At 37.1% G+C, this 288,358-nt stretch overlaps 3 protein-coding genes across 8 annotated transcripts; 1 reads left to right on the forward strand and 2 right to left on the reverse strand.

The window, feature by feature from the left end:
- The first annotated feature begins 70,065 nt into the window (after positions 1 to 70,065).
- GLS (glutaminase) lies at positions 70,066 to 145,661 on the forward strand. 2 transcript variants are annotated; one of them, XM_036927889.2, is made up of 18 exons: positions 70,066 to 70,657; positions 83,799 to 83,895; positions 84,230 to 84,351; positions 90,868 to 90,997; positions 91,714 to 91,793; positions 94,408 to 94,571; positions 99,803 to 99,861; positions 107,463 to 107,495; positions 107,584 to 107,642; positions 110,417 to 110,483; positions 111,043 to 111,093; positions 113,519 to 113,695; positions 115,359 to 115,490; positions 116,524 to 116,616; positions 138,921 to 138,982; positions 140,080 to 140,156; positions 140,247 to 140,310; positions 142,984 to 145,661. In XM_036927889.2, the coding sequence occupies exons 1-18, from the start codon at positions 70,266 to 70,268 to the stop codon at positions 143,138 to 143,140; spliced, it is 2,016 nt and encodes a 671-aa protein (XP_036783784.1). In that variant the 5' UTR covers positions 70,066 to 70,265; the 3' UTR covers positions 143,141 to 145,661. The 2 variants fall into 2 exon arrangements, with proteins under 2 accessions (XP_036783784.1, XP_036783785.1); XM_036927890.2 differs by lacking the exons at positions 138,921 to 138,982; positions 140,080 to 140,156; positions 140,247 to 140,310; positions 142,984 to 145,661 and adding an exon at positions 117,629 to 120,260 and having other exon boundaries at positions 70,068 to 70,657.
- A 3,549-nt stretch (positions 145,662 to 149,210) lies between these two features.
- STAT1 (signal transducer and activator of transcription 1) lies at positions 149,211 to 186,178 on the reverse strand. 5 transcript variants are annotated; one of them, XM_057503721.1, is made up of 26 exons: positions 186,009 to 186,178; positions 185,559 to 185,742; positions 183,452 to 183,512; positions 182,884 to 183,012; positions 182,001 to 182,145; positions 180,616 to 180,714; positions 175,541 to 175,630; positions 174,466 to 174,544; positions 173,286 to 173,377; positions 172,921 to 173,072; positions 171,066 to 171,224; positions 169,348 to 169,440; positions 167,792 to 167,851; positions 165,775 to 165,804; positions 165,589 to 165,682; positions 164,464 to 164,505; positions 163,179 to 163,262; positions 162,642 to 162,740; positions 161,382 to 161,517; positions 159,961 to 160,010; positions 159,167 to 159,261; positions 158,252 to 158,397; positions 156,496 to 156,681; positions 155,428 to 155,503; positions 154,445 to 154,547; positions 149,211 to 150,657 (listed from the first exon to the last, which is right to left on the reverse strand). In XM_057503721.1, the coding sequence occupies exons 3-26, from the start codon at positions 183,475 to 183,477 to the stop codon at positions 150,643 to 150,645; spliced, it is 2,280 nt and encodes a 759-aa protein (XP_057359704.1). In that variant the 5' UTR covers positions 183,478 to 183,512; positions 185,559 to 185,742; positions 186,009 to 186,178; the 3' UTR covers positions 149,211 to 150,642. The 5 variants fall into 5 exon arrangements, with proteins under 5 accessions (XP_057359704.1, XP_036783782.2, XP_057359705.1 ...); XM_036927887.2 differs by having other exon boundaries at positions 183,452 to 183,517; XM_057503722.1 differs by having other exon boundaries at positions 183,452 to 183,517; positions 186,005 to 186,178.
- Positions 186,179 to 196,886: 10,708 nt separating this feature from the next.
- STAT4 (signal transducer and activator of transcription 4) lies at positions 196,887 to 279,125 on the reverse strand. The gene is made up of 24 exons (XM_036928060.2): positions 278,999 to 279,125; positions 276,060 to 276,188; positions 274,599 to 274,743; positions 233,316 to 233,414; positions 230,535 to 230,627; positions 229,540 to 229,618; positions 226,800 to 226,885; positions 225,454 to 225,605; positions 223,652 to 223,810; positions 222,878 to 222,970; positions 219,955 to 220,014; positions 219,645 to 219,662; positions 219,464 to 219,557; positions 217,515 to 217,559; positions 207,890 to 207,973; positions 206,115 to 206,213; positions 203,662 to 203,797; positions 202,040 to 202,089; positions 201,699 to 201,793; positions 201,275 to 201,411; positions 200,738 to 200,929; positions 199,459 to 199,525; positions 198,977 to 199,085; positions 196,887 to 197,468 (listed from the first exon to the last, which is right to left on the reverse strand). The coding sequence occupies exons 2-24, from the start codon at positions 276,185 to 276,187 to the stop codon at positions 197,442 to 197,444; spliced, it is 2,247 nt and encodes a 748-aa protein (XP_036783955.2). The 5' UTR covers position 276,188; positions 278,999 to 279,125; the 3' UTR covers positions 196,887 to 197,441.
- Positions 279,126 to 288,358: the final 9,233 nt, after the last annotated feature.

Consider the following 288,358-nt stretch of genomic DNA (forward strand, 5'->3'; position numbering starts at 1 on the left):
GTGAGAAACAAACATGGGTAGGAGAATGTAAATATCATAGGACAGAGTGGATGAACCAGAATTTGGGATTATATATATCAGTGCCATTTGTGACACCCTGATTAGAAAGTGATGCTTAAAAGATCCTGGAAGTTCTCAATTTGTGGTCAAGAATAGAGCACAAAAGGACAGCACTGCTGCTGGGACGGTTTTATGAAGATAAGGCAAATGAAGATGAGCCTAGATATGTGTGCTAAAGAAGGATGCTCAAATTCCTAGTGAGAGGTTTCTAACCCCTCTGCCATAAGCAGAATGCCTTCATCCTTGTACCAAGGAAGGCAATTTTGGCTCTCTTGGCAAGAACCTGACTGAGGAAAATTTGAGAAGTAGACTAAATGTAACACTTATCCATTTCTTTTTACAGCACCTGACATTATCTCCAGTTTTCTCTCATCTTCCCACTGCCTCTTAATTTCACTTGCTGACCCAGCCTTCTCTCTAATGTATGACATCCATTCACTCATAACCCTCCTTAGAGACCAAGGCACCATATCCACTCACACTGGCAAAAGTGAATGGCAGACAGACTCTTGGCCAGTCTGATCTAAATTGTTAATGAGTGGCAGTGACTTTGATTCCCAAGTGTTATTCTTCCCACACATGCATTCTGCTAAAGACTTTAAGTGGCTTAATCAAAAGGTGAAGTATTAAATAATAAATAAAGGAAACCATTTGGAAAGTTAACCCACCCTAATCCTTCCATTTAAAATTGAGAACCCACTCTTAAGTAGCTAGAGATCCTTGAGAAACAAATTTTCATAGTTTATTAAAATAAATAGAACATACAGTATTTCAGGTTTTCATTTCACTCTAATAATTTTGATAGCAGCTATTGTTAATAAAGAGTGGATATATTTGTCAAAGTGGCTAAAAATCTTGAATTTAAATAAAAACAGAATGTAACAGGAATTTGGAAATCTCTCTACCTTTTGAGAAATATATGTCAATGGGTGACATCTCTTTTTTTGTGCCTCTTCCTGACACTCTCTCACAGGGGCACACCTTGCTCATTCCCAAGGTGAATCTAAAGACAGATTGTTGTCAAATACATTAATGACACAGAAATATGTTGTCTCCAAACTACACTGAAGGAGAATTAAATGAGCAACTTTAAATTATTAATAGTTGTTCTTATGAACCTGCTCTTCAAGAATGTAATATAGTTACTTTTAATTGTGCCTAAAAATTCTTTCCTCTGTGCTGTGTTAAGAGGAAAAGAAGAAAAAAGAGAGAGGAAAAAGAATGAAGGAATTTTCTTAGTGATAAATAGTTCTGTACCTTTGAGATATCACCAATTTGAAATGAAAGCTTCTTGGAATATTTTTTTCCCAAGATTTAGCCAACAAGGGCTTTGATTGGCAGTACTTGATCACTTTATTTTCCATAAATTTTTTAATAATTATGTATATATTTCCATGTTTCATTTTATCCATCTGGGTGTCTGTTGGGACACCTGAAACACTACTTCAGGCATTTATTTTTCCTCTTTCTAATGAAGGATATCTTTAATTTTCTATTTGCCTTTGCCTATAGTCTTTTGACATAAAAAAAAAAGCACCTGATAATGAGCTTGATGCATAAGAACCCAAGAAATGGCTTAGAATTCAGCGATCAGCATACTATAGCCCACAAACCAGATCTAGCCTGCTGCCATTTTTAAATAGTTTTACTGGAATATAGCCACACCCATCATTTACATATTGCCTATGGCTGCTTTCTTGTTATTATGACAAAGGTGATAGAAACTGACCCTAAAGTTTTTACTATCTGGCCCTTTACAGAAAAATAAAAAAATTTTTGTTGACCTCTAAGCCTTAAGTCATTGCTATCAGAAGTATGGTTTACAGATTACTACCAGTGGTCTATGCACTATTTATTACCAATTTGTAGTTATATAATAAGTTTGCAGCAGATTAGATGTCACTATGCACACTATTGAATTCAGCTGATGTCATTTTTGCAGCAAGATTTTCTTAATGGAGGAAGCAGTGTATAGATTTATATTCTGGTGCAAGCTCTTTCTCTGTGGATCAGCATTTTTAGTAGCACTGGCTTAAGTGACTGTAAAACTAACTTACTTTGAGGAAGTATTTACTTTGTAATATTTCTGAGCTGTGTGACTTGGAGATATGCAGAATTATCAGTTAGCATTTGCTATTCAACAAACTACCCCAAAACTTTGTGACTTAAGGCACATTGTGGTTTGGCAGTTTGGCAGGGCCCAGCTTAGTGGTTCTGGCCTTGACCAGACTTAGCTGATAGATCAGCTGGGCTTCCTCATGTGTCTGTGGTCAGTTGGCAGGTGAGCTGGGGATGGCTGGTCTAAGGTAGTTCAACTAGAACAGCCTTCTGCTCCATGTGCTCTCTCGGGATGCTCAGGAAATCCTGGGTAGGAGTTTCAAGAGCAGAAAAGAAGAAGCTGAGAGGCCTCTTAAGGCCTAGGTTCAAAACTCAAAATATCACTTCTATCACATTCTTAGTCAAAGCAAATTATAAGAGCTATGCATCTGATACCAGGGTAATGAAATAGACTTCACCTCTTGATGTAGAAACTGCACAGTATTGTAGCCATTTTGTAATCAACCACAAGGAGGGAGGGAGAAAGAATACTGCAGCTGACCCTTGAAGAACATCAAAAATCAATAAATAACTTATGACTCTCCAAAATCTTAACTACTAATAGGCTACTGTTGACCAGAAGCCTTACTGATAACATAAAGTCGATTAATACGTATTTCTTGTTATATGTTTTACATACTATATTCTTACAATAAAGTAAGTTAGAGAAAAGCAAATGTCTTTTCAAATCATTCTGAATCTCAAAGAAAGTTTCCAATATCTTTATTGAAAAAAACCGATGTTTCAGTGGCCCCACACAATTCAAGCCCATGTTGTCCAAATGCCAATAGTACTGCTCCTTTTCACTCCCTTCTTCCATCTTCAAATTATGGTCTAATTTCACTATTCTGATGACCATTACAATACTGCTGAGTTGACTTAATCCAACTTTAGAGGTATATGTACCTTTTTTAAAATAATTTTTCATTAAGGTATGATTGATATACACTCTTATGAAGGTTTCACATGAAAAAACAATGTGGTTACTACATTTACCCATATTTATTATCAAGTCCCCACCCCAATGCAGTCACTGTCCATCAGTGCAGCAAGTTGCCAGACATCCACTATGTCCCTTCTCTGTGATACACTGTTCTCCCCGTGATCCCCCACACCATGTGTACTAAACTTAATACCTCTCAGTCCCCTTCTCCCTCCCTCCCCACCCACCCTCCCACATCCCTCCCCTTTGGTAACCACTAGTTCCTTCTTGGAGTCTCTGAGTCTGCTGCCATTTTGTTCCTTCAGTTTTGCCTCATTGTTATACTCCACAAATGAGGGAAATCATTTGGCATTTGTCTTTCTCCACCTGGCTTATTTCACTGAGCATAATGTGCTCCAGCTCCATCCATGTTGTTGCAAATGGTAGGATTTGTTTCTTTCTTATGGCTGAATAGTATTCCATTGTATATATGTACCACATTTTCTTTATCCATTCATCTACAGGTGGACACTTAGGTTGCTTCCATATCTTGGCTATTGTAAAAAGTGCTGCGATGAACATAGGGGTGCATATGTCTTTCTGAATCTGAGAAGTTGTATTCTTTGGGTGTATTTCAAGGAGTGGGATTCTGGGGTCAAATGGTATTTCTATTTTTAGTGTTTTGAGGAACCTCCATATTGCTTTCCACAATGGTTGAACTAGCTTACATTCCCACCAGCAGTGTAGGAGGGTTCCCCTTTCTCCACATCCTCGCCAACATTTGTTGTTCTTAGTCTTTTCGATGCTGGCCATCCTTACTGCTGTGAGGTGATATCTCATTGTGGTTTTAATTTGCATTTCCCTGATGATTAGTGATGTGGAGCATCTTTTCATGTGTCTGTTGGCCATCCAAATTTCCTCTTTGGAGAACCATCTCTTCATATCCTCTGCCCATTTGTTAATCGGGTTATTTGCTCTTTGGGTGTCGAGGTGTGTAAGTTCTTTATATATTTTGGATGTCAACCCCTTGTCGGATATGTCATTTACAAACATATTCTCCCATACTGTAGGATGCCTTTTTGCTTTTTCAATGATGTCTTTTGACATACAAAAATTTTTTAGTTTGATGTAGTCCCATGAGTTCATTTTTGCTTTTGTTTCCCTTGCTTGAGGAGATGGGTTCAGGAAGAAGTTGCTCATGCTTATATTCAGGAGATGTTTGCCTATGTTGTCTTCTAAGAGTTTTATGGTTTCATGACTTACATTCAAGTCTTTAATCAATTTTGAGTTTACTTTTGTGTATGGGTTTAAACAATAATCCAGTTTCATTCTCTTGCATGTACCTGTCCAGTTTTGCCAACACCAGCTATTGAAGAGGCTGTTATTTCCCCACTGTATGTCCATGGCTCCTTTATCATATATTAATTGACCATATATGGTTGGGTTTATATCAGGGCTCTCTAGTCTATTTCATTGGTCTATGAGTCTGTTCTTGTGCCAGTACCAAATTGTCTTGATTACTGTGGCTTTGTAGTAGAACTTGAAGTTGGGGAGCGTAATTCCCCCTGCTTTATTCTTCCTTTTCAGGATTGCTTTGGCTATATGAGGTCTTTTGTGTTTCCATATGAATTTTAGGACAATTTTCTCTAGTTTGTTGAAGAATGCTGTTGGTATTTTGATAGGAATTGCATTGAATCTATAGATTGCTTTAGGCAGGATGGCCATTTTGACAATATTAATTCTTCCTATCCATGAGCACGGGATGTGTTTCCATTTATTGGTATCTTCTTTAATTTCACTCATGAGTGTCTTGTAGTTTTCAGAGTATAGGCCTTTCACTTCCTTGGTTAGGTTTATTCCTAGGTATTTTATTCTTTTTGATGCAATTGTGAATGGAATTGTTTTCCTGATTTCTCTCTCTGCTAGTCCATTGTTAGTGTATAGGAATGCCACAGATTTCTGTGTATTAATTTTGTATCCTGCAACTTTGCTGAATTCAGATATTAGATCTAGTAGTTCTGGAGTGGATTCTTTAGGGTTTTTTATGTACAATATCATGTCATCTGCAAACAGGGATAGTTTAACTTCCTCTTTGCCAATCTGGATGCCTTTTATTTCTTCATGTTATCTGATTGCCATGGCTAGGACCTCCAGTACTATGTTGAATGGAAGTGGGGAGAGTGGGCATCCTTGTCTTGTTCCCGATCTTAAAGGAAAAGCTTTCAGCTTCTCATTGTTAAGTATAACATTGGCTGTGGGTTTGTCATAAATGGCCTTTATTATGTTGAGGGAGGTATATGTATCTTTATGAAAGATTATTATATCCAAAACAAACATCTGAATTCCAATTTGAGTAATTAGAACAGAGCTGTGGTCAAGGGTCAAGGCCCCTCTTCTGCAGAATTCAGGCTTTATAGTGTATGAGATAACAGCATTATAAACTTCATATGATATAGTTTTATACTTTAATACTTTTATCACTTTTAGGAGATTGGCAATGCTTATTGATCTATACAGTCCCCAGTGTAGTACCCTACATTCTATACTGTGGAAACACCAAACTTTAATGATGTGAACAGAAAATGCTAAATAATTAATTTAGGTAGTTCTGTGAGTTTCCCACTTCTATCAACTGGGTGATAGACTTTGCATAGTATATCTATAAGTATTTGGTATGTCTATAAGTGTGTGACTATAAGTGTTTGGTGTATTTTTTCTATGGTAATATGTATATGGATGTGTCATTTTCACAAATATCTGAGAGGGAGGAAAGAACAAATGAGTGTTGCACACTGTATAACATAGAATTTCTCTTTTTTTCACACTGATAAATCTCTTTTAAGGTAAGGTCAGTGCATTTCTTCAGTAATTAGTTACATAGACTATTTCTAGAAGATGTATTCTACCCCATATAGCTTTAGAGATTATCTAAAATGTTGGGTGCTTTTACCACAGTTTCATAAGACAGACAGTTAATAGAAATGCTGGGTAACATATATATTACTTATTAATTAACATATATAACTACATTTAGACACAGAATTCTTAAGTGGCCTTAATATAAAACCCTATTCCCCTTACAATAGCCAAGATATGCAAACAACCAAAGTGTCCATCAGTAGATGAATGGATAAAGAAGATGTGGTACATATACACAATGGAATATTTATTAGTCAGCCATAAGAAAAAACAAATCCTATCATTTGCAACAACATGGATGGAGCTAGAGGGTGTTATGCTCAGTGAAATAAGCCAGGTGGGGAAAGTCAGTATCAAATGATTTCACTCATTTCTGGAGTATAGCAACAAAGCAAAACTGAAGGAACAAAAGAGCAGTAGACTCACAGACTCTAAGAAGGGACTAGCAGTTACCAAAGAGAAGGGATTGGGGAGGGTAGGTGGGGAGGGAGGGGAAAGAGGATTAAGGGGCATTAAGATTAGCATACATAATGTAGGTGGGTCATAGGGAAGACAGTGTAGCACAGAGAAGACAAGTAGTGGCTCTATAGCATCTTACTATGCTGATCGACAGTGACTGCACTGGGGTATAGGGGGGACTTGATAATATGAGTGAATATTATAAAAACCTTCATAAGATTGTATATCAATGACACCTTAATTTTAAAAAACCCTATTCACCATGTTCATGTTAAAAACTGACAAACATGGTGATTTTAAAAAAAGATGGCAGTGTGGGAAGTGAGGCAGAAATCTCCTCCCAAAACCACATATAATATGAAAATAACACAAATAAAACTAATCCTAAGAGTTTTAGGAAAGAATATTTCAACAGCTGGCCTACATCTGGGGAAAAGAGATCTCACGGAAAACAGTAAAGAAGCAAAGCCATGATCCAGAAGGACCCAAGCCCTCCTCCCACCACAGCTCAACAGCAAGAGGAAGAGAAAGGGATCAGGGAGGGAGCAGAAGCCCAGGACTGCTAAATACCCAGCTCTGGAGATCTACTTCAGGAGCATGAACCCACATTGTATGGTGCTCTGGAGATCAGAGAGGTTGGAAAGCAAAGACAGGAAGAATACTCAGAGGGACTGAGATTCTGGCCACTTATAGAGAACAGGTTCCCACAACCAGCTGCTCCGGGACAAAAGAAAGATGGGGAATTTGAAAGACTTCCCAACAGTGAGAGGGCTGCTAAAGCGGCAAGGATTACACAGAGCTTCCTGCTCAGGAGAAGGGACAGGTGGACAAAATCATCCTGGCACACTCAGCCCAGCAAGTTGGGATCTTTTGGGAGCTTCAGGCACCCCATCCCCCTGGCTAGCAATACAGTCCCAAGGTCTCCTCACTGCAATCCACAGACTGTTGCTCATTCCTCCTGGCTGAAACTTGTTCACAAACCTGCTGCCCCCGTCATCCACCAGGCCAGCCTAAGGGCAGCCCTGCCTATGGCAGCTACAAGGATATACAGCAGAGGCTGCTCCCTGTGCACTCGGCTCACTGGCCCTGACAGTGGAGGCAGGTGCTGTGGCCAAGAGCAAGAAAGAGCTCTGTTCTCTCTGCAAGCACCAGCACCACTCACCTGTGACACACACCATTGCTCCTGGTGCTGGGCAGCTCCAGAGAGTAGAGCTTCTGGGCACGAGAGGGTACTGCCTACATAAAACTGTTATTCTATATTATTCAGTAGGATTATTAAAAGGCAGAACTTTTTCAATCCAGAATCCCTCAAACACCAGAAAGAGGGCTCAGTGGAACTGAAATCACTAATCTTTGTGATAAATTTTTCAAAATAAAAATCAAAAGGATGCAAATGGAGCTACAGAAAAATATTCAAGATCTAAGGGATGAATTCAAGAGAGAGATACACACTTTGAAAAATACAGTATCTGAAATGAAACATATAATGGAGGGATTTAAAAGCAGACCAGAAGAGGTAGAGGAGACAGTAAATGGAATAGAAATTAGAGAAGAGGAATACAAAGAAGCTGAGGTACAGAGAGAAAAAAGGATCACTAGGAATGAAAGAATTATAAGACATCTTTCTGACAAATCCAAATGGAACAATATTTGCATTATAAGGGTACCAGAGAAGAGAGAGAAAAAGGGATAGAAACTGTCTTTAAAGAAATAATTGCTGAAAACTTCCCCAATTGGGGGAAAGAAATAATCTCTCAGGCCATGGAAGTCCACAGATCTCACAACACAAGGAACCCAAGGGAGACAACACCAAGACATATAATGATTAAAATGGCGAAGATCAAGAATAAGGACAGAGTATTAAAAGCAGCCAGAGAGAGAAAAAGATCACCTACAAAGAAAAACCCATCAGGCTTCATCAGACTTCTCAGAAGAAATCTTACAGGCCAGAAGAGAGTAGCATGATATATTTAATGTAAAGAAACAGAAGGGCCTTGAAACAAGAATACTCTAAGAAATTTAGATTGTTTTTATAGTACCATAATAAGCAAGATTATCATTCACATTTGAAGCAGAGGTTAAACAATTTCCAGATAAGCAAAAGTTGAGGGAATTTACTTCCCACAAACTATCTCTATAGTGTATTTTTAAATAGACTGCTATAGATGGAAGTGCTCCTAAGGCTAAATAGCTGTCACCAGAGAAAATAAAACCACAGTAAAGGAAGTAAACCAATTAATTACTAAACAAATGCAAAATTAAATTAGCTACCCACAAAGTCAGTCAAGGGATACACAAAGAGAACAAAATATTACACCTAACATATAAAGAGTGGAGGATGAAGAAAAAGAAGGGAGGAATAAAAACCAATCTTTAGATTGTGTTTATAATACCATAATAAGCAAGTTAAGTTAGACTGTTAGATATTAAAGAAGCTGCCCTTGAAGCTCTGGTAACCATGAATCCAAAGCCTGTAATAGCAAAAAGTACATATCTATTGATAATCACCCTAAATGTAAGTGGAATGAATGCACCAATCAAAAGACACAGAGTTACAGAATGGATAAAAAAGCAAGACCCATCTATATGCTGCCTACAAGAGACTTACTTCAAACAGAAAGACACAGAGAGACTAAAAGTGAAGGGATGGAAAAAGATATTTCATGCAAACAACAGGGAGAATAAAAGCAGGAGTTGCAGTACTTTTATCAGACAAAACAGACTTCAAAACAAAGAAAATAACAAGAGACAAAGGACATTATATAATGATAAAGAGGTTAGTGCAACAAGAGACTATAACCATTATAAACATCTATGCACCCATATAGGAGCACTGAAATATGTGAAAAAAATACTAATAGAATTAAAGGAGTAAATAGGAAGTAATGCATTCATTTTAGGAGACTTCAACACACCACTCACTCCAAAAGACAGATCAACTGGACAGAAAATAAGTAAGGACACAGAGGCACTGAACAACACACTAGAACAGATGGACCTAACAGACATCTACAGAACACTCCACCCAAAATCAACAGGATATATATTCTTCTCAAGTGCACATGGAACATTTTCCAGAATAGATTATGTACTAGGCCACAAAAAGAGCATTAGTAAATTTAAAAAGACCGAAATTGTACCAACCAACTTCTCAAATCACAAAGGTATGAAAGTAGAAATAAACTGTACAAAGAAAACAAAAGGCCCACAAACACATGGAGGCTTAACAACATGCTCCTAAATAATCAATGGATCAATGAACAAATTAAAACAGAGATCAAGCAATATATATATGGAGACAAATGACAACAACAGCTCAACACCGCAAAATCTGTGGGATGCTGTGAAGGCAGTTCTAACAGGAAAGTATATAGCAATACAGGTCTATCTCAAGAAAGAAGAATAATCCCAAGTGAATAGTCTAAACTCAAAATTAATGAAACTATAAAAGAAGAACAAATGAGGTCCAAAGTCAGAAGAAGGAGAGACATAATAAAGATCAGAGGAAAAATAAGTAAAATGTAGAAAATTGAAACAATAGAAAGAATTAATGAAACTGAGAGCTCGTTCTTTGACAAAAAAAAAAAAAAGATAAACCCCTAGCCAGACTTACCAAAAAGAAAAAAAAGAGTCAACACATAAGCAAAATCAGAAATGAGAAAGAAAAAATCACTACAGACACCACAGAAATACAAAGAATTATGAGAGAATACTATGAAAAATTATATGCTAACAAACTGGATTACCTAGAAGAAATGGACAACTTTCTAGAAAAATACAACCTTCCAAGGCTGACCCAGGAAGAAACAGAAAATCTGAATAGAGCAATTACCAGCAATGAAATTTAACTGGTAGTCAAAAAACTACCTAAGAACAAAACTACCTAAGAACAAAACCTCCATACCAGATGGCATCACTGCTGAATTTATCAGACAGTTAGAGAAGATCTAATACCCATTCTCCTTAAAGTTTTCCAATAAGGAGAAGAGGTGGGAATACTTCTAAACTCATTCTATGAGGCCAGCATCACTCTAACACCAAAACCAGGCAAAGATACCACAAAAAAAGAAAATTACAGACCAATAACCCTGAAGAACATAGATGCAAAAATACCCAACAAAATATTAGCAAACTGAATTCAAAAATTCATCAAAAGATCATATATCATGATCAAGTGGAGTTTATACCAGGGATGCAAAGATGGTACAATATTCAAATCCACCAACATCATCCACTACCTCAAGAAAAAGAAGGACAAAAATCACATGATCATCTCCATAGATGCTGGAAAACCATTTGACAAAATTCAACATCCATTCATGATAAAAACTCTCAACAAAAGGGGTATAGAGGGCAAGTACCTCAATGTAATAAAGGCCATGTATGACAAACCCACAGCCAACATCATACTTAACAGTGAAAAGCTGACAGCTTTTCCTCTAAGATTGGGAACAAGACAAGGATGCCCACTCTCCCCACTTTTATTCAACATAGTTCTGGAGGTCCTAGCCATGGCAATCAGACAACATGAAGAAATAAAAGGCACCCAGATTGGTAAGGAAGAAGTTAAACTGTCACTATTTGCAGACATGATATTGTACATAGAAAACCCTAAAGAATCCACCCCAAAACTACTAGAACTAATAGCTGAATTTAGCAAAGTTGCAGAATACAAAATTAATACATTTCTGTTGCATTCCTATACATTAATGATTGAAAAAAGAGACATCAGTAAAACAAATCCATTCACAATTGCATCAAAAAGAATAAAATACTAGGAATAAACCTAACCAAGAAGGTGAAAGACCTATACCCTGAAAACTACAAGACACTCATGAGAGATTAAAGAGGCCACTAATAAATGGAAATACATCCTGTGCTCATGGATAGGAAGAATTAATATTGTCAAAATGGACATCCTGCCTAAAGCTATCTACAGATTCAATGCAATCCCTATCAAAACACCAACAGCATTCTTCAATGAACTACAACACACAGCTCTAAAATTCATATGGAACCACAAAAGACCCCGAATAGCCAAAGGAATCCTTAGAAGGAAGAATGAAGCTGGGGGGATTATGCTCCTTGACTTCAAGCTCTACTATAAAGCCACAGTAATCAAGACAATTTGGTACTGAAACAAGAATAGACCCATAGATCAATGAAGCAGAACAGAGAGCCCAGGTATAAACCAACACATATATGACCAATTAATACACAATAAGGAGGTAATACACAAGAAGGGAAATGACAGCTCCTCAACAACTGATGTTGGCAAAACTGGACAGCTACGTGTAAGAAAATGAAACTGAATTATTGTCTAACTCCATACACAAAAGTAAACTCAAAATGGATCAAAGACCTGAATGTAAGTCATAAAACCATAAAACTCTTAGAAGAAAACATAGGCAAAACTCTCTTGAATATAAACATGAGCAACTTTTTCCTGAACGTATCTCCTTGGGCAAGGGAAACAAAAGCAAAAATGAACAAATGAGACCACATCATTCTAAAAAGCTTCTGTACAGCAAAGGACATCATCATCAGAACAAAAAGGCATCCTAAAGTATGGGAGAATATATTCATAAGTGACTTATCCAATAAAGGGTTAAAATCTAAAATATATAAATAACTCACATGCTTCAACACTCAAAAAGCAAATAACCCAATTAAAAAATGCACAGAGGATCAAAACAGACACTTCTTCAAAGACAAAATTCAAATGACCAACAGGCACATGAAAGGATGCTCCACATCGCTAACCATCAGGAAAATGCAAATTAAAACTACAATGAAGTATCACTTCACACTAGTTAGGATGTCCAACATCCAAAAGACAAGGAATAATAAATGCTGGCAAGGATATGGAGAAAGGGGGACCCTCCAACACTGTTGGTGGGAATATAAATTGGTTTAACCATTGTGGAAAGCAATATGGAGGTTCCTCAAAAAACTAAAAATAGAAATACAATTTGACCCAGGAATTCCACTCCTAGGAATTTACCTGTTGAAAACAAGATCACAGATTCAAAAAGACATATGTACCCTATTTTTATCTCAGCACTATTTACAATAGCAAGACATGGAAGCAACCTAAGTGTCCATCAATAGATGATTGGATAAAGAAGGTGTGGTACATATACACAATGGAATATTATTCAGCCATAAAAAGAAAATGAATCCCACCTTTTGCAACACCATGGATGGAGCTGGAGGCTATTATGCTCAGTGAAATAAAGCCAGGCGGAGAAAGACAAGTACCACATGATTTCCCTCATTTGTGGAGTATAACAACAAAGCAAAACTGAAGGAACAAAACAGCAGCTATGCCTTTCACCTGAGCATTTAAGAGGTCATTGTCGAGTTATTAATTGACCTAATGTCAATATTTTGTTTTCAAGAAATAGCAGAGAGACTGGGAAATGGCCAGTTGTTGGAGCAGTCAGTACACAGACATTCATTGATTACATTCCACTGTCTTATATGGGCATGCTTCAGGTGCCCAAAAACAATTATAATTAATTACAAATACAATTATAATAATCAAATATTATTGATCACAGATCACCATGAGAAAAATGAGAGACTTTGCAATATTGTGAAAGTTATCAAAATGAGACACAGAGAGAGGAAGTGAACAAATGTTTGAAAAATGGCATCAAGAAACTTAGTTTGTATATTCCTATTATGTTAATGTGAGTGCACAATTTAATTAGTAGTTTAAAACCTATCCATGCTGAAGTTACTCTACAAGAAGATATGTCAAAGAAATAATCAATCTTCCCAGGTTTTCTTCTGCCTGCTACTTCTATAGCTTTTCTTCTTCCTACCTAATCACAACCTTTAAATAGAACTCGTGCCACATGTCGAATTTACCGAGTATCATAATTCTTCCAAGTGGTAAAGACACCTCAAGACAAATGCTGGGCATAGAAGCTACAGGGCATAAATATGCAAAGAAGTAAAAAGCTAACCTTTTCAAACAATAAGGCTCCTCTCTCACTTACCAACTTAACATTTCCCTGTATGGCCCCGGAAGATGACTGGTTAGCCAGAGACGGGTAAGATTCCTCAAGGGAGGAACAACCTAAGACAGGCACAGTCGCAGGGGGCCATCAGGTGAGAAAATGGGGAGCAGCAGAGGTGAGGCTTAGAACCTCCCCCCTCATGTTCTGAGAGAAATCTTCTGCATACATGGATGTTTATTGCCCTTGTCTAGCTCGGATTAACACATAGTCTACAGGCACACACCTGATCATCTACATTTGCTCTCTTACAACACTAAACTCTGTTTTCTACCTTTATCTCGTATCTACCTACCACTTCAGCATTTTATTAAAAATAATAATAATAGAGAAATGTGGTATCCACATATAAATCAAGTTTAAAAATCAAATGAATAGTCATATTTGAACTGACTGTGTATAGTTCATAATGCATGAACAAAACCGAAAGCTTCTGTGATGACTGCCCTTGCACTGTTCACCATGTAACTTATTCACTATGTAAGAATTTGTTCTCCATGTAAGAATTTGTTCGTTATGCATCAGAAGATTGGAGACTGATGAAAATTAGGCTTGGGGTGGATTAATGATTGTGCATTGAGTATTGACCCCCCTATACAGAAATTTATTGTGGTTAACAACTATTTGATCAATAAATATGAGAGATGCCCTGACAAAAAATATATATTTAAACACACTTCCAATTGTGAAATAAATAAGTAACCGGGAAAAAAAAAAAAAAGAAACTTAGTTTGACACAGAGTTGCTGCAAAACTTCAATTCGTAAAAAATGCAATATCTACAAAGCACAATAAAGCAAAATGCAATAAAATGAGGTATGCCTGTATATGCCTGTTCAGCCTTCTCCCTGTGTATCTGATCTCACCACTCCATTCATTAGGAAGATCCTGAATTTACCTCCTTTCATGGGCATATTGAGTCTACAACTACATACGCAATAATTTCCTCTGAAAAAAACCTAAAGCCTAGCTGAGCAGCAACTACACAAAAGGCAAACAAGGGAAAAACAAAAGCATATCAAAGTGGGTAGGAAAAGCCAGGAGACAATGTTGCCATAAACCCTACCCCATTGTAGCAACCCATAATCAAGAGGGAACTGAATGCCTGAAGCTTCTCTGAGAGGAGTGAATGCCCCAAGCCACAGCCCAGAGACAGACAATTGTGCTTAGACTTTAAGTGAAAGAGTCTTATTTGCATATATTACATCACTAGCCTGAGGGGCAGGCATCTAATTGAACACACACATCTAAGAGCCTGCTGGCACACTTTCTGGGGATAGAGACCAGTAGGTACCATCTTTGTGTTTTCCCTCTGCTTTGCTCTAGTCAGTTTTTCCCAGTGACTGCCACCTTTATGCTTCTCCTCTGCCTGGTTACACCTGTCTTTGAGCTCCACAATGCCAGTATCTCCCAGAGGGGTGTTCTTACAAATGTCTGGTGCTCCAGGTTTGCAGCTGCTGCCCAGCGGATGCCCCATCCCCACCCAGCATTCATGGCCAGTGGGCCTTTTGTTCCTGGGTCCATGGGACTGTAACAATTGGTGAGACGATTCCTCACAGGCTACCATCGCCAGGGCACTAAGCAGACTGAAAACACTTCCTGAGAAAGAGACCTATTTGCCTGTCTAGGAGGTTGGCTTTATGTTTAACTTATACCTGGGACTGCGGAGTTGCTCTCAAGGGAAGTGGGCTGATGGATGCCATCTTTGTGCTCTGTCTTGCTACAACTCACCAGTATCTCCCGGGGAAGAGCTTATATACTCTGGAGCCCCCATTTTTGTGACTGCCACCAAAGGGACAACTCCAGATCACCTGGCTCTGGTAGCTTAGGCTTGTGGTCCCTAGGGCTGTTTATATTTGCATACTTTAAAAGCTGTTTCCTGAAGATCTGGCTTCTAGTCAGCCTGAATCTGGATACTGACTGAGATCTTTCTCTTTGAGACACTGACATATCTTGGCAGATCCTCATCTACTGGCAGCTATTAAGAATAGTATAGGCTGCTTGGACAAGCACAAAGGTTTGGAGACAACCAAGAGCTACTGGCAGGATTGAATGATAAGGTTCATCTTCTACACAAGGCCAGCTCTTTAAGACTGCAAGAGGTGGCTATTTCATCTTACGCATGGAAACCAACAAAGAGAGTCAAGGAAGATGAAGAAAACAGTAGAACAAAATAAAACTCAGAATAAATCTTAATGAAATGGAGCTAAGTAATTTATCAGATAAAGAGTTCAAAGTAATGGGCATAAAGATGCTCACCAAACTCAGGAAAAGAATGGATGAACAAAGTGAGAGAAAAAAATAAGAAGGTACCACTCCTTTCAAAGACATTCCACAAAGTCACTGCTGATTCCCTAAATCACCATAATTTCTGTTTTTATCCTTGATGTCTCTGCATCATTTAACTCTAATGACCTTCTTTTTTAAACTTTGTCCTCTGCTGGCTTCTCAGAGACTACCACCTCTCTGACTTCTCTTTCTTAGCTTATTTTCTGTTTTTTTATTGTTTTTAAAAAGATGAGGGGAGCAGCACAGTCTTACCTTCATCTAAGCTTTAATGATGGAATTTACCATGGAGTTTGAGATCACTGAAAACTTGCAAAAATCTGACATATTGATAGAAGATATCTTATTTCATTAAGGGGAAGTCATATCCAAATAATGTGTTAGACTTCTTTGAACGCAAAATTAAATATCTTAACGAGAGCACAGTAATGAATGTATTGTTTTTATAACTCTTTGTTAAGATTCTATACTAAAAACACTAAAAAGAAATCATCATAGAAAATAGTTTTTCAATAAAGAACTGCTCTAAATTCCCAAACAGAGGATAAGGATAAATGGCACTTGAATGTATAATCAGTGCATTGAACAAGCACTAATCTGTGGGATGTACTCAGAGAAACCATTTTATCTTTTCTCTTTCATTGCCCACTTATATTTATTCAGTAGGTTTGGTCCTCCTGCTTTTCTGTAAAAACTTGATTTTTTTCTTACCCTTACATAAGAAGTGTTCACTTTGCTGGTTCCCTTTAAGACTCACTTGTGACTTGAGATAAAGGGGGAATTGATATTTTACAGTGCTCTCTCTTTAAAAAACAAAATCCCTTTTACAAATACCTACTAAAACTTCCCTTTTATATCCTTGATGTAGGGGCTCTAAAGAGTGTTCTAACTAGAATTAATACATTCACCATTACCTTAGGTACCTGATACCTTAGGATCATATCTGAAACTTCAACTTTAACATTCCATTCTACCTGGATGAAGAGATTTAAATAGTGGGGTATGTCAGGATTTGGCTCTAAGGCATTCTTATGAAACAGTTTGGTAAATGATTCAGAGGTGAGCATCTGTGTGAAATCTCCAAAGTGGCATATGACACAAAACTTACAGTTAGTAAAATGTTAAATGCAGAATAAACTGCAGGAAGATGAACTGCACACCGGGCAGAGAAGTGGCAGATGAATGCTTAAGAATAAGATGCTTTCAAGACAAATAATACAAACATCATTCTCAGGATAATGGTCCTCAGAGTATCAGCCATGACCCTCTCTCTAGAAGGATGGGCTTCAGAAAGGTATAAACCTACAAACAAAATAAGGTTGCTACTCATAGTTCTTAAGCTATTGGAATCTTTTGAATGTTTGAATTGTTATCTTCATCAAAGTCATTCTTCTTTTCAGTGAAGGACAAGGTTGCTTGCATTTTAAACCAAATTTCAGACTGTATTTTATAGCAGAAATTTACCTTCAATCAATATTTCCATATATATATCTGCAATTGAGATTAAGGTTTTGAAACCTAAATTTATGACTCTTCATATATAACCACTTAGAAGTTCTTCATTATGAATGTGCTAATAAATTTTCCTTTTTGCTTCTATAAAGATATATTTGTATAGCTTTACGTATTTCCTGTCTATTTTGCATGTGTGTCTGTACATGTGGTAATATAAGTATGTAATTACTTTGAGGTATAATTAAAAGTCTTCAAGAAAGATCTTTCTTTTCCCCATTGAGAAAGCAAGGCATTGGATAGTTGGCACAATTTCCACTAATAAAAATAAATGCCCTTCAGACAGGAATTAGGTAAATAGCTTGCTTCTGCAAAAGTTGAATAGCAGCCAGTTTCAGACAAACTCATTTTATAAATATTTCTCTCTTCAAAAAAAAAAATTAAAAGATGGAAGTATTCAAAAATTTCCAGGAAGTTATTGAGGATTCTGCTCAGGATCATCTCAGGGGGAAACTTTCATCTGTTCTAATAGCTCAACTTGTTCTGCTCTACTCCATATTTCTTAATCAGAATTTTGGAGTTTCTGCATAAGATCATGTATTTTTCTCATTTCTCCCTTTTATTAAAATGCCACATTTATCTGAAAAATTATTACCCTGCTCTATTGTTTACAGTATTATTTCAGAGTAAACACAATGTTTTGTCACAAAGATTTCATGACATCTCAATAGCTATATAAATACTTATATATCATTTAAAACACTTTGATTGATTTTAGGTTGTCTCAGAAATCCATCTGATTTCCATTTCCCTGAAAAACCTTCTTCAATCCTGTTTAACTTCCTATGTAATCCTGCTGCATGGTCCATGAAGGTCACCATCAATATATTATCGACTTTCTTAATGATCAAACACAAAGCGTAACCATCACCTAAATGATTTCAATATGAAGCATGACTGTAAATCAATGAATTTTCAAAGTAAACGGGATTTGAAGATAGCTCAATAGCAGGAACTTCACAAATGTTAGCATTGGAACAAGCACATAACATTTTTTTTGCTGAATCCTTTGACTTTGTAAGTGCTATAGTATTTATTAACAAAATCATTCACACTGTTTATACTTTCACTTCATATTTGGTATTAATATGCTATACTGTGTTTTCTCTTTGGAATAAAATACTTTCTCACTTTATATTTATGTTAATAGCTCTCATAATAGAAGTAGGTAGATCTTTATTTTATTAAGGTATTATTGATATACACTCTTATGAAGGTTTCACATGAAAAACAATGTGGTTACTATATTCACCCATATTATTGAGTCCCTCCCATACCCCACTGCAGTCACTGTCCATCAGTGTAGTAAGATGCCACAGAGTCACCATTTGCCTTCTCTGTGCTACACTGTCTTCCCCATGATCCCCCCACACCATGTGTGCCAATCATAATACCCCTCTATCCCCTTCTCCCTCCCTCCCCACCTGCCCTCCCCAACCCCTCCCCTTTGGTAACCACTAGTCCCTTCTTAGAGTCTGAGAGTCTGCTGCTGTTTTGTTTCTTCAGTTTTGCTTTGTTGTTATACTCCACAAATGAGGGAAATCATTTGGTTCTTGTCTTTCTCTGCCTGGCTTATTTCACTGAGCATAATACCCTCTAGCTCCATCCATGCTGCTGCAAATAGTAGGGTTTGTTTCTTTCTTATGGCTGAATAGTATTCCATTGTGTATACATACCACACGTTCTTTATCCATTCATCTACTGATGGACACTTAGGTTGTAGAAGTAGGTGGATCTTAATTTTCAGAAGTACCTTGTTTTTCTTAACTCCATTCTCACATTTAAATATGAAAGACATGAATGTGTCTATAAAAAAATTTTAAATTAGAAACATTTCTTGTATCATATTTGTTTTCTTTTTTAAAAGAACTCCTGGACCAGGAATTTCATGACTTTAAACTGTTTGTTTGGAACTTTAGAGATTTTTCTGCTGCTTCAATCTCTCAATTTAAAAAAAAGTAAGCAAAGTCCAAATGAAGGCATTATCAACTCCCCAATGAAAGGTGGTATTGTTTAATATTTCTTTTCTGATGGGCTCCTGTAATTTTCCATCACAAATTAGTATTTTGGTTTCTTTCAAGAACACACAGCTTTCTTGTGCACTAACCATATGGTTGACTTTGGGGTGGGAGAGGAAACCAATCCAAATCACATTGTGCTCTCCCATGTACTGCTCCAAACATTTTAATATGGGACCATCTTATTTAAGGAAATCAAATTTAAGGGAGAGAATTAGGAGGCCCCAGAAGAGCTACACTCACTGTGGGAAGAGGGTGTGAATAGAAGATAAGCCAGTCCTACTGCCTTGCTGACCAAAGGTATGGCAGTGGGTTGGGCTCATTGCATTCAAATATTTGAAATTTACATCCTAAAGTGTATTGAGGACATTGAGTTTTTATAGCCCTGTTAAGCAGGTAGTATTATTATCTCCATATTTCACAGATGAGAAAACTGTATTTCAAGTGATTTTTAGCATCAGTTGGGGAACTGGCCAACTGCCTAAGTGACTCATGGCCCAGATGCTCAATTACACAGCCACAAGGACCCAAGAAAATTACCCACTGTTTTTGGGGCTTCTTGCTTGTAGTTGTGCCCAGCTCATACCCCAAATGTTTGATAATACATGCTTAAAAAATAATTCCATATTGTACTAATTATCATATGAATATCTGTTCATTAACAATACTTATTTTCAGTATTTGAATCACCAAATATCATTTCAGTGCTGGTTATCACTTTGGCCATTTGTGCCAATATAATATAAGGAAGCATTGGTATGGATTATTGGAAGTGGTCAATTTCCCACCCAGCAGGACCATGTTTTTCACACAATTGAACCAAAAACTGAAATTTGCTGTCACCCCATCCTTTAAACTTAAAGCTAGAATTGAGGAAAACCACCACCAGGGGGCAAAAATATGGCATGGTCAGAATATCACAGACATATTTTCTTGGTTCAAATGGTTTGTCAGCCTGTTCATTTCAAATTTAAGTCAACATTTAATTATCAGGAATGTAGACATAAAAATATACATTTTTGGTTTAACTTGAAAAACCAGAAGATCTAGCAATTACTGTCCATGTGTTTCCTAAAGATAACAATGGGCTATAGCTAAATCCAGCAGCTCTATTAGGAAAGCCAGGCTGTGTCCAGTGGTCCATCATTCATATAATATATACACATGTGCTTCATGGGTATATATTATATGAGTATACCCAGCCTGTTTCAAGTTACCTGCCTGGCCTCTATGACATCTGAGTATGTGAATTTATCATCCAAATAATCAGGCTAAGACATGAATTATGGTTATAAGAAAGATTACGTACATTAACCTCCCAAAAACCTTAAGTAAAAATTTTAACTTTGTGATTAAAAATAACATTGAACTAGCCATGGCATGTTCCCACATAATACCACACCTTCAAGGCTGGGAAAAGTAGCCCTTTCCTCTAACCCAGAGAAACAAATAGAGAAAGTAAAATAAAAGGAGACACAGGAATATGCTTGAAATAAAAGAACATGACAAAACTATAGAAAAAGAAATAAATGAAACAGAGTTAAACAATCTATCCAATAAAGTTTAAAGTAATAGTAATAAATATGTCACCAGACTTGAGAAAAGAATGAATGATTCAGCCAGAACCTCAAGAGATATAAAATATAAAAAAAGAATCAATAAGATATAAAGAATACAAAAAATGAAATAATAAACAAACTAGAGGGAATCAACAGCAGACTAGAGGATGCAGAAGAATGGATCAGTGATTTGGAAGACAGACTAATGGAAAGCACTCAGGCTGAACAGTAGAAATAAAAAGAATAAAAAGAAGTGAGACTAGAAGATGGCAGCATGAGTAGGGCAGCAGAAATCTCCTCCCAAAACCATATATATTTTTGAAAATACAACAAATACAACTATTCCTAAAAGAGAGAGCAGAAGATACAGTACAACAGCCAGGCTACATCTACATCTGCAAGAATTCAGCATCTCATGAAGGGCGTAAGATACACGCTGTGACCCAGCGGGATCCGAGCACTCACCCCACCCCAGCTCACTGGTGAGAGGAAAGGAGTCAGAGCGGGGAGGGAGTGGGAGTGCAGGACTGCTAAATAACCAGCGCTAGTAATCTGCACTGGGAGCGCAGACACACATTGCATGGTGTGCTGGATCTTAGGGAAATTGAAAAGTAAAATCTGTGAGTGGTTCCCTGCAGCAGGCTCCCCTGGGACAAAAAAAAAAAGTGAGTGCTTTTTGAAAGTCTTAAAGGGACAGGGTCTTCACACAGCTGGACGGAATCGTCCTGGCACACTCAGCCCAGCAGGTGGGGAATCCTGAAGAACTTCAGGTGCCCCAACCCCCTGGGTGGCAATGCAGCTCTGAAGCCCCTCACGGCAATAAGCAGCCTGCCATTCATCCCCCCAGGAGCAGCCATGCCACAGTGGTCAAGCAGCCAGAGAGTGGCTGCACCCACAGCAGCTGCCCAGAGTCTCCTCCCAGCACGCAGCTGCCTGGGCCAGACCCAAAGGCCGCCGTCGGTGCACAGCTGCCCGGTGCAGGGAGAGGAAGCCAGGGAAAGGTGGGAAGGGGTGCTGTTCTCACAGGGGAGCACACCCGGCATGCCTGCCACTCCCTGCAGGGCTCCGGGCTACACTGATGGCTGCCCCACATACAGAGGCTCAGGGGATTAAACCAGATGCTGCTCCTGGTGTGCAGGTAACCAACACAGGCAGTGGACAAGGGCAAGGTGACCAGCAAGCAGGAAGGGACTTTGTTTTCCCAGCTGACACACATGCCACCTGCCTATGAGTACCTCTATCACCATGAAAAGGCAGAAGTATTTCATTCAGTCCAGAATTACCCAGACAACCCCCGAGAGAGGGTCTAGGGAGATAGATATAACCAATCTTCCTGAAAAAGAATTCAAAATAAAGGTCAAAACCATGCTGATGGACTTGCAGAGAAATATGCAAGAGATAAGTGATCGAGTCAGGAGGGAGAATACAAAACTAAAAAAATCTCTGGAAGGACTTAAGAGCAGACTGGATGAGATGTAAGAGGCCATTAATGGAATAGAAATCAGAGAACAGGAATACAGAGAAGCTGATGCAGAGAGAGATAAAAGGATCTCCATGAATGAAAGAATATTAAGAGAAATGTGTGACCAATCCAAACAGAACAATATTCACTTTATAGGGGTACCAAAAGAAGAAGAGAGAGAGAAAAGGATAGAAACAGTCTTTGAAGAAATAATTGCTGAAAACTTCCCCAAACTGGGGGAGGAAATAGTCTCACAGACCATGGAAGCACACAGAACTCCCAACACAAGGGACCCAAGGAAGACAACAAGGCACAAAATAATTAAAACAGCAAAGATCAAGGACAAGGACAGAGTATTAAAGGCAGCCAGAGAGAGAAAATAGTCACCTATAAAGGAAAACCCATCAGGCTATCATCAGACTTCTCAACAGAAACCTTACAGACCAGAAGAGAATGGCATGATATATTTAATGCACTGAAACAGAAGGTCCTTGAACCAAGAATACTGTATCCAGCATGATTACCATTTAAATATGAAGGAGGGATTAAACAATCCCCAGACAAGCAACAGTTGAGGGAATTTGCCTCCCACAAAACACCTCTACAGGATATTTTAAAGGGAATACTCTAGATGGAAGCACTCCTAAGGCTAAACCAATGTCACCAGAGAAAATAAAATCACAGCAAAGAAAGCAGACCAATCAAACACCAACTAAAGGCAAAAAATAAAATCAACTAGTCACAAAAGCAGTCAAAGGAAACACAAAAGAGGACAGAATAAAACACCTAACATATAAAGAATGGAGGAGGAAGAATAAGAAGGGAGAGAAATAATGAATCATCAGATTGTGTTTATAATAGGTTAATAAGTGAGTTAAGTTAGATGGTTAGATAGTAAAGAAGCTACCCTTAAACCTTTGGTAACCATGAATCTAAAGCCTGCAATAGCAATAAGTACATATCTTTCAATAATTACCCTAAATGTAGATGGACTGAATGCACCAATCAAAGTCACAGAGTAATAGAATGGATAAAAAAGCAGGACCCATGTATATGCTGTTTACAAGATACTCACCTCAAACCAAAAGACATATACAGACTAAAAGTCAAGGGTTGGAAAAAGATATTTCATGCAAACAATAGGGAGAAAAAAGCAGGTGTTGCAGTACTTGTATCAGAGAAAATAGACATTAAAACAAAGAAAGTAATAAGAGATAAACAAGGACACTACAAAATGATAAAGGGTTCAGTCCAAAAAGAGGGTATAACCATTATAAATATATATGCACCCAATATAGGAGCACCAACATATGTGAAATAAATACCAACAGAATTAAAGGAGTAAATAGAATGCAATGCATTCATTCTAGGAGACTTCAACACACCACTCACTCCAAAGCATAGATCCACCAGACAGAATAAGTAAGGACACAGAGGCACTGAACAACACACTAGAACAGACATACCTAGCAGACATCTACAGAACTCTACACCCAAAAGTAGCAGTATACACATTCTTCTCAAGTACACATGGAACATTTTCCAGAATAGACCATATACTAGGCCACAAAAAGAGCCTCAGTAAATTAAAAATGATTGAAATTCTACCAAACAACTTCTCAGACCACAAAGGTATAAAACTAGAAATAAATTGCACAAAGAAAACAAAAAGGCCCACAAACACATGGAGGCTTAACAACATGCTCCTAAATAATCAATGGATCAATGACCAAATTGAAATAGAGATCAAGCAATATATGGAGACAAATGAAAACAACAGCACAAAGCCCCAACTTCTGTGGGACACAGTGAAGGCAGTTCTCAGAGGAAAATATATAGCAATCCAGGCCTATTTAAATTCCAAATGAATAGTCTAAAGTAACAATTATCAAAATTGGAAAAAGAAGAACAAATGAGGCCCAAAGTCAGCAGAAGGAGGGACATAATAAAGATCAGAGAAAAAATAAATAAAATTGAGAAGAATAAAACAACAGAAAAAAAATCAATGAAACCAAGAGCTGGTTCTTTGAGAAAATAAACAATATAGATAAGCCCCTAGCCAGACTTATTAAGAGAAAAAGATAATCAACACACATCAACAGAATCAGAAACAAGAATGGAAAAATCATGATGGACCCCATAGAAATAAAAAAAATTATTAGAGAATACTATGAGAATCTATATGCTAACAAGCTGGAAAACCTAGAAGAAATGGACAACTTCCTAGAAAAATACAACCTTCCAAGACTGATCAAGGAAGAAACAGAAAATATAAACAAATCAATTACCAGCAATGAAATTGAATCAGTAATCAAAAAACTACCCAAGAGCAAAAAAGCCCTGGGCCAGATGGATTCACTGTTGAATTTTATCAGACATATAGAGAAGACATAATATCGATTCTCCTTAAAGTTTTCCAAAAAATAGAAGCAGAGGAAATACTTCTAAACTCATTCTATGAAGCCAGAATCACTCTAATACCAAAACCAGGCAAAGACCTCACCAAAAAAGAAAATTACAACCCAATAACCCTGATGAACATAGATGCAAAAATACTCAACAAAATATTAGCAAACCGAATTCAAAAATACATCAAGAGGATCATACACCATGATCAACTGGGATTCATCTCAGGGATGCAAGGACGGTACAACATTCGAAAATCCATCAACATCATCCACCACATGAACAAACGAGCTAGCAGAAAGAGAAATCAGGAAAACAATTTCATTCACAATTGCATCAAAAAGAATAAAATACCTAGGAATAAACATAACCAAGGAATTGAAAGACCTATACCCTGAAAACTATAAGACACGTCTAAGAGAAATTAAAGAGGATACTAACAAATGGAAACTCATCCCATGCTCTAGGCTAGGAAGGAATTAATATTGTCAAAATGGCCATCTTGCCTAAAGCAACCTAAAGACTCAATGCAATCCCTATCAAAATACCAACAGAATTCTTCAATGAACTGGAACAAATAGTTTTAAAATTCATATGGAACCAAAAAGACCCTGAATAGCAAAAGCAATCCTGACAAGGAAGAATAAAGCAGGGAGGATCTTGCTTCTCAACTTCAAGATCTACTACAAAGCCACAGTAATTAAGACAATTTGGTACTTGCACAAGAACAGAGCCACAGACTAGTGGAACAGAAGAGAGAGTCCAGATATTCAACCAAACATACATGGTAAATTAATATATGATAAAGGAGCCATGACATACAATGGGGAAATGACAGCCTCTTCAACAGCTGGTGTTGGCAAAACTGGACTACATGTAAGAGAATGGAACTGGATCATTGTCTAACCCCATAAACAAAAGTAAATTCAAAATGGATCAAAGAACTGAATGTAAGTCATGAAACCATAAAACTCTTAGAAAAAAACATAGGCAAAAATCTCTTGGACATAAACATGAGCAAGTTCTTCATTAACATATCTCCCTGGGCAAGGGAAACAAAAGCAAAAATGACCAAGTGGGACTATATCAAGCTGAGAAGCTTCTGTGCAGCTAAAGACACTACCAATAGAACAAAAGGGCACCCTACATTATGGGAGAATATATTTATAAATGACAGATCTGATAAAGGGTTGACATCCAAAATATATAAAGAGCTCACACACTTCAACAAACAAAGAGCAAATAATCCAATTAAAAAATGGTCAGAGGAACTGAACAGACAGTTCTCCAAAGAAGAAATTCAGATGGCCAACTCCACATCACTAGTCATCAGAGAAAAAAAATGCAAATTAAAACCACAACAAGATATCACCTCACACCAGTAAGGATGGCCACTATCCAAAAGACAAACTACAACAAATGTTGGTGAGCTTGTGGAGAAAGGGGAACCCTCCTACACTGCTGGTGGGAATGTAAATTAGTTCAACCATTGTGGAAAGCAGTATGGAGGTTCCTTAAAAAACTCAAAATAGAAATACCATTTGACCCAGGAATTCCACTCCTAGGAATTTACCCTAAGAATGCAGGAGCCCACTTGGAAAAAGACATTTGCACCCATATGTTTATCACAGCACTGTTTTACCATAGCCAAGAAATAGAAGCAACCTAAGTGTCCATCATAGATGAATGGATAAAGAAGATACGGTACATATACACAATGGAATATTATTCAGCCATAAGAAGAAAACAAATCCTACCATTTGCAACAACATGGATGGAGCTAGAGGGTATTATGCTCAGTGAAATAAGCCAGGCAGAGGAAGACAAGTACCAAATGATTTCACTCATCTGTGGAGTATAAGAACAAAGAAAAAACTGAAGGAACAAAAGAGCAGCACAATCACAGAACCCAAGAATGGACTAACAGTTACCAAAGGGAAAGGGACTGGGGAGGATGGGTGAGAAGGTAGGGATAATGGGGGTGAGGAAAGGGGGCATTATGATTAACATGTATAATGTGGGTGGGTGCATGGGGATGGCTGTACAACACAGAGAAGGCAAGCAGTGATTCTACAGCATCTTACTACACTGATGGCCAGTGACTGTTTGACTGTAACTGGGTACATGTGGGGGACTTGGTGATGGGGGGAGTCTAGTATACATAATGTTCCTCATGTAATTGTAGATTAATGATACAAAAATAAAAATAAAAATGAAAAAGAAGTGAGACTAGGTTAAGGGAGCTCTGGGACAACATCAAAAGTCCTAATAATTAACATTATATGAGTACCAGAAGGAAAAGAAATAAAGGGGTGGAAAACTTATTTGAAACAATAATAGCAGAAAACATCCCTAACTTGGGGAAGGAAAGAGACATCCAGATCCAGGAAGCAAAGAGAAGATGTTACCAAACAAAATGAACCCAAATAAAGCCATATCAAGACACATAATATTAAAATTTCAGAGATCAAAGACAAAGAAAGAACCTTAAAAGCAGTGAGAGAAAAGAAATGAGTTACCTGCAAGGGAAAACCCATAAAGTTATCAGCTGATTTTCCACCAGAAACTCTACAGGCCAGAAGGGAGTGTCATGATACATTCAAAGTGCTGAAAGAGAAAGAACTATGACCAAGAATACTCTACTCAGCAAGGTTATCATTCAGAATTGAAAGAGAGATAAATAGTTTACCAGATAAATACAGATTAAAGGAATTCATCACCACTAAATCAACCTTACAAGAAATATCAAAGGGACTTCTTTAAGAAAAAAAAAAAAGACCATAAGTAGAGGCTAGAATATTACTAAAAGAAAAAATTTCACTGGTAAAAGTAAAAAGATAGCAAAGATAGTAGACCAAGCACTTAAATGCTAGTATGAAGGTTAAAAGATAAAAGTAGTAAAATCAGCTACTTGTAAAAATTAGTTCAGGGAATCACTAAATAAAAGATTTTAAAGAAGACATCTACAGAAAACATGTAGTACATTGAAAATGTAGTGCTGTTACATGGTGTGGGGGAGGTCATGGGGAAGACAGTGTAGCATAGAGAAGACAAGTAGTGACTCTGTGGCATCTTACAACATTGATGGACTGTGACTTCAGTGGGGTATGGGGAGGACTTGATAATATGGGTGAATGTAGTAACCACATTGTTTTTCATGTGAAACCTTCATAAGAGTGTATATCAATGATACCTTAGTAAACACATACACCCACACACACAAACACAAAAGAGAAAATGTAGTGCTGTTAGAATGTGATCCAACTTAAGCAACTGTGAACTTAACATAGATTGCTACATATGTAAGATGTCATATATAAACCACATGGTAACCTCAAACCATAAACCTATAATAGACACACAAATAATAAAGAGAAAGGAATCCAACCATACCAGTAAAGAAAGTCATCATGTACAAGGAGAGAGAGCAAGAGAAGAAAAAAATGACATTCAGGGAAGAATTCTCATTCAGAAAAGAGTGACAAAAACCACAGAAGACATTTAACAAAATGGCAATGAGTACATACCTATCAATAATTACTTTAGATGAAAATAGACTAAATACTCCAATCAAAAGAGAGAAGGTTACTGAATGGATGAAAAAACAAGACTGATCTATATGATGTATACAAGACACTCACTTTGGACCTAAAGATACACATGAACACATGGACTGAAACTGATGGGATGGAAAAGGATATTCCATGCAAATAGAAATGAAAAAAAAAAGTTGGAGTAGTAATACCTCTAACAAGCAAAACTATCTATTTTAAAAAAACTATAAAAGGAGACAAAGAAGGACATTATATAATAATAAAAAGCTCGATCCAGCAAGAGGATACAACAATTATAAATATTTACACATCTAACAGAAGAGCACCTAAATACATAGAACAAAGATTAACAGACATAAAGGGAGAAACTGATAGTAATACAGTAATGGTAGGGGGCTGTAACATTACACCTATGTCAATGGATAGATCATCCAGACAGAAAACCAATAAGGAAATAGTAGCTTTGAATGACACATAAGACCAAATGCATGTAACCAATATATACAGAACATTACATTCAAAAACAGCAGAATACTCATTGTTTTCAAGTGCACATGGAATTCTCCAGGATAGATCTGTTAGGCCACAAAACATATCTCAATAAATTTACAAAGATTGAAATTGTATTGAGCCGTCTTTTCCAAACACAACAGCATGAAACCAGAAATCAATTACAATAAAAAAACTGGGAAAAAACAAAAACAGCAGAGACTAAGCAACATGCTACTACACAATCAATGGGTCAATGAAGAAATTTAAGAGGAAATAAAAAAAAGTTGGAAAATAATGAAAATTGAAACACAACAATACAAAATATTTAGGATGCAACAAAAGCAGTTCAAAGGGGGGAAGTTTATAGCATTACAGGCCTACCTCATTAACAAGATAAATCTCAAGTAAACAGTCTAACCCTATACATAAAGGAACTAGAAACAAAGCCCAAATTTAGTAGATGGTAGGAAATAATAAAGATCACAGCATAAATAAATGAAATAGAGAGTAAAAAAAAGTAATGAAACTAAGACCTGGTTCTTTGAAAAGATAAACAAAATTGATAAACCTTTAGCTAATTTTATCAAGAAAAAAAGTGAGGAATCAAATAAAGTAGAAATAAGAGAGGAGTTAAAACTGACACTCCAGTAATACAAACAATTATAAGAGATGACTGTGAAAAACTATATGACAACATATTGAACGACCCAGAAAAAATTGATATATTCCTAGAAACATGCAATCTGTCAGGACTGAACCAGGAAGAAATTGCGAATCTGAACAGACCAATTAGTAGTAACAAAATTGAAGCAGTAATGAAAAAACTCCCAACAAACAAAAATCCAGGATCAGATGGCTTCACATGAGAATTCTACCAAATATTTAAAGAAGAGCTAATACCAATCCTTCTAAAACTATTCCCAAAAAATGAAGAGGAAGGAAAGCTTCCAAATTCATTCTATGAAGCCAGTATCACCTTGATACCAGAACCAGAAAAACACACTGTAAAAAAAAAGAAAATTATAGACCAATATCCTTAATGAACTTAGATGCAAAAATCCTCAACAAAATATTAGCAAACTGAACTCTAAAATATATTAAAAGGATCATTCCCCATAACCAAATGGTATTTATTCCAGGCATGCAAGGATGGTTCAATATCTGCAAGTCAGTAAATGTGATATACCACATTAACAAAATGAAAGATAAAAACCATATTTGAAAATGCATTTGATAATATTCAGCATGGATTCATAAAAACTTTCAACAAAGTGGGTATAAAGGGAATGTATCTCAACATAAAGGCCATATATGACAATACCACAGCTAACATCACATTCAATGGTGAAAAGCTGAAAGCTTTTTGTCTAAGATCAGGAACAAGGATGTCCATTCTCACAACTTTTATTCAACACTGTACTAGAAGTCCCAGCCATAGTAATCAGGCAAGGAAAAGAAGTAAGAGGCATTCAAGTTTGTAAATAAGTATAACTATCACTATTTCAGATGACATGATACTACAGAAAACCATAAAGACTCCTCCAAAAATTTAAATTAATGAACTTATTATATACAAAATCAATATACATAAACCTGTTGCATTTCTATACACTAAAAACAAACTAGCAGAAAGAAATTGAGAAAACAATCCCATTTACAATTGTATCAGAAAGAATAAAATACCTAGAAATAGATCTAATCAAGGAGGTGAAGGACCTGTACTCTGAAAACAATAAGACACTGATGAAATAAATTGAAGAAGACACAAATAAGTGGAAATCTAGCCCTTGCTCATGGATACAGGAATATTGTCAAAATAGCCATCTACATATACAATCTAAAGATTTAATGCAATCCCTATCAAAATGGCATTTTTCAAAGAACTAGGCAAATAATCTTAATGTTTGTATGGAATCACAAAAGACCCAGAATAGCCAGAGCAATTTTGAGAAAGAACAGAGCTGGGGGTGTCACCTTCCTTGATTTCAAGATATACAACAAAGCTACAATGATCAAAACAGTATGCTACTGCCACAAGAACAGATACAGAGATCAATGGAACAGAATAGAAAACCCAGAAATAAACCCATGCCTATATGTTCAATTAATATATGACAAATGAGTTAAGAATATACAATGAAGAAAGGACATCTTTTCAATAAACAGTTTTGGGAAAACTGGACAGATACATGCTATAGAATAAAACCAATCACTTTCTTATACTATACACAAAAATAAACCCAAAATGTTTTAAAGACTTACATATAAGACCTGAAACCATAAAACTTCTAGAAAAAAATAGGTAGAAAATTCTTAAACATCCGCATTAGTAATATTTTTCTGGATATGTCTCCCCAGGCAAGAGGAAAAAAACAAAAATAAACAATGGGACTACATCATACTAAAAAGCTTCTGCATAGCAAAGGAAACCCTCAACAAAATAAAAAAGCAACCTACCATATGGGAGAACATATTTGCAAATGATATATCTGATAAGGGGCTAATATCCAAAATATATAATGAAACCGCACAACTACACACACACACACACACACACACACACACACACACAAAAGAGCCAAAACTCTGTTTAGAAAATAGGCAGAGGACCTACATAGACGTTTTTCCAAAGAAGAAATACAGATGGCCAACAGGCACATGAAAAGATGCTTCATATCACTAATCATTAGGGAAGTGCAAATCCAAACCACAATGACATATCACCTCACACTAGTCAGAATGGTTAATATCAAGAAGACAAGAAATAAAAAGTGTGGGCAAGGATGTGGAGAAAAGGAAACACTTGTACACTGCTGGTGGGATTGCAAATTGGGGCAGCCACTATGGAAAGCAGCATGAGGTTTCTCAAAAAACTAAAAATAGAAGTATCATATGACCCATCAATCTCCACTTCTGGGAATCAACTGAAGAAAACCACTATTCTATATTCCATATATATATACACTCCTGTGTTTATCACAACCTTATTTATAATAGCCAAGATAGGAAAACAACCAAATGTCCACCACTAGATGAATGGATAAAGAAAATGTGGTCGATATATACAACGGAATATTACTCATCCATAAACAAGAATGAAATCTTGCCATTTGCAACAACTTGGATGGACCTAGAGGGTAGTATGTGAACTGACATAAACCAAACAGAGAAAGACAAATACCATATGACTTCATTTATATATGGAATTTAAACAAACAAAAAAGACTCACAGAAACAGAGAAAAGACTGGTGGTTGAAACAGGAATGGGGTGGATGTGGGGGTGAAACAGGTAAAAGGGGGAAAAATTATTGAGAGTGTTTGGTATCTTGATCTGAGTAATGGCTACATGAGTGTATACAATGTCAAAATTCATCAAGCTGTACACTAAGATTTTGTATTTTATTTTATGTATCTCATTATAAAAATTGTTTAATGTAACCAAAAAAATAATTTTAAAAAATGACATTGCACCATCAAAGAATAGAATAATTGAACATTGATACAGAGATCAACATATTGTTAAATCATGAAATTTTAAGTATAATTTGACATATTTTTCACTAATGCTACTACTTAAAATTAGCTTACTCTAACTCTGTTCATATCCTCTGACTGAAACAGAATTTTGGATAGTCACCCTAAATCCACATCCTGAAGGAATCGTAGCCTTCCTAGAGAGGTTATATATTTTGTTAGCTCAAATTACTTAGCTATGGTTTCCCAACTTCCTACCTATCTCATTTTCTAGCAGGTGGAAGAAACTGCTGGAGAGGATAAGAAAGATATTATTCTCTTTCTTTTATCGTTCTCCTCATTCTTTTGTGAGTTTACTCACAATGAAATCAGGCAGAGAGAGGAAATGACATTCCCCAAGGTCAAGGATGGCTTTGGCAGAGAGAATATTTCTCTTTCCAGACTCCTAAACTGTCCTCACTGTTGAGTGCAACACTTCCTGTTTTCAGAGAGAAGTTACTTTGCTCTATATAGGTAGTTTGAGGTGGCAGACAGAGCTCTGGCTTTGAGTGAGAAAAACTTGGTTTGAGTAATTATACTATCACTCACTGAGTATCTATTACTATTTACTTGCATTCTGAGGCTCAGTTTTCTTGACTATAAGATGGGAATAATACAATATAGCCTTACTGTTTCCCCCATATTATTGTAAATAATCAAAATAAAACATATGATGGAAACAAAGTATAGAACACTGCATAATAAGAGGTATTACAGATTGGAAAATGCCTCAGAGGTAAACAGACCAAACATGGCTATTTTTCTGATTCTGAGTGTTTAATAATTAGTATGCAGATGAATAAGATCTTTACAGTGAAAAAACTTTTAGGTGAGAGGGGAAGATGACAAAATAAGAAAACACCTCTCATCTGTCTCCCTAGCTAGACAGCAATTGCACTTGCAGAATCTTTCTGATATAACTGCTTGGGGATTGCAGAGTATTTTGAAGCCTTGAAACTTCCAGAGAAAGGCTTGGATGGTAATGGTAAATTGTAGTTACTTTTGGATAATTTTAGCCCTTAGCACAGAAGCAGCTACCCTTGGACCACCTCTCAGATCTGTGGCAGGCAGCTGTGCACATGTTCCTGGAACAGCTCTCATGCTTGCCAGAGCCAGAGTGCGGGGAATAAAAGAATCTCATCCTCCAAATATCCAATATCTGTTCTCTGATTGATGTTCCTGACCACAGAGGTACAAAGAGGTGTAGTCATTGTTGTTGCACCACCCTCATTTTTTCAAGGCCCTCCCCCCCTTTGATTGGAGGGACTTCCATGGATTTAAAGGGCTGACCCTTTTCTCTTCCTTTATTTATTTTCTCTTTGAGAGCCATACATTAAAGACTAAGACAGTCAAAAGTAACCACACATACAGATTAGAAACCAGATACCCAGGCAAAGGCACAGGCTCAGAAAAGGCCTGAGAAGATCTTAAAGTATTTCTTTACACATTGGGCTATCAGAATAGAGAGAGCAAAGCAAACATACAAACAACAAAAAGAACCCCAGCAAACCATGGGGTTGGGGGAGAATCTTATGTCCAGAGTTACCAAATTATTAGATCCAAATATCCAGTTTTCAACAAAAAAATATCATGAGGCATACAAATAAACAGGAAAATATGGCCCATTTCAAGGAAAATATAAACCAATAGAAACTGTCCCTGAAGAAGACCCAATGGTGAATCTACTAGACAAAGACTTTAAAACAATTGTCTTAAAGATGCTCAAAGAGCTAAAGGAAGTCATGGAGGAAATCAAGAAAATTATGTGTGAAAAAATGGAAATATCAATAAAGAGATGATAGGGATTCCAAGGAAGATTTGAGCTGGCAGAAGAAAGAATCAGCAAACTTGAAGACAGCAATGGAGATTATCAAGCCTGAGGAACATAAAGAAAAAGATCGAAAAAAAGTAAAATGATATAGAATATACACAAAAGGAAATGACTAAGGAATTTAAACATTTCACTACAAAACAATCAACTAAACACAAAAGACAGACAAGCAGGAAATGAGGGACAAAAAACCAATAAAACACATAGGAAACAAATAGCAAAACCATGCGAGTAAGTCTCTTGTCAGTCTTAAAAAGGAAGGAAATTCCAACATATTCTCAGATATGTGTAAAACTTGAGGACATTATGCTAAATGAAATCAGTCAGTCCAATAAGGACAAACGTATGATTATTTTGTTCATTTCTTTATGTGTTTGTTGATGTTTCTATCTCCATATAGTGTGAGTTCTTTAAGAGTGGGATTTTCCTGTGTTGTTGACAGCTGTTTCTGCAGCACAAAAAACATGCTGGCATATGATAGGGATTCAAAAAATCAATTGCTGAATATATTGTAAATGAAGACCAAATGTGATTCTATTGCAAGATTTAATATCTCTCAATTTCGTACATACTTAAAGGCCCAATGACTCTGACTTGTCACCTTGTTTTATTATCCTTGGCTTAGGAGGAAAAAAGTGTTTTATAGATCAAATCCTGCATTTTGGGTCTTAATTCACAGGGCCAGATTCCATATAAAATTTCTAATCAACTACCTTTCTCTTCCAATATTATTATCAAACCTATGAAATACTTGAAAGAAAAATACAAAAAGCACCTATACACTCTACACCTAGATTCAATTTTTGACATTTTGCCACATTTTCAATCTTTCTCCTTCTCTCTTTCTACACACACACATGCACATACACAAATCTAAGTAAATTATTATAGTGATAATTGTAAAATGGTAATTTTCTATCATTCCCTCACTGCTTATTATCAAACATTACTCATAACCAACAACTTCTTGACACTGGAGCATATAGAGGCAGGTTGTTATTAACAGTGAAGTAGATTCGGAAAATAATCTATTGAAGTACTTTTGAACCAACCCTTTTAGTACAGTCCCCAAACAGAAAGTGCATGGAGCTCAAAGCCCTGAATACTAAAACTTACCCATGTCAGAAAAAATGAAATTTCAAAATACTCATTATTTTCCTTTCAGTGTAACAAATATAAAAGTGTCCCCATGTTATTCCATTTTTTGTTATCCCCATCTGGTCCACAGACATTTTAAGCATTCTGTTATTAAAATTAAGCAAAAAAGGAAAGAAATTGATAATGTGTTTGATATATGAGAAATATTTTGAAATTGAAAGAAAGTTTATTTTAAATGTGTAGAACATTTTCAAATGGCCCCAGAGAATTGCAGAGGAAAATTCAGAATCAGCATTTCATTACTGTCACAAATGCAGTGAGGCACAATACATGATTGCTTCAATGCATTTATATTTTTGCACAGGTTAATATTAGAACTGATTGACTGGGAAGGTTGTCTGGAACAGGAGTCAGGAGGAATCAGTCTGGAATTTGAAATCCTATATAGGTAATCTATAAGAAAACTACAGAAATTACTTCTTTTCAGGGTTTTAATATTGGATTTGACACTAATCAAATGATGTGAACTTGGATTCCTTAACTAGTGAGATAATTTCAATTAGTTCTAAAATTCATTCATTCATTCATCAAACATGAGTAGAGTTCCTCAACATGCCAGCTACATGCTAAGTACTGGGAATCCCTGTGTGAAATAACAATAGTTTCTGCCATCAAGAATCATCAGACTCCTCTGGCTCTCAGGAAGTCTCTAAGAAAGCAGGATGGGTGGGAATGAATGCAGGAACAGATGAAAAGGGGTCAGAATAAAAGAATGCTGAGGGATCAACAAAGAGTCTAGGCAATATAAAAATTAATAGAAAATGCAGATGGACTTTATTGGTGAGAAGTCTTGGACTACAAGACATAAGCAGGACCGCCACAGACCAACAGCTTTTTAGTCTGACCATTATATAGAAACTTGATGGAGAAGCCAGGAGAACTGAAATCCAGACCCAATTTCACTCATCAAAACTTTCCCTGGAGGAAGATGGGGAAGGACTTTAACTGCCCTTATAAACTAAGCACCTTTTTCTAATTCACAAAAATACATTGCATAGGCTATCTGTGTCCCTGAATCCAAAGGCACACCTTAAAACTAAAAATATTAAGGTGAGTGACAGTTGGTAGTGCTGATACTCTGCACAATCAAAGGTCTTCTTAAAATTTTTTCACATGTACAGAATTCAAGAGTATAGTTTCAAGACTTCCAGGTGTGCATCTCAGGCTTATAAGCTATAGCAATAGATTTTTTAACATGAAGCTTAATTTCTTCAAATACTTTAAGATTGTACATTAGGAATATGTGAGATATAATATATTAAATAAAACAAAATATGCATGTCTTGTTTACCTTTGTATTATAACATTTTAAGAATCATCTTATTATTATTAATGTCATATTACTTGAGAAAACCACCAAGGTCTAATATAAACTATGGTCATTTATTATCTGAACAAGATTATTTTCATTTACATTGCTTTAAATCTTAAAATTTGTGGTTCTACATAAGACAAGAAAGTGGTCTAATCTTTTTTAATATAGAGTGCTAATGTGAAGTTTAAAGTTCACTTCATCTTTATCCAGTTTTTGATTTCCTCCGAAACATCAGGAAGCATTCCTCATGCTTAAAGAAAGCAGTTTGTGTGCTAATGTTCATAAAAACTGTACTGTGAACTTATAACACAAGAAGAAAACATTGTGTGGGTGTGTATTTTATTGAGCCTACAATTTGATGGCTTTTTGTCAAGCTGATCTAAGGTAAAGTATTTTTGATCTTTAAGTGTCAAATTTTACTCTGTGTTCATTATGCAGAGCACTGTGGAATTAAACAGGTAAGAGAAAAGATATTATTTCTGCCTTCAGAGGTATAAGGTTATTTTGGCCTTGAAATATTTCCTTTCAGAAAGCTTACAGCAATAGCAGTATGGGTAGAATATGGGCAAAATTGTGTAGTTGCTGTCTCCTGTTTTGATCTGTTTTTAAGGAACCCAGTAGCTCTGGTCTCCCAGAGTCCCTCATGGTTCACTTCTGGAAATTCTCCCCATTCCAATTCATTCTTTTATTATACCACTATCACAATTACTTGCTTATAATGTATTTTCTTAAAGACAAGTTGCCAAAGTGACACTAGCTAATCTGGTAAACTAATCTATGCTAAGGTACATTCTAGTTTTATCCCTTCAAGTAACATATTTAAATTTTACCCTCTTTTTGCAGACAATATCTTAATGCATAGGAGTGACTCTAATGATGGGGGTTTCCATATGCAAGATGGGTCTTTCAGTGTCCCTCAAATAAATCATTTGAGAGACTGACAACACAGTCTCTGTCCTGATGGGCTGTCTTTATGTTGTAAGAGTTCCTAATAGCATGCTTACCAAAACCCATGGAAGGCAGATGGTTTCTTCCCCCACCTTTATAGAACCTTCTGTCTCAACAAGCCCAGCCCAGTTTTCCACAATTCCTATTGGAAGAAGGTATATTTCTCAAAGAATGGGGTGCAAGTGGCATTTTGAAAAGGAAAATTCTTTGTATAGAATAGTATTAAACATGACAGGAAATTTTAGCATCCCTAGTTTCAAGCTGCTAAATTCCAATGGCATCTCCTCTGCCACCTCATCTGCCTAGGTACTGTGACAACTAATATGCCTCCTATACAGTTCCAAATGTGTGGAGCGCACTTGGTGATGACAATTAGCTAACCCTTTTAGAGCCAGTTAGAACCTTCTCCATGGGAAGTACAACATGTGCCATCAGCAGCATCCTCAAAGGGGTTGAATGGCCTTAGACCTCTGGTTGACCACATCTCTGTTCAGGAATACATGTGAGTGGGAAAATGCAGACATGAACTTTCCTTTCAAGATCCTCAAATTAATTCCAGTTGGCTGTCTTACCATGAGTCAGACATTCAGATTAGAAGGATGGGAAATTTCTCTGAAAGTTAAAGCTTTCTTTTCAATGGCAGCTTAGTGAGGAATCATTTGGCAGTTTGACATTGATCTGTCTAATATTTTGACAGCATCTCTTAAAGAAAATATTCACTTTAGGGGTAACATAATTTCAGAATTTCATCTAACTACAGTTGAAATCACATTTGGTCTCATTCAAAAGACCATTTTTAAAGAATCAGTATATAAGGAAAAATGAGAATGAAAGTTCCCTTTCAAATGTCATGGTAACACACTAAAATAATGAGTTTAAAAAAAACTTATTTACTTAATACAATTTTAGTAAGTCAATTTTTATTAATTTCACTAATTTTTCACAATTTTAGGATTACATGACTTAAAGAATAAGAATGACATAACATCATAGCAAAATGCATTTCTAGTTTACTGTGAGTAAATCAAAGTTTCAGGAATCATAAAGGGTTTCGTTGGGGTAGTAAAGTCCTTTTGTTTTCCTACAGACACATGTGTAAAAGTCTTGTGAATGGCAATAGTGTTGTTTTACTTAAGTGATTGACAAGAAAATTACATGGAAAATATATTTTTAAATTATTTGAAAGTAAAATATATATAATCTGTGGTAGCTTTGAAAGGATGGAAGGTAAGGACATGGCTTTTGAAAATATGAACGTGTTCTTGTAGTATTAATGATTACTCCCAAAGTAAAGTTTAAGATTGGCTTCCATTTTAAGTAATGAACATTTCATACAAAGTGATGCTGATTTAGTGTGATATAGGTGGTTAAATTGTTGGGTATGTTGATAAGAAAGTTAATTATAGTTCTTCCTTATGGTCTACATTTCTCCCCTGTGGTCCATGTGCTGGTCAGATGCCAGCTTAGGAAAATAAAGTCATTCAACTGCAAGTTCCAAGAATGCAGGGATCATATTGGTACTGCAATATTTGCAGTGCGTGGGTATGCATCTAGCACACAGAAGGCCATATAAGCACACAGAAGTGAATGAATTGAAAAGCATTTACTCCTTTTTCCTAGTGTTAACAGGCATAAGCCCTCTGTGATTCTATCCTTAAACCATTCTCAATACGACCACCTCTGACTGCCAATAACCCTCATCATTTTGCATTTATTATGTGCCAGGCACATGATGGCCAATAGTTTATTTAATTATTAAATCAACCTCATGGCATAGGCATTATTATTAGCATTTTCACATAAAGAAGCTAGATGTTAAGAGAGGTCAGTAATTTGCACAGAATAAGATGGCACTGAAATGGAAACTGAAGTCTCTAAGATGTGGGTCTGTTTGTTGAGTGCCTTTTATGACTGAGGTTGTACTAGGAGATAAGGTTAGAGATACCCGAAAGCTGAGCCTCTGCCCTCTAGTGAGGAAAAGAGCCATGTGAACAAGTCATTCCATTCACTATTAAATGGGCTTTAATAGAAGTAACAGGCAGCTACTAGTAGAATTTAAGGAGGGTGGAGTAACCAACTGGGTTTAAAGATATTGCTAATCCTATGACGATAGGAGAATGACAGGATTTATATTTTGGCTCTCTAGATTCCCAGAGGCAAATAAATTATGGAAGGCAAGCAAAACTAGCACATCTAGATGTCAAACAATCCTGTTTCCAGGTCCTCCTTCTCTTCAGGCAGCTCTGCACAGTGGGCCAGCCACTGTACGTTATATTGAACAGTGCTGCTGAGACTGTACAGTGCTTACCTCAAATGGACCCCAATGTAATTTTTGTGTAATAGCTGTACAAGCCACTCCCACTAACTTGAAAAACTTCTCCCTGATATATTTTTAAATTTTTTATTAAGGTATTATTGATTTACACTCTTATGAAGGTTTCACATGAAAAAACAACGTGGTTACTACATTTACCCATAATATCAAGTCCCCACCCATGCCCCAATGCAGGCACTGTCCATCAGTGTAGTAAGATGCCACAGATTCACTATTTGCCTTCTCTGTGCTACACTGTTTTCCCTATGATGCCCCATACCATGTGTACTAAACACAATACCCCTCTCCCCCCTTCTCCCTGCCTCCCCACCCACCCTCCAACACCCCTCCCCTTAGGTAACCACTAGTTCCTTCTTGGAGTCTCTGAGTCTGCTGCTATTTTATTCCTTCAGTTTTGCTTCATTCTTTTACTCCACAAATGAGGGAAATCATTTGGCACCTGTCTTTCTCTGCCTGGCTTATTTCAAAGAGCATAAGGTCCTCCAGCTCCATCCATGTTGTTGCAAATGGTAGGATTTGTTTCTTTCTTATGGCTGAATAGTATTCCATTGTGTATATGTACCACATCTTCTTTATCCATTTATCTACTGATGGACACTTAGGCTGCTTCCATATCTTGGCTATTGTAAAAAGTGCTGGGATAAACACAGAGGTGCATATGTCTTTTTGAATCTGATAAGTTGTATTCTTTGGGTAAATTCCAAGGAGTGGGATTCCCGGGTCAAATGGTATTTCTAATTTTAGTTTTCTGAGGAACCTCCATATTGTTTTCCACAATGGTTGAACTAGCTAACATTCCCATCAGCAGTGTAGGAGGGTTCCCCTTTCTCTGCATCCTCGCCAGCATTTGTTGTTCTTAGTCTTTTCGATGCTGGCCATCCTTACTGGTGTGAGGTGATATCTCACTGTGGTTTTAATTTGCATTTCCATGATGACTAGTGATGTGGAGCATCTTTTCATGTGTCTGTTGGCCATCTGAATATCTTCTTTGGAGAACTGTCTCTTCATATCCTCTGCCCATTTGTTAATCAGGTTATTTGTTTTTTGGGTGTTGAGGCATGTAAGTTTTTATATATTTTGGATGTTAACCCCTTGTTGGATATGTCATTTACAAATATATTCTCCCTACTATAGGATGCCTTTTTGTTCTGTGGATGGTGTCCTTTGCTGTACAGAAACTTTTTAGTTTGATGTAGTCCCATGAGTTCATTTTTGCTTTTGTTTCCCTTGCTCAAGGAGATGCACTCAGGAAAAAGTTGCTCATGCTTATATTCAGGAGATTTTTGCTTATGTTCTTTTCTAAGAGTTTAATGGTTTAATGATTTACATTCAGGTCTTTGATCCATTTCAAGTTTACTTTTCTGTATGGGGTAAAACAATAATCCAGTTTCATTCTCTTGTATGTAGCTGTCCAGTTTTGCCAACACCAGGTGTTGAAGAGGCTGTAATTTCCCCATTGTATATCCATGGCTCCTTTATCATATATTAATTTACCATATATGGTTGGGTTTATATCAGGGCTCTCTAGTCTGTTCCATTGGTCTATGGGTCTATTCTTGTGCCAGTACCAATTTGTCTTGATTACTGTGGCTTTGTAGTAGAGTTTGAAGTTGGGGAGCATAATCCCCCCAGCTTTATTCTTCCTTCTCATGATTGGTTGGCTATTTGGCATCTTTTGTGGTTCCATATTAATTTTAGAACGATTTGCTCTAGTTCATTGAAGAATGCTGTTGTTATTTTGATAGGAATTGCATTGAATCTGTAGATTGCATTAGGCGGGATGGCCATTTTGACAATATTAATTCTTCCTATCCATTAGCACAGGATTTGTTTCTATTTATTGGTATCTTCTTAAATTTCTCTCAAGAGTGTCTTGTAGTTCTCAGAGTATAGGTCTTTCACTTCCTTGGTTACGTTTATTCCTAGGTATTTTATTCTTCTTGATGCAACTGTGAATGGAATTGTTTTACTGATTTCTCTTTCTGATAGTTCATTGTTAGTGTAAAGGAATGCCACAGATTTCTGTGTATTAATTTTGCATCCTGCAACTTTGCTGAATTCAGATATTAGATCTAGTAGTTTTGGAGTGGATTCTTTAGGGTTTTTTACGTACAATATCATGTCATCTGCAAACAGGGACAGTTTGACTTCTTCCTTGCCAATCTGGATGCCTTTTATTTCTTTCTGTTATCTGATTGCCATGGCCAAGGCCTCCAGTACTATGTTGAATAGAAGTGGGGAGAGTGGGCATCTTTGTCTTGTTCCTGATCTTAAAGGAAAAGCTTTCAGCTTCTTGCTGTTAAGTATGATGTTGGCTGTGGGTTTGTCATATATGGCCTTTATTATGTTGAGGTATTTTCCCTCTATACCCATTTTGTTGAGAGTTTTTATCATGAATGGATATTGAATTTTGCTGAATGCTTTTTCAGCATCTATGGAGATGACCATATAGTTTTTGTACTTCTTTTTGTTCATGTGCTGGATGGTGTTGATGGATTTTCAAATGTTGTACCATCCTTGCATCCCTGAGATGAATCCCAGTTGATCATGGTGTATGATCCTCTTGATGCATTTTTGAATTTGGTTTGCTGATATTTTGTTGAGTATTTTTGCATCTATCTTGTTCATCAGGGATATTGGTCTGTAATTTTCTTTTTTGGTGGGGGTCTTTGCCTGGTTTTGGTATTAGAGTGATTCTGGCTTCATAGAATGAGTTCAGAAGTATTCCCTCCACTCTATTTTTTTGGAAAACTTTAAGGACAATGGATATTATGTCTTCTCTATATGTCTGATGAAATTCAGCGGTGAATCCATCTTGTCCAGGGATTTTGCTCTTGGGTAGTTTTTTTTTTTTTTTTTTTTTTATTAAGGCTAATTCTCTATTTATTTTCAAAATGTTCACTTCCATTTTTTTTTTTAAATAATTATTTTTTATTGAAGGGTAGTTGACACACAGTATTACATTACATTAGTTTCAAGTGTACAACACAGTGGTAGAACATTTATATACATAATTCTAGGTTCCAGCTATCACCCTACCAAGCTGCTACAATATCTTGACTATATTCCTTATGCTATACATTACATCCCGGTTACTTATTTATTTTACCATTGGAAGTCTGTCCTTTTTTTTTTTTTTTTTTTTTTTGTGAGGGCATCTCTCATATTTATTGATCAAATGGTTGTTAACGACAATAAAATTCTGTATAGGGGAGTCAATGCTCAATGCACAATCATTAACCCACCCCAAGCCTAATTTTCGTCAGTCTCCAATCTTCTGAGGCATAACAAACAAGTTCTTACATGGAGAACAAATTCTTACATAATGAATAAGTTACATAGTGAACAGTACAAGGGCAGTCATCACAGAAACTTTTGGTTTTGCTCATGCATTATGAACTATAAACAGTCAGTTCAAATATGAATACTCATTTGGTTTTCATACTTGATTTATATGTGGATACCACATTTCTCTCTTTATTATTATTATTTTTAATAAAATGCTGAAGTGGTAGGTAGATACAAGATAAAGGTAGAAAACATAGTTTAGTGTTGTAAGAGAGCACATGTAGATGATCAGGTGTGTGCCTGTAGACTATGTGTTAATCCAAGCTAGACAAGGGCAATAAAACATCCACGTATGCAGAAGATTTCTCTCAGAACGGGGGGGGGGGGTGAGGTTCTAAGCCTCACCTCTGTTGATCCCCAATTTCTCACCTGATGGCCCCCCTGCGACTGTGCCTGTCTTAGGTTGTTCCTCCCTTGAGGAATCTTACCCGTCTCTGGCTAACCAGTCATCTTCCGGGGCCATACAGGGAAATGTGAAGTTGGTAAGTGAGAGGGAAGCCTTATTGTTTGAAAAGGTTAGCTTTTTACTTCTTTGCATATTTATGCCCTGTGGCTTCTATGCCCAGCATTTGTCTTGAGGTATCTTTACCACTTGGAAGAATTATGATACTCGGTAAATTTGATATGAGGCACGAATTCTATTTAAGGGTTGTAATTAGGAAGGAAGAAGAAAAGCTATAGAAGTAGCAGGCGAAGAAAACATGGGAAGATTGATTATTTCTTTGACATATCTTCTTGTGGAGTAACTTCAGCATATATAGGTTTTAAGCTACTACTTAAATTGCGCACACACATTAACATAATAGGAGTATAGTTACATAACCAAAGCATATCTGTAATTACCAGCCATCTCCAGTGAAACCAAGAAAACCAGTTAGGCACCTTAGGCTTGGGTAGTTTTTTGATTATTGGTTCAATTTCGTTGCTGGTAATTTGTCTGTTTAGATTTCTGTTTCTGCTTTGATCAGTCTTGGAAGGTTGTATTTTTCTAGGAAGTTGCCCATTTCTTCTAGGATTTCCAGCTAGTTAGCATATAATTTTTCATACTATTCTCTAATAATTCTTCATATATCTGTGATGTCCATAATGATTTTTCCTTTCTCATTTCTGATTCTGATTATGTGAGCAGACTCTTTTTCTTAATAAGTCTGGCTAGAGTTTATCTATTTTGTTTATTTTCACAAAGAACCAGCTTTTGCTTTCATTGTTTCTTTCTATTGTTTTGTTCTTCTCGATTTTATTTATTTATGCTGTAATCTTCATTTTGTCCCCCTTCTACTGACTTTGGGCCTCATTTCTTCTTCTTTTCCTAGTCTCATTAATTGTGAGTTTAGACTGCTCATATGGGATTGTTCTTCTTTTCTGAGGCAGGCCTGTATTGTAATATACTTTCCTCTTAGCACAGCCTTCGCAGCATCCCACAGATTTTGTGTGGTGTTGAATTATTGTCGTCATTTGTCTCCATATATTGCTTGATCTCTGCTTTTACTTGGTCACTGATCCATTGGTTTAGTAGCATGCTGTGAAGCTTCCATGTGTTTGTGGGTTTTTCATTTTCTTTGCATAATTTATTTCTAATTTCATACCTTCGTGGTCTGAGAAACTGGTTGGCACAATTTCAATCTTTTTGAATTTACTGAGGCTCTTTTTGTGGCCTAGTATATGAACTATTCTTGAAAATGTTCTATGTGTACTTGAGAGGAATGTGTATTCTGCTGCTTTTGGGTGGAGTGTCTGTTAGGTCCATCTGTTCTAATGTGTTGTTCAGTGCCTCTGTCTCCTTACTTATTTCTGACTGGTTGATCTGTCCTTCACAGTGAGTGGAGTGTTGAAGTTTCCTAGAATGAATGCATTACATTCTATTTTCCCTTTTAATTCTGTTAGTATTTGTTTCATATATGTCAGTGCTCCTGTGTTGGATGCAGAGATATTTATAATGGTTATATCTTCTTGTTCAATTGACCCTTTTATCATTATGTAATGTCCCTCTTTGTCTCTTGTGACTTTCTTTGTTTTGAAGTCTATTTTATCTGATACAAGTACTGCAACTCCTGCTTTTTTCTTCCTATTAGTTGCGTGAAATATCTTTTTCCATCCCTTCACTTTTAGTCTGTGTGTGCCTTTGGGTTTAAAGTGAGTCTCTTGTAGGCAGCATATAGAAGGGTCTTGCTTTTTAATCCATTCAGTGACTCTATGTCTTTTGATTGGTGCATTCAGTCCATCTACATTTAGGGTGATTATCGATAGGTATGTATTTATTGCCATTGCAGGCTTTAGATTTATGGTTACCAAAGGTTCAAGGTTAACTTCCTTACTATCTAAGAGTCTAACTTAACTCGCTTAATATGCTATTACAAACACAATCTAAAGTTTCTTTTTTTCTTTCTCTTCCTTTTTCTTCCTCCTCCATTCTTTATATATTAGGTATCATACTCTGTACTCTTTGTCTATTCCTTGATTGACTTTTGGGATAGTTAATTTTGCATTTGCTTAGTAATTAGCTGTTCTACTTTCTTTACTGTGGTTTTATTACCTCTGGTGACAGCTATTAAACCTTAGGAACACTTCCATCTATAGTGGTCCCTCCAAAATACACTGTAGAGATAGTTTGTGGGAGGTAAATTCTCTCAGCTTTTGCTTATCTGGAAATTGTTTAATCCCTCCTTCAAATTTAAATGATAATTTTGCTGGATAAAGTAATCTTGGTTTGAGGCCCTTTTGCTTCATTGCATTAAATACATCATGCCACTCCCTTCTGGCCTGTAAGGTTTCTGCTGAGAAGTCTGATGATAGCCTGATGGACTTTTCCTTTGTATGTTATCTTATTTCTCTCTCTGGCTGCTTTTAATAGTCTCTCCTAATCCTTGATCTTTGCCTTTTTAATTATTATATGTCTTGGTGTTGTCTTCCTTGGATCCCTTGTGTTGGGAGACTTGTGCATCTCCATGGCCTGAGAGACTATCTCCTTCCCCAGATTGGGGAAGATTTCAGCAATTACCTCCTCAAAGACACTTTCTGTCCCTTTTTCTCTCTTTTCTTCTTCTGGTACCCCTATAATGCATATGTTGTTCTGTTTGGATTGGTCACACAGTTTTCTCAATATTCTTTCATTCTTAGAGATCCTTTTTTCTCTCTGTACCTCAGCTTCTTTGTATTCCTCTTCTCTACTTTCTCTTTCATTTATCATCTCCTCCACCATATCTAAACTGCTTTTAATACCCTCCATTGTGCTCTTCAACAATTGGATCTCTGACCGGAATTAATTTCTGAGTTCCTGAATATCTTTCCATACCTCCATGAGCATATTAATGATTTTTATTTTGAACTCCCTTTCAGGAAGATTCATGAGGTCGATATCATTTAAATCTTTCTCAGGAGTTGTATTAATAATTTTACTTTGAACCAGGTTCCTTCGGCATTTCTTATTTGTGTATGGTGCCCTCTAGTGTCCAGAAGCTCTACTCTATGGAGCTGCTCAGCCCCTGAAGCAATTTCGGGGGTCACAGGGGAGTGGTATTTGTGCCTGGGGGAGGAAAGAGCTGTTTCCTGCTTCCCAGGTGCTATGCCTGTCTCCACTGCCTGAACCAGTGGGTCAAGCACACAGGTATAAGCCTCTATACTTTGCATTTGTAGTTGCTGTAGACACATCTTCCCTCTGGCTGGCCTAACGCCAGGGTAGGGTTGGCTGGTTTGCGAGCCAGTTGGGGCTGGCTGGGAGGAAGGTGCAGTAGGCTCCCTATCATGGAGGGGGTCCTTGGAGCTGTGTAGCCAGCCAGGGAGCTGGAGCACCTGAAGATTGTGAAAGCTCCCAATCTTTTGGGCAGAGTGCACCCAGACAATTTTGTCTATCTGTTCTTTCTCTTGAGCAGTAAGCTCTGTGCCATCCTTGCCCCTTTAGCAGCCCCCTTGCTAAGGGCATCCTTGTTAGGAAGTGTCTCAGACTGCACCATTTTCTTTTGTCCCAGAGCAGGTGGATATGGATCCCTGCTTTCCACAAGTGGCTGGAATCTCAGTCTCTCCAGGAATTCTGCCTGCCTTAGTTTTCCAACCCCCTAATCACAAGAATACCATGCAAGCACCATGAAAAGTAGGTTTGTGCTCCCAGACAGATCTCTGGAGTTAGGTATTCAGCATTCCCAGGCCTCCACTCCCTGTCTGCTCTGTTTCTCTTACTCCCGCCAGTGAGCTGGTGTGGGGGAAGGGCTTGGGTACCACCAGGCCACAGCTTTGGTACATTATCCTGTTCCATGAGGTCTGCTCTTGTCTACAGGTGTTTACAGTCTGGTACAGTCCTCTTTCCTGTTGCTCTTTCAGGATATATTTTCATATTATATACAGATTTAGGAGGAAGCCTGTGTCTCACCTCTCATGCCGCCATGTTTTCCCTGAAATTTCTGAGAGTCATTGAAGCGGTACCTCCCATATAGAGGCAAACCAAGTCCTTCCCTCTTGGGTGCCCTCTTGCCAATGTCTATTTCAACTGAAGCTTCCTTAGGAACCTGCTGCCACCATGACTGTTAAGCAGTTTGTGATGCATGTTAAGGATGTCCACTCCTAATTCTGCCTTTACCCAGCAGAGCCACAGGAGATGGGAGGAAGCTCCCCTCTGCAGTCAACTGGACTCCAAGACCCTCTGCTGGCACCCAGTGTCTCTCATATTAGAATGTCTTCTGTTTACCATCTTTTAGCAAAAATTTGTCTTCACAGGAATAAGCAGCAATAGCTCTTGTGTGTTCCCTATTCCATTTGTATACTTCTAAGAAAAATGCTTTCTTCCCCTACTACTGAAATACAAGTAAACATATATACACATACACTCACACAGAGCACCTGAAGATAGAAATCTAGCCCAAAGGTACACAATCAACCATTTCCCTTGCCAAACCAGAATGCTTAATACACCATTCAGGTTAATGGTACTTAACATTTGTGTAACTAACTTTTAGTTATCTATCACTGTAGGGTGTTTTTTTCCCCCTAAAACAAAGAAACAGTTTACATTAAAGATGAATGGATATATACTTGTAGAGAACAAAAAACACAAAGCAAAGTTCATAAATTTTAAAGTTCAGTCTCAGCCATCTTATTATATGTAGGTGAAGAAATCTGGAGTAGAGAATATTAAGTTTGGTGATTAAAACCATACAGGTAGAGGCAGAGCCACGGTTAGAATCTTGGTTTTCTGACTCCCTGTCAAATGCTCTTTCTTGTGGAAGGGAGGGAGAAATGAGGTTAAGAGAGGTGTAGTTTAACACTTTTTTCCCTCTAGGAGAAAGAATGGACTTCTCTGTTCTCCCTAAGTTAGTTTTTGGTTCATTTTTGGTCATCTGCTAGGTATGTGTCATTTTTGGCTTTTGCATTTTCAACACAGTCAACTCTTCTGTACTGAGTTCAGAGGCCCGAGGTTTTCGGGAATGCTCAACATGAGGCACCCGCCAAAGGGAGAGCTGGATAGAACTCCTCATTTAAAAAATGTACCGTCTTGTTTTGGTTGAAATGGTTAAATCATTATTAAGACTTGTTTTAGTATAGGTTGAATTGTGTCTAAACTCCTTTCACTGTTTTCCTTTCAACTTTCTGTGTTCTAGTCTACTTTTCCACGTTTATGTTTTTATCTTTTGAACAAACTAACCATGATATGCTCCATGTAGCCTAGAATCACTTACTTACGCTTTGTAGTAAACAATTTTCTCCAGATTGACATTAATGTTCCATCTTTTTCCTTAGTGTGGTTGCTTACATATAATGCCAGAGGGCCTGGGACATAATTTCACCAGCACCAAGTGCGATATTATTATTCTGCTCAGTCTCTCTCTTTCTGGTTCAGGGCATGGATCCATTTCCTCATCTTCATCAGGAAGTAGAGACCTAAGCATCTGCCAGCTTTATAACACTCTTGGCTGCTCTAAGTGTGATGTGGGAAAAAATGTTGGGGGTAGGTTTGTGGCAGCTGTTTTACCACATTCCTGTGAAAATGCCTGCAGGCACAGACTGCTCCACTCAAGACACAAAAAGGCCTTCTCCAGCCCTAAAAAAACCTGCCTTCACAGATCCCTGTTAGAATGCAGGGTCCCAGACTTTAGTATGCATAAGAAACAGATTCCTGGGATGCACCCCCAGGCTCTAGGATTCTGTCTGTCTAGGGTAGAGCTTAAAGAAACTTCAGCAGCATTCAGGGAATTCAGATGCAGGCTGTCTGCAGAGCATTTTTTTTTTTTTAGAAATACTAGGGTTTTAGAATTAGGCTCACTATTTCTTTTAAAAATCTTTTCCTTAATACTATGGCTGGATGGCCAGTTTTGAAGAATGCTATAGAGGGGATTACAAACAGATGGGGGACTGAGCCAGATTTCTAAAGTCCCTTCCTTCCAAGCTCTTTGATCTGTGATTTTGCACTTTTTTGGATTATATAATACATTTAATTAATGGAATATAGGCTCAGTATGGAGAGATTTCTTGGCATTTTTTTCTCCCTCCTGAGCACTCTGCAACGGAATGGTTATGCTACAATGTAGAAAATGTATGTTGAGAAGTTTTGGTGACTTTTTGGAATTATTCTTTGCTAACTAAGTAAAACCACAGCCTATAGTCTATGGTCTCTCCACATTCTCACCTTCTGGACACAGTGCTTGGTTTTACAAGATTGGGAACTGAAGTAGATATTTTCTGTAAATAGGAACAGAGGAGGAATGTGCCCTAAGAATTGAGATAAGCCTTAGAATCTGAAGGGAAAGGTTTTGAATGCTGGTAGATAGCAGGGCTCTCTTACGGGTAGAGCAAAGATCTTCTGTTGCGTGACTTTAGAGGAGACAAGGGCACTTCAGTATAAAATTTCTTTACAGGGGTTAAGGTGCTAGGGTGGAATGCTGGAGCCTCACAGTCTGTAATGATAAAACTTAAAGATACATGCCTGGAAAATTATTTCTTAAACTCACACTATTATATATAAAGGATTTCCATTAAAGTTTCCAGAGAGCTGTTTTTAATGTGGAGGGGGAAAATTGCCATAGAAAGTTGGAATGATTGGGGAAAGAATGCAAATGAAGTAGACTGTATAAAAAGATTGTTTGTACCATGGCCAATCTTATTCTGTTTATCTTATTCAGTAGAAATGGCATACAATACAATTCTGGAGAAAAATACTTGACTACGTGGCAATCTCAACTAATGGAAGGACAGAAATTCTGAGTAAACCTAAAGCACAAAGGGCCCTGACAAAAGCAGATGCCACTGTCTTCTCATACTTCAGAGGGAGAGCCTCAGGTCCTCACTCAGAGGCAGGCAGCCTCAAGTCTGGCTGTTAAAAGTTAAAAAGACATTTATAAACACAGACATGGAAATCTCTCCAAGAACTTTCCTATAAACTGTCTTTCACCTTTGGGGTTTCCTAACAGGGATCATCAAAGGGAAGATGGGAGACTGGGCTGGGGAAAGGAACTTTAAAGAAAATCAAAACAAAATAGGAAGACTCAAAGTGGACAAGAAAATTCAGGAGAGACTATCAATCTAGACAGACTACAAAGGCCAGAGAATGCCAACGGGATGGTACCTAGCACAGTGCTTGGTACTTAGACCCATTCCATAAATAGTTATGGAAGGAAGGGAGAAGACACGTTCCTAGTAAAAGCTTCCTAAGTTATTGGAAGAGGTGGTGGGCTACAAAGTATGTTGTGCCAACTCAAAAGACAAATGGGACTAAACCTAGAATCCAAACAGAAAAGGGCATTAGTACTTTCTTTCAGAGACCAATGCAGAAGCACAACTGAGGAAACTAAACCAAGTGGCTTAGCCCAATGGTAAATGATCCAAAGCACATGTGACACAGACTAGAAGTGATGTGCAAAAATTTGCCTGGCTGGGACATTTCTGCTGAGAGCTCAGGCGAGAGAGTGCCTTGAGGCGGTACTTGCGATTTATCTCCTTTCATAATTAGTCCCCTGCACTTCCTCCTTCTCAAATCCTTCTTTTTACATAAAGTTTAGTTCTGCTCCAGACTCTTTTGTGTATGTTGAAATGCAGTGGACAGGTTGTAAGAAAGGAAGTGAGTTAAAGAGGAAGTAGGAAGAGGCCAGGATACAAAGGTCTTTGATGGAGGCATTTTCTTTCTCATTTGCTCCTGGATGTTGGCTCAAGGACCCCCAAAACTTGACATCAGGTTTGCTGGTGTAATATTCTCCAGTTTTTCATGTGTGTTTGGGGAAGAGGTCTCTCACTATATCTTCAGGTGGACTTTATTGGTTAGTAAATCTTGAGCTCCAGCAACAGGCTTTTTCCTGCATGCCTTCTCTATGCCGGACTATGGCCATGAGAGAGGCTGCCATGCTATCTTGGCTGTTATGAACCTTATAATCCAGTAAAGAAATAGTCACACAGGATTATTCACTTGGTTGAAAGAAAAGAACAGGATTTATGAGAGTTCTTAACAAGGAAACTTATTAGAGAAGGTGACATTTAAACTGAGACCTGAGAGTAAGATTTAGCCAAAAACAAAGATGAAAGATGAGGGAACACCATGTGCAGAAGCACTGACAGTTCCCTAATCACAAATTGGGAGGACCTTAGAGGTAGTAATTTGACTCTGAGTGGTGGGCTAGAAGTTGTTCTTACATAAGATTCATAAAATATCAATTGTGCATATCAAAGAAAAGATGGGCTTGATGCATATTATAAGAGATAAAGCACCCCAAAGCTCCCCTATGCTACTACCATGCAGGAGCCATAAGTCTGGCCTATTTGAAGACCTGAAAGAAGGCAACTATGGCCAGAGCATAAACCTCAGTGGGAGATTAGCTAAAGATACAACGACAATGTAGGCAGAACCAAGGAGGCCTTGTAGGAACATTACACATTTTTAATTTTACCTTGAGTCATGAGAATACATCAAAGGTTTTAAGCTGGAGATAACATGATCTGATTTATAGTTTAAGAAGATCACTCTGGCTTCTTGATAGAAATGGATTGCAAGGGCCAAGGAGCTAACTGTCTGTTGAGTTCCTGTGGGGGCTTTTCTCTAAACAGTACACACCTATTACTCATTTAATCTTCACAAAAGCCCCCAAAAGTGGGTGTTATTATGTTGACTTTGCAAGTGAGGAAACGGGCCCTTTGAGGTTTTAAAAATTGCCTAGTGTGGAGAGGAAAAGATGGTGGCATGAGTAGGGTGGCAGAAATCTCCTCCAAAACCATACATATTTTGAAAATACAGCAAATACAACTATTCCTAAAAGAGTGACCAGAAGTTACAGTACACCAGCCAGTCTACATCCTAGAGAACCCAACATCTTATGGAAAAGGGTAAGGTACAAAGCCACGACCCAGTGGGACCCAAGCACTCCAGCACCCCAGCTCACCAGTGGGAGGAAAAGAATCAAGAGTGTAGAGGAAGTGGAAGCACAGGGATTGCTACATAACCAGTCCTAATAATCTTCCCCAGAATCACAGACACATATTGCATGGGGCTCTGGATATTACAGGAGTGGAAAGCAAAATCTGAGCCCAGGACTGTGAACAGGTTCCCACAGCCGGCTGTCCTGGGACAAGAGAAAAGTAGGTGCTTTAAAAGTCTTAAAGGGACAAGGGATTAACAGGTGGATGAAACTGTCCTGGCACACTCATCCCAGCAGACTGGGAACTTTAAGGAGCTTCAGGTGCCCTATCCCCCTGGTTGTTAATGCAGCTCCAAGGCCCATCACTGCAATAGGCAGCCTTCCGTTCCTTCCTCCCTGCTAGCACCTGCGAGCAAACCAGCTGTCCCCACCATTGCTGTAAACCAGCCAGAGAGCAGCCCCACCTACAGAAACCACACAGTTTAACAGAGAGGATTCTCCATGCGTGGGGCTAACAGGCCCAGACCCAGAGGCTGCTCCATGTGCACAGTTGACAGGCACAGACAAAGGAGTTGGGCGTGGAGACCAGGAGGCATGAAGGGGCCTTGTTCTCACAACAGAACATGCGCAGCTCACCTGCAACCCCTGCCAGTGCACTAGGCCAACTCAAGGGCCACCCCGCCAATGGCAGCTTAGGGGACTGACCCAGAGGCTGCTCCCAGTGCATGCTTGACCAGCACAGACATAGGAGACAGGTGCGGAGACCAGGAGGGCACAGACACCAGGAGGCATGAAGGGGCCTTGTCCTTGCAGCAGACACATGCACTGCTGGCCTGTGACCCCCACTAGTGCCCTAGGCCATCCCGAGGGCTGCCACACCCACAGCATTCTAGAGGCTGCCATGTGTGCAGTTAACCAGCACAGACAGCACAGACAGGCAAGGTGGCCGGTTAGTAGGAAGGAACATTGTTCTTTCAGCTGACACAAGTGCCACTTGCCAGCAACCACTCCCATCACCATGAAAAAGCAGAAGAACCTTGTTCAATTCAAAATTCCTCAAACACCAGAAAGAGGGCTTGGTGAGACTGAAATCACCAATCCTCCTGAAAAAGAATTCTAAATAAAAGTCATAAGCATGCTGATGGAGCTACAGAAAAATACTCAAGAGCTAAGGGATGGATTCAGGAGGGAGATAACAAAAATGAAACAAACAATGGAATGATTTAAGAGCAGACTAGATGAGGTAGAGGAGACTGTTAATGTAATAGAAACCAGAGAATAGGAATACAGAGAGGCTGAGGCACAGAGAGAAAAAAGGTTCTCTAGGAGTGAAAGAATATTAAGAGAACTGTGTGGCCAAACGAAATGGAACAATATTTGCATTATAGGGGTACCAGAAAAAGAAGAAAGAGGAAAAGGCATAGAAAATGTCTTTGAAGAAATAATTGCTGAAAACTTCCCCAATCTGGGGAAGGAAATAGTCTATCAGGCCATGGAAGTCCACAGATCTCCCAACACAAAGGACCCAAGGGAGACAACACCAAGACATATAACAATTAAAATGGCAAATATCAATGACAAGGACAGAGTATTAAAAGGAGCCAGAGAATGAAAAAAGATCACCTACAAAGGAAAACCCATCAGGTTATCATCAGACTTCTCTGAAGAAACCATAAAGGCCAGAAGGGAATGGCATGTTATAATCAATGCAATGAAACTGAAGGGCCTCAAACCAAGAATACTGTATCTAGCAAGATTATCATTTAAATTTGAAGGAGGGATTAAACAATTCCCAGATAAGCAAAAGTGGAGGGAATTTACCACCCTCAAACCATCTCTATAGTGTATTTTAAAGGTACTGCTCTAGATGGATGTACTCCTAAGGCTAAATAGATTATCACCAGAGAAAATAAAACCACAGCAAAGAAAGTGGACAAACCAAATACTAACTGAAGGCAAAATAAAATAAGCTATCCACAAAGTAGATCAGAGGAAACACAAAGAGTACAGAATAAAACCCCTAACATATTAAGTGTGGAGGAGGAAGAATAAGAAGGGAGATAAAGAAAGAATCATCAGACTGTGTTTATAATAGCATAATAAGTGAGTTAAGTTAGACAGAAAGTAAAGAAGCTGCCCTTGAACCTTTGGTAACCACGAATCCAAAGCCTGCAATGGCAATAAGTACATATCTATAGATAATCACCCTAAATGAAACTGGTCTGAATGCATCAATCAAAAGACACAGAGTTACAGAATGAATAAAAAAGACCCATCTATATGCTGCCTAAAGGAGGCTCACTTCAAACTCAAAGACATACACAGACTAAAAGTGAAGGGATGGAAAAAGATATTTCATGCAACTAATAGGGAGGAAAAAGCAGGAGTTTCAATACTTGTATCAGACAAAATAGACTTCAAAACAAAGAAAGTCACAAGAGACAAAGAAGGACATACATAATGATAAAGGGGTCAGTCCAACAAGTGGATATAACCATTATAAATATCTATGCAACTGACACAGGAGAACTGACATATGTGAACCAAATACTAACAGAATTAAAAGAGGAAATAGAAGGCAATGCATTCACTTTAAGGGACTTCAACACATCACTCACTCCAAAGACAGATCAACCAGACAGAAAATAGGTTAAGGACACAGAGGCACTGAACAACACATTAGAACAGATGGACCTAACAGACATCTATAGAACTCTACACCCAAAAGCAGCAGGATACGCATTCTTCTCAAGTGCACGTGGAACACTTTCCAGAATAGACCACATACTGGGCCACAAAAAGAGCCTCAGCAAATTCAAAAAGATTGAAATTGTACTAACCAACTTCTCAGATCACAAAGGTATAAAACTAGAAATAAATTTCACCAAGAAAACAAAAAGGCTCACAAACACATGGAGACTTAACAACATGCTAATTAATCAATGGAGCAATGACCAAATTAAAACAGAGATCAAGCAATATGTGGAGACAAATGAAAACAACAGCACAATGCCCCAAATTCTGTGGGATGCAGAAAAGGAAGTTCTAAGAATAAAGTATATAGCAATCCAGGCCTATTTAAAGAAGGAAGAACAGTCCCAAATGAATAGTTTAAATTCACAATTATTGAAACTGGGAAAAGAAGAACAAATGAGGCCCAAAGTCAGTAGAAGGAGGGATATAATAAAGATCAGAGAAGAAATAAATAAAATTGAGAATAAAACAACAGAAAAAATTAATGAAACCTAGAGCTGGTTCTTTGAGAAAATAAACAAAATAGGTAAACCCGTAGCCAGACTCATCAAGAAAAAAAGAGAATCTACACACATAAACAGAATCAGAAATGAGAAAGGAAAAATCACTATGGACACTACTGAAATTCAAAGACTTATTAGAGAATACTATGAAAAATGATATGCTAACAAACTGGATAACCTAGAAGAAATAGACAACTTTCTATAAAAATACAACTTTGCAAGACTGACCCAGGAAGAAACAGAAAATCTAAACAGAACGATTATCAGCAATGAAATTGTATCAGTAATCAAAAGAACAAAACTTCTGGACCAGATGGATTCACTGCTGAATTTTATCAGACATTTAGAGAAGACATAATACCCATTCTCCTTAAAGTTTTCCACAAAGTAGAAGAGGAAGGAATACTTCCAAACTCATTCTATGAGCCCAGCATCACCCTAATACCAAAAGCAGGAAAAGACACCACAAGAAAAGAAAACTACAGACCAATATCCCTGATGAACATAGATGCAAAAATACTCAACAAAATATTAGCAAACCAAATTCAAAAATACATCAAGAGGATCTTACACCATGATCAAGTGGGATTCATTCCTGGAATGCAAGGATGGTACAACATTTGAAAATCCATCAACATCATCCATTATATCAATAAAAAGGACAAAAATCACATGATCATCTCCATAGATGCTGAAAAAGCATTTGAGAAAATTCAACATCGATTCATGATAAAAACTCTCAACAAAATGGATATAGAGGGCAAGTGCCTCAACATAGTAAAGGCCATATATGATAAACCCACAGCCGACATCATACTTAACAGTGATAAGCTGAAAGCTTTTTCTCTAAAATAGGGAACAAGACAAGGATGCCCACTCTCCCCACTTTTATTCAACATGGTTCTGGAGGTCAGAGCCACAGCAATCAGACAACCAACACAAATAAATAAAAGGCATCCAGATTGGTAAGGAAGAAGTCAAACTGTCACTGTTTGCAGATGATATGATGTACATAAAAATCCCTAGAGAATCCACTCCAAAAATACTAGAACTAACATCTGAATTCAGCAAAATTACAGGATACAAAATCAATACACAGAAATCTGATGCATTCCTATACATTAAAGATGAACTAGCAGAAAGAGAAATCAGGAAAACAATTCTGTTCACAATTGCATAAAAAATAATAAAATACCTAGGAAAAAACCTAACCAAGGAAGTGAAAGACCTACACCCTGAAAACTACAAGACACTCTTAAGAGAAGTTAAAGAGGACACTAATAAATGGAAATTCATCCCATGCTCTTGGGTAGGAAGAATTAATTAAATGGCCATCCTGCCTAAAGCTATCTACAGATTCAATGCAATCTTTATCAAAATACAAACAGCATTCTTCAACAAACTGTAACAAATAGTTCTAAAATTCATATGGAACCACAAAAAGCCCCAAATAGCCAAAGCAATCCTGAGAAGGAAGAATAAAGCAGGGGGATCTCACCTCCCAACTTCAAGTTCTATTACAAAGCCACAGTAATCAAGACAATTTGGTACTGGCACAAGAACACACCCATAGACCAGTGGAACAGAATAGAGAGTCCAGATATAAACCTAAGCATATATGGTCAATTAATATACAATTAAGGACCTCGGGATATACAACATGGAAATGACAGCCTCTTCAACAGCTGGTGTTGGCAAACCTGGACAGCTACATATAAGAGAATGAAACTGGATTACTGTCTAACTCCATACACAAAAGTAAACTAAAAATGGATCAAAGACCTGAATGTAAGTCATGAAACCATAAAACTCTTAGAAGAAAACATAGGCAAAACTCTCTTGAATATAAAAATGGCAATGACCTGAATGTAAGTCATGAAACCATAAAACTCTTAGAAGAAAACATAGGCAAAACTCTCTTGAATATAAATATGGGCAACTTTTTCATGAACATATCTCTTCAGACAAGGGAAACAAAAGCAAAAATCAACAAGTGGGGCTATACCAAACTAAGAAGCTTCTGTACAGCAAAGGACACCATCAGTAGAACAAAAAGGCATCCTACAGTATGGGAGAATATATTCATAAATGGCATATCCAATTAAGGGGTTCATATCCAAAATATATAAAGAACTCACACACCTCAACAAATAAAAAGCAAATAATCCAATTAAAAAATGGGCAAAGAATCTGAACAGACACTACTCCAAAGTAGAAATTCAGATGGCCAACAGGCACATGAAAAGATGCTCCATATCGCTAATCATTAGAGAAATGCAAATTAGAACCACATGAGATGTCACTTCACACCAGTTAGGATGGCCAATATCCAAAAGACAAACAATAACAAATGCTGGTGAGGATGTGGAGAAAGAGGAACCCTCCTACACTGCTGGTGGGAATGTAAACTAGTTCAACCATTGTGGAAAGCAGTATGGAGGTTCCTCAAAAAACTCAAAATAGAAATACATTTGACCCAGGAATTCCACTGCTAGGTATTAACCCTACGAATGCAGCAGCCTAGTTTGAAAAAGACATATGCACCCCTATGTTTATCACAGCACTGTTTACAATAGCCAAGAAATGAAAGCAGCCTAAGTGTCCATCAGTAGATGAATGGTTAAAGAAGATGTGGTACATATACACAACAGACTATTAATCAACCACAAGAAGAAAACAAATCCTACCATTTGCAACAATATGGATGGAGCTAGACGGTATTATGCTCAGTGAAATAAGTCCAGTGGAGAAAGACAAGTACCAAATAATTTCACTCATCTGTGGAGTATAAGAACAAAGCAAAAACTGAAGGACTAAAAACAGCAGCAGACTCACAGAACCCAAGAATGGACTAACAGTTACCAAAGGGAAAGGGAGAGGGTGGGTGGGAAGGGAGGGATAAGGGGAATAAGGTGCATTATGATTAACACACATAACATGGGGGGAGGAATGGGGAAGGCAGTATAGCACAGAGTAGACAAGTAGTGACTCTATAGCATCTTACTATGCTGATCAACAGTGACTAATGGGGTATGTGGTGGGGTCTTGATAATGGGGGAATCTAGTAACCACAGTGTTGCTCATGTGATTGTATATTAATGATACCAAACTAAAATTTTTTTTTAATTGCCTAGGGTGACACCTGGGGAAGAAAGGAAATGAGTACAATTCATTTTGTTATTGCACAATTAATGCATGGGACATACTATACACCCAGTAAAATCTCAATGATTTTCTTTGTTATAAAATTCTGTAGGTAGGTGATGGTCATATCCAAAGCAGTGACCATAGAAGGGTTAATAACTGTTTTGGCAGCAAGGAAGATTCTGACCTTGGCTGCTCATCTGAGACATACTGGTACAGCCCTGTATGATTGAAGCTATTATAAGATTTTGCTCTTAAAACTTCTCTTATCATTGTTAAATGTGCAGAAGACCTCTTTTCACTGTTTTGATCTTTTTGTCAGGTTGTTTTCCAGGAAGTGGTTGCTAGGAGTGAAAGAGTTTTATTATTTAGAGATAAGTGTAGCCTAGCTATCCCATCCCCTTAAAAAGTGCAAAAACAAAAAAAACAAACCCTACAGTAATTGCCTTGAAAATGATTTTTGCAAAACCATTTGTACCAGTCCACCTGCTTTCTATTTACTTGCGGTTATCTCCTTTCGCTAATGATTCTCTGAAAGCACACACTAAGGTTTGCATCAAAATACTGTCCTGGAGACTACTGGAGAAGTCTGACTGTTAGGACTCTTCAGAGCCAACAGCTGCCCCTAATGACAGTGAGCACGTGCACACTGAGTGACTACAGAGTCCTCTGCCATGAATATGAGTGCCATCCAGCTGCACAGTGCATGAATTGCCCTCTAATATAGTTGCCTTAATATTCTGATAATGTTTACCACTGTAGGAAAACCCCACTGACATTAAAGTTGTACCAACCAGTTACAGAGACACTTGGAGAAGTTCTCCCCCAGGGCCTGAGGTTCTTGGCTGTGAATCCCTTTGGCCCTTCTCATACCATCCCTTAAAAGTACCTTTGATTATTAATCTAAAGGTGTGTGTACCTTTCTGCTCTTGCAAAGCTGCCATATGCTAGGCTATTTATAGCTTTTGTCTAGTCACTGTACTTAAAATGTTCTTTAACCTTGTTTGATATTTACAATGCATTACCTGCAGATCCCATAGTAACTGTTAGAAAAAATTAACACAAGATGTCCTCAGTACTAATAGCTAAAACTGCATGTAACCAGTACTCAGAATCAAGGTTCAGACTCAAACAGCACGTTTAATGTCACTTAGGCCAAGCTTCCATTTAATAAACAAGGGAACTGAGACATTGACAGGCCAAGGGACCTGCCCAGGTCAGCCAGCTAGGTAATGGTCACACTGGAACTAGAACTCCCAGTTCAGAAAGTCTTTAGAGATCTATATACATTACTAAACTTTTAAATAAACAAACATAAATTTAGTATGCAGAATTCGATGTAAAATTTATCTATTGGATATTTCATTCTATAAGGACTTGATTTTTCCTCTCCACATTTGAGCAGATACTAGCAAGTGTACACACTTAAGGCACTTTCCTTGGCTGGTTTCACAAATCATTTGAAATACAACTACAGTTATGAAGGAGACTAAGTCTATCTCCAGAATCTCCATCTCTTTGTTCCCATCCTTTCTTCTTCCTTTGGTATTCCTCTCAGTGTTCCTGGTATCTTAAGATATGTATCACAACCTGTTCATGGGCCCTTGGCTTTACATGCTTATTATAATTTAGGACAACCCTTCGTGTCTAGACCTTTCCTTATTTCACTTCCTCCTCTGCCTACATAAATTTACCTATGTAGTATATAGTATCCTCTTAGCTCCTCCTCTCAGGTAGGATGTTAGCAAAGCTTTTGTGCTAATCAAAACAAATGTTCTCCTGTTTTTGCCTATCACAAGATGTCAAGTTCTCACTGTTTCAGTCACTCTCTTATATTAAGACATTATTTCTAGAAACCACCATTAAACTGCAATGAATGTCAGCTGCAAAGGTAAAATCCATGAAGACAGTACACCCTGCTGGAATTAAAATCTAAGCCTATCCCTCTCCAAATTGTAAGCATTTTCCTTTGTATCATGCCTCTTTCAGTAGAAATATAGTGGCATTTGGTGCTCAATACCAAGTATAGCTAATATATACCAAGGCTGAAGATGCCTCTGGATACTTTTTCTTCATCTGGAACATATGGTCAGTGACTATGTAATTGTAAGACTGAATAAAGGATGGAGTATGAAGACATCTTTTTCTTGACTCAAATTACATTTATCAGCTTTGCAGTTAAGTGTGGAAATAAGAACAGCTAGTCAGAAATGGCATTCAATTGAAAAAGCATAAAATATGTTTAATTGAATTCACTGATTTAAATATTTTAGACACACATTTTTAGGTAAATAGTCATTTTATAAGCTGACTTTTAGCTCTGAAATCACAGAAGCTTAAAATAATAGTTTCTTTCTATGAACTTGGAGACCCAGGTAGACAGAGCAGACACCAGTTTTAAGCATTAACAGCTATAATAGCATACAGAAAGAGAGAGTAAAGTATAACTATATTTCCCCAACCAAAGCAAGTTGTATGGATACATCGAAGAGCTGGGACAGGCAGGAAGAGACTGGTAATATTTAGTGGAGTGTGCTCACAGTAACACACCGGATTACTTGTGATTCCCTGAATCTACCATTTAACTTCACTTTTTTTTTCTTGAAAGAATGCCCTTGTCTATCTTATACACCTGGATTTCTACCTAGCAACTGTCACCTCCTTTCTAGAATATTCCATAATCTCCGTGATAGAATTTAGTTCTCTATCATCTTTATTCACTGAATACACACATATATGTAATGTTTATAGCATCAGAATATTGTATTTCAATGTATCTGTGTTTCATCTACTTCTTCAAACCAAAAGAACTGTCTTATTGTCTAATTATGACTTAACTCCCACCACGGTAGTTGGCACAGGCAGACTGTCACCAAAAACAAGGTTACAGAAAGTCCTTTTGCAGCTTAAATATCTAATAAATTTCCTCCTTTCTGTGAAATATAATAGAGAAGACATTTACTCAAGATTAAAATAAATTGATAAAAGTTCATTTGTTCTACTATATTTATTTAATTTTCCAGTTAATAAACTTCTATGTTACATTACATCAATTATATTATTGAAAATAGTTCAAATAGTTCATATCTATCACCATTCAAAATGGTGGTAGATATGTTGAAAACTAAAAAATCTAAATCTTCCTGTCTAGTTGGAATAAAGACACATACAAATAATTAAAGTAATACAATAAATGAAGATAACACCAAATAAGCCCTGATACAGAGAGGAAGAACCCTTTACCTCTGCCTGGAGAGGTCAGAGAAGGCTTACCAGAGGAGATGACATTTAAACTGAGTTCTTAGGGAAGAGTAAGTATATATCCAGATGGGACTGGTAAGGGCAACGGGAGGGGTAAAAGCCATACAGTCAAGAAATATGTATTACTTTTAAGGCAAGTCACTGAAATGTCAAACAGATTGTTTAAAGTTTCTGTGTCAATTTTATCATCTGCAAAATGAGGTTGTACCTATCTGCCTATCTCAAATGGCTGTTATGAGGGTAAAAGTGCTGTTATATAAGAGATTGGAGAACACCAATGATGATGCAAGATAGGGACCCTGAAGGGTCAGTAGAATTTTGGTGAGTAGAGAAAGGGCCTTAGGACATAGAAGGTGGTAAGAATGGTAGAAGCAAAGACTCTAAGGAGGTTGGTTAGGTGAAGGAAAATTGATCATTTTGGCAAGAATGGAGGACAAGTTAAAGTCCAAACACTGATTAATCAGACACAAGTTCAGAAGTCTAATTTAGTAGAAGGGCAAAGCTGATTGTCTTAATACAGCTCAATATCTTTTGTTGGGAGTGAAGGGAAGCAAACCTAGAGTTACAGTAATATTTCAGCTTCCAAACTGAAGGTTGAGGCAGGCTTCTTAACACTTACTACATCTCCAATATTATCCCTTTATTTTTAATCATGCTAGGCTATCTTATTTGGCTCCCAAACAACTGGGGAAGTCATACAATATGAATATAGGTTAAAACATAGATATATGTATAACTTAATGGGATTACAAATGAGAGGAAAAGAATGTAATAAATTGTATTCAGGGCAAAGAGGAAGATAGACAAAAAGAATATTCTATAGCATGATTTTGAATCAGTCAGGATGTCTTAATGGAAACCCAAATCAAAATTATTTAAATAATAAGGAAATGTATTGAGTGTAACCAAGGAAAGAAGATGCCAGAATTGGTTGAGTCAATAGCTCATGAATGTCATGGAGATTCCAGATTCTGTGTCTCCCACTCTGTAGTCCTTAGTGTGTTGAGTTTGCCTTAAGGCTGGCTCCTTCCTGGTAGCCAGATAGCTGCAGCAATTTCAAGGGGAATGGGATTTCTATATCTCGCTAGGACTAATGATCTGGAGAAGAATCTGTGCCTGAGAATACACCTCAGAAAATGTTATATTGCGATCATCATGTGACTGTTCAGGGTACATTTGCAAAAACATGGTGGTCCATGGGCCAAATTATTCTTGCAGATATTTTGCTTGACTAGTATAGTGTTTAAAAATGTTGAATGAGCTGCTTATATTTAAATGCCAGAGAATTTTATTTATTTTTAAAAATCATATTTCTGTATTATCTTAAAGAATCTACAGGTCTAGCTAACTGCCTGCATTCTGCTTAGGTAAAATTTGGCTGTAGTGTATTAACTACTTCCCCTTTAGACAGAGCTAATTCCAATTTCTGGAGTCTTATCATTTCCTAACACATCATAACCTGGTCTGCTTTGTCAAGTTACCTACTGAGCCTCTCAATGAGGAAATTACTCCCAAAGATTTTTAAGAGCCTTGTGGTGTTTTTACACCCATAAACATGTCTCTTGTAGGCATATGATCCATGGTTCCAAAGAAGAGAGGGGAAGGGCTACATTTAGCTGGAGATGTGTCTTTGCTAACTCTATTATTAATTAGCTATGTGACCTTTAAATTAGAAGTTCTACAGCAATAAAAATTTAGCAATTAACACTTGTCCCCAATAGGAATGCTACAAAGATAAATAGCCTCTTTAACTTCAAAGGAAGGGAGGATATATATTTTATCCATAGTTTATTATATTTATATTTATATTTATATTTATGTTTAAGATAACCAAGAACCAAATAATTCTTTCTATATGCTTATCATTTAAATATTAGGCTTTTGCAAAGGATATTTTCTGTTGGTTGCACTCTTGAAATATGTTTAGAGGGTAGCTATATTGCTTGAGTTGTATTACTTAGCATTGGTTAGGCAAAATTAAAGCTTAAAAGGATCTATTAAAAATTGAATATTGGATGATTAGAGAAAAGTAATGGTTTTAAACATCATAATAAAGCTTCTTTTCATTAATTATGAAATATTTCAAACAGAGAAAAAGAAAAATATAATAAACACCTATGATCAACTATCCAGGTGCCAGATTTTTAATTTACTTCATATTTTTAAAATTATTTTTTTTAAAAACAATCATTACAGATACCATTGAAGCTCTCTGTGTACATCTCTCCAATTCCATTCCACATTATATATACCCAAAGATAATAACCACTACACTGAATTTGATGTTTATCATTCCTATGCACATTTGAAACTTTTAAACCACATATATATAAATCTGTAGGTGATATATTGTTTTGAAGATTTTACAATTACAAGAATCATGGCATCATAATATATATATCCATCTGTAACTTGTTTTTTTCCCTCAACATTGTTTTTAAGACATCTATTTTACTTTAGTACATACTTGGGATCATTAATTTAAAATAATGTATGTTACCCAGTATATGGAAATATCACATTATTTTCATTTATTCTTCTACTGATAAACATATAGGCTGTTTTTACAGAGTTTTTTTATATATCAGTTTGTTGTACTATCTGGAGTACATATTAATAAAGTTCTGCCTCAGAACACACCCAATGGCACTGTCATTATGAGAAGCAGGTCAATCACAGATCAACCTTATTTGTAGACTTGCTTCTTGTGAGTTATAATTGGATAAAGGAATCACATGCTAACTGCAAATGTCAGATGCTTGGAAAGTAAAGATAAAATTTGAAGGAAACTGTGCTACCCAGAGGATGAATACTTAACTCCTATTTGCCCTGGAATATCAAAATACATTACTGTTGACTGATCCTTTTTTTTCAAATGTCTGAATTTTGGATTTAGCTCCATGATTTCAGTGGAGTTCAGTAATTGGTTTCCAAATTGGTAATATGATCTTACCATTGGATGAACATAAGTAGATAAAAGTCCAGGCTCATTTTTCTTTCTCAGGGCTTAGAAAATGTAACAAATTTCAGATGTTTAATCAATATTAGATTTCATAGCACAAAAACAACATAGCATTATTGATACGGAGCTCATACTTCAAACCATTGCTAATTTTCCCCAAGTGTCCAAATATGTATGGCATATTGAAATATTAATCAAACATTTCCTACCTGAACTTTGGTTTTAATCATCCCTGAAAGAGAATGCCTATTATGACTGTCCTCTCAGTGATACTCAGCTTCAAGTACTCTGGAAGCTGACTGCCTATCTGGTAGAGTTCTCAAACACTCTTTGTAATCAATATTAGTGTCATGGCTACCAAGTCTCCTTCTGTCAAGTTATATGATATATCGGTCAACCCAAGTTAAGTCATTCCATAATAATAACCCCCAACTTGAAATTACTTACAGTAAGTTTTATTTCTGTTCATGTTAATTGTCAATCACTGTCATCTCAGCTTTGTTGCATTATTCTGGAACCAGGTGAAAGCATTCCCTCTTTGGGCCATGCTGTTCTTTGTTGCAGAAGAAGAGAGAGATGACAGAACCAAGCAATGACTCAAAGTTTCTGCTCAGCAGTGGCATACATCACTTCCTTTAGCATTTTAATGAATAAATCAAGGAATAAGGTCAACACTACCATTCAAGGAAGTAGAGATAAAGTCCTCCTATTGAGAGGGACAAAAATATTTGGTAACAGTAATACAATCTATCACAGATGTTTCCTTCTCAAGCAGGTATCCCTTTTGACTGACTTCTGGACTATTTGTAAGATCAAAAAATTTTTAAGTTTTGCTAATATACAAGAAAGACTTTCTTATCTCTGAGATAGGATTTAGTCCAATTTTATATTTTCTATGAATCTTAAAAAAAAAAAGAATTAAAATCACTTAGAAAAATCAATAAATATCTGGAGGCTCCATACATAAAATTGTGATCTAAGTATAAACAATATTAACTTATAAACTGAACTAACCAGTATCTTTACCACATCACTCTGAATAAAAGAAAATAACTGATTACCACTCCATTCCCGTTCTAGACATCAGAGGACCCTTGAAAAGAATTCCATGTAGTTAGTATTTTTAATGAAACCATTCAAATAATCTCTTTAAATGTGATGAAAATCTCATTCACCTTTTTCATGTGATGTCACAAGGAACAGAGGCTTGCTTTAATTCACATAGATGGCAAATTATAAGATTTTTAGATTTAATTGTATATTATATTTACATTCAGGCCAGCTTTTTGTTTGTTTATCAATTCTTTCTTTAGTACTTTTTAAGTTATTTGTAAATAGCTGGTAACTTCAGCACTGAGCCCATCTTTGTTTAATCTGTTTTTGCAGCAGTCTGTTTCTATTTCAAGGTACTTTGGAAATTACCGGTGTGCTTTCTAAATATGAAGAAAGTAAATGGTCTCGTTTTGGCGAGTTAGTTTCTTCTTAAATGATACTTTATGATTACATGGCTTAAAACAATTCCCAGTTTGGTTTATCAATAATAGATGTGACAACTAATCACATTGTACAACAAAGTTTATTCACTCATGGAATAATAATTATTATTATAGCTAACAAAGAGGGCTATTGGCATTGTTCAAAGTGTTTTACATGTATTCATTCATTTAATCCTCCCAACAACCTGTGGGATAAGATCTGACATCCTCATTTGATAAATGAGGGTTTTATAATACTTTCAATATAGATCTAAATTCAGCTTTGAAAAAATAAGTCCTGTTTGGCAGGGTTTATCAGCAAGGCTGGGAAGTTGCCCAGTTTAAAGCAGGAAACCAACAGAAGAAAGGGAAGTAGGAGAAGATTGCTTAGAGGTTTCCTGAAACTTACTCTTCTCTAAATAGGAGAATTTCAAACAAACAAAAAAACTTAGGCAATTCTTTTAAACTGTTAGTCAAAGGAGAATTATTTTCTACTTAGATATAGGTCAACAAATAATCTGTAGTTATTGTGAAAGGAAAGATCTGGAACTTATATACAGGTGACATTAAAATCTTGAAACATTAGCCTTTCCAATCTTCAAAAGAACACAGCTCAGGAACTGTTCTTCCAGTAAGAATAGAAACAAAGCGAGTAAATTCCAATTTTTCCTTTCAATGGTTGATTACCTTCCCAATGGCTATTGGGCCACAGACTGTGGTAGGATAGATAGCTGCACTTATCTGGTAGCAAAGAGGAAGTCTAAGAGCAGCTCAGACAACCCAGTCACATTTTTATCTGGAGAGCCATTTCTATTTGTTAATATTTTGGTGCGCTATTATATGTGTCTACAATGTTTTTATAGGGATAGATTTTCTCTGTGATATAATTTAAAGGTGAATAACCTAATGCAAATGGTCTAACTATTTAAACCTGATAGAAACCCATGGAAATAGATTAATTCCAGTTCATGACTCCAAAGTTGTATTTGATTTAAAACATCACTAGAGATTAAGCAAATTATGTAAAATGAAGAATCAAATAAAAGTATTAACGAGTCACATTTTTATTCTGTTTATAGTAGCTTTAATTTGTCTATAACTTTTTCATTGGTCTTCTCAAAGAAGGTGTTAAATTTCAGTAGACTCAGAAGTTCTTTAAAATGTTAGGAATAATACCTGTCCATTCTCAACAGTTCATCCCAGAAAGTAGAAACTCTAGAAAATAATATATTACTAGCATTGCTTTCTCTATTTGTTAAGTATACTATAAAGTATTTAAACCTTTAAGTATTGAGAAGAATTTTTATAGGAAAATTAGAGAAACTAAGAGAAAAAGCAGGAGGAAAACAACAACTGTATTTGTCAATAGCTTGGATGATGTGGTTGAGAAAAAGGAGGTAGTTAAAACTGATAACTAGTTGAATCTAAGAGATCCAACAAAACTAAAATATGTCATTTATAATACACACTGGAAAGGCCAGGCAGACATAGTATTTGTTCCTTTACCTTCCAAACTGGATGTTCCTTTTCCTCAATATAACATTATTTTGACTCTTACCAAATTTTAGTGACAGGTAACATTAAGTAATAATAAATTCCCTCTAAATAATTTTCAATTGCCTTAACTTTATTTTTATTTATTTATTTTTTTGAGAGGGCATCTCTCATATTTATTGATCAAATGGTTGTTAACAACAATAAAATTCTGTATAAGGGACTCAATGCACAATCATTAATCAACCCCAAGCCTAGTTCTCAACAGTCTCCAATCTTCTGAAGCATAACGAACAAGTTCTTACATGGTGAACAAATTCTTACATAGTGAATAAGTTCTTACATGGTGAACAGTGCAAGGGCAGTCACCACAGAAACTTTCGGTTTTGATCACGCATCATGAACTATAAACAATCAGGTCAAATATGAATATTCGTTTGATTTTTATACTTGATTTATATGTGAATCCCACATTTCTCCCTTATTATTATTATTATTTTTAATAAAATGCTGAAGTGGTAGGTAGATGCAAGATAAAGTTAGAAAACATAGTTTAGTGCTGTTGCCTTAACTTTATTTTTAAAAGGTGATTAAATGCTTTCTTTACACATGACAGCTTCTTCCATGTTCTTCCGGTTAAAGAGCTGATAGGAAAAAATTTAAACATGGCAAGACTGTGACATGTCAAAGGTCACATAACCTGTAGGTACAGCCAGATCTCCTAATTATTAATTTAATGCAATATTTTGAGATTAATTACTAAATCTGGTGATCAGTTAAAGACTCACCCAACATGCACCACTCCCATTTCATAAAAATCAACCCATTAACCTTTGTAGATCTATGTAGTTAAACCTAACTGTTTCAAGAAATAGTTTAAAAACATTTTTGTTGTGGAGTGGAATGTGTATGCTGGCTCGGAGAAAAACTCAGTTTATCAGATCCTTGGCTCTTTTTCTACGGGTCCAAAAGGATAAATGGATCAAGTGATACTGGCTGAAATGATTTAGGGAATCAGCATTTGGATTCTCCTATTTTATGACGAGGCAGCCTTTAAAATAGAAAAGTACAATTTTGCTTTCAAGCAAACTACTGTTAAGGGAAACACTTGTTCAGAAATATTTTTGAGGTATCGTGTACATTAAAAAAAAATTTTTTAAGGAAAGCTGTCGAATTCTGGAATTTCCCCTTCTTTTCGCCCTCCCCCGAACTCCAACCCTCCAAATGGCTTAAGTTGCAGAGCTAAGAGGATTTTCCTCATTTTTTCCAAAACACTTCACATCTGGGTAGTCGCCAACCATGGAAAGTTTCAAACAAATGTAACATTTGGGAGAAGGACGAAGCTCGTCCGGGGCTGCCTTCTCGGTACTGCGGCCTCCAGAGGCGTCACCACACGCCCTTACCCGACAGCCGGCGTCGGGGGGCGGGGGGCCAGTTGCAAGCATGGACCAGCTGAGCTCCCACCGCCGGCCACACACCAACTCCGGTCCACCCCGCTGACTGCCGGCCCCTCAGCCGCAGGGACTCTTGCCCATCAGTCTCTTCAACAGTTTGAGACTCCAGAGTCCAGGAGTCAATGCACTTCGTGAATGTCGAGAGCCCAGCGTCTTCAGTTTCCAACTAGGGCGGTTGGCGAGTCGAGAGAGAAGGGGCTACTCCGCAGCCCAGCCCGACTCCCACGCCTCACACGTCAGTTTGACTCTTCTCCCCGCCCTCCTCGAGTACCCCGCCCGTCGCTCCGCGTACTCGGCGCCGAGAGAAATTTGACTGCTCCAGCCACCAATCAGGAGAAAGGTCGAGAATCTGAGTCAATTGCAGCAAGTGAAGGGGGCAGGCCGAAGGCGTCGTCCCGCCTCCGGGAAAGTGAGCGCACAAAATCTCCAGCCCTACCCTGCGTTTCAGCCTCAGTGCGGAGCCCTCGGCGGCGAGAGGAGGATCGGCCCCTGGCGGGCTTCGGGAACAGCGACCGCGGCTGAGGAAGCCGGAGCCTGAACCACACCCAAGCCGCTGCCCTTGGCCTCTTTTACCCTCTTGCCGTCTTGCCAGATACCGTGTTCCCGGTGGAAAGCAGCCGCCCACGCCCCGAGCATCCTCCCTTGTTGAGTGGGCGCGGACGGACCCGGCGGCATGATGCGTCTGCGAGGCTCGACGACGCTGCGGGACCTGCTCTTGCGGCCGCCTGCCGCCATCTGTGCGGTTCTGAGGAGAACGCAGCCCCTCGCCACCCAGTGCCAGCGCCCCCAGAGCGGCGGGCAGGCGGCCGCGGGCTCAGCGGCCGCCGTGCGGCTCTACCCCTGGTGGGGTGGGGGCGGCCGGCCAGCGGGGCCCTTCGCGCGGGGACTGTCCAGCTCCCCCTCGGAGATCCTGCAGGAGCTGGGCAAGGAGGGCACGCAGCGACAGCAGCAAACGGGCGCGGCGACGCCTGCGGCCCCGCCAGCGCCCAGCCCCAAGGACAGCCCCGGGGAGACAGGCGCATTCGGCAACAGCGAGGGCAAGGAGCTGGTGGCCTCGGGCGAAAAGTGAGTGTCTCCGCTAGGCGGAGGAGGCCTCGCCCCGCGTGGGGGCCGGGGCTCGGGAGGGGCCTGCAGTGGGGCGGAATGGGAGCGGAGGTTCGAGAAAGAGAAAGAAAAGGAGATGCCGAGCGGCCTGCGCAGTCTGCGCCATGTGATTAGACCCGGCCCCGCCCGCGCATTCCCCGTCCGCGCCCCTGGCCTCGGCGTCCTCTTCCCTTTCCCGCCCCCGGCACAGGCTGCCCGGGAGGAGCCGGAGGGGCGGGTCTGGTCCCCCACCCAGCGCTGGAGCTGCGGCTTCCTGGCGTGTTCCGCGAGCTCCGTGCCCCGGCCCCCCGCTGCAGCGCCTGGCCGCCCGCCCAATCCTTCGTGGTTGATGCACACGAACATCTCCGCCGAGTGACATTGAGGAGTCGGGCGATGAGCATTCCCAGTGCCTCCCTGACTCGTCGCTTTCCCTGGCTCAGGTTTCCTCGCAGCCTGCCCTCTTCAATCTCTGCCACCGTCTCTGGAAGCCTGATGAGGCCGAGTGTTCTTAATGTTTCTGTAGTGGCTCCTCCTCACCCATGTAGAGCCATCTAGGGTACCGGAAGTAATACTTTCGAAATTAGGAAGAAAACAGTCATGTGGCCGAGAAGATGGGGTCAGACCACCTGTTTGCCTTGGGGACCAGCGTTGGCTTATCTAATGTCTAACATGAGATGGGCGAATTTTTGAAAATAAAAGTCAAAGTAGACGGGAAATGTGACGGGTAAAACACTAACTCTGAAAAATCCAAATTCAGTAGCTTTTGTGTTTAAATTGTGATAGGTTGTTAAGTCATCTATACCGCACAGTAGTTTAGTCTTAAAAGAAAATTGATTTTTTTTACACAAGATATGAAGCAGTTTCCTGTATATTAAATTAGGTCTTGTGTAATAAAATGGACACAAAACTTTGATTTCCCAATGTGGGTAAAATTCTACCTGTCTGCTTCCTTCATGCCCTACTTTTACCTGATAATTGTACTGATGTTATGTGACCTGTTTTGCCTCCCTTTCTCTTAATGTTACTGTCTCCAACCCTAAAGCACCTTAAATGAAACTGGAAGTTTGATTCTTAAACATTCAATCTTAGGCCTGCTTAGTATTTCCCGTAATTGAAGTTGACACTAACCTAAAACATTTCAAGCTGAACTTGTTTTCCCAGACTGAGAAGTATATACATTTTTTTAAATCACTTGCCGATGGGCAAAATTTATTGTATTCTGTGATAATGGTTTTGTGCCCCAAAGTAGTTTTATGACCACGTGCAGGTCATTTAACATCTTTGGTTAGATGATAAACCCTTTCAAAGTCTTAAAAAGCTAGACTTACTAAATTTCTACTTTTTCTGATGTTTTTAAGGGACTGGAATATGTATGCTTAATCTCACCTGGTATCTACCCACTTTTCTCTTAATATCATCTGGTTTTACCAGACAAGTAACTAGTTTAAATACCTGTGCCTAGAGTTCAGAATGGCAAAATGCAATTACTAACACTTAAAAGTTCTTCTTTAAAGGCTGTATCATTGGAAACTACTTCCTATTGAAATTGTCTTTCAGCCTGTGTCTCTTCATTGGCTTCTTGTGTCCTCTTTTTTTTCCATTTTGTCAGATTGGAAATCGAGCTCCTTTGGTGATTTACATATTTTCCAGAAGCTTCTAGCTTCATTGCCTTCTAAATAAGAAATCATCTCTTAGACACTGTTTGACTAATACTTATTGAGAACCCTACATAAAAATATGTCCCGTCCTGTCCCACTAACCAAAGAATACCAGTCTAGGGAGGGAATCCTTCAAGAATAGTTGCTTAGATGCCCTGGGAGTTTGGCCAGTAAGATAACTATTTTTACTTTGGTTCAAAAGAGTTTGCTTTTTTTGCCACCAAAGTTTGGAGTAAAAGCTAGACTGGTTTAGGAGCCATCCAGGTTTATATGTTAATCCTGAGACTTTTGGTCAAGGAGTTCAAGAGTGAACCCCGGCTGTTTCCAATTTACATATAAGGTGAAGAGCACTGACTTCAAAATGGTGAAAAAAAATTTTAAATTTGGTTGAAGAGTCTATTTCCTGATTGATCTCGTTTCCAATGTAGCTTTTCTCCTTTGACTTCTCTCATTTTGCCTTTATGTAATAAACATTTATTATTCTGGGAGGTAAGCTTCCAGTTGATCCTATTATCTTTCTTGGTTTCCAAAGCATTGATCATTCCTCAGTGAGCAAGCCACTTGGAATGCCAGCACTCACTCAGGACTCTGCCAGGTTTTATAGAGGATTAAAGGAAATAGCCACATGAAAATTAAATGAGTTAACATTTTGTAAAAGACTTAGAACAAAATTTGGCATGTGTTATATACTATATAACTTTATTAAATAAGGATAAAATTGCATCATTTATTGTAAAACCCGACAAGGTCCTTGAACTTTAGTCTCGCACATGAGATACTTCTTTTTGTTTTTATAGTTACCAGAAAAATTTGCTCTTGACAAATCATACTTCTTATTGGAACTGTGTGATATGCACTGTTCACCTTTTTCTCTGCTTACCAGTAAACTCAGAGATTGAATTAATTTTATTAATTAGTAAATTTGCTTTTATTTGGGGATATTTGCTTGAACTTGATCTGACATTATATTTTATTAGCCTCTACCATGTTACATTCTGGAAGAAGGTAGAATATAAGCAATTTTACCAACTTAGCTTTTCTCCATAGTCAAATTCTTTGAACCATACTTATCCTAGACTGTGCCATCTCCAACCAATTTCAGTTCTGGTGAGGTTCCTGGTTTAGGTTAAGGATTTCACTTTTATCTTAAATATCTTATGGAAAAATGTAATGAATTTTCGCTGTTTTCCCTGTAGTGCCCTTATTTAATTTTGTTACTGTGTCATTCTGTCATTTTGAAAGCTACTTTCAATGGCTCTCTTCATTACTAAAATTGTTCTCTCTGCTTTCCTGGCTTTTCTTTTTTGGTTTGCTCTCTGGGTAAATCTTGAAGCTGAGGCCTCTTCTTCTTTCCCACTTGCCTGCCTTCTCAACAGCATATCCCTTCTCCCAGCTTTGACTCTCATCTTTGTGTAGGTAGTATTTCAGTTCTAATCCAGACTCTTGTCTCACATCTCCACAAGACGACTTCAAATTTAAAATCTATACCCCCATATCCATTGTTTTGTCTCATTTCAATCTATTTTGCATATTATTTCCAGATTGATTAGTTAATTTCAAAATATCATTCCCCTTCTAGGATACCAATATGGACTAGAATGAGCCTTATGCCAAAGTCATAAACCATGCTGTAGCAATTAACATTCTATATTAACTTTTATGCCAACACTTATCCAACATGGACATTTTTATCACTGTTTATTCTGTGTTGAGCATGCCATGCTGCATTTCTGTAAAGCTGGGAAGTCGTATATCCTATCTTAGTGAAGGATCCCTGGGAAGGGTTGGCAGGTGGGGATGGAAGGGCATTTTTAAGTTACTTTCTGTTTGAGCATTTTAGTGCTTAATTAGAAAGGAAAACAGAGAACAGAGAAGGACTTGGCTGGGAAAGTATCAGCACATGTAGAGAATAGGTGGTTCATCCAGGATACCATATTAAAAGTATTCTATTAAAACAACATTTTTCCCCCATCAGAGTGGCAGGTGTTACGTTAAATCAACTGATGCAAAGGATGTGGGAAATAGGGACCTCCTGCATTGCTAGTGGGAATATAAATTAGTTAAGCTATTTTGAATGATAGTTTAGTAGTATCTGTTAAAAACTGCATGCCCGAGGATGCAATTATTGTACGTTTCCTCACCAAAAAGTTTTGGCATTTAAAAAATTCATTTTTAATTAAGTACAGTTTAAAAAAGCAAAAATTATTTCAACTAGCTTCAGATAGTATGACTGTTTTGGTAACTCATATTTATCTTTACAAAATGGAAAGTGATCAAAGAATCATTAAATCATATGCTGTGAGAATTGGATTTCAAACATTAAATATTGCATTTCAGCAAACATTGAATTAGGTCTATAGAACAGTATTGATAATGATTTTGAGACAGTATTTGTCAGATAAAGATAATATATTTTGGAATTGAACAACAGAATCTCCTGAAATAGGTGACAAGTTCTGTTATCCTTGAAAGTATATTTAATTTTTGCTTGAGCTTCTAAATGAAATTCTGTCACTATTTGTGATTTCTTCAATATTAACTTTTTTTTCTAGGTTACAGTTATCAGTAAGTTTTAGTTTTGTACTAATGGCAAGTCATAGATCAACAAGTTTTGCTGCTTAATGTTTATATTAAATGGTATGCATCTATTTAGCCATAAACATAATCTGCATATGGTCTGTAATTAACAAACTGCTTGCTACTTAGGAATATTTGAATGAAGTTCATTGAAAGAGCATGAATTAGATCCTGAAGTTTAGTCTTCTTGGGTTTTAGCTTCCTGTTTCCAGGCTTTACTGTTTTACAAAGAGGTCTGCCTACCTCAACTAACTCAGGAAATGACTACTAACTAGAATTTAGTCTTTTTTATGAGACTCTATGTTGGGAAATGAATGCAGGAGGGCTGCATTTTAGTTTGAAAAAGATAAATGTCACCTTGAAGAGAAATTTTTTGAAGGTATTTGTGGGTTTCTTTGAGTTTTAAAATTGATTTAAAGTCAGTAAAGAAAGTTACACTACCCCCTTGTGCTACTGAGATGAAGGAAATTTTCTGTAGAAACTGAAAATCTAACTGTAGGTTTGCATTTTTTAAGAAGCTCAAACTTTAAATCCTTTCTAACCAAGGAGTAACCTGTCGTGCTTCTTCCTTTTAAGTCATTTGTTAGTAAGAGGAATGCTTAAGAAAGCTGAGCGAACAGATATATTTATAAAAAGTTACTAAATATTAATATCTAAGTGAGCTATATAGCTTTCAGGTAGAGACACTGTTACCTATGATTTTACCCTGGAATTTGCTTGGGTATAAAATTGCTTTGGTTATGGAACACAGTGCTTATGACTGATTACTGCTCTTGGTGATTTTTTGGGCCCTTTGCAGTGTAGTAGAAGCAAAATGTTAAATGTTTCTTGGCTTTCTTTGGGAAGTATTCTCTGGTTAGTATGTAACAGTATTGTTTACTGATTTTTAAAGAAATATTTATAGTGAATACTAATTTTAAAACATAGAACTATTGATATTACATAATGAACAAAGAGTTGAAAGCTTTCAGGATTTAGAAATGTATTTTTACTTACTAGTTTTTGGTACAGGCCTCTAGAGAAGATTTTACAATTGTCATCTTGAGGATATTTTGAGTGACAGGTACTTCCTTACATTCTTGGTGGGAGTTACTAAAAGAGTACAGACTGCCTGAAGAACATTTTTTATACTGTATGCAGAACTTAAAATGTATTCATACCTTTTTAGGAATGTTGGCTAACAAGATAAACTGAGGCGTAGAGAGATTTATTCAGTTTTTTTGGCATATTAATTGCATATTAGAGAAAAGTGGGGAGAAATTTGTTTCAGCACTTGTGGAATGGTTAAGTAAATTAGGGTACATCCATATGAGTTTTATTCACTTATTTAAAATGTATACAGATACTTTTTGGGGATATAAGAAGAAAAAATTTTAAGCTAAAAGTCAGAATACAAAATTAATAAAATTTTCTGTACAGTCTGATGTCAAGTGATCTTAAGCTTTTCGGTTGGAAAAAGTAATGGAAATAAGCTGAAATGGTAATAGCAGCCGTGGTTTGTGAGAGTGAACATTATTTTTCCTGTCTCCTTACAGTTACTTTTAAAATTTCCTTTATGAGTATATATATATATATCACTTATACAATCAGAGGAACCACATCTGTTTAATTTTGAACTTGTAAATTACTCTGTTGTCCCATTCACTATCCTAATATCCTGTGTCTGGTATGTATAACATTGAAAAAAGTTATGAAGAAAGATTTTGAGTGAATTAATACAGCTCCTATTTATCAACATTCTCCAGTATATATCCAAAGTATTCACTATTATCTAAACATCAAGTTTTTTTATTTCTAAACTATTCTTGGTTTAAATCTGCTTTGAAAATGTATATTTTTTGCTGCATTAAAACATTATAATGAGAGCTTAACATTTCTTGTTCAGCTTACGGTTACTATGGAGGAACATTACTGTGCTAAAATGCAGTGATGCTCTAAGTCAAGTGTTAGCAAACTTTTTCTTGAAGGACCAGGCAGTACATATTTTTGGCTTCACAGGCTAACTTGTCTCTGTTAAAACTATTCAAATTAGCTATTGTAGCAAAGGAGCCATCAACAATTGGTAAATGAATAAGACTAACTGTCTTGCAATAAAACATTATTTACAAAAACAGGTATCCCCTGCTACAGTTTGCTGTTAGTGGCCCTTGCACTAAACTGTGTTTTGTTGTGAAGGTGTTCTTTCATACTGATTGGTTCGGCTTTGAATGAGTTTGTTCTTTTGTGGATTTCTATATCTTGTATCCCTTACTGCATTTTGCTCCCACCCTTCATATCTTCACGTTAGCTTTTTTTTCCTCACTCCCACCTTTTATACCCAGTTCCCCTTAGCTTTTTAAAACAAAATTTTGGTAAAATACACAGACCATAGAATTTCTGCTTTAACCATTTTTAAGTGTACAGTTGAGTGGCATTAAGTACTTCCCTTACCTTTTTAAAGAATCCAGATAATTAAGCTTTATGTGTAAAACCTATGTACATAGGTCCTTTATGTGTATATGGGTCCTGAGTAAGTAAATTTTATGATCTTTCCTATAGGAATTTAGGAGGACATCTATTTTTAGCAACTCAGAAACTGACAAATATAGTTGGAAGTGACTTTAAAGACATTTACTTCCACCTTACTTTACATATTTTGCAAACTGGCCACATTCTAAATGACCTAACCAAGTTCATATAATATTAGGGACTTACTTTGTTTTTTTCATCCAATATTAGTAGATTAATAAAATACTTATTGAATTGATTACTTTTTTTAGGTTCAGGATGGAAAGAGGCTTTAAAAACCCATCTCACCAGCTGATGTTTTTTTTCTCTTATATTTCCTACAGGTTGTTATTCATCTCTATTTGAATCTTCACAAGAGTTCCCTCCCTTAGAAGGCAGTCCATTCCATTTTCAGAGCTGTTTTGTTTTTCCTTACATATAGCTAAAGTCTGCTTCTCATTAACTTCTACTTATATATTTTAGTTATTTGGAAGCTGTCATCTCCAGTGTGGTATAAGGTATAAGAGTGATTGAGGTGACAGAATTCATGTAATACCTGTATTTTTACAACTAGAATGACGTATTAGAGGATACTTAATTGAAGGAATACGTGGTTGGAAGGACTATAACAGACTGGACATTAGGGAGTTAATCTGCCTAAGTCCTCTCCTCCCATCAGAGAAGCGTGGATTGTCCCCGACCACACCCCCCAGTTATACCTTCAAAGCTGTACATATGGACAACTTGCTATCAACTGATAGGTACAGCCTGGCCACTTCCTCATGTAAAGCTGGCTTTTGTGCTTAGTTTGACTTGCTCTTGTATAAATTTCAGTAACATCCAATCAGAACAGCAGTCCTAATTCACTATAATCTCATCCTTGTGTTGTACAGGATACAGTTTTAACAAGGCAGAATAACAATTTAGTCATCTAATATAAGTAATACCCCTGTTAGCACTTCGGTTAAAAATTCTTCATGTAGTGTGTCTCATAATTCATTCTTAACGAACTATAGGTATTCCTCCTAAAATGGAGTGCTAACAGCTCTGCACAGGTGGTTTGGCATAGCAGGAAGAATCCAGGACTAGGAGCCAAGGACCAGCTTTCTAGGACTAATTCTGGTCTAGCCACGTAAGAGTTGTGTAACATTGGACATGTTGCTTGCCTTTGAGTCTGTCCTCATATGTAAATGGGGGACAGTTTACTCACATTGTTTTACCCCTCAAGGTTTTAATATAATAGAAATTCCTTTTTTAACAGCAAAGCCATTTAAAAATGTAAGATTTTTTTTTTAATTCCACCAATAATTAGCCTTGGGACAAATGACTTGGAGGATAAGCAGAATTTGTCACTTTGTCAGACTTATAATGGTGTATGATCAGCCACTGTCCAATCCGCTTTCAATCCTACAGGTTTATTTTTATTTATTTACTCATTTATTTTTATTTAAGTATAATGGACAAACCATATTTTATTAGTTTCATGTGTACAGTATAGGGATTTGACATTTGTATACATTGAGAACTGATCACTACAGTAAGTTTAGTTGCTATTTGTCACCATACAAGGTTACGATACAGTGCATGCTGTACATTGCATCCACATGACTTATTTTTTTTATAAGTGGAAGTTTGTACCTCTTGATCCTCTTTATCCATTCTGTCTCCGCTCCCACCCTCCTTCCATCTGGCAACCACCACTCTGTTCTCTGTACCTGTAAGTCTCCACCCACTACAGGTAATACGCTAATTTGCTGGTGTTGATGGACACTATCAATTACATCATTCTTACATTCAAAATGATAGAATGATTTTTAAAATAATGTCAGATATTCTCATAAAGATCATTGTCATAAAATGACGTAAGTAAAAACACCAAAACATTCTTCTGCATTCCCTTAGTAGGGTTCTTTTGTCACTTAACCTAGTTAGGAAAAAAGCTCATTTGATAGGTGTACTGTACTCTACTCTGAGTTACATGGGGTTGAAACCATGCCCCCCACCCCACCCCTGCCAAAAAACAGAAGCTATTATTCCACCTTTGAAGGTTATAGTTCAGAGAAGTCAGGTAAGATGAAATGTTAGTTAGCTAATAAGGCTGTATAGTTGGTTTCAATTTTTGTTTTCCTCTTCTCATTATGCAGTTTTTAGTAAAGACTTGCTCTTCATTTTTCTTTCATTTGATAATAGAGTTTCTTTTATTTAAAATTTTGAACTTATGAGGGTGCATTTAGTGTTTCTCCTAATTACAAATTATAAACTTAAATTTTCCCTGCCCATCAAGGCAAAATTGAATGCTTCCTTTGTGCTTCATTGTAGTACTTCTGTCTTAGTACTTGCCACATTCCTATAGTCTTGGTTCCCCTAGGCAGCAACCTTACTTTATTCCTTATATCCCCAATACTTGCATGTAATAGGCAGTATTTTTAGAAGTACAAAATTTAGTGATGCAGCCAGTGTATGCTAAAAAGAGTATAATGCATCTGGTTGGGGAAAGCCCTCTGAGACAATGGGAATAATCATTGGTAAAGTTTTGGGAAGAGGAAGGTTATAAACAGAAAACATAGGTAAAAAGGTGAGATAGCAGGACTTATTTACAGGTCAGGGAGTCTAGTCAGTTACATTGGTGAATTGTAAGTGATGAGTTGTGAATAGATAGTACCAAGCTGTATAGAGAACTGAATACCAGACTGAGGAGGTTTAATTGTTCGTTGATACTGGGAAACTGGTAGATCAGTAAACACAGTGCCTCTTTTCATGTTACAGAAATTGGCCCTGAATTTAAACTCAGTAATAAGTTTTTAGGATGTAGTCTTCTCATTTATTGACTGATTTATAGAAATCTCTTTAAACTCTGAAAATCAGGTATTTTAACAGCTCATAGGTAGAAATGGGCACAGGCACTTGAATTCATTTCCTGTGCTTAGCTGTTTGCTGTTCTTTGTAAACACCCAGTGAATGCTCATCTTCATTGCTTTGGTCCTTACAGTTCCTTTGCTGGAAATCCACTGCTGCTGCCATGTTTCCAGCTGCTACCCATCTATCAAGTCTAGCTCAAATTCCACCTCTTCTAAAAAAGCCTTACCTTACTAGTCCACAGTGAAGTAATTTTTCAGTGATTGGATCCCATAGTTCCTTTCTTATAATTCCTTGTTATTGTATGTTTTCCATTTCCTACTTAAACAGCAAATAATGACTAATATGCTGTACATGTCGTAGATGCCAGTTAAATAAATGGGATTTTTTTTCATTTTTTGAAAGAAATCACTTCTATTTTAGGTATTTTGTGAGGATGAAGTAGGGGAAGGAATGAGTAAATGAAGGAATAAAATGATGGTGAAAGGATCTTAAAAGCAGAAATTAGAAAGGGACTGAGGGAGAATGACAGTGAAGGAATAAAAAGGTATGAAACAGGATTTTTCTTTAAATTTACTAATCTGTATATATCCTATTTTAGTTGCTGAGTATCATAACCATTGTTTTCCCTAGGGAACCTGGAGTTTTATCAGTACTTGTTGATGTTACTATTTGAAAGCCTGCTATAATATATCTTTCTGTCATTAAAACTTAAATACTTCTCAAAGATTTCCTAGTTACCATTTAGTTACTGAAAACTAACTATTGTTTTTAAATTTTGAATTTTAATAGCAAAATGCATTATTGTGAATTGTTGCCACAAAGCCATATTAAATCTGGGAAAGGAAAAAGGGGTAAATGTCAGGGAAAATCTTTGGAGTAATTTCTACCTATTTTAAAGTTTAGGGAAAATCTTTGCATTTATTTGTTCACCAGACTGTTGAAGCTATATGCAGATCAAAGTCTGACCTTTTAAATGCTGAGATATGTAATTTTTAAGTCAATTTTACCCATTTATTTTATGAGCACATTTCTTAGAGATAACTTAAATCTCTCTCCTATGGGTAAGAATTAGTCTCTTGTCCAAAAGCAAGTAAATATTTTATCTTTTTTTTGCTAGCTGTGGCAATAATAGATTCATTTTAATATTTTTGCACTATGTACCATAAGCTAAAGAAGTGTATCTTTTGTGTTATTTACATAGCTTTTAGGCAAAGCAAATACCATTTACTGGTGTGTTAAATACATAGAAAGCTTATTCTGCAGTTTTTAAAAATGATAAACTACCACTATCTAAAGTTTATTTGACAGACCATTTTCTGTAAATAATTGGCATATTATTTTCAATGGATTTTTTGACAGCTGGCTCAATTTTTCTTTAAATATTAAATCATCAGTATTGTTGAATGCTGTTTTTAATGGTTTTAGATCAGGGTAAGACCTAGAAAAATTGTACCTTATAAAAGTAATAATTAGCTAGTAAGTTTGAAAGCCAGTATACTATAGTGATAAATAGTTTAGATTCTGGATTTAGAGAAACAGGGACTCTAAATCCATCTCTACCCTGTGCAGTCTTAGGAAGTTTCTTGATTCATTTGAGCTTTTGTTTCCTTATCTGTGAAATGGGGATAAATTCATTAATTTTTTTAAACAAATAATAAATATATTGAGCTCCTACTGTGTACCAGGAGCCATACTATATTTTGGATAATAATAGTACCTTCTGTCAGAAGATCATTGGAGGGATTAAATTAAAATGGATGTAAAACACTTGGAGTATCTAGAACATAAGTAATCAGTAAATTTTAGCTCTTACTATTAAAATATCTCAAATATTTTTCATAATTTCTCTAGAAGCCAAAATGTTGTAGTGAATAATTACATATCCAGGATATGCCAATATAATCCTATGTGTTGGTGTTTTTAGAACATTGCCATGAAATTCACATATTTTAGGTTGACTTTAAAAATTAAAAGTTGGTTTAACAACTTTGAAAATAGGTAAAAGTGATATTAATACCAACATTAATGCCTAATATGTGATGTGTAAATATACACATTTTGTGAACCAAGTCTATATTCTGTTATCTTTAAGATAGAAACACATGGATCACTAAAATAGGGAAGTAATTGTATTAGGAAATAACTAAGTACATGTGGTCTTATTAAAATATAGACATTTTGTATGATCTTTGGGTAATTGAGGAAGTATGTGGACCCCTAAATAAGCTCTTTTTAACAATACAAAAACAAAATTGTAGAAAGACTTAACGCTTTGTGACAATTTATGTTACAAAAGTAATGTATACAGTTTTTCTATGGAAGTTGTCATTATACCTAGTCTAGAACTGACTATAGTAAGTTTTGAATTTCACTTAAGAAAATGAGTGTTCTCTCTTCTTTCTAATTTCTCTCATTTTCTTGAAATACAAGCAAATTCCTTTACCGAATATTATACACATCTTTATGTATATACATACGTACATACATATATAGTTCTTCCTCCCATTTTAATAAGTAGTGATGTATAGGGAGAGAATTGGCCTGCTTTATATCTGTAATCCTTATCACTGTTACACTTAACGACAGTCTTGCTGTTCACAATAATGAGACGTTAATTTCAGTTTCAGAGCCAAAAAAAGAAGACACTGAATTAGGTTTATTATAGTTTATTTACTTGAAAGCTTTTCAGTGGATAAGAAAAAGTTTCTTTCTTGTTTAAAAGTTTGATTAGCTATAGCATCTTATTAAACTAGTTATTAATTTTTAATGTATTTTTATGGTAAAAGCTTTATTCTAACAGTCTTTGTGATTTGTGGCATTTGATCTGTATATGTAAGCCTAGATCACTTTAGAAATAATAACTATAACCACCATCAGAGTATTTATTCTTCCAGGCAGTGTTCTGAGGGTATTGATTAGTCAACGGATCCTCAGAACAACCTGCGAGGTAGGCAGCATTATCTCCCATTCTCAGATGAGGAAACTATAACTGAATCACAGAAAGGTTAATTAATTTACCCAGGTGACTGAGCTAGTATGTATTACAGCCATGATTCAAGAACTTGTGCACTATTCTTTACTGTCCAATACTTAATTGCTATTTCCTCCAGATTATAATCGGATTAAGTATTTGAATAATACATAGATACAGTCATTATTTAAAAAAAAAGAACAAGGTGTTGACTTTTACCTGAACTTTTGTGAGCTCTGTAATTAGTATTGGGTGTTGTATTAGGCTGTAACAGGAAGGTAATGCTATAACATATGGCTAGGTATGGCATTACAAGAAATGGTAGTCAAGATTTCAAAACTGGGATTTAAACATACCTGGATTCATTAATTAATCATCTTTACTTGTTTTTCAGTGTGATTTCAGTAATACTGGTTTGATTTTGATAGATCACCATTCATTATGACAATTGTATTGAGTAAGTAGATCAGCTCAGCTATAGTCTGGTTCAATGGTTATTTAATGATGGATGTAACAAAAATCCTTAAAATGTTCACGCAGGATTAATTTTGTCTTCTTTTTCCCCCTTTAGTAAAATAAAACAGGGTCTGTTACCTAGCTTGGAGGATTTGCTGTTCTATACAATTGCAGAAGGACAAGAGAAAATACCTGTTCATAAATTTATCACAGTAAGTTTGTATACTTTTCTATCATAAACTGTATGATAATACAGTAATATTGACATGTAGTCTTAAAGGTCATCTGGCATGTAGACTGACTGACACTGTTTCTCTATTATGTTTTCAAGTTTTCATCATGTTCATTTCAAGGTAATCAGTAAAAGAAAATGAAAGAAACAATGAGAAACTTGTCCAGAAAAGTGTTCAGTAGTAACACAAATACCATATACATATTCAGGTCCTGGGTAGAAGTTTTTATGTACAGGAATAAAACTTGTAATTGGAATAAGCATATACATGACTTGCTCTGTATATTTACAAACTCTTATTTTTTTAAAAACAGGCACTCAAATCTACAGGATTACGAACGTCTGATCCCAGGTTGAAAGAGTGTATGGATATGTTAAGATTAACTCTTCAAACAACATCAGATGGTGTCATGCTAGACAAAGATCTTTTTAAAAAGTAAACATTTCTGCCAAACCTTTAATGGTGATTTGCTATGCTCTGTGGTGATTTTTCTTTTAAAACAAATTGCATCTTTGAAGGCCAGTGCCTCCTGTGTTACTGAAAACAAGAAAGGGATTTGTAAATATCAATTGTTTGAAGAACTTAGGGCACATTAAGACTCTGTACTACACTGAGGTTAAGAGTATACTTTCTTTGAAACTGCTCTAAGAAATTGTAATTACAGATGTTTCCAATTTACAGTACCTGGAGATGTTGGGTTTGAGTAGAACACACTCTTTATCCTATCATGGCTTAAATTGATCTCCAATTCATCTGCATGTCTCACAGGCTTTCTCAGAATGGTCTCTTTTTCTTTCTTACAAGGTGATTTAGGTGACATCATAAAATGAGAAGGCTTCTGACAGTCTGTATTCTTAAATTTACGTATTTCCATTGTCCGCTTCTCTCTTCAGACATACTAATACATAGGCTTTTAATACATAGGCTTTTGACTATTTTTATTTCCCTTAAAATATTTGGAAGCTAAAGACAACTTTGGAGATTAATACCTTGATTTAGTTGAATGAGATACTTACTTTTATTTTTCTATATTTGCCTGTTTATTATTCATCTTCACTAATGTATTCCTCCTAATTTGATTACTTAATGATATAATGGACAGCATTTTTGTAGTAGATCCCAGAAAGGTAGATGATATTTTATTAATTGCAATTGAAGACTATTATAAAACTGTAAACTGCTGTATGACAATGGCTTCTTGCAGACTGTAGACTTAGGTTGAGATAAATCCAAAGAATTCCTGCATCTACCTTGAAAGTTCATTTGTATGTATTTTTGTGTTTTTTATTTTCTTCTGGGGGTGAGTGATTTGTTCTAGATACCTCCTAGGAATATCCTGGAGTATTAAGTCATCTGAAGGTATAAGTATTTAACTGAGGTCCTCTTAAGTTTCCTGGCATGCTCTGAAGCACTGCTGACAGTTTAGGATTCTTAACCTTTTCACCACAAGGTTCTTGATTTTATTAACTTAGCTAACCTTACTAAGTAGGTTTTAGGTCTATGTTGGAACTAGTGTTAGGAATTTTGAGTCTTTGGAACCTGTTTTTTTGTGGAGAAAAAGAAATCATTTTTAGTTAGCTGTGCCTTTGCAGTAAGGATTATTTAATTTTTAGTGTTCATGAACTATCTATGCAAAGTACTCTTAATTGTGGATCTTTCTGGAGAGTTGTTTTGGCTGATCTGAGAATGAAGTTGTCAAAGCGATGATAGGTAGATCAGTTGATGAAATTCCAAATTCATATCTATTAAGTGAAAGCAGTATTTTATGTTTTTTAGTACTGCTTAAATTTTTTTGTGTGTTTTATAAAATGCTTCTATGTTTAAACATGAAATTAAAAGTAGTTTAAATATATTGATTATAAAGCCAGGAAACAAAATTTTCTTCCCATTATTATAAAGAAAAATAACAAATACTGTTATTTTAAACACTAATCCAATTTTTAAAAATAATTGATTGTTGTACTATAGGCAGTTCCCAACTTAACAAATGCCTAGTGTTATATGAGCAGGCAGGAGAAAAGAATGTCTGTAGGCATAATTTCTCTTTCATCCACAGAATGAGGTGATTTAAAATCTCTTTTCATGTCACCTGGAAGGGTGATTACTCCCAAGAAAATACCTCTGTTTTCAAAGTAAGTTTTTTGGTTAGTGTTGCCAGAAATAAACCATCTCACCTCCAAGCAGGGGATAAGACTTTAGAGTGGAATTCATTTTCCCAGAGAAGTAATTTATAAAGGTATGATTGAAGTCAGTGTGTTAATATTTAAACTACAATACCTTGTTGGTTAACATATATAGCCTTTGAGAGTAATCTGAGAAACAACTATCATATATGACATTTTATAATGAGTTCTAAACATACTTTGTTGAACATAATCTGTTTGAAAGTTGGAGACTGCCTATACTCACCTGGTCACTGTTTTTAATACTAATAACCCTTAAAACTAACAAAAGTAGAAAATTTGGTTGAAAACCAGTGCATTATTTATACATGCATTTTTAACCATATAAGTATTAGAAATATTTTTATATGTGATCATAATCTTTTGGTCTTTTCTGTTGGGGGATAAATGAATGGCAGTCTTCATATTTGTATATTGTTTGAGTTTATTAAAATTCATTTCCATATATGTTATTTTACTAATGAAAAATGTGAGATATTGTGTAAAACACTGATATGCATTATGTTATTTATTTATTTATCTATTATTAAGGTATGATTGATATACACTCTTATGAAGGTTTCACATGAAAAACAATGTGGTTACTACATTTACCCATATTATCAAGTCCCCACCCATACCACAATGCAGTCACTGTCCATCAGTGCAGCAAGTTGCCAGAGATCCACTATGTCCCTTCTCTGTGATACACTGTTCTCCCCGTGATCCCCCACACCATCTGTACTAAACATAATACCCCTCAGTCCCCTTCTCCCTCCCTCCCCACTCGCCCTCCCACATCCCTCCCCTTTGGTAACCACTAGTTCATTCTTGGAGTCTCTGAGTCGCTGCCATTTTGTTCCTTCAGTTTTGCCTCATTGTTATACTCCACAAATGAGGGAAATCATTTAGCATTTGTCTTTCTCTGCCTGGCTTATTTCACTGAGCATAATGTCCTCCAGCTCCATCCATGTTGTTGCAAATGGTAAGATTTGTTTCTTTCTTATGGCTGAATAGTATTCCATTGTATATATGTACCACATTTTCTTTATCCATTCATCTACAGGTGGACACTTAGGTTGCTTCCATATCTTGGCTATTGTAAAAAGTGCTGCGATAAACATAGGGGTGCATATGTCTTTTTGAATCTGAGAAGTTGTATTCTTTGGGTGTATTCCAAGGAGTGGGATTCCGGGGTCAAATGGTATTTCCATTTTTAGTGTTTTGAGGAACCTCCATATTGCTTTCCACAGTCGTTGAACTAGCTTACATTCCCACCAGCAATTGTAGGAGGGTTCCCCTTTCTCCCCATCCTCACCAACATTTGTTGTTCTTAGTCTTTTCGATGCTGGCCATCCTTACTGGTGTGAGGTGATATCTCATTGTGGTTTTAATTTGCATTTCTCTGATGATTAGTGATGTGGAGCATCTTTTCATGTGTCTGTTGGCCATCCGAATTTCCTCTTTGGAGAACCGTCTCTTCATATCCTCTGCCCATTTGTTAATCGGGTTATTTGCTCTTTGGGTGCTGAGGTGTGTAAGTTCTTTATATATTTTGGATGTCAACCCCTTGTCGGATATGTCATTTACAAACATGTTTTCCCATATTCTGCCTTTTTGTTTTGTCGATGATGTCCTTTGACATACAAAAATTTTTTAGTTTGATGTAGTCCCATGAGTTCATTTTTGCTTATGTTTCCCTTGCTTGAGGAGATGGGTTCAGGAAGAAGTTGCTCATGCTTATATTCAGGAGATGTTTGCCTATATTGTCTTCTAAGAGTTTTATGGTTTCATGACTTACATTCAAGTCTAATCCATTTTGAGTTTACTTTTGTGTATGGGATTAAACAATAATCCAGTTTCATTCTCTTGCATGTACCTGTCCAGTTTTGCCAACACCAGCTGTGAAGAGGCTGTCATTTCCCCATTGTATGTCCATGGCTCCTTTATCATATATTAATTGATCATATATGGTTTGGTTTATATCAGGGCTCTCTAGTCTGTTCCATTGGTCAATGGGTCTGTTCTTGTGCCAGTACCAAATTGTCTTGATTACTGTGGCTTTGTAGTAGAGTTTGAAGTTGGGGAGTGTAATTCCCCCTGCTTTATTCTTCCTTCTCAGGATTGCTTTGGCTATTTGGGGTCTTTTGTGGTTCCATATGAATTTTAGGATGATTTTCTCTAGTTCATTGAAGAATGCTGTTGGTATTTTGATAGGAATTGCATTGAATCTATAGATTGCTTTAGGCAGGATGGCCATTTTGACAATATTAATTCTTCCTATCCATGAGCGCGGGATGTGTTTCCATTTATTGGTGTCTTCTTTAATTTCTCTCATGAGTGTCTTGTAGTTTTCAGAGTATAGGCCTTTCACTTCCTTGGTTAGGTTTATTCCTAGGTATTTTATTCTTTTTGATGCAATTGTGAATGGACTTGTTTTCCTGATTTCTCTCTCTGCTAGTTCATTGTTAGTGTATAGAAATGCCACAGATTATGTTTGTTAATCATAAATACTTAAGCAGGAAAGAAAAATTACTATTATTTCCAGTTTATAGATTAAACAAAGCATAAGAAAGATGTGGCTTGCTGAAGTAAGCACTTCCTCCTCAGGGTTCATTTTATATGACTAAATATTTCTAGTTAGATTCATGACATCTATATTAAAATAACTCCAAATAGAAACATTTATTATTTGGAATGCTTGTCATTGTGCGGTTAGACACTTCTGTGCGGTTAGACATTTCTGAGTGGTGAGATTGCTTTTTTGGCCACAGTAATTCACTAGTGAAGGCTGTTGTTACCACAGCTTTACCAGTACCTTCTGATAGAGCCAAAAAAAAAGTTTCACTGACTGCACAATTTTTTTATTTCTAAAGCCTCCTTTACAAAGTGCTGATTAATTTAAAATAGTTAAATATTAGTGGTGGGTTAATAATTTAAATTTGTTCAACAGTCCTCATAGTTTCTCATGTATAACTTATTAAAAAATAAGGATGCGGATTTGACTTGATACAGATAAAGTGATTTAAGATCAGGAATTATCAAACTTTTTCTGCTGAAAAATGTGTTCTTTTATATATATATATATATACATATATATATATATATCGCAACTCTCATGTATCCAAGTTGAATTACTGTTTGAAACATTAAATATTAAATGGCAAAAGTTAATATTTTTAGATTAACAGAACTCTGAGAAAACAGTTTACTGGAATTTATTGAAGTAAATATTTGTTATCTCTGGGATATCAGTTAACATCTTTAGGACCATGATTTTTTTTCCTGTGGTTTGGGCATATCTTTGTCACTGAAAATAACCTATTTTATTTTAGATCTGTGTTATAATTTTATGTTGACCAAGTGATATATTCTGAATCTTTATTAATAGTTTAAATGTGAAATCTGGCTTTTAATTTTTATTTGTTTAATTTAGTACAACTTGAATAAAAACTTTGAGCTATAAAAATTTCGCATTTACCATGGACTAAAAAAGAAATACTGAGTATCTACTTTATTACTCTAATTTATAGCTAATGCAAATTACTTAATTGCAAGTTATTCATAGTTTTCTTATCTGTGAATTGAGGAAATCATCCTTTTCAAAGTGTTGATGTTTTGAGGATTAAACAGGCTTAATCGTATTTGAAACTTACTACTTTTTAAAACAATGCCAATTTGGATTTTTTTCTCTTCCCCAAAGAAACTGCTAATATATAATATCACATCACTTTGCTTTGAGGAATCCAATTATATAAATAACTTCATATAGTTAATGGTTTGCCTTTAATACTTCAGCTATATACGTTCCAATTTTTTTTGTGTTAAGGAGTTAGTCTTAAAGTTGGTCATAGGCTTGATGCTCATGTCTAGTAGTCTTCCTTTAACAATTAAGTATTCTGTTACCGAGTCTCAAGGTGAGCTTAGTTAGAGTAAACCTATTTACAAAATTCTTCCTTAAGGTTATATTCATATATTGATTTTATGGCTTAATTCCTTTTTAGAACAAAGCAGAATGCTGGTTCTAATTATTAGATTTCATGCTCTCCAAACCCATTGGGGTTTACTATATCTTTTAAATTGTTTTTAACAATGAAACATTTTTATATTACAATGTATCACATAACTTACAGTGAATAGAATAATGTAATTTAACATTTTTGGTGATTCAAATAATATAAAATTGGTTATTTTGCTACTTTATAACTTATTTAAAATTATGCATTAGTTTTACAAGCATTTGAATGAGTATTTCATTTAAGAGACATTAACTGAATAAAATTGATTATATCTTCACTTTTTTAGCTTAGACACAAATTTTTCATAGTGTAATTAGGGAAAAGTATGTTAAAATACAAAATATTTAGTGTCTGTGAAATACTAGTAGTAGCTTTATAGAAACTAATGGATAGATGTATGATGTTACTTAGTGGAGAAATAAAACTGATACATTAGTCTGATTTTTGTTAACCAAATGTCATTCTGAATTTTTTTCAGTTATGTTAGGCTAAGAAACTTGATTTTAGATGGTCTTGATACTTAGTGGAATGCTCAGCTATTTTAATCTTTGATATATTTTTTAGGTAATCTAATTTATTTAACTTGTTCAACAGTTTGCAAGCAACTGCATGCAAGGCTGCATTAGAAGGAAAAAAATATTGTAGAAAGAATGTAACATAATTTTGTCGCATAAAGTATTTCTGTTGTTTAAATGTTCTAATTAATATTGTTATCAAGTACTAGTATTTGAAAGACACCCAGTCTATTAACTTTTTCTCGCATTCCACAGATGTGTTCAAAGCAACATTGTTTTGTTGACACAAGCCTTTAGAAGAAAGTTTGTCATTCCTGACTTTATGTCTTTTACCTCTCACATTGATGAGTTATATGAAAGTGCTAAAAAGCAATCTGGAGGAAAGGTAATGGTTTTTGATGTGAATATTTTCCTAAAACAATCACTAAATAAATCCAGCTCAACCTGAAGTATAGAGAATAAAACTGTACAGTTTTGTGGTGTTTTGCTAATGAAATTTTAAGTGAAGCCACTAGATTAAGTACTTCTAAAATACTTTAAATATTTAACTTGAATTGTTATTTTAGCTAAAAAGAAACCTAAATTTAAGAATTCTTTTTGGTTTTCAAATGATTGTTACTGCTTTTAAATCTTTAATAAAAAAGTAACTTTACGGGGAATTTCTGCAGATAACAATACCCTTGAACATTAAATAAAATGTTTCCCATTTTAAAAACCTAAGTGATGCCAAGGGCTATTTTATTTCTTTTCCATATTGAATACTTTAGGAAATCCTACCGTTATTAAATCAGTTCTTTAGTTGTTTCCCTTAAAAAAAGTATCAAGTCCTAGTTCCTGTTTCAGACTGCTTTTCTAGGAAGAGAGAATGCATTGGAAAACAGAGGATGATGGAGACTGAGAGAAGTCATTCTCACTTGTAATCCTCAAGTTTGTTGTGCTCCTAGTTTTTATGAATATTGTTAGAAGATATAGAATACAAAGCCAATGAGTACTATGAAATAACTTCATTGGTGGAAGCTAAAGTGAGATTAATTTTTTGGTTGAAGAAAGTATTATTTGCCTATATTATATCTGTTAATTTCTTTCCAATATTTTGGATAGGTTGCAGATTATATTCCTCAACTAGCCAAGTTCAGTCCTGATTTGTGGGGTGTGTCTGTTTGTACAGTAGATGGACAGAGGTAAGTTTATTTCAAATTCATGAAAACCAATGCTAAGCCTTAAATTTTGCATAACAATGAGCATGAGGTAGAGAGGAGCATCTTCTATAATGGAAATTAGCCCTAAGGTGACTTGAATTAACAATGCAATTAAGTTTAGATTTTAATTTAATTTTAAAAACTTAATTGAAACAATAACCTTACACTAAAATTTATGAGGCATTTCATCTGTCTTATTTACAGTTCTAGTCTTATTTGAGTATTTATTGTTCCAGTAGCTGAATTACAAATTTGCTTAAAAAAAGACTTGCCAAAACATGAAGTTACTCAGCAATGAACTGACTACAAGAAAATAAGTCCCCATTTCTCATCTTAACATTGGTTCATTGGTTACATATTATGTTATTATCTTTGTTCCTCATGCTCCTGATATGATTAACATCATTGTTAAGACAATACATCATAACATAGACTGTTATCTATCAGGCATTTGCAGAGTGAAAAGTCACTTCAAAACATGAAGAACTTCATGAAGTTCATGAAAGCTGTCTTTGGGAAGTGTACACACTGTAGGTCTAGCTCCTGACAAATAGGGATCTGGCAGAATTATAAAAAGGATAATGATGTGAGGGTACTTAAAAGAGGAGGATTTGATTTAAAAAATCAGTAAATTCAGAGAAGCCTTTGGAAAAATGGATCAAGTTCTAGAATAGTTTTTAAGAATGACTCTCTTTATTATGCTGTGAGTCAGACATAAAGATTTATTATGTTGCAACTTGATTTTGTCAGTTAAAAAAATTAAGCCAAAAAAGAAAAATCAATTATTTTTTAATTCATTTAGATTTAGCTCAGAGGTATAATCTTTCTTCTTTTTCTTTTTTTTACTGAGGCAATTATTTCTTTTTTTAATTAAAATATCACATATATAAAATCAGTTTTACAACCCGTGAGTGGATACAGCTTTGATGAATTTATATCAGAGATGTAATTTTATCCTAAATTTTGTTAAAAATATAAATCATTTAGCCTTACAATTTTAGGTTTTATTTTTCACAATGTGCCCATTAAAACTTTTTCCCCCATTTGTTAAATTTTGATCTCTTAAGTGCCTTCATCCTACATGATCTTTTTATTTTTTACTAATTATCCTCAAGTATTTACAGGAAAAAAAACATGGTTTAGTCCATTAATTCTTAAGATAAGGAATCTGAGGCCCAGAGTTCTGTATAATCCTGACAGGTGAAACCAGGATTTGGGGCTCTTAATTCCTAGTCTGTTGTTCTGTATTATGACCATCTTTTATCCTCATTTGGGCCTGTAAAATGTAGTAAACACTTAACTGTGTTGAATCAGATGTTAGGTGCTATGAACAGATACAAATATAGAAGACACGGCTTTATCCTTAGGGAGCAAATTGTAGTAGTGGATGATATTCCTATTTTTGTATTTGGAAGAATCATCATGTAATGGAAATGTTTTTATTTGGAGGAAATTATTATGTAATGCTGGCACATGGTTTTTCTCTTAAACATTTTCTGTGTGTAGAGGTGATTCTTGTAGTTTAGTTTTCATATCTAAAAAATTTTAAAGTTGACTTTGGACTAGAACCATATGTATTTTTAAATCTAAAATAGTAAGACAGGCTTTTGTCAGGTTTTAGAATGATTGTCAAGTTGAAGTTATAGTAGTCTGAATAAGAAATTTTAAACAAATGTGATAGGAAAAATACTATATGCTTTTGCTACGTATATGTACATATGTATATTCTGTGATACACTTAGAAGTAAGGTGGCCCTCTGCTGTGTCTTTGCCCCCCTACATCTCTGTTAACCTGTTTGCCCCAGAGGTAATTAATAGTGCCCAGTTTTACTATGAATGAATTTCACTCTGAATGAATGAGTGTGTGTACTGTGTTGGAACTTCAGGGCAACTGGAATACTGCCGTGAGTGAAAGATCTCTACCCTTGTGTGAAGCTTACATTATAAAGGAGTCAGTATTTTTGCATATTCAAACCTGTTTACTGCACGTGCATCTCAGTTTGGTAACATATAAAGTGTTCTTTTTGTTCTTTTGCTTATCCATATGGTGGTAATGGATGCTATTAGTGCCACCTCTTGTCAGGTTTATAAAATTGGGTGCTATTTCCTTTAATGGGGCTGGAATTGTGAGTAGATATGGTTCACAAGATGAGTCATTTATCGTCAATCTCAGAATGGTATTGAATCTAAAGTGAGCTTCTATAAAGACTACAATTTAGCCGTGATTAAAGTTATGTGCTTTAAAAATGATAATTAAATTCTAAAAGGGCTAGTTCATCTTCTATAATTGAATCAGGATAGGAGTAAGGAGGACCATACCCTCTTGCCCTAAAAGGAAAGCTTTCACATTACTTAATTATTTATTGCTTAATTTTGAACCATTCTGTTACTTAACTTTTAAGCTCTCTTGCCCTTTTTTGCAGTATCCCTATTAAAATAAACATTCAATCTTTAATATCCAGGTAAAACTTGTGGTTGAATTTTGGGAAAACTGTTATAAATTATAATTGATTAATGTGAAAATAACAACACCAGTTATTCAGTCAGATTTTTTTCCAGTTGATCTTAATTTTATTTTAAATCTTCTTTTAAACAGGCATTCTACTGGAGATACCAAAGTTCCATTTTGTCTTCAGTCCTGTGTAAAACCTTTGAAATATGCCATTGCTGTTAATGATCTTGGAACAGAATACGTGCATCGATATGTTGGGAAAGAGCCAAGTGGATTAAGATTCAACAAACTGTTTCTAAATGAAGATGGTAAGAATTACATAAAAGTTGGTTGGAAAAAGAAATGCTTCATTTTCCTATGTATATACAAGTATTTTTTAAAAACTTTTTTGAAGAAAATTAAAAACATTCATACTTATTTGCATTTTTTCATGGGATTTCTGTGAAACGACATATAGTTTAATCACCAACTTTTAAAAATGATTATTTTAGGCATTGCATACCACTGAAAAGTGGACTATGAAGAAGATGGGGACAGGGAGTAAGATTTTTTTTATAACCACTATACGTCAATATTTTGCAGTACAATTTCACAATATTTGGGATTTGCTTTAAAATAGTTCAGTGGAGTACAGCTGGGAATGCTGGATGTGATAATTACGTATTGGTAACTTGAAGCTAAATAATGACACATGGGTATTTATATTCTACTTTTGTATATTGTATGTACTTGAAAACTTCCGTAATAGTAAGCATTTATGGGTGGCCCTGGCTAAGATAGTGGTTTTGCTTTTTCTCATCTTAACATTAAATAGTGGGATAATTACAGGAATCTAAAAGAAAAGAGGACAGAGGTAGTTAGCACTTTTGATCTTACAGAGGTTTTAAATCTAAACACAAACCATATGAATTGGTTTCTGTTCTTTACTCTTTCTGGCATAAGCTAGGTTCTCCTCATTGTATAGTGAATTAAGATAGAATCGAAGAAAGCAAGAGTGAATGAATCCAGTGATTGAAATAATGGTTGTGAGAAATGTACTTTTGTATTTTTTCTTTCTGCTGGATAAAAAATAAAATGTGCCTTATACTCATTATTGTTTCATTAGTCTTTTAAATGAGTTATAAGTCTGGTTATTTTCTTATATTTCCCTTCCTGTTTGTTGTGAGAGCAATTACATTTTCTTACCCTATTTTACCATAACCTTTCTGTCCTGAAGCTACATTTGATTCTATGGAGATTACCACAATCTAGCAACTTCAGTAAGGACATCATATGCAAAAGTACCTTATTAGTTAAACTCACTGACATCTAAATATAATGTGGGAAGAATTAATATTTTTGTTTTAACAAGATTAAACTTTTTATAAGACAATCTATGTAGATTAATCTGGTGAATTGATTGATTTTGAGAGTTAAAGAACAGAAATTGACAAATATAGGAATTGGAATGTGAAGTATTTGAGAAACAAAAATAAAATGGACTTGAGGTAAAATGAACTTAACATTATAAGTAATATAATTTTTTGCCATGTATATTTTAGAAATTATAACTTATTAACATGGTAGTCTATAAGAAAAAAATCATAAGAGCTCAGGAATTTAGCATTGGTTTATAAAAGCTGAAATATAAAGTTTAACAGGAGGCTTTGATACTCTTGTACTTTTTCCAAACCAATACTAGGAATCTTGGAATAAATGGAAAAATGAAGGCCTCCCTTTGCCATTCCTTCTTGAGTTCTGTATGGATTCTGTGCTGTAGGGTCTTGGTTATAAACTCGCTCGAGCAAAAAACAACTTAAGGGGATTTTTCATATTTAAAATTTGAAGGGTGGATTTATGGTGGAACTAATCTGGTGTGTGTGCATGTGTCTATGTATCTAACTTTACAAAATTAAAGTATTAACATTGTTCTAGATTTATAAAGTTGTGATGATACAATAATGAATAGATAAAGAATTTATAGGAGTTACTCTTTTAATATCAGTTTTTTTATTAAGGTATTATTGATATACACTCTTATGAAGATTTCACATGAAAAAACAATGTGGTTAGTACATTCACCCCCTATTATTGTGTTCCCCCCCATACTCCATTGTAGTCACTGCCCATCAGTGTAGTAAGATGCCAGAGACTCACTATTTGCCTTCTCTGTTCTACACTGTCTTCCCCTTGATCCCCACCACTAATATCAGTTTTAAAATGCTTTATACCATAAAAAGTTTTAGTCCTGTGTAGGGAGATGGCTGATATTTTCTATCATTATAAATGAGGAAATTAGTTACTTGTCAAAAATGTCAGTTCTGGAAACTGCCATCTCCTAATCTTCCTCTGCCTTTTAGTAGAAATTGGGCTTATCAACAAATATTTATATGTATATAGCATTTTTCCCATTTATTGTTAACAAGCTATGGGTGGTACATGTGCCTTGATTCTTGAGTAACTTACCTAGCTAAATAAAGGATATTAAAGGACAAAAAACAATTACATATATCCAAGACATGGAAAAAGAAGACAAACTAAAGCATTGCATACTGCTAATTATATTGAAAGTGTATAATTGACAAAAGCCATAATGTATATGTTGGTTTATATGTATAGAGGATTTGAGAAAAAAGAGGGCTTGAATTAGCTTATATGTGGAAGGTAAGACTGAGTTATATAGAAAGAACAAAGTTTGGGTGGTTGGGGAAGTGGGTACTGCAGGATTAAACCATATAGAAAATATTTTAATTTTTGTATGGCTCCATAGTATTCCATTATGATACTTAAAAAACATGTCCACATTAAAGGGAACGTTAATACTTTGTAGTTCTTTTTATGCACTAACAAACTTTGTCTAGATTTATTGATTTATGAACCACATCTTTGTAATGTTCATGTGCTTAGTAGTTTGAAAAGCTTTTCCCTAGTATAATATGAAAGAACTTTCTGCATGTTTTATTTTTCTGGAGAGAATAAATACTTGCTAAAATTTATCAGTTTTGTGCATTGTAAGTGAAAACATGCCCATAGATTTCATATGTCGCCCATGTCCTTTTTGTCATTATGCCAAGCTAATATATTTTACTACTTCAGAAAGTAATTTTTCTAAATTAAGTTTGTTATTTCTGCTGTCATAAATATTCTTTAATGAAAAATTCTAGACTGAACCTTTCAACTCTTTCCTCCTACCTACAGCAGAGTGGGAAACAAGTAGATTTCACAGCACAGGTTTTAGCTGAGATTTTATACTGTAGTAATGCTCGTCTTATGTTTCAGTATCTCCGATGTATTTCCAAACATTCAGATATCTGGCTTTTGAGCCAAAGGCAGAGTGAGCAGTTGCTTACACTGGAAATTGCTCTGTCATGCCATGAAATGCTTTAGTGTTCTTTGAAAGATCTTGCATGTAGCTGATTTAGTATTTACAGAATATTTATGATTTAGAAAATATTAAATGCCTACATTTATTTGGTACTGTTTGGTATGTACACATTAGCTTCCTCCTCCAGTCCTTGAATCAAACCTGCTCATGTCAAAAAGATATGAAAGGATAAATACATAATTATCTATACACATGTAAGTCAGCTTGATTTCAATATTTTGTTCTCTGTCTTTGTGTGGTTTTCTTTCAGGTGGATAATACTGTAAAATTTTTGTTCCTTGGCTCCCTCTTGCAGGGTAGTATTTTTCTGTGACAGTAATTGCTTTCATTTTGTGTGATCTCAGAGAAAGCAAACTTCTCTTAGCATAATTTGGAATGGGCGAAATCTTGATTGCAACAACTCAAATATACTTTTAACGTTTGAAATTAGTCATAATCATGGATAACCCCAAGTTTACAGTGTTTAAAAGCATAGCTACTAAATCACATTGTTGATCCTATATTGAGGGAAACTGCTGGACTGTAAGGCAAATATTTGTACTTACTGATTTTTAAGTTTATTTTTTATTAAAAAAATTATTAAGAGCTTTCTTAGGTATAATTCACATACTGTGTAATTTATCCATTTAAAGTGTACTGTTTAATTATTTTTAATATATTCATAGAGTTGTGCATCTATCACCACACTGAATTTGGGGACATTTTTATCACCTCACAAAGATATCCCATACCCATTAGCAGTCAGTACCCATTTCTCTTCTATACCTGGCAACTAGTATTCTACTTCCTGTCTGTAGATTTGCCCATTCTGGACATTTCATATTAATGGAATCATGTAGTAGTTGATCTTTTATGACTGGCCTATTTTATGTGGCATAATGTTTTAAAGGTGTTTTCATGTTGTAGCATTTATCAGTACTTCATTTTTAAGTTTTTCCTGAATAATATTCCATCGTATGGATAATAGTACCACATTTTCCATTTGTCAGTTGATAGGACATTTCAGTTTTCACCTTTTGACTATTACCATAATGCTGCTGTGAACATTTGTGTGCAAGTCACTGTGTGCATGTATGTTTTTATTTCTCTTGGTTATATATCTGAGAGTGGAATTGCTGGGTCATATGGTGACTCTTTTATGAAGAACTGCCAGGCTGTTTTCCAGAGCTCAGAGTTGTTTAGCTATAGGCTCATCTCACAGAAGGTAACTTGCTTAAAGTTCGAGGAGACTGTTAATGTAGTAATAACTTAATGAATTCTGCTAGATTTGTCAAATTAGATAAGAATTTGTTCCCAAGGAAATAAATCACTGCCACAAACAGATAAATTAGGAATTATACTTTCAAATAAATTTTTCTGTGCACTCACAGTTTTGTGTTTGGCATTGTGCCGTGCTGTGAATGAGAATATAGTCAGTTCAGATTTGAAATTCTATTTATTTTAAGAATTAGGAGATGAGGGGGATTTTGGATGAACTTAAATTTTACTAATTTTTTAAAATTATGTAATAAATAACTTATGTGTTGTCAGGAAATGTAAAAAGCATAAAGAATGCAATTTAAATTCCCTATAATTTTTTTATCTTATGTGTATTACTTTTTAGTGTTTGTAGTTTCTTTTTCTTTTTTTTGCATATGTGTATGTACATAAACACAAAAATAAAACACTTTAAAAAATAAAAGTGGGTTCACCTAAAAGGTTATTTTTAATATAAATATTATTTAAGGGCTTAAGAATGTGCAACATATTTTCTAAGCATTTCATGTGTTTTATTTCATTCAAGCATTTCAGCTCACAGGTGTGGGTACTGTTACTACTCCCAATTTACATTTGGGAAAGTTGAGGCACAGTAAAGTTCAGTTTGTTACCCAGGGTCAGAGAGCTAGTTAACAGGAGAGTTAGGAAATTTGGATGTGCTCTTTACTATTCACTATCTTTCTGTACTTGAATATTTGACTGTAATTATTATAGCAGCTTCTAGAAGTGTATTACTGGTGTGAAATGTGACTTAAATGTTCTTTCACCCCTTAAAGTCGCCCTCAAAAAAAAAAGTGTAATAATAGCTTACATATAGAAAATAAATCTAAATAGATGTATGTTCATGGGAAGTACCTATGCATCACAGAAAATCATATCAAGTATTTGAAATAATGCTGTTACTTTTATATTTTACAGATAAGCCACACAATCCTATGGTAAATGCTGGAGCAATTGTTGTGACTTCATTAATAAAGGTAAAATGTTGACATTTCCTTTTAACCTAGTAAATTTTTTAAATTACTAAGGCATAAAGATGAATCTTGGATTTTTATGTAGAACTTTGAAAAGTTTTCTTTCAGTGTTAAAAAGACATTAATACTATGGCATAAGGTTAGGATTTTTATTTATTTCAGAATAAATAATGTGTTTCAAGGGCAAAATTAAAAACAGATGACTCATTGTAAATTCCAAGTTATTCTTGACCCAAAGATCTGGCAAAAATTCAAAAAGAATACTCTGCTGAATAGGCATAGAAGTTTTTCTTCTTAAAGTTTGATATTTTTTTCTTTCTCTTCTGGCTCTTCTAGAATGAACAGATGTAAACTGAATTAAAAGCATTTTACTGTTTAATGTTTGTCATCAGCATATATATATATATATATATATATGAACAAATGTTCTAGTACTTTGTGTTAAGGCAAAGTACTTTTACTCTTGATATTCTCAAGTCTTTTATACTCTCATGAGCCACAGTCATGATTTTCATTTGAACTTGTTTTGTTTTATGTAAATCGTATCATAACTATAATAAATAAAACTTATTCCAATTATTAAGTTATATTATTTTTCTTATGCTTTGGTTTGCATTGTATGTTTTTATTCTTTTTAAGTGTCTGGTTTGCCTTAATAATTGGAACTGCTGATGTTTAAAATAAGTATCTGAAAATGGTTCTATTGTGTGGTACTGTTCAGATTTTTAATTTCTAGTTATAAATTTCATTTATATCCAAATAAATTTCTTTTGTGTTTGAATCATTTATATACTTTCTTCATTAAGTATGTCTATCTAAGCTTTGAAAGAAACATAACTACATGGCTTTGTAGATATATTAGTGAGGATGGGATACCCTGGTTATACAAAGAATGTTTGAATATAAATTATGCCCTTGGCCCAGTTAATAAAAATTCATCCAATTTGTGTACTAGAAATCCTGTCTTTCATGAATTGTTTATGTTCATGAGAAAAAGACTTTAAAATAGAAGACTACTATCTTAATATATATGTTTATTTATTTTAGGGCAAATACTTCATAAGCAGTAGCCCACTTAATCCTTATAACTCTAGTGAGGTAGATATTACAGCTAAGTATTTTTAATGTAACTAATAGGCTATGGAAATTTTCATTTTGCCCATGATAACATCTAGTTATTCATGACTGTTTTACATAAAAGAAAAATTACCAGTTTGAGATGAAAGAAACCTTATTGTGGAAAATTATAATACAAATATGCTCTAGGCACAAGTCTTGCCTTCAGATACCTTACATTATAGTTTGGGGTTTACACAAATAAATGGACCCTTACAATGCAATTCAAATACTGCAATGAGAGAAAAGTCTCATTAATAATTGTTCAGATTTGAACAAGTAAATTCGAGGTAAGGAAAGTTATAATTTAGTGTATGTGTGCAGTGCTTGATGAGAAAACCACTAGAATGGTTCTGAATCTTTCAGAATATTCACATTGCGTGATTTTATATAAACTTCAGGAAGTTCACAGACCCTTTGAAGCTGATCCATGGATCCCTGTTTAAGAACTCTTGTATTGGGGAAAGATTAACACAGCACACCAGTATTTCCAAGAAAGGGCATATGTAAATGATTAAAAGAAACCTTCCTTAACTTCATGCAGTTAAACATCTTTTGTTTAATGATTCATGGGTTTAATATACTAAACTGAAATGCTGCATGTGGGAAATGCATGTCTGGTCATATCACAACATAATTTCATTAGTTTTACTTTCCATGTTCAGTCACAAACCATAAACTATACATTGAGCCACATGAATATTGGCACTTAGAAACAGAGTTTAAAAAAGCACATATACACAAGTGTTGTTCAATGTCCAGTAGTGCAAAAATTTAACTGAGTCATCTTTTATTTACAAATTTGATCAGTGATTTTAAGTGTATAAAAATGTAAAATTTACGGCAAAGTTAGAAGTGAGGCTTTGGGGGTATGGATCATATTTAATTTAAGATCACTTCTTTTGAATTTTGTTTTGTTTTTAGAAGGTGTTTCAACAATTTTTTTTTGTTTTTTTAAATGAAGTTCATCTAAATCTTGTAGGGGTAAGCCTCATGTACCTCTGTGTAAAACTGCCCTAGAATGTAATACTTTTCTTAGGCTCATTTTAAAAGAGAATTCAAAGCTCTTGCAAATAATCTGCATGTGATCTCTGCAGGTTGTATGATCACATAATATTTATGAGTTGGATATTAAAATTGAAGTAATAAAACCATAGCCAGATGGGTCTTCAAGTCCTGCCCTCTTTATGTAGGTGCTGTGAGGAAATTGGGACTAACAGCGGAATCAGGCTTGAGCTAAATTTCCTGAATTCTCCATTTGCTGTTCATTAAAATTCAGTCTGCCATAGTTTTAATATAGGTGTTTGCTGTTTCTCTTGGTGGTATGTTTCTCTTTACCTAGAATAGTTATATTATCCAAAAAGGAGATATTTTATTTTCTTAATTTTAACTTGTATGAAAGATACGAATCTTTGGGTTTAAAAGTCACATCTAATTTTCAGTGGTTGTATATAGCCGTTCTTTGGACATTAGACAGTACCTGTTATTTGTAAGAAACTAGGCCTCTTTTCTAAGAGCTTAAATTTGAGTACCCAAAGAGTGGATATTTTACCATGGCTACTAGATGCAAATTTTGTGTTTGAGCTCTTTCAGTTGATGACCTTAAGGCTATATTTCTTTTCTTTCAAATATCAAGACTTTATTATGATGTTACTGAAACATTCTCCTCATGTTACTCCCCCTCCCATACATACACACAAAAATAAGTAGAGTCTTTAGTAAGACTCTTTTTAAATTCATAATGTTGTAGTATTGATATTTTTTCCTTGTAGGATTGGTGGTGATCCTCAGGAAATGGGGGAAGAGGCAGAGCAAATGTTCAAAAGGATTAGCAGATTGTGGAAAAAAAGGAGGATTTGGACAGAAGGAACCTGTTGCATAAATTCTTAACTACTAAACTTATAGGAACACTCCAATATTTAAAATTTTAAACAAAGCTATATAGGTAAATACCTTCATAAAAACAAATGTCATTTTGTACTTAAAATGCACATAATAAAGAAGCCATGAAAGTACTATCCTTCCTCTCGTTTTCTCTATGGTAGCTACCAAATTTTTAAAGGAATACTTTTTGATGCAGTTTGTTTTATTTGATGATGATAATGTGGTTGCTTAATTTAAAGGAAAGAGTGAAAGTAAACTGAAAAGAACACAGTTATTTTGAATAAAATATAAGTATCATTGTGTAATTTTTTTCTTTGCAGTGGTAAATATTTCACCCTGTTTCAGTTTAAAAGTTAAGGTCTGGTGACAGCTTTAGGGTTAGGGTGGGAAAATGAGGACAGCATATATTACAGGATAATTACCACACTTCTGCTTTTATACTTTAAAGGCAAAGAATAACTTACCTTGTCTTTTATGTTTATGTCTCTCTTTGTTCTACTGGTAGTTCCCAGTTTTTTTCATTTGAAGAAGCTTGTTTTTTTTAAATCAGAACTATTTTGGTATTTAAATGATCAGTTATTTTTTCTTAAAAAAACATTTAATCATGCTTCATGAAAAACAAAAAAACAAGACAAATTAATGTTAATATGTAAACATCTATATAATGCTCAGTTTGATCATGTGAGCATTAATAACCTGTTACACTTGCAAATAAGCCACATTTTTTAAGGCTTTTGGCTCTGGGGAATTAAATGCCTTGGATTTCACAACATTCTTAACATTCGTAAAACAGGATTATATTGGTTTATTCATGTTTATATCAGTTGTATTTGAGGGTTATTTTAAGTGAAAAGCAAATAATTTATTGCTATCAGAATTTCACTTTTCTGTTACTTTATTTTTAGGGTTAATCTATGAAAATACTAGATTTAGAGCATTGTTTTTTACCTGTAATACTTATTTTAATCCTGCAAGTATTATTTAGCTTAATCGCATTTTCAATGGCAAAATTAAACTAGGAGTATTTTATAAACATATTTTCAGTTACCTCTTTTTGCCTCTTTCTCTATTCTTTCCTTTGTGATCTCTAATTTTCAGTTGGCTTTTACACCTCTGTACTTTATGAATGAAGTCAAGGGATTTACTTGCAAAATAACTCTGATTAATACATTGATTTTAAATAGTCATTTTTATACTAAATTTATTGGCAGATGTTGCTCTGAACAGTGATACTTTGACCTACATTTTAATGTATAATACAATTCAATTCACAAGTGTGTTTTTAAAAACAGTCTACAAAAATACTTCATATAGTTATACTAGTTCTTTTAATGGCTAGTGTTAAAACTCAGTGCCCCTTAATCAAATTTTCATAAAGTTTTCTTCAAAAGAATAGACATTCTTTAATTTGGTTAAGTATATTTATAGAAAAGTAAATCTGTATAATTTTCTAGTCTTAAGGTCTGATTACTACCCTTTTCAAACAAACCACATGGTTTGCCTTTTAATGGTCATTTGGTGAAAGGATTAGAAATTGGTAAATATATTTAATAAATTTTTAAAGTTTTCCTACTGTACTTACTACAAATAATAACTTTTTCAGGATTAAAATAGCACAATATCTAATATTTGTGCAGTGATTTAAAACTGGGATAAAAAAATCCCTGAGTATGGAATTTTTTTTCTAAGAGATAAAGGAGCAGTGATAGTTTTAAGCCTATCAGTTTCCAAATCTCAATTTTCATATGTGCCTTTCTTAAAATTAATCTGCCTTTGATCCAGGTTTCCTCCCATTTTTCAAAACAAAGAATACTTCTCATGTGTTTCAAATTTTACACTGGTGCACTGCTTCAGGTTATAAAAACCTCTTGGGCACCAGCAAAAGAGAACATTTTGAAACAGTAGAGTCCATGGTATTAAAGGATGTGAATCACTTAAGTGACTGGGAACAAGTCATCTTGAATACACCAAGTTGTTTGTAGGTTTTGGTTCAATAAGATGGAAAGAGGATCTAATTAACTCATTAATTAATAAGAGCATTCAGTGTAAATTTTGAGGATATGTGACTTCTGTATGTAATGAGGCAGATGTGTAAAAGTGACATTGCTATAATAAAACTTTATTTCCGTCTACTCATCTGTTGTCAACAAGATTTCTCAGCTGTACATCTGTAAAAATTTAGAATAGGAAGAGAATTAAACTCATTCTAGCAATAGAACATGTCCACAGATACATGAGCTAATTAAAAATCAAGTACTATTTCAAAGGGTAAAGACAATATTCTGAAAGAACAATTTTGCAAATTAGTGTGGAAAATTATTAGCACATAAACATTTTTCCTTTTTTCAGACGTATACAAAATGAGCAATAGTATAGCCATCCCTGTGTATCCATCCCTGGCTTCTATTTTCATAACTTCATCTCCTCCACCCATCCTCACCCCACTGCTGGATGATGATGGATCTTTTTTATATTTGTGTTTTTGCTTTCTTTGTGGGCAAAGGGGCAGGAAATTTACTCTTATTTTATATGTGTATGTATTTTTTTTCTAACATCTTTGTCAATAAACTTTATACTGTAATTTATAAAAAATTGACATAGCATCTTATAATGGATTACTAAACCCCATAAATCCCTGGGGTACATGAGAGCTTTCCAAGAGTTACAGGGGTAAATATATTTTGTTGACTTAAGTTAAATGCTATTTCCAGGGAAGATAATAAAAACAAACATAAATCCATGGCTTTTATATTTAAAAAAGGAAGTTTTGGGGAGAGCCTTTGAGTCAGTGTAATCAAATATTTTATTTTTCCTGTTTACATAGTGTGTCTAGGCTTTTTCAAGAAGCTTACCCAAAATGTAATATATGATAGACATTGGGAAATATCAGTTGTTTCTTAGAAACAATATAGAAGCAAAACTTAATTGTGCTTTAATTTAGTCATCTGCAAAGTATGTGATCACAGTCTAGAGTTAAAACAGGTTTGTTTTTTTTTAACTAAACATGACAAAGAAAATTTGTATTCATTTTGTAGGGCACAGTTTAGGTCAGAAAATAACAGTTCAGTGTAACCTGTTTATTTTACATTGATAAATTGTATAACCAGTAATTATCCATGTGACATCCCAATGCAAATGCTGACGTACTTTTCCAAGAGTTGGTTTTTTTGTGCTTTTTCAAAGGTTAAAAAGGTTTTTGTGGTTTAAATGTTGTTACATATTTTACAGATTTAGGATCTATGGAATATTTTAACAACTGCAACAGTTCAATGAAGTTGGTAATTTCTTCTTTTAATTATTTTTCATTGAACAGCTTTGGAGTTACGTTTCTACATTTTGATTTCTGGTGTATTATGAGGAAAAAAACCTTAAAATATGTCAAAGGACACTTTAGAGAAAATACGTAGTGATTACAATATGGCGGTAAATTATCATTATCTTGCTTAAGATTTGTTAACGCCTAATTTTGATGAACTAGTGTGATGTTCTTTCCAGCTACTGCCTGTATAGATGATTGCACATCCTTTCTCAGTAAGTTGATTTGTTAAGGTCTCGCAGATTATTAGTCACACCTATCCACTTGTATAGTGGAGAATGAACCTTGCTTTATTTAATTAAATCATACTCTGGTACAGGTTTTCCCCCACCATAATAAAATTTCAAAGTGATGTTTTGGATTTCTTGAGGGTAAAGTTCAAAATTTTTATTTTTACAACTTTAGTTCTCAAACTATTTTAAACCTGTTTTAAAAATTAGAGATGTAAAAAAAATTAGAGATGTATTGTTTCTCTTGGGTACATATCACCAATTAATACGTTTGATTTCAGATCTACAACTTACTGCTTTGTAAACTTCTCTGAGGTAAAATGAAACCATTTGGCTACTTGAACTGATCTACATTATGTAGGCTTTTCCTATTGACATTTGTGGTAGCTAATATGTCAGAAATAGAAGTGATGAAACAATACATCTTTCATACTCTGAATTGGCATAATCTAAATACAAATGTAGCTAATTTTTTAGGGACTATGAAATAATTTTTTTAGTTTATGTGTTGTTATAACAAGTGAGATTAAAGGTAGAGCTTTCTCTACATGTTAATACAACATAATCCAGAATGTTTGCATATACTAAAATTATAAAGGGTTAGTCTTACAACATAACTCATTTTTCTAACTCTAATATTGTTTTTAAAATATAATTAGATTGTTAATTGATATATACTTAATTATTTTCTAAGGGTGAAACTTCACATTAAAAAAAATATGTTAAATAGCATATGTTCTAGCAGATTATTTGTTGTCATGAAAGATAAGGGGACTCGGAGTAACTTGCATTTAATATTCTGTAACTTTGGGTTGGGTAATATATTTAAAGCATTCCCTTTGTAATTCAAATCCATTCTCAACATACTGGTGTTAATGAAAGAACGTGTAAAAAATTTTATGTAAATATTAAATTACTATAGAAGTATTTCCTAGATCTAAAAGTGTTAATGTGCAGTATATGAATTATAATGATAGCAGTTTGAAATTTTGATATTCACTTAAAATGTAACTGTGGTGGTGCCTGTATTAACATACTTATGTCTCATTTCTTTGCAGCAAGGAGTGAATAATGCTGAAAAATTTGACTATGTAAGTGCAATGTGGAATTCAGTTTTCATGCTACATTCTGTATATATTTGTTTTTTGATTACTAATGCATTGTAACTTTGGTTTATAGGTGATGCAGTTTTTGAATAAGATGGCTGGTAATGAATATGTTGGATTCAGTAATGCAACGTGAGTCTGATTTATGCCTTAGATTTTTATAATGGGTCAGGCCTCTTTAATAAAAAAATCCAGGTTATAGAACTTCATCTGAAACACTATTTTGTGACTCTCTTTCTCCTTCCTCCCTTTACCCCCAACCCTGTGTGTGTGTGTGTAGAATAGACTTCAGTGACTAATTATTTATAATTTTTAGAAGGAAATCAATGTAATCTGAATTACCTGAGGGGGGGGACACTTAAAATGCTTTAAGTAGTTTTAATAAACTTCTTGTGGGCAATCACAGAATTAGAAGGGGCGCCAGGTTTACCTCAAATTACTAACATTTTTTCAATTTTTTGCCTATAATACCTGTCTTACCTCTCTTATTCTCTCTGTGCATGGCTAACTTGATTTCTACCCCAGTTTTTTATTTTGAAATTGCAAGTCTACAGAGAAGTTTAAAGAATAAACAATGGGTATCTATATATCTTTCACTTATATTTTCAGATTAATATTTTGTCTCGTTTGCTTTTTCCTCAATCTCCTTCTTTAGTTTGAAAAGCATGTGTCTTTACATACACATATAAATATCTATATGCAAATATACATGTATGTGGGTGGGTTTTTTTTTCCCTTAACTATGTGAAATTAAATTGTAGACATCATGTCACTTCACCCTTAAATAACTTAGCATGTATATATTCATATCCTAAAAATGAGGACATTCTTCTAGGTAACCACAATACAATCAACATTAAGAACATTAACATTTATTTTTAAATTATTATATATAATAATAATAATCAATTAATATGTAAATGTCCCCAACTATCCCCTAAATGCATTTTATGCCTTTTTCTCTAGCAGCTAATCAAGGTTCATGCATTACATTTGTGATGTCTCGTCTTTTTAAAATAGAATAGTCCCCCTCCCCCCCACCCTTGCTTTTTAAGATTTTATTAAATGGATTTTTTTTTTAAGTGTGCCAACCTACTTGTTTCATAGAGCAATAATTAACTGACTTTTTCTGTGAAGGATCAGATAATAAATATTTTAGATTCGTGAATCATATGGTTTCTGTTGCAACTAGGGTTCTGCTGTTTTAGTAGGAAAGCAACCACAGGCAATATGAGGTTGTGTTCCAAAAAACTTGGTAAAAACAGGCTGCAGGCTGCATCTGGCCCATGGGCAGTAGTGGATAATCTCCATTTTTAATAGGTTTTGTTTGTTTCCTTGTGATTAAAGCTTAAACAGTTTGGGCATGAATAATAACTAGGTAATGTTTTGTACTTGATGGTTCAGGAGGCAAACTTAGGTTGGCTGCCTTACCAACGTTTATTCATCAGCTTAAGCATCTCTTCCAGAAGGTTTTCATGAATCGCATCTCACCTCTCTTCTTTGTATTCTTTGTTTCTCTCTGCCCCATCATCACCGTTAGACTCTGACCCCCTTAAGACCTGTATAGTGTTTTGCAGTTCATTTCTGCATGCCTCTTATCTGGCACATGATAGACAGTTGATAGAGTGTTTAGTTAACAGAACTATGTGCCAGGCACTGTGATAATTGCTAAGTAGTTCTTTATCTGCACTATGTTGACTTTTTTTAATATGGTAAGTTGACAGGTTTATTTCCAAGAGTCTGCCTTCCTATATCCAACACTGTTTTCTGACTACCAAAATACTAAAACATACAGCTAAAAGGGGCTGTCCACCCATGATTGATAATACAAAAGAGTGTCAGCCACAGTTTCTCTTTTATCAGCAGCCTTCTGGACACTTATAGGTCAGTCTCTCAAATCTACTGCAGATTAAATCTGTCTAAATCAAAATTCATTCTCTTCTCAAACTGTTCTTTACTCTAGGATCACCAGTTTGTATCTCCCTCCTTTCAGTAGGTTATGTTAGAAATCCAGGCTTTTGTATCACACTTCATTTACTCTGTTTCTCCTCTTCCCCATCAGGTTGTAAGACTTGCCTAACTGCCCTCATGATTGATTATACTTCTCCTTCCACTCCTATCACTGCTACTGAAGTTCAGGCTTTCTGTAGTGTCCTAAAAATATCACTCATCGTTTCTTTTTCCCCTCTCCCAAACTGGTGTTAGAGTTATCCTTCTAAAATGTAGATCTGACAGGGTAACTTGTTTGAAAGCCTTCAAATTGCATTTTTAGTGTTTATCAGTCATGATAATTTGTCCAGTCTCTTTTATTGGTTTGATGTTTCTCCATTCTTCTCCATGAACCCAGTCTCCCAGAGGCATCAGAATATTTGCCATTCTTCAATGAAGTCCTGTCTTTTATACCTTTATAACTTTGTTCATGTTACATGGAATTTGCCAGTACCTGGGCTTACCCCCTGAAATCTGTTACCAGTGAACGCTGTAAAGGCCATTTCATGTATCTCTCTCTCTGAAATTTTCATGGATTCCCTCAGTTGGAATTGACTGTACTTTTGGGGTACCCAGAAGATTCTGCAGTTTTTTGTATATTTTAATGGTGGCATATTTGATAATGTTAAAATTAGTTCTATTCACAAAATAAGAAGACTAGAAAAGCCTTAGTTCGTTTCAGCCCTTTTGTAGCTAAGAAAATTGAAACTGAAAGAATTGTCATTTAAATGACATAGCCTGTTGTCAGATGTGGAACTGGAACCCAGCAGTCAGGACTTTTAGGTCAGTGTTCTTTCTACTTTATATTGCACTGTGCTTTACAAATTAAACTATAGAACAATCATACTTCTACAGAAAGTAAATAGAGCAAAAAAAAAAAATATCTTCCATATGTTAAAAAAAACTTTTTTTTTTAGGTTTCAGTCTGAAAGAGAAAGTGGAGATCGAAATTTTGCAATAGGATATTACCTTAAAGAAAAAAAGGTTCTTAAATTTTTGTTTCTATTTCATGTTATTCTTTTGTTTAATAAATTACGTGAAAAAATGTGCTAAGAACTCAACATTTGCTTTTAAGCAACTGCCTATTACTGTGTAATGTGCAGAAGTTTTTGCAAAATAGTCTGAAGTTAATGCTATCAGTGTTAAAATTAAATCAGTTGTATCTAGCCCTTTTCAAATATTTGACTGATTACATTAATGCAAAATATGCTGAAGGATTAGTCTTCTTTTTCAAAAGTATAATGCCTGACTATTGTTGATAACACTTGTTTTTTTTTATTTTAAGTGGCTGGTCCATTTACATAGTTTATGAATTATGACTCAGTATCAGTTAAACTAGTATCTAGAAATCTTTATGTAATGTAACTTTGCTTTACTGTCCTTCATTTCATGTTTACAACCTTGTATAGGTTATGTGCTATTCTGTTCTTAATTAAAATGAAACATTTATGTACATTTTAAAGTTAATCTTCATATGTCTTTTACTTATGTGCATTTTTTTTCCTATGTGCTTATGTGTTTAATTACCTGTCTATTTTTTCAGTGTTTTCCAGAAGGCACAGACATGGTTGGTATATTAGACTTCTATTTCCAGGTAATTTACTTAGACTGCCTGAATTGTGTATATAAATGGCATGTCACATTTTATAGCATATAAATGTCTGAAATCTTGGCTATAAACCAAGAGGAAATACATTTCCCAATTACTTTCAAAAAAATGTCATGAAAGACTATCTTGTGTCTGTATCTCCTAAAAGGTCATGCTCCTCAGAATGTGGAAAATTTTTTTCTATAAAAACACTGTATTCAAGAAGTGTCAAAAATAATGTATGGTTCCAGAAAGTGGCTTCTCCTTTGTTAAATTGAGTTCTGTTTCCTTAGCTCTTGAATTTTATTTAGAGGATTGATTTGTCTCTTTATCAGAGTGTTCATATTAAGCATTTTAAAGTAGTTGTTTCTCAGCTGGTTTAGTTCATTTCTGCAGTGTCACATAGTGGGTTTTTTCTGAGTTAGAGTAGCTCTCCATGTTCATGGGGAGGAAGACCACTCACATACTCTGCTGTGGTGTAGTACTCAATTTAAACTAGCGACATATCCCTCTCCTCCCCCTATATTTTCAACTCAACTCATTTTTGCAAAATTAATACCATTGGTGCCTCTGATGGTTCTGTAATGTGAAGCTACCTAGTAAGAAGGTAGTTATTGTTGATTTCTAGTTTACCTTACATTTGCCTGTGTTTATTTTTGCAGATGCTTTAATTTTAACCTTTCAGTAATCTTAAAGAATATATAAGGGAAGCTGATAATGAAGTAGATTTTGATGGCAGTTTAGGTCACAGTTTGTAACCCGCCCAGTATGAACGACCATGAAGTGGGAATCTGGACTATCAATGTAAAATCAAGGTCTAACCTGGCCACCCTTTAGTCATGAGACCTAGTTTCAGTTACTGAGCCCTAGTTTCATTATCTGTAGCATATGCTTAACCTAACTTTTTACATTACATTGAAGATAACATGAGCTGATACGTGTGAAATTCCTTTGAAACTATAAAATGCTGTGTAAAAGACAGTGTCATATTTACTTTTTTTGGTAGCCCTTATTTTTCCGCTAGCCCATATGAATTTCTATCATATGTTAATGTTTTTTTCCTTGGTTAAACGTATGTAACTTAGGCTATTATAGCTTAGGTGCTACTGATCTATGAAATTTCTACACTTCAAGGCAAAAATCAAGAGACATTCATATAAGCTTTGCTTACTTTCTTGGAAGGGCTACATCTAATTGAACATCCATAAAGTTATCAGGGAAGTACTCTTAAATTGGGATTTGTCAAATTAGGAGCATATCACCTTATGCACAAACAAAATTCCAATTAATACTAAGTATAAATCAGGAAATGATCATTAAAATTTATTAATTTTAGGAAGTCTTTTATGAATTAAGTTTAAGTCTTGCTTATAGTCAGTATGAACTGGACTAGTCAATCCATATAGTAAGCAGACTCTTTAATTCTGGAGAAATAGGGAAGAGGTTTTAATATAAGTAGGCAAAAGTTAGTCAAAAAGTGGCTCCCAGTTTTCTAATTTACTAAAGTTAATCAGTTTTCCTTCTTGCTATTTCCAAACCCCTTTATACCTCTTGTAGATCTTGAAGTATGAGTAAGGAAAGTTTGTAAGTTGAAAACTCAATATTTTCTTTCTCATCCCCCTTCTTACCTTCTCTTTGTCCTCTATTTTACCCCAGTTTTCATTGCTGTTGAGGAAAAATAACATAGAATATATTACTGTTTTAGTTTTATGGGTAAATTTGGGTTTGATGTAACTTTTTCTGTTATTTTGATTGTATTTAAATGAAAATTTTCATCCTGCAGTGTATCTGGACTTAATTTTCTTTCCATTCATCATAGTATATCCACCATCCATAGTCAATATCAAATAAATATTCAAATGTTAATAAATGGCTTAAAAGATAATAGACACACAGAATATCCTGTCTGAGAACTCTTAGATTTTTCTTCCCTTAGTCCTTTGCCTATTGCCAGATGGAGATGCTGAGTTTTGATAAAAGTGAAATGTCAGGCAATTTAGCATTACTTTTTAAAAGTGTCAATTTCTCATGTAGATATGTATCATAGTGATGTATATTGTCTTGTCTTGACATTAACCATGGCTTCTTTTTTCCCTATTGATCTTTGTATATCCTACAGAAAGCTTTAATATTTATACAACTTTTCCTGTCACATGGGCAATTACAAATCTTAGTTCTTAGGGGCTGGTTCTTCCTTTCCTACTTCTGCCATTTAAAAACTAAATAACTGGGCAAATCAGGATAAACCTTAAAGGGCTAGAACTTTGTTCAAATTAAAAAATTTGGTATGTTGTAAGTTACTGTTAAAATAATCCCTTTGGAAGAAAGATTTCAGATCTGTATGAAATAGGTAAAATAGATAAAGAAGTCAACTGTAATACAAAAATAATGTGAGCCTAAGTTTCAGAATTTAATATTTTCTTCCTTTTAGTTGTGCTCCATTGAAGTAACTTGTGAGTCAGCCAGTGTGATGGCTGCGACACTGGCTAATGGTGGGTTCTGCCCAATTACTGGTGAAAGAGTTCTGAGCCCTGAAGCAGTTCGAAATACACTGAGTTTGATGCATTCCTGTGGCATGTATGATTTCTCAGGGCAGTTTGCTTTCCATGTAAGTAATTTTCTCTGGCAAGACACTAGTCTGGACTAGTTCTTTTAAAACACAGTTTGAACTTTGCTTCTAAGCAGTACGTTAATTTTTGAGAGGCTTGCTTTGAAAGTTAATGTGTTACAGAATTGATAAAGAATAGAGTTAAGCGAGTCTACCTAATGTTCTTGAGAAATTGAGGTTTAACTTACAGAGCCTCATCACATCTGCTTTTAAGATATTCCAATATATAAGGTTAGTACAGACTTTCTTTTAATTGTTAATGTTTAGGATTACATACCTTAAGGAGTCCTTACGTTCAGAAAGAGTGCATAATTGTGATGTTTAACATCTTTGGTTACAGTCATAGGTGTTTTAAAAGATTTAAAATATATTAAAGCTAAAACTTAACAAAATGTAGTGCTTTAAGCTCTGTAGTGCATTTGCCACTTGTGAAATGTATAGTTTTTTTCTAACCTCATTCTGCTTATGTCAAATCACAGTATCCTAAAAAGTGTGTTTTGAATATTTTAAAGCATAAAAAAAGATGCATTTAATGTTACCCACCCCTGAACTTCAATAATTATCAGTACTTGACCAGTGTTGTTTCATCTGTATGTACAACCTCTTCCCCCATCCTTGAGCATGTAATTGTAAATGATAAGAATTCTTAAGAAAAAAAAAACAGCACTATTATTACATATAAAAAAAACTAAAAAAATTTTTACCTTTAATATCACAATATTCAGATTATTTGAATTGTTTTATAAATTATTATTTTACAGTTCATCTGACTAGGGATGCAAATAGGGGCCGTATGTTGTGATTGTTTTTAATAATTATTATTATTGCATAATAATTATTATTTTTTTAAATTTATACTCTCCCCCTCCCTGTTTTCTCTTGTTATTTTTGGTTGAAAAACAAGGGTCATTTATCCTGTACAGTTTCACAGCCAAGTTTTGCTTATTACACTTGTTCCATTCTCCCTTGTATTTCTGGTAAATTGGTAGATCCCATTTAAGTGGTTTTTCTGTTTTGCTTAGTTTTGTACAAGACTACTTAGAGCAAGAGGTACTCAGTATCAAATGTTAGTAAGCCATGAACACTGCCCTGATGATATTAATTTTATCTTTTATCATAATTGTTGTCAAGTTTTGCATAGTGTGACCTTAAATGTTCTGAAGAGGATTAATTTTAATTACCATCTTACTTCTTTTCCTGAGACATTTCTCTGACAGTATACCACAGAAAATATTTAAGAAGATACAATTCCTCTTTATTTTCTAGTCATAAAATACTTTTTTGAAGACAACTTTTTATGCTTAAAAGCAATACATATTTACTATAGAACAATTAGGAGATATACTCAAAAAGAATAAAATAAAAATGTGCATAACCCTACAATTTAGATATAATCTACTTTAAAATTCCTTACAGTATATTTTTCAAATTTTTTTCTATGTTTAAATATATCCCAACTGTTTTATAATTGTGTGTGTGTGTATGTGTGTGTATAGTATACATTTACTATACTTATAAACATTGATAATTATCTACATTTTTAATTTTGGAATTCTACTGTATAGATATACCATAATTTTTTATGCAGTTCCTTTATTGTTGGATATAACTTCTCTTATTTTAAAACGTTAACATGAATGTCCCTTTTTAAAATTATTTTCAGGTTGGTCTTCCTGCAAAATCTGGAGTTGCTGGTGGCATTCTTTTGGTTGTCCCCAATGTCATGGGCATGATGTGCTGGTCTCCTCCTCTGGACAAAATGGGCAACAGTGTTAAGGGAATTCATTTCTGTCATGTAAGCATATTTTAATTAATGCAAAATAGTGATCATGTTAAGTTGAGCCATCTAATGATTCTGTTTTTTTTACTCATTTCCATAGTTTACTGATTGTTGGCACTCTGCCTACCTGTCTGCTAGTTGCTGGGTAGCAATAAAAGTATTCATAGAGGAGCTTCAAATTGCCTTTACTAGATAGACAGCTCCCATATAACATTCTCATAGAAAATTACATTTGTTTGATGCTTATATTTTAATTTTCTTGGTTGTAATTAGTTTTCAGTTTCCAAAAGCTCAGCAGAAAATACTAAACTTGGACAAGTAATTAAAAACTCAACATGAATTAAGATTATTATAGTTTATTATATCATCTTTAATCTGCATGGTTGAATATTTTTATCCATAAACTATGTTTAAAGTTATTTATTTGTTTGTTTGTTTGTTTGTTTGTTTGTTTTAGGAAATAAGCACTGAGTTTAAAATTGCTACCACTCCTGACTAATTCAGTATTTCATATTGCAACCCAAGGCTTGCTAATATTTCAGCTTCTGGTTTTAGTTACATTTACAACTTCCTAGAGTCTACACTGAGTACCATAATTTTTTCTGCAAACTATCTCAATTAAAATGATTTATTTTTCAATTTTCTATATTTAATAAATAGTAGAGAATGACATTAGTTTGCATGTAGATTATAATAGATTGTAACCAGAATACATATTTATATTTTTGTGGTACTTTATGGTTATTTGACAGAATTCTTTCATGTGGCATGTTTTTATAATTCCCATTTTATAGGAAATGAAAGTTAAACAATTTGAGTAGCTGAGTCTTAGGGTCATGCTGGTAATCAGTATTCTCAAAATTTGTATCCATATCTTCTCATTTTGAAGTCGGTCCTCTTTTTGATGCATCATGCTGCTTTATTAACAGGCAGTGGTGCTTTCCATGAGGTAGTTGAGTTAGACAGTATTAGTATAGTTTGTTAAAATAAGAAAAAAACAATAGCCAGCTAATAGCCAATTACTTAAACCTGTCCTGTTTGTTTATAGGATCTAGTTTCTCTGTGTAATTTCCATAACTATGATAATTTGAGGCACTTTGCAAAAAAACTTGATCCTCGAAGAGAAGGTGGTGATCAAAGGGTAAGCAAAATTCTTATTTAAATTATTATGTAGTATTTTTTAAAGAGAGAATATGAAATGCACCTGTTTGAATAAAACTTAGTTAATTGTTAGCCATACATCTTTGCTAATCACAAATGAGTGTAAGCAAATTGTTGACATTTTCATCCTGGACCAATAGTATATAGATATTAAATATTGCTGTTTTATTTAAATTGAAACTGAGTAGTCTAGCAGCAGGATCCTCCCTTCCCATTTTCCTGCTATTCTAAACAATAATTTTTCATATTGATTTAGTCAAATGAAGGTACATTGGAAAAAGTGCTACATTTTATAAAAAGAAAAACCTTGTTTTTATTCTTAATGTCTCCTTCATTGTCTTGAAGTTTATTTTAACATGGATGGGTATGTAATTGGGAAAAGGATTATAGTATTAATTAGAGACTTTCTAAAAAAGCCTCATAAATTTAATAGACCACTGTAGATGAAATATTTTTCTTTAAAAAGTGTTTAATGCAATATTCCTGATACTCTTATTTTAATGTTGTGTATTTGGCTTCATATTATTGCACATATATACTCCTTTTTTTTAGAATTAGTATACAAGTTGCGACTTAAACTTCAGGATTTTCTTGTCTTCATAGTTGTTCACTGGACCAAGGGATTTACTTTGAGTTTTAACTAAATTCCTTTGCATCCTGTATGGAAAATGTTTATAGTAAAATTATCTAATCAGACTTGAAGCTAATATGAAGCACTTAAAGGTAGAAAATATTTTCCATACATTCTGAGTATCCTATTGTTAGGTCCAGTCAAAGTAACTTATAATAACATGTAAGAATTATGCACAACCAACACAATAGAAACTTCCATGGGAGTCACCATAAGTAACATGGAGCAAAAAACATCATACGGTGGTGGGTGAAAATTTTAACAGGTTTTAATAACATTCATTGAAAAATACCGTTTTATAACTTGGACTTTTCTTCACTTAAGTGCACTAATAAATTATGTATGTTGCTTGAACAACTAGCATTCCTTTGGACCTTTGGACTATGAAAGTCTCCAACAAGAACTTGCTTTAAAAGAGACAGTATGGAAAAAAGTGTCACCTGAGTCAAATGAGGACATCTCTACAACTGTAGTATATAGAATGGAAAGTCTGGGAGAGAAAAGCTAAAGAAATGGGTTCTAGATACAGATTGTTCTTCCTTTAACCTTCCAAACATCTTTAGCTTTTTTTGCATACTCTAAATATTTATTTGAGTGTTTTTTGTGTGCTCAAACTTGGTTGCTGGGGCCGTAAAGCATTTTTTTTCCTTTTAATCTTTGTGTAAAGATAATAGATTAAAAACAGATTTGTTAGTCTTTTAAAAAGTATTTGCAAGGAAATAAAACAAACTATTTTTTTTAATTCCAAAAGGAAATATTTCTTTAAAATTTTAATTGGTGTAATTAAAATTTTAACTTTACAGTCAGATAATCCCATTTAAAGTAATAGTAGAAATTTGCAATATCTTGGTTCTAAAATCCATACATTAACTCGTAAGTTTCATTGCATTTTGTTTTTCCACTTTTAAAACTGACATGAGACTGTAGGGGCAATAGAAAGTATTTCTATGCTAAGTACAAAACTAAAAAGGCAAAATAATGAATCCCAAATTACTTAGTATAGCAGTAGATTATAAAATTAGCTTACATTTACATTGTATGCCATTTTTAGTGATAGATTGGCTTTAAACTTTGTAAGACTTCATTTTAAATTTCATCAAACACTTCAAAATCTAATCATATCTTTGCTATTTTTACTTTGCAACTCCTGTGTTCTTTCAAAATTTTCATGTACAGGAATTGTCTTATGTTGTTTAAACATTCCAGCCAAAGACTTTCAGATGTAAAGTAATGACGTTTCATTTTTAAAAAGCTATAATGGTTACTCAGAAGAAGCCACAGTGAGTGTCTTCAAGTGAAATGTTTACCTGAACAATTTTATTTTCGTTATTATCCACATAACCTTTTCAATTTATATTTAAGTATGAATGGTGAATCTTGGGTTTTAGCTTTTAATTTTATTATCCTAATAATTTCACAAATGCTGATGAATCTCTTATAGTAACATGCCATAAAGCTTGTTCTGTTTGAACTCTTTTAGAATTCTTAGGAAATGAATCTGAAGGTAGTAGTATGCCACTAAAATATCTATTAGATCTGAATACTTACATTTGGTTTTAAAAATGCAGTATTGAGAATCAAAACTTGTTTTTAAGAGGACTAATAGGTTCTACACAACCTGATTTCAAATAATTCACAGTGTTTAAAGTCTGTCTTGGCAAAGCAATTGTAAAATTCTGTAGGACCTATTCACATTCTTCCTTCCTCCATTTGGCTTTCTGGTTTTCCCCACAGTTCCCCACAGCTTCAAGGTGTTTCTGTTGGTGTGTTGATTCATTTTTAAACTTGTAGATTTTGGAGTGGCAAGGTAGGGTGTAGAAGGAGAACTTGATAGTTTCTCAGTATCAAGGTACATATATGGTGTAGGGTATAATCTGTAAAAGTAAATACAGTATAGCAAAAGAAATCTCACTGGGTTATTTATATACTAAACATAGGTATAGAAAATCCTGATCATATGATGTCTTGAGTTTGGAAACTATGATACTAGGAAAAGAAGTTCCCTCCCAGTGGGGTATTCAAAAGCCTTTTGGGCTAACTTAAGTATTAAACTTATATCTAAATAATTACATGTAAGTTTTAGAGAATTTTACCAAGGATTTTATGGTTACATGAATGAACCTCTAATGTGCAGATGCATATCTAATTGGATGCTTCTGGTTTGACCATTTACAGGGAAGTGGTGTGTCTGAAGGCCTTGCCTCTTCTGAACTTTTGGAGAGTGCCATTTGTAATAGTTACCAAGAGCCATTAGTGGTTTGGGGAACTTACTGCTTAATTGATAGATTGCAAAAAAGGTTTTATTTTTTCCCCTATGCCCTAAATTGCTACATTTTACTATTTAATTTGGAGGTTGGTTTTATTTTATAAAATGAAATTTTAATGTTCCATATTGTGTCTACATTTGTATAGATTTCAAAATTATATTGTTAATTTGTGGCACTTTAATGTTGGTAAGGCTTAACTTAACTGCACACTTACCAATTAAGCAGGGTTATCTAATCTCCTGTGTTTGTAGAATCTTGGTAGACATCCAGATATTTTTCTAGGAAAGGTATATATGTAATAAGAAGGAAGACATTGTGAATAGGCCCTCTCCAAACTTTATTTTTTTAAAAAAAGAAAAATCTTTCTTTGCCTGATTTAAGGATATTTCAGTATTTTTAATACTTTTTCAAATGAAGTTATTGAAAAGTACCTAGTATTGTTGGATTTAATGTTTAATGCCTTTATTGATTCTTGATATTCAAGCATTTAGAAGTTAGCATACTTGTTTTTCTTTTTTTTCATCATTAACATTTCATTTGAAATGCATATCCTTCCTGAATTACTTTATTTTTAGCATAAATGTTGTGCATTTTATCTTAGTGTTTGGATTAAAACATTTGTGTTATTTAGCTTTCCTTTGTTTGCTTTGTATATTTAATATATGTGCCTTTTATTTTCCAGTATGCCTACTTTTTGTATTGTACAATAAATTTATTTTAAGCTGGTTTTATTGTTTTTTTTTTTTTTTTTGGTGAAAGTAACTCCAGCATTATAAGTACAACAGGTAGATGGAATTTTAACTCAAAGAAAGAAAGTTATCACTTATGAGGATGATACTATTAAAATGCTTTGTATTTTTAATGAAGTCTGGCTGCTGTGAAGAGAAACTAGAAATACTCAAAAGAGCCTCATTTTTTTTTTTTAATGCAGTATTGTGTTGTGGGGTCTTGGGGGCAAGGATGTTTTCCTATTGGTTGTACCGGAAGTATTTGAATACAAACTTTCCTCCCAGTTTTTCTTTTTTTTTCCGTTTGACAACTTAGAAAAAAATGCACTACCCTATATGCAGATTATTTCTGCTTTCTGAGGAAGAATATAACTGATGTTACTCACTATGTAACTTTTATCATTGTCTAGAGTAGGAGAAACGTATTGCTAAATTAGATGAAGAGTATCACTATTGCTTTAGAAGACAGCTGCCAATCTCAGTAGAATTTATATTGAGTGGAATAACTATCATATGAAATTCCCCTTAACTGCTTTTTAAGGAATTTAATGTTCAGAAGAAATTTAGCATATTTCCACAGCATGGTATATAATGAGGCTCCATGCATTGTATGTCAAATACAGTACCTAAAATTTTTCTGTTTAAGTAAACCTACCCTCATACCAGAGAAGACACCCCAAATACACTGCTGAGTTGTAAAACTATTTGAGGAGGAAATACCATTGCTTACAGGAATTTGTATTACCTGTGGGATTTTTCATGAAGTTTTTTTGGGACTAATAAATAAGTAATTCCAGTGTCATGGTATATTCAGTATGTAACAGTTTTTGATCACTTGCTTTTAATGATGCACTTGGGGTTGTTTCTGTTATTTTTAACCCATTTGAAATAAAGGGAGTACCAAAGAGCTTGGTATTCCTGTCTAACAGTATAGAGTTTCATAGGTATGTAGGTATATGGAAAGAATCACTGATGTATACTGAAATGTCAGTCTGTATCCTAATATTTGATATATAGTGTACATGTGTGTGTTGTATATGTATGTGTTTGTGTGTATCTATATATGTCCATCCATCCATATTATTAAAATCAGCAGTTCTTTCTACATGTTATGTAAAAATGGTTCATTGATCTATTCCTATTCCAAGTTGTGTCATAACTAAAGTTTTGTTGCACCAGAATTTATCAACTATAACATATTTTACTTGTTCAGTTTAACTCTAAAGATTTGTGGTTTCTGTTGCTCCCATTCACTTCCAGCACTGCAGGGTAAGAGAGTAACAATACTGGGGAACTCCACAAAAGGGAAAGTAAGAACATCAGATTTCATGTGAAAGTTGACCTCAAAGCAGTTTCCAAAATTTACTATATAGGAGGATGATAGTCAACTTAAAATAATGTACTTCTCAATTCTAACAGTTTACTTTATAGAATAATTTCATTCCAAAAATTGTACACAATTTTCAGTTTTAAGAATCTGCTTTGCTCTTCATTTGTAAAAATTTTGTTTTTTCTCCTAAATGATCTTGAAAATGCTAGAATGCATTTTTTTAATGTGATTTCTGTTCATTTTGTTGTTTGCCATCTTGTATTAAATGTGATACTTATATTGCATAGTAAAACCAAAACCAGATGTTTTAGATGTAGCTTGTTAAGATGCATCATAGCCCATGCTTCACATTTCCCTTAGATTTATCAGGGTAGACTTTACCTTAGTCCATTCTCTGTCATGGAGTTCAAGGGCAAAATTATTCATGAACATACATTCAAGTCTATCAAGTTCAACTATTTTTATTTCAGTTATAACAGTTAAAATATTTGTTTCTTGGACTGCTTAGAAATGGAAGGAATTTAATTTTGGACTGAGGTCCTTTTATCCTTCTCTCTTACCATGCCCCACGGGTACTTTATTGATCTGCATCCTGTACAGTGATGAAATGAAGAAATTTAGAAATTAAATTACACTTAGTCTGGACTTCTGTTTTTAAAACTATAGAAGAGCAACTAGGGCAAAATCTATCCTACATAAAACCGCTGGCAAAACCTGATGTTTCTCAGAGTTGTTAACTTCTTAAAAAGTTATAGAAAAGGTACTTCTTTTTTAAACAGAAGGTGTTAAGTAGACGGATGGATCATAAATCTTTATATTTATTTGAGTGATTCTACTACTGAGGTCTTAAAATGTTTTCTGTTATATTTTGAAATACAAAAAAGGAAATTTATTTTAAGGTTGATATAGTTTGCCTTATCTGTTTGGTACATTGTAGATTTAGGTTGTAGCTATAGAGATTTTTAAGGTACACAAAATGTGTATAGCCTGTGATGAATAAAACTTTTATAATAGCTAATCATAATGCCCCTTTTTCCCCTTATCCCTCCCTTCCCACCCATCCTCCCCAGTCCCTTTCCCTTTGGTAACTGTTAGTCCATTCTTGGGTTCTGTGAGTCTGCTGCTGTTTTGTTCCTTCAGTTTTTTCTTTGTTATCATTTGACCCTTAATAGCTTCCTAATCCCTTTAACTAAAATGAACTTGGGTGCATTGCTTTTTTGGTGTTGTTTGTGGTATTTTTTTGTATAAATTGCAAAATGCTTCTTATTGAGAACTATTATGTATTGGTTATATAAAAAAATAAACAAGTTATGATCCTTAATGCCAAGTGCTGTGATGAATATAAGCAGTCCAGTGTGGACGTTCATAGGAATGAGTAATGAAATGACAAATCCTAGAATTGATCCCTTAACAATGTTACTGGACTTTTTAAACTAAATCTAATTCCAAATAAGTAAATTATTTGGGAGTTTTTAGTTGAAATCTCAGTGATAAAGAACAATTTGATAAACTTATTTTTCAGCCAAATTTTAACATTTGAGGACATGATTTTTCTGGACAAAGTATTACTAAAAATAATAATTACATTTTCATTAAGTACTTGCTGAAATACTTGAATCCTAATACCTCGATTGAAATTATCTATCTGAAAGGCTTCATTTTTGAAAGGAAGAATTCTTACCTGAAAGAGTTTTAAATTTCTGCTTCCACAGTACATTTCTGGTGATTTTTGTTTCTTATAATGAAAATACCATGTGCCTTGCAATTCTGCTAGGAATCTTGAGTTATAATTTTAATCACAGTCTGTAAACAATAATTTATTTTTAAAACACAGTTCATCCCTTTATTTCTAGATCTTTGATGTTCTTTCATTTATAATAATTTTTTTATTTATTAGAATCTCATAACTGAGCTTGAAAGTAATCTTAAAAGCTATCTAGTGCAAACTCCCACCCCCATTCCACCCAGCCTCCCTTTTCAAGGTTTCTTAGCACCTTGCTTTCTCAGTTAACATATTCACAACGTTTTTCTTTTTTGATGGAGTTGGTCTGTTTGTGATCTGTTGGGAAAGTCTTCATTTGTAGGTTGTTTTATTTTTAACAAGTATAAATGTCAGTAGTTCATACGATTATAAGCTGTTTTGGAATACTGATTGTCCCATCAGCATTTATTAAAATTACATAATTATATTTTCCTACAAAACAGTCATATGTCACAGTTTATGTAGACTAGTAAAGCTAGAAGTGAATGGTACAATTATACAGTTGTTCTAAAAATAAAGCATTACCCTGAAATCTTGAAAGAAAGTAATTGTAGCAAAAATGTGACTCAAAAGTAAATGTTACACCATTGGCTTTTTAAAATAAATTTCTTTGGGGCTAGGTTAAATATATAAGTAAAAAGATACTAAGTAAGGAAAAGGTTATTGGAGTTCAAATGTTCCCTAAGAAAATTTTTTTTCTTTGCAAGATAGCTTTTTCCAGCACATACCATGCAAAATATATAGCTACTTTCCTTATTTTTATTTTAGATTTTTGGATCTCTGAGTGGCCTCAGAACAAGTCTCATTTGTTGGTTTATTACTCTGTGCATATTGTCCTCAGTACCAATATCTTTCTTAGTTCTGAGGTTTTTTTTCTTTATCAAGGAATAAATTGCTATTCTTGAAAGGCATGAATCTTTTAAAGCCTTTGTCAACTTATAAATGTTGAAAATTTAAATATTGTTACTCTTTAAAGAAGTGCTGGTTTCCTAATTCTCAAAATTTAAACTTGCCTAGGTAGCTCCTCTCTCCACAAATTTATATAGGTCAGAACATGACCTTTTAAGAGACTGTTTGTTGGTATAAACTCTGCTTGCTTTCACATTATACCTATTAAAATTAGAATGCTGCTAAAATACAAGCATCAGTTATAAAAGTACAACCATTCACATTTGGACCATTCCATTGTAGAATCTAAATTAAGATCATGATATTTAGCCTTTTCTTTAGAATTACTGGTTTTCATTCTTTTGTATGTGCCTTGCACAAATCATCACTAAGGAGCAAGTCCTTTGAGGAGATAACAAAATTTATCTTGACTTTCTTCCATTAACTAGAGTAGTGATATATAAAACCATGGTATAAATCTTAATTGAACCCCACCTAACATCTATTATTTTGTTCTTTCTCACAGTCACTCAAAATATATTAATTCCCAATATTCTTTCTTTTTCATCCTTTCCTATCATAATTCATTTTGGACTGAAAATAAGGTAACTTAAAAATTGAAGTTGCTCATAAATGGGTCTTCATTTTCAAATTTTCATATTGCTAATATGTTCATTTCCAAATCTCATATTACTGACATTTGTCATTCAGTTTTATTTTCTTTAAAAATTAAAAAAGTGTTAACAAGTCCAAACTTCTTTTTTTCAATGTAGTATAGCTTGTTGATAACTCAGATTGTATTAAACTTTGAGGGCCCAGGTCTGTACATAAGATTTAAAATTTAAATAAGTAAATGAATTAAAATTGTTTCACTTTGAATTGAGATGAATAAATGCTCCATTTTCTAAATAAGCTTCATTGACATCTCTTCATGAAATTACAGGACAAATGATTTGTTAAAATTCTGTGGTTACTAATGCTATTAACTCTCTTAATCATACCAATAAAATATTCCTGCCTTAGTCTCTTCTTTTACATGAAAGAGAAACTTTTAAAAATGGTTTTAAGAAGTATAGCTTAACTAATTTACCTGTTTGTGAAATGTTTCAACTAAAACATGCCTTTACAATAGAACTTGAGTATGTGTGATTTTTTTTTCTTTTCTGCCTGAAGGAGAAACAAAACTAATTTGCTGTGTTTTTAGCCAAAAAAAATAAAAACTCGATAAGCTTTAATTTTTATTTTGTCTCTGTTGTGCAATTTTATTTTACATCCACCATATGTGTCTGCCACAGAATCTGCACCATTGTTTATTTGATATCCCTTACATGTTGGGTTTTGTCATGTAACAGTCTGCTTACTTGTGTCTTAGGGTACTTACACTTAGGGGCCCCAGGTAGAGAGCTATTTTTTTGCTGTTTGCGTATTGTATTTTGTAGTTTTTGTTTTGCAAAAGTCCTTATTCACTGCCCTTGTGAGGCTTAGAATTTTTTATTAGTTAAAAATTTGGGATCTTCTGCAAAAATTAACAAATTGAAACTTTGGGTTTACCAAATCTTTTTGGACTGAAACAGCATAGTCAATTCTGAGCAGCTGGGCATAGGATCTGGGTAGGTAGCTCAATGTGATATACCAGAGGCATGATCTTCTGAGTCTTGTTTTCTACCTTAAAATTTCATGTAAATTTTGTTCTATTTTGTAATTGTCTTGATATTTTTAAAACACGGTATTTACTAGTTCTATGATTAAACTTTTCCTCCAGTGTCTTAAGTAAAATTGACCTCAGGGAAATGTACTATTCTCATTCATTCTGACAGGACAGTGAACTATAACAGTTAATTCGTAAACAATCACAGATTTGAAATTACCATACACAGCTAAAATTGGCAGTGATTAAAAATGGAAAAGAAGGTGTCATCTCTGCCTATTGTCTGTGCCCAAAAACCTTGGAAATCTAGAGTTCCTTTGTTAAGGCCCTTACCACAGGCAGCTTAGCAGTGTGCAGACTGGAACTGAGCCTACAGTGCATCAGTCCTCAAAGGTGTGGGCCTAAATTGAGGTAATCTCCGTTTGCTCAGGCAGTCCAGTTTGCTAACAAGATTCTGTGGTTTTCTGTAGATTCCCTTTTTGCTTCCAATGTCAACAGTTTCAGTCAGCTCTAGCAACAAAGCGTGTACAAAACATTATCAGCAGAAACCTAGTAATATCACCATTTAAATAACCTGGCTTTCAGGATCATTGGTAATACCATTTGTGTGTCTTATTATGGGTCAGCGTCAGTGCAAAGAATGTTTTGAGAATGTTTTAATTCTCATAAAGTCCACAAAGTAGGTATTATTATTATTTGTGTAGATTTATATAGATCTTGTAAATTCCCTAAGATCACACGTGTATAGAATCAGGACCTGCACCCAAGAAGTTTTGGAGAGCCCAACTATACTATTTCCTATTGCAAAATGTAACTGGAGCAACTTATGTCTGCTCGTTAATGAAATTAGGATATTTCTGTGAAAATTTAAGGATAGTAACAATTTCAGAGTGCTTCGATAGACGAATAGTTCAGGAAAGTTTCATATTAAGGTTATCTTGTGATAATCTCCTTTTTCACTATAACATATAATACAGGCAAGTGTCTATCCCATGTCACCAAAGTTGTGTGATTTTCATGTATGTATATATGTATTTCACTCATAGAACAGAAATTACTATCTCCGAAGATCCTTTTACTGAAAATTAGGTGTGATGCAAAACAACTGGGTGGCTTTAAGCAGACGTGATCTGACGTGATCACATTTATGTTCTAAAGTGTTGATCTAAGTGGGAAAATTAACTCCAATATTATTTGACTATAGAAGGTAAAACGTCAGCCCTAAATCTTACCATTAAAATCATTCCTTAGCTCTTTGGTAAATATGTGTCTTTCATTACTGTTCCGTATTCCTACAGCATTACATATACATTAGTATGTTAACACTAAAAGCTGATGTTTATTATTACTACTTACTTTGGAAGATGCATTTTTAAATCCTTTTGTTTGCCTTCTCTAAATTCCCATCAGCTAAGCTCAATTTATTAAAACCATTATAAGCTCTGATCTCCTTGGAGCTTTCCATAGAGCTCAAAGTAGGAGTTTTCATTAATCCTATTTATAGCTAATGGTTCTGTGATGTACAACGAATTCATGTGTTTACATCTGTACTTGTTTTTAGGATATAACTTTTTGGAAACCAACAAATCTAGAATGATTAATGAAAAAGATGAAGTTTTCTGTCCTCTAGAGCCACTTAAGAATTGTATGTTTGCTTTTGAGCTTAATGACAATGTTAAATATAAGCAAAATCACAAAAATTACATAGACTGGACTATGAAGAAACACATTTCTATTAAAGTACATCTGAAAAATAACTTCTACCTATCCCAATGCCCTTACTCTGGGAAGTTGATAGTAAATATACCCATTTTCCAATTAAGTTGTTCTCATAAAGTGTTCCAGTATTGCTTTTATAATAATGTAGCATGGTAACGAGTGGTCAAGTAGTTCATTCTTTTTAATGAAGTAGCCTTCCCACTTAGGTGGCTATAAGAAAATGGCCAGGACTCTATTGGTTTCTCGGTTTCCATTTTAATATTACTGGTCCCTATTTTACTAACCAGTTTTTCATTTCTTCTGTGTAGTGGGAATTTTGTTCTCTTGTGTGCTTTCTCCTTAGTTCTGGTACTACTTGTAGATCCCCCACCATTGCCCAAGATTAGATCTCTATATATATAAGTGAAAATGTATCACCTTTCAAATTATTTTTTCCTTTCTACTAAGAACCAAATCTCCCTCAGAATTTCATTAGTTTTAGTTTAAACAGCGTTCAGAAATTAGTTCAGGATGTTTAGCCAATTTAATTTGAAGGACTGGTTCTGATTTTATGTAAATTAACCTTAGTATTATCCTGTTGATTATTCATTCACTAATTCTCCATTCAATGAATGTAATAGACTATCATGTACCAGAAACTGCAAAGTGCTTGGAATAGGCAGTGGTAAAGGAGACAAGTATGGTCCAGCTCTTGGTTTTTATAATCTTGAAGGGAATGCAGATACTGAATAAATAATTGGTAAATTTATTAAAATGGTGATGAGTGATTTGTTCATACTGATAGATCTAATTCATTTTAACTTTTAAAGTTGGTAAAATGGTTTATACCATATGACAATATAGTTAACATGAACACCAGTCTGCATAAAGCTTGCCTCTTGAGGGAGGGAAATAGTTTGCTGTATCTTTAACATTTTGTTTCTTTAAAAAGTACTTAAGGAAATGTGATGATGATAAATTATAGCAAGTACAGAATGCTAGGAGAGACAGTTTGGTTAGTGGTTTGCATGGAGAGAGTAGATCCAGAGCCATGGAGGCGTTTTAAGATTGCATAAGGAGATAGTGTAGAATGAGAAGGAGCCCTAAGGAATTCCCATTTTTAAAGTAGAATTGAGTAGTGTTCCCACCAGGGAAAGGAGGCCCGAGAGGGAAAATTGAGCATAGTGTTGTATGGAGTCAAGGGTGTTTCAAGAAGTTTGGAGCAGTCATCTGTAACAAAATAGATGTGTGTTAAGTAAGAAAGGTGTTCTTCCTAATTTTATTTTGGTGTTAGAATGTCCTTTTATTTAGTAAACAACAGTAGTAGATGGTAGGCTTGTTTTTATTATTTGCACTTAGAAACTAAAAAATTGGTATCTCATATTGGTAACCTTCCCCCTTTTAAGAAAATATTACTGGCTTTGAGATTTAAAGGTCTGAGAACTGTTAGAGTAGAGCAGGCCCGGTAAAGAAGGAGAACGTGAAATAGGTAAAAGAGAAGAATTAGCTGGCAAAGTGAGGTCTCTGAAAAGAGAAGTGGAGGATTAGGTGTAGTGGGAAGAAGAGCATCCCCCACAAATAGGACATTGAAAGGCGGGCGGGTAGGTTTACAGACTTGGCAGGCGGAGGTTGAGGGAGTTTCTGTCCACTGGCTTCCATCTTCCTGAAGAGTATGAAAGGAGGCTTTCTCTGAGAAGTTGTGGGATTGGGAAGCTGTGAGGTTAAAGGGCATAGGGGAGAGAGGAAATGTTTGTTCTTGAAGAGTGGGAGAGAGCTGAGGAAAACATGGTAGCATTGTCAAAATACAGAGTTTAGTAACCAGGGGTTCGTAGTAATGGCAGTCTGCTTGTCCTGCTTCTGCCCCATAGCTTATGACTGTATTTCAAATTGGGATTTAGAAGCTGTAGAATATCAGGCAAGGGATTTTGGAGCATTTACCAGAAAGTGATTTTAATAGGTTTTAGAGTCTAGATCCTCTCAGTGTAGAAGACATGCTTTTAGGGTTTTTTCCTTGTAGGATTTGGCTCTACTTAAAAGAATTTTCAGTGACATAGATTACACTAACAAGTGAGTTCTTTGTATATTTTTCCTATGTCCATCTTCCTTCGCATAAAATATTTCTGATAAGAATTAATAAAAATGTTAAATAAGGATAGGGACTAAGCAGTCTCATAAAAAGGCCCTGAGAATGGTACTGGAGTGATTTGATTGTTGGCTTATCTACATCTTTTTTTTTTCCGTCAAATGTTAATTTTTTGAGAGTCTTAAAAATATCCTACTCTCTAGCAGCTTCTTGCATTTTTTGCTAGAGAATGTTAGCATAGCCTGAATAGTAATGACATTACAATATCTATGAAAGTGCTTTGAAAAGTGTAGAGCACCAGAGAAACAGATCATTGTCATTGGGCCTCTTCTGTGCGTGTTGTCCATAAAGCACACATGGTATACTTTTCACAGTAGAACTAGAAATAAACATTCAAGAAGTATGGCTCTCTAGATGCCAGTGAAAATGAGGTAGGTCTACGAGCAGTAAGGATGTGTTGTGGCTGGGATAAATTGAGTATTTTGTGCCCCATGTGCCTTACTTCACTGTAGTAGCAATATTTAGTGGGGAGTGTAAAGGAGAGAGAGAGGTCCTTTCATTTTGAGTTGACATCATTCTGCCTCTCACTGCAAAGCTTTTGGTTTTGTTTCTTAGCAGAAAGAGAACCCCTGTCTCTTCTCAGGGCCCCCATTTGCATTTATTCCTAATTTATAACAGACAGTGTAGTAATCTTTTGATTCCTTTGGCCCTGACCCTGAATTTTTTTTTTTTTTGTATGTATGTTTCAGGATTTGGTGACCAGTTTCTTCTTTTCTTTGCTTTTAGTTTCTTTGATCTTTGGGATTTTATGTACTTGTTTTTTCAGTTGATAGTAATTGTAAGTAAACATGACATTCATGATGTTTTATCATGCTAGCAGTGTGGCACCTTGTTCTTTATCTGAACACACTAATGTTAACACCTTCATGGAATTCTACAAATATTTGGGAATGAGAACCAGGAAGACATAAATATAAAAGTTTGATAGTTGTTGGCACAGTATGAATATACTTAGGTCTGCGTATGGGAGATGCACTTTTATTCAGAGGACTGGGGCCACCTTTGCTCCTGTTCATTTCTTCTCCTATTTGGTGCATCTTAATTAGGAGTGCTGTTTGTCACACCACACAAAGATACATTGTTAGGTGCTTTTATATTCAGATTTAAAAGGAGGGTCCTGTGAGCCCATGGGTATCCTTTTTAGGCCATTCATTGGGATTTACCAGAGTAGCATGAGTCCCCAAGATGAGCTGATGTACTACCAATGCTGTTACAGTAACATTTGCTTTATTCACATTAGCCCAAAATTCACATTTCATTTTTAAAGACTAATGCAAAGAATAGATATCTTTAACATTTTTCTGTTTGTGTCATTAATTTGCCACACTGATTTGTTCCCATAGTTTCTCCTCAATTAAAAAAAGAATACACCTTTGGTTAGCACCTCAATAGAGAATTACCTCTGATATCCCTATAAATTGTTTCTTAGTTGCTACTTTCTGATTTTAGTCTTGCAACTGTATTGGTGAGGATATCATCTCTGGTTTTGTTAGGATATCTCCTGGCCCAATAGAAACTAAGTAGTGGTTGAGAACATTGACCCTGGCGTTGGGCAGACTGGGCTTGAGCGCTCGCTCGCTCTGCCACTGGTAAGCATTATTTTGCTCAAGCTAATTTAAATGCACTAGTCTTCAGTTTCCTATCCTTTGAATAATAAGAGCAGAGATAATAATACTTAAAGCACTTAGCTCAATCCAGGGAGTGTAGGTATTCATGTTAGCTATTTTGTTGTAAATAATATCCTAATTTTTTATTCTCATGGATTGTCAAATTATATATTTGGTGTAATTGTGACTTCTTAGCTTAAAAATAAGTAAAATTGTTTCAGATTAATCTACTCATTGAGCAATTTTGAAAATGGTATGCTTAAGGGAGTTTATTAGGTACTAGTAATCGAGCAGAATGCAGTATTTGGAGCTGCCACTCTGAAACTCTTCTTTTGGAAGTGAAATTTCCATATTCTTTAGAGTAAAATTTACTGCTCTATTTATTCCTCTCTAGTAAGTTACTGTATGAGAAGGAAACGTGGCCATGAAATTGCTGAACTGTTAGTCCCATAAGGGGTTTTCTCTAATCCTCTGATCATGTCAGTTTGGATTAGATTTTTCTATATATGGTGTATTAATAATTGTGCTTGAATAAGTCACTGGAAAGCTGAGGATCATGTGGCCTCTTACTCATATTTTCTAATGATAAAAGTACTATAATTTTGTTATTCATATGAATATTAAGCTCAGTAGTAAGTGGTCACATTCACACTGTACAGGTTTATATTTCTTTGTCAGCAAGCGATTAATTTACATTTGCTGGCAACTTAATTTTTTTCTTTTTATTATAATAGTTTCTATTTTTCAACCTGACCTTAAGAAAAAAATCTATGAAAGAAGGTTGAAAACTTATGTTCACTTAAAAGCTATAAAAGGCTAGGTTGGAGTGAAGCTTTTTAAACAAAACTGGGTCTGGAGTGATGATGGTTTATTTAACAGATGAAGAAGAGTATCCGTTCCAGGGCAACAGATACTGTAGTGAGCTGGAAATAAGAGAGCAGCTTACGTCAAACTGGAAGTGGTAGGAACAGAAGGATGGTTTTTCGGTTACCTGCCTTTTTTTTTTTTTCATTAAAACTTTTCCAAAAGGTCTGAATTAGTCTTTGTATGAAGGCAGGAACTAATGATGAAAAACAAGGGAAGCCACAGTTCTGCAGTTGGTAATAGAGTTGGAAATAAAATACTTGGAGTAAAGTGTAAAGCCAATGAATCAATCTCTCTCTGCCCCCTCTTCTGCCTTCTCCACTTCCTCCCTCCTGTCCTACTTTCCCACCTGCCAGTATTTAGCAAAGGACTTTGACGGATTAGAGCTAAATTACCATTTAATCCTTTGGTTTCCTTCTGTCCTTTGGATAACACTGAGATCTGTTAAGGCCTCAAATCAGCATGGTCTACTTGTACAGAATGGGAGTGTATCCCAGCTACATCACTAATTCATATGCTATATGACCTTGAGCCAAGGCCCTTCACCTCAATGGTAGTAATAAATAAAATATGTCTATCATTGTTTTACAACCAGCCTGTCAGAGATGTTTAAAAGAGGAGCATAGACACAACTTTAAAAATGCTGAGTTTTTCCATGTAGTTTGCTGTATAAATACAAAGTAATATGATTATGTAATTCTAGTAATTGCTGCTTGCAAAAAGGTAAGGCATTTGGAGGAGGAGACAAAAGTCACAATTCAACTTCTGAAGAGGCTCAAAATGAATAGAATGATAGGACTGTAGAGTTAGGAAGGAATGTCATGTTTTAGATTTGTAAAATTGATAAAACCTCCAATTATGTCTTGCTGTTTTGGAAAAAAGTTCATTTTGACAGGCCAAGCATGCCAGTGTTAAATGAACTCATGTGAACTGCAGCATTCTTGTCCTACTTTGTCATTACTTTGTACACATAATATAAGGTTGGTTCTGGCAGGTTCTGAAAAAGATTTAATGAGAAAAATGTAGTAGGACTGGAAAATCTGAAAGTATGATTTCAGAAAAAATATAAAAAGAAAACATTTAATTCATGCATTTTTAGTGGCTACCTGCGAAGTGAAGTTTGTTTACTGCTGGGAGGCATACATTAAACAACACAGCCCTTACTGTGTGTGCTCTGTTTCTCAGCACTGAGGAATGACTCATCAAAACACAGGTTCCATGCCCCTGGCAGTTACTGTTAACTCTTTGTTCTCTGGACCCTGGCCTTTACAGTTATTTTTAAATTAACCTTACTCAGGTAACATTGGGGGAGTAGGAGATTGAGTCAATCAATGGTTGGCTTGTAGTTGTAATATGAGTCGTAGGGTATCCTCCTCCTCCAGTTTGCTCTGCCATGGTAGCCACTCCAGAGGGTGTGTCAGTTTAGCTGGGAATATTTTTGGAACTCCTTTAACAGACCAGGAAGTGGACTGTCCCTAAATGAAATGCACTCCATCTGCTGTATCAGAACTGTTAAGCCATTCAGTCTTGGCTTTCTACTTCTAGCTCTTTTCCTGATTTATGCAAACCTTAAAAATACAGGTGGCTGTTTGCTGGAGTAAAGAGGCATTTGTCATTTTAATTTTGAATGGTGCCCATGCGTATGCTGCCACCTAGGGTCTGTCTTGGAGTGAATGATACTCATTTGGTGATCAACCTCCTGTCCTGATTTAGACTAAATTCAGCCCTGCAGCTGAATTCCATGTTAACCTTTAATCATATTTTTAAGGCAAGCTAGTGTTTTTCCCCCCGATTCGTCATGAAGACTTTGTACATTAAAGTTGTCTGATCTGTTCTCGTTGTATCTCTCTGAGCTGAAATATGCTTGTGAATAAATGCTCTCAATAGACTGATTACATTCCAAAATAAGCCTTTTGTGAGCCCTGGTAATAAGGAACTTCTACTTTTAGAACTTTGGTAATACTGAATGGTTAAGTGGCTAAGCAATGTGCATGTATTATATATAATAAAATCTCTTCAAACTAGATTGGTCTAAATTCAGAGTTTTTAAAAGGGATGTAGTTCACGCATACAGTCAATGAACTAGGTCAAGAATTTATTGCATAGAAGGACTAATACACTTCAAAGAATAAGAACTATGGATAGTTAATAATGTTATGCACATCAGAGTTCTGGATTTCTCTTGTGTAGTGGGGGAGATAAGATACAAAAATAAATATATCATGTGTGATGGTGCCATAGGGAGGCAAAGGTAGAAGAGATGACTTCTGATTTAAGAGATTGATATAGAGCTCACAGAGGAGGGGTTAAGGGTAACACTGCAATGAAAAAATGGGTGGAGAAAAGATGCTTTTAGGGAATAAAAAGTATGTACTGTGGCTTAGCAGGGGCAGCTGGTATAGTCACGGTGTAGTGGGAGAGAAGGTATCTAATTTATGACTCCTTGGCACATGCTGTCACAAAGTACATGTGGGTAACTAGCAACAAGCTTCATGGATAATGAATGCTGGATGGGATGTCTGTGGAAGGGATGACTGTATGCAGTAGCGAAGGAGCCTTCAAAGGCTTTCAAGCTAGCCCTTGAAGGAAAGGAAGGATTTGATTAGGAATCTAGATGTTCTCAAAGAGGGAGGGAGAGAGGAGCATAGACATAAAGATAAAAACAAGCACAGTAAGACCAATTTTGCTTTGTTAGAGGTTAAGAGAAATTAGCCAGACTGAAGAATCTTGGATGCAACTTCTAAAGAACTTAAATATCAGAAGTGAATTTGGGACGCTCCCTTGCTGAGAAGCATTTAATAATCAGAGCAATGTTTTGAGAAGATGAGTAGAAATAAGTGGAAAAGGATTTGGGAGATGAAAAAAGGACTGGAAGTAGAGTCACTGGTTATGAGGATTGAATAAATTTGCTAACAGTCTCTGAAGAAGTAAAAGTTAAAGGAGGTAGAAGATATAATTACATTTTAATCCCCAAGTGGTGATAACAGTTTGAATATTTGTTGCTTTGAGGGAGAATATTCATTTAATCAATACATTTTTAAAATTGTAATATAATTGACATACATTGTATAAGTTTCAGGTGTATTATGTGTTGATTTGAGTCAACACATAGGTAATGAGCACATAATGTGTGGTAGGCACTGTGGTTATAGTGAGGAAGAAAGACAAGGTCTTCACCCACTTAAAGCTTATATTTAATGGAGGAAAAAGACATGAAACGTGTGTGTGTTTATGTATGTGATAGGGCTCTGAAGAGAAAAAGCAAGGTAAGGGGTAAGGGTGATGAAAAGAGGGCAGTGTTTTTGGAGTCTGTGAGCTGATGTTTGGGTACCTGAGTGAAGGCTGCCTCACTGCCTGGGAAGAGCATCTCAGCAGCAACACAGCGAATGTAGCTCTGAGTGCCCAAAGACCAGGAGGACAACCACCTGGCTGAAGTAGACCTGCAGGGTGGGAGGGAGTCAGACACACAGTATAATGAGGGAGGAGTGCATTTAGTGTTCTGAAAGCCACGGTAAAGAGTTTGAATTTTATTTTAGATATGATGGAAGTCGTGGGAGTGCCACAATCAGTTTTCAAAAGATCCTTGTAGCAGTGGAGTGGAGCAAGAGGAATAGTTTGGAGGCTTTTGCAGTCCTCCAGGTGAGATAAGGTGGGGCTCAGAGCCTTGGTGATAGTAATGAAGGTGGTGAGAAATAGTAGGATTCCAAATGTATTTTGGAAGTAGAGCAAATTTGTTGATGAGCTAGACGTAAGATGTGAGAAGTAGAATCAAGGAATACCCCCAGGGTCTATATGGTAGGTTTTTTATGAATTAGAAAAAGCTAGTTTTGCCTGTCAACATAAGCAGACCCTCTCAGCACATTTGTATGAAGAAGGCTCCTTTCCTCCCATCAGATGTACCTGGGTACCAGACGCCACAGCTGGGTGAGAGGAGCACAGGCTGGGTCTGCTTGCTTGGCTGGGCATCCTTGGAGGCTCAACCTGTGCAATCAAATGCAGCAGCCCTGGGTGATGACTCAGCAACAGGATGAACTGTAGTGTCATCCCAAAATAAGGGAGACCCGGAAGAGGAGCTAAGGGTCATGGTGGGCGGAGGTTGTGGAAATAAAGTTCTATTCTGGGTGTAAGTCTGAGAGGCCTATGAGTCATTCTAGAGGTAATGTCAAGTAGGCAGATGACATGGACTTCCAGAGCCCAGGTGAGGAGACAAGGCTGCAGAGAAGTTTGCTATTTTTGAGTTTGAAATGACAGCATGATAAGTAGAAGGAGCGGTGGAGTTAAGGTTTAGGAACAAAGATTTAAAAGATACAGATCAGGAAGTCATTCTCCCCAAAGGAATGCATGAAACTTTTGAGGGAAATTCTGTTGAAAAACGAGAAGGCTGGAGACTGCCTTCAGAGTATTATTAGGCAGTGGAAAGTGGGGAAAGACTGCAAACCAATGAACAGGAGGATGATCAGTAACCAGCATCATGGAAGACAAGGAGTGAGAGGGCGGGAATTGATACAATCAGAGGTCAGAAAAATCAGGGCTTAGGAAGGCTGCTGGAGCTTTGAAGGGTTATTTAGAGGTAAGAGTGGGTGTAAAAGTAATTTCAAGGAAATTGAACATACAAACTTTCAGAAAATATGCACTGAAAGAGGGTAACAATAGTGTTACGTGTGTTTCAAGTAAGTTGAAGTTGTGTCTGTATTAAGGCAGAGAAGGAAACCAATGAAAGAGGAAAAGTTGAAGTTGCTAGAAACAGGATAAATATGGGAGCAGGGTTAGGGGATCTGGAGGATATATGTTTGAAGCAAGGTGAAGAAGATCATCTCAGACCTTACTTAAAGGTTTGGAGGGATGGAAGAGAGAATAAGGTATTAGAAGCGGGTATTTTACATAAAAGGTAAGAACAGTTTATCTTACTAAAGCTGTGGCCAGGGTCATCTGTTTTAGGTTGCCATTGGTATTAACAGCCTGAAAAAATGTGAATGGAAACCAGTAAGAAAAAAAAAATTGTCAAGCAGCCACAGGAGACCAGTTGGAAATAATAATTTGTAATAGCCAATCAGTATTTTTCCTGTGGGCCCAGGAGCATAAGGGGAATTGAGGATTCCAAATTAGTCCGATTATAAAAGAAGGAAATTAAGGTTACATGAAACAATGGTTCATAACCCAGAAGAGTACGTATTAAAGTCACCTGGAGAGTTTTTTTCAAAAGGCTGTTTTCCCTAAAAATGTATACACTTGAGGTGTGGGAACAGGATGACTAGAATTGGGAAAAGACATGCTTGTATATACTTCTAAAACATTCTAGGTGATTCCATTAAGTCCCTTCCCCCACCCCCATTGAGGAAACTGTTCTGGACTTATGGTTAGCAGGGTATTGACTACAGAGTAAGGCTGGGAAGGAGAACTGAAGTGTAGCCAGAAGGGAAGCTAATGGACTGAAGGAATAAAAGTTTTAAGACTTTTGGAAGTGATATCAACACTAATGGTAAGTAGTACATTTGGGGGGTGTGCTCAGCTGGTTAGATTCCCATACTGAAGAACTTGATAGGATCTTTCATATGCTCATGAATCTCCAAGAAGAGGATTTGCTTTAAGAAAATGTCTGACCACAGGACCCTTTTTTCAAAATAGAGCACTTGTGGACTAGTTTTTTGCAGAACACATTTTGAAAATGCTGGATTAGAAGAGTCTGGCAGTGGTTAGTTCCAGTTCGATTTAAAAGTTCACAGGTTGTCAGAAAGGGAAGTCATGGTGGAAAGGGAGAATGTTCAGGTAAGACCCTGAAAACGAAGCTTCCAGGGCTGTGGCTTTCCATCCCTCCAATTTCTGTTTCCTACCACTGAATCCAATATCAGTTGGATCATCAGTATGAATGTTTAAGTTGCAAAGTCTAAGACACAGGTGGAAATTTATGAAGTATGTACCACCAGCAAATGTTCCATAGTTTAGTTCCTCAAAAACAGGGTTGGATAGTCTTTATGAAAGCAGGTCAGAATCCAATGGCTTTTAGGATAACTATCTATTCCTGAATTATAAGGACAAGAAAGTAGATAATTGATAAAAGAAGATATACTTGGAAGTGGAGCACTCAATAGCAGTGACTTCATATTTTGGGAGTTTTACCCACCTTTTGAGAAGAGGCAGCATCACAGGCTCTGAGAATGCCCCAGTTTGTATTGCCTGGATATTCAACTGAAGACTCTCTTTCCAATGTAGTACAGTCCTTAAGTTTAAGGTGATCACTGAATGTTGTCTTGTAATATGATTCCTAAAGAAGCCAGTCATTGGTGATTGCTCAGGGATTAGGCATTTATATAGCATGGCTTAGTTTTTAATAATGATGTGTGTGAATATTATGAGTATACAAGTCAGGTCACAGTTCTGAGACATTAAACTGAATGAGAAAGGTTCTAAACAATTTTCAGTTGCACCAACTATGTATATTTTCACAGGTCACAAGTTTCCATTCTTTTGTGCCAGTTGATACCATCATTGCATTCCTTCACTCATGTATCTTTATTGCATTTTCCCTCATAATCCTCTGTTTAAAAAAGTAAAATACCACATGTGTGTCCTTTTTGGCTGCAGAAGTGTGCTTGTCATAACTTTTTGTGTATGACCCAGCTGAAGTGTTCAAAGCACATGGAAATCACATACCAGTGACAATTGTACATCCATGTATTTATTTTCCCCTGTAGATGTCTGAACATTTCTTCCTTTGCAGGTAAAGTCAGTGATAAACCTTTTGTTTGCTGCATATACCGGAGATGTGTCTGCACTTCGGAGGTATGTTAACAGGGTGGATCAGCATATGGTTTACAGATGTTTGTGTAATTAGTGCTGGGCAAGCAGCCATTTTAAGGCTAAAGTCTTACTTCCATTTCCCTCTAATAAAAATGACCCAAACTAATTTATATGAAATCCTCACTCCCAGTGCCTTAGGCTTGCTGTGCAGTCTTATTCTTTTCTACCTCCTATAAAAGCCAGAACCTGTTTTCCAAAGTGGTAAGTGTTCACCTAATCTGGTAAATGACTATTACTGTTTTAGTGGAATTAGACAATGCCTTCTCAGTCTCCATCAACCACTCACTCCCCATCTGTGGAGGTGAGGGCGATGGGCAAGTAGAGGCATTTGGTGTTCTGCAGATCACCAGGGTTAGGTCACAGAGCCCTGTACACTTAATGTAAGGTCTGCTGTATAGAGTTGCAACTGAACTTTAAGGTGGAAAAATGTGTATGCTTAATTTCTACCTTTGTTTTAAAGACTGATTAATACTTGTATCAACACTACTGTACTATAAACTTCAAGGTGGCTGAGAAACTAGGTCTTCATTGTTCCCACCACAAAGAAGAAGAACTGATGTGCTGGAGGTGTTAGCTAATGCGATGGATGATCATACTCTAATATATAAATGTATCATGTCAAGCCGTACACCTGAAACTTACATGTCAATTACATCACAAAAAATGTGCACTTTAAAAACTTTAAAAAATGTCTGATTAGTACTTGTAGACTATAAAATATTAAAGAATGGGAGCCTTATTGAAAACATTTAACTTTAGTATAGGTATTAGTTCCTTGCCCTTCTGAAGCACACACTTTGGTTTAGTTGTGCTATTCTTGAGCTATGAAGAATAATGTAATGAAACCTAATTCTGTGAGAAATGGTGAATGTTTCCTCTTACCCAAAGAGACCAAAGCTAAGAGAGGTAGTGACATTTACCTGAGACACCTGTGTACTCAACAGGGTCTCAAGTTCCCATTAATGAACCTGAAGGATGGCACCTGCCTCACAGGACCTTCAACTGAACTGATGGACTAAATGTTAGAAGTGTGAATTAAATTTTATATACAATAAGTAGCTATGCTTACAAATTTTCAGATTTGCTTTGTCAGCCATGGATATGGAACAGCGAGACTACGATTCTAGAACAGCACTCCATGTAGCTGCTGCAGAGGGTGAGATATGAGCTGCTCATCAATAATTTTTTTTCTTCAGATTTCATTTCTACTGAATACTAAAATTTGCTGCTTTTGTTCTGGATATAGGTCATGTTGAAGTTGTTAAATTTTTGCTGGAAGCCTGCAAAGTAAATCCTTTCCCCAAGGACAGGTGAGCACTTCTGTTACCTTCTAACATGGAACTGGCAAGTTAGTGTTTTACTATTCAGAGCTATAATGTATATATTGGAGACATTCTTGAACTTGCTCTGGTGCTTTATAAAGGTAACAAACAAAACCTTGTTTCTGTTAGGTAGATGATTCTCTCTTCCATATTGTATTTCTAATCTAAGGATGGTCTTCTAGAATTTTTCAGGTTAGTCTGTCAGTCAACAGACTATATGGAGAAAATCATTCTGTTTTTGGAAAGAGAAAATAGGAATTTCATCCTCATGGCCTTTTAACAACACAGGGTACACAAAAAATTTATAGGAGCATATTAAAATGTATAAGAAAATTAGTTAGGAAGCTCTAAATTGAATATATTGGAGTTTGATGAAATTCCTGAGTTTGGTTAAGTCAGTCCTAGGAGGATTCGTGAAAGATCAATTTTAATCAGTACTTTGGGGGAGATGAGATTTGACAGCATTACAGGAAGGAAAGGGTACTCTATCCATAGCACAGAAAATCTGCTTAGAATGTATTCTGCTCCTCTCCTCTCCTCTCCCTCGTCCACATGGCAAACTGCCATACATCCTGCAGTGAACACACTTCACAAAGTGGATAGTCAAGGGAGGACAAAGAGCACAGCTTAGGTATACACATATACATAAACTCTGTAGTTGTGTAATTTGCACATTATGTAACTGGATGAGTAATGAAAACCAAGTTTTAGAAGAATGGAAGGAAAAAATACTTGCTGGGAGAGGTTTGAAATGTTCAATTATAGTTTGGGTTGAATATTTGAGGATTGTAAAGTTTGGGACGGGCAAGTTGATTATTCTCTAGCTTATTAGATCTTTCTATGTGGTAAGGTTTTACTGTTTTAATTTTAAATTAGAGGTTTGGGTTTTATTCAGTTTGCAAGAAATGCAGAAAAGTTATGTCAGTGCCTGGAAATTATTAGCATTTTTTATGTATGGTAACACTTCTGTTATACAATCATGACCTTTATAGGTCGTATTCTAAAACCATGTTAGGGAGACAATCTTCCCTTTTATCCCCAAAAGTGATGCCTATACCACTTCTTTCTAGAGCAAGAAACTGAAGAGAGCTCTACCCACACCACTCCATGTTTATAATTCCAACTATCTAATACATGCTGGAAATATTTATTGTGACTTGCATATTTAAGGATTGAAATGTTTTGGGTTTTTGCCCTAAGTTGGCCTCTAGGAATGTGGAAGTATAGAAGTACTCATCTGATAGGCAAAAGTTAGATAAGTAACAAACTTAGTAACTGGGTATTCAGCTGTTCTAGAATGTAAGCTAGACCACGAAAACTCTTTTCACTATTTTATAGAATCAGTTATTACCTCAAATTATAAAATAGGATTGAGTGAATTTAGTGTATTCTTTAAAGTTGATATTTTGTATTATTTCATGGAAGGATTGTCAAAAAGGTAACTTGCAGTTAACATTCCATTTTTCCAGAAAGACAGAAAATTATATGTTGTAGATGATTGAAAAGTTCCCCCACCCCCAATTTAAGGCCACTAATTCCCTAAATGAATGATGGTCAATAGAAGTAAAAAGCAATATAGCTCAGCTATTTTTTTGAGAAGCACAAAGATACACATAAAATGTGACTTACCTGGTTTTAAAAATTAAGAGGTTACCATATTTTACCCAAAACTATTTTTTAAATGAGACTATTTTAAAAACATTTTGGTTCTGTATTGTGACCCCATTAAGTAGGTAAAAGAATAAGGACAGATGGAAAGGAAAGCAGGAAAAGCCGAAGGTGGTGAGAGTAGCATGAGACATGAAGTCAGAGAGCCTGGTAGCCATGGAGAAGTTAAGTGACATGAGAGAGAGAGGATGGGAAGAGACGCTTAATAGTCTGGGAAGTATTAGGGAATAATTCTCACTCTGTCATTTACTTGTTGTGAATTTCATAGTGTTGTCTCCTCCTACTTAGCTGATTAACCACACTGGCAGCTCTTCATATCTTCTCATCTTCAGACTTGGTCTGTATCACTCTGAAGAGCTCAGCCCCAGAAACACATTTACCATGGAAAGGGTAGTTATTCTTCTGGGTGTGTACTGGTCCGTTGAATCTCTGGATTCCCATCCTTACCACAGATGATGAAAATGTCAGTTCCTCTGGGGGCCCTCCTGCTCTCCCAGTGTGTCTGAGCCCTAATGAGGTCATGGTTATTTCCAGGCTTCGGAGATTTATTGTGATTTTGAAATTGACAGAACACAAATTTTCTGTCAAAGACTAGGGTGATGGATGTTATATACCTGAATTTTCTTTGAACGTTTTACTTAAAGAGAAATCCTTTGGGCTTTTAATGAAGTTAAAACTCAGGAATACTAGGAATCTGTTTTATCTGTCAATACTAGAACTTCCCCTCCATAAGCACTTAGATATGTAAACAAGCTCCTTTTGTAGAAGATAATCTTTTCTTCCTCCCCATTTCCGAAGTTGTTAGTGACACCATGTTTTAAATAAATGACAAATCCCTTTCTGCATTTCTTCCATTGATTTTTACTTGAATATTGCTAAAATGGCTAAATTTCAAGGGCTAGTTAACCTGCATTTAAAATCAAAGAATGCTGGGTTATCGTTTTTGCACAGAAATTACCTACTGACCCAGTCCATGCTGTGCTACTCATTTAGGTGGAATAACACCCCCATGGATGAAGCGCTGCACTTTGGACACCACGATGTATTTAAAATCCTCCAGGAATACCAAGTCCAGTACACGCCTCAAGGAGATTCCGACGATGGAAAGGAAAACCAAACAGTCCATAAGAATCTTGATGGATTGTTATAATGGTCTTAAGCCCAAGATTTCATCACTTACCTATTTAATTGTGGAAAATGAGTATGAAGAACGTGTGTATTTATCTGGTAGTGATGTATATTTTACATTTGTCATTTCAGTGTTACTGGAGCTTCATTGTATGCACAGGACAAATCTGATTTCTTTAGGAAAAAATAGAAATAATGCAATCTTCCTCCATAATGTGAGCAATATTTACCTCGTGCATTGTATAATTTGATGTAAAAGACATAGTTTCCAACGCTAGCTTAAGTGTGTGGTCTTCATGATTTACTTTTGTGTGTTTTGTGAATTTTCAGTCTGTGATGATGATCTGCTGATCTGCATTTATAAATTAAGCTCTGTTGTACAGTCTGTCCAGATGGATCAAGGCTGCCTTTAGAAGCAAAGTAATGTGATTTTCAAGACTTCAAATATAGACTGAGTGTTTGAACAACTATATGCACCTAGGGTGTGTGATTAAAATGCCTCCTATCACCCTAGCTTCAAGATGTGACTCTTTGAGAATTACAATAGTTAACAGCTGTTAGTAGCACAGACCAATTTTTTATCAGGGACTCTGTTTAAGATACGTTTGGTGACCAAAATATTTGTGTGAATGTAGTTACAATGCTTTTGAAAAAATTTCCTTTTTCTGTATCCCCTTAGTCCAGCCTCTCTTCCCAGACATTTATTTACTTGCCTCTTCCCTTTAGCTGCGAAAGTGGGTGCTGGCATACTATGCAGTTTTCATGATTTCCACAGTAAGTCAGAAAATGCCTCCTGTATCTGGCATCGGAGCTACGTAACTATGTCATTGGTCTATAGGAGATGAACCAGAGACAAATTAGAAAGCTAAATACAAATTAGTCAAATTCATCAGCCTAAAAAGGAAGGGACATGCTATTGCAGCTCTTTAACTAAGAAGATATTTTTCAGCTTCCAGGATAAAGATAAAGACAAATCCAGAAGTGCTCTAAGCTACCAAAGTTTTTCTGATGGTATGGGAACTGCTACAAATAACATGTGCTTTTTAACCTATCATTAAAAGTCTGCGTCAACACATTTGTTCTATTTGAGAGACCACTAAATAACTCGTTTCCTCCTGATTCTCAGTATGTAAATTTTAGTGGACTCTATAGTTTAATAAGAAGAGGCAGTTTCATCTTAAAGCGAGACCCACTGTTTGTCTTGGGGAAGAACTGCACATAAAACACTGTCCCATACCTGAGAGGTAAAGGGGTATGTTGAGGATTTCTCATTAAGCACATACACAGGCACACACACACACAAATGGACTTCTTTGAAGCTGTGTTTAGTGAAATGAGCAGAATCGTCAACAACGTGAATGTTAGCTGTCACATTAATACAGTAAATTGCCTTTTATTTTCCTATCAGCACCACTGCTGCTTCCAAGCTTTATCATGCCTAACGACCCCCTTTCCACTCCAGCAGCCTCCAAGGGTTTTGATGTTGCTTCCAGCCTACATCAGTGGCTTCAGCCCTTGCCCTCCTCGTTACCTAGACAGCGCCTCCTTTCATGGAACCACAGCCACTGTTCTTGAACTGTGCTGCATCAGGCACAAAGTCATTCCCATGTGTGTGCTGTGGGGAATATGGTGGGTGGGCATCTATCTAGCCTGCTGCTGTGTTCTTGCCCCATGGATCTACCAAGCCACATAAACAAGTAGCATTTGCAGAATGCTGCAAAGGAACAGCATTAACTCCAAAGATATTATGGGATACACTCTTTAACTGAAATCAATTGAAATAACTGCTCAAACTTGCTTTGTGTGATTAAAATGACATGTGAAGACACTTAAATTTTTTGGCTTGAAGATTACTAATGACTTTGAGGCTTTTCTCTAATAGATTCTAACTATTATTTGAGAACAAAGAAAGTTTTCATATTTTCTCAGATCAAAACTATTCCGTGGAACCTTTGTGGTTTAGTTAAATGAGCCCTTTTTTACCTATGAGGTTATTTATGACTCTGCCAGTTTCTGCTCTGTTTGCTGTCGACTGGTATGGCAAGTACATTTGGTTTAAATGCTTTTGATTATGCTGTTGAATGCTGCCATCAGTAATCCTCCAAAGATCTTTTGTTTTGACTTTAGAATCATACGCGCTTTTTCTGTATCATGAGAGCTCTATATGGTCATGTTTAAAGCTTTTTATACATTGTTGTTTTTGCTGGGAAAGTGGGTCTCAGTTCTAATTATTTCATTTTGGGGGTGTAACGTGCTATACCCCACTGCTGCCCCACACTGCCCTTTAGCTGCAAAACTGGATTAGCTATCAACATTTGATGATGTCTGTCTGGCAAAGCCTGAATGACTTGACGTTGGATTTAAATTCTTCCTGGGGATTGGATTGTACAGATATGAATGTATTTGCTTCCAGAAACTCCCAAAGTGAGTCCAATCTTAAAATTGTAAGTTGTAAGTATTCTGAAATTGGAAAATATTTATTTTAAATGAAATCAGGTAGTGTTGCTTTTTACAGCATAATAAATACATGTATTTAAAAAAAACTGTGAAAAGTGAATTTTTAAAAAACAACTAAGATTTTTCTCCTATTGCTGGGTTGGGAACTCCCTTGAGCTTATATGGATCTTGTCTAGTTGGTTCAAATCCATTTCTGATGCCTGCTATGACCCAGACACTATGCAAGGTGTCGGGTGGGGTCACCACAAGGATAAAGATGAGAATCGTGGAAGGTGAGAGAATTAGCAAACACGTGTCTGGTCCCCTAGAACCTAACACTATACTTCTGCAGTTAGGAAGTGATCATAAATACTTGTTGAATTGAATCATTCAGCGTGTGCTTTGCTGGGGGTGGGGGTGGGGGTCTAAATGCCTTTAATGAGAAGAAAGATCATTTTCACAAAGCCTTGACCTCTGCTTGGGAAGCTGAACCTAATGCTGCACACAAGAGTCTGAGCATAACCAGCTGGTAAGCTGTAGCTCCCAACTGGTTCCTGGGTGTGTGGAATGGCATTCACTTCCAGTGCCACAAACCCCTGGTCCACAGGGTTAGGGTTAGTTATGGATTCCTAACCATCGAGAAGGTACATAAACACTCTGGCTGTCCGTTTGCAGCTATCACAGTTGTTTTTCACCAAGTAATTTGCTCTGCTGTATCAGTGTTAATTCGTCTGCATTTCTGACGTTTTAGAACTGGAAGCAATGTCAGAAATCTCTAATCTAATCTCTGAATCTCTAACCTAACTCATTTGTAGCTACAGCTGAAACACAAGAGTGGGCTGTGATACACAACTCCTAGTCCCATGTTCTTCCCCTATACTCTGCATAGAATATCCAGTCACTTGTATGTTAGCTAAAACCTCACCTCTGTGGAGTTTTAAGGAGAAGCATAAATGCTACAGTGTTAAGTCCTGAAAATGTCAACTTGAGCTATGGATACATCCATCCACAGAGAGAAGCATGATATCAGTTCAAAGGAAACAAATGCATGAATAATCCCAAATTCTGAAAAATTAAATTATTCTTGATACAACATGGTCATTCTATTTATTTATATATGTTTTCTAGGGGCAGGGTTAGTCCTAATTTCACTCACTCACCTTACAGTAAAATGAGTAAATTCATAAATCACAGACCAGATAGCACAGGGAAGCAAGCCACAAATGTGGTAGGTGGCACTTAAAAAAAGGCTTTTGGGGACGTAGTATTTTGTAGTTATATATGGAAAGGATGTGATTTATGACAAGATTAGGGAAGGTATGTGTGTTTGGGAATGGGAAGGATTAGAAAATCAAGTCAATTATAAAGGGACAAAGATTGGATGTTTTTTTCTTATTCTGGAGCCTGCACCTGACACCAGGCCTTTGTGTGCCTCAGCCCTGCCCCTCACTGCCTCCCCGAATAGTCAGTAAAGAACCCACGAGGAAGTGAATCTGACAGGCAGTCTTAACAGCAAAAGAATATCAAAACTGCTTCATTTATGTACAAGAAACAAGGAACGGCTACAAACACACCAATGCTAGGGTATTAAAGTCGCATAACAGCGTTAAGAAATACAGAATTTGCCAAGTTTGATAAAAGATATGGATGGCTTTCTGTCAAAGGTAACTTTAGGTACCTTTATATTCTTTGTAGGCCCAATGTAAATTTAATAATATTTAAAACTGCTTAAGTGTGGTTCTTATTTTCAATTAGTCAAATAAGATGTTTCATTTCTCAGTATAGCAAATATATAACCTGAAGTTAGTTCACCAAAATTTGAAATCTGAATATTATTAAGTCAGTATCACTTAAGAGCTTTAAAAATTGATCTTAAGAGGTTCTAAAACAGTATCTTTCACCATCCTAAAAATTCTTTAAATGCTGTTTCTTTGGGATTGTATATATTTTTATATAATGTTTTTAATTATTTGTAGCTTTTGATTGTATTTGCTTCACAAAAAGTTTTAATAAGATGATTTTACTAAAACACATGATCCAGCATCTCAGAACATCTTAAGTTCCACAAAAGCAGGGATCTGTGTCTGTTTTTTGTTACCAGTGTTTCCCAAGCACCTGAATAGCATCTGGCTCAAGGCCGGTGCTCAGTATATATTTGAACTAGTAAATAGAATGAAACTTAACTAACCAAAAGAAACCACTCAAGCAAATGCCCCTTGCTTTGGGAATAGCATCCTATTTCAGCAGGTACATGCTAGAGTTTTCAAAACAATTTGTAGTTTTTTTCCTGTTTTTCCTGGGATAGTCAGATGTGAAAGCAGTGCTTTGTTTTTTAAGACTTAATATTCCATTTTGTCTACAGGCAATAAATAGACTTCACTCATTTAATTTCAAAGAAATAGCACAATCTATTTATTGCCATCTCAGAGAACTCTTCCCTTAAAGAGAAATTTGTCTTTATTTGTGGTACATAAAAGCTCTATGCTCCTACAAACACTATTCCAGAAATACTCTTAAAACACACAAACATCCCTAAGCCAGGATCTACTTAGTGACTTCTTATAATGATCAATTGTATATACTGACTAGGCTGGGCATTACTACTTTACTCCCTGGAGAAATATAGCTCTCAGTGTTTGTTATGAAGACTCTGTATTTCTAGATGTAAATACTGCATAATCAGAGATAAGAATGATCATAACTGTTATAATGCCAGAATTCAAGCCCAAACCACTACTCTATAATAACTCTTCAAACAACAGTTAAGTCTAACCTGCTAGATTTAGGTCTAACTTGGTGATTGTATGTTTTATTGTACTATTTTTTTCCAGAACATGGTGACTGTTACTTTGAGAGGGTCTTGGCTTTCTAGCGTGGTGAAAAATGGCCCCTTTCTGTGTGATAATCATCTCAGTAATAACTCGTCTATCATGGAGGTATGGATCTCAGATGGCCACTCTGGAGACAAGACAGAGTCCCATTTTACTGTACTGTAAAATTAAAAACATACTAGTAACTGAGATTCATTTTAAAATACCATATTAGTTGTATATTTGGAGTCACAAAGACCAAACTACTTTTTATGTTTGCTTATTATGGCACCCATTACAGCTTGTTCCAGGATTTCCTCTCTGATCTCTTCCACTGACCTATCTTAATCTGCCATAGCAATTCTGATTACAGTCAGGGTAGGAAAGGGCAACAAAGTAGAAAAATGGTGTTATTAATCCTATTTAAAAATAAGGACTGATATGTTTTTATGTTGAATCATAAGTAAGAAAAAATGGGAAAAACATCAAACCTGTATATAATGCCAGCAACCTTTAAAATCCTTGCATCAAATGCTATTTATAAGAGAGTAACATAAGAATTTTACTACTTCTTAAAAGTAAACAAGGTCTCTTACTGTGCAAAATGAAACCATGCCAAATCATTTCAAAGTGCAAAAATATACAGTTATGGATCAGCAATTAGAAACAATATTTTGTTAATGTTGTCTTCCTTGTTTTTTCATAATTTCAATCTAAAAAGTCAATGCAGACCCAGTCAGGTTCACATCATTTTATGTAAAACCAGAGAGGAGGCCTTAATTTGTGTTCAATATCAAGGAAAATACTGTGTGATACAATATATATACTTCAGCTGTAATTTAAAAATAGACTTCAAGAAAATTTATTCCCACCAGAAAAACTTTTTTTTTTTTGCATAGCTTTTACATAATATAATTGCAGTGGTGACAGTGGGAAAATAAGAGGCAACTACAAAGACAGCAGGCTGGGAAAGTTACCTGGAGAAACCGTGTCAAACCCATCCCCCTAATGCACTTTTTTGTCAGTGTTAATGAAGGAAGTAGTTAAGTAACACAATACATTTCACAAAACAACATCCAGTCAAAAAGGGGTCTAGAAAAAGAACAGGAGAGAGAGTGGAACCATTTGCAAATGTATTTGTCAGAGAAACACATTTATCAGTGAAAAATATGCAATTCTCAACAGTTACACAAGTTTTCAAATTATTTGATTCTCATATTTTCTCTAGTTAATGATTTGTCAGTTACTATTTTTTTTCTTCTCAATTTGCAAATTTTATGACTAAGACTACATTAAAGACAAATTAACCCATTTAAGAAACATGAATTAAGGTTCTGAGTTTGTCTATATCTATGATTCATTTCAACTTTTTGAAAAACAACAGGACTTGCCTTGAGAGAGCTGCTGTTAATAGCCTGGCTTCCTTGGTGGAACTGTGAAGACAATCTCATGTACTAGCGGCCACGATGAAGGCAGACATATTCAGCTTTGTATATTTAAATTTAAACACAAAATGCTACTCAATGCGTATGGAAAATGTACTTCCTTCTAGTAATAATAGCCAGTATCACAAAGCCATTAACAAACAGAAAAGCTAATTTTCCCAAGAGGGGATCTGTCTTTAGCTCTTATAGCCAGGGAGGGAGATGTAATAAAATAACAAATACAGCTTTTATCCCCTGACGAGTAGAGGATGGCCACCTTTGATAGAGAGTTGATGTAATTCTATATAAACTTAGCTTTGAACTATTTCATAGGCAAACTGGTGGAAAACTTCCAGTCATATTTAAAGCAGAGAGAACAAATAGGAATTCTCCAGAATAGAAATCTGTCCATCTTACATCAAGAAGGTCCCTAAATAACCACGTGATCTATCCAACAACCTAGAACAGTTGGGCACTAACTATATGCACAGCATTTGCTAGATGCTGCTAAACCTCACCTTCTCCGAAGGACTCCTTTTCTAGTTGTGATGTTGTCAGTGTAAATCTGGATGTTTTTCATTTGTAAACCCACTCTGTGGAGAGGGCCTTTCAATGGTACCTTTAACAAGATGAATGAAGCCCTTCAGAGTAACAACGATGTTTCAGAATTACTCCGCAGTGGAGTGGTCGAGTAATAGAAAAATCCACTTGTTATCAAGAGGTTGCAGCAAATTTGTCGGCCTTTCTTTCATTTCCCTAGAAACACAGGATGTGAAGGAACAGAGTAGCAGCAGGAGGAAAATCACAGATGGGAAGGAAAAATGTTGCCAGGGAAGGTGAGAGAAATTGATGCTCTACACTGCATTCATCTGCAAAAAGATAAAATGTGGTTATATTTATTACAACGATTTTGTGCAATGCAGATTCATGTATTTAATATTGTTTGTCTACTCCGCAGTGGAGTGGTCGAGTAATAGGCAGATGCTTCCCGTGGCAAATAACAAGCATGGAATTAGAGGGCCTTTGGCATGTGCCGTCCATTCTCCTGGACTAATCGTGACCTTTTATGTCATCTAAGCTGATGGATTATTCCTCTGCAGCCTGCTGGCTTAGTTCTGTCAATTCACCCAGACTACATAAAGCTTTCTGCTGTTATGCAAGTCTGGGGACACAGCACCATGGCAAAGCTCATGCAAAACAAGGGTGAGGCAATGCTGAGCTGTAGGCCAGCGGGAGAGAGGGGTGTGGGGGAATGATGAATTTTCCTTAAAGGTCAGACAGTAGGAATAATAAATGTCTTTCAGGTACAGGCTAGAGCAACAGAACTATTAGGAACCCCTTCACCTCCCCCGTCAGTGCCTCCTGCCCAGCTGCTTTGAATAGGGCACCTTGTAGGCAGTAAATTACTCATCCGAAGAACACCAGCTTGCCATTCTCCTGCAAGCTGAGCTCTCCCCTTAGACCAGATACTCTCCACCCAGGCTGGTTTGGCCCTCCAGCAATGCCTGAAGATACTTTTGATTATCATGACTGCGTGTGGGAGTGTGTATGCTACTGTCATTTAGTGGCCAGAGGCCAAGGTGGTCGCTGAACCTACAATCCACAGGACAGCACCCCCCCAAATGGAAATCATTCAGCCCCAAATACCAACAGAAACACAGCACTAGGCTGGAAGCCTCCTGAGGACTCAATCTATTCCTTTTAATCCCAAGTGCTCAACAGTGGGTGGTACATAGTGTGCTCTTAGGAAAGTAATTTTAAATTAAAAGTAAAATGATGGTTTTGCCCCTATGTTTCAGTGTGGATGACAGTAAAAATGTGTCGTTAAGATGGTGGACTTTGGAAAGACAGAGAGACCAAAAGATCAAATCCTGTCTCTGTCTCCTCCTAGCTGTGCGGTCATGGCCTATTACCTAACCTCTCTGAATTTCAAGTTCCTCATCTTTTCAAAGGAGGCTAAGAGCCCCTTGAAGACAGATTTGTTGAAACAATTAAATGAGACAGTGTTATGTAGAATTGTTATAGGAGACAGAAAATATTAGACAATTAACAAGTGTTTCTATTATTATTATTACTAGTTTTGACCAAAGGCCTCTAGGAGAGTAGACTGGTTCTCATGTTGCCCAGAGGAAAAGTTTATTGGTCAGCAAATCCAGACATAACAAATAGTCAAGCCATGCTGCAGAAAACACTGGTGCTCTGTCTCTCTTGGACAATTTCCTCAGGAGCCTGCAGTCCTCCTGCTCCCCAGGCGTCAGTCTGGAGCTATAGCCTCCAGATGCAGCTGAAACCAGCCAGCACTGTGTGAGAGGCTATTCTGTTTCAGAGCATAGGCCCTAATTCCAAGAGTGGATGCTGAATGGAAATCATGGCCAAGGTGGAGGGCCAGACAGCTTGAGACAGACACAGTGGAGTCCAACAATTTTGGAGACTCATCCAACTTTTATTTTGTCTAACCAGTGCTGTGCCCATAGTATAGCCTCTTGTAGCTCAGGTTTAATCTGGAGCTTTGGCTGTGTGTGTGTGTGTGTGTGTGTGTGTGTGTGTGTGTGTGTAAAATACACTTGTTTTATTCTACAAATGAAATGAGTGAGATTACCTGGTGTGTGTGTGTGTGTGTGTGTGTAAAATACACTTGTTTTATTCTACAAATGAAATGAGTGAGATTACCTGGAATGGAATGGCTATAGGGGTCATCCAGAGACCATGAAACCATTTCCTGGCTTTTATTTAGAGTATTTAAATTGCTCTCACAGTACCATTCCAACAACACAAAGACAGTAGTCACACTGTTGGCACAGATGGAGGGAACTAATCAATCTTATTTCCTCAGGGTCATACGGAATAACAGTAATGGTAACGCCGGAATTAGAATTCTGATTTCTAAACCCTATACACAGGCCTTTCACCCAAAGGCCACACTACCTTTAATAAGCCAGAATAAAACCTCCTCAGTCTGTGCAAACAGCTTCTGCAGGGGGCATGTTTTGACTGGAGCAGAGATCAGCCTTTGGTGGGAAGCATCCCAGCGTAGTGGGCACAGGCCTGCACAAAGACACACTAGATGGAGTCAGACATTCATTCCATCGTTTCCTGACCATTTGTCAGGTTACAGAATTTTGGGGACTTCCTTTTCCATACCCATCAAAGTAGGAATAGCAATAATACCTAACTCAGAAAGTTGTGAGGTCTGAGTAGGTTACTCCCTGTGGAGTGACTGGTACACAGCAAGTGCTTAATAAGTGTCACCAACTAATGGTGGTGATGATTGTGATGATGCTATAACTCGCTGAGGACAACAAAGGAGGTGTGAAAGAAGATGAGCCCACTGTGTAGGTTCCATCGACCTGTCTTAATTTTCTGAACAGGGCTTTCTATTTACTCCACTTCAGTATCAGGTTTATAAAGCAGTTTATAGCAGAGTTGGGGGCTGCATTCTAATAGAAGACTCAACCTTCCACATATAAAAGGTTCACTGTACACTTGCCAATACGAACAGAACAATTTTGCCATTACACTAAGCATTTTTCTAAGTGACTTCTTGCATCCTCTATAATCAGGAAGGTTTAAGAAAGGACAGTCGCTATAAAGATTTTAGCATGTGCTGCTTTGGGTGAGGAAAAAGAATGAAAAGAGAGTTATATACCAGACACTTGAGTCTAAACAGACAGGACAGATGTTGCAAACACACATTCCCTGAATGCATGGATTTTTGACCCTAAATGCAGAAGAGCACCCTCTCCCCGTCTCCTTTCCCTTCCCTGCCTTCCTCTCTTATTATTGAGCACACAGTTGTGCCAGGCACCAGGTACATGGTGAGGAAGAAAGGCCAGCCGTGACTCAGAGAGGATCTAAAACAAATTTTTTTGTAGTGAACAGGAATAGCTTCATGTGGAAAAGAGCTTAAAATTAAACAACATCAGCAAAAATCCAGCCAACCAAAAAAATTCCTTAAGAGGAAGGATTTCAGTCTGACAGGCAAACAATACTATTTGATACACTAAAAAACAATCTCCCAAAGGCAGATTCCCTCTTTTGTGACCACCCTGTTCCTGGTGCTACCAGGACACTCATTAACTGTTTCACTTCTGGCCACGGTTCACAGCGCCAGGGGCCAGCAGGACAAATTAATTCTCAAATATAAAGCAAGTTGTTTTTTTTATATAAATTATATAAATATGTTTTTATATAAACACATATCACAGTTTATATAAAACTGTGTCACTGCTGCTTGCTAAGTTTCTATAATTACTGTCACTACCAACCATCAGTCCCCACTCTTCCTAAAAATAACACTCCTTCACCCCAGATAGTGCCGAAATAATAGGCCAAAGGAAAACATTTTCTTATCAGAGAAATTTTAGTTCCTTAATATAATGAAATTTCTACATGGACAACTTCAAAGATCAGTGCGGGAACTTTTAAATTATTTGAAATGTCACTTATTTTTTGGAAGGTCTAAATGCCAGGAATAAAAATCCTGGTGATATGTAGCTTGTTTAAGCACAGCAGACTCCAACTTGTCATGGCGGATCTAAAACACACTGTTCTTGGCCCTGCCAGGGCTCATCATGCTATCCCGCAGACAGGCCCAGGGCCTGCGGGGCACCCTCCCCGCCTCGGTGGGAGCGCAGCACATCCCTGCAGGGTACTCACCATACTGTCGAATTCCACAGGGCCCACAATTCGAGAGACTTCGTCAAACTCCTCAGGAGACATGGGGAGAAGGTTATCTGTGGTCTGAAGGCGAGAAGGGTGACTGAAATGGGAAGAAAAGAAAAGGAAATGTTAACATCTAGATCAGGAAGTCAGGGGTGCAAACTCAGACATTCCATCTTTTGCCTGTGACTGAACAGTCATTTCACATTTTTATTCAGGTCTGTGCATACGCTTGTAAAAGACATTTGAGGAAGTACGGATCCCGGGAGGCTCACGATCCCAGCCCGGCCCCTTGGGAAACATGTCGGACTCTAGAGGTGGGAGCCAGAAATAGCTGGGCTGGAACCTGCGCCCTTCTGCCTGGTTCGGCCTGTATGCTAGTGTGTGCAGCGTGTCGCCCTGGGTGACGAAGCCTTGGGACTCCGTGACCCAGGAAGCACCTGGGAAATGTCTGGGGAGTCCCTCATCCCTACCTTGATGTTTGAATGCAGATAAAGCTGCTCCATAGTGTTTTTACATGAAGGCTACATCCATTCACCCCAAGACAGTGCTGCAGGCCAAATAACTGACCATGACTTTTCCAAATTTTTTTTCTACCTTTTGTAAAATGAAACAACAAAATAAAAGCAAGCGGAAAAAAAGGTATCTCAATCATTACTTTGGCCTTTTCTAGATTGAAAAGAACTATTTTCCCACTCTGATCAATTTTTGTTCATTTTATTTATCCTTTTTCAAAGTATCAGTTTGGGGAGAATTTATATATCTTAAATACAACTTTGTTGTGCTCTGTGTTATAAATGCTGATAGAGAGGCAGTGATGCCAGGATCTCAGTGATGCCAGAATCTCTCCAAGAAGTCCAGCTGGAATGGCAGCACCGACGATTACAACAGAAAAGCAAAGTACAAGTGTCTTCCACAGGCCCCAGCCAGGAGCAGGACTGACTGGGGGCATTAAACAGCACTCTTCTGTGTGCACTTACACTTCAGACACAGAAATCAGCTCGGTCTTTATGTATCCAGTTCCTTTAGGGCCATCAAGTTCCATTGGTTCTGGTGCTAGAAGCAAACACAGAGTATATGTTTCCCATTAGCAAAAATTACACAAGAGCAACTTTCTCTTTAATCAAATTCTGTTGTTTTTCTCAATAGTCAAGCTAGAGTCCTATAACTTTAAGGGGTTTAATTTCATCTGAAATTCTGGTGGAAATACAGAAACAACTAGAAGAAAAGGGAGGAGAGTTGAACAGAAGTCAAGCTGAGGGGTTTCTCTTTCTGAGGCTTGAAATCCTACACAAGTTAGAGCCCCAAATACACAAAGTTGTATCTGGCTTAGTGTTCCTAGCCTGGTCAGCGTTAAGAGGGTAGCATCTTCTTCCCAGAGCAATTGTGCTAATACTGAGATTTCTGATTCTGAAAAATAATTAACTTTGTTGACATGTTCCAAACCAGATTTAGTCTAACTCAAACTTTCTCAAATGCAATCAGTGAAGACTGAGATGCAGGAGACCTGAGTTCTAAGCCTAGGCCTCTCTTAACAATAATCACTAGTAACAATATGATCTAATAATTAATTGGGACACCCTGAATGAACCACTTTGCTTCTCCCAGGCCTCAGTTCCCTCAAGTTTAACAGAAATAGGCTGGCATAAATCAGTTGGCCATGGTGGTCCTTCCTACCCCTTTCTGTGTAGAAAAAGTAATAATGTAACAAATGTACAAGACCAGAAATGGACTTTTCCTACAGTCCTAAAATAAAAAATTATTCATTTCTTACTAGCTGTATGAGGCCAAATACACTATATTTCAACTGGGCTATGTTTATACCACCTTTGGAAAGCCGACTTTTACCAATTCAAAATAAAGTGGTGGGCTAATGACACAGCCTACGTAGAGCCTGTGCCTGTACCTTGAACTTAGGGGCAGGCAAGGGCATTATCTGCTATCACAGCAAACCTCTGGACAGTAATACAACTAGAACACAACCACCAGGAATCACTGAGCTGTGCTACTGCTCATCAGGCCAGTGACTGCTCACTCTCCCCACCTACCTTCCTTTGGCCTGGAGTAGTATTTCCCAAAGGCATGGTCTTTATCAATATTTGGATACAGATACTTCAGGGGATTCTCTGGAATATTTTCAGCAGCCATGACTTTGTAGTTGCGAATAATGTCAGGGAAAGTAACAGCAGAAAGTTCCTTCTTTGTGTAGGGTTCAACCGCATGGAAGTAAGGTTCTAAAAAGAAAAAAGCAAAGTGAGTCCCGTGGAATCTCACCGAGCAACAGAGGAAAGAAACAGAACGTCGCAGCTTGTGGGTCAGAGTGTGCCTGGTGAGCACTCATCACCCCGGGAGATCTGACACAGACAGGATACTGCTTTGTTTCTAAATAAGTTACCATCCTTTCTTAAAAACAAGGAAAATAAAGGTAGTCATTATTTGCACTAACATTGCATTTGTCACTATTTGCGTAGATTAAATCTGGCCCAAAAGAGGATTAATAAACACCTTTACTAGCTTTCATATCCAACAATATAGCCTATAGGTAGATAAACAACTACTAATTGGGTCACCCTGGCTCAAGCCATACATTATGTTACTAAAAAATAAGCTCACTTTGTTTTCCTGTTCATGTTGGAGGAAAGAAAATGTAATTTTTTACTAAAATAAATAATAAGTGGAAAACAACTTTTAACAGCCCTTCCCTCCCCCAGTGATCCTATTTCACCTTCTTCTCTAGTCCTTAATGTAATAAGCCAGTTCAATTCACTCCTGGTCTTATTCTCAGACTTCATTCAAATCCTGCTTCCTAACTGATCCACAAGCTCACTTTGGGGGGCACACATTCCAGAGCCACTGTCTAGGTGCTCTGGGGATGCTGCTCTAGGACTTCGGGCAATGCTGGCACCCTAAAGCCTCAGCGCTGGTGCTGCCCTGCTTGTCCTTTCTGCTTGCCAACGGTGTTCTCCACCTTTGCCTGGTTTGCTAGCTCGCACTCGCATCCAGTTCAGGAAAGGAGCTACGTGGGGAGGAGATAAACAGAGCAGTCTCTAACATCCCCCGCCCACTTGAGGCTCTCATCCCAGCACTCCCATTTTTTTCTCAGGCAGAAAAAAAAAATTGAACAAGAAAAGTATCCCATCTTTTTGCATCTTTCCACTGAAAGCATAAAAGTCACTGGAACAAATCAGTTTTTCTGCCAGTCCTTCAAACAGAGCAAACAGTAAGCCACAGTGGAAAGTAAGCAGTTTGTCCTTAACATTTTCTCATCTCCAGTGTTCAGCCTCATCCCCAAAAACCTGTTTCATAATGTCAAGGTTTGCAGAATCTTTTAGCCATAGACTCATTTGGTCAAAAAAAGTTCAAGACAGAGCAAAGATAAACTGCTGTGTTTGAAGGCAGGCGGAGGGCTGCACCCAGGCCCCAGGGCCCCTTGTAAAGCCTGCCTGCCTGAGTCTGTGCTCTCAGGTGGGAGTCCCCTCGGGAAGGCAGGGAGCTTATGCCTGTGCAAAATGGGGGCAGCTGCCCGTCATACGGACTCACATCCTTCCTCTACAGATAGCAAACCTGACAAAAAGAAGAGAATTTGGCCTTGTCCTCTAAAAACCATAATTTCCACAATACGTTCCAAGCAGTGAATCACAAATATTTGTGGTGAGCTATTAAATCCTATCTGGGAAGTTCAGCTGGGGCTAAGCACAGGGTCTGCAATTTTATGTCAAAAGCTCATTCTCTGTATGAGTTGCACTGCAGCGATGAAAAGGGATTTTCACACACGTAGCATGACTAGTGTGCGCCTCTGCTTACCGCCTCCGTTCTGGGACCGCTCCACCCACGTGAACGTGATGGCCCCCTCCCGGCAGCTCTCACTGAAGCGCAGCAGGAACGTGCCGGGCTGCTGGTCCTTGAGCAGAGCGCGTTCTCGCTCCTTGCTGATAAAGCCCACAATGCACCTGGGTGTGGAAAGGGACGGAAGGAGGTACTCTGAGGTCCAGCCATGACTTTAATTTTCATGTTAACTTAAAAACAAAGATTACTGGGACTTGACAGAACTTATCTTTATAAGATGAAGACATATAGACTATTTTAGATGCTTTCAAATCTATTGACACTTCAGAAAGCATTTCACTTGTACACACACATGTTGCAGTTCACAAAGAAACCCTTAACACAGTGCCAGGAGGACACTATGGATAATCAATGAATACTTGCAGGAGTAATCAGTCTTTCATTTTCACTTGAGGATTTTAAAGGCCATGAAAATGTTTTAATTTCTGCATCATTTATACTGGCGATGAGGACTCAGACAATGTATTTCCATATTCTAGCACTTCTGATCAAGTTAAAGCTTTGTTGAAATTTCATTGACCCTGGGAATAAGTTAGATAGAAATAATTTACTGAGTTAAAAAGGTTTTTCTTCCTTCCTAGGGACAACACAGTAGGTGCTCAAGAAATTCCTGTTGAATGAATGAATGCATGAATGGCACTCAAAATTTTTTAGCTTTGAAAATATATATACGTATGCTACCAAAGTATAAGTTAATCTCATTAGGCTCCGCTATCATGCAGTCCTGAAGGGACAGCCTGTAAGCATCCATTTCTGTGAGGTGCATACAAGTCTCGTCAAATAATGACGTCCATCTGGGTCAGTCCTGTCTCAGCCTTGCAGTAAGGGTGTATGCTAAAGATATGTTTCAATATATCTATCAATGGCCCTTACCCATCATTCCAGAGAGAGAGAAGGTGTTTTTTAATGAGTTCAAGAATGCTTTCAATCCAAAGCCAGAAAGGAAAATTTTTATCATTTATATTTTCCTGCAAATATACAAATGCACATATTAGGAACAAGGAAATCCAAAACAGTGACTTGCCATGCCCCCTCCCACCATCAGATTTTAATTTGCAAAGACTGCTAAGCTGCCAAAGCTAACACTGTCCCATACACAACAGTCATCTCCTTATCAGCATCCAGACACCACACTCTGTATTTCCTGGCCTGGGCTCCACTTCCCTCTCCAAATAGCAGCAAACCAGCCATGGAATGACCTCTAGGGTGAATCACAGAACAAAAGCTGCCCTCACACTATGAAAATCCAGTAGCATGAGCTTGTCAGCATTGTCTGATAACTGGTGACCCCACAACTGGTCTAATTATGCCCTCCAACAGGTCCTGGCTTGGGCAGGCCGGGAGGAACTCGTCTGGTCCCTCAGTCTGTCCACAGGGCACAAGGTACACACTTGTCACAGACGGGCACAACGGGGCTAAATGCTGCCAGGCAAGGGACTGCGTGAGCGAACAGAGGCCTCATGTCAGGTATACAGGAATGTTATCACACAGGCAGGTGCTTCCTGTCAGACTCACACTTGGAGACAACCTTCTGCCCTGAAGGAAAGTAAACAACTTGCCCTCGGGGCTCCGAGGCTGAGAGACCCGCAGGCCAAAACATGCACACAATTAAGTTAACGCCCACAGAGGGAAATGCACACCCCTCCACAGAGCCCAGCAGTACCCACCTTACAGAACCTTGTCCACGGAATAAGGCCATCAGGGCCAGTATTCGGACCTAAACAAACAGAAGTAAGCTTTTTCAGGAAACAGAATGGATTATGAAACTTTGGCTAGACTGACGGCTCTTGTATTTGCTCTCAAAGAAAAAAGCCAATACCCAACAAAGCAGGCAGGTGCATGGTTGGTATTCTCCAATACATCAGTGCTAATGAACTGTGCTTTCTGGAGAAGCCTCAATTTCCCACTGGCCCCCTCTCTTGTCTCAGCAGTCTCCTCTCCCAATGACCCTACAGAGCTTTCTTCCAAATTCAAACTAACATCCAGATAGCCCCTAGGCGATCTAGCTAATTTACAGTTGACTCTCCAGGAGTATTTTAGATGTTAATAGGGCATTTCCCTCAGCTCTCCTCCAAACAGGACCTGGGTTCAGGGAGGCTGATGCAAATCAAAAGCCAAGTGAGAGAATAAGAGCGGAAAAGAAGTGGAGGGGTTATCAGCTACTGATTAAATTAAAGCAGCTCAGGCCATGAGAGGTGGGAAACCGTCATCTCTAGGCCCACAAATAGGCCATTATAGGCAGAAAAGATATCTATCATTTATTCACCAAATAAGCATATGGAATCAGGTGATTTCTTGCTTTTTATTAAATAGCACAAGACCCCCCCCTACCATGACACTACACGGCCAACAGAAGGCATTGCAGAAAGCCATTTGGTTAAGAAGAGTCTATTGGTGTTCGTCATACGTGCAGTTCTGCCGTAGAGAAATCTGCCCATGGATTTTTAAAGAAATGTTCAGATACTCCTATTTATTGAAGATCTATTGACCTTGAGACAGTAGGTCTTTGATTTGCTTAGTGTGGAAGACTAATCAATCCATGACATAAACTTTTGAAAGGAAATTATCTACCATGGCCTGGCCCCTGCCAATGAGGCAAAACAACTGTTCAAGGGATGCTCTTCTGACGGGGATGGTGACTCCTTCTACTTGGGCCCCTTGAGGCAAGAGCCCTGGTGTAGGCTCTGTGCTGGGCAGCCCGGGACCTTATTCTTACGTTGGGGACTTATTTTTTTCTCCCCATGGTTAATAAGACTTCATCTTTCTCACCATGGAACTTATTTTAGCCACAAGTAACATATTTTACATAATTCAAAAATCTTTTCCTTAGGAACCCTGCTCAGTTAATATGAGATAATGGGGAAATGATTCACTTCCATCTTTTATCAGGTCTATACCTCTTTCCAGGATGAGGTATAAATCTCACTTAGCTATAATAAGCTGCAGCTGGAAAAGCCAACAGATTTTTTTTTTTTTTTAGTACTCTTCTAACTTGAACAAAATAGAGGGCAAAGAGGGCAGAGGTGCAAGTCAAGATATTTTTATGAATTTCAATTTTTATATACACAAAACGTCAATGTGCTCATACCAAGAAGCTTCTCTCCCAGCATACTCAGCTGATCCACATTGAGCCCTCTTTTGGTGACCGAAGAAAACTGCCAACTTAGCACCTCTGACAGCTGAGACCATCGTGCACAAGGTGGGTTCAGGAAGAAGGACAGATTCTGGAGAGAAAACACCCAAAAGCTAGTGACTACTAAAGAGCCTCCAATCACAAGCGAGGCACTAGAACGGGATCTGTCCCGTGGTTCAGTTATAGTTACTGAAACACACAAATGTTTTCATGGTAGGAGAAGAGTCGATTCTCACAATTGGCAGATTCACATTTGTGAATTCATCTACTCATCAAAATTTAAATCAACCCTCATGGCACTCCTGCAGTTGTACCCATGCACAGAACAGTGAAAAATTTGAGTCATCCAACATGTATGTTTTTCAGCTGAGGTCAAAAAAAGCTACACTCTGCCTTCCTGTTTCAGCTCTTATAATAGTGTAAGCGAGTACCCTTTCTGAGGTCTATTTATTGCCATGCTTTTTACACTTCTTTGCATTTATATGTTTCTTTTTTTTTGTGATTTCATTTCTAAAATGGCTCCTACTGCCACGCTGAAGTGCCACCCAATCTTCTAAAGCACAAGAAGGCCACAGTGTGCCTTAAGGAGAAGACACATGTGCCATATAAACTTCCTTCAGGCCTGTTAGAGTGCTGCTGGCCTTGAGTTCAATGTTAATGAGTGGGTCAATGATATATTTGCTAAGGTATCTTTAAAACAGAAACATATGTAAACAAAGCTATGTATTGACTGGTTGACAAGAAGTCTGTGACCAGAGGCTTGCAGGAACCTAGCCCCATATTTCCTCTAGGAGCAAGAGCTCAGTATTTGCTAATTCACTGTTCACAGGGACTTCAAAGAATGTAAGTACAGTGAATAATAAGAATCAACTGTAATCAATCAACAGTGAGTATGCCCCCTTAAGGATAGAGCATGTTTGTTTAACAGATGCATAGATTTTAAAAGTAACAATGAAGGATCCCTTACACAATAAAAGTTACATGAAATTATCTATTGCCTGAGCTTATTCACAGAGAAGGAAAACTAAAATTCTCATTTCTAAGATATACACATGTTCACTTTTCTAGAACTAGTCAAGATCCTTAGCAATGCCACTTAAGTCACGTCACTTTTTCTTCAACATTTGACCTGTAGGGGCTCTGGCAGATATGCAGAAGTGAGAGCATGGAGTCTTTGGTTAACCCCTGGTACAAAAGTAGATGTGTTTTCCATACCCTGGGTTCTGCCACCAGCATGTTGTACCACAGAATGGAGGCCCAACCACTCGGGAGCTGGCTGACGTTGGAGATCACCACAACAGGCAGAGAGGTTGTCTAAAAGATGACAGAGACCTTGAAATCAGCTGAATCACAGCAATATCACTTTCAGACCACTGCAGAGTCTCCAAGCCATGCAGGGGGGTATTTGTAAATCCGCATACATTTATACTTGTAAACTAAAAATGTCAAGTTTTGTTCTTTTGTTTATAGTTTACCTTTGTTACATCTTTCAGTGAAAAAGTTAAGTCTTAGTCCTTCGTATGAAAAATTAACATAGGACATCTCAAACTGGAACATTTAGCTAATAGCATTCAAAGGTTAATTCCGTTCCCTAGCTTCCTGAACCATTAAATTAATGCCAAGATTTAAAAAAGATAATCTTTTTAAATAACTAGGTAAAAATATCTAAAATGAAAATTGAGAAATAAAATACATGTAAGAGTTAAAGATAAATAAATGAAGTTTCTCACGTCTGGGACATGTAGGTCTCACCTCGAGGTCAATGACCAAACCAGGCTGGCACAACTGGGTCTCAAAACTAAGGGAATGAAGCTCTTCAGTAACGATGAGTGGGCCCTTAAAATTGGAGAAAAGGAATTTATTTAGTGATTCATTCACAGATCCTGAAACTTTCAAGGACCTAATAAGCCCTCCAACAGGCTGCAGAAAGCCTGAATCCACCCAGCTGCAATTCAAAAGATTCCAATTTTCAATAATGTATCCCAGATTTAAATACTGAGAGTATCTCAGGGTTCTCTCAAAGATATGACTTCTGAAATTATGACAAGCATTATGGATTAAGGGAAAAAATGTTGACAGGGAAATGGCAACTTCTAATGGGTTTATTCATCACCTGTGGCTCCCCAGCCCTCAAGCCCCTCTGCAAACCACAGCCCTGCCCGGCGTGGGCTGCACACCTTGGGCAGACAGGGTGGAGAGTGCATGTGTGTTCCAGGTGTGCATAAGCCTGAAAGCTCATAAAGCGCCCTGGTCCAGGCAGAAATGTCGCAGCTCTCAGAGTGCCTTCATGCACACTGTCCTGCGAGCTTACAACAGAGAGGTACAGCCGCTTGCCCTGCTGAGTCCCGGGAGGTGACAAGGACAGTCAAGGTCCAAGCCAGGGTGAGAGGCGTGTCCCTGCACTGCCTGTGCGTGGCCCGCCCACTGTCACACACGACTTCTCCTAGCTGTGCTGTGGAGGGATGGCAGGCCATGCAGGTACAAAGGACATGCCACAGAAGAGCACTCCAGCCTCTGCCCATGGTTCATTTTCACAAGTGTCACAACACAGAATGCATCACACACAGAACTCTTCAAGGATCCAGCTGTAAAAAGGAAACCGATGGAAAGATAGTGCCACTGAGCAGGGAGGCATCGGCAGGAAGACCCTGGCACACTTTGTTTTCGGCATGGCAGTCATAGTTTCCAGTTCCAGCTCGGAAGGTAATTCCCTGTGCCCCTTAGCTAAATCCTGCAAGCTTTCTGTGATCCAATTTCCTCACCCGTTCAATATGAGTGACGCAGAGCCCACCACACCTACTCCACTGGGCTGTCTGGGAGGGCCCGGAAAATGCATGCACAAAATTGTTGGACAACCATTAAGCACAACTGTGGTGTTTTTACTATTACCACAGATACACCACGTTCCTACGCTCAGTGGCTGCTCTGCCCTGCTGGGTCTGAGCCCTTCTGTGAGGTATCCTCGGCCACCAGGGGCGTGGAGCCAATCTCACTGGACAGACCAGCTAGTTCATTTTTGCAACAGAGGGAGACTCACCTCATTAGTTCTAGTGCCAGCATTTTTCTGTTCTTTCAGTTGCTATAAAACAAGAAACACCTTAGTAAACAGTGTGATAATCACCGAAGTTGCTATTTTCATCTGTAACTCAAACCAACATCAGGACTTCCAAAGAATGAAGGATGTAACATTCTTTTCAGAATGCAGAAGCAATGACCCTTGTGTGGGTTCATCATTGGGAGTGCCTTTCCCAGCAGCCTGACCCCACACGAGCACCACAGGCTCTAGAAGGATCCTGGGGAGTTACGTCCAGCTACCTTGCCCCGTGCAAGCTTTTTCCGAATGATTTGCCAACACCTTTGACAGCTGTTTCAGCCTCTCCTGCCTCCAGAGCCAGCTAAGAATGCCCTCTACAGGACTTCAATCCATGACGTTTAAGGGAGCAACTTGGAGCCCAAAGGGCATCACTGGACACTCTCAGACTCCTGGTCTCATTCAAGGTCTAGCTTCCTAACTATGAATTTGCTGGATTAGGAGATGGTTGGCAACAAAAAAAGGCTCTGGCCCAGGGAGAGGATAGGGCTCAGCACCCACACATCCTCATGACAACTGGCAGCCCTGGGTTCTCACAGAGGCAGGCAAGATGGCCCTACCCACTTAAACCCCCTGCTAGATTTCTCCTGCCCAGTGGGATGGGTACTGCTCCTCCGGAGACAAAGCAGTAGAGGCAGTGGTTGTGGGCAAGACTAGCCGGAAGGAGGATATAAAGAACAGGCTGAGGAGAGACTCCTGAGGCTGCCACACTGGCAGGATGTGGGAGCAATAACGACCTTTGAGAAAACTCCAGGAGTCCAGAGAGAGGTCATGAAGCACCGAGTACAGAAATTTATGTGCACACTGGTTTATGGACCATGTCACTAAGATCACTGCACCCCAAAGACAGTATCTCTGTGGGAGAGACAGGCAGACAACAGAGTGAATGGTGCTGGGGGAAGGAGGAGAAACCAGGATTCCTCAAATGCTGGTCAAGTCACCAGCCCCAAACCCTAGGAAGCTGTCTCCTCGGGGGCATCCCCCACACAAGGCGCAAAGTGCCACTCCATTGTAAACAAAGTCCCAAGAAATCAGACACGACATAAAAGAGGGGAAAATCGGTCTCCCTACCAGGTGTCGAAATTCTGCCGCAAGACTTCCGTTGGTGGACTCCTCCATGTTCATCACTTTTGTATGTGTACCCAAAATGTTGAACTTTCTAAATCTAGACAACACAGAGTAGAAATGCTTAAAAGATTTGGAATTATTAAACAAACGAAGAAGATGGTAAAATATAGTGCAAAATACTTCACATACCCTTTTACTGTATTTCTCTCACTCACATCTCTGAAAAAAAAAAATGTAATCATATATGTGTGTTTAAACCTGAAATGAACTTTAACAAAAATAAAAAATACATGTTTAAGCAAAAGACCAGTAAGAAAGAAATCTCTCCTTGTGGGTCTTCTGCCCTCTTAGTCACTCTCTCCCCAACAATCACCAACACGAGCTGTGCCCATGACTGCCGAGGGACTCTGGGCAAATGAACTTTCTGGGCCTAGCATCTCTCATCTGCACAGCATACTAACAGCACCACCTTATGGGATTGTGAGGAATAAAGTAGTTAACGGGTAAATAGACCACATAGCTCACCCTCAATAACAGTAAGTGACAGTTATTGCTATTTATTGAGCAATTGCCTACTTTGTGCAAGGCAGAGTGCTAAAGCACTGGAGGTTCAGCCGAGAGCCCTTGCTCTATTATAGAACTGAGAGGACCTTCCGAAGTGACAGCTTAATTCTAATTTTTATTCTCTGCTATCTTTAACACTTTCATGAAAGTACCAGAATAGTCAATTATTTGGGGAAACTGTCAAGTTTGTTTTCAATTGGAGGTTAAAAAATCTCAAGAGACCCCGCATCGTATATAAACCCTGTGAAGACTTTGTTATATTCTGGACAAAGAACGTATCTGTTAGGTGTAGGCATAGATTAAAAATCATCAGCACACTCACTGGTCAGTGTAGCTTCCTTTCCTAGCTCAACTAGAAGTCCAGTGAATGACAGCCACCATTAGCTATGAGAGCAATCAGTTTTCCCCAGTTTGGAAAAAAAAAAGAACTTAAAAGGAATAGGGTGATATAAAGCTTCCTTGTCAAAACTAAGAAGGGACAAAGAGTAAGAACAAACTAAGAGACTGAGCTAAAGAGCAGTATGGTAAACTGCAGTGGCCACAAATCTTTGCAGCTCTTCCCTTCAAGAGACAGAATATACTTCCCTGGCCCTTGAATCTCAAGTGACCTTGACTTGTTTTCATCTACAGCACAGATGGGAATGTTACTGTACAAGTTCCAACTCAAGCGCCAACAGGCCTGGCACGCTGATACTGTCACCCACCTGGAGTACTGTCACCATGGGAAAAAGCCCAGGCTAGCATCTTTGAGAGCCCCATGGATAATGGCCCAGCTGCCCGAGGGGAGCCCTCAGCCACATAACCACCCAGCACAGACCAAAGGACTGCCTGTGGCTGACAAGAGTAAGAGAAACAGTAAGGTTTTGTGTCTTAGGCCACTAAATTTTAAGCCAATTTATTATACAGCACAAGCTAACTGATACACAGAGAAACCGAAGATGATGGCAGGGAAGACAAAGGCAGGGGTAGAAAAGTGTTTCTTGAGTGGAAAGAGACAAAATGCCACTGGCAAATGACCTGGAGTACCACAGATGGTTTTGAAACTTGGTAAAGAGCATGTTACGCACACAACAAAAGCATTAAGTATATCCAGGAGCAGCAGGGGGCAAAGCCATCCTGTTCCTTAAGGTAAGTGGCTAGTCAGTGCTAGTCCAGGGTCTGAGGGCAAATGGAATAGGCCTGCGGCATTTAGACCCTGTGAGAGATCCTGTCTGTTTCTGGCTGCCTACTTCACGGAAGAGACAAGTGAACCAGTACACTTCACACAGGCGCCCTAAAATGTTGTCAGTTTCACAACCCCACACCAACTGCAGAATCACAGCAGCCTGGGGGCCCTCTGGCCTTGGGTTTGATCAAGGGCCTCTCCTCTGGGACTGGCCCTGAGAGCAGTGGTCCACCAGGTCTGGCCACTTTGAGACTTGAGCATAAACACACTCATTCTTTTGTTAATTTACAGTCTAAAGGCACAGCATGCTGATTCCAGCTCTAGGGAGAAGCTTCCAACATTCAAACAGGAGCTATTAATTTAAACTGGCTGGGGGGGATCACTTACAAATGGCCCCCGCGCATCAGTCCATGTTTGGTTAACAAAACCAGCACTTCAACAGTACATGTACCTTAGAAAATATTTAAAATATCTTACTTATCAAATAACACTTTGACTTTCAAATTATAATTCAGCTCTTGCAATTTCACCAACAGCCTAGAAAGAAAAGCAAAAGACATTATTACTTTAAAATTTTTTCTACTACAATTTATTTATTATGCCAATTCCCTATTGATGAACATCTCAATAACCCCCACCCCCTCCAGTTTTTGGTTATTACAAACAATGGAACTGACATCCATGTATATCTACTTGTTTTTTTTTTTTTAACTGTTTACTCATAGGGAAAATTCTTAGCTGTGGAAGCACAGGGGCAAAACAGTAAATTAAATCCTGATAGAAAGCAGCACTGATTTTACATTCCCACCAAACATCAGGGAGGGTAGGGCACCCCTTTTAGCCTCGCCAACATGGGGGTTCTACCAAATTTCTATTTTGGGTTGGTTACGTGAGTAAAAAAACAGCAAGTGTTACTTTTTACTAAAACATGTATCTAATGTTTGTCCAGATGGGAGAAAAAACTATCACCCATACTCATGAAAATGGATGTCACATCTATAATCATTCCAGGGAGGTACGGAAAGATTGGGGGAAGGAGCGCTGGGTTGAGCCTCAGGCATGCCTCCACGAGCTGGACACCTTGGGAAGGAGCCCCTCACTGGTCTGCTCCATTTAGTGGAGCAGGTAGACTATGTTTCTAGGGCCCCTTCCAGCTGTGAGTGTAGGATCCCATGGGTGCTTGATGATGGTGCTGTTAACATCAGCAGCCAGGAAGCAGAAGCCATGGACCTAACTCAGCAGCGCCCCCGACGAAAGGGCTAGGGCCACCTCTGAAGGCTAGTCCAGCTGTCATCAGTGTAGCCATTCAACAGAAGAAAGTAAGGCCATATGTACTTACATGGTAACAGTTCTACAATGTATTCACAAAGAGAAAAATAGGCTGCATTTTTCTCTTTTATATATACAATAGAAACCTAGTTTTTAAAAATGGAAGATTGTATATCATATATATTTGTGTGTGTGTGTGTGCGCACATATGTATGAAAAAAGTATATACACACATACAAATGTATTTATTTACATATTGGTATATTCATGGGCAAAATTCTGGGAGGAATGACATTAGGCTGTTTACCATGGTGGTCCACAGATATTTAGATCACAGACAACTTTAAAAGTCTGATGAAAGCTATGAATCCACTCACCAGAAAAATGTACGTGTTTTAAGTCCACACACATTGCATATGGATTCAGGGGTGTATAAATTCATGTTACAAGCTTATGCTTAGGAGGGGATGAGGCTGCTGGGAAGTTTTACTCTCTATTACATGCAGTTCTGCAGTTCCTTTTATAATGAACATGCATTACATTTACAATGGGAAAAAAATCAAGTATGTGTGTATATATGTACATATGTTATATTTCTAGTTGAAGAGAAAGACAAAATCTTAGACATTCTAAATAAGAATTCATATTAACATAACTACTACAAAATTTCTTCCTCTACAGCACTCTATATAACAGTGTTGCAAAAGGAAGTTAGGGGTGCAAACTTCATGACAAGAGGCATGGGGGTTATATCTTCTCATTACCTCAACTTCACAGTGAACTGTACCCCAGTCTTCAAGACCAGTGGCCTCTGAGGATGAGTTGGCATGCAAGGCTGTCTTTCCACCACAAATGAGCTGTAAATTCCCAGCAAAGTGTAAATTAGCATTTCCATTAAGGTTGAGGCAGTAAAAAATTATTTTCTTTAGAGAGGAGAGGAATTTGAGGGGGAAAGCTAAGAGAGAGTTTGAAAGTCTAACAAGTTGAATGAAACAAGCAAAGTTTTCTAGTCAATAAAGGAATCCCAAGTCTAAACTGCGCTCAGTAAAATCTGAGTAACTGCAGTGATCTGTGATACTCTTCAACAATGAAATGGGTTGTATTATGTTCATTTACGGATCAGCATTAAGAACCATGTTTGCTCACTAGACTTATTATAATGATCATTTCCAACATATGCAAGTAGCAAATCATTATACTGTACTTCTGAAACTAATGTGATGTTATATGTCAGTTATACCTCAATTTAAAAATAAAACAAAAAAACAAAAATAAATTTGACTACAGTAAAAAATGAGCTATGTGCCATATTGCTTTCTATGATACTTTGAAATCAACATCCTTTGGAAAATTGATCTTTTAGTAAATGTGTTTAGTAATATTTGTTACTGAATAAACATTTCTAAGCATTAATTTTCATTAAAAAAAAAGAATTAAATTTGCAATTCCAAAACCCAAGTAAATGCCCTTGATTATTTCAAAATCCAACATCTAGGTATTCTTATTTGGATGTTAGCCACAAAGAACCAAAGATAGTTTTACTACGTGAAGTGAGCATTAAAATTAAAAAAAAAAAAAAAAACTTCCAATATAAACTCCACGCTTCCATTCAGTGCCACTCAATTACCTACTGAATAGTATCTAGAACATCTCCATGTAGGGAATGCACTGTGCAAGGCCCTGGTGGGAGCAAAAACTGACAAAGCCATGTCTGTCTTTCAAAACTTCCAATTCACAACAAAGATAACAGAAATATGCAGAAGCTATATAAAATCCAGAATGGGAGAAAAATAAAGAATGAACTTTGCAGACCTGGAAGACAGCACCTGTTTGGGAATTCTGGGGAGATAAAAACAGAAACGTTCAGGATGATACAGTTTTAAAATGAGGTGCAAAAGAAGGTGGCTTCGAGGCAGAGGAAGCACTGTAAGAGGCATGGAGAAGTAAATATATGGGTGGGCACAAGGTCAAGTTGGCCTGGGAGTGAGGCATGTGTGGAAGCTAACTCTGGGGCGGCCAGCGAGGTCAGGCTGTGGAGGTGAGGCAGGAGCATCCAGCCGAGGTGCTTCACTGGGATCAGCAGGCGACAAAGGACGAGACTGCACTTTGCTCTGTGATAGCAGAGAGCCAGAGGGACTAGGGAGCAAAGGGCCGAGAAGGGGACCACGTGTGTAAGAGGACCTGAGAGCCGGAAACACGGCGAAGCCATGGTTTGGGAAGGAGGGGACAGATATCATGAGGTCGGACCTAACAGGTCTCGGCACAGACCGGCCACTGGGGAAGGAGGCGGAGTGAGCTGTAAAGTACCAGTCTAGGTGGCCACAAGAATGAAGCGCCAAAGGCATAAGCAAGGAGTTCGGGCAGAGCCAAGAGCCACAGAGTGGCTTACATATTAAACCATTCTAAATTATCTGAATTATCATAAAATCTTCCTCTGGGTAAAATAATCGCAGAAGGTGCAAATAAATCTCCCACAAGTTACCTCTGAATGAGCTGCTGGAAAAGGCTGAAGGTGCGGTCCCATAACCCTTGCTTGTTTTTTGTGATAGGGTCGTGTTCGTAGGTGTATTTCTGTTCCAATTCCTCAAGCTTTTTAAGCTGCTGACGGACCTGTTGCAGACTCTCTGCAACTATGGTGAACCTGGGGTAGCACAAGACACAGGCGCCTCAGTCCCAGCACAGCCTGGGTTACGGAGACTCACGGAAACCAACAGTGGTTCTGACCGGCAACACACGACGTGACCGCTCTGCGGCACTCTGAGTGCAGGGGGACATGGAGCACACGGTTCGTCTTGGTGTTAAGGATTTATTTGGGGAGAAGAATGTGCTAAATGATCAGAGCCCAGATCAAAAACCCCTGCACACCACAGAGCTGGACCAAAGGGAAGTCAGGTGGAGCTTGCAGCTTCTGGACAGCTGTGACTACACCTGACCTGAACGGTAGTTGGGATTTACAGGGACAGGGCAAAGAGGAGGCAAGGCGGACACCGTCAGGGGTGATGGAGAGGCAAGCGAGGGGCCCCTGCAGGTTTTATATCAGGACAGAGAGGAGCGAGAGAGCAGCCTGGCAGCTGTGGAAGAAACAAAGAGGGGGGATGCTAGGCATGACTTAGGATGGGAGGAACAATGTTACTGTTTCACTGAACTGAAACATCTCCTTCACTTCGTGGCAATCCATAGAATAAAAATAAATGGCTGAATATTAATTGTGAATTTAAAAAAATAGTTCAGAAAATATCTCACGTGACCTCTGGTCCTGGGGCCCTTGAGAACTATTCTAGGCCACGACCCCCTCATATCCACTCTGATTCCACCTCTTCCATCCCTCCTGCCCTGGGCCACGGTAATATGCTCACAGTAGCCCAGTTGGCCTTCCTGTCTCTATTCTGTCCTCCAGACTGCTGCCAGAGTGACCTTTCTAAATCAAAAAATCATAGAAATGAACCTCCACATAAATAAAAGAACTGCCTGGCTGACCAGTGCCCGCTGGGCGGAGTCCTGTTCCCAGCATGCTGTGAGAGCCTCCCACCAGCCCCACCTTCTCCCAGCCCTGCCCATTACCCCGCCGTCCGGCCGTCTAATACGCAGTACAGCAGGCCCCTCCTCGTGCCCGGCCTCTCCTCCCCACAGCTGCTGTCCCTGCCATTCTCTTTCCCTGTCCCCAAGATGTGCTCCTGTTCACTCTCAGGAGCCAGTGCAAGCCCACTCCTGCTCAGAAACCTTTCCCAGTGGCTCTTTCCTTTGTCTGCCACAGAATTCTGGACAGACCTCTGTTAAAGCCCTGGTAACTTTAGTGCAAAGAATTCCTGCCACCTATCTCCCCGCTCCACACTGAGAGCCCCTTAGTGATAAGGACCAAGATTCATACCTGTGTCCCCAGGTCCTAGCCCACTGCCTGGCATACAGCACTGAAAAAGTTTTACTGGGTGGATGACTGAATGAATGGCCCGTGACAAACTATTACTTCATGTAAGCCTGGAGAATGTCCCCAACTATTTCCTTCTTAATAAAACCAGTAGGACTCAAGTTGTTAAACGTGATCTGTGATGACCACATCACTGGTGTTACAGGAGAGCCAAATGATGCTTCCCACGGCACCCATATAGTGGGAGGAGTGCTCCAAATCAAGGACGTGGCAGGTCATGGCTACTGTGACCATGGGCATAAATCATGAGGCATTTTTCAAGTGAGTGTTTCAGGGCAAGAAGCTGGACAGTGTCAAACTCTAAACCAAAGTTCTGGCGGTGTTCAGTCAACTAACACAGCTTGAATGTATACTTTAGGGGTCTGTAGGGTAGGCCAGTCAGCTGCCAATTTTCTGCTTTCAAGAATCTTACCAGTTCTGCAGTTGATCAAGGCAAGCGTTGGGGGGCCCCCCAATACAGGCACTCTGCTGTCTCTGCTTCCACTCCACCAGTTCATCATGGATCAGGGCTTTCTGGGTAAGTTCAGTGACATTCAACAACTCTATTATTTTGTGAACAACCTCCTAAAGGGAGAGGAAGAAATAAAGTGAAATAAATTCATCTTTAGTCACTGAATTAAAAAATACTGGGTAAAGCAAAGCAAATATCCTTTTATCTCAGTGGGGGCTCTAAGCCAAGTGGTTATAAAAATAAGTTTTCCTGTATTCTGAACTTCAAGTCCATTATTTACAGTCTGTGACAAAAGCAACATGTTATTTTAGAAAGCAAATCACTACCTTTCTCTTACTGTCAAGCATTAAATACATCTTCTGGAGTAACATCTGTTCTTGTTTCTGATCATTCTTTGCCACACCATTGGTTTCATGTTCTGTGAATTGGGAAAGACAGCAGAGAAATTTAACTGCAAGAGGAGACAAAGCCAGCAAAAGCCAAGGTCCACACACGTTTTCGAGAAATACAGCCCAACTACCATCTGGTGACAGGTCCAACTTTGGTCTTCCTCAACTTTTATTGAGCAAAAGAAAAATATCCTAAGTATAAAAACTGGACACACTGAAATGAAGTACTTGTTTTCAATGACTCATAATAACTGGAAACAGTACTGTCTGGTTCTTAAGTCACTGTCAGAATAGTAACTAAATGAATAAAAGTGATAAAATTCAGAATCTCAGATAAAAAATTTATACAAAGCCTATTTGCAGCTTGGAAAGAGAAGTAGATGAATAGGAAGCCATAGCTGCAGTCCTTTCTCTCATACTTCCACTCCAATTACATTAACAATCTCTCCACATTAGCCATGGTACCCTCCAGATCCCTGCCAGGGCCCCAGCTGTGCTCTGCGTGTGCACAGTGCACACTTCCGGGTTATTTTCAGTCAATGTCCTGTCATCATTTAACAAAAGCAACAATGATGAAATAGAGCAAACTGCTTTAAAACACAAGGAAAATGCTGAACTTCCCTGTGAGCATATATATACATGGAGCTGGAACGTCGGAAGGAGCTTTAGGGCAGGGGAAGCCCACAGACACCTATCAGTCTATGTCGGGCAGTGGGCGAGGCACAGTAAGTAAAGTGAATAACCCATAAGCGTTATCACCTGGAGATGTTTCTGCCCCACAGGGAACATCTGGCAATGCGGGGCAATAGCGGTGGTTGTCACCCCTGGAGAATTAGAGGATAACCTAATCCAGTAACTGCTCGTCTGATGGGTACGAGTCAGGGACGGCACTAACCATGCCATAACTCATGAGACAGACTCCACAATAAAGAATGATCTGGTCAACTGCCACTGGGGCAGAAGTTAAGAAACCCTAGCCCGTGTCACCAAGAAGCCAAGACTAACAACTCAGAGTTACTGAATATTTGGTAAATAGTAAGGAGTACTTCTCCTCTTTATCTAGCACAGACAGAAAAAATGACAGCCAATGGGCACTGCTTTAAATATTAACTCTTACCTCTGTTCTGCAAGGTTTTGCATTTAAAGTCATATTCATCTTGCAAATCTTCTAGCGTCTTGATTTCATGCTCTATACACTATAAATAAAGACATACAGAGGTTTTCCATTGATCAGCTTCCAAAAACCTTAGGAAATACGTTATGGCTTCTACAGGACTCAGAAAACTATGCTAACAGTCTTGCTCCCTCAAAAATGGATTAGACATGCAAATGTCTAACCACATACATTAAACAATATTTATTTCATTAGTAGTAAGTATATAATAACTTTTTTAAACATAAACACATGGTTATTTCCAGACTGGATCCACTTGACTTCTCCTTTAACAGAATTTCCCTAGGAGGCTTCAGGATAAGTGGCTCCAAAGAAGCTGGACTTTGGAAAGATGCTGCCTGAAGCACAAAGTCACGGCTCACTGGTGTGACCCACAGACCCAGGGGAGACCGCAGCCCGGGCTGGAAGGCGTTTTCCAGTTACAGACCTGGTGTAAAGCGGGGCTCCTCACCCTTCCCCATGGACACCCCAAACCGTGGAGGGGAGCAAACACACACCACCAAGGGCACCAGAGCAGCCCTCTGCTTTTGTAACATCTTGCAGCTTTTATCTTAAAATTGCTGTGACTGTTTTCTTCTAATTAGAAATGTACCAGAATTTCTTTCAATGAAATGATTTTGTTCACATTCCAAGTCTTAAAGTAAAACAAGTGCTTGAGGAAGATGGGCCATATTAGTCCTGGGGCTGTGTAACCCCAGGAACACCCCAATTTGAGAGGTGTAAACACAAAGGGCTATTTACTTCAGTTTTAATCTAATTTACTGGGTGATGGGTCAAAGTCAACAGTTACTGCATGTTCTTACGAAGATGAAAAAGATAAGCTCAATGTTTGGAAGTTATAACAAGGGCCATAAAAATTTATATGTTCATGGGTTTTACCAATTTGTTTGCTTATGGTTTGGAACTTCAGCAAAACTTTTCTTCTCAACTACTTCAAGGACTGAAGTCAGTTATTGTGTTTAACCTTTTTTCATCTATGAAAAGTTACAAAATCAATATGTATTTACTCAGTCCTCACCATAACTTTGTCCTTCACATTTCTGACTTTGCTGTCAAGCTCCTTCTGTTTGTCTAACATCACAGTGCTCTGAATATTTCCTGACTGGGCCTGTAATGAGAGGGCATGGTTAACAAACATCATTTTCTCTGGCATATTTGCTTGCTGGTTATGTGCCAAAGTTGAGTCCATAGCCAGTAACCCACCTACTTTCCCAAACCTTCCAAACCTTTCTATAGTTTCTCACATGAATGTCGACAAGAAATAGCTCAGTTCCCAAGGCCCTAGAAAGTGCTGGCAAACTGTTAACAAGGCTACAGAGAGGCTAGGCTTGGTTCATGCCTAAAATAAACAGTATTTCTGGGATTTTCCATTAACTCATACAATTGCATGGTAACACATAAGAAATTTATTCCAGGGTTTCTCAGATTCTGTAGATAAGATTGTTTTCATTAACCCTGCACTTCTTGTCTTAAAGCAACATGATTCACGGTGTGGTCACCAGACCGGCAGCATTTTACCACAGGGGAGCTTATTGGAAATGCAGAATCTCAGGTCCTAATCCGATTACTGAATCAGACAGCTCATTTTGACAAGATATCAGATGGTTTAGATGCATATCAAAATTGAACAGAATTGCTGTTAAGGACTGTAATGGATATCTGCTACTCTAGAGCAATAACGAGTATCAACCCAGTCCCAGTGACAGTATTCAGTCCTCATCCTTGATAATCAGAAGACTCAGCTCTGTTTGTTCATTACATAAGGTGTTCCATGATTTATTCATGTAGCATGATTTACTAGGTACTAAATCAAGGTCAGGCAATGTCCTAGGCCCGGGTGGGAGAGTGGTAAACATGAGATCCTGTTCTCATTGAGGCTAGATGCTAGAAAGACACTATTTTTGTTTAGAGTTAAAGCTCCCACATGGCAAAATCTGGGCCCCTCAATCTTTTTTACATGTCCTACACAGCACAGATTCTGTGTGGACATTTTATGTGTTCAAGTTTATCAGTTTTTCCTTCATTTAGACCTGGATTTTCCCTCATATTAGAAAACCTTTCCCTATTGACAGATTACAGAGGAGTTCACCTATTTTTTCTCCTAACACTTGCATGGTTTCTTTTTTTCTTTTTTAATTTTACACCCCTGATACACCTGAAGTTTACTCTTGTGTTTATTGTGATGTATGTGTCCAATCTCAACTTTTTTGTAACTAGGTATCCATTTGTCTTAATAACAGGGAAAAGCTCCCATTTTCCCCAGTGCTTTCAGTTGTCACCTTTGTCATATAAACTTCCATATGTTCCTGGATTTACTTCAAGGTTTTCTCTTCTTTCTCACTGGTCTCTCTCTTCACGAGCCTGAACTGCTGAACAATGTTTAATTACAGAGGCCTCACAGCCTATCTGGTAGGGCTAAAACCATTTCATGGCTCTACCTTTTCACAAGTTTCCTTGCTATTTCTTGCATGTTTCTTTTTCATATGAATTTCACAGCTCCAGAAAATGTGTTATTTTTATTGAGAGCACATTAAAGTTATGAATTCACTCAGGGAGAGCCAGTATCTTTTTGATGTTGTTTTTAATTCTTATACTTCAACTTGTTTTCTCTTGTCTAATTGCATTGGCCAAAACAATGTTAAACAGCAGTGGTAATAATGGACATCCTTGCCATGGATCTGACCTGGTGTCTTCCTTATTAAATAGTCTCTAGAACTAAGAGATACATATTTTAATATATTAAGGAGGTATCTATCAATTTCTAATAAATTAAATGTTTTTTTAATCAGGGATGGGTGTTGGATTTTATCAACCCTTTCCATATATGGAGATAAGGATATGCTTTTTCTCCTTACATTTATTAATATAATGAATTACATTAACTATATAATGAATTACCTTAATTAATTAATTACATTAATAAATTCCTCAGTCATGAGCTACCCTTGTAATGTGGAATAAGTCCTACTTGGTCATTATGTGCTATTTTCTTAATGTAATATGTAATTCTGACCCCTAATATTTATTTAGGACTTTTACATTGATATTTAATATTGACATTTTGTCTTTGTTCACAGAAAACTTTGAAAGTTTTCCTACATTTTATATATTCTGGAAGAGCAGAAGTTCAATGCACCTGAATCATGTCCGTTTAAAGTTTGTATTAAAGATACATTAAAATGATTGGTATCCCCAGGTGCCATGTGTCACTAAGTGATAAGCAGAGCTGTTCTGGCCACTCAGCATGAGTAATTCCACAAGGTTTCCTGCCTCTGCAGGGAAATCTCTGCTGCTGTCTGCTAGAAGCATGACGTGGCTGTCACAGCCTGTGGACTCTGGTAACAGCTGGGACACTTCACCCCAACAGGGGGACCAGGCTGCCAGAGGATCCTGGCCCCCTAGTCCTCCTCCCTAAACTATAAATGGTTCTTTAGTGAACAAGGGCATTAAAAATATGGTTTTAAGAATGCAGCTGTACTCCCAGCTACTAAATTTCTTTCCTGCTGTCACCTGGGAGATGCTTTGTGGAAAAAAAAAGTCTAGTGGCTGTGGATTTTACTTGGAACTTAAGCAGTAGTCCATCCAAGTTACTAAAACCCTTTGGTATTCTCTTACTCCTTCCCCTCCCTCCCCACTCATCCCTCCATCCTACTCCCATCTGTAAGCAGCTGCTTGCTTACCACTGTGTCCTTAAAAAAATAACAGTATCATTAAGACCATTCTACACTCTGATTCTGATTCCAGGGTGGGTCTTTAACTTTAACTTTCTGACAAAGCAGGAAACATCAGGAAACCACAGGAACATCAAATGTTAAAACTGGAAGGGACCTTAACCATCATCTATTTTCTCATTTCAAGCCTGCACCTCTAGAGAGTTACTCACACACCCCAGACCAAAGAAGAATCTTCTGCTCAGGGAGGCTGTTATCTTCAGCTCAATAAGCAACTGTCCAATTATGGGGCTACATGACAGTCACACAATGCAGGTCAGAAGTCCCAGCCAGAATACCCTCAAATCCCCTCTCACAGATCAGAAAAGTGAAGATTAAGCCACTTCTCTAATGAATATGTTTTAAAGTCAGTCTGGGTTTAAATTCAAAACTTCATTAGCTCTGTCGCCTTGAGCAAAGTACTTGACCTCTAAACCTTACTTTTCTCATCTGTATAATGGGGTTAAGAATATCTACCTTTAATGACAGTTTTGAAAGCATTTATTCAAATGATACAGAATGCTTAGCACAGGATCTGAAACACATGCATTCAGTATATGGTAACTCTATTATTATTCAAGATGATGATGGTAGAATTGCAAAGAGAAACTTAGAGCCACTTCTTGCCTTTCCCTCCTACCTAAAGGAAATGATCACCACCCACCCTGGTGGACCTTATGGACCTACACTTCATCCATACATATAATTAGCTTTCTCACTATCAAAAATGAAAAAGAAAAAAGGCTTAGTGTGCTATAATAGCAGCAGACATTTATATTCTCCCAAGAAGTATCTATATATAATATTCTCAACATATTTTATAAAAGCCCTTCTGTTAAAACAAAAATTAATGGAAACAATACTTACCTATCCCAACATTTCTACAGAATTCTGTGTTCTTTATATACTCTGAACTGACTCAGAAGTTTGCATGTTTTTAATTTGTTGAATGTCTTGAATCCCCATGTACTTATTACAGTTTCCACAATTATCAATTTTTGCCCCAAAACCAGATTATTTTGAAACAAATATGAGACAACACATATTGCATATACATATATGTATGAACAGAAGATGTATTACTAAAATATTACTTCAACAAGAGGAGAAATGACAAAGAAGTATTTCTAAATTTCCCAGCCAGCCAGTAGTAGGTTGGGTAACTCTGGGAAGGAGGCACCTCTGGTGCCCCTTCCCTTTCCCTGACACCCCTAGACATCCAGGTCCTTCCCCAAACTCCAAGGTGGATGTGCTTCTCTTGCTTTCCACTGGGCAGTCAACTAAACCTCCTCAAAGGTATTCACTTAACTCGGGTGTTCTCTGAGAGACTTAAATGAACCTCTCCCCCAAGTTAACTACTTTTTTAAAGGGGCTTCAAAAGCTGGCAAGCCTTCAAGACCCAAAGCATACCCAGGAGATGGGGGTGATCTGAGAGGGCAGAAAGTCCCCGCTCTGCCTCCCGATGCTCACGCAGGGCCCTGGGGCCAAATGTGAGGAGAGAAATGCTTGGGTGCCAGGATGGATGGTTCCTTCTGCCCGTCTCCATTCCTAGCTGTTCTCTCAAGTCTATTTGAGATACAAGAGTAGCCCATCACATAATGATATTAAGATGAAAATCCCACATAATCAAAATTTCCTGCTGAAAGTCTTCCAGGGGTATGCCATGTCACAGGCAAACCTCTGTCAGAGGAGACAGTACAGCCAGCTTTTCCTCCAAGTGGAGATGCACTTTGGCTTGCTAGGCCGGGTACTAGATGAGCTAGCCTGCTTGAGCTTAAAACAAATAATTCGTATCTTTAAATACGTGGTGCAGCAAGGTACTTTCAGTGTGACAGCAAGACAGCAGCTAGATGCCCGGGGAAGCAGATTCCCAATGACTGGGTCAAATGCTCAGAAAGGGCATGGAGAATGGCATTCACCACTCCTACTGAAATTCTCTCTCTCACTCTCCCTCCCCACAGCTGCACAGTTTACTCTGTTAGTTATTTGTCAGTGGGATGCACACAGGACATATTCCACAGAGTGCTCTGGCATTCTTCCCCTCATAATGCGATGGTCTCAGCCACCACAACCCACACCACAGTGGTTCACAACCATCTAACTCCTGGGCGTTCCCATCATCCCACTGCTCAAGAAAGAATGAATAAATGCCATGGCTGAATAATCCTGATTGCCAGGAAGGTGGCAATATTGGGTTTAGTAAGACCATGGTCAAAAATCTGAGTCCATAAAATGTCTACATCTGATTTTTTGCAATTCTTGGTGCTATAAAACCAGAGGGCTCTTCACCACGGTCTTAAACAAGGCTTTGATAATATTTGTTGAATGAATGAATGAATGCTTATTTTATTATAATCTTTAGTGTTCAATTGGAAAAAAGTACCTGGTTGAATCTCTGGGCATTTTCCAGTATCTTCCTTTCCTCCTTCAGACAGTTATAGATGATCATAGACATCAGTATTGGGTCTTCCTGAAAATTATCCTAGACAGGGGTTGTTAGAATAAAAATAAGTTGAATTACAGAACATTTAAAACATTGTGTATTATAAATTGAAATGAACTTGTTCACATCCACTGAAACACCTCACCTCACATTTATTAAATTCCATATAAGCTATTTTTGGTAAAATCAAAACATTCTTTGCACAAATTATGACAAAAACTGCTTTAACTTTCCAATTAAGTATAGGTACCTAAACTATTTCTTAATTTTAAAAAGTATTTTCATACATCCTGTAATTTTTTACTTTAATTTCTATTGTTCTCGAGATCAATTATCTTCTGTTAGGGATCTTCAAACAATGCAAATGATACAAAATTTATCCATAATATTTCTCAATTAATTTATCTGATGGTCTCTGCTTTGAATTTGACCAAAGACATTCTTCTCAGTTTTTCTGTTTCCTTTTCAAAGCTAGTTTGCAAAATGCTGGCAAACTGTGGCTCCTTAAAATAGGTACATTCAAGTAAAGTCAGTAGGAAAACAAATTTCCATAACATTCATCTGACTTCCCCACTCACTGGTATTATAAAATTATAGATACAGTCACAGAGGAAAAAAAATCTTCTGATTACCTAAATTGAACAGTTTGGTTGTGTTGTATGAAACAAGAAAATGATAGCTCTCACCTCCATTAAAACAGAAAAGTTCTGTTTGGATAGAAATAAAATATGGTAGCCGGCTAAAGGGATGCTGGGAGTACTTTTGAACAACTCCTAAAACTTTGTAGCACATTCCCTCCTACCTGGGATTCCCTTTGACTTTCTCTTCCATGAGGGGGCAACTTCACCAAAAGTGAGGTGAGGTGGATTCTAGTTCCAATTCACCACACACAGTTGGGCCTTAGGGATGTCACAACTTTTTGGACTTAATTCCTCCTCTGTATTCGGAAGACTCAGACCACTCTCATCACTAAGGTTCCTTTGAGCTTTAATCTGTTATTACAGCTCATTGCTTGTAAAACCTTTTTCTTCAGTTTAACTATTAATAATTTTCAGTAAAACAAGGTTACAGCATCACATTTCTCTCAGAATTACTGATGCCTAACAGGTGACACACTTAAACCTGAAAATTCCTTATGTATTTCCAAAATGAACTGATATTTTATTTTCCTTATGCTATAAAATGTTAGTCACATAATAGGAATTTATTTACAGTCTCTGTAACTTTTCTGACGATGAATGTGTGCTCAATAGCACTGCTGAATGAAATAATCTCTTACGTAAACCTGGGAACATTTCAACTAAAGTGCAAAAATCAGGTCATACCTGAAGATTACGCTTGCTCTTCCTTATGTTATGCTGCAATAAAAAATTATTCTCCAAAGAAAAGCGGCTGTACTGATCATCCAGCTGTGACAGGAGGTCATGAAAACGGATGGTAGCAAATGAAACATCATTGGCGGCATGCTCCCTGGGAGATTTAAAATTTACACATTTCATTTCAGATACTGCTTTAAACAGACAAAATAAACATGGCTTTCCTTACTGAATTATGAAAAATAATTTTAAGTATTTTCTTAGAGTCTCCTCCCTTCTTTTGAAACTGATGTCATTTTTAGCAAGTTTGTACAATATTTCAATTACATACAGTTAGCATGAAAAATTCTAGGCCTCTGAAATTGTTCCAGAAACTGTTAATGGTAATTATCTCTGCATGGAAAAAATCCTCAGGGTCCTTCATTTTCTATGTCAAATACTTTCAGAAAATTAAAAATTTTTGCAATAGGCAAATAGTACGTTTTAAAATTGAACATATATCAGTTTTAAGAGCTAGCCCCTTTATTTTATTTTCTTCTTCAAATTTCTAATCAATGTTTTACCATAATTTGACTTTAAGTATTTCTTTCAACTTACTTCTTTCTATAACCTGGATCCTAGTTTGGAAAATAATTGGTGTCAGCATTATCTAACTTTTCCAAAGCATTCGGGAGTATATATCATAATTATATTGACAAAACTACATAAAAACACCTAATGACTAATGCATTGAGCTTTCTAGAGACACATGACATTTTTCAAGTCAACACATTTTCTGTAACAGATCAGCTCAATAGTCACTGATGAGATTCATTTTCCCAAGATAATTAATCAACAAGTTACTTTTAAGGCATAGAAAAACGTCTTCCTCTGTCAAGTGGGCTTTCCTTACCAGTCTTGTTTTTCTAGCCACTGTGCCAGATACTGTCTGATTTCCATGGGAAAACTGTCATCATAGAGCTGGTGAACTTGCTCCAGGAATTTGGAATCAAGCTGCTGAAGCTCATACCACTGGGACATCCTACAGGGAAACAGGACACAGATCATGAATGGAAACCACAGCTCCAGAGAAGGCATCACTAGCCTTATGCTTCTTTTAAATATCTTGCTTAATTTAAAACATAATTTGCCTCTGAAATATATTATTTAAATGGTATCTATATGTAAAGCCTATTTTTTACTGAGTTTGGGGGTCAATATTTCTTTCTTCTCCAGGAAACACAATTTGGGTCTTTACTCAAATGTCAACATATTAAGAAAGTCGTCTCTAGCCACCCTATTTAAATTGACCCCAATTCTCATCCTGGAAAACACTATCACACTGCCCTGGTGTATTTTTCTCCATAGCACTTAACCACCAACTGACCTATGACATACTTTCTTTTTTCTTTTGATTATTGACTGTTTTCCCCACATGAAGGGGAGGATTTTCAGGGAGGGGGGTTTGCTCACTGCTGTACCTCCAGAATGGTGGTGTTGGGCACATAGCAGGTATTCAATAAATATGCCTTTTAAATGAACCTGTACTTTTATCGAATAAATAAATGAAAAACATGAATTAGGTTTGCTTTAGGACAAATCATAAAAGCTATTAAAAATTACCCTCTTTTTAAATTACAATACATTTGTAATTTAACTCAAGGAATTTTTAACTGGTATTTTATATTTTTTGATTCATATAGAAGAATGAACTGGTTTTGCCATGTACCTTTTAAAAGAGATATATCTTCTGCTTTGCCTACTGCGAACAATAAATCTAGCACAAAAAGTCTTAAATCACAGTAATGATTTTTGAAGACTGGAACACTGTGAAATGTAATTTGAAAGAATAGTTAATACTACTTCTCTGGATAACTGTTAAGTCAATTTTTACATAGCAGTTTGAAGATTAAAAATGAAAACAAAAACCTGATTTAAGGACATCTAATATCTGTTAGGAAAATGAAGAGCCTCCCATCACCACAGGATAACTTAGGATTGGTGTCAGCACCTGGTTGGTAATATTCAGGGTGGGTATATGTGAATCTTATCCTACCAGGCCTCTGAGGAAGGGGTCTGGATTTTCAAGCAAAGCATGGAAAAGTGTATGCCCACTTGCTGGTGAGCACATGTGTACAGGTATGAAAATCTTGTCTACTCCACAAATTTCCTTTCAAAGGAAGGTAGAGATATGATACTTTCAGACTATAAAGCTAGTTATCATCACAAATACCAGTAGAAATTTGACACACCTGCTACAGCAGTTTGATTTTTAACTTTGGGTTCATTTCACCTGCATGGAAGACTCCAAATCCATGGCTCCCTCCCTCCCTGCTAGGTGTTTGTTAAGGGCATGCCTAATGCAAACTTGCCAGCCTGTGTTACCAGCAGGAGCTGTGACACCTCTTATTAGGTGCATGGCCTCAGGAGACTTACTTCCCTACCACACAGGTGGTCGGCAAGAATGGATGAGCTAGAACAGACTTGGCACCTGGCACAGAGCAAATGATCAATAAATTCACGCTGATAAACCCAGAATCCATCTATCTCACAAACCCTATTACTAACTCAGAGAGCAGCATGACTATCGCATAGTCAGCTGGCTCAAATCCTAATTTTAGGGCTGACTCCTTCCTCTCCAGTCCCAAGACCTCCTGCTCCCTGCCTCCAGCACTATTTCCCAATCCGGCCTCCTGCTACACACGAGTTGGACCACATCATACTATTGCTCAAAACTGCTACAGTTTGCCCATTCCTAGGCTGATTTCCACCCTGACCCTATTTTCATCCATAAACAAAGCAACCCAGTTGTTATATTACGTACTTTTTTTTTTGGCTATGCCCAACATTTCTGCTTTGCTCTAGCTGTCACTCACCCCTGAAATCGACCTCCCCACAAATTTCTGCCTCTCTAAATCCTACCAGCATTCAAAGGTAGATGCAAATGCCCCATCCGTAAAACTGTCTGAAACCTACCCAGGAAGAATTTAGCTTTCTTGATTTGTGCCTCGTTGCATTCTGTACCTCTTTTAGACCATCAACCCATCTTCCTTGGAAAGCTCTATGATGTCTCCCCTGAATGATGTAAGCTCCAGGCTTCCCAGGACTGGGCCTTTTTCTTTTTAAACAGCTCTATACTTTGGACAGTGTCCTGCACAAAGTATGTACTCAATAATAGTTTGTTGAATTGAAATCTAGAGTATTTCAGATTGAATTAGAAAGTAAAAGGTAAACTGCATAATTGTCCAACAAGTCTGAGTCCCGAATCCTCAGTTAAGCAACAGTTATATACTGGATTGTGCTGGGGGCTCAAGTCTTATTTCTGTCCCATAAAACCAACAATTTGCAATCTATACAAACAACACCCAAAGCACAACCACACACCTATATAACTACCCCCCAAACTCTTCAGTAGTAGTCACAATGTATTTTTTAAAGACTAATTAAGTTATATGGGGATTTGCAGGAACTAAACATTACTTCTATATTCTAGGAAGACATTAAGCTCCTTCATCCTTAAACATAGAGACATAATTAAGATTCCGAAGTCATGCACCCATTCATACCCTGTCAGTAACATTTACTAACCTGTCACCCTGTGTTCCAGCCAGGGGCTGGGGATTCAACCCAGGCAGCAGCTACACACAGCAGGGCCGTCAGGTGCCAGACTGTTGTTGGGTTTGCATGCACAGGGTACCGGCAACTAAACTAGACAGCTCTGCGGAGTAGCAGATGGCAAATGAAAACTTGCAGTGAAAAGACGAAAACGTGACTGTGGTGGGAAAAGGGGCGAGAAGAAGGGAAAAGGAAGGGTGAATGGGGAAAATTCTATTTCACAAAACATCTTGACTGGCAGGGGCAACCATGCCATCACCTAGAACAGCACCTGGCGTACTCGGGACGCGTTCTCTTCTGCGATGACTGATTCACCTGCCAGCACTGCAAAGCCTGTCCCCTCAGGACGTCCCGCTGCCAGGCCTGGATGGCTTCGGTCCCGGGGCACCCCACCCCCGCACCCGGAACTTCACACTCACTCACTATGAGCGCCGGTGGCCAGAGTGGGCGGAGGCGCGGCGCTGCGGCCTTTCCCGGGCGCCTGGACGGCCTGTGCTCAGGCTGGAGTCTGACGGGCGTTGTCCTGGGCGCCGCCGGGGATCTCCGCAGACTCTGCAGAGAAAGGAAAGTACCTGCGGGGAGAAACAGGGCCGCGCGCCCCGCCTACTTCCGCTTCCTCCAATCACCAGGGAACCCGCTGGCCCAATCGGACGTGGCTGTTCCGCGGGCGCACTGCCTCCCTCCGGGCACAGCTGCTCTTCCACCCGCCTGGTCCTTCCTTGGGCCCCCGTGTGGGTAACCTGAAGCTCGGCTCTGTGGTGCAACTGAGCGGACTGGCGGTTATATTTACAACTTTAGAGAACAACTAAAAGGAAGTTATGCTTTTGCAGAAGCCGAATCTTGGAGATGCCTGCCTTAGCCCTGAGGCAGAGGACGCAAGTGGGGACATTGTCATTTTAGAAGCTATAAACCCAGGGAACAGAATCCTTACCCTGCATGAACGCTCAGAGACGTTCAGCACAGTTGACGCCACCATTCCTGAGCACTTTCTTCCTTGGCCACAATGCCGGCACGGCCTCCTTGCTTCTTCCTACCTTTTTGACACAATTCCCTTACCTCTGCTCCACCTCCACTGCTAAACCCTCCTCTGGTCAGTGTTGTCAGGGTCCGAATATTGGTCAGCTTTACCTACACCTCCGCACGACCTGTTGTGATGACTTCACTCATAGCTTAAATTTACTTCTAGATATGGAGTGCTTCTACATGTGTCTCCTGTCCACACCTGGGTATCCTGTCCACACCTCACCTCCAAACCCCACACCCACGCATACAGCCCCCACCTAACTCTACTTGGATATCCTGTAAACTCCACAGACTAGTTATATGCAGAATCAATTCATCATCTTTCTCTTCAAACTGTCTTTTTTTCTAGAAATGGCACATGCCAAATGGCTAGAAATCAGTTTTGACATTTCCTTCTGCCTCACCCTCAACACCTGTTCCTCAAGCTTTGTTCATTCTTCCTCCTAACTATTCTCAAGTCTCATCACTTACATCTCTATCTTTTATGTCATCCCCTCCTTTTCTCTCCTTGGGATTATTGCAATGGATTCCAAAACTGGCTGTCTCACTCCCTTTTAATCCATTGTCCATAAAGCAGTTTGAGTGATTTTTTTTTTAACTGCAAAGCAGATCATGTGCTTGACAACATGAAAAAGCTTGTGATGGCTTTTCTTATAAAATCCAAATTTCTTAACACAGCCTGCAAGGCCCTGGTTCCCCTATCACTTTCTCTAACCTCATCTTGTGCCACTCTTTCCTTTCCTTACTTCAGCATTTTTGTTCTTCATGTAAGCCAAGCTCTTTCCCCAAACTCCAGGCCTTTTTACCAGCAGTTCTCCATTTGGAAAGCCCCTTGAGCCAACATATCCCTCCCCAAACTTCTTTGCTAGCTAAGTAATCTTTTATGTTTTAGCTAAAATCTCAGCCTTAATGTCATTTCCCCAGGTGGGCATCCCTGAGGCCAGCCTAGTTTAGATCTTGGAATGTATACCCATAAAATCAATGTGTTTCTTCAAGTAGATGGAATATGAATCAAGCTTTGAATAATAAGGCAATTTGGGTAGGAAAAGTAAATAATTTCTCAGGGATATGCTTATATGTGTGTCTATTATAGTTTTTCTTTCTTCCCACATTTATAAACTTCTTCTCATCGCATATGCACCCTCACAAAGCTAGTACTGAACTGGTGATAACAATGATTCTTGCTACCAAAGTAGCAGCCTTCTGTGTAAAGATGCTAGGCCACCAAAAAACAACTCTTCCCCTCCCACTCACCTGTGCTAGGACTCAGAAAATGTTTGAGAAAATCCAACTCTAGGAAGGGTAGATAATATGTCAAAAATATGATTTTCTGATAGTGTCAAACTTGCACAAAGACTAGTTTCAATATTGATGGCAGAATTAAATAATTTTAACATCTGCAAATAAGATGTTTCTCTTTGGCTCTCCACATTCCAATTATCATCAAGTACTATGGGTACTTTCATCTCTCTGCTTTTAACCTCCTTAGTTTTACCATCATTCACAATACTCTACTATTGGCCTTCATCATTTCAGAACTGGAATGCAGCAAGAAATGCCAAGTAGACTGCATTCTTCCTGTCCCTTTTCAGCCCCACCCCCAGTCATATTTGAAAATTAAATTCTCCAAGACACCACAATGATGTGATCACACCCTGTTCGAAAGCCCTGATGACTCTCACTATATTTATGATAAACACAAAACTTTGTCTGCAGTCTGGATTCCCCCACAGAATATCCCCACCTTTCTTTCTAGCCTTGTCTCCCACTGTCCCATTTATCAAATGAACTCTATGCCCTGCTCTCCCCCATGCTTTCAATTTTCCCTTTTCTGCCCCTTATACACATACTATTGACAAGTATTGCACATACTAAATGGTAAGTCCTGCTTCTTGCTCCCTTCATGTATCAGATCCCTATCCAACTTTTAAAACCAAGCCCAAATCTTATATTGTCCTGCAATCACCTCAGCCTGTGGTGATCAATCTGGTCTCTGAAATAATATTTTCTATAAGTTTCAGTATGTTGACAATCACCACACACTCCCTTACATTGTGGTTTTTGAAGTGTCCAAGCCTATTCCTCCAAATGTCTAAGTTCCTGGAGGGCAAACTATATGTATTTTATAAGAGTGACTATTTAACATTTGACTGCTAAAAAGCAGTCAAATCAAAAGCCAACCAAAGAAAAAACTGGAGATCTAGAAACGACAGATCCAGTCCCCTTAGTGATAGCCTCCTTAGAATAGTCAGCTTGGGCAACTATAACTGTATCCCAACAATACCAACTTTGAGAAAGACACAAATCTAGAGAAAATAGCTAATACCGTGTCTAGTGGTTTGTATTATTTTTCAAATGTTTCTTCCTTTCCCACTACTTGCCATGGTTCACTAAGAATGAAGCGTACCTCCCCATGTACTGACTCTGGCCTTGGCCGTGTGACTTGCTCTGACTAATGGAATGTGAGCAAATGTGATGAATATTCCAGCCAACCTGAGACTTTGCGTGTTCTGTGAGACCAACTTGTCCCGTGTACTCCTTGCCAGCATCAGCGGACAGCGGGCTCAAGCAATCACTGTTCCTCTAGCTCAAGTCCTGGAAGGAGAGGGGAGCACCCCTGAACCTGCAACGGAAAACAGAACTGCTGCAGCCCACCTGCACACTCACGAGTGACATGTGTTTGTTAAATCACTGAGGGTTCGTTTTTAAATAGCTGACTAATTCATAGATGACAGAAATCAAAATTCTAAATAATCCTAAGAGGCTAGAATGCTGCTGGACTGAAACCAACTGGATAAAACTTAAAACAGGAAATGCCAAGACCTGTGTTTGGGTTACAAAAAAAAAAGCAAGTGACAGGATTCTCTTTGCCGCCACTGCCTAACTTCCAAATACTTCTGAACACTGCATCTAGTAAGTTACCCAAAACCAATTAGAAATGGCAGGTAAGATGAAACTTACTATTTGCTATCCCTCAACCGGTGTATAGTCAAAGGAGAGTCAAGGATGGTGAGGAGTCTAGCTAGACAGCACATTTTATGATGAATAATTGAAGGCACTGGAGTAACTCATAAATTCACATGGTGTTACCATAGAAAGACTTTTAGAAACCATCTCAGACCCCCCATTTGTTGCAGATTTATTTTTGCTCGGAGTCTAGAAGACAGTATCATTCTTATTCTTCATTCATCCTTTCTTCCAAATCACCCACTAGCATTTAATTATATTTACAGTGACTGGAAATATAAAGAATACAATGCAGCCTACAACCCAAGGCAAAAAGATAGATATTATCAGTTACATAATTCTCATTATAAGGTATTAGGAAGTATCTCCCAGTAGATTGTTTCAATAATGGCCACATTATTCCCTTCCCTGTATCCACACCCCCTTTGCAGTGTGACTCTGTAGCTCCTTCCAGCAAGAGGTGGGAGCTATTTCTCCACCCTTTGAATCTGGAATGGTTCATGACTTGCTTTGACCGTGACACTGCAGACATGACACTGTGTTATTCTGAGGCTGGGCCTCGAGTACCTTACCACTCCCAGAACACTGCCTGCCTCCATGGCAGGGCAGATGAGCTGCTGCAACATGAGAGAGCACATGGGCCACAGCTGAGCTGTGAGGCTGTCAGGGCTCAGGCCTCAGCCATGTGAGAGAGGAGCTGAGCCGAAGGTAGATCAGATGGCCTGACCCAATAAGCAGCGTGCTCTAGACTCACAATGATAACTGATTGTTTGTTGTTTTGTCCTCTGAGTTTTGGGGTAGCTTGGTTTGTTATGCAGCAATAGATCACTGATACAAATCTTATGGGGGGAAGCAAAGCATCCAACTACTGAATTCTAAGGAGTTTCTTAGTGGTGCAGGACCATTCCTGCCCCCAGCCATGAATATTTTCCTTGGTATTTTCCTCCCCCCCTTAGTACACTACCTTGTGTGTCCTCACCACACCCCCATGGAAAACTTACTAGCTCTATGGTCTGTCTTTACTGCGTTGCTCTGTTTCAAATGGCAGATACAAATCTGATTAAGAAAAAAAAACTTCAGTAATATATTTAAAGACTTTCCTCTCTCCTCCCAGCAATCATATTTAATTTAGAAAAATTTTCTAATGTTGGTAACCTAAAATCTAATAGGAGTTAACGCTTAGTGAAGCTGTATTGTTAATCTGTAATATAGCCAGATTGAAATAAAGGATTCCTAATAATTCCCTGCAGTTTTGTGGATTTTTGATATTCATATGGTAGAATGTCAATATTATGCTTTCAAAGACTAGTTGTATTTGAAAATACGTATAAAATTTAAATGTAGGATAGAAAATGTACTATTGTCCTGTTACTGTGAGAATATATGGAAATGTAAATACATGGAAACACTCAGAGAAAAAGAGAATGAGGGAAAGAAAGGAGGGAAAATACTTGAAAATGTTAATGTTGATGTTTCTGAGTGGTGGATTACTTCTTTTTAATTTTCTTTTTCTTTTTAAATGTCTATAATAAGCACTTTTAAATCGTGGTCGTAACACGCTCACAAACACTTTTTGAAGTTTGTGAATTCAAGACAGCGGCCCATGACTGCCCAGGATGGGGTTTACCGGGGAGATGCGAGTCGTCGGGCTGGTTGAAAGGTTTCCAAAACAGCCGCCCAGCGCGCGGCGGGAGGGACGCGACTGCTCAGAAGAGCCACCCCACGTGCTTTCGGGGAATCGGCCCGGGAGCAAGAAGGAGCAGGATTGGAAGGAAACCGAAAAGCGAAAGTCAGACGTGCAGAGCGGTGCGCAGGCGCGAGCCCGGGGCTTTCCCGCTGCCTGCGCGCCCCCTGCCCCTGCCAGCCCCGCCTGCTGGGGAGCGGCGTCTGCCCCGTCTCCCCAGAGGGCTAGCAGCGCCCTTCCTCTCTTCTGTACCTGCACTGTCTGCATGCATGCTAACTCACATTCAGGCAGCTGGGATGGCTGCTCTTGAACGTGGGGATGAAAGTGGGCGACGGGCCCTTTTGTTACATTGCAAAAGGGGCTTTCCACATTCTCCTGGGGTCTTCTCAGCCCCTGCCTTTTCCCTTATGGTGATTATGGCAGAGGGAGTGAAGGAGAAGTATATTAGGGGATAATATAGTGTAGTCAATGGACCATGATCTTGAAAGACAGCAGGCACAGGAGAAATAGTTTTGGTCCAGCCTGCTGTCATTGCGACTTAACGCTGGTTCCGGGAGGCGCGGACTGGGTTCCTTTGTGCTCAGCTCAACCACTCTTAAAGGGCTTTCCCTATTTAGGGTGACCTAGGGACCAGTCTAGGACTTCCAGCGTGTAAGGGGCGTACAGGACCGGACCACAGCCTCCTGTGAGAGCAGGCAACAGTCCCCTTGGCTGCAGCAAAAGGACCTGTAAGCGCACTTTACATAATTCCCACCTTGCAAATGGGCGTTAGAGGACAGGACCCTCTGTATAATTTGCAAGGTCCATTGCAAAATGAAAATGTGGGGTGTCTTATTAAAAACTTACTAAGAATTTCAAGAACCCAACAGCAGAGCATTAAACCACAAACGGAGCCCTTCTGAGTGCTTGGCCCTGTGCACTGCACAGGTTGCACACACATGAAGTTCCCTGTAAGGGAATTGGGAGGACAGATTTCTTCTATAGAAACCTTTACATGTTACTTAAAACAAATGCAAACTTAAATATAATGAAGAAACGAACTATACTACTACTTCTTCCTACAGCACTCACAACAAAATCCAGAGGTTTCAGCTTTCCCTATAAACCCTACATGATCTTGCCTTGCTTCCTTCTCTGGCCCATCTTGTCCCACTCTCTCCGTGCTTCACTATCTCACCTCCAGGTGGCTTCTCTCTGTTCCTCAAGTACCCCAAGCTTCCATCAGCCTGGGTCCTATGTAAATACTGTTTTTGTAGGGTGCAATGTTCCTGGCCGTGTTCATTGAACTGGCTTCTTTTCACTCTTTAGGTCTCAGCCCAATATGATTGCCTTAGAGAGACCTTAATTGACCACTGCTCCCAGTTACTCTGTATCACATTTATGTTCTTCCTAGCAGTAAATCTGTCCTTTATTATTTGCTTGCCTGTTTTCACCTTTTCTCACAACAGGAGGGGCTTTGTGCTGTGTTACAAACTGTCTCATCCCCAGTTACACGAGAGAGAATTAAGCCTCATGTCCGGAGGCATCTGTGTATGAATTATCTTCTCTCCTATCTATACATCTAGAATGGCATATACATCTATGTATTGTCCTTGGGAGAATTGAGAAAATAGTCAAGCAAAGTACATTTTGTCTTGTGGTTCAGATGGGAAACCCTAGTTGAGAAAGGCAATGCCTGATTCAGAGTTTCAAAAATATTTTTTGAATGACTAACATCATTGACCAACACTGGCTGCAGGAATCACAGGTTAATTCCACCATTCAGAACTTAGCGCAGGCTCCAGGCCTATTGAGCTAGAATTGAGGGAGAAGAGAATAAAGAGCATGTACATTTTGAAAAACTCCCCCAAGGTATTTTAATGAAAGTACCAATCCTCCAAGCTCCCTCCTACCTCTCTCCCTCTCCACCCTATGTAGATGGCCCATTGGCAGCAGTCTGTGAGCCATCTTCATGGATGACTGACTATCAAGCCTAATGTAAGAAAGGCGCAGAGTTGCATAGGACATTTAGCAGAGGATGGAGTAGTAAAGCAATGAGTTGAGTAAAGGGGGGAGTTAATGGAAAATTCAGGAACACTTGGTTCATGTGTGGGTGGGCAAATGTCTGGGATGTCAGGTACATTTGGGATGCCTAAATTAAGGGTAATTAGAACGAGCTAATAATCAAACAATCTAATCCAGAGCCTTTCTACAGAGTTTGGAAGCCATGAATGAGGTGAAGTAGAGGGGATGTCCTGTATTGTTTGAGTAATAGCAAGCATGTTTTGGTTAATCAGTTTGAAGTTTGGTATTCGGGACTGTTCCATAATTTTAGGGTTTGAAGTATTATAAAGAGAATTCTAGCTTAGTTTTGCAGGCAGATCAAGGAGCAAAAGCAAGCAAGCACCTACTGCCCTCTATGTGTTCAAACACTAAATCTTTAACAAATATTTATTAAGGGGAAGGAAGACTGTGCTAGATTTTAGGGTTGTAACTATGAACAAAGCCTTCCTGGTCCCTGTATATACAGAGCTTGCTTAGAGTCTTGTAAAGACCAATGATAAGCATTTGTAAAAAGGTGGTAGGAACTGTGCTGGGGGATCTAGAGAATATGGAGAGATGGCGTGACCTGAGCCACACCTGTGTGCACATGCACGCACACACACATGTATGTGTGTGTATTTATCAGGAAGGCTTTCCAGGGCCTGAATGATGTGGGAACGTTATCCAGGTGAAAGGGTAGATGGGGGTGGGGTGGGAGAATTGAAAGACTCCAGCGGAAGGAAGTGAGAGCCAGCATGGGTCATCAAAGAAACTGAAAGTGGTTCAGTCAGTCCTGCGTGTGTGTGTTTTGGAGGACAAGAGAAGTAATGAGAGGCGACTTGAAAACTTAGTTTAGACTCTTCTTAAGAAAAACCTAAATAACATCTGACCTTGGAAAAAATCAGTTGGGAATTGTGGTCTTCATCCAGAGCTGGGAATCTTAACTGTTTTTTGTGCCATTGACTTCTTTGCAGTCTGATGGAATCTATGAACTACTTCCAAGAGTAATGTTTTTAGTTGAATAAAATAAAATACATAAGATTAAATAGGAAACCAATTGCATTGAAATACAGATATGGAAAAATTAAAAGCAACTTTGTTATATAGTAACTTACATGCTTCTTTAATGGCTTTAAATAAGATCTAGCAGTGGGGCTGATTAATACAATTTCAAACTTGTGCTTAGCCTAAGCAATATTTTGAGAAAACTGTAACAACTGTAATATGACAAAAATGTGGTGGTGGTTATAGTTTGTTGCCTTTATTTCTAATCGAAGGAAATTCTAAGTTTCAGTTAGAAGTTTGTGAAAATCAAACTCTAACTTTTACCATCTAAACTAATGCACCTCCAGAATTCTATCTATACACCCCAGGTAAGAACAGCTAATCCAAAATGCTATGAGTCATTCAAAGATTTTTAAGGGAGTAAAATTCAGTATATTTTAGAGCCCTCAGTCTATATAGCAAGCCAGATGGAACTGTTTGTTGTATTTACTTAAAGGATGTTACAGAGAATGTCCTTCATTGTGTTTTTATGGTGTCCTCTTTGTGAGGACTCTGGTGGAAATGTTCCACACTTGTATGGCTTTGTTGTCAGAAAAGGGTGAAATCTATTATACGTAAATTATTTTTCAATAAGCCAGACTTTAAAAAATGCAGCCAGTCAAATCAGTCAATGCTCATGGTCAATTTGAAAAAGAAATTGTCTCTATGTCAGAAATGGGAGCATGTGCATGCAGAAGCCAGCTTGCTAGGTCTAGACTACAGGTATCTGTGATAGCACAGCGCTAGGACAGTCTGACCCCTGATTCTGATTCCTTCCTCTGCACGGGGTTCATGCGCCTTCTGAACCATGTGAGGAAAAGAAAAATCCCTGGGTTTGCCAGAGGTATACTCATTCTTTATGATTCTTTAAAGGACCTTCCTTGCTACTGTAAGACTTGAGGAAATCTACCAGCAGCTGCTTTCTTTTGGCATTTATTCCAGATAAAGGCACTGATATTCAGTACAATTTGTCAAAGTGAGTCTTTAAAAAGAATTTGAAAAAAGATTGGCAAAATGGACATCTGTGATTGGTTTGGGTTGGGTGAGGGGAGAAGTGAAAAATGTGATTAATATCTTAAAAATAAATTTACATTTTGTTTCATTAAATGTTGCTTATTTGCTACTAATTGGCAGAAAAAATTTTCTGGGGTAGGATTTGTTGTAAACATGGTCTAAATTCCCTTCCCACTGCATTTCCACCCCAAATGTACACCTTAGCCTGAACTAAACAGGTATTCCTAGGAGTCCCCTGACAAAATCCCATTACCCCCACAAAATTAATTTCTGGAATGCATAACACTCACTCTTGGGAAATAACTCTTTATGCTAAGATCAAGAACTTGATTTTCCTGAATCTAAATAAAAATAGTCACTTACTGAACTCTTAATCTTACCACTTGGCCTCTGCCTCTATTATATTTCTGCTGTGTAAGTAAGAGTCCATAGTACCTTCAACACATTCCAGGAATCAAAAGTTTCTGCAACCTTTTTTTGTATCTAATCCAATTAAGAGTTATTCCCTGGTAGGAAATTACCTCTTTAAAGATAAAACTGTAATAATCATTTAATAGTTCAAATATCAAACAAAACATAATTTTAAACCAGGTTTTCAATTATTTCCTCCACTCTGCTGCCAAGTGATATAAAAATTCTAGAAAACTGGCTTTGTGGAGGACAGTAGAGACTGGGAGAACACACCTCGAGTTAGCCCTGTGGTCCTCCATCCAACAGACCCCTTCACCCTGAGTGCTGTCAGGAACTTGCAAAGGAGTAAGGGAACTGGCCAGGGGGCAGGGGCAGAGTTTACCCCTATAGGATCAAATGTAGGATGTACTTGGGCACATGTGGGTGCAAATAAAGGATGACATTGATAGGATGGAATGTAAGCAAGAAGGCAGGTTGTATTAAAAGCCTTTTTCTCTCTTTGAAATATTTTCCATCAGATGTTAGCTACTCCTGTTTGGCTGCCTGGAGCATGGGAGATGGGTGTAAGGAGCTGGAGAGAAGCCCTGCAGTGGAGACTGTCATCTCTGACTCTGCAGTCAAGTCTTACCACGGACACAGGCGTCAGGACTTTTTGTAGCTGGTCGTGGCTGATGCCTTGGTATCGTGACTTCCTGACATGGATCAGCAGTTTTCCCAGGATGTGAAGACCCAGAGAGCTCTCCAGGTCTTGAGCTTTGCCCACACTGTTATTAAGGGTGGCGGCTGGGCAGTGGTACCTTTAAGCATCCAGCTGGGGCAAAGTAAGGATCAACATAGACTGCGGGTCACCTACATGCATTACTATCCAGTAAACCCCCTCTGCTCCCTCATCACCAGAGAAAACTGAAGGGATGGAACAGCTCATCCTAAACTCCTTTCCCAAGACTCAGGTTGGATCCATGGGACCAGAGACTATTCTAGCTGGGAAGAGCCACGGGGCCCTCACAGAAAGGGGGAACATGCAGCCCAGGAATTAAACCACTCACCCAAGGCCAGTGTTGTTATTCTATTCCTAGTCCTGTTGGCATGAGGTTTTTACCTGTGTGTCTGCTGTGAACCCTGATGCTGGGACAATGTGGATACAGCCATCAAGAGGATTCTTAATTCACCACAGGACACCTCGGAATTGCTCCTTCATTACCTCCATCTTGTATCTAGTGTGATGACTCTTAACTTGCCAGAGCTCAGGACTTGGCTTATTGGGCTTTTCCTTCAGGCGTTCATACTGGTTTTTGAGTAATGTAAGTGTGACTCTCTAATTCTTGGCTTTGACCTTATTCTGAAATTTTAACATATTTCAACCTTCTAGAGCCAAAATCATAAGTAATATGTGAGAAACAAAATCGGAAATGAAACAAACACATACAAACGGGCCTTTTGTTAAAATTATATTAACAGTGGTTTTCTTAAAGTGTCTTATCTTGAAAGTTATCTAAAGTTTTGATTTTAGCATTTCAATAACAACACTCCAGTTGGGAGTGCCATGCCAGTGAATGGAAGGCTTCAGATGTCAACCATTTCCTGGGAACTGGTACATCTAAAGCTGAAGAAATAAGATGTGATTGTTAGCATATTTCAGTCTTTAAATGTTTTCATTTGCTTCCTTCTTTTGAGCTTCAGAAGTTCATCTGTCATTCAGCAGAATATGGAGACTTCATCTAAAATTGAGAAATGAAAATGACCTTTGAGGAGACTATTGTTTTGCAAATAAGTATTTCTTAAGGTGAACATCCTCTTGTCTACTAAATACTCCATAATCTTTATACCAATTAGTTTCTTAAGTATTCACAAAAGTAATTGAGATTGATCAGTCTAAAATAAAAGACATCTTTTCAGTAGATGGAAACTGTTTTAAGAAGGCCTATTCATCCCACAGGAACACAGTGCAGAAATAGGTACAAGATGTTGCAAAAATTTTTTTTTATAGCTAAATGATTTAAGGACAACTTACATTAGAATGAGCTGTCAAGGGGGGGTATAGACTTTCCACCCCTGGAGATCTCCAAGAAAAGGACTAAAAAACCACTTGATTTATGTAAAATTTGCTGCCCCAAAATGTGCCTCTTTGGCATGTGTATTATTCCAGGCTGATTATTTTGAAGAAACAGAAGGCTTAGTAAGAAACTTTGACCTCCCCCTGACCTCCTAAAAGAATTTAGATAGAGGACCTTCTCCAGGAAGGGAGCTAGCGCCATAGATAATTGTAGTATAAAATGAAATAGGGTTGTAGACAGGGAGGAATTTAGCAGATCTCTTTCCTCTCTGTATTGCATTGTTTCTGTGTCAGCAAACATTTACTCTTTTTCCTCTTCCTTCCTTTCAAGTCCCAGACCCTTACCCCCTTCTCCTTTGCTCAGAATGGTACATAAGCCTCACCTGCCTGACTGCCTGTGGGCCTCATATTCTTAGGCAGCCCCCACAGGTTTGTAATTAAATTTTATTTTCTCCTGTTAATCTGTCTCATGCCAATTTGACTCTTGAAGGGCAGAGGAAATCTTTCCTCCCCCACACCAGATACAAAGCTGTAGGGGCTCAGGGTGCTCCAAGATTCTCTTATTCTGGTATATGTTCATCCTCATGTAAATTGGGGGTTTGAACTGCATGATGGTATTGGGGAGTAATAATAAACAGAATGTATTCTAAATCACGTTACGGCATTTAGATTAAGACTCAGTTCTCAGAAGAGTATTATCACGCTGCTATTGACTGTTACTCATATATTGAGGAAGCTCCTGAGATGGGACTAATAGCACGAGGAAAAATTACGCAAGAGAAATTGGAATTTGTGGTGCTTGAGTAGCTAAAATAAATATTAAATTAGGTTTATAAATATTGACTAATACGTGTTGCCTGCTAAAGTTGTGGGGTCAATGTTGGAAGTAGGGAGGAAGAAGTGTACTTGAGTAAAATACGGGAATATTTTGTCCTTTGGTGGTTTGATGGAAGAACCTGGAGCAGTTCAAGTAAGCGAAGGTGTCTGCTCTCAAGGCCTGTGATACCAGCAACACAGGACCGTGCAGCTGCCCGTCTGTGTTATGCTCACGGATTTGTTCTGATAAACGTGTTCCTCACAGCCCAGGCAGAACTTCAGTCCCTTTGATTCACACACTACCTTTGCTTCATTAGACATGCCTCTGACCAGCAATAGAAAAGAAAGGGAACATACTGCAGTTTCAATGGTGGTGGGACTCAGGTTTTCTCTCAGCACTGCATATACGCTTGGAGACATAGGTAGAAGGTCTGATGGAGAATGTGGCTCAGTTGAATCACTTCGGCTTAAAGAGATAACAAGGTAAATATTGAAAAGGATTAAAAAATAATAGCCTGTAGGGACTTAGTGTCAGGAACTCATTTCTAGAGCTTCACCTATTTGTGACACTGAGAGGCCTAATTCATCATTTGAAATCAGAGCATTCAGCCTACTATGGAATATATGGTATTTAAAGGGCAGCTTTCTAATTCCAGTCATGACAGACTGGTGCATTCTGAAGACTAGCTTTATGTATTGAAGGAAATGGGACACTGAGTATTAAAATGCCTTTTCCCAGTTCTGTGTACTCTGCTCCACCCTTAAATACCCTATAGGAAACTATTTTCTTTCTTATAAATTCAGTGACAAATATCTTACATGTGGCTGATATTACTTACATTGTTGAAATGGGGATAAAAACAGAAGGAACATAACCTTTGTCTCCCCGTTCTGTTGGTCTTGAAACTGGAAAAGAAAGGCACAATATTGGGAAAAAAAGTTACCAAATTGGTGGTAAAATTAGAAAAAAGTCTAGAAAAACGTAAGTAATGCTAAAAGGAAGACAATACAATTGTTTAGTGATTCACAAAATTTTTTAGTTGAATCGGTGCAACAGTATTTTAGGTAAGCATAAAATGTGCAAGAAGAGAAAAACCAATCTCTTGGCAGGCCTGATCTGGCTTTATGTATTAATGTCTCTAAAATGTGTGAAAAAAACTGGGAGTCAATTATATTACTTGTCTTCTATGTTATGTTTGAATTTGATTATAACTATGGTCTTATAGGAGATCTATGTGACTCAGTAGGATGGCAACTGGTCACCATCTGTGTGTGACAATTTTTGCAGAATATTCTAGAAGATGATGTTCACAGATTTAGTTGCTATAGACGAACATGTTAGTGAGTTGTATGTACTTTCAAACAGAATGGTGAATTCATATTACAATTATATAGTTAACTTCTTTAGTATTCTTTTATATATTCAATGAATATTTACTAACTGCCTATTTTGGCCAGGTATTATTTTAAGGCCTTAGGATACAACCAGGAAAGGCAGGGGTGTCAAGACTTGTTATTGGTAGGCTAGGAGGTGGGGGTGTCTCCTTGTCCCCTCCATGAGGCCTTTCCAGTCCCTTCCCTGTGGCCATTCTTCCTGCCCACATTATCTTCATGTCACTGGTGATAAAACCATGCCAGCTATTTTGTGCAGCATGGGCCATACATTGCCACAGTACTCTTGCATTGTGAGACCACAGTAAGGTAAAAAATACAAGCTTATAAATGCAAGGCCTCTTTTTCAAAAAACAGATTTTTAACAGCTTTCTCATCATTACCTCCTCTTCCTTTTCCTCTCCCCAAGTCACAGAAGTGAAGTCAGCACCCTCCTATTTTGGGAAGGAGAAATCCAGAACTCTACTCGTGGCTGTGAGAGGCTCCCTGGCCATGGTGCAGTCTGGTTTCAGCTACGGATTACTAACTGCTCTCTAGAACTGGCCATCCCCAGCTGTCCCTTTTCCAGAACTGCTGACACACCACTTCATTTCTAAGGCTTTGATGTCCACACACTCCTTAGAGTTTATAAGCATCAAAGTAAAAGGGGAACTTCATTTACTTTACTCCAATATGAGGTTATTTTCCAGAAGCTTAAGCAAAAAAAGCCAACAGGAAGAACCTAACCTTCACATGGCTGGGAGCTGTAGTGTTTACCGAAGGCTTTGTCTTTGGGAATGTCAGGATATAGGTACTTCAGAGGGTTTTCAGGAACGTTTTCAGCCATAATAACTTTGTAGTCTCTAAGGATGTCAGCGAATGGCAGAGCAGACAACCGGCCTTTATTGTAGGGTTCCACAGAGTGGAATCTCACTTCTCCTAGAAAAGCAGGGAGGGGTGGGTGAGGGTGGGGGATATTCAGGTTCCTGCAGGCATTCTTTGTGGCCATTCTTCCTGTCCACATTATGTTTATGTCACTGGTTATAAAATAATGCTAGCCCTTTTCTCCAGTGTGAACAGTACAGATTGCCACGAGATAGAGGACACCCACACAGGCTGTGAGAAGTTCCTGGCACCCTCTCCTGAGATAACTGTCACAGCTAAATTCAAACCCACTGAAAACATATGAAAAATAGAACAACAAGCCACACACTTTCGAACACTGAGATGCCAAACACCAAACTCAGCACAAATTCACACGAATAAGCAACAGCGAGCACGTACCGTTTTCAGAGTGGTCCACCCAGGTGAAAGTTATTCCTCCAAGGTGGCTTTCACTGAATCTTAACAAAAAGGTTCCGGGCATTTTATCCTTTAGCAAAAGCCTTTCCTTCTCTTTGCTAACAAAGCCCATGACATACCTAAAAATAGAACAATGTGTAGTTTTATCAAAGGCTGTAATTTATTCCATTTGCATTTACTTCATTCACAAAGAACAGACCTAAATTTGTTTTGCGTATAATCCAAATTCAGTGGTGCCTGAAATGCTCTTCTACAGACTAAAGTAAATATCAGTACTCTGTGAAGATAAAGTCAGAGACTGCAACTACTTCTGTCCCCACCCCATGACATTAAACATGCAAGAAAAGAAAGGAAGAAAACTAGCAGCATAAAGTAAGAACCTAATGTATGCATACAGAAAACTCACCCATCAATCCAAAGGGGAAGAATGTGTTTCTTAATTAGATCTAATATTGCTTCAAGCCACGTCCAAAAGGTAAATGATTTACCAGGTAAATGTTCCTATTGGAATAAATGAACATGTTAGGACAATGATTATTTCAATAGTAATATTGCTATAATTCAAATTCCTTTTTTAAATGGAATAATTTCCTATAAGTGAGATAATACTTTAGAGTTTCTTTTAAAAATAACCTTATCCAGGAAATTCTCAAAATGCCAGGTTTTGATATGGAGGTTTAAAAAGGTGCACTATTTAAAAAAATGTTTTTTATTACCTAAATGATATTCCCACTCCCCTGTTTGTACCTTGCAGAACTTGGCCCAGGTGAGATAACCATCGCTGTAGCTAGACTGCACTAAAATGAAAAGAATGAGGTTTTAATTAAACAATTAGACCATTCAATTTGGTGCCCAATTTAGATCCCCCCATTCCTTAAGCACCTGCTCTGGTTTACAGTGTACTTAATAGTAGGAACAATAAAAATATGATATCATGAAATTTATTACTTAGGAAAGAATTTTTTTAATGGAAGAGCTAAAGATATCTTTAGGAAACAGGAGGGTGTCTAGGACCAGGCCTTTATATAAATGAATAGATGAATGGATAGGATATAAATTGTCATGAACGGATAGGATAAAAATTGTCAGAGGAGGAAGCCACTCTAATAGCAAGAATAATGTAGGATAAGGCATTGGTGGACATGAACATGGCTTATACAGGAGACAGTAAAAGCTGCCTAATGTTGGTGGATAAACATTACAAAATAAATTTGTATAAGTTCGATGCAGCCAGGTTACTAGTAGTCTTGACTATTACCCTGAAAAGAATGGTCTAGAGCTCCATTAGGCAATAAGCAGTCATTTACTGTTGTGATCCAGGAAAGTGAAAGGAGATAGGAGTTTCTGTCTAAATTTTAAGGAAATTATAAGAATACTTTGGTAAAGATCTGAAAGGATATGCTGCTATCCATACTACAGATTTAAAATCTTTATTCACTGATTCATATTCATTGAATGCCTGCTATTAGTATTATGGTTTATAAATTAAGTAAGGCTCAATAAGAATATTTACATTAAATATATTTTATAGTATTTTCCAAATTCATGACTTATTTAAATATCTACTGAACAGATAGCAGGTGCAATAGGCAAGCCAGCATTCCTTCTAAGTCAAACTTAACCAAATCACGCACATTTCACGACTTCTCAAATGCATCTTGGGCCCTACTTTAACTAGAAGTGTATGCAAATCCAATTTTAACTCTTTTTTGATACTAAATGTATTCACCTCAGACTTGTCAAAATATAGATATTTTTAAAAATTCTTTTAGAAGAAGCTGTGGTCACTACATGGAGTACAAATAACTTTAATTTTAAAACTAGAAATACTGATCAAAACTGAAATATTCTTGATATGAAGACTTAAGGTATTAGCTGGTGGTTTTTAATTTCTATAATAAATTTTCTGGTCCTGGAATCAGCTATTTTCCAGTTGGTTAATAACCACTGTGATGTTAATAGGAAAGCTCAAGGCACCATTAAGTCTTCACATCACTCAGTGGAAATGGCCTAAGAACACCCTGAACACTGGAGTGTGGAATGAAAGGAAGGGGCGTTAGAACTGGACAGGCCTGGCCTACGTTTTGGCCTTACTATGTACTAGCATGTCCTCAAGGCAAGTCACAGCCTCAGCATCTAAGTATACTCACCTATAAAATGGATAGAATAATGAGTTATCTTCACTATTCTCCTTGAAAGAATTTTTGTGAGAAAGATAATACAGCATTTAGCTCTGTACCTGGCAACGGAGCAGGCACTCAATAAATTGTGATGATCATTACTATTAATAACAGCAATATCACCCTGGTTCTTTAAAGCAATCAAGTACCAAAGCCAAAGGCAGGTCCTCCATATGCACCAGCTCTCACCTGTTAGCTTCTCTGCCAGCATACTGAGTTGATCTGAGTTAAGGCCTCGGCCGACATATGATGAAAACTGCCAGCTCATCACTTCCAGGAGTTGACTCAGAGTGGCAGATGGAGGATTATTAAAGAAAACCAAGTTCTGAAACAGAGTTGTAATAATGATTCTTTTTATTAGCTACACTGAACATGCTGTAATTCATTTATAGGATTCTGGATTTAAACTTTTTAGGCCAGCTTAAGTTAATAATATAGAATACTATTTCATCTCTGTTGTGCATTTTAATTAAAACTGACTTTTTCTTTTCCTAAAGAATTCCTAGTTCCATGAATCTAATATAATATATGGTTCCATGTCATCCTTAAAAGAATCATTGGACATCTTTAACTTTCCCCGGACAATGGACTGTCAATCAATTCATAAAAGTCCTTAACAATGTCCAACAAATAATCATACAAGTACTCTTTTCTGAAATAATATTAATCTTAAACAAAAACTTTATCATGTTATTTGCTTTATCATGGGTTGACACGAGTTGGTGCCTTGACCAGACAAAACAATACAAAGCACAAAAGCAGTGAAGTCCCAGGCGAGGCAAGGTGACCCTACAGTATGAATTCACAAGTACCCTGGGACTTCTGCTTTATGGATAGCACAGTAGCCTTTCCTTATTTTTCTCTAGATGAGAGAATCTTCTATACAATCAACTGCAAACAGGACTGTTTGCACCAGAAACTGGGTCAACAATAATGTAACGGAAGACTTCATCTCAGACTTCTGGGAAGCAGAAGGTGTGAAAGCCAAGAAAGTTATTCTGAGAAGAGGGGGAGAGGAAGAATTAAGAAATCTAGTGCCATCTGGGGAAAAGGCCTTTAGTGAACATGAACTAAGCTGGGCAACAAATAAAGGAACCAATTCAAGAGATTTCAGAAGGTGGGATAAAAGAGGACACAGCATCCAATAATGAATGGGAGACAGGAAAAGAAAGAATACAAAGAGAATTTCTAGAGAGGAAGTTTTCCGTGCATCAGAGAATTATGCCTAGATAAATGACCAAAAAGCACAGAAACATAATCAAGGTCTAGGAGGTTAGGTTCTGTAGCAAAATAGAAGAGAAAATAGAAGAGTTGGTTGTCATGGTGGACTCTGTGAGTAGGCTGTGCATCTATGTTTTAGGAGCTGTACATGATCTACATTTTCAGATTCCTCATCAGAAGCAGAGCAGAATCTGGGATGGTTAGTGTGACATCGGTGGTTTTCTCACAGAAGAAAGATGCCAACAAAAGCTAAGTGCAGCAGCTCTACGCTCTGAAACTGGAGGCGGAAAAGCATCCCATCTTCCCTCCTACATCCTGGAGTTGAATGAAAAGCTCAGAACATGTGTGGCTCCTAAGGGGGAATGATATTTACTCTCAGGAGTGCTGGCTGTTCTTGGCTTTCAAGACCAGGTGACTTCTCTAGTGAGTTCTGTTCTCACTGCAGGCTGAGAGGAAGTGAGACACAGTGCACTCTGTGTAGCCTTCCTCTCTGCAATTAATCTGTCTCAGATATCAGGGCACCGGAGGATGAGAAGGAATAGGGCTGAGTCATTTTCTGTGTTGTTTCCTTGTTAGGCACATTAAAAATAAAAGGCAAAAAACACTTTGAGCTGACTCATTATGTCAGTTCTTATTGCTAGGACCTAAGGCAAAAGAATTCTTACCCTGTATGGGAACATTTGCATTAAGAAGAATTGTTGTTATTTACATCTGACCTATTTTCTCTAGACCTTGACAGTTACCAGGACATCACACTGAGGTTTTGTAACAGGGAACAAGAGGATGCGCTGAATCATCTTTTTTGCCACTCCCTTCCCTGGTTGTCACTCAAGAAGAGCACTTATTTTCTGCTTGCTTTGTAACTTGAGACCAGTTTCTGATCAATGTCTCAAATAACCACCAGATGGCATTAAAAGCCCAACATGAGTCTAGAATGGATTAAATCTATAATCAACTTGAATCTATAATCAACAGAGTGTAGTTAGGCAAAAGTGATGAATATATTAGTCACTTCTTCAGAAACCATTTCCTCAACCTTTGTAGAAGAGCCTATGTGGAAAAAGTGAGGTCAGAAGTAGTTGAGGTAAACAGCAGTCAGAACCAGACTCAGGGGTCCAGAGCCATAGAACGCTCCTAGAAATCTTTGTGATGCACATAGCTGGGAGCTGACCAGACCCTCAGAAGTAACAAATACCTGTCTGTCACTTTTCCTAGCTAGAACTCTCTCAGGGTCCAAGTACATCAGGACGTATTACTTTAAATGTGAGAGAGGAATCACACAACTAAATATATTAGAGTTCTGGAATAAAACAACCCATAAAGATATGCCAAAATTCATACACACACACACACACACACACAAACAGATGGGTTTTGTTGACAATAAAACAGATCATAGATAAAGGAAGAAAATTGGATACCTGGCAGTCACTGGTTGACACATTGTACCAAATGATGGATGCCCAAGCATTAGGCAACTGACTGACATTGGAAATCATCACCACAGGTAATGAACTGGTCTGGTTTAAAAAAGAGAAAAACGTAGTTATTACAGGTAGTTGCACCTTACATTTATTTTACACTTGATCCCCTCCCCTAAAGTGCCATCTCAAGCCAACCCCACTCCTCCAATATGGACGCCTACCCTGCTTTGGTCACTAAAATGACTTGTGAAGGGCACTGGAACTTTCTGAGCATATATGAATCAAAGTTTAGGAAGGAAAGAATGTATACAAACAGGAATCCTTTTAGAGTGCTTGGTCAGTCAGCTTCTCCAATATCTTCCCCGACATTGTGTAAATATTCATACTTTCTTATATCACATGCTGCCTAAAATGCAACCAATTAGAGCTTGCATTGATTTAGCAATTGTCCCTGTTATAGGTTACATTAAAGAATCTAATTTTCAACTAACCTCTGGATTGGATCAGTGTATTCAAATTATGATCTGATATCTAATTAATGTCAGTACTAGACATGGGAATTTTACTTGTAGAATATAGAGAGGCTGCAATTTTGGAATCGAAAAAATTATGGGTGACAGAGCTGCTTGGTTTGTTGTAGAACTCAGCTTAGTACTATTGGAACTGTATTTTTCAACTTATAGAATTAACAGGTTTTTCACAGACTAGTCTGGGAAATGAATCATCTTATAATATTAGTCTCTTCCCAATAACAGTGGTTAGATTGCTATAGATTGTAAAATATCCAGTTAAGGAACTTAAGAGCTCATGGAAACAGAAGTTTAAGAGAATGAGAGGAGGAAGGAATCTGTGGGATATTTTTATAGGTTTACATTCACTAGGATAAAAGAGCAAAGGCAGAACTCTTAGACAATTTATTCCACACATGGATTATATGCAGGGCGTGTGAAATTGTATTTGTTCATTCATGGACTCATTCGTTCATTTGTTCAACAAATGTTGAGCATCCACTGTGCACTAGGCATTTTGCTAGACACGGGTAATGAAGTGGCATGATGTCCTGCCTTTAGGAGCTCATAGTCAGTCGTGTTCAATTTGATTGCCAAAGTTTCTTTATTCCTTCTTTGAGTTCAATGGCAACTTGTTACAAGAGGATCAAAACAATGTATTGTTAATGTTCCTATCATTTGCCCTTGCTCATTACATTAGGAGAACCTTCCTTCTGAGGAATTTTTATGTACAAGCTAAATGTTTGAAAATATATCACTATGTGATATGGTTTAAGGATATTTATTTCTCTTTAGGCTTTTTACTGAGTATCCATGACTCAGGAAATCCCAGAAAACAAACATACACACATATATACCACCTGTGCAACAAATTATTCAATATATATTGAATTCATAATGCCCATAGATTTGATCATTTATATTTAACCCAGAACAGTATATGTTGATCAACTAGTGAATAACTGACCTATTTATTTTCTAAATTAAAACCAAAAATAATGAATGGGGATGTACTAAAACCTAGAAAAGACTGAACTTTTGATAAGGCTTCTCAAATGCTCTTAAAATTCCAGCATGTTTTCATAGTTGAAATTCAGACAAATCACTATTTTAAATTGTTGGAAATTAGTCCTTTTGACTTACCAACTATTAATAAAAGAAAGCCATATGTGTGTGGATATAACAGAAATGAGGTCACAAAAGGTCACTAGTGCTGACTAATTCCTGAAAATATGAATAGCATATGTTTCTTGAAAAACCTACCTCCAAATCTATGGTCAGGCCATAGAGGCAGATCTGTGTCTCAAAGGTTATGGAATGAAGCTCTTCAGTCACCATGTGACAGCCCTACAGGAGGAAGAAATAAACTGTTATCTTCCAAACACATACTTGCTACCTATTATTAGGCCTGCTTCCATAAAATTTAATAAATTCTTAAAGTAAGTTCCCCCAAACATCCCCTATTAAGAAACATTCTCTCTTATTTATAAAAGTTATTTTTAGAGTATATAGAGAGTTTGATAAATCTTCATTTCCACAAACAGAATGATTGTAAGTCTCCAAAACAATGTAATTTCTGGCTTCTAAAATTATAACATATTTTCATTGTTGAAATTCAGACAAATGATTCTTTATTTTTAATTTTCACAAATTAGTCCTTTCAACTTACCAACTATTAATAAAAGCAAGCCATATATGTGTAGATATAACAGAAATAAGTCAATGTCATAATGAATGTGTTTAAAAAGAGAACAAGGTTTCCTTCTGGTTAAATTTGCAAGGTGGAAAACGTATTTTCCCCTGCCCTCCCAGAAACTTCAATATACTAACAGCTGGTGTTTTGTTTCCTTTCCAAGAAAATAAAAACATGCCATCTAGATCTCTGAGTGAGAGTGGGGGGAGTGCGGATTGAGTGTGACAGTAAGTGGCAGTGTGTGTCAGAAGCACGGGTGGAAGCATTGAGGCCCCCGCGACTGGAGGGTGAGGAAGGCTGAACAGTCACGGAGGAGCAGTTAGGGGCTGCAGCACATGCCGTGAGGTCCGCACCTCTGCCAGCCCCGCAGGGGACGGAAGGTTCACTCTCTGGAGCAGACGAGTCAGAGGACCTAGAGAGGCACTCCGCCTTCTGGATACAAGACCACGCTGAGCGCAGGGCGAGGAGATACGCCGCAGAGATGAAGATCCGGTAGCCCCTGGGGAAGCCCAGGACCCTTTCTCTGTCTGACATCTTCAAGAAAGGCATCTAGGAAGTGCGCCAGACCATAGGAGACACTTACACTGCCTTGGGGCCCCCCAGGGACACAGCTGGGTCCTAACAGTCACCCTTAAGTCTACAATTCCCACCACGTGCACAGAACTTCCAGTGTTTTAGTGCCCTTCTTGATAAACAGCAAGCTAATGTTCATCAAACCCTTGACAAGGCTTCTCACATAAAATACAGATACAAAAATCAACAACTTAAAAAAAGAGAATGCATAAAGGAAGAGTTGAAAAAACTATAGTTAAAAAAACATGTATCAGGCTGTTTTATATATCAGCTCAGCAAATAAGCGACTTGGGAAGGGGGCAAAAATCAACTAATTGGAATGGGTGGCATTGCCTGGATACTGATCTGCACAAACCAACTGGAAAAAGATCTTTTTTGAGGCAGTGGAGAAATTTGAACAATGCAATTTTAATAGGGAAAGATTTTAAGCATTTTTCTTTGTAATAAGTGTATTGTGATTAGGTTTCTAAAAACTACTTATTTTCTAGATAAGAGATACAAAGTATCAATAAGTAAAATGCTACACTACCTGGAATTTAAATATTTGAGACACAATGTGTGGGTATAGGGGGAAAACAGATGAAATAAGATAGGGAAATGTTAATGATTGTTGAAGTTGGGTGATGTATAAGTGAAAGTTCATTGTATTTCTCTACTATTGTATATATTTGTATATCTATACATACACACACATATATAGTTCATTAATAAGTTCTTAAAGATGTTTAAAAAACTATTAATATCTTTATAGGTATAATAAATACATCAGTGAAACAAGAGTAAGATGTTATCAAAAAGAATATCAGAAAATAATAATGAACAATTAAAAGTAAGTGAAATAGAGAAGTCAGTGGAAGAAATGGAAGTAGTGTGGAGGAAATGTCCCAGAAAATAAAACAAACCAAAAAAGCAAATAAATCAAAAATAGGATAGAAAAGGTAACAAACAAAGAACTAATTCACAAACTCTAGAAACAAACAAATTCTAGAAAGAGAATAGAGAAAATGGGGCAGAGGAAATACCAAAAGCATAACCCAGTGTTAATTCCTATATATTGCTGATGGGAAATGTACAATCACTTTGGATAGCTAGTAAAGTAAAAGATGCACTCCCTAGGATGATAATGAAGGAAGTTTAAAATAACAACAACGCTCATGCGACAGAATCAGAAGGGCATCCAGCCTAGCTTGAAGCAAGAGACAGAGGGTTTCCAGAGGTATGTTGCCAAGGAAAAAAAGAAAAAGATAGAAATACAAAATGACCCGTCTGACCATATTGCAAGCAGTTTTCAAGTTCCACAGAGAAGTCTGGGGCTAAATTAGTGATAGGTACATAAAATAAATTGATCAAATTAAAAAAAAATGCAACTAATAAATCCAGGGAAAATTAAAAGTAATACTAGAATGGAAAAACAATCATACTATGTTACATGGTTCAGCTGTTAACATTTTTTATATACTCATAGTAAAGTCAACACTGAATATATTGACTAAACCAGAATATATTATATAATGATATTGTGAAGATGGGGAGAAATTTAATACGTATGGAAAGCTGGTATAAGAGACCATAGCTTAAATCATTTATAGAAGAAATTCAGGAGTTAAATGTATAAAATAAAAAATCAAGAAATATCAGTATGATATTAGCGTGATATTTACAGCTCAAAAAATGATCGCCTTTGGGGAATATGCTTGCAGTGGAGAGAAATGTGATAGAAATCACCATTTTTCCCTGATGAAACCTTATTGCACCTCGTTATGTGCCCAGGAGCAGCAGTATTGCCATCACCTAAAATCTTGCTAGAGAAATAGGATCTCTGGACTCATCCCCACTAAATCAGATTCTGTATTTTAACAAGAACTCCAAATGACATTTGTGAGACAATTATTCTCAATGTGGTTTAGCCACATTTTATTTAGTCTTAAAGGGGATGTGGAAAATTTGGAGATGGTATGGAAAGCTTAGACAATTTAAAAAACAAGCCCATGGGAACATGTGGACAGAGGTGGAATTATAGACTAGAAAAGTCAGGATGGGGTTGGGTGTGGCAGTCAGCTTTGGGAGAAAGGGAGATCTATAGGTGTTAATAACAAGTTAATCTATTTGTGCTAAATTTCAAATAATAAAAGTAGCTCTAATATGATGATATGAATAACAATTACATGACGAAGACTTTACTGATATTGAGGAATATTAAACTTAGGATTTGTGACTGAGAAGGAAGTAAAGAATTAAAAACTCCTCTCTCCGTTGGGTTAGACCGTTTCGGTTCCTTACGTTGTCAATGAGCAGTTAGGTTCACAGAGTGGGGTTGCTTCTAACTGGGTTAGTAGAAAGTTACATTAATGAAAATTTTGCTAAAAATCCCTTAGCCTACCCCTAAAATTACTCCCAGCACATCCAACACACCAAACAGCCAGTTTGCCCCAGTCTCCAACCCCTGTGTTAAAATAAACAAATTGCTGTATCTTGAGTTGAGCATTAGATGAAGTGGTCAGTTTATGTTTAGGCACCAAGTTGAACGAATAACACATTTTTTAAACAGTAGAAAAATTTCACTGCCCTTAGGGTGCTTACACTATGCAAAGCATGGCATGGAGACAAAGGAAGAATCCACAAGTTTGTGTTCACCAATCAATGTCTCTCACATTCTCAAAGAGTTCAGTGGCAGACAGGATGCGAGCCTGTGCAGAAAATTTGAGAGGCCTGAGGCAAGTGCACAGATGGAGACCCACATACCGCATGTCTAAATATTTAATCACTATAAGTCAAGTTAACAAACTGTTAAAATATGGTGTAGCTCCCTGTCTTGATATCTAAGCTTTCACATGACCTAGCTGGCCAGGTTTTAACTCCTTGAAGTCCCACTGGAGCACAGCGGCCTGGGGAGAGCATGGCCATCCCGCAGCTTTGCCCACTCACCACTGTCACAGGCCTCCCAAGACTAGGGTGGCCCCTAGGCCTCCGCCTGGGCCTAGAAATGTTGGCACTGATGGTGCCAACTGTGCTTGGAGCTCTGGCTGAGCACATTACCTTTACCCCACGGACATCTTTCTCTGCAGGGAGGGCCACAGCTGGAGGGGAGGGCCAAAGGGGGCCTTTTTAAGGATGAGGTCCCATTTCTCCCCCATTCTATCCTCTATACTTTACATGATTAAATGTACATATGATAATATTGGTCATTATGGATAGCTTCCTCAGATCATTGGGTTATGGTAACTGTATGTCCACCATCCAAGTATGAGAAACCAGGGCTCCACAGACAGAACAAAGCTATGCAGGACTGTCCACTTTAACTATGGGAAGAGACTTCATGCTTTAGATATTACTTTACTAAACTGGAATGTGGATGGTCAGAGGTTTACTGAGTGAGTCAAACTCATTTCTAACATTTACTTAAAACCCCTGATGCCATTGCGAAACCATTTAGAAGGAAATCTAGCAAGAAAGCTGACATACAATACACATGACTGGAGGAAAGTAGCTCTGACAAAAGGAAGCATCATTCATTTGCAAAGCTTGCCTGACCATCAGTCATAGTCTTTATTATTTTATCTGTGTAGTCCAAGCCATGAACATTACTCAGTTTCACATACATAGGGTCCATTTCTTAAAGATTGGGAAACTATCATAGGTAAGAAGCAGCATTATTGTCTTTATTAAAAGCCATTTTAACCTGAAATGAGTATGAATTTAAAATACCATATTTATGATATTTATATTTTATGGCACTGAATATTATAACTGGCTTGACTGTATTGTACTTCTGAAGAAAGTACCCATTGGATAATCTGCTAGGAAACTGGAAATCTGGTTGAAAAACTTGACCAGGGCTCCACCTGGGAAAAAATACACAACCTAATGAAAGGTAAGTATAGCTGCCAGCATATTCTTTTGTGTTTCCTGTGCTCGGTGCCTAATAGTACACCCTGGAAACCTAGACTATGTTAACAAATAGAAACCTCTGCTGAGAAAACATGAACTGGGGTAAGAATGCTTCTCATCTAAATTTCTTCCCCACCTCTTAACAAGCCATAATCCACGATAATGTTGTACATGGAAAACTATATGGAATAGAAAACAATGATAATAATCCATTTGCTTGATGAATATTTATTGAGCACCAATCACGTCTAGACCCTAGGGAAGTCTGGGCAACAATGATGAAGGGAAAATAATGGTACAATCACATGAAGACATAGACCTCAGTCACAGATCACAGGAAATGAATGTAACATGGCAATAAATTCTCAGCCCATAAAACAAGGGGACAGTGTGAAGGGGGTTGCATAAAAGTCCACATTTTTGGTGTTATTCTTGCCCCGATGTCTCTCTTTAAAAAAGCATTGTGACTGCTTCCATTAGTTCAGAAGGAAATCAGCTTCCTGTGAAAATGCTCGGCTAGCTGGCGTGTGAGCAGTTCATCTGTGTTTGAGAATGCTGAACCTTGAAAGAACATCTGTTTGGCTATTTTATTAAATGAAACTCAAGCCACCCAGGCTTTACTAATAGCTTGTGCTTCATGACTTTCCACCACATAAACAAAATTACCTAATGCCTCAGTGTGTAGCCAAGGCTGTCATTCATCAGTTAAAGCCCACTGACAAAGAGCAAACTGGAGAGACTGTAGTTCCAGCTTCCCTGTTCAGTTTCCCCATCTTAACATTCACCCTCCAGCCAGCTTTCTGCCAGATAAGGACCTCAGGGAAAGGTTGCTTTCTGGGAATGTTTGTTTTGCAAGGACAGACTGATACCTTCCAAGTCTGACCACTTTTACATGATGGAATTGTCTCTGCACGGTTGACTCTTCCAAGGACAGAACAAATGTGGGAGAAAAAGGCAGTAATTGCTAACCTTGATTTTGTGACAGCATGTCTACAGATTCCTCAAGGGGTGTTGTGACATTCCAAAGCAAATTCTTAAAATTAAGTTCATTTTTTTAAAAAATGTGAAGCCCCTACCCTATGTTGCACTTTTGCAGGTTATAGAACCTTCATCAAAGGAGCGCCAGTGATTATCTAGACCAGTGATTTTCAAATGTTTTTTAACCCTGGGATATATTCTTTTTTTTTTGAGAGGGCATCTCTCATATTTATTGATCAAATGCCTGGGATATATTCTTGAAAGGAAATTTCCCACCTGGACTTTAATCTGTAAATTTATAAAGTAGAGCTGTTATCTTGACTGAAATAGGAGTGAGGGCCAAGAGCTCCCCTTTCACCAAACCCCAATGCAGAGGTAGCCCCTAAGGCAACTCCTCTGTCATTCTGGGTCTTCTGGGATCAGTATGGGTCTAGGGCAGCTTCCTACTTTACCCCAGCCCTTCACCCAGGAGCTGCTGCACATCCTGACAGATCATCTCTTCTTGGACAATCTCAGGGGTGCTACATTTCTGAGGTCTAGAATGGCGACCTTAGGGAAACTATCATCCATGACATCTTGGTATGCTCCCAATCACTTAATAACAATACAGCCCAAAGTCTCACAACCACAAAAGCAGAACTAAGGAACACAAAGTAGTAGTAGTAGTGTGTGTGTGTGTGTGTGAGACAGAGAGGCAGGGATGGGGACCAATGGGGTGGTAGTAGGACTCTGAGACATGCAATCTCCTAAAAGGGGAGTAGAAGCATGGTGCTCTGAGGTGTCAGGGACCTGGAGCTGGAAAAGGGATTGCTTGGGGCCCTTGAAAGGGAATGTCCCCAGCTGAGCACTTTGGCAGTGGGCAGAGAAGGATAAGGACCAGCAGTCTACACCATCTCTACAGCCATTTCCCCGCCTGTGTAAATACCTGCTCTTTACAGAGGGGGCAGCCTGGAGTGCTGATGGGAAGAGTTACAGCAGACATCTGCACAGTGTCCCAGTTGACTCTGACTCACACACACCATCTCATTTAGTCCTCCCAACGACCCTATGAGATGCAGGTTAACGTGTTCCCCATTATTTGTAGGGAAGGAAAGTGGGAGTTAGTGAGGGTATGAAGCTTGCATGAGGTCAGCTGCCAAGAAGAGGCAGAGGGACCCAAAGTTGTGTGTGTGTGTGTGTGTGCACGCACACTGTTTCCACTACCCCCAATGCACATGGGAGGTAAGAGAGAGATCAACAACATTTTCTGAGAAAGCATTACTTTAAATTCCTTCTAAACTTTGTAAGGATCGTGTTGTGTTGTAGCTATGTGGTTTCGGAGTTGGTGGGTAAACTGAGGACAATAACAGCAGCAGCTAGAGCAGTAAGGCAAGTATGAGATGGTACCCACACACCCGCAAAGGTCTCCCACACAGGAACTCTGGCAAATGGAGGGGACATGATGAGATGGGGTCAAAGAGGAGTGACAAGTAGGATGGCTTCTTCCAGGGAAGGATTTATGATCCCCAAGGCAGCACAGCTTAGGGACCAAGAGCATGGACATGGAGGCCAGACTGCCATGGTTTGCATCTGGACCCATATGTATGTGCCTCAGTTTCCCTAACTGAAACAAGTATGACACTAATAGTGTCTACTTCATAGCATTGTCCAAAGAATTATATAAATTAATGTCAGTGAAGCTTTTAGATAGTGCCCAGTATGTAGTAAGTGCCACACAAGGATTTGTTAAATAAGTGCTTATCAGGTTATGAACTGCTGCTGAATTTTCTCACAGATAAGCAACAGCTACTATCTGAAATTGAAAAATGAAGTTATAATATCCTATCTTCCTGTTTTCCTGAAATTTTAGTTACTACAATCTGCAGTCCCATGACTTTATGAACTCTATTACCAGATCTTCTCCAGCTCATTCCTGACTTTTATTTGTTTACCCTTGCTGCCTGGCCAAGTCTCTGCTTTCTAAGCTCATCCTTGTCAGCCTGCTTCATATGTTTTACGACCTTGCAATTGTTCCTATAGCACATGAAACAACATTCAAGTCCATGTTTGTTTTAAGTGTACCTAGAAGTCATTTAAAAATTCTATCAATAGGGGGAGCTCAATACTAGTGTAAAACAAAATTATCCTAACAGCAAAGTTGGGGGAAAAAAGGAAGAAACAAAATCATTCTGATATGACTATGATTTTGTTATTAATATGAAAATAAAAGGAAGTATATTTAAGTAATATAAGTAGACAGTGTTAGTAAGATATTGGTTGGTGTTTCTGTAGTAGAAGATGATGTACAGGTTTCTGTCTCTAAGGAAATCCAAGTAAAGATTTTGATTTTACATTTATAAAGATGGCAATGTACTTTAGAGTTGTGTTATTTGGATTTATTCCCATTTAATTTGTTTTACTTAAGAAAAGTGCAGAATCATTGTGTTAGGTGGGAAGAACAACTCCTACTTACTTGGTTTACTAGAATATCCTTAAACTCAGCTCTGCTCACGTGGTGTCTGTGCTGTAGACCTGTTCACAGCTTTGCCTAAAGCCAAGGTTCTACCATGGAGAACAATAGCTCATCCCTGGTGTGACTGTGATACTCGGCAAATGATCTTTAAAACGTGATTAAGGGAATGAAGAATTCTTGGAAGGGAAACTATACGGCCTTAAACCTGTTGTGATAGATCCTTGTGGTTTATGGGGTGGGCTAGATTGTTTGTAGTTGAATGCAGGATTTACAAAGTGTTTTTTTCTTCAAATAATTCAGAGATTTCCCATAGAGGAGCTGTGACTATAAAGCCAGGAGGTTGGACCCGTCCCAACAACACCAGAAATAAGCCTTCCTACTTTATAACTGCCCCGTGGAGATGGTCTTATATATGCAGCATCTCTGAGCAGACAGTGTTGGACATTACAGCCCCGAGTTCTAAGAGGAAAAAATTGCAATATTCCTCCATCAGATAATTTACCAAAGATCACATTTTCAGTCACTGTCAGAATGGACTCAAGCCTAGGTTTTCTAATTCCAAATATGTAGGGCATAGATATACACCCTAGAATCTAAGCCAACTACACAGATGACCACCAGGGCCACATCCAATCCAGGATCTGACCACTCTAGCATTTGCTGACTCAGCTGCAGAGCACCTGGACTGCATCAGTTTATTCTTTCAATCAATTTGTCCAGGAAAATGCAAACCTTAGATATAAGTGCAAGGCAATTGACACCATAAAATAACAGGACCGTTTTTCAACTCTGCTTTTCTCATAATGCATTATGAGACTTACGCATTATCTGCAGAAAATGAGTGATTTTTAAGATGTTTTATAATATTGGAGGACTGACTAAGGAAATTATGGCACACCTGTAAAATGTAATACAATGTAACCATTTCAAACCATATTCTCCATGAGTGTTTGAGGTTATGGAACGCTATTCACCTTACATTGCTATGTGGAAAAAAAAGCAGGTTATGAAACAATGTGTGTGTGTGTGTGTGTGTGTGTGTGTGTGTGTGTGTGTGTATGTAATATATGCATAGATAAAAGTCTTAAATGATATGAACCAAAATGTTATTGTTGTTTTCTATTTTCTTCTTTTTAAAACAAAATTTTTTACACTGTCTTGAATTATCAAGCTTTATATCTGTAATCAGAGAAACATGAATTTGACTTTATTAAAAATATGAAGGGCAGTTTAAGAACTTTGTAAATCTAAGATATTAAAGGATTATTTCCTAGACAAATTCTCTTGAGGGAGACATTTCCTACCTCATTTCCTTTGCTTCCAGCACTGGACTTCATTTCCTTTGGCTGCTTTACAAGAGAAAACAACAGTGTTTAGATGGAGAAGCATCATCAACTAAGCATCAAGTTGGTCATACCTATTGTAGCGATTTTCTCAGCCAGAATTTTAACTTCTAGGGCAGTAACCCAGATGTCTTCTAACTTATGGAAACCTGACATAGCTGCCTAGATTCAACAGAAAAGAGCTTCCTGTTTCACCTCATGGGATGCCACTTTTGAAACTTTCATTGATAAGTGAACAAGTTGGCATACCATTAAACTGTTTTTCTGCCAACCCTTGTAAAGAGGAAATCATGCTGGGATATTTTAGAATCTAGAATCTATTCAACACCCCTTTGTACTTGGAAATGGTCATCTGAGCTAAGCTGTGAAGATTTCCAGTCCTTGTGAAACCAACTCTAACACAGAGGACTGGGAAAATATATGATGGCCAGTGTGCCACCTGACATAGGAAGCTTCGATACGGTGTTGAGTACACAGCGACTTACTGACACAGAAATGTTCGTGATATAGATTACGGATGGAAGAAAAAGAGGCACAAAACAAATGAAATGGTGTGGATAATTTAATCCCACTCAAAAGTGAATACATATGTATATGTGTGTGTGTGTATACATATATATTTTTTCTTATAAAAAAGAGTAAGTTTTTCCTACATACATAAGAAAAAAGAATGAAACCCAAAATAGGGATGCTAATAGCGTATTACCTCAAGGTGAGGATTACAGATGATTTTTAATTTTTAAAGGGTTGCTTTGACTTTCTACATTTCCTTTGTATTAAAAAGCAATTGAAGTTATTCTGCACAAGATAACATATATGAAATGCTTTGCAACTAGAAAAGCACTGTAAAACCTAAGGTTTTGTCATTTTACATATTATGTCTGCTGGAATAATCACCTTCTGGTATTCTTTGCCCTTCCTTTTCCACATGACATTTTTGGAAGACAGACATCTCTAAGCTAAGGGCCTCTTACTGCTTCACCTATTAGCAAACATTGCCCTTTATTGAAAGTTCCCTGAAGACAGGCACTGATCCTAAGCAAAAAGAGTGCTAGTTACAAGGATGTATAATACTTGACTCCTCATTATATTTTATTTACTTAGCATCTCATATGGGAGGGATTCAGCTAAAAAGAAATGTAATCTTTAATACTAAACACCAAACAGAAACAAAATAGAAAAAACAAGAACCAGCATAAATTTGTATAGGTAGATATCTTTCTGTTAATGTAAATTCTATGTTTTAGAAAGTAGACCTCTGAGGCTGATTCAGTGGAGCCCCAACATTCAGGTGAGGTACTTGCTAACTGTGAATAGGCCATATTAGCAACATATTTCTAGCAAGAAAAGCAGTGGGTCTTTGAGAATCTAAGAACTATGCAAAGAATTAGAAAGAACACAGCAAGAGAACTCTAGGTTAAGAGGAAGTGGTAAAAACAAGAAGCAACAGGATGAGGCCGGGTCAGAAGCTTTCTAGACATGCCATGGCAAACAGTCACACCCAGGGACATCCCATTTCCGCAAACTAATCCTCCTAAAAGGAAAGTGACTTTAGCCAGACATATTGAATGCTACTCCCTAGGGAGCTTAAAAAAATGAAATCAGGAATGCCTACCCATTATAAGATGGATTATCTCTGTCATTATCATCAAAATATATTGACCAATTACTATATATACTTAGGTACTATGTCACTATTCTTAAGAACTTGAACCTTCTTAGTTAAGGTTCAGTATTCTTTCTACTATTTTTAATTCTTCAATGATGCCATGTTTTATTCTTCAATATGGCCCTTAATCTCACATAAGAGACATTAAAGAACAAAATACATTGGATTATAAAGCCTGTTAGTAAAGATGTCTGTTTTCAGGAAAATGTAAAAGGTTTTGTAATTTTACTATCAAACTTACCAAATGTCGAAATTCTACTGAGAGACTCCCATTAGAAGGTTCTTCAATGGACATAGCTTTGACATGAGTTCCACAAAGGACAAATCTTCTATTGCTGGAGAGGTAATCTTAGCTGTTTACACGGTCTCAAGTAAAATATAGTTATGAAAACAGCAAAAATATTCTAAAGTAAATGTCTTACCTTAGGGTCGAAACACTCCTGTAAAAACCAAAATAAGCTATTTAATAGATCTAGTAAAAACTTCCTATGATGCTTTAGAAGGTAGTATATAAAACTTCATTTCAGGTCTTTATAGTGAAAAATTTTTAAGTAAGTCTTCATTGGAGTTCAGTGAAATGTTTGAACTTCAAAGTCAAATATTTGAAGTATACTGATATGTAATGTTAGAGAAGTAAACTTAGAAGTTTGAAATTATTCTGTAAAATAAGGACAACCCTCTTTTTAAAAAAGTCTTACATTTTCATGTTCCAAAATGAAATTAGAAACTTACTTGTCAATTGAGGCTTTCACCTTTACCTGATAGTTTAGTTCTGGCAATTTTATTAGTAGTCTGGAAAGACACATGCAAAAAAAAAAATGAAGACACAATATTAAAAATGCTAAAAGTCTTTTTATATTTGAATATTTAAATACATTTATGGCATACATATATAATTCAAACTTACATTATCTCCAGTCATATATGTTAGTGTGTTTCAGGATGTCTAATTCCTCTTTAGTTTGCCATGTTACTAATACTGACATCGGCCACTTAATATCATGTCAAGAGACATTTAGAAAGTGTTTCATATTGTTTCAGCTGATGTGTGTTGGATAGTACATTAGCTAGGCCAGAAAAAGAGCTATATATTTTGGATAAAGCCCAATTTGGGTTAAATGTATAGGTGTATGAACAATTTTTTTACAAGTCTATTAATAAGTCTCCATTTTATTCTCATGCTATAAAAAAATCTGTAAGCTTAATAAAACAATGTTATAAGAATTGCTGTGTAGATAAAAAATTGAGAAAGATTAGGCCTCTGATAGAATATGAAAAATTCCATTTCAAATGCATTTGTAATCTTTAACTACACTATATTTAAAAGACAGCAAAAATGTTCATAACCAAAAAAGAACTAACTTAGAACAAACAAGTGATTAAAGGTTAGAATAACAATTCCTTTAATTTCTTCTTCTACTGTCAGCCCCTCCTTTCTTCTTTTGCTTTCCCCAACTCCCCTGAGCTGTACCCTCTGATATATCCTTTCTGTCAATTCTGTCCAGTTTTGGAGATATTTATTCAGTCACTGATTTAATTATTCATGCACTGATCCCAAACCGCATTCATTCACTCAGCCTATATTGAGCGCCTCATGTATACCCAGTACAGCTCTAGGCATCGGGGAACTGGCATAGTGAGGACTGGGGAAGGATGAAGTGTCAACATGGCCATACATAAAAAGGAAGAAGTCCCACCAAATACAGTAGAGGAAATATACAGAATGGTGATAAGCAACTGATCGGCGTTAGAGAAATATAGTCATAGATAACAGATAGCCCAAACAAAAGGGTAGGTAGGATGTAGCAAAGGTTCCTAAAAGTCCTGTAGCAAGCACAGAATTGGTTTTAGGGTTTGGGATTTAAGTAGTTGTTGGTAATGAGGGGTGAAATAAAGCAAGATGTTTTCTTTCTCTGCCTCCCTCTCTATCCTTCAGAAAGGATCTGACTCACTATAAGATGTTGACAAATAAACGATGTCTGGATCACCCCTCCCTTTGAAATAGGGGGATAGAATGTTACTGTAGAGAGGGTTTTTAGGGAAAACCTTGAATATTAAGTAAAAGATCATCTTTCAAGACACTGGGAACAGTTTACAAAGAAAAAGGATGAGGTCTCAACAGTCACATGGAAGAGGAAGACACCGCTACCACAATAATGGACTATGCCTCTGGCAATCAGTTCAAACAACAGGCAAGATGGCATCCATGCAGAGCTCTCTCCCACTCAGAACTCTTTGCTGAGCAATCCCTACTCATTCCTTTTTGTCTCAGAGAACATGTTAGACTTAACATATCTATGGGGTCTCAAGGAAAAGGAGGATGCTCACCATCCCTCTTACTGTATTTCTCTTAGTGGGAGTGCCTTCTGGGTTATACAGAGATGTGGGCATGATGACTAACAACTTTTGAAAATCAAGAAATTTTAAAGGGAACCTGGCCTCTGCCTTTTGTTTTTGGTTCTTAAATCTTGACGTAAAATACACACAAAGGAAATGATTAAGATTTCAAGTAGAGGTTTGTAAAGCAAACTGAAGACAAATGCCTTCCCTTTAAAGCCATTCCAAGGTGATGGGTGGCTATGGCTCCATAAACATACGAAATGACAGGCACATTCTGCCTACCTTAGTTTTACAGTGAACTTATTGTGGTGATCATTTGCAGTTTATGACTGTCAAGTTGTTATGCTGTACACCTCACATTTACAGTGTTGTATGTCAATTATATCTCAATAAAGCTGAATAAAACTAAAACAACATAAAAATGGAATTCCAGTAATGGTATGTGATCAGGAACTGTACCATGGGACTCTAAAACACTACCTATCTCGGCATCACTACATCTTGTCTGAAATTTCAGTTTTCCAGAAGTGACCTTGTGATTAGAAATTTAAAACTTTGGAGCATTGATGACAATCTTTGAAAGCTCTAACTCCAATGCACTGTTTTAAGTGTCCTTAGGAAGGTACGTTTTGGTTGCTCATGCTAATGGAAAGGATCCATTAGATAGATAGACAGACCCAAAATAGAGATAAAGCAACTGTAACACAAAAGTCATACATCTTTAAATTAGGTCCTAAGGGTATGTTGAAAATCCTAGTAGTTAGAGTTTTCAAGGAAAATCCAATAACTAAGTTGCTGAGTAATCACAGGGGAATAATGTGCAGCTCTATTTCCTGGATAGGATATTCAAAGCCTTCCATAATCTGGCCCCAGTCTGTCTTCCACTTCTGTCTCTCCCTGCTCCACATGCCTGAAAGAGGCCCAGGAAGTCATTATTCCTGCAGACTCACTCTCCTACCACCCTGCTCTGCATCCCCCTATGCTCTTCCCTCAGGGCCCGTCCTCCCAGTGACACAAGACATTCTCTAGTCTCTCCAGTCTTCTCAATCTTTTCAGCAATTAACCTGTTTCCCAATATTGGGATTTCATACTTGGTGATAATATCCCTCATGTCCTCATCTCACTCTCATACTCTTCACAAGTTGGGCCCTCATCGTAATATTTCTGAGGGTATTTACCAAAGCCTAGTGCTGGGCACGCAGAAAGCACTCAATAATGAACAGTTGAATGAAAGGCATAAGGAGAGAAATTAGCTTTAGTTACACAGTGGCTATGGCTCCATAAACATACGAAATGACAGACACATTCTGCCTACCTTAGTTTTACAGTGAACTGAATGAGAGTTTTAAGTACCATTGGCCTCTGAGGGTGGGTTGGCATGCATGGCTGTCGTTCAACCACAAATGAGCTAGATTAAAAGGAAATAAAACACATCATTCGAAAACACTGAAAATCTTGACAGGCTGAAAACCACAGAGGAACAGGATGCTGTCCTCTTATAAAAAGTCCAAATCTGCATTTAGAAGATATTCAAACCCCCAGTAAGCTCAAATCTTTCCATTTTCCCATTTCCAGATGGGGAAATGCCTAAAGGTTGTCCCTAAGTATCAGCAGTAAGTAATTCTTAATTGTTATACTTGAATCAAGAATAAAAATCCCAGTCATTTTTATCAAACAACACAAAATAGAAAGTTAAACTGTGTCCTTTTGGAATTTCTGGTACGTACTAGTATTTTTTTTTTAGATGAACTTATAAACCTAAGCTCATTCTCCATCCTTCACTTCTTGGATATGTACATAAAAAGAAATCCTTAAAATCCTCTTTTCTAAAATGTGAAAAATGAACTTTAGGTGGGTGATGTGCTTAGCTTATGGAAAACTTAGTCAGTTCATGGGAGAAATGTAGATGAACCACCAGTGGAGAATAGAAATGTTTCTGGAAATAAGTTTCCCTTATTAGTCTCAGGCTTACTGTTTCATACTTCCCTGAAGCTTCCTCACTGTAACTCCAAACCCTCAGCCAGGGTGTCCTTACAACCCCCAGGACTGAGCTACCGGGAGGCATTTAAATGGATAGCATGTCACTTACTTCTTAAAAAGGTTGTAGATCAAGAAAGTGACTCTTTCTAGCAGATGTGCTCTTTGCACTGGAATGGGATCACCTTCGTACGTCATTTTGGTAGATTGTTCCTCTAATTTCTCCAATTGCCTTCTGAGTTGGAATAGACTTTCTGCCAACAGTGTAAAGCTATTAAACAGCAAGTGAAAATTATAGATAGTTTTCCACTTCACAACTTACCATTTTAACTATAAACCATATACAGTAAATATTAATTATTAAGTAATTATTACATTTTAAATTAATCATTTAATTCCATTAAAGGTGATAGTTCTTTCTGTTTATTTTCCTAATCCATTTTTCTCTAACATGCATGATACATGTTAAATGTTTTCAATGTTTTCTAATTTACACCTTCAGTTATAGGCAAGAAAACATTTATAAAATTGTGTCAATATCTGGAACTAAACCCCTTTTAATTAGCCTTTGTTTAAAAGTCTGTCAAATATATATGAATGTTAAGAATACGGCACTCACCAAAGGGCAAATAAAGGGCAAATTTTAACTTTAAAAATATGTGACATGAAGAATGTTATGTGTAAAAATACTGAATCAAAAACCTGATATGAAACGGACCCTCTTCCCACCCTATATAAGTTTTTAACTAGTCCTAAGTATTAGTCAAAAATTACCAATGGATCTTTCTGGAGAAAGGTATCTGCTTTGGGTTTTAATATGTGGTGATCTCACCTTGGAAATGGAGGTGGGAGCGTGGGCCGGAAGTCTAGGGTAGAGAGAAACTGAAATGGACACCAAAGGGGCCTCCAGCTCCAGAGGAGGCTGAATGTTTTGGCAGACATGATAAACCCGTCTGGTCCTGACAGCAGCTCTGCCTGCTTAAAGTGTGTTCCCCACATAACACTGTAGAGTAGTCAATCTCCCTCTGAACCTGGTGTGTGCACCGTTATCAGCTGTGTTCTTTATCTCTCCCTTTGTCGTTCAACTTATTTTCACAACAAGATAAAGTGATGTTAGAGAATCAGCCTCACTGAGGTACTGGAAAACTGATGTTTAAAAAAAGAGCCCAAATTTTTACTTTTCTTGAGCAGCAGGCCTGGTAGGGCAGAGCTGTTAATGCAAGTGTCCCCAGTTACTATGTATTTCCACTGTATTGAATTGTACCCCTTGGAAGCAATTTTAGATTTCAACTGAACATTTCCTTTTTTCATTATATATTCTAATTGTTCTCTCAACCAGACAGTTTTATTTTGCACTGACAAAGGGGAAACCCTATCAATACTTTTTTCCCTAATACAAAGATGGTATCTGCATATGATTGCATGTGTGCATACATAGTCCATAGATAGGGGATGCCACGTTATATTAGCCATTTGAGAATTTTCATTTAAATACAAATATAAATTGAAACCATAAATCTAATACTTAACTGTGATATCTAAAGATATACATTTAAACACCAATATATCTTTTTCAAGCCTTTGAAGCTGGTGCTTCTTACATCCCTTTAAGAAAGTGTAGTTATTGCTGGTTTCAAAAATTCACTTTAAGATTGATTGGAGAAAACCAAGCAATTCTTAAGCATTCTGTAGATTTCTATAGATGCTGTATTGTTCTCCCCAAAGTAATAAAAATTAAGGACACTTATACAATTACACCTATTTGTTTACAACGGTAGAGTTCCTGTTGCTAATAAACCATCAATAAGCTGGAGAGTTGATGTTCTGTTCTAAAACTGCTTTCTCTGGCTGAGTGACACTGAAGTTCTGGGCTTCCTGTGGTTTTCACAAGAAACTGAAGGCAATTCATCGTACCAGTTCTGAAGCTGGTCGAGCCCGTTGTGGAGTGGACCGCCGATGCACGCCATCTGCTGCCGCCTCTTCCAATCGTGCAGCTCTTCTATTAGCATGTTGTTCATTAACACGTCCGTTTCATTTACTATTTGTGTCATTTTACTGAGAGCTTCCTACAAACAAAGGTGGGTACTGAAAAGATTTTCATGAGACACAACCCACATCACTCATAATTAAACCTATAAAACAATTTGACCTGGGAGATAAGGGCTTGGTTAAAATTTTGACCAAATATTTTATCAAATACTACCTCCTCTTTGTCATAGCACTGCCTTTTCTAGCTATTAAAGTATTACAATGAAAAAGTGTCGTAAAGAAAGAAGCATGACCAAAGTTAGCATTCTCATACTACCTTGCAATACTCGCATAATATCGTTTAGTATAAATGCGTTGAATTTGTAATTCTGTGACAATCTTGAATGTCATACTGATAAAGCCATAGATCTGTTTTAAAAAAAGGCACTTATCAACTGAATGTATATTCTTATAAATATATTTATGGACTTATTTAAAAATGTACTGATTAAAATATGAGCCTCTCTGTGTTAGTTTTTATTAGGACTTTATCTGGGTTATTGAAGACATAGTAGAGAAATATAACTTTCAAAGTCCTAAAGATTAGAAGATAGGAATTCCTATCTTGGCTCTGCCACAAGCCGTATAAATATGGATAAACCATCTAACTTTGCTGGAACTTGGTCTTCTGATCTATACAATCAGGTAAATGGACTGAATTATTTCCAAGTTTCCCTCTCTCCTTAAAATCTTATTTCTAAAGTAAAGAATAAGATGGCATGCATAACATGTATAGCATAGATTTATTACGCATAAGACATTAAGTTTATCTTAGATTAACTATCTGCATGTTTAAAGTCTGATGTATAAATTTTTAGTTTATAGTTAATTTGTGGTGAAAATTAATTTTACATTCATTTGTGCTTACACAAATTCCTGCACAAAAAAATGGCGCTGAACTTTTTCTCAGCATATTAAATACAGCAACTAAAACAGTCACGTCTGATTAGTGGCAAATAAAAATTAGGTAAAATACTTACTTTGAAATTAATGGTAGTTACAGTAAATGTACCACATAAGCAAAATAAATAGACTCTAGAAAGGGCCCAGATTTATAAACTTAGGAAAAGAAGCATAACAAACAGTAGGACACTCTTTCTAGAAACATTGCTATTTATTCATTCAGTATAAATAGAACTGATAAAATCCAAGAGCTTGATTCTTTTCAGGAGTCCTAGGTGTAGGAAAAGGAGAAAAATAGGCAAGAAGCTAAATTAAAGTTCTGCACTAACCTTTCTTTTAAAGTCAAGGCTGTTAAGCATTTCTTGCAGAGTCAAAACTTCCTGATTCATTAGGGCACTGTTCTTGTCACCCTGGTCTGTGAAAGAAAAGAGATTGAATTTGGAGTCCTCTCCAAGGCAAAACTGCCCTGACAGCCGACTTTGCTGCAGTCCTCCGTGCCAAGATCCTCAGATGCAAGAGCCTAAGTGGAGCCGTTAGAGAGGAGCTTGGAACTAAGTCCCTGTCTGCTCCTTTTTCCCAGAAGGATCACTTCCCAGCATGCCAGGCAGGCGCTCTCTCTCTCTCTCTCTCTCTCTCTCTCTCTTACAGATCTTGAGAGACCATTCTTCACACCATGTTCTTTTGGAGGCAGGGAGAAAGGAGAATAAAGTTTTTGTAGTAGATCACTTACTAGATACCTCTACACTGAAAATAAGCCTGGTTGGTTGGCATAAGTAGGCAAGAAAAGGGGCCTCTCTTTGTATCCATGATTAAATTGTAGTTGAGTCCTCCTGATGCCTTTACCCAACAATCCCAGCTCTACTTTACATCCAGGAGTTACAGGAAACTGCCTGGAAGAGTGCAGTTTTATCTACTAAGTCTCATGAAATGATAAAGACTAAATCCTTTGCTTTCTCTTTTTCTTTGCAAAATGGGCTAGCCTCACAATAAAACTAGAAATGGTAAAGAGTTGCAAATTAAGAAAAATCTCTGACTGCAAAGATACAATAACACTTCATCCTCTTAAGTAGAATACATGCAATAAACATTGTATTACTTAATTTGAACAATAAACTTTATTGGTCTAGAGTGATTGATTATACCAACCACTCATGTCTATGACAAATGAAGGGTGGGAAGGCTGATCTGACTTGTGTAATTATGAAAAGAGGTCCCAGGACAACATTGTACCAAATTTCTCTACAAAACAGAATGATCTCCAGGAAGTCATTCTTGGTGTATTATTTCACAAATTCACTAACTCCTAGATCTCACATGTAGCAAAATCTTGCCTATTACAGCATTTTATCAACTCAAAACTTCATTAGCAAATATCTTCCAGTCTTCACTAGCAAGAATATAACTTGTTTCCCATTTATCTTTCATTTAAAACATTTCATTTCACTTATAACAAAATTAATACTTGTTGATTTAAGTGATAAAATTATTATTTTTATTTTTCATAATGCTGAAGCAATGAAAGATATTAAAGTATTAAAGTACCACTAATTATAACATATTACGTTCAAAATAATTTTATTGTTTAACGTATTTTGTTATATTCTTATTCTTAAAATTGGTAGTTCACAGATGGAATTTGGGATGAGGCTGCTTTTGATGAACAGCTAATGTTTGATTATATCTGCAATTCTAAACCTTTTTAGAATCATGGACTCCTTTGATAATCTGATAAAACTGATAATTTGATAATCTGATTTTTATGCCATGTCTTCTGAAGGGAAAAATTGTATGTAACAATTATGAACATTTCAAATAACATTTCATGATTGTCAAGATATCCTGAAGATGCCAGGAGAACATATGACTCCACCTATGCCAGGAAAAACAAGCTTCCTAATAGCTTCTCTTCTAAATCTTGGATGAAAAGTTAAGCATTTGGTTACAATCATCTATTCTTCCTTTCAGATACATTTTAAGCTAATATTTCAATAGTTAAAAGATGATTCTGCAAATGAAAGACTTTATATTCAATTTATTTTTAAAAATTACTTGAAATAATTTTAGAACTACAACAAAGTTGCAAAAATTGTACAGCATTCCCATATATCCTTCATCGAGTTCCCTCTAATGTTGTCTTACACAAGCATAGCACAGTTATCAAAGCCAGTAAATTACATCAATACAATCCTATTAACTAATTTAGGCCTAATTAGAAATCTCCACTTGTCCCATTAATTGCAGTACACTTTAAATGATCAATCTATTATTACTCGTAAATCTTATCCCTTGTAAATATTCTCATTCTTTCCTTCCATTTCTTAAGAACATCTAATTGTAAACAACCTCAGTGCTTAACCACAAAGAGTGAAATAAATTGCAGTGGACTTACATTTTGATATTCGTATAATAATTGAAATTATGTTTTTGAAGATATTTTACGATATGGGGAAATACAACTTTCATTTAAAATGCAATACACAAAACTATGTACAAGACGATCTCCATTTTTTGCAAACAGATATGGATGTATCTGAATGCACAGAAAGAGGACTGGAAGGAAATATACTAACATTTTAACAGTTTATCTGATAATGGGATTTTGTGCGATTTTTAATTTTTTAATTTTTTGGCTATTTTCCAGATTTCTTACAGTGAATCAATCACATTTCTATTTTATGGTTTAAAAAAATTTTATTAAAAACTCACCTAGGGATGATATTAGTGATTTCTTGATCATATTAAGTATTTATTACTACTTTTCTTAGATGTGATGGTATTTTTGTTTCTGGGAGAATGTTCTTAGTGTTTGTAGATGGGTGCCAAAGTAAGGGTAATTTCTTAAGAGCTTTAAAATTTAGTTTGAATTAATCAGTAAAAATCATATTTAAATGAAGAAAAAAGGAGGAAGCAAAATACATACTCTCTTTCTTCAAAATAAAGAAAAAGAAGAAAAGAAAAAGCCTCCCTTAGGGAAGTAGATCAACTTATCAACACTGTCAGTAAAGAAGAAATCTTAATCATGTTGCCTTTTTTTCCCTATGTAGAAGTACAGACAAAAGAAAAACTTACCCATCGTCTGAATTGTTTTATACCTGTAGTCAAATTCATCTTGCAGGTCTTCTAAATATTTTGTGTCTTGTTCTGTCATCTTTTTACAAAAGAAAACATACTCACTCCATTGTTACGATTAAGCATGTCAGTGAAATGTCATCACTATTTCAAAACAGAGTGGTGCTTCCAGTCACCAGCACTATCCTAGACCAGCTATACAGAACCTACTCTTCTGAAGAGCTAATTCCCACAAAAGTTGAATAATGCTGCAAGCATAGACTGAATTTGCTCTTCCATTTCCTCTTTTTATTTGTTTGGAAATCTTTCAGCATCTTGCCTCTCATTTCTTAATTAGTTCCAGATGATGCTACTAATATCTTTCTTTACCGGAGGCTATGGTAACTTTTCGTTTTTCAGTCCACATGACTCTGGATCAATGTACCAACCAGCTTTTTGCTTACAGTCTCCATTCTAATCTACTGCTGTGTATGACAATTTGGTCTAAATTTTTTCCCTTTCTACTTACAAAAAACCGGTGCTTCCTCTGTGCTGCCTGTTGGCTGTGTTTTGAGATTTTTACTTTACTCTTCTCTAAACATGGTGATGCTTTTCTGCTCAGACATAACACGTATTGTGTGTCAAAATCTGGGGAAAGGCTTTTCAAATATTATCTCATGTAGTCCTCACAGCAATCCTGTGATCGTGGTTATCCTCACTTTTATAGATGGAGAAACAGAGGTTTAGAGAGGTGAAGTAACTTCACTTGCCTGTGGCCACACGGCTTCCCAGTGACAGAGTTTTGTGCAAAAGCCTCAGTTTCCAGTCAATTGAAGATAAAAAAAAGCTTCCCCGGCAGAAATCTTTTCAATGTGAACATAGTATGTGAGAGAGAGTTCTGTTGCTAACAAATCGCCCTATGATTTCTATATGCACTAACTTCAGGCACATAGGGGAAATGTGAATAGTATGGGGGCGACAGCTAGCCTTTCTAGGTTATTTCTAAGATCACTCACCTGCATGCTATTTTTAATGGCAGCCACTTTGTGTTCCACATTCCTCTGTCTTTCCAAAACTGAAGAAGTTTGCAAGGATTTCTCCAGAGGTCCCTAGGAAAAAAAAGTCTTGAAATCTCAATGATGTTGATAAGACAGTTTATGATGAATGTGGCATACTCTGAACTGGAGTTTGGATCAGTTTGATATGAAATATTCTACAGCCACTAAAAATCACACTGAGAAAAATATTTAATGACATGCAAGTAGTATTAAACTGTTAAGAAATAGAGAAAATTTAAAAAAGACCATATATGTAGATCTCTACTGCTTATATATGTATATATTTATAAATATACATAGATATGTAAATTCAGGTACACCCCCCCCAAAATATGTTATCTCTGAATAGTGAAATTATAGGTGATTTTATGATTAAACATTTTTCTACTAATTTTCTAAAATAGACTCATTATTTTTGAAATTATATAAAATTAATACATGTAATTTAAGAAGTAGTATAGTGAAACTGCTTTAAATTGAACTTAGATTCAGAATTAGGGATGCTGAATCTGCTGGGATGAGATTTATTTTTCCACTGTAACAAAGGGAGTTTACTAAAGACTATGTAAAATGACAGCCTGGTTAAGCAGAAACGCTAACCAGCTTTTCCAAGCACCATTTCTTGGGCACTCTAATGATTGGACATTGAGTGTGTTTCTTAGATACAGTTACTTAGATAACTGGGGATGAGAGGATATCAGCAAGCCCTTTACCTTACAGTTGGGTGGGGAGCTGTGGCTGGAAAGAATGATAACCAGAGTAAGAGCCACAGCAAATCCGTGGTGGGGCCTCCAGTAGAACCCATATCTTTGTTGATCAAATGCTTTTTCAACTATGCCACATTCTTCAGGTTGGAAAAGTCTTTATAAAATTCCCTCTCATTTTGGCCTCTGTTACTTGTCTACCTATATATTTACTTCCATATATTTGTTCATTGCTTTGAAACCTACAAACCTGGGCTGCTTTTGTGATTGTATGTGGTACTAGCAGGTAATTTGCAGGGTCACTTTGATGAAAATCTATTCAAACAAATGTTTCCAATTTGACTGATATCTGACATTTGAAGAGAACACATGTGCACAAACACACACACCTATTCACACACTAAAATGACTAGAGATAAGAGGGATACAAAAAAGGATAGTTAAGAGTATCATATATTTGTAATAGCCTCTCAATTCCTTTTCATTAAGGTATCACTTATACACAATCTTATGAAGGTTTCACATGAGCAACATTATGGTTACTACATTAACCCATATTATCAAGTTCCCACCATATCCCCATTGCAGTCACTGTCCATCAGTGTAGTAAGATGCTACAGATTCACTACCTATCTTCTCAGTGCTACACTGTCTTCCCCACGAACCCCCTACATTATGTGTGCTAATCGTAATGATCTTTAATCCCTTTACCCCTACCTTCCCCACCCCATTCCCTTTGGTAACTGCTAGTCCCTTCTTAGAATCTCTGCATCTGCTGCTGTTTTGTCCCTTCAGTTTTCCTTTGTTGTTATACTCCACAAATAAGTGAAATCATTTAGTACTTGTCTTTCTCCACCTTAGCCTCTCCATTTTTAACCAAAAAGCACTGCATTAAACTATATTTACTTTAAAAACTTACTGTACTTGAGATTTTAAGTTAAATAAAAATTCCACACCTTTTATATAAGCTAGTTCAATCACTGTGGAAAGCAATATGGAGGTTCCTCAAAAAACTAAAATTAGAAATACCATTAGACCTGGAAATTCCACTCCTAGGAATTTACCCAAAGAATACAAGTTCTTAGATTCAAAAAGACATATGCATCCCTATGTTTATTGCAGCACTATTTACAAAAGCCAAGATATGGAAGCAACCTAAGTGTCCATCAGTAGATGAATGGATAAAGAAGAAGTGGTACATATACACAATGGAATACTATTCAGCCATAAGAAAGAAACAAATCCTACCATTTGCAACAACATGGATGGAGCTGAAGGATATTATGCTCAGTGAAATAAGCCAGGTGGAGAAAGACAAGTACCAAATGGTTTCTCTCATTTGTGGAGTAGAACAATGAAGCAAAACTGAAGGACCAAAACAGCAGCAGACTCACAGACTCCAAGAAGGGACTAGTGGTTACCAAAGGGGAAGGGTATGGGAGGGCGGGTGGGGAGGGAGGGAGAAGGGGATTAAGGGATATTATGATTGGCACACATGGTGTGTGGAGGATCATGGGGAAGACAGTGTAGCACAGAGAAGGCAAATAGTGACTCTGTGGCATCTTACTTCACTGATGGACATAGACTGCAATGGGGTATGGGGGGGACTCAATAATATGGTTGAATGTAGTAACCACATTGTTTTTCATGTGAAACCTTCATAAGAGTGTATATCAATAATACCTTAATAAAAAAAATACCATCCCTCTTCTTCATCTAAAACATAAGAGTAAATTGTTAAAATTTCATTCTTCTCCAAAAAATAACCATAACCTGACCATAATTAAATTTGAGCGTTTTTTAAAAAGTTAAAAAAAAGATGCCTTTTTTGGACCTTCAAAAACATAGTGGTGTGATTTACTAAATTATGGAGGATGTCATTTAGAAAATTGATTATTTACATACCCTTTCCTTTTTATAAGGATTGACACCATTAACATAGGTAAAGAAGCTGGATGGGAAGAGGGAAAGAATTTCTGTTCCATAAAAATTGAGTTCAAGGTGAAGACAAGGTCACAAGTTCAGAAAATATTACCTGAACAGGCATGTTGGCTGCAGCCAATATCCTCCTCTCTTCCCTCAAACAATTTGAAATAACCACAGCTACATGCATTGGATTTCCATGAAATTTTCCCTGTAAAAAAGTCAGCAAAAGCAACATAAAACTTAAATATCTACATCATGGGGAAATGTTTCTATTTGGAAATCAAAATAATCTCTCAATAAATATGTGAGATTTGGGATTTATTTCAACAGTTTCTTCTATTATAACCCACATAAATTTATATTGTGAATGTAAACTACTACGTGACATATTGCTCTGCCAAAAAATCATTTTTAAAATTTAAGAATTGTTCTTGAGTATCTGTGAGGGGAAGTTTCTGAGCACACACTCAGGACAATCAGTGTACTTTAGGCTGAGGATAGGTTTTAGGGGAATGAGTTACTTCTTTGTAAATTATTATGAACCAGGGTGGTCCCAGCTGTTCATGTGTTAACTGCACTTCATAGTGTGCTTAAACCATTGCTTTTGGTCCAGGCCTAGTGTTGCTCATGTCAACTGGCTCAGAAATGTCTCAGCATACTAGAGTGAAACTCTAGCACATGTTTCAGCAACAAAATTTTATGACATCTAAAGCATGTATTACCAATGTTAATGGTGCAGATATTGTAAACTGGCAACCTGTTGGACTAATTCAGCCATCAGGTATGTTGTGTAAGTTATATGTTTGTAATCACCTCAGGAGAGCATGTCCTAACTACATATGCCAGAGTGTCCCTCACTGAATGACCTCACTCAGTTACCTACCTACTAGTCCCATGCGGGTATTTGCATTTTTGTTTGTTTATAGGACTAATTCAGACAACACCATCGTTTTAGTCAGTAGGGTTACACCTTGTTACTAGACTTTTTCCAAGGCAGGATTAACAGGAAGTACAACACATGTAGACAAATGCATTTATCTACTTTACCTCTATCTTCCTCTCTGAAGGAGGTGCTAATTATCCATGAAATGAGCAAAAGGTCAATAGTAGAAAAAATAAAAAAATCTACAAAGCCGAAACTTACTAATTAATCAAAACAAGACTATACAGACTGGTAAACCAAAGGGCCTTTCTAGGAAAGAAGTGAGGTTTTTGGTTGTAAACATTTTTATGGCCTTGACTACTGCCACAATTTTATTAGATGATGCATGGTAATTAGCACTATTTGTAAAACTAGGGTTCCTACTCAAATACCTGAGTTTCTCCTCCCCTGTGTTCTACAGCCTTAAAAACTCTTTTCCCCTTAAATCAGAAAGCTTCAAAAGTCAAAACAAAAATGAATTGACAGAAATTCACAAGGTAAAGAAATTAAAATGACCCTATTTATTGGTAGGGATACCAAAGTTTCTGATTTCTGAGTGCTGACAATTTCAGATTCTCCCTAGTTAACAATTTGTTCCTGTTAATTTTCCCATCTATTGATTTTTTCCATGTACCTTCAATTCAATTTCCCAAGAAAAGCTGTTTTCTCACTTTGCCTGTATTTTAAAAATTACTAAAATTTAAAAATCCATTGTTAAAAATAAAGGGCTTCTTCTAGGGCTACTGTAGAGGCTCTGTTATTTAAGTAAACTTGAAAACTCCATTCACGATCAGAAATTCCTCTAAGACCCCAAGAATAACCATTGTTTGTCTTTTTTTCTTTCACTGTTGTAATTTTTCATTGATCATTCAGATACTATCTTTCTGCACATCTCAGCTCTAGTGTGTACACTTTTCATTTTCCTCTCCTGCTTGAGTTTTTTGCCTTCCTTATCAGATCCAGTTCCCTCCCCACCATGAGGTCTAAGAGTATTCATGTTTTCTCGTGTGCTAGGAGCAAAGAACCACCATTGTTTTCATCCAGGCTATCTTTTCACTTTTCTCTTGCATTTTTCCCAACTTAGTCCCAACACAAAAACATCATGTGGAAAATTAATCACTGTAGATTCAAAACCAAATTAACCTTTATTATTTTCATAAGTATCAAAGCTGTGCTCATGTTCACCTTTCCGTAGTTACCCTGTGTATAACCTCAAAAAAAAAAAAAGCAGCAAAAACAAAAAACAAAAATAACCAAAGCAAAAACACCCCAAGCATGTGTTGGTGGGAAGGAGAGCCAGGAAGAGAATGCTCACCTTCTGTTTGTCTCACTTAGATGAAGGTGTTGCATGTATCGTCTACTCTTTTCATGGTCTTGTCTTTTCACTATCTCATAATATGAATGAATAGATGTCTTTAATGTTAATGAAGTACAAGTTGTTAATTCTCCCTTTCATGGCTAGTGACTTTATAGTTTTATGACCTAAGAAATCTTTCCCTACCCTGCAGTCCTAAAGGGTTTTTCTTATATTATCTTTTTAAGTCTTTACTATCTTTTAAATCTTTATTATCTTTTTGCCTTTCATTGTAATTCACTTGCAGCTTCTTAATAATGAGGTTCTTTTCACTTTTTTCTGCATGAATACTCAGTTCCAACAATGTTTATTGGAGACACTGTTTTTTCATCACTGCTCTGCGGGCCCAACTTCGAAAGTGAAAAGATAGCCTTTAAATAAATCAAGTGTCTGTAAATGAATGGGTTTGTTTCTGGACTCCACTCCATCTCATGGTTCTGTCTGTCTCTGTTTACCAAAAGACTTTTTTAATTACCAGAGCTTTGTAATAAGTTTTGATATCAAGTAGAATAGGTTTTCTTTGCATCTCCGTATCAAATTCAGAATCAGCTTATCAAGCTATACAGATACATACAACCACGTTAGAATTAGAATGGCACTAAATTTTAGATACATTTGAGAGACCTGGCATCTTTGTAATTGTGTTTTAATCCACTTATTTAGTTCTTTTTAATTCTCTCTATTAATATTAAGCATTAAAGTTTTACACAGAGATCTACATTTTTTCTAAGGTTTTTTTCAACATACTTCATATTTTGGTAATGGAATAAATGGTATCTTTCTTTCCTGTTTTTGCTGATATGCAGAAATATATTTGAGTTTTATATATTGATTTTAAATCCAGCAATTTTGCTAAACACTCACTGATTATAATAACATATTTGTAATATCTCTTACAAATTCTAAAAATTTATCTGTGGATTCTTTTGGACTTTCTGCATACACAAATCGCATCTTCTGTGAACACTGGTAAAAATGTTCTCCCTTTTCAATCATCTAATTTCCATCAGGATTTCAGCTTCAGCCTAAGATTTATTTAGAAATGTATTGGTTAATTTCCAAACAGGGATTTCCTATTTACCTCTATTACTTATTTTGTATAGATTTTAAAATTCTGATCAGAATAGATGCTCTGAATGAGTTCAGTCACTTAAAATTTGTTGAGACTTGCTCTGTGGCCCAGCATATGGACCTTTGTAAATATTCTGTGGAGCTTGTGAAGAATGTGAAGTCTGCAGTTGTTGGGTGCAAATGCCTTATTCAAGTTCATTGACCCAAGTTCGTTCATTGTTTTGTTCAAATTTCTGCATCCCTGCTGATTTTTCTGCCTAATTAATTTTATCAATTATTGAACGAGGCATGCTGAAATCTATTTTTTGAATTTTTCTCCTTTGCTATATATTACTATATATCAAATCTTTCATTACTATGAACTGACCTTTATCTCTAATAAATGCTTTTTGCCTTGAAGCAAAAATGTGAACTATGACATCTGCTTTTTATCACTTAGAATTTTTATTTTATCTTTATTGAAAGAACTCTTTTGATTTACTTCAAGATTTAAAATCACTTATTGGTATTATGCATATATACAAGAGTATATATATGTGAAATAAATCGGTTTATGTATTCCTAAAACTTCTTCACATATTTAAAATTCAACTTTTCTGAATCTCTTTTTAACTTAGATTCACTGGCATCCATATTTTTCCACAAAATAATGTTTTCTAGGCCATCAAGACGGTTGATGATACAGCATTTCTTTAACGTGTGCATAGCTACTGTCTCTACTCTGTAAGTTTTGATGTTGGCATCTTTTTATTTTACTAGAAGTTCTCAAAAGAAAGTTTTCAGACAAGAACCAGGATTCACTTTCCTTCTGCAAATGGTCCTTAAGTGGTGTGCTGACCAAAGCATTCCGGGGTTGTAGTGGCCTCATTATGCCATTAACCATATCATTACACTTTCAGGTGAAATTATTATTATTATACCTTTTTTTAATTTTGGTATCATTAATCTACAATTACATGAAGAACATTATGTTTACTAGGCTCCCTCCTTCACCAAGTCCCCCCCCCCACAAACCCCATTACAGTCACTGTCCATCAGCGTAGTAAGATGCTGTAAAATCACTACTTGTCTTCTCTGTGTTGTAGAGCCCGCCCTGTACCCCCCCACACACATTATACATGCTAATTGTAATGCCCCCTTTCTGTTTCCCCACCCTTATCCCTCCCTTCCCACCCATCCTCCCCAGTCCCTTTCCCTTTGGTAACTGTTAGTCCATTCTTGGGTTCTGTGATTCTGCTGCTGTTTTGTTCCTTCAGTTTTTCTTTGTTCTTATACTCCACATATGAGTGAAATCATTTGGTACTTGTTTTTCTCTGCCTGGCTTATTTCATTAAGCATAATATCCTCCAGCTCCATCCATGTTGTTGCAAATGGTAGGATTTGTTTTCCTCTTATGGCTGAATAATATTCCATTGTGTATATGTACCACATCTTCTTTATCCATTTGTCTATTGATGGACACTTAGGTTGCTTCCAATTCTTGGCTATTGTAAATAGTGCTGCGATAAACATAGGGGTGCATCTGTCTTTTTCAAACTGGGCTGCTGTATTCTTACAGTAAATTCCTAGGAGTGGAATTCCTGGGTCAAATGGTATTTCTATTTTGAGCATTTTGAGGAACCTCCATACTGCTTTCCACAATGGTTGAACTAATTTACATTCTCACCAGCAGTGTAGGAGGGTTCCCCTTTCTCCACAACCTCGCCAACATTTGTTGTTGTTTGTCTTTTGGATGGTGGCCATCCTTACTGGTGTGAGATGATATCTCATTGTGGTTTTAATTTGCATTTCTCTGATAACTAGCGATGTGGAGCATCTTTTCATGTGTCTCTTGGCCATCTGAATTTCCTCTTTGAAGAACTGTCTGTTCAGCTCCTCTGCCCATTTTTTAATTGGATTATTTGCTTTTTGTTTGTTGAGGTGCATGAGCTCTTTATATATTTTGGATGTAAACCCTTTATCGGATCTGTCATTTATGAATATATTCTCCCATACTGTAGGATGCCTTTGTGTTCTATTGATGGTGTCCTTTGCTGTACAGAAGCTTTTCAGCTAGGTGAAATTATTAATTAATTGTTCAGATACATGTCCATAAAATCATTGAGAACCAGAATATATATAGTAGTTTGCCAGATGACTATTCCAGAAGAATTTTAACCAGTCCTCTTTCAGGACTGGTTAGATAGTCAACCAACCATCATCCATACTTTGGTTCACTCTTAATAACATATTTGAAAACATTCTTATTCTTGGACTTTGTTCTTTAAAATTAAATATGGTGGTAACTTCAGCAATCAGTAGTTAGGCATAAGATTACAATGATACACTGTTTTTCGTAACCCAAATGCAAACACTTGATCCCTTTAAAGATCCTTTTACATTGAAAATTTTGTCTTGTCAAAGAAAACCAATCCCCCGTCCCCAGCATTACTTATTTAATTAAACACATATTTTAATTTTTCTTCAATGGCATCATGTTGGAAGTTAATTGCATTCTGTTTAAAATCAGTGGAAAGTTTCTGATAAATGGATATTGCACGTCTTAATGATAATCCTGTGCAATGCATAATTCATTTATACCAGCTTCCCATTGTGCTGAAGTTTTGTTCATGCATTTTGAGGAACTTGGCAATCTCTCTTTCTACTGTTGCTTTGTGTGTGATAGGCAATCCTTTTGAGTAAATCGCAGCAGTAAAATATAATACAACTCTGCTACTGGGCATGATTCCTCCTTTCTTACATCCTGTGAAGCAATTTATTATTGCTTTCCAAGAAAATATGGAACTTACTATCATCCATCCAGTGAAAAATAACTTGATTAACAAACATCAAATTTATAACCTGCTGAACTGTTCCTATCCCATTCTGTATACACAGTTGCTATTTGTTTCCATCCTAAGTCATAGTGCTATATCCATGACACTTTAAACAGCATTAAATTTAACATGTGTTATAACAACAGTGCACATGATTCAATGGAAGTGACAGTATGAATAGCTATGACCCAATTTCCCATCACAATGACAATGACATTGTGATTGTTACCTGACTGACATTGTGACTGCTACCTGACAAAAGCAATTAAGAGATGCTATAGATGATAAGATGCATTTTGATTTAGTGATGTTAAAATGCAGAAAAAAAGGTGTCTGAAAATCAATGAATATGCTGTTTTATTCTTTCTGATACTTTATGCTAAATTCCTTGGCTTTCCTTCAATTCCTCTTCTATTGCCCTCCCATTTAATTTCTAAATTTCATTTGTCACTAAAGATTGACTAGTTCATCTGTTCTTTATCCCAAATGGTCCAACAAGTACCATAGTCAGAAGTAAAGGACATGCGTCATAATAATCTTTATTTAGGTGGCAGAGAATCAGAGATTTCACAATTAGATATTCACCTCTTTGAGTGCTTTCCCCAAGGATCCCCTTTAAAATGCAAACACAAGGGAAAGTTAACACCACATTGAATTAACTTCGTCTGCATTGTGAAGGATTTATCAGATGTTGTTCTCTGGCTCTGGTGACCTGGCAACTGCAGGGTGAGAGAACGGGTCCCAGGACAAAGAAAGGGAGAAGTTTTGGGACAGCCTTGAAAGAGAGAGGCAACAGCAAGCAAAGGGAATGTGGGATTCTGAAAAACCATGTAACCAACTACTGTCTGGGATTGGGTTCCTCCTGAAGCTAACCCTGAGACAAGGATTCCAGCACGAGAAGTATAACTGGGAGTTGATCCCCAAAAACAGCTTTGGGAGAGGGTAACTGAGACTAGGAAGAGAATGCTTCCAATAAAAGGTATGTTGTCAAGCCGTTGGCTACAATGGGCTGGGAGTCACTGCAGAACATGTGACTTAGTTATCTACCCAAGGGCTTCGGGAATTGGAGTGTTCTAGTACACCAGCTCTTGTCATTAGCCATGAAACAAAAAGATACACTTATCAGCTCACTTCATTGAATTAAAATGGTGAGACCCCATGTGATATGGGCAGGGTTCCCCATGTCTCTGCCAAACTAACTCTTCTCCTAACCTCAATTTGAGAATTTTTTTACTTTTCTTAAAACTACCTGCAACCATATTGTACTCAAATATTGAAAATTCTTCTCTTATGTTATGTCTGGGATATGAAGCAGTTGTTTCCACTTATAAAGTAAAATGCTTTCATTCACATTTTATTGGCAACCTGCAATCTACTGCATACTTCTGGTTGCCAACTCACTCTCTCCTCTTTTATCATTGCAAATATGGCTATTAAACCATTTTTCTCATTACTCCTTACCAGTGCCAAACATGCTGGCCAGTTTCTACAGAACAGCACAGTCTCAGCTTCAGCCTCTTACTAATTCCTTCTCTTTGTTCTGAGCACACAATTTTTCTTAATGCCTTTTACATAATATTTTGTCAGTAGGTCATAAGGATATGTCTATGGTGGAAGAAAACCCATTAAATTAAAGGAGAGATGACCTAGTTGTCCTAAGGCTGACTTAGATGAAGAATGTTCAGTCTGATAGATTTAAAATTCAATAATCTTTCACGATAATTAAAACTACCGGAAGATACCACTACATATCTATGTGTAGAAAGGTTAAGATCCAAAACACTGACAACGCCAAATGCTGGTAAGGATGTGGAGAAACAGGAACTTTCAGCCACTTGAGAAGATAGTTTGGCAGTTCCTTACAAAGCTAAAAATACTCTTACCATATGACCCAGCAATCATGTTCCTAGATATTTATGCAAATGATTAAAAGCTTATGTTCACATAACGATCAGCATCCAAATGTTTATAGCAACTTCATTCTGAATTATCAAAATTTGGAAGCAACCAAGATGTCCTTCAATAGGTAAATGAATAAACAAACTGCGGTCCATCTATATGATGGAATATTATCCAGTGATAAAAAGAAATGAGCTACCAAGCAACACAAAGACATGATAGAAACATAAAAACGTTGCTAAGTGAAACAAGCCTATCTGAAATGCATACATACTTTAAGGCAAAACTAGGGAAACAGTAAAAAGATCAGTGGTTGCCAGGAGTGGGGGGATGGGGAGTGTATGGGTAATCTCTGTACTTTCCAGACTACTCTAAAAAAATCAAGCCTACTTTTTAAATTGTCGTAATGAAGTCAGTTGTCACATCTCCTTATGCTGTTCCTTTGCCTGAAACATAGAGTTGTCCATCTCCCTTGTTCCATTAGCTTTAAATTGTCTCATCACCACAAAGGTTTTCTTGATAAAAGAGAAGTGAGATACAGATTCTTAATAGATAGAGATGATTAATGCCTTATTTCTATGTACACTACTACTAATATATCCATCTTAAAACAAACTAGCTAAAAATCAGCTGCAGGTTTATAGAGCTTATCCTGCTTATTTTTTAAATGAAATAAAACACTTCTTTAAGACATCAAGTATGTCTTCTATAAATTATGAGTATATTTCTTGCACCATGTTCTCTGTCTGTGAAGGCTTAACTCATCCTAGACAATTGCTCTGTGAAGCAGCTGGAGAACTCTCTCTGTATAAAGTCAGGGGACCTGGGTTGGTGACTGTGACTAGCTGTGTGGCAAGTCAGGCAAGTCACTTCTTACCCTTCATTACTTCATTTGCCCCTTTAGCGAGTTGAATAATCTTTGTCATTCATCATGGAGTCACTGTGAGGAGCATGCCAGACGACTGGGAAAGAGCTTTATAACTTGCAAAGCACACTACATGTTTATACAGAGTTTTCTAGGCTGCCTCATGGGGGCGTTAGGGGAGCTTAAAGCTCATAAATGGTAAATCAATATAAACAGAAGATAAAAATCTTCCTATTAGTTTCACAGAAATTACCAACACTGATTATAAAGCCAGTGAAGACTGAGTTGGGTTCCAGGAAATATATTTACATGAATATAAAAGAGAGTCCTGGAAAAAAAAAGACTATGTATTGGGGTTTTCAAAGCTTTAGACAGTGGGGACTTTCCTGGCATTTCTTTAGGACTAACTTGCACATGCACACAAATGCACTAGAAGCTGCTTTGAATAAAAAATTCACTCACACAAGTTAGCAATTAGAAATAATAATACAGTACTCTCACCTATGCATAATTGATACAATCTTTGGAAGAAAATTACACTATACCACTTTCTGTGCATAGAAAAAAGGCTGGGAAGGAACACATTAATGGTCACCCTTGGGGAACTGGGATTGGGGAAATGGATACGATCCATTTTGCCTCAATTCTTTGGTATTGTTAGAATTTTAAAAATAATTCAGTTACTTTTATGATTAAAACTAAACAAGAAGTGACAAATTACATATACTCCATATAAGGTCCTTTTTCTTTGCTTAATTTATGCGAAGGTTTTTGTAAAAGATGAATGTTGGCTTTGAAAATTTGTCATTCAGGTGAAAAGAGGAAAAAAGAGTTTAGTTAGATCATTATGATGACTAAAATTCAATGCTTTTAAGGAATTCACATTCCTGTAATTAAGAGAGAAATGAACTGCCTAATTTAAAATGCCAGGAAGAGAATAAGAAGATAGATGATAACAAATTCTAGGTATCGCTTATATGTTTAAACAAAATAATAGAATATGCCATTTACTGAATACCCATTATATGCAGGGTTCTTTATAGCTTTGTTTTTGGTGGTTACAATACCCTGTGAGGTTCATATTTTGAAGCCTAGGGTTCTGTCTTTGTGAAAAGTCACAGAATTCAGAAGTAAAAGAGAAGGATCTCTTCAAATCCAGATGTATCTCATTCCACAAACTATGGCCTTTCCAAAACACTACTGCCTCTAAAAAATGCCTTCCTTCTTTATTTAACTAGACCCCTTCTTGAACCACAGCTGTATTTAATTTTATTTTTCCCTGGAAATTATCTTCATAATTTTTCTATTACAAACCTGTTCAAGGACTGGTCATTCTTCATGGGACCTCAGGATAGCTGCAGTGGTAAAACTGACCAACCGAAAATGACCTGTGTTCGATTATAAAATTACTAAATTACTTTTCCTGAGTTGACTTGGTCTTAATACCTCAGGCAGTTTATACCTGCTGTCAGTAGAGGCAATCTGCCATGGACCTTCAGAGTCCCTGCCTGATCCTGCTGGGGTTATGCCAAGAGTGCAAGGCCCTACTGTTCTTTACTTGTCTCATTTTTCAGGGTTGTAGTTGCAGAAAGCTACCTTCAGTGATGAGGTAATGTCTCCCCCCAGCTAAAGAGCAGGCCTGCTTCCCTAGACAGAAAAGCAGTGAAATCCTCCAGTTAAGTGTTTCTGTCCTGTAACACAACCCACTGAGTGTGCAGACAACCATGACGGGCCCCCTGCATTGCCCCTGAAGGGCCTGGGGCAGGACAGGGAGTGCCGATGGGCTTGAAGTTCTGACTACCGCTTTTGTTATGAATAATAAAGGCTTTGTCTCTGAATCAGAAGCCTCATATTTCTTCAAGCATCCATGGAACAACTACAAGCTCACTTGTTAGCTTGAAAGGAGGGTAAAATCCCAGATCCTGCACACTTGTTGATACCTACTTGGGTTGTAAAACTTATCACAGAGCATTTCCATTAACTTATCACAGAGCACTTCCATTACTTATTTCCATGTCTGATTCCCCCATCTAGACTTTGCACCTTTCAAAAGCAGGAATTGGTCTTCTTCAAGACTAATTGTGAAGCAGCTGTCACCTTACAGGAACCTCATAAATGCTTGCTGGATGATCAAATGAGAGAATGAATAAATTACAATAATCTCCTCCTGAGAGAAAAATAGAAAAAACATATTATCTGATCTGTGTGTTGGTAAAGACCTCTGTCTTTAAATCCTTCTGGAATTTTTATTAGTCACTTGTCTTTAGTATTTAGAAAGATATGAAACTATAGTCTTGAGATTAGTTGAGATTGGGAAGAGGACCACAAGGTATGAAATACCCCTGGGGATGGCACTTTTGCTTCTCAAAGGCCTGGTGGGATCGTCATCCTGGCGGACCAGTATCATTGGCAGTGAAGCTGCTTTGGTGAGACTCACTCAGTGGAGATGATGCTCTGAGTGTCCTGCTCTCTGGATAATAAGACACCTTCTTCACTGAGTAAGACAATTGGTGCCCTTTGCCTAGGTTGATAGCATCTTTAGTCTCCCTCTCACCCTTACTCCCATGATCACAAGGACATATTATCATAATTAAAGTGTGTTTTGTCCCACGCTTGGTGATAGAATTGTATATCTAGAATAAACAAGACTCTAATAAAAAAAATTCTAGGAAGAATGAACAAGATGATATGCTTTTTTCTACACTGGCAATAACCACCTAGAACTGGAAATAGGAAGAATATGGCATTCAGAATAATAATAAAAGGAATTTTTAAAATTTAGGAATAAATTTAATAAGAACAATACATGTCTGTGGATAAGATTGCAATATTTCCAGAATCTCTCATCTGGCCTAAGTGCATCCCCATATCAGCAGATGTTTCCAAGAGGTGGAGAGAAGTAGTCCATCTCCGTATCAGCAGGTAATTACAAGCGGGAGTGAGGGCATATCTGGCCCGGAGAGGTTGGGTGGGGTCTCTTTTTTTGTAACCAGGTTGTGAGAGACACTGGCGAGCAGAAGTGGACGACTGCTTATAAGCAATAAATGGGTTTCTCCCACTTTATTTCTCCCTTTGACTGATTTTGGTTCAAACATATTTTGCCCCAGGCTGGGAAAATATTTTCCCCCCAGAGTTACAATATCATATGAATTAAAACTAGGGTCATATTGAAGACTTTAAACAAGATTTGGGAGAAGGTAACTTTAAAATATAACATAGAATAAACATAGCATAGAATTCTAGGATGTGGGACTTAATGCCACAAACATGTTAATTGTCCCAGAATGAATACATATATTTAATGCAATTGAAGTTACATTCCCAAGAGCTGCTTTCGGAGGGTTTGTGTTGAAGGAGTCAATGAAGTTCATATGGAAGAAATGTTGCAAACCAGTTCAGAAAATCACAAAGGCTTATTAACTTTCAGTTCTTATTTACATCAGGAAATTTTCTACATGTGCCATATTTTACTTCATTTAATCTTTACAACAGCTGTTTGTGATAAATAATATTAACCCAATTTTATAGATAAGTAAACTGAGATACAGAGATGTTAAATAACTTGAAGCCAGGATTCAACTCCAGAGTATGTCCTTTCAACCAGTTAACCACCAGTTCATTCTCTCCAAGTTGTGGGAAGGAGAATTTGCCCATACAAAATACTGCAATGTACTATGAAGTACAGTATATTTACGTAGCATAAATGTACTATAAAGTATACATTTATAATCAATAGTATTGATATATAATTATATTAGCAGAACAGCAGAATGATAGAAAAATTAACATATGAAAAGGTGGTATTTCATTTCAGTGTGAGAAAATGGTTATTTAAAAATAATCTTCCTGGTAAAACTGTCTATCAATCCGGAAGAAAAAGTTGGATCTCTGTAAAAAGAATTCTGTGTAGATAAAAGGCTTAATTTTTTTTAAATGTTAGAATAAAATTCGGGAAAACAGATAAAGAGTTTTGAGACATTAAACCAAAGCAAGACCCCCTAGAAACTATACAAAAGAAGATGGGTTTTCCACTATATTTACTTTTTTGTATAGAAAAAGATGTCATAAAGCCAAAAAACATATAGATTAAGTAAAATATTAGTAATGCATATGCAAGTTAATTATTGTGAAAGGTATTTTTTTAAATAATACTTTTAATATATAAAGAACACTGAAATTGATACGAGAAAGCTCAATAGAAGAAAGTGAATGGGAAATTTAAGAAAGAGGACATTCAAAAAACTAATAAATGTGAGCCAGGATGCCCAGCCTAACAGATAATCAGCCAAAAACAAATTTAAAGTAAAAAGAGAGAGATTATATCCCTAAAATCAGAGAGGCAAAAATGAAAATACTAATGAAGATATGGGGAAGAGGGTCTTCATACACTTCACTGACTGAAATGTGAATTTTACACCTATTTGGAAAGCAATCTGACAGTATTAAAATTTAGAGCACTTAAACCCTTTGACTAGTAAGTCCTTTTCTATGAATCTATACCATGAAAATAAGAACACGTGCCTGTAAGGATGCATGTACAAGGTTGTTCATTACAACACTGTTTATGCTAGAGAAAACCTGATTAAGGCACAGTGCTTGCTGACCTGGTGGGAATGGCTCACTTAGTTGTGGCATATCCACTCCAAAGACCATTTGCTGCCACTAAAATCTAGAGATTTCTGTGATGTAAAATGTGAAAAGCAGAGAAATAAGTAATAAAACTCATTTTTGTAAATGACAAAATTATGACTTCCCCATTTCCAAAATTCCATAAACACACACATAATACACATGGGAATAAATTGTACATTTTCCCATTTTATTTAAGTAATCACATATAGGTATGGAAGAGCACACACTTGTTAACATTGATGTCTTTGGGGGCGATGATGCGGATGGAGGTAAGGAAAAAGGAAGGGAAAAAATGAGTTTGTAATAAAAAAAGCAGCATGTATAATATCTAATTTATGGTAAATTATATATGAGTGTGTATGCGGTAAAAGCAAGAAAAGATAGTGGCTGGCATGTTAATGGTGGTTATTTTATTCTCGTAGAGTTTCAGGGGATTTTTAGTTTCTTCTTAAACTTTCATTATCCTTTGAATTTTTGCAAAGATGTGTGTTATTTAAGCAATTAGAAAAAGTTTAAAACTTTTTTCATCATAACAAAAATTCCATTAGTAAAAACTTTTTGATTAATTTACATGTTGTGCAAAAGTTAGAAAATTGGAACTACTAAAGCAATTAAGTGGAAAAATCACTCCAGTCTGAAGAAATAAAACCATTCTCTGAAGATGGTTGACATTTACGAAGCCACCCTCAAAAGTGTCCCTGAATATTTTCCATCGAATAAAAATCTGAAATCTATCTAAACTGCAGCAGAGATATTAACACCACTGCATTACTGAGAGAAATGGAAACTGAAGGATTGTTAATAGCTCATAAATAATGGAAAGTGAGTGTGCAAATGGCCTACAACTCAACTGTGAACATGAGGCCAGGAACCAGAGCCTGTTCTAAACTGTGAGTCTTACTGCTGGTTTACAAATCCCCAGAATGACACTTCAAAGTGGTGTTCAGGCAGGCTTCAAATGCAAGTCACACTAACATGACCAGCTTTGGCTTCCATGAACATTTCTAATTTCAGCTTCTGTCAAAATGTATTATCTCTTTCCTTCAGTTCCTTGCTCATTTAGAGCTAATTAATCAGATGTAGTCACCTTTTTCTCCTGTTATCTTGGATGAAAAATCCTATTAAGCTGTATGGGTTTATATTACCTCCAGGCCTTGATCACTTGACATGCTGAACCAGCTACATTTGAACAAGGCCTTTGTGAAGACATGATTTGCCCAGAAGTATGCACTCGAAAGTCAGGGTTTGAGGTCAGGTGTCAGGGTTTTACCTCAGCCCCACCATTAAATATGACATAAAAAAAAAATCCTCTTTACTTCTCTGAGACTTGATTTCCTCTCCTAAAAAATCTGTACCCTGTCCTTCTCTCCTAAGTTGTGAGAATCAAGTGGGATGTTCACAAGATCATAGTTAATGGTTAAACAAAGGTCAAGTATGTTTTTCTCTGATTGCAGAAGTAAAAATACCCTTTAAAGAAAAAATTTTTAATGCAAAAATAACTAAGAAAATTAAAATGATCCATAATCACAAGATCTAGGATAACTGATGTTAATATTTTGATGCACCCATTTAGTTTATTTCTCCATGTGTGTATTCATACACACTTTAAAAAATAAAAATCAGAGCACACTCTATATAACATTATGTATCTGCTTTTCCATTTAATTGATAATTAAGCTACGTCATTAAAACATCTAAAATACCATTTTTAATAGCTCTTGAATGGTTATTTTAGTCCTAGTCTGATTTATTTAATAAGTTGTCCTCTGCTGGAATTTAGATTATTTACAATTTTTCACCATTAAAATTCATTCTTGGTTAAACCAACCTCATTACAGTATTTAGGTCTTGTTCATTTATGTTTTTGCCTACTTGATAAGTCAGAAACAGAGAAAAGTATGCTGAAGTGTCCCACCACTATTTCTGATTTCTCTCATTTCTTCCTGTATTTATAATTTTTAGTTCATATGTTGAGTCAATAATATTTGTGCAAACTGATCTGTGAATGTTGTATGTTTACATGAAATTGTTTCTTATAGTAATACAGTATTTGTCCTGTTTACTGCTTTTGTACTGTACTTTGACATTTTCTAACAATTTCATAACCACAATGAAGATTAAATGAGATATTACATATCCTTAGTACAAAGTAAATGTCAGCTATTATATCTCATTTCTATTTTATTATCGTTAAAATAAAATAATACAGTTACTCTACTTTCTTTTTGTCTGAATTTGACCTGATATATCTTTGCCCAATCCTCTTTGCTCTTATTATAAAAACATGGTTTTCGGAAAAATTCTTCATTTAGTGGACTAAATCATTATTAGAAAATGCTGTTCTTCTAACACACCAAGGTGAGCTTGCCAGTCTCTTGTTTGAGTTTTTTTAGTATTTTTTCATAAGTCTCAGGCATGTATCTTCAGGCCATGTTTCTGATGATGAATGTGGAGCTGATTTTCCTGATTTAGTTTTCACTGACACCTGTATAGATTTTACTCATATTCTGGCATTTAACTGTCCAGTCGTTTTAGGTTTTAATGTGGTATGGCTTTGTCTTTTTTTCCTCTTGTGAATTTTATCTCAAAGTTTGGAAAGATTTTTATATGCAATTGTAAACCTTAAGTCCTTGTAACCAAAGCCAAAGGCATGATTTCTAGGCACTATGGTAGACTTTTGAAAAAGTACATCTTTAGGGATGTGCTAAAATGTAAATCTCTTATGAGAGTCCCTAATAGCAAAAATAGAAAGCCCTAATTTTGTTACTCATAGGGTTTGGGCTAGTTCAAACTGAAACATAATTTATTTTAAAAAATGGTTGTCACAATTTTTACCATATTAATCTAGTCTCATTTATATGCTAATGTGTTTGTAATGTCTATTAATCTCTATTAAAGGAAATTTCTCAGACATTGGGAAATCTACAGTTTTTCCCTAGTTTGCCTACATTTCTATCACCCCCAGCCTATAAAATATACGTGTTTCATTTGCACATTTCTGATGAGCAAACAAGGTTTGAGACTATGAGTAATAGATTGCTAACTTTTGTAGGTATCAGAACCATCGTGATAGCTTTTTAATGAAATCTACTAAAGAAACCACTATATGATCTCCATTTTGTGAAAAAAAATGTATATCCATCTACAAATGCATTTTAACAGATAAGAAAAAATATACTGAAATATCAGCAGTGGTTGAAATCTGGATGGTGGCATAATGGATAATCATTTTTTCTTTTCAGATTTCTTCATGCGTGCACATTACTTAATAAAGAAACATCCATTCTTTTCTAACTGAACAAAGCATTGATGATAAAGGAATTAAACCAATGAATTATGTTTTTACCATGTTCATTTCCAACTAGTCTTTGTTTTCTGGAAAAGGATGAGAGTGTATTGTAGAAGCAAAGTTTGAGAGTTAGTGGTAATTTTTTATTCAGTTACAAATAGAAATGCCGATCACAACAGGCATAGGTAAAGAAGGTTTTGCCATACAGACTAGGGCTATGCTTTCCAGACTTCAGGATTTCATGGAGTAGAAAACAGTAGAAGTTTTAGGGTTGACATGTTGTCAGCTTTTTATTTAACCAAATAAGTATATATTAAAGAAAGCTCCATAGTCACGACCACATACATCTTCATCATTTCATAAGACAGAACATTCCTGTCCCAAATGATCGGAAAAGATACAACCTGTCATAGAATAAAGAACCATCCTTTAAAAGGAATAAATTTGACTTTGCAAATTTTCTTATTTTCCAGATGACCAGTAAAAACTTTACTAAGGATGGGCCCTGGCTGGTGTTTGGGGCCCCCTGGACTAAGACTTGGCACTCCTAGTATTGGGCAGAGAGAAGTCTCAGAGGCTCATCTTCCTTATCTGGCTCCAGAGAGACTGAGTAACTGATGGTATAGTGGCAGGTGTTGGAGAAGGAAAGGTAAAATCAGACTTGGTATTATTTTCAGAGAGAAGACTGCTACACCCAATGTTTTTAGGTTCATCGCATGTTGTATTGATAAAGTATATATAAAAGACGTATTTACATCCCTATGTAATAAGTAATAGGTTGTGGGAAAATAGTTGTCAAAATCTAACATGATGGTCGATAAGCAGCTAGAATCCAACCCTTTCCACTGCCTCTGCCTCTACCATCCTTGTTGAGTCTGGCTGAACATGGCAGCAGGAGACAGCTTGTTAAAACCTGAGTTGGATCATGCCACTTCTCTAAAAGAGCCCTCCAGTGGTTTCTCATTTCAAAATAAAAACCAAAATCTTTATACTGTCCTACCCAAGCAAAGTCACGAGTGGATCGCATGTACTTTATGTACCACATTCATGCTCTTTTTAAAAAAGGATGGTCCTTACAGCTACCAACCCCTCTCTTCCAGTTGTTAAGGAATACAATGGATTGTTTGAAATAATATTCTTTGTCTTCCAAATTGTAAGTATAATCCATATCCACTATATAAGATATATAAAATACAGGAAAAGTACACATTAAAAAAATAAAAATCAGACCTAATTTTATATGCTAAGGATAAACATCAACATTTTTATGTATTTCCTTCCAGGTTTTTAAAATTATTTTTTTGTAATACTCTTAGTATAATATAAAATTGAGATGCAAGTTTGCATTCCATAGTTTTCACTTAGAAATAACACATTAGGATTATTTTTCTATGTCTTTAAATAGTCATCAAAAACTGATGTTGAATAAACATATACTCCTGAATTATCTGGCTAGGCCACAATTTATGGAACTGTTCCCTTCTTTTGGACACTTAAGTTGATCCTAATTTGTAAATATAGTATTTAACTATCCTTCCTAATAGATACAATGGCAAATAAATAACCCCTAGCTTCTGGCATTGGATAGTGTTGGCGTGAACCTAGGAGGCCTGTGATAGTCTGAGACTGTGGCTGTATCACTGGGATTTGCTGTGAGGACTGCAGAAGAAAAGCAGGAGGAAGACCCTCAGTTGGCTTTTCTATTATTGAGGAATTTTGTTCAGGTCATTACGGCCTCAATTGGATCATCAGTAATGTTAGGAGTTGGATTCAATGGCATTAGCATTCCAGCTCTCCTAAGTGTTATTTTGCTATCAATCTGTCTCAAGCCAAAAATAATCAGCCATCCATCAGAACACAGATATTACAAGGAACCGGTAACTCCTGGGAACTCATTTGTGCTTTTGTGGCTTTGTTGGTATGTACTGGGAACTTTTCCAACTTGGCAGAGTAGAAGACAAATCAAAACATATGCAAATTCTGTTTAAGTTTCACGGTTTAGTGGCTGCTTAGAAAAAAAATTTTAATGTGTTCGATTCCAGAAGCTTACTGGAAAAAAAAATGTGTCTGAGTCAACAAATCATTTTAAGAAATGCAAACATACATCCTTCAGGGGCAAAGCAAGACTGCATCCCTGTGACAGCAGGCCTGTGCCCAGCATTCAAGTAGGCTACATCCCACCAGGAATATTACAGTAGGTGGAGAATCATTATTTTTATGAGGGAGCATTCCTAGAATCCACTAGATGAGGAAGATATAAAGCAAACTGCACCAGGATGCTGCTGTCTGAAGAGATGACATGAGCATGTGCTGGGTGATTTACCAAGAGGGTCAGTTAAGTGATGTTGGACTTAATATTGATAGGAAATCTATGGAATTCAAGTACTTCTATACATTTACCATCCTCATAGAAACTTGTGATCACACAGGATAAGTATAGGTGTCTTTTATGCAGTCTCCAGGGACATCAGTTGAGATGAAAAATGTTTAAATGCTTCAGAGATCAGCCTCTTTGTTCTGTGAGGTCTTCGGTGTGTCATCCTTTCAGCCCCAGGGTCCGACCCAGTGGGGTGACCTCAATATGTACCGAAAGCATGTGCATGGACTGAAACCCACCAAAACACCCTATTTCTTCTTTATAATTTCCTGCCGCCTGTTAACTATCTTCAAAGAAACATGTCATTTATACTCAGTTCTACATATAATAATTTATAGAAAATAATATTGATTGAGGGCTTTCTGAATGCCAGGTGCCATGCTAAATTCTTTACATGAATTACGTCATCTAGTCCTCATAACAGCCCTGTGGTAAAGGGCACAGCACTATTACTCTCCCATTTGATAGGGGAGATAGAGACAGCACGGTGCAGATGAATTAAGTAATTTGACAAAAGTCATATAGCTAGTAAATCAGGGCCAGGATTCAACCCAGATAGTCTGATTCATGAACACATGTGTACTTCAGCGTTATGTTATTTCTTCTAAATTCTGTTTCCACTTTTTGGTTTTGATTTTTTTTTAAGGTCAGTGTGTGGCTTCAGTTTAACTAGGCTAAATGAGAATATTCATGGCATGATTTCTTTGTTTTTCATAGTTTCAATCCAGATTATTACTATCCCTTCTTGCTGTTTTGATGTGTGGTCACAGAAAGGGAATCTCAGTGATAGCTGTAGTTTATCAGCAAGTATTTAATTATGTGGGGAAGTCACAAAAGTTCTATAGGCAGAAGGGCCCCATATAGAACGTTTCTTACTTGATTAAAGCCCATATTCTATAAAAAGGGCTAATTTCCATGATCTCTGAAAACTGGCTTGGCAATTTTTGAAGCACACCAAGGATGATATAAAGACATCATTCTTTGTTTACTTTATAGAAATGTACCAGGAAATAAGGGAACTTATTTAGAAAGAAGTAGGACACATAACTATAAATGTAATGATAGTTACAGTATTGTTCTAGATGAATATCCTTTTGGAAACAGATACTTCTTCATTTACATGCAGTGATGCTTTGAGAAACGGATTCAGAAACTGACTGTGAAGTGTTCAAGACAAATAAGTCAAATAAGAAATGAAGAGGAGGAAGCAGTGGGGGGGTGGGAGAAGAAAAGGGACAGGTGAAATATTGCTAATTTCACTTTAATTGATGCAAGTTATACAAAGCTTAGCAGATACACTTTTCTTACTTAAAAAAGGAAACCTTTTGGTCAACACAAGCAATGCAGGGGTGAGGAACAGTTAAAGGGAGAGCACAAGTTTGTGCTCTGGGACCATGAGTCTGTGGTCAGACCTGACAGATTTAAACCAGCTTAAAGGTCACAGCCAAACAAGAGCTGTGCTCAAAGGGAAACTCTCCAAAATTCTAAAACACTGGGTATGTGCCCTTAAAAATTTGATAGAGATTCAGTAACTGTTTTTAATTGAATTTTCCATGTCTACTAAACTGCATGAAAAATAAAACTGCAGGTGAAACAAATTTTTTTCCATATGGCAAAAACAGAAACATCTTGGTTTCTAATGGAAAATTACAGAATATTAGCTTTATTTACTTTCCTGTACCGAAGACATGCTCCACCTATCTGAACTGCTCACACACGGGACAAGGAGCGATGCAATGGTGTGTTTCTGCTGCGGAGAAAAGGAGCTGGTTTAGATGCTGTACTGCACCTGTGTGCACCCAGCACTTGCCGTTAATTTCCAGTGGTTCTCACGCACCCCCCTGGGTGGCAGGTGGGAGGGATTATTCCCATTTTACAAATAAAGAACAGAAGCTGAAAGGAAATTCTACTAGTTTCAACAGAAAACTCTTTCAGCTTTTCATAGAAACTTACAAAATAAGATTAAATATTTTTTTTTAAAGAGGAGGGAAGCCAGAATGAGGTTTCCATTTGTACAGCTAAGAGGAAAGGCTTCCTTCGGGCATTCACCCATTAAAGATCTACCAAACACATTTTATGTGCTATGTCCTGTGGTCGGTTTGTCTGTCTTCATTCTCATCTCATTTAGTCCTCTCCCAAATAGTTGGATCAGACAGGTGCTGTGAATCACCAGTTCACAGACAGGAGAACTGAGCATTCCCAAGGGAAGTGGCTTCCCTGGGGTCATTTAGCCCGTTAGAGGCTGACCCGGAGCTCAAACCAGGGTTCACTGCCCCTCCAGAAGCCTTTCCATAATGGTGGAGGGAGATGTGTAAACACATTAACCATTCTTTAATTTGTAAGTTGTATTGGATTCCTGTTTTTCCAGTGGTTCTGAACATGTTTTCATCCTGTTATTCCCATGTCCCACTCCATTTCTCAAAAACAACCCTACTGTTGGCTTTATGCGGTCATTTCAAGTTCTGACTGGCTTTCCTCTCTGGCTCCCTATCTCTGTGTCCCAGAGCACACACATCTACACTCTCACAGAACAAACCATGGGTGGAAAACAGCCGGATTGCAGACCCAGAAATGATGCCTAAGCAAACTTAGTGATGCTGGAAACAATTCTGTCATTTTCCCTTTCTAACTTAACATGGTCAAGTTTCCAAGCATTTCAAATCTCACCAGGGTCTCTTGACGGACTCCCTGGAAGCCTATTTGGCTTTCTCACAATGACAGGGCACTTGGTTTACTAATCACTGGCTTTGAAGGTATGCCAACACTCTAGCTATGCTAAAGGGCCCTTAATAAACTGCTACATTTTCCAGGGGATCCCATTCACAGAAAGGGACCACAATAATCAAACCCTTGGTTTCCAATCTGAGAAACCTGAGCTGTCCCTTCTCACCCAGCACCATCTAACAAGGTCCTGGCGCAAAGGCCACCTCAGTCCCCCAGGGAGGCACTCCACGCCTCTCATGGCAACAAGGCCACAAAACAATCCCTCCCATTTCTATGTCTGCACAACCATGTATGCATTTGGTTGATGCCAATGCCAGGAAGAAAGGTCTCCTTCAGACCTTTATTCAACAAATATTCCAGTTCCAGCTATGTGGCTGGCTGTGATTGGTGTTGCAAAGTACTGAAAAGTGCTAAAACAGGAATGGATAGAAGAAGCCTAAAGAAGTCTCCAGGAAAAAGCAATTGGGAGAGGGAAACAGCATTTATACATTTCTTCTACGTGTCATGTGCTTTCAAATGCCTTCTCACTTAAAGACCAACACAGCTCCTTCAAGAGAGCTATTCTTCTTCTTTTACAAACAGGGACTCTGAGGCTCAGGGAAGCCAGATCCCAGCTTATCTGATATCCATGGGTCTTTCTACTACACCATCTGGAGCTGGTGTCATATTGGTTTCAAACTGCAAGTCTGAAAAAAGAGTTATCTGTCTTTCTTTAAAGTGTTCCTTCTTGATATAAATGTATCTAAAATGGGAGAATTTATCAGCCACTTACAACTGTATCACTAAAGAAAAAACATCTGAATTTCAACTGACACAGCTGAAGCACTATATTATAAGGGTCACATTTGATTAATTTCATTTTAAACATCATATTTCAATTGTAGAACTTCACATGCAGAATATAAAAATGTAGATTTTATATGCATGCAAGGGGAAAATTTCAAAATTAACTTACAGTTTTGAAAGACTGGGGTGATATTACATCTGGGAGAAAATTCTTATCCATCCTCCTTTCCTCTCTCCTACCTTAATTCCCTATCTCATTCTTTTTCAGTCTAGATATCTCCTTAATATTTCAGGGAAACATGTACAATATAGGTATTGAAATAAATATAAATTAAGAACAGTTTGTATACATGGTTTTGCCCACCTGCAACACCTGACCCCACTTCTGTTTATGAAGATAGTGCCCCAACCCTTACCGCCAGCATTACCAGACACTGCTGACGCCATTCATTCATTCATTTGTTCCATAAATTTTTACTGAACACACACAGCCATTACTGCCAGGCACTGATCTGTGTGCTGAGAAAACCACACCAAATAAGCATCACGTCCACTGTCTTTCCCTCTGTGAACCTGACCTTCCTTCTCGGTACCTGCACTGCCCCCGTTTGTTTACCCTTGAGAGCTATGGCAGGTGCACAGCATGGGGCTTGAGACACGGAAGACAAACACTATTCCAAATCTACTGAATGTGAAAGAAGTGAAAGTGTTGGATTTGATATCATAAAAAAAATTTGATGTAAATAATTATCAGAAACTTACACAAGGCAGCCAAATTTGAAGAATGAATTGGTTTAAGAAGATGTAGGAAACTTTTGGCCTCACAGGGAGCTATAGGAAGGCAACTAGAGGCCGCCAGAACCAACATTTGCCCCTTGCCGTCATTTGGGAAAGGGATTCAATATGCTACAGATAAAATTTAAAGAGCACTCTGAATTGGAGTTCCAGCAAGAGGACCAGGAAAATAGTATAGAGGAAAATAGAGAAGCAGTAATGAAAATTTGTGGAAATTTTTAATTTTTTAAAAAGTAACTTTTGACAGAGGAAATTCTCCCAAGAGTAACAGAGAATGTTGCAGGTTTTTAAAACAGAGAAAGTGATTTATACAGATAAACTGGTATATACATATTATTTTTGACCTGCCTCTCCCTTCTGCTCAAAACTACCACTGACAACAACAGGTTCCCCTAGAATCTATAGCTGATCAAATCAGATGCTTAAAATATTCATTTCTTAAGAAAGCTGTGGTCTGAGCAAAGGTGTGATATACAGGAAGCTGCTATTATAACTCATTCTGGGCCACATTTTACAACCTGAGTAGCTTTCTTAACAGTTTATCCAACTGAATTACAATAAAGATGGGGGAATAACTATCAAAGAAAGTAAGGAAAAGCTCAAGTCTTAAGTCTTATATTCGATGCTAAGCTGCTAATATAATTTTTAAAGCTGAACAAGACATAAAATTTAGGAAAATGTATAGCTTGAAGTCTTATCAAAATCATGATAATGTGACCATGTATCAAAAGAATGTTCCTTTCCCTAAAAAAACATTTTCCTGGTTATTTGTTGGATATATATTCATTATTTCTAAAGTCCTTTCCAGTTCTAAAATATTTTTCTAAGATGCTTCTGTATATTAAAAGAAAATAATAATGTAGTAGCACCCTCTGGGTATAGTATAAATATGGGGAAAGCAAAAGAAACAATACATCAAGAAAGAAGCATTTAAGGATAGTTTCTCTCTTACTGTTCACTTCTCACCTCCTCCATCAAGTTTAACAGGAAGTCACAACTCTCAGTTGCATAATTCGTGTTTTCCATTCTCTGCATATTTTTCAGCTGAGCATTTATTAGAAATTATATATCTAATGGCGTTCTAGTTCTCTAGTGTTCTCAGTGAGACACCATCATGACATCTTACCACATGTGACGTCAACTTCTCTCTGCAATCGAAGCACTGGGGCTCTCCTACCAAAATATTCACCTGCTATAGGTTCTGTGCTTTTAATTGTGCCCCTTAAAAAGGGTTCAAGATTAGGGGATTCCTTTGAAATGAGCAGACAGCAAATATGGAAAAAGAAGAGGGTGGACTTCCGCTTCCAATTCAGTTTGGCAGCCACAGAGTATTTTGCTGGGTCAGCGAGAAGGTACTGTATTTCCATCCTTATTGGCAAAATTTCATAGGCCCTAGTTTGGTGTTGTCATCATTGTTAGTGTTATTTTGTTGTTGTGCTCAGAACTGATGTGCTGATGGACATTTGTCTGTGTGTTTAAAATGGTAAAGTTGTTGATTTTTCCTTTATTCCATATTTTGGATTTTTTTTTTACAATAAGTATTACTTTTATAAACAGAAAAAAAAATAGTTTCTGTTTTTCAATTCCACCAATACTTATGGAGCATCTGCTCTATGCCTATTGGGGATCCAAGGTTGAATGAAATATAATTCTACCTCCAGGTCAGTTCATCAAAAATCAGCTCCCCGTGAGCCCATTTGTCAAAGGGATTCCCGGCCATTTGCTCTCAGAAATCCCAATCTATTAGAAAACACAGATATGTCAGCAGCCACGAGATGTCGGCTTTAATCAGTGGTGTGCACAAAGCTATTGTTCAAAGCTCAGTGAAGAAAATGATTCTTCTTTGGGGTTAGGGATCGATTCAAAGAGAAAGTGTGATTTGATCTGGGCTTTCGAGGAAGAGGAGAACTTGATCTTTATTGTGTCCTTTAGTTCTTCTTCATGACTTCAGGCAAGATGACAGAAAGGCTATTTTTTCAAAGGCCAGTTTGAACTCTAGACTTTGCTCCAAACTAAGCACAATGGAGGTCTTTCTTTTACTTACGTGCTTTCACCTTGTGCTTATAAGAGTTCTTAAAAGTATGTGAACATAGCCTCCTCTCCCACACAGGGCTCACTGAAGCAAAAAGAGCAACTCCATTCTCCCAGCTTCTAGTCGGCTGGCAAAGCCATTTCCTAAATATGCACATAGTGGCCTGAAACTGACAGACTCTCAAGTTCCCACCTACAGAATGTATCTCCACTGCCTCTGGAGTAACTGCACACTGGGTCCTCCCTTCTAAGTAGTGCTCTCCCAGCCGGTGGTCGTGCCTTGCCTCATGATGTCAGCCAGGTTCATAAACAGTGCTGACTCAAGTGGCCAAGAAGCTGGGTGTGCCTCAGCTGGGGAAGGGCCAGTGCTCAGCGCAGATAGGAAATGAAGGAAAACCAAGGTAGCTGTTAGTCCCTATGATGACTTAATGGGACTGAAAATAAAGCAACCTAGGCAGTCTTGCACCAGGACACAGAGCTTCAGAAGAGGGGGTCCCACGTGTCCCTCTGTGTGGTGCATTTGTGCAGGGTATATACTGTCAACCATGCCTCAAGACCCTGGAAACTCTGTTAGTTTGAAAACATCTGCATTGGTTTCATGCTTGATACTAATCGGACTCCCAAAAAGCCTATGGGCCACTTGTATTGTGTCTCAGGTTCTTACTCCTCTGTGCACAAAATGCTTCTCCTGCTGGAGCAAAACTGCAATAGCTTGCAGGTCCATGTTTTCAATGAGGATCTTAGGCTGCATGTAGCATTTTGGGGTTTGGGCTGGTTCATCACTTCAGTCCTCAGAAATATTTACTTCCTACCAATGCACAGACAGTGAAGAAATCCTTAATAAATTGAGTATCTTCTTGCCTATGTTATGCCAAGAATATCGTAATCAATACACATCAATTCTTGGGGTTCCAAATATTTACTCTGATTCTACATATTAGGTTCTTGGTTGCCTACTCAAGCAGGGCTACATGAAAAAGCCAGATAAGATTCTATTATATAGTACTGCTTAATTCTTGCAAAAGTACAGGATTAGTCAAATGGGACAAATGAACCTATGGTTCAAATGAGCCTTATGGTCATGGGAGAAACTTTGAGTGCTATTGCATTGTCAGAAGTCAGAAAAACTGCATTTGCTTGGCATATACTCTGCTCACAAACATGAAATACTTAATAAGGGCCGTGACTGACTGTGGAAATCTTGATGGTTCCTGTCCACTGTTTTCACTTCTAATGTGAGGCAAAGATCACACGTACCCTTTGTCCACTGGACCTGACAGGAGGGAAAGAGTTTGATAAGGCAATGCTTTTAGACCTGTGGTCGGGCGGCACCTTCTCCACAGGATCATATCGCCCACTCCATTCCAACCTGGGATCATGTCCTTGGCCCCTGGTCTTATTAGTATACAATTACTTTGCAACCTCAAATTTAGATAAAAAAGAATCAATTTAGTCATAATATAAAAATAGCCTAATGAAAGTTAAAAAATGCTATTTTAGGTTAGAAAGAAACAGCTCTGAGTCACCTAGAAAATTATCTTCTTATAAAATAAATGTAGATTTATAATAATTTGGAAGGAATATAACCTCATAGAATTATAAACTTTTTTTTCCAGCACATTGTATTCAATTTAGACAAAGGTGGCATATTTTGGGAATGGCCCATGATGGCTAGCTTTCTTGGGTAAAGCAGGACACCACCAAGGCTTACTTATAGATTCAGCTCCCAGTATAATTACCTGCAATTACTTATTTAATTTCTGTCCACTTGGGTAGATTACACACACTAGGAGAGCAGTATCCCCAATTTCATCAGTGCTCATGACAGAGAACTTCCTCTCAGTGCACCCTTGTTGAATGAATGAATGACTCAAAATACATTCACTCACACTTCTCATAAATGAAGGGAGATTTGAGAGAGAGAGAGTAAATAAATCTTTGGGAATCCATCACTTCCACTAGAAAAGCAATTCATATAGCCCTTCCTTTTAAAGTGGCAAAAAATAATGAAATGTAGATGAGATCTATGTATGATTTTTTTTGCATTACTTTGAGCAATGAGTCTCAATCTTGGCTATATATTTAGTCACCTGAGAAGCTTTAAAAAAAAAATCCCAGTTGAAACAGACTCTCTGGGGTGGGGCCGCACATAACTGATTTTTAAATTTATCTCTGATGATTCTAAAAAGCAGACAAAGTTGTGAACACTGACTGTGGGCCACTCTTTCCCCAAGTTTTCTGAGCATAAGAATTACCTGGTTGCTCAGTCTACATCAGTTCTGAGTGGTATATCAAGGGTTTTTAATCTTTGCCAGTTTGGAAGATAAAAAGTGACCTCTGTTTTGTTTTGACAGAGAAGCCCTTGCTTCTAATTCTTTAAGGCTGTCTGACTTCAAATTTCACCTTTGATAAGAGTTGCCATTGCTTCTAATTTAATGTCAACACAGAAGTAATTTATTTGCAAAATTATTTTTCAAGCTATCCTGGGGCATTTCTTCTTGTCCTCAAATAATAATTCTACAACTTTCATTAGACTGTATCTTTATTACTGTAAGTCGATTCTCATCTATTGAAAGTAATTGCAGTGCATGATTAAGTGTCAGAATGAGTTGTTTGGACACTAAGTGCTGTGGGAATGCAGAGGAGGGAGAAATCGATGCGGATTTTAATGGCATGTAGAGAAGACTTGGGCTGAAACGTGACGGATGGTGGAAGGAAAGAATTATGTCCTGGGCAGAGAGCAGGCCAAGTCATGAGCAAAGGGTCTATTCTGTGGATACAAGATATCCATATCGTAGATCTCCCATTGCTCATTTTTTTGCTGATGCACCTGTCTGAGATATATCTGTCCTTTGTACCGTCTCCGGATCCTCTCTCTCCCATCCATATGCCCAAACTCCTTCCTTGACCTGCTCGATTAGAATTGGGAGTCCAGAAGTCCACATATTTAACAAGTTTCCCAAATGATTTCTATAATGAAACACTCACTTAGGGCAATGAATCTATTAAAGAGGAAGACAGATGAAATAGAATGTTCCTGAAAGAGAACCAAATGCAACTAACTAGTGCTTCTGTCCAAATAAATCAGATATACCATTTTTCATTTATCAAACTGGCAAAGATTAAAACACTTTGCACCACTTGCTGTTGATGATGGAATGAGCTTTTTAAACTGCTGGTGGGAATGTGAATTGGTACATTACTAAAGGACAATTTGGCAATTCTTATCAAAAGCCTTAACATTTTTCATATTCTCTGACATAGTAATTCCACTTTTAGAAATTTATCCTAAGGCTGTGGTCTCAACCTTCGCAATTTATCAGAATCACTTGTGAAGCTTTTATGAACTACAGATTTCTGGGCCCCATTCCCTAGAGATTGTGATTCTGTAGATTTGGGGAAATGTTTGGGAATCTGGATTTTGAAAATACTGATATAATTTGGGCTTATTTTTTAAAATTTCAAGTAATAGAAAAGTTAAAAATTGATGAGAGCCCCATCCTCCACTTTCTCCCCTTTTTTCCTGTGGGTAATCACACTGGACATATTGTTTCTTATTTTTCTGTTCATTAACATATGTCACAGTCTTCCATTTCAATATATTCAGACCTAGTATTTTAATATCTATATAGCATGCATGGAAATAATGCAACTTATTTTGGGCATTTAAAGATGGACATTTGAAATTATTTTCACATTTTTGTTTTAAATAATGAAAACAATGAACATATTTTTCTCTTTATCTGTATGAGATTTATGTAGAATAAATATCCAGAAATGGAATTACTGAGTCACATTAACATTTGATTTTGACAAATTCGTTTCCAAAATGGTTTTACCAAATATGGCAGACATACCTAACTGTCAGCAAAAACTCCTGCTTCGTCTCTGACAGGATGCAGTAAGTCCCTGGAAGTGGAAAGTGGCAGCACATTCAGAGATTACGTTTCCTACCATTCCTTGGATTGTGTGGGAGGCAGGTAGTTCTTGCTAATGGAATACAGATGGTGTGTCATTACTAGGCCACAGAATCTCAGACGTGACCATGACTTTATGCTTTCTCCTTATTCCCTGTCCATACAGGCCCCTTTGTAGACTATTATGTGCATGATAAATAAAATCCTTTTGTGTGATAGTTTATTAACTACAGTAACTAGGGTTATCCTCATTAACATCAGTTTACGCCCATGTCAACAGTGGGAATCTATATTAAAAATAACAACTTTATAAGAGATTTTAAGGCATGGTGTTAAGACCCACTGTCGTAACAAAATAATCATAAATATGAATGAACTTTTAACAATAGGTATACGTACTTGTTCATATTGGCAAAAAACTGGGAAAAGTAATAAATGTCCACTTGGGTAGATCACACACACCAGGAGAATTAGTAGGTGAATACAACTGGTTCTGAGAAAGAGTGGCATTCTGTGGTTGGTTATTTAAGTGAATGTATTAAGCTGAGGAAGGAGCTTATAAAATAATATCAATTTTTAAAGTAAGTTAAAATATACATGAGTGGAAATACTGGCAGGAAACATACTATAATATTAACAGTGGTTATCAGTTAAAGATGGGATTACAGATGATTTTTTCCTTATCTATGTTTTCTAAATGATCTTTATTGGTTACGTATCACCTTGGTATAAGAAATAAAGTTTTAAGAATCGGTAGGTATGATATTAAACTGCACTAGCCAAAAAAGATACAATTTATAAGAAATCAAGAGATAAACCTCTCCAAGACTCTGGACTCATGCACTTTGAGGCTCACTGGCGTATGAAAGCTGACTACCTCTGTGAAGAGACCTGACACCAAAGTGGCTCCATGCTTATTAGCCAGCCTCATGTAGAACAGTCTACTAACAGGCACATATCTGTTAATTGATTAGCAAGGCTGGCGATTAGGACTTACATGTGGAGTTAAGGTGAGTTATAGACACAAGAAATTAATAGTCCCCCAAAAAGCTTCTGTCTTCTAATGCATGGAGAACTATTTTATTTAAGTGACAACCAGATGTTCTTCCATTCACTGATAAGGTCTTTTGTTCACTGATAAATGAACAATGGGAATATGGCTTTCATTTACAACGGTGGCAAAAGAAGATGTTTTTGGACGACCATGTTGGTAAGGCTTTAGAAGGGCTGCAAAGTCTGTTCATGCAATACCCTTCCCTAGAGATTTTAAATAACAGGAAACATTGAAGCGGTTAAGCCGTGGTTTTAAAAACCAAAGGATGGGACACCTGGGGGCGTGTATTTGCCCTTTGACTTCTTACTTAAAGATGAGCATGGAGAAGGGGAGAATGAGTGGTGTTAGACACCAATTATAGTACTTACACATGACTAGTAAAAGTTAGATGTGCGGTTTTAAATTTCACTGTGCTTACAAAGATGCAATGGAGTAAAAATTGGAACCTATGGCCCATTACTAGTGGACTGGTTAAATTAGCATATGCCCATAAAATGTGCAAGACTTATGTAAGAACACTGTAAAACATTACCAAAAGAAAGTAGAGACCTGAATAAATGGATGTTTCATGAGGTTACCAGAGACCGGGGGATGGGGTGGGTGAAATGGGGAGATGTTAGTTATGCAGTTTGCAGAGTGAATAAACCTAGAGAGCTAATGTACAGCATTACGACCAGTTAATAAAACTGTATTGAATACTGGAAATACACTGAGAGAGTAGATTTCAGGTGCTCTTATCACACACACACACACACACACACACACACACACAGAAGGTAACTATGAGATGAGATATGTTAAGTAGCTTGACTATAGGAATTTCATTATGTACAAATATCTAAAGTCATGCTGTACACCTTAAATAGATATAATTTTTAAACATAAAATTTATAAAAAAAAAACCTATATTGTGTTTTTGTATCCCATCTGGCAGTCTCTGCTTCAAAAAATAAATGAAGAAGTAACACTTTCAGCTCATTTTATAAAGTTAATATAACAATGATATTAGACAAGGACTGTAAAGGAAAAAGGATATATTTGCAAATAGATGCAAAATCCTATATAAAATATTAGCAAGTCATTCGGCAGTATGCAGGAATGAAAGAATTTGTCTCAGGGACATTATAGTGGTTCAATAGAAGGAAAATCTATGTCATATACCTCAAGTATGGATTAAAGGAGATAACTAAAGTACAAAATTAATATATGCAGAAAAATCATTTGATAAAATGTAATATTCATCAAGATTTCTAAAGATCTCCATAAACCAAGATCAAAAAGGAATTTCCTTAAACCTACAGCAAGAATTATCTTAATAAAAGATTTCACCTGCTATGACTGCTTCACTTCATTATTGTAGTTAAATTATTCTGATGAGAAGAAAAAGAAATAAAAAGCATAAAACTTGGAAAGGAACAAAAAACCTCTCCTTATTTGCAGATGATATGATTGTCTACAGAAAATAAGAGAGTCTGCACAATTAGAATCATAAGAAAGCACAGGAAAATTTGCATTTAAACATCAGTAGTATTCCTATGGGTTGGCAATAATCATGTAGAAAATGTAGTAGAAAAATGATATTACTCAAAATATCAATAAAATGTAAAAAAAATATAGGGATAAATGGAAGGAAATATATGCTATAACTTTATGGAAAAGGGTTAGAAACAGCATTGAAGCACATAGAAGACTTGAATAAATGTAGTGATATACCATGTACATTGAAGGAAAGAGTCCATATCATAAAGATATCAAGTCTCCTCAAATTAATATATAAATTCAATTTCAACATTTCAATAAAAAGCCCAACAGAAACTTTCATAAAATGCAAAACACTGACTCTAAAATACATATGGAAGAAAAAAGGACAAAAAATAACCCAGAAATAAATAATAACCAGAATATACCAAAACCAAAACTAACCAGAAATTTTGAAGAATAAAATAGGTGGTTTGGTCCTCTCAAATATCATGATTTAGCATAAGGCCACAGCAATTAAGAGTGTGATATTTGTGCAGGTGAATAGACAAACAGATCAATGAAATAGGATAGCAAGACCTAACAGATCTGAGCATATAGGGAAAATTGATATATAATTGTGTAGGAAAAATGGACAAACTACAAATTATTGGGATTATGATGAATTATTCAATAAGAGGTGCTGGAATAATTGGCTACTTATGCAGAAAACAAAGCAAAATTATATCCCTAATCTACACACACCAAAAAAACCTTATTAAGTCATAGACATAAGGAGTTGCTCAATTTGAATGGCAGAGAAAGTCAATTTGCGACAGTAAGGATATCCATTTCCCAACCATCAGTTAGTAAAAATTTAAGTCTAAAAACAATGACAAGTATTCATAAGGAGGTACTAAAAATCAGAACTCTCATATACCTGCTGTTTGAAAAAGAAATTGATTAAACCTCTTTGGAGAGCTGTATTAGTATCTACTAATGCAGACAATGTTCATCTGCCATCAATTCCCCTTCTAGGTACGTCCTAGAACAGAGTTTTTAAAACTTTAGGTTATGACCCATTAACAGATAATGAAATCAATGTAACGGAAACGAACAGAAGGAAAGGGTAGGAGAAGGGGGAGGAAATGGGAGGGAAAAAACAACAGAATGTATCACAGGTTGGAAATTGTAGTCAATGCTATTGACTTTTTAAAAATATGGATGTTTCATGTTCATGGATTGGAAGACTCAATATTATTAAGATATCAGTTTCTCCCAATGATCTACAGATTCAATACAATTCCAGTGAAAATCCCAGCAGGCTTATTTAAGGAAATTAAGAAGCTAGATTTGCTATGTATATGAAAATTCAATGGATTAGGAAAAATGAAGACAATTCTGAAAAAGGACAAAGTTTCTGTACTTTTACTACCATATTATCAGGAGTTCTTGCAAATCCACAGTAACTAGCTGAAATGTAGTGTTGGTAAAAAGAGAGACAAAGAGCTCAGTATTTTGAGATGCACATAAATACAAGTCACCCGATTCATGACAAAACACCACTGCACTGCAGTGAAGAAGTGATGCTCATTTAAATAAACGGTTCTGGGTCAATTAGATATCCATACAAAAAAGGTTTGCCTTGAACCCTACCTCACACCAGACACAAAAAAGAATTTCATACAGATCATAATCCTAAATTTGAAAAGTTAAAATAATAAAATAGAGGTCTCAGAGGATACCTAGAAGAATTTTTTTTATGATCTACAGCAAGCAGTTTTCTTATACAGAACACAAAGGGCAGTAATGATTAAAATTTTTTTTGAAAAAATTTGACCTCATTAAAAGATTTGACCTTATTAAAAGATATACCATTTAGAGGAGACTGAAAAGGCCACAGAAGATATTTGTAATAGATGTATCTGACAAAGGACTCATCTATAAAGAACTACAAACCAATAAAAGTTTTCAAATGGGCAAAACAACAGCTTTTACTTAAAAAAGAAGATATCAAAAGAGTCACCAGGCATAATATTCTCAACATTATTAATCACTAAAGGGTGCAATTAAAATTGCAATTAGGTACCACCATGCACACACTAAAATAACTAAAATGAAAAAGACAATAGCATGTGTTGACAAGAAAACAGAGCAACTGAGCTCTCACACACTGCCATAGCAGTATACATTAGTACGACTGTGGAAAGGTGTGAGCACCATCTCTCCTAAATCTAAACATCTGTAATACCCATGACCCAATTCTACCTCAGGGAATATGCTCAGAAGAAATGAGTGTATATATCTACTAAAAGATACAATGAGGAATATTCATAACAGTTATATTCATAATGTTCAAAAACTGGAAATAGTCTTAAGTTTCCATCCACAGAAGAATGAACAAATAACTTGTGGTATCTTCATATAGTTGAATACTAAGCTATAATTTAAAAAACAAAATAAACAAAACTACAGCTACAAATAACAAAATGGACAAATCTTACTAATATAGAGTGAAGAGAAGTTCTGTAAAATTTCATTCATAGGAAGTTCAAAACAGCCCGAACAGATCTACAGTAGCAAAATAGTTATCTTTTCAAGTGGTGTTGACTGGGAGAAGCATGGGAGAGCTTTTTGGGTGCAACAAATATTCTACATCTTGATCTGCAGGAAGTTATATAGCTATATTCAATCAATAAACATCTACGAAGAAGGTACCCAATATACCCCAAAGCAAGTTATGTTAGTTCTACTTCAATAAATTCAAATGCCATTTGGAATAAAAACATGTACACTATAAACAAAGTAATTATTGTATAAAGAATCTCTGGACTCTGACATTAACTTCAAGGAGAATCGCAATCAGGGAAAGGAAAGTCATATGGTCTCAAGTAATAAATGGTTAGAGATTAAGCAGTCCACGCAGGCTTGGATGAGATAAAAGTTTGGGAAAAAATGTGCAAAATGATTATGAATGAAATTTCAGGTGGGTGGGATCTTGAGTTGCTCACACTGGATTCCAGTTTAGTGTGATGCACACCACCTCCTTCTGTTGGCTGTCCCACACTAATGCAGCAAACAAAATTTTGACAAGGAATTCACATTTTATCTTAAATGGTACAGTAAGCAGCTCCCTGAGCCCATGAAATATAAATGTTTTGACATTGGCATCAGGTAATTATCCCAGAGAAGAACAGATTTGGGGGATAGGTACTGACTTGGGGAAATAACTGAAGAGAATGACAAAGTGGCTGCCGCCCATTTGTGGGAAAATGACATAAGCGATTGGCCCTCTTTTAGCTCTTCTGAGGGAACACACAGTGGCTCCACCAGACTCTTTTCAGGTCATAGGTTGAGGTCATCTCTTCACTTCTCTTTGTGTGTGGTGCAGAGGGGAAGGAAGAGGAGTGAACGGAGAAAGCAGCATGAGTTACAGGGTAAGATGTAAACAGATTCAGAGTGGGTTGTTAGTTAATTCAGCTTCTTTTCTCAGTATTGCAAACATGTGTTTCTAGTCCTCCTCCTTCTCATGTTAAAAATTTCACTTCCCCTGATACTTAGACCAACAATAGAATTTGTATAGACTGGGCAGGAAGAAACCCACCATTTGCTCAACTTTCGAGGAGCTTTCAGCTCAAGTATGTATTTCTGTTCAGGCAAACTGAATGACATCTGAGGAGGAGGCCATGGCGATGCAGAGAACAGAATATGGGAGGCGTGGGTCACACTTGATTGCATCCCCTCACCGACCAAGTTTAAAACTCTCACCGATAGAGTCATTACCCTCGTGGGTGAAGAATGCTCTGTAGGTGGGGGGATTATTAACCACAGAGTTAACACCAAAGCCCTGAACAAAGCTTTCTAACTGATGAAGATTTTTTCTATTAAAGCCATAGAAGTTCCTACACATTAAAAAACAAAACATAGGAGGTGTGAATTTCTTAGACTGTAAATATTCTCAGTGTTTAAAGTGTGAACCGATAAAGCATGGGCTCATTAAATATTTGCTGATTGAATAAGATTTGCTATTTGCTATTTATAAAAGACATATCCAGTACAAAGTGACACAGAAAGTATGAAAAGGAAGAGATGGATTCATTTACCAGTTAGCAAATGGTAACAGAAAGAAAGTCACACAATAAAATTACAAGATGAAAAAATAATCAGTGAGTGGGTCAAAATAGGAAATTTTATATTGTTTTTTTAAAGCTTATATCACCAATATTATTTTGTATCTGTGATCCTCACAACAGAGTAACAAATATATAAAGCAAAAACTTCTGGTTTAGAAGTGATAAATCACAGTTACAGAAAAAGACTTCAATATGTAGATCTCAAAAATCAACAGATATGGAGCCAGAACTCTTACTCTGCTGGGAGAGTGAAACTGATATACAATTCTGGAATACAATTTGGCATGATCTACATATTAACTGTGTACAGTTAAAGATGTACATACTCCATGATTCGGCAATGCCACTCCTAGGTTTGTATCTTAGAGAATTTCACGTACATGTGGAACCAAGGAGCATGCACAAGAATGCACAGATCAACAATGAAACAGCAAAGAAATACTGGAAATAACCCAAGGGCCCACTGATGTAGAATGGGTCAGTTGTGATAGGGTCACACAATGGAATTCTATGGAGCAATGAAAATGAAGAAACTACTGCTACACATGTCAACATGGATGATCTCAGTAACTATGTTGAGTGAAGAAAGCAAGTTGTGAAAAATAAACATAGTGTGATCCCACTCATGTAAGGTTCGTAACTGGCACACCTATATACCATATTGCATAGGGATGCCAAAATATGTGGTAAAACTATACCTAAAAGGAAGAGACTGATAAATGCAAAATTTCAATTAGCAGGTACTCTGGGTGGGGAGAGATCAGAGTGGGGTTAGAGGAATAGGAGGCTTCAAAGACTACTGGATGTAAACGTCACCAGCAGCCTTCTATCTACACATATATGTATAAATGTCTAGAATTATGTGCATCAAATATTGATATGGTCATTTCTACGCAGTATTTTTTTTTATTATTTCATATTTTCTTTGCATTTTTTCTGTATTGCTTCGATTTTTTATCATGAATGCACTATTTAAACTAATTTTAAAAAGTCATTCTATCTGAGAAGGAAAGACAGAGATGAAGCTTCTTGTAGATTGAATGTCTCCCCAAATTCATGTTGAAATCCTAACCCCTAATGTGATGGTGTGAGGAGGTGGAGCCTCTGAGAGGTGATTAGGTCCTCAGGACAGAGCCCTCATGATTGGGATGGGTGTCCTTATAAGAGAACCTAGAGAGCTCCCTCCCTCTTCTGCCCTGTGAGGTTACAGTCAAAAGACTGCCAGCCATCTGCGGGCCAGGAAGCCAAATTAGACATCAGCGCCTCGGTCTTGGACTTCCCAGCCTCCAGACTGTGAGAAATGAAAGTCTATTATTTAAAATCCACCCAAGCAATTGTATTTTTGTAATAGCAGTCCAACAGAATAAGACACAGGAAGGTGAACAAGGAAAAGAGGTTTACAATAGAAAATCCAAAAATACCCAGCAATCAAGTTCCCAAGTATTTACCCAAAGGTGTTGAAAACTCACACCCACACAGAAATCTACACATGAATGTTAATATCAACTATATTCATCATTGCCAAAAATAGATCAACAAATTGCAGTCCATACAACAGACTTATCATTCAGTGATCAGAAGAAATAAGCTATTGAGTTACGAAAGGACATGGAGGAAACTAAAAAGCATATTACTAAGTGAAAGAAACCAATGTGAAAAGTCTCCATTCTGTGTGACTCCAACTACATGACATTCTGGAAAAGGCAAAGCTATAGAAACCCTAAGAAGAGGAGTGGTTGCCTGGGGCTCGGGGAAGGAGGGAGGGACCAGTGGCAGAGCTGAGACAGGGCAGGGAAACTGGGTTGGTAGATACGGGACATGACGTATTTGTCAAAATCCATAGAACTGCACAACCCAAAGAGTAAACTTTAATGTAATCTTGGACTTTAATAGTAATCTATCACTACAGGTTCATCCATTGTAACAAATAAGTTACACCATGTAAGAAGTTAATAATAGGGGAAACTGGGAGAGGTGGGTAGAGAGGAAGTATGTGGGATCTTTCTGTACTTTCTGCTCAATTTTCTGTAAGCCTTATAACTGCTCTAAAAAATAAAGTCTATTGGTTTTAAAAAAAAGTCCAAGCACAGGGGAAAACATTCTTGAAATATCTAGGGCAGATATTTATCTTTAGCAAATCCTAACAAAACCCTTATCACATGCTTTACAAATGTTTTAATGGTCCTAACATCTCTCTGGGGTATGCACCAGTGTGATTCAGTTCTCACTGATGAGGAAACTGAGGCCAGACAGTGTAAATTATCTTTCCCTGGGCCACACAGCCAATAAATCACAGAGCCAGGGTTCAACCTGATTCATTCCTTTCTCCTGGCCTTGACCTGAGGCTGCCTCTCCTTAAAAGGACTAAGGCAAGCTGGATGTCAGTGTTCACTGCTTCTGATCTCACAGCTTGCCTTTACTCTTGGTTCAGTGCTTTTGTTTGTCTTTTATAACAAGTCATTCCAAATTCTTATCAGAAGTAAGTGTGATATAAACAGAAAATTAAAATATTGAAACTGGAAACCTCAGATGCTCTGTAAAGAACTAAAATAAATGTACCTTATACCTGCTTAGTTCCCCTGGTACTCTATTGTTTGCTCTTTATGCTATAATAGTTCAAATGGATTGTCTTTAAAATCCTGGAGGATGAGAATGTTCAAACCAGATAAGCATAGTGTCAATAGTCTTTTGATAGATTTGTTGGTTTTCTCCCCCACTTTTGGGGAAAGGTGATCTTGTTTTATCAAAGACTTGTCTTATTTAAAAAAAAACACAGTGAGACTAATTCAGGTTAAAAGGAAACATAAATGGTCATTTTGTTTAGGTATAAAACCATAGTCGACAATGTTCCTCATTACTATTTTCTACTGTGTTTTGAATTAATATAATAAGTATGGTTTATAAAACAAAGGAAACAGCAAGTGTTTTGTCAATTGAAAATAACCAAACAAACTTTTTTCAAGTTTCTCGTTTGTAGCAGAACCATACTGGGTATGAAAGAGAGGAGGGAGGTCACAAAAGGAGGTCAGGTTTTTACCCTCAAAGAGATTGTGACCTGTTCACACACATCCACACAGAAGAGCCAGATGCTGGTTATCTTGCAGATGGTGCCAGGCAAAGGACGAGAATAAGGGCTGCTGGGGGTAAAAGTTTCCTTGCTGCACTGGGACGAGTACAGGTTGTCTGGGGATGAGTGGAACCTGGATTGGAGGAAGAGGGGTGGCAGAGTGCTCCTGGCCATGGGGCAGTAATGGACAAAGGCTCAGGTTCATTCAAGAGTGAGCTGGTAGTGTTCAGTAACAAGGAGTAGATCTATTTTTCGGGAGTAGGGATGTTGAGCAGCTCAGAGAAGTTTGTTGGGAAATGTCCACAAACTGGCTGGAAGGCCAGTGTCACAAGCAGAAGAGTTTGTGCTCAAGATGAAACATGACTGGGAATTACCGAGGGTTCTTGTGCTCCCTTGCAATCTGATCCCCACCCAGAAAAAAGATGGACTATACATTTACCTTTGATTACGCTAAGAAGATTCTATTTTCCCTATCAACAACAAGAACCATTTATTAAAAGCCTACTTTCTGTTTTGCCAGAACAAAAGCTCCAGTCTTCCTTACAATCCCAAAAGGAAAATAATAACCATCCTCCTTTATATGAAAAGATATGGGAATTCACAAAGATTATGTGACTTGCCCAAAGTTTTATTTTGAGAGCCAGAATTTCCAAAGATCATCTATCACCCATTTACCCATCGGTGTCCCTCTAGCAAAGTGAGGTCTAGGACTTTTGCTTCCAGGCCAGGGATCAGCAAACTTTCCTATAAAGGGCCATATAAATATGCCTGATACAAACATACACACATTTTTATTTTGGGCTTTGAGGGCTAGATAGTCTCTGTCACAACTACTAACCTATACCATTGCAGTGCAAAAGCAGCCACAGTTAATACCTAAATGAATGCACAAGGCTGTGTTCTACTAAAATACAGGAATCTGAATTTCATACACATCACGTCACAAACTTATTTATTTTCATTCTTTTGAACCATTTAAAAATGTAAAAACCATTCTTAGTAATGGGCTATACAAAACCAGCTGACTTCAGCAGCCGTACGCCAGCCACTGTTACTAGGTTTACCGATTACAGCACTAAATTAATGAAGCCAAGGTTAAATGTCTTATCTCTGTTAAAGACAGTTTGCTTCATCCTGTGAAAACTCCTGTTTTATTGTCCACATACTATCTTCCTAACCCCACCAAGTGTCTTGCAATTTGTAAGGGATTACAAGGGCAAAGATGGCTCAGTGTAATCCCAACAATAGCAAAAATAATACGTATCTTCCTCTGTGAAAGTAACTGCAAGCACATTTCTATTATGGTCTTGCTAAAATTTTCTAAAAAAGTATTCATTTCAAGTTTGGGATTCTATGAATGCCTCAGTGAGAAACGCACACATATTTTTCATGTTATCTAATAACATGTTATACAGGCACTCAGTAAATATTACAGCAGTTTACATTCAGAGTTCGTTCTATCAGCACCTCTGGGGTTAGCTCAATATTAGCCTACCTTTAATTGTTTAGATACCTGTTTCATTTTTGTCACTCATTCATCCCTTTAATCAATGAACATTACACAATACTATATGTCCAGCGGTGGACACTGGGAATTCAAAGCTGACTACTAAAGTCCTTGCCTCAAGTAACCTACAGATTGGGAGCGAAGACAACATGGAGAATAACACTCACGTAGAAGATACAAAATGACATGGTTCAGATGTGTTGCAGATGTGGGAACGCAGAGATGGGCTTAGCTGGGTGAATCTTTGGAATGGGGGCAAGAGCACACCACATAACTCTCTTGAAGGAAGTGAGACCTGAACCAAATCTAGAAGGTTACATATAACCGTGAGGCCTACGTCTGTGCATGGGAACAATACTAACTAAATTTACATAAGAGACAAAGGCGAGGGAGGACTGGGGGGATAGGCACGAATATTATCTTTCAAATTCCTGTTCCAGGGTTGCCAAATTTCATCATAACCAGTAAACGGTTACATACAAATCACACACGCACTCCCACTTACAGTGTATTTTAGATTCAAAACTTCATGTGAAACAAACACTGGGTAATGAAATGAAAGTGAGCACAGAATTGAAAATGGTGAGTGAATTCAGGTTTTTCCCTCCTAAATCTAGTTTATAAGAGTACATATTTCATTTTTTTACTTGAATTTAAAATTCATAAATCCTGATATTTTGAAAAAGTAGACTCACCTGAAGCACTTTCCTAATTCTTTTTAGATTGTGTATCAAGAGCAGGTTTTTCTCTTTGGAAACACGACCTAACTGTTCATCCAGTTGTATTAACAAGTTTTGAAGAAGAATTGTTGCCATGGTTTCATTGTTAGAGGCTGCCTCCCTAAAAAACAAAAGTGTCATTACAAAGCAGGAAACAGCTTATTGAAATGTCTATTTTTTAACCATACTAATTTTAAGGTGATAGATTCCACAGTGATAAACATTTAAAGGTTTTAAAAAATTAAATTGCACACATGAAAGTATATTCAACATCACTAATCATTAGGGAAATGCAAATCAAAACACAAGAAACCATTTCAGACCTTATTAGGATGGCTATTGTTGAAAACACAAAATAATGTGTTGGTGAGGATGTGGAAAAATTGGCACTCTTGTACATTGCTGGTGGGAATGGAAAATGGTACTGCCACTGAAAAGCAAGATGGAGAGTCCTCAAAATACAAACATACAATTACACACAGCAACTCCACTCTGGGTAGATATTCAAAAGAACTGAAAACAGGGACTTGAGCAGATATTGTAAATCAATGTTCATACCAGTTTTATTCACAATAACCAAAAGGTAGAAACAACTCAAAGGTTTATTGATGGATGAATAGGTAAACAAAAATGTGGCATTTATATACAGACAATAGAATATTATTCAGACTTAAAAAGGAAAGAAATTCTGATGATATGCTACATGAATGAACCTTGAAAAAATATGCTAAGTAAAAAAAGTCAGTTATAAAAACATAAACATTGTGTGATTACACTTACATGAAATACGTAGTCAAATTTAGAAAAAGAAAATAGAATGGCAGTTGCCAGGGGCTGGTGTGGAGAGAATGAAGGGTTATTATTTAATGAGTACAGAATTTCAGTTTGGGAGGATAAAAAAATTCTGGAGATGGAAGTTAGTGATAGTTGCACAACAATGTAAATATACTTAATGCCATAATCTGTATACCTACAACTGGTTAAAATGGTAAATTTTACATATATTTTATCACAATAAAAAGGTTAGATGACTGTTAAAAGCAAAAAAGTATTTTTAATTGTACAAGGTGATAGAGCTTTAAAGAATATAAATATATTTACTAAGAAAAAATATTTATTTACATTGAGTCTGTGATAAACAACTGTTATAAACATAGATTTACTTCTTGTCTTTTTAATATTTAGCAAGTTGTTGGGGTTTTGGCTTACAAATAAACAAAGCACTAGAATCATTCAGTTTTCATCTGCGGATGAAACCAGAAAGGATAATGATTCCCCTCCTTTGAGGGAGCTTTCTAGATCCTTGAAGAAAGTCTTTTACTTGAAGAGAATGCATCTACTGAGTCAAAAGTGGGCCATAGGATAAATCCATATGGCTAGAGCATAAAGCATCTATACACCAGCTTCTAGGGAAAGCACAATAATGTTTGACCCTACCAGTCTTGATTTTCAATCCACTGGGCCAAGAGATGTCGAATTTCCATAGGGAAGTTGTCATCGTAGAATTGATCTACCTGCTCCAAAAATTTGATTTCTAACTGCTGGACTTGATTCCACTGAGACATGCTACAAAAGAAGAGGTAAAATCAGACTTTTAAAATGATATTAAATAACAACTGTGATACATGTTTTCTTTTTTTCTTAGATTTCAAACAAAGACAACATCTATTAATTAACTGGAGAAAAATTTCTCTTACCCCCAATTAAAACAGAAAAGAGAAAATGATTTCAACAGAAAGATATGCAATTCTTCTCAGCTTTTTCCTAAGTCATTCCTAATGAAGAAGAAAGGATTCTTTCTCTGTCCCCAAACCACGTCCTTCTTTGCTCTACCAGAACTCCTGTTCTACGATCTCTAGAACACCCCTCTCCCCACCCAACTGTGTCTACATTAATTTTGTGCTCTTAACAAGCTACTCCCCTGTCCCTTGCTCCCTGCTACACTATTAGACTTTGAATAACTTAAAGGCAAATAATGTACTCAACTATATCTACAAAGCTGTCTTAAGGGTTTTTTTTTTAGCACCATCTTTATTTTTATTATTGTGGTGAGATTCACATAATCAAAAATTAACCATTTGTTATTGAAGTATAGTTAGCATACAATATTAATTTCTGGTGTACAACACAGTGATTCAACGTTTATATACAATACAAAATGCTCACCTTGAGAAGTGTAATTACTATCTGTCTCCATATAGAGGTTATTACAATATTCTTGATTATATTTCCCATGCTGTACCTTTCATCCCATGACTTATTTTACACCTGGATGTTTGTACCTCTTCATCCCCTTTACTTATTTCTCCTATTCCACCATCCCCCCCACCCTCTGGCAACCATCAGTTTGTTATCAGTATTTTGATTTTGTTTCTGGGTTTTTGTTTGTTTGTTTTTTTATTTTAGATTCCATATGAGGAACACTCAAGAAAATTTTATTTTATATGAAGAATACTGCCCAGTATCTTTTCTTTTATTTCAGATTTGTCTGGCTTCTAGAGTCAGCCTTATGTTTCCAGACTTTTGGTCTAATTCAGTCTTAGCTTAAATGTGTGCATTTTGTGGGCTCAAATTTTTTCAGTTCAAAATCTCTCTGAACTAATGAACACTTTTGTTTCTCTCTGTGATGATCCACTACAGCTGGGCAAAGCTTTCAAAGTCTACTTCCAATTAGTCTCCAATGTGTATCTCACAGTGGTTAAACTCTCAAGTTACTTAAGGAGAAAGAAGCCACACCTGATATGTATTTAGCAGCCTGTCATAAAACAAGTATGTGTTTCCCCCATGTAACCAATTTAGAAGGTTTAGACATTTCCTGACTCAGAGAAATTAATATGACATCTTGAAGTTACAGTATTTTACTTTTTCCAAAGTCAAAGTTTTTATTGTTTCGTCAACAATTCAACATCAAAGGAAAAGCTTTTACTTGATTTATCACCGTAGTATTTCAACCTATCTCACAGGTAAGTTAAGATTTCCTTTTGCCCACAGGACATCATGATACTAAATTTCATATATTTCATATACACCTATTCTTCAGATGTCAAGTGGAACCATTTTTGAGCACCTTTCTCCTGATCTAAATGTATAGAAGAAGATTATTGCCCATGTTTTGCTAAAAGGAAACAACTGGGAAAAGTAAGAGTTTTGTTTTCATATCACTTTATATTTCTGAAAGCCTATAATGCATTTATATTTACACATACAAACCCTAGGCATATTGTAAATGCTCAATAAGTGCTTCTTAAAAAGCCCGATGGTGTAAATAGGGCAGGTGGATAGTAATTAAAACCCCAACTTGAAAAATGAAAGACATCTGAGGGGAAAGTAGGTGAAAAGACTGCTACCAAAGACGCACGGTCTTGAGGGTCAACCTGAGGTCTCCTGACATGCACAGTTGTCTTTCCTGATGCTGGTGGTATATATATTTTCCACACGAAATTGGGATATTTGTTCCCACACTGCTATTATTGTTCTGTTATATCCTTATCAATTAATTTTAGTTAATGATGAGAGAATATGAGCTGAAAAAAGCATCACAATGCTAATTGCTACTATTATTAAATCGTTGCCATGATTTGGATGAAAATCTGTTTTCTAATTAAGGATTACCTGTACTGAGCCTATTCTAAAGTTAGATAGATCACTTCTAGGACCTGAGACCACTTTCAGGAAGCTGAGCTCAAGGCTGAAAAGGGGAAGGATGAGGTGTACAGTCCCAGGACATTCTTCTCTGCTGCAGCCGCTAGAAAGGCCTTCAGACATCCTTCAGTACCTTTCTCGGCATTCATTCTCATAAGGGCTAATTATCCCATCCCAAGAAAACTGTGGAACATTTCTTTTGAAAACTGAGTGCCTGTCTACTCTCTTTGAACGCCTGGCCCTGAAGATCCCTGTAAAGGATCATTTTGTTCCACCGTCTGGTTAGTCGACAGTGCCCCTTTGGCTCTGTGACCCGGCGCTCGCCAAGTTGTGGCTTTTGCCCTAAGTACCCTGCTCACATCAAAACCGCAATCACTGGCTACCCGAGCTGCGGGCTTTCTTTCTGAAACTCAGGTACGCAGTCTGATGTCAGACATTACAGCTCAGAGAAGCGGGCTGAGGAAGTGAAGAGGGGCTCTCCTCCAGCGCCTCGCGAGGACACACCTCCGCGCCGGCCGCCGCTCTCCGACCCCCGAGCCTCGCCGGGAGACCTGCGCCAGAGCGCGTCTCTGAATCATGGAGCCGGATACTTTTAAAAATGACCCATCCTCAGGTTAAAATGAAGTAACTGTCACACCCCCACGCGAAGAGCCAAGCCGCAGCAGCATCCCGCCTAAGCATTTCCTGGTCGCGCTCTTCCCGAGAAGCAACACAAGGTGCGGACAGCTCCTTACCTGGCTCCCTCAGCACCAGGTACCAGGCGGTGCTCAAGTCCAGTCAGAACCGCCCTTCTCAGCCGCCCGGACAAAGCCGCTGACGCCCATCGTCAGCAGGGGATTTGCATTTCTCCGCCCACTGAGGCTTTCCTGTGCGTCAGTGCTACAGTCTCTGGGACTTTACTTGGGTGGTTCCCACCGCTCTCTATTCTAGAAATACTCAAGAGGAGAAACAGTCAGGCTAAGGCCCCTGTGCAGGGAGCCCTCTCCTCCTCCCCGCCAATCACTCCTGCAAAGACAGGAGGCCCAAGGGTGTCAGGACGAGGTGGGTGGGTGGGGGCTTTCAGGGTTTTCCCCAGACAGTCTGAGATCCCCTGCAGACTTACTTGCCCTGAGTTAACTGCCGGGCTTCCTCTTTCAGACGCCACTCACCAAAGAGAGCCAGTCGCTGGGATGGCAGGGGTGGGTAGCCAGGATCAAAACATAAAACTCACATCTCGCTCTGCTCCAGTTCCAGCAGGGTCTGCTCCCTGGGAGCAAGGCAACCTCACGCAGAGGTTTGGACCAGCTCCTGTGTGTGCCACCAATGCCTGCCCTTACTAGCCTCGTACCTGGTTGCTGTGGGATGCTCTTCTCTCCGTGACACGGGCCTGTTCTAGAATCAGAGCTGGAGGGAAACTTGGTCTCATCTGGTCCTAACTCCTCTTTCATATCTGAAGAGTCTGAAGCCCATGGAGGTAACGGGTTACTCAGTGAGTTAGCCACTCAACCCGAGTAAGAGTCCAGTGGTTTCAACTCCCTTCTTAGTGGTCTTTCACTTCATCTCCTCCGAGCTAGGTGGTCCACCTCTGACACAGAGTTCAGGAAAATCAAGACAAAAATAAAGGAAGATAGACTGAAAAACAGAGAAGGAATGACTCAGTCTGCTTATGCACATGCCTAGAGCAGCATGCCACGTAACAGTCCTGCTTCACCGCTGGCTCTGAGTGGCCATCGCACAGGTAACCCCCAGGATTCTCCTCCTCTTCCAGGTGACATTGGTATCATGTACTTAAATTTGCCACCCTTTTCCTCCCTCAAAAAATAAGTCCATCAACTGCAAAGTCTCACTCTCCGCATTGCTCTGAACCGCTGGCCTGGGCTTGGCTGCTTGCCCGCCGGGCAGTTTCCAGGAGCTGGTGCTGCTCTGCCCCTACCTGAAGAAAGTGCCTAATTTGGGCTATTCCATGAGCTATGTGGCAAAGTCTGCTTTTCTCCTGGTGAAGTGGTTACTGCTTATAGGAAAAAGTCCAAGATTTGGCACTCACAATTCCATACAATCTGATCCCAACCTTTCCTGCCCACCCCGCCCAGGAGCCCATGATCTGACACAGACCAGTCTCCTTTGTTTCCTAGAGTAACTGCTCATATTTAAGAATCGATGCTCCCTTCAACTGCAGTGTCCGCTCTCAAAATACAAGTTTCATATGTGTACATTTTCTAGTAGCCATATTAAAAGAGGAAAAAGGAACAGGTGAAATTAATTTCAATACTCTAGCCCAACACATGCAGAATATTAACATCTCCACATATAATCAATGTAAAAAATCATTAAAGAGATACTTTGCATTCCTTACTTCATAGTAAATCTCTGAAGTCTGGTGTGTATTTGGCACTTTCAGGACTTCTCAGTTAGGACTAGCCACATTTCAAGTGCTAAACAGCCACATGTGGCTAGTGGCTACCCCATTGGCCAGTGCAGATCTAAACCACTCATTCAACACTTTTCACTTCCTGCCTTAGAGTGTTAGTCAAACTGGTTTTACATGTCTTTGTCATCATTATACTCAGCTGTTGAGTACCTGCTATGCAAAGCAGAGAGTTTATTTTCTCCTTAAGGATCTCACCTTGGAACCCCCTCCTCAATTCTCAAAGTATTTGGTCTCATGACACCTTTATTCTCTTAAAAATTGTTGCCAATCCAGAGAATTTTTGTGGTACTATTTGTATTACTCTTATATTTATTATTATAATTATGTGTTTATTATTATTACTATTATTTATATTTATAAATTTGTATTTATTGTGATTAAAAATTAAACCTGAGAAAAAATTAAAATATTCATTTACAATTATAATCAAATCCGTTATGTGTTAAACATTTAAAAATGAAAACCAAGTATATTTTTAACACAAAAAATTAGCAAGAAGAGTAAAATTGATTTACATTTTTGAAAATCCCTTTAAAGTCTGGCTTGAGAGAAGACAACTGGATTCTATCTAATTCTGCATTTGATCTGTTGCAAACATTGTTTTGGTTGAAGTATTTCAGGAAAACCTGGACTCACGTAGATATTGGTAAAAGGAAGAACATTTTAATAACTTCTTCAGATAATGTAGATATCCTTCCTGGATACCTCAAAATTCAGCAAGTGGTAGTTCTTTAAGGGTTAGTTGCACTGTGGAATGTGGAACCATAGCAGCAAACTTTACATATACAGCTACATGAAAATCCATTGGTGGATCTTGTATTTTCAGTGGAACTTTTACCCATCATCCATGGTTTTGTAATATCACACATTGGTCATTGGGAAAATATTGGTCCACTGAATAATGCAGCTCTTTCAAATGCTGACATACTTCATCATGCAATATTAGAACATCATATTAGGCAGTATCACCACTGATTTCCTTTGAAACATATTTTAAGTATTGGGGAGCTGTTAAGGATAGAAGTTTATCAAATTCTAATTTTTGCTTGAAAGGTCAAATTTTTCTTATTGGAAGCAGTTATTGTCAATTGTTTTCTTTGAAGTGACAGGCCCACTTTATTTATTTTTAGGAAAATGTCTTCCAGATACCCAAGTCTAAATAACCATAGTTTTATCAGTCATTCTTCCAAGGGAAAATGGTATTCTGTGAGAAAAAGTGGCCCGTGCATTGGGAACTCAATCACAGTGCTTTTCCTTGAGAAAATCATCATATGTGAATATGCTTCCTTCCCATTTAATAGTATAGAATATTAAGGAGATGTGTATTCAAGGCCTCAGATTTAATAAAATTTATTTTCCTATTTCATTGAAAACATTCTTAAATCAAACTGGGATCTCAAAAAATTTAAGTCTATGGTGGTAAAGAATACAATGATTATTAGGATAATTTGGCATTAGTGCCTTAGGTCATGCTGAGGCATCAACATTACCCACCAATAGTTCAAACTTCTCAGACCTCCTGAAAAGGTCTTGGGGACCACCTCCAGAGGTCTTCAGAAAATGCACTTGAATTCTCTGCTCTATCCACCATCACAATCAGTTTACCCAGAAGTATATATCATGTGGGACTCTCCATCCAAATGTACACTTTTTTTCCCTTGGTTGAAGCATCTGTCTAAAACCTTTGTCTGCTTTCCTATGGTGCAATTAGCCAGGCTTCTAAGAAAGAGTATCTCTGTGCGCCTTTGCTCCTGTCTCTTAACGTGAAGTCTAAATATCTAGGTCCCCAGTTTGTTTTCACTACATGGGCCTCACTAGTTCCTCAGAGGTGAGTAAAGGGAGAAAAAGAAGATGAGGAGGAGGAGGAGGAGTTAAAGAAAAGAATCCAAAGCAAAAGAACAACCAAAAACACCCCAAAGTGAAATCCTTATAAAGTTTCCCAAACTCAAAGGCCACCATTGATTCCTCTCTCCCCTATAATGATCCTCCATTTACCCTGGTTAGAAGCCCTACTCCTAATTTTTTGTTGTCCAGTCTTAAGAGGGAAATTTGTAGCTGTACAAAGTCAGATAAGCTACCTAATCTATTTGAGCCCCAAACTCCTTGTAAAAGTGGGACATCACATCTCACATGAAACTGCTGGGAAGATTCACAAATACAATGTAAGGAATGGGGTAAGTGAAATTGTACAATAATACCTGTTATTATTAGAATAATGATAACCAAGTTGTGAAGAATTTTGGAGGTCGCTAGATTAACCCTTTGCCTTCCCTTCTTTCATTGTACAGATGGGATTTCAAACAGAGATGAGAGGTCAAGTTAGACAAGTTCACAGCTGCTGTCAAAATAGGAGGCAGAGTGGACTCGGTCAGTCCTTCTGCTATGCTAAGTATGCTGTTTGTTTTGGAGGCAGCAAGAGAGGAAGAAGATTGTAAGAGAGAGAAAGTCTGGCTTGAGAGAAGACAGCTGGATTCTTCTATCTCCTGCAGGTTGTAAGCCAGCATCACCTTCTCCCAATTCCTGTACAAAGAATATAAACATTGCTGCTCTTCATTTTTGTAGTAGCACCTTACCACTCCCCTCTGAGCTTGCCTCTTAGGTGTCCTGAGGAAACTCGGGTGATTTAACATTGGATGCTGGACAGACAGAACATGTACATACAGAAAAATATGTTGAATTCCATGGTAGCATATGCTAGCATCAAATGAGTGGTACAGCAGGGATTACTGGGGCAACACAGTCTCTTCTGGGTCTTACCAGCTCATTTGTATGCGGGTCCCTCAAACTCCATCAGAACAGGTTTTGTGCAAAGGGTTTGGTTTAACCTAATTTGGTTTTCGCAAGTTTCCAATGACTGTGCTCCCTCTACTGACACTTCAGAAGTATTGCAAATTGCACACCACAACATCCTTTCCAATAACAGCACTGTTTTGGAGCTTCACATACATTGCTTTACCTAATCTTTACAAAACTCCATAGAATTAACTACTGTTCTTATCTCTAACTGACAAACAAGAAGACTAGGCTTAATGAAGCTAAAGGATCTGGTTAACAGTAATCAGATGGTAAGGGGCAGATTCAGGATTCAAACTTAACATGCTCAGACTCCAGAAACAACGCCTGTAACCTTTGGCTTTACTTCAATTTGATCTGATCTTACAAGAAAACAATAAATTTCTTAGAGAGCTATGGAAGAAGTAAGTGTGAGGATCTAAACAGGAATTCCAAAATAGGAGGCTCATTGCAGAGTCTATTGGTTAGAGATGATTCATATAGTCTGATTCTCCAGTTTTCCCTTGGAGCACATAAGCAGTTAGCCACGTAGCTAAAAGTTCTTCACATATCATGATGCTAGACACATTGCCAACAGAGTTCCAAAACATTTAGCAAATTATTTGGTTCTAGAGCATCTTGTTTATACTATACATAGGGTGACTATTTCTGCTGGGCTGAAAATTAGAAAAATGAGGTTTGACAGCAGGCTAGGATATGTGAATTGTATACTATTCCAAAAAACAAAATCTGCTTGTCTGGTCAGTAAAATCTCTTAGTCACTATATTCAATTTTATGTATTTTTCACATGTTGGTCTCCACCAGAACTGAATATTTAGAGGGTAGGACTAAATATTATTTTTCTTTGTGTTTCAGCACCTGGAATAGAGCAGGTATTCACGAAGTGTTCACCGAGCAGATGGAAGGGCTGATGGAGCACTCCATTATCACAGGCCATCCTGGGAGGGGCCCTTCTGCATGACTTACCTTACCTTGTCCAGGCCCTTCATTCCCACCAAGGTTATCACTATAATTATATGAATACCTCACATTTATAAGTTTATAGTTATATAAAGTTGACATAATAACTTCATGTACATCAATTCTATACAAACACCAAGTTGAAGAAGATAGTGGAGGTCATCTTTCAATTTCTTTCTCTCTCTCTCAAATATTTTAGGAAAAAAACTATCTTTGTTTAGGAAAAGACCTTCGTTAAGTTGTTTGGTGATAGGAGAAAGTGATAAAGGCAGCCAAAAGTCTCCATTTAAAGACACAAATAGGAACTGGGAATGTGGACCAGACAGGACAGAAAAGAATAAAGGAAGAGAGGGGGGAAGGTACAGAGGGAGTTGAAGAAGCAAAGAGAAGGGGAGAGAGAAGAAAACATGGCACAAAGCTTATTTACAAAAAACTGGGAGGGGGTCAGTGAAAAATGTCTAGTGTTACAAAGCCACAATAATCAAGACAATTTGGTACTGGCACAAGAACAAACCCACAGACCAGTGGAACAGAATAGAGACTACAGACATTAACCCAAACATATACAGTCAATTAATATACAATAAAGGAGCCATGGACATACAATGGGGAAATGACAGCCTCTTCAACAGCTGGTGTTGGCGAATCTGGACAGCTACATGTAAGAGAATGAAACTGGATCACTGTCTAACCCCATACACAAAAGTAAATTCAAAATGATTCAAAGACCTGAATGTAAGTCGTGAAACCATAAAACTCTTAGAAAAAAACATAGGCAAAAATATCTTGGACATAAACATGAGTGACTTCTTCATGAACATATCTCCCCAGGCAAGGGAAACAAAAGCAAAAATGAACAAGTGGAACTATATCAAGCTGAAAAGCTTCTGTACAGCAAAGGACACCATCAATAGAATAAAAAGATATTCTGCAGTTTGGGAGAATCTATTCATAAATGACATATCTGATAAAGGATTGACATCCAGAATATATAAAGTGCTCACATACCTCAATAAACAAAAAGCAAATAATCCAATTAAAAAATGGGCAGAGGATCTGAACAGACACTTCTCCTAAGAAGAAATTCAGATGGCCAACAGGCACATGAAAAGATGCTCCACATTGCTAATCATCAGGGAAATGCAAATTAAAACTGCAATGAGATATCACCTCACACCAGTAAGAATGGCCAACATCCAAAAGACAAACAACAACAAATGTTGGCGAGGATGTGGAGAAAGGGGAACCCTCCTACACCGCTGGTGAGAATGTAAATTAGTTCAACCATTGTGGAAAGCAGTATGGAGGTTCCTCAAAATGCTCAAAATAGACTTACCATTTGACCCAGGAATTCCACTTCTAGGAATTTACCCTAAGAATGCATCACTCCAGTTTGAAAAAGACATATGCACCTCTATGTTTATCACAGCACTATTTACAGTAGCCAAGAAATGGAAGCAACCTGTGTCTATCAGTAGATGAATAGATAAAGAATATGTGGTACATATACACAATGGAGTATTATTCAGCTGTAAGAAGAAAACAAATCCTACCATTTGCAACAACATAGATGGAGCTAGAGGGTATTATGCTCAGTGAAATAAGCCAGATGGAAAAAGACAAGTATCAAATGATTTCACTCATCTGTGGAGTATATGAAAAAAGAAAAAAACTGAAGGAACAAAACAGCCGCAGACTCACAGAACCCAAGAATGGACTAACAGTTACCAAAGGGAAAGGAACTGGGGAGGATGGGTGGGAAGGGAAGGATAAGGGGAAAAAAAGGGGCATTACTGTTAGCAGAACATAATGTGGAGGGGTGCACGGGAAAGGCAGCATACACAGAGAAGACAAGTAGTGACTCTATAGCATCTTACTACGCTGATGGACAGTGGGGTATGTGGTGGGGACTTGATGATAGGGGGAGTCTAGTAACCATAATGTTGCTCATGTAATTGTAGATTAATGATACAAAAAAAACCAGAATTATTTTTTTAAAAAAAAGAAAAAATGTCTAGTGTTGGGATCTAATGACCCATGTATAATGATGTATATCAAGTTATGTTTTGTGTCTGTTGCATGCCTCCTCCTTACCTTCAGGCTTCATGAGTGACCAATATGGTTCTTGTTGTGGTGGTATTGAAGGAAATGAAAGAAAAGAATATTAAAAAGAAGTATGGAATATTTTTCCATTTATTTAGGTCCTCTTTGGTTTCTTTCATTTAGTGTTTCGTGCTCATTTTTGTTAGATTATACCAAATTTCTTAGTTAGACTTTTGGTGTGATTATAAATGGTGTTTTTAAATTTCAAATTCCAGTTGTTCATTGCAATTAACTCTTGCATATTGACATTGCAGTCTGTTACCTTGCTAAACTCCCCCAGTAGTTGCAGAAGCTTTTTTTTGGGTAGATTCTTTGGGATTGTCTGCACACTCAATTGTTTCATCTGCCAATAAAGACTTTTATTTCTTCCTTTCCAATATGTGTGCATTTCATTTCTTTTTCTTGTCTTATTTCACTTGCTGGGTCTTTCAGTGCAATTTTGAATAGGAATGATGAGGACATGCTTATTTGTTCCTGATGTTGGGAGAAAGGCAGTTAGTCTCTCTCCATTAAGTATATTAGCTGTAAGTTTTTTAATATGAACTCTTTATTAGGTTAAGGAAGTTCATTTCTATCCCCAGTTTTGTTGTATTGTGTGGGGTTTTTTTGAGAATTTTTATCACAAACAAGTGTTGAATTTTGTCAAATATGGGTGTTTTGCATTAACTGATATGACTATATGTTTTTTTTCTTGTTCAATCATTAATATGATTAATTACATTGATTTTCAAATGTTAAATTAGTTTTGAATTCCTGGAATAAGCCCCACTTGGTTCTGATGTATATTCTGTGGTACATATTGCTGGATTTAACTTCCTATCATTTTTGAAGGATTTTCAGTATCTATTTTCATGAGAGATAATGGGCTATAGCTTTCTTTTCTTGTAATCTCTGCATATGTTTTGTCATTAGAGTAATGGTGGTCTCAGAATGGGTTGAGAAATGTTCCTTTTCAATTCTCTGGAAAAGGTTGTGTAGAATTGGTGATATTTCTTCTGTAAATGTTTGAAAGAATTTATCAATGATGCTATCTCTACATGGAGTTTTCTTGGCAGGAAATTTTTACAGTACAAGTTTGATTTCATTTTTTTAGATTGAAGTGTATTTGACATATAACATCATTTAGTTTCAGGTGTACAATATAGTGATTTGGTATTTGTATATATTGTGAAATTATTAGCCCCATAAGTCTAGTTAACATGCATAGTGAAAAAATATTTTTTCTTGTGATAAGTACTTTTAAGATCTACTCTCTCAATTTCTTTTTTAGACATAGGACTGTTCTGGTTGCTTATTTCCCCTTGAGTGAGATTTGATAGTTTGTATCATTCAAAGGACTTATCCATTTCATCTAAGTTGTTATATTTCTAGACATAAATTTGTTCATAATATTCCTTTTTTATTCTTTTAATATAGGTAGAATCTGGAATAATGTCACCTCTTTCAGTCTTGATATTGGTTATTTGTGTTTTCTTTCTTTTTTCCAGGACACTCTGACTATAAGTTTATCAACTTCATTGATCTTCTGAAAAATAAGCTTTTGGTTTCATTGATTTTCTCTATTGTTTTTCTGCTTTCTATTTTATTGATTTCTTCTCTTGCCTTCATTGTTTCCACCCACTTAAGTGGCTTTTCTTTCTAATATTTCTTAAGGTGGAAGCTTAGGTCATTGACTGGACCTTTCTTCTTTCCTATAATAAGCATATATGTATTTCCCCTTTACCACTGCTTTAGCTGCATCCCACAACTTTTGACATATTGTATTTTAATTTTCATTCATTTCGTTCAAAATATTTTCTAATTTACCTTATGATTCCTTCTTTGATACTT

The sequence above is a fragment of the Manis pentadactyla genome, chromosome 6 (genome assembly GCF_030020395.1).
Source record: "Manis pentadactyla isolate mManPen7 chromosome 6, mManPen7.hap1, whole genome shotgun sequence".
Lineage (NCBI taxonomy): Eukaryota > Metazoa > Chordata > Mammalia > Pholidota > Manidae > Manis > Manis pentadactyla.

Excerpts from the sequence above, each read along its gene's own strand:
- GLS (XM_036927889.2), top strand. The coding sequence starts at position 70,266 with ATGATGCGTCTGCGAGGCTCGACGACGCTGCGGGACCTGCTCTTGCGG. Across the intron at positions 111,094-113,518 it reads TATTAGACTTCTATTTCCAG|TTGTGCTCCATTGAAGTAAC; the intron begins GTAATTTACTTA and ends TCTTCCTTTTAG. Across the intron at positions 115,491-116,523 it reads AGGGAATTCATTTCTGTCAT|GATCTAGTTTCTCTGTGTAA; the intron begins GTAAGCATATTT and ends GTTTGTTTATAG.
- STAT1 (XM_057503721.1), bottom strand. The coding sequence starts at position 183,477 with ATGTGCCCAACACCACCATTCTGGAG. Across the intron at positions 175,631-180,615 it reads ATGCCCAGAGATTCAACCAG|GCCCAGTCAGGAAATATTCA; the intron begins GTACTTTTTTCC and ends CTCTCATTACAG. Across the intron at positions 163,263-164,463 it reads CTGGCACTAGAACTAATGAG|GGCCCACTCATCGTTACTGA; the intron begins GTGAGTCTCCCT and ends TCCAATTTTAAG.
- STAT4 (XM_036928060.2), bottom strand. The coding sequence starts at position 276,187 with ATGTCTCAGTGGAATCAAGTCCAGCAGTTAGAAATCAAATTTTTGGAG. Across the intron at positions 229,619-230,534 it reads CCATTAAAAATAGCATGCAG|ATGACAGAACAAGACACAAA; the intron begins GTGAGTGATCTT and ends TTTTGTAAAAAG. Across the intron at positions 220,015-222,877 it reads CAGTTCACTGTAAAACTAAG|ACTACTAATAAAATTGCCAG; the intron begins GTAGGCAGAATG and ends GTGTCTTTCCAG.